The sequence below is a fragment of the Uranotaenia lowii genome, chromosome 2, assembly GCF_029784155.1.
Source record: "Uranotaenia lowii strain MFRU-FL chromosome 2, ASM2978415v1, whole genome shotgun sequence".
In the NCBI taxonomy this organism is placed as follows: domain Eukaryota; kingdom Metazoa; phylum Arthropoda; class Insecta; order Diptera; family Culicidae; genus Uranotaenia; species Uranotaenia lowii.
This window is the reverse complement of record NC_073692.1, coordinates 39,335,885-39,624,242: the sequence shown is the minus strand read 5'-3', so window position 1 is coordinate 39,624,242 and position 288,358 is coordinate 39,335,885. Positions and strand designations below refer to the sequence as shown.

At 33.0% G+C, this 288,358-nt stretch overlaps 3 protein-coding genes across 5 annotated transcripts; 1 reads left to right on the top strand and 2 right to left on the bottom strand.

The window, feature by feature from the left end:
- The first annotated feature begins 69,853 nt into the window (after positions 1 to 69,853).
- On the top strand, positions 69,854 to 70,330 carry LOC129741294 (uncharacterized). The gene has a single exon (XM_055733019.1). The coding sequence runs from the start codon at positions 69,854 to 69,856 to the stop codon at positions 70,328 to 70,330; it is 477 nt and encodes a 158-aa protein (XP_055588994.1).
- A 41,987-nt stretch (positions 70,331 to 112,317) lies between these two features.
- LOC129749146 (uncharacterized) lies at positions 112,318 to 119,385 on the bottom strand. Its single transcript, XM_055744033.1, has 2 exons — positions 118,864 to 119,385; positions 112,318 to 114,080 (listed from the first exon to the last, which is right to left on the bottom strand). Exon 2 carries the CDS (start codon positions 114,074 to 114,076, stop codon positions 112,430 to 112,432), a length of 1,647 nt encoding a protein of 548 aa, XP_055600008.1. The 5' UTR covers positions 114,077 to 114,080; positions 118,864 to 119,385; the 3' UTR covers positions 112,318 to 112,429.
- A 168-nt stretch (positions 119,386 to 119,553) lies between these two features.
- On the bottom strand, positions 119,554 to 281,554 carry LOC129746340 (uncharacterized). 3 transcript variants are annotated; one of them, XM_055739950.1, is made up of 3 exons: positions 280,144 to 281,554; positions 136,254 to 137,386; positions 119,554 to 119,811 (listed from the first exon to the last, which is right to left on the bottom strand). In XM_055739950.1, the coding sequence occupies exons 2-3, from the start codon at positions 136,706 to 136,708 to the stop codon at positions 119,685 to 119,687; spliced, it is 582 nt and encodes a 193-aa protein (XP_055595925.1). In that variant the 5' UTR covers positions 136,709 to 137,386; positions 280,144 to 281,554; the 3' UTR covers positions 119,554 to 119,684. The 3 variants fall into 3 exon arrangements, with proteins under 3 accessions (XP_055595925.1, XP_055595926.1, XP_055595927.1); XM_055739951.1 differs by having other exon boundaries at positions 280,174 to 281,554; XM_055739952.1 differs by lacking the exon at positions 280,144 to 281,554 and adding an exon at positions 153,933 to 154,143.
- Between the last annotated feature and the right edge of the window lie 6,804 nt (positions 281,555 to 288,358).

The following is a 288,358-nucleotide window of genomic DNA, read 5'->3' as shown; positions in this document are numbered from 1 at the left end:
AATGACAAAAATGACAAAAATGACAAAAATGACAAAAAAGACAAAAATGACAAAAATGACAAAAATGACAAAAATGACAAAAATGACAAAAATGACAAAAATGACAAAAATGACACAAATAACAAAAATGACAAAAATGACAAAAATGACAAAAATGACAAAAATGACAAAAATGACAAAAATGACAAAAATGACAAAAATGACAAAAATGACAAAAATGACAAAAATGACAAAAATGACAAAAATGACAAAAATGACAAAAATGACAAAAATGACAAAAATGACAAAAATGACAAAAATGACAAAAATGACAAAAATGACAAAAATGACAAAAATGACAAAAATGACAAAAATGACAAAAATGACAAAAATGACAAAAATGACAAAAATGACAAAAATGACAAAAATGACAAAAATGACAAAAATAACCAAAATGAAAAAAAATGGCATTATTTATTAGTAACAGTAGGTTTTATTTATTCCAATACGTACATGCTCAAACATAAAATCCTCAGAAATGTTTGTAAAATATCAACAAGCCTGCGCAATCTGATAAAACTACAGCCTTTCGTTTTTCCACTCGTTTGCACTTTCGGAAGACTATAAACTATAAACTATTAACTATAAATTAATTCATAATATACAACTGAAAACAATTACATCAGAATAAGGACAGAATGCCCGCAAAACCAGGCTTGTAATTGGTCACCATCGTTTGAATTTTTCCGGAGACAACCACCACACATCGTTCGTGACAATCGTGGAGAGCGCAATCGTTTGATCGGAGAGCAAAAAAATGTAAAACGAAATTTTGATCTTTTTTGTGATTAGTCGTTTGACTGTCATCCCTCTTGCGTAGATAATCGAGATAATCATTCCACATTGTTCGACCAACACATCCAAACATCACCCGGCGCTGCAGAGTGACGAATTTTTTTTTCAACAGGAGGGAGTGAATAGAAAAGATTGCATTTGCTTATTGAGTCTGTAAGTTCTGCTGCGTGAAAGAGATAGGCGATGTCGTAAACTGTCGGGAATGATGGTCGTTTGACCATCAAATTATTCCTCTCGTGTACCAAGACACGAAATTTTGTTCGACAATCACACAAAGAAGAATGAATGTCGTTTCGTTTGATGGTAGTCGACTGTTCGGCAAGTTTTCGGTCGCATTCGTTTAATGGCACGAACAATGATACTGATAAAAGCAGGCTGTGCGACTGTCAGAGAAAATGTCGATGGTTTACAAGTCTGCGCAAAACCACGTGTTTAGCTTTCAAATTTAGAATGCTGTTAACTTTTGAGAAAAACAGAATATCAAAACAAAATGTCATTGTTTGTATTTGCTGACTCCAAAATGACGATAAGCATGCATAAATATAACAAATTTCGTCCATGTTCAAGTCAAGTCAAGGTTGCCGACAAAAAATTCTGTGTTTTTCAGAAAAAAAAATTCTGACTTTCTGTGGTTTTATCCAAATATTCTGAGATGGTTTTCTGTGATGCCATTTCCTTCAATTTCATTGAATATTCATGATAAATTGAGGTTTTTTTTTAACATTTAGGTAGTTGGGAAAAGTCAATTACCATTACCAATCTTATCATGGTTAAATTTTATATAGACAAAATAAAATATAATTTTGGAAGTTCATTCAAAATTCCAAAATATTGTGAAATCTGTGAATATTTCAAAATTCTGTGTTCTGTGATACCGATTTTGTGATGAAAATTTGCTCGAAATTCTGTAAAATTACAGATTTTTCTGTGATCTCGGCAACCTTGTTTTAAAGGTGCACCAATATTTTATTCGAAAAAGTCATCTGCAGCCATTTTTTTAGTCAAGAAATTGAATTTCGTTGGCTACTTTAAGGCGTTTTACCTACAAGGATATCAAGAAGTGTATATTTAAACGTTAAATATTCGATAATTTTTTTTATTACAATTTTTTTTTTGCAAAGATATTTTTAATTCACATAAATACGATGAACGTGCTATAAAACATCTGAAATGTTTCAACTATGACATTCCATATAATCATTGTTCCATTTCTTACCACAGTTTATGTATAGTGCGTTTTTATTTTGTTTAAATTGAGTGGAAAAATTCGTTTGGCAATTTTTTTTTTGGAACATTGTTCCAACAATCGAAACTTCAAACCACTTTCGATGGTCTTTTTCAATTGAGCCATCATGAGACGACGTCGAGTCATTCACCACCACACAAGCTTTGCGCTAATGATTTTCGACTGACTGCCAGTCACTCGCTGAACCATGCATTGGATAGCTCGTGTCTGCATAGGAATGAGCTCTAATGTAGGAAAATCATTTGAATAATTCAATGATGTGGTGGAGCGATGCTGTTAAGGCTTGCTTCTTGCTTTTTGGCACTTCACCGTCGAAGGACATCTTCAAGAGTCTTGTTAGAAGAAAAAAGGAAAAGAAGAAGACGCTCCTTACTCTTACACTCATAAACCGTGCAACTTAACGATGTGACGAGATGCTCCTCAGGAGTTTTCTTCCTGGGGTGAGATCTTAAGCGGGTAGGGTAGTTGTTTTCCTTTTCGTTTTATTTCTCACTTATCTTTGGAGAAGTCTTTGAATGGGCTTCCGAGGGAGGAGGGAGAAAAATCCTGCCAGCCAAGCAAATCGTCCGTTCCGTTCAGTCGAATAAAGATCGGGGGTAGAAGCCGCACATATTCATAACTGAATGAATATCCTGGCGGCTGCCATTCGGGGTTGAGCCATCATAAATAGAGCTCAAAATGTTGCCTAATCAGCTCCCGGGGAACTTGGCTGCTGCTTTCAAAATCTTCTAAGCTGACTTTCACCAGTTTTGCTTCTACAGCCAGTCAGTCAGTGGTGGTATGGCTTCAAATGTTCCTCCGAAAATGATGGTCTGTTGGTTTCTGGGAGTGGTATTTTCAGGGTTTTCTCCGAAAGTCGGAATGAATGTTGTGGCCAGAATGGAAATACACATTTGTCGGGTTGTACCATTTTCGGATGGATGGATTTACTCGGACCGAGGAAACCGAATCCAACTGCCATGAATTTACTTTGTGCTCTTTTGAAGATGACGAGATGACGAATGATAAGAAAATCCTCTTTTCTCAGCTCTTCTTAGGTTCGGAATCTGGTTAAGGATGATTTTACGTTTGTGGTTTGCCCGGTGATTGGTGCGGTTTGGAGGAGATTTAGGACGAATCTGGAATCTGGCTAAAAATGGGCAAGTGAATTTGCATCTTTCATGAGCTTCAACCAGACATCGACCATCGTTGGTTTATGAAGAAAATTGCTACGCTCAGCCATAATACCAATTATCCAGCTGTATAGAGAGAGCATTTATCGTTTTTCCTCCATCGTTTGTTCATTTAGCGAAAGCTGTCATGGGCCAGCGATTATCCTTGGAGCCCCAGGTTTTCCGCTGTCAAGTTTGTGATAGTCCTCTCGGTACAAAACTGCCAACACAGCACAGTTTCACACAAGCTTACAAAAGTTTACTCACGCTCACTTACCCTCGTTGAGCTGACAGGATCCGAACCTAGGTCCTGGATCAGCTACACGGGGGAAAACGGAAGGGGTTAATTTCGAGCTTTCATCCAACTGGTTGGCCCCCGTTATAGTCAGTTAGTTAGTGAAACGTTTGAAAAGTGTCAATCTCGTTGGCAACCCGTCACATTGCTCTAGTTTGATAGGACGAAATGAAGGAAGCAGCAAAGTTCATCAACTTCGAGGCAGGTTCAAAGGAACGAACGCCGCCACGCGGGCAAAACCCGGGTTGTAATTAATGTTTCACTTCATAGATTCCAAGTGCAAACTTCCCCTTTAACACACAGGACAGACTGACTGACTGTCATCGTCGCCGGGAGACCTCCTGCAGCAACTGTGTAATCGTCCACGTCTTCCAAAACCTCCTGAAGACACTGCTGTGCCTTGTGGAATGCCTTCTTGAAAGAAGAAGTGCCAGTGGAAATGTTTATTCAGAGAGCAATTTGCCGCCATTTTCCACACAAACCACACCGGCTGACTTCCTCACTTCTCAATCAGTCGACGACAATCTGGAACAGCTACCTAGAGTGCAAAGAAAAGTCCAATTTTCACTTCACACCGCAACTGTCACACTCTGTGATGGTGTCTTCCCAGATCCCCACAATTTCCCAACTTCCTAACGAAACCGGTAAGGCTCGATTCGCTTTTCTGCTGCTGCTGCCTCCACACTGCCGGTAATAAAATAATCATTAAGTTTTATTTTATTATCGTTTATTCAAATTCCGTAGGCGGACGGAGCTGTGCCTTTCAGCTTCAGCTTGTGGGTAACGAAGCTGACAGAGTTGCAAAAATCATCGAGGCACTTCCTGCTCCGTTGCAGCCGTTGGTCGTCACATTGCATTCCTTCTACTTAGCTAAGAAAGAATCTAGCACAAACAAGCGGAAGGAAAGTCCAACTGATGGGACGAAATGTTTTTTTTTGTTTTTCCATAGCTAGGACGATAGCTGTCTATTGCTTTGGCGAAATGGGATGAAAATCTCTTTGTTTTGACGCTTTGAATTGTTGGAATTATACAGAATGAGAGTTGCCCGGTTTACAATATTCAGTAAATTGGGAGATCTCCACATGACTAAAATAATATTTTTATAACAGGACTAACATAAAAAAGATCAGAGTTTTAACTCAAAATTTATCGATTACAAAACATACAAGTATAATTTATGAAACTTTCCTATTATCAAATATTTCATGGATTGAAACAAATTGTATGATGAACGCTTTAGGGGAGATAAGGGCAGAATAAGCACCTGGGCGAACGGAACACAGTAAATATCATAAAAAAGTTGAAAAATTGAAAAAATTATAAAAAAATTGAAAAAAATTGAAAGTTGGGAAAGTTTTAGAAAATATAAAAATTTTGAGTACATTGAAAATATTAAAAATTTTATTTATTCAAAAAACAAAAAAAAAATTAAAACTAAACAAAATTGGAAAAATTGAAGGATTTGCAAAATTTGGAAATATGAAAAATTTAAAAAAAATCAAAAAAAAAAAAAATAAAAATTTGAGAAATTTGAAAAATAACTAAAATTTTAAAACCACAAAAATATTAGAAATATTCGAAAAATTGCCAAATTTGAAAATATTAATAAATTTGAAAAGTAATATGATTTTTCAAATCTGTAAGATAGGAAAAATTTGAAAATTTTTAAAAAAATTGTAAATTTTAAAAAAAAATTGTAAAGTAAAAAGATAATTAAAAGATTTAAATAATTTGTACATTTTTAAAAATATTTTAAAAATTTGAAATATTTAAAAAGTTTGAAAAATTTTAAAAATTTTTTAATAATTTTGAAAATTGCAAAAAACTGAAAAGTTCAAAAATTTAAAAAAATCAATGATTGCATAGAAAAATAAGAAAGATTCAAAATATGTGATAATATTTTTTAAAAAATTAAAATTTTGAGTGACTTAACAAATTTGAAAAACTTGTGTAAATAAAAAATTTAAAAATTCAGAAATTTAAAAATTTGAAAAAATCTGAAAAACTTGAAAAATAAGAAGAAATTTGAAATATTTTGAAACTTTGAAAAATTTGAATTGAAAGCATAGAAAAATGTGAAAAATTCAAAATTCAAAATATGTGAATATATTTTTCAAAAAAATTGAAAATTTTGAGAAATTTGACAAATTTAAAAAATTTGTGTTAAGTGAAAAATTTTAAAAATTCAGGAATTTTAAAAATTGAAAAATATGAAAAAATCTGAAAAACTTGAAAAATTAGAAAAATTTGAAGATTTAGAAATATTTTAAAAAATTTGAAAAACTTGGAAAATTTTTAAAAATGGCAAAAAATTTAAAAAAAAATGAAATTACATTTTTTTCAAGAAAAAAAAATTAAAAATTTAAAAATTTTAAAAGGAATGAAAAAATTGAAAAATTTTAAATATTATAAACTTTTGAATCATAGCAAGCAATGAAAACAGTGAAAAATTCAAAAAATCTGAAAATATTTGAAATTAAAATTAAAAAGTCAGAGAAATTTGACAAACTTGACAAACTGGTGTAAATTGTAAAATTTGAAAAATTGAGGAATTTAGAGAAATTTGAATTCATGAAAATTTCGAAAAAAAGGAAAAATTGAAAAAACGTCACATTTATTAAAATAAATAATTGGAAATAATCGAAACATTTGAAAATAATTCAATATAAAAAAATGAAAAAATTGATTGATTTGGAAAATCTGAATAATTAAAAAAAAATATAAAAAATTTGAAATGTTGAAAAAAAAAAATTTTAATTTGAAAAATTTGATAAATTAAAAAAAAAATTATTTGAAAAAATTTTAAAATTTGAAAAAAAAATTTAAAACTTAACAAAAAATTAAAAAATTTGAAAAATTTGAAAAAATTGGAGAATTTGAAAAATTTAAAAAGTTTGAAAAATTTGAAAAATTTGAAAAATTTGAGAAAATTTGAAAATTTTGAAAAAATTTGAAAAAAGTTAAAAAATTGGAAAAATTTTAAAATTTTTAATTTCTTTAATCATTGGAAGCATAAAGTTATGTAAAAAACTCAAAAAATTTTAAAATATTTGAAAAAAAAATGAATTTTCGTAAGTTTATAAAATTAAAAAAAATCAATTTAAAAAATTCAATAAATTGGAATAAATGAATAAATTTAAAAAAATTATTAACATTTAAAATTAAATTTCAAAAATTTTAAAAAATCAAAAAATATTTAAAATTGAATAATATAATAAAATAAAAAAATTATAAAAAAGAGATATTTGAAGAAATTTTAAAATTCTTTAAAAAATTTGCAGTTTTATAAAAAAAAAGTATAATGAAAATGTATTTTAAAAAATTTTAACAGTCTATTTTAGAGCAAAACGATTTTTGTTTTATGTATCCAACGTTTCAATCCGTTTTGGATCTTCTTCAGGGACTAAAAAATATATTTTTCAATTAATTTTTGGCCGATTACAAATTATTTGTTGTGGGATGTTTTTCTAAAAAGTGTCGTTTTCTTGTTTTTGTTGACTCGGTTGGTCGACTCACCAAAAACAAAAAACGACACTTTTAAGGTAAACATCTCACAACCAATAATTCGTAATCGGCCAAAAATACACAAAAATCAGTCGATCCCCAAACAAAAAAAAAAAAACAAAACGAATTGAAGAATAAAAAAAAAATTTCAAAGCAAAATTCGACATTTTTGAGAAAGTGGGGATATTTGAAAAAATAAGAGAAATTGGAAAAATTTAAAAAATGTCAGAATTTTGAGAAATTCAAGTAATTTAAGAAATTTCAATAATTTACGAAATTAAAGGAATAAGAAATTTATGAAATTTAAGAAATTAAATTTTAGAATTTTGAAACACTTTAAACAATTTTTCAAAAAATTGAAAATTTAAAAAGAAAAGTTTAAAAATTCAAATGAATATCACAATTTTTGACAAAATGTGAAAAAATATGAAAAATTTAAGGTTGAAAAACTAAATGGAAAAATTTGAGAAATTGAGAGAATATAAGAAATTTCAAAACGTTTCAAAATTTAAGAAGTTTAAAAAGTATTTTAATATTTTAAAACCCTAGAAAATTTAAGAATTGAAGAAAATAATTTTAAAAATTTAAAAATTTGAAAAATTTGAAAAACTTGAAAAATTTGAAAAATTTGCATGTATGTATGGTTCCCAAATCGGTAGCCTATGTCTGTGTGGCTTGGCCTTCGAATTGCTTCTCAGGCTGCCACGGCCGATGGTTCATCGAGAGAAGGCATCCACACTTCAGAGATCTACAAACGTTATCAATCCACTCCGTTTGCAATAGTCTCTTCAGATTAACCTCAGATGCATTCCTTTTGAAATATAAAATTATTTATATAATGAAACACATCTTATCTGTCGGCAACTTATGGGATTCAAGCCCAGAAGTTATTCTTGCCTATACCGGGAATCGAACCCAGTACACCTGGGTTACCAGACTCGCATCAACCTATCCATTAGATCATATTTGCGCTTTGAAAAATTTCAAATATTTGAAAAGGTTAAGGAATTTTAAAATTTTTAAAAACTTTAAAAATAAAAAAATTTGAAAATTTTAATAATTTGGATTATTTTAAGAAAATTTTGAAATAAATGAAAAATTTTAAAACAATTTATGAATAAATTAATTTGAGAATTTTGAAAAATTTTGTTAAAAACATTTAAAAATTTGAGAAAATTAAGAAATTCGAATAAGTTTTTAAATTTGAGAAATTTGAGAAATTTAAGAAATTTGATAAATTTGAGAAATTTGATAAATTTGAGAAATTTGATAAATTTGATAAATTTGAGAAATTTGAGAAATTTGAAAAATTTGAAAAATTTGAGAAATTTGAGAAATTTGAGAAATTTGAGAAAATTGAGAAATTTGGGAAAATTGAGAAAGTTGAGAAAATTTTAAACTATGAGAAAATTCAATAATTTGAAAAATTTGAGATTTTGAACATTTGATAAAATTCAAATGTTTCAGAAATTTGAGATATTTAAAATTTTTCTGGAATTTGAGAAATTTGATCATTATGATAATTTTGATAAGTTCGTGAAATTTGAAAAATTTGAAAAATTTGAAAAATTTGAAAAATTTGAAAAATTTGAAAAATTTGAGAAATTTAGAAATTTGAAAAATTTGAGAAATTTAGAAATTTGAAAAATTTGAGAAATTTAGAAATTTGAGAAATTTGAAAAATTAAAAGAAAATTGTGAAAATTCAGAAAATTGAAAAAATAGAGAAAATTGAGAAAATTGAGAAAATTGAGGAAATTGAGAAAATTGAGAAAATTGAGCAAATTGAGAAAATTGAGAAAATTGAGAAAATTGAAAAAATTGAGAAAATTGAGGAAATTGAGAAAATTGAGGAAATTGAGAAAATTGAGAAAATTGAGAAAATTGAGAAAATTGAGAAAATTAAGAAAATTGAGAAAATTGAGAAAATTGAGAAAATTGAATAAATTGAGAAAATTGAGAAAATTAAAAAAATTAGAAAATGAGAAATATGAGAATATTGAGTAAATTGAGAAAAATGAGAAATTTGAGAAATTTGAGAAATTTGAGAAATTTGAGAAATTTGAGAAATTTGAGAAATTCGAGAAATTCGAGAAATTTGAGGATTTTGAGAAACTTGAAAATTTTGAGAAATTTGAGAGATTTGAGAAATATGAAAAAATTTTAAAAACTTGAAAACTTTTTGAAGCTTTTACAATTTGAAAAATAAAAAAAAAGAGGTTAACTTGAAAAATTGAAAAAAATTTGGAATCCTTGACAATTCTTAGAAAAAGATGAGAAATTTTGAAATTAAAAAAAAGTTAATTTAAGAACGTGAGAATTTAAATCCTTTGAAATTTGAACATTAGAGAAGTTTGTAAAATTCAAGGAATTTAAAAAATATGGGAAATTGGAGAAATTTGATAAATTTGATAAATTTGAGAAATTTGATAAATTTGCAAAATTTGAGATATTTGAGAAATTTTAAAAATTTCAGAAATTTTAGAAATTTTAAAAAATTGAAAAATTTAAAATTATTTAAAAATTGAGAAATTCGAAAAATTTGTGAATTTGAGAAATAAGAGAAATTTGAAAATTATGAGAAATTTTCGAAATTTTGGGTATTTTTAAGATTTGAGGGATTCAAGAAATTTGAAAAAATTGAGCAATTTGCAAAAATTTGAGATGATCTCAAAAGAAGAATTTGGGAAATTTGAGAAATTTAATAAATTTTAGATTGTTAGAAAATTTGACAAATTTGATAAATTTTAGAAATTAGATAATTTTTTCTTAAATTTGAAAAATTTAAGAGATTTGAGAAAATTCAGAAGCTTCAGAACATTGAAAAATTTGAGAAATTTGAAAAATTTAGGAAATATGAGAAATTTGAGCAATTCAATAGATTTGATAACTTTGAGAAATTTAAAAAATTTGAGAAATTTGAAAATTTTGAGAGATTTGCCAAATTTGAGATATATGAGAAATTTGAAAATCTTGAGAAATTTGAGAAATTGAAAATTTTTTAGATGATTCCAATGGTGTAAGAACCCGATCAGGAGAGCAAATCAAAATAATAACTCAAAGGTATCTCACCAAGATATTTAACATCTGATTCAGTTATAATTAAGTACTCTAAATTTTCGATTTTAAGTTTCTCCAATCTGAACTACATCTTATTCTGATTGAAAGTCTTGAATGGGGTAGAGCTCATTTTCAGAGGTAAAGATTTTTTTTTTCGAATTGTCCTAAAATAAAATGATTATATCATATTTTGATATACGTGCAACTTTTTATGAAACACGGACATCGAAGTTAACGGCCCAAACCGTGCATCAATCCATAAAATTGAATCCAATTTTTGGGAAACTAAAAATGGAGCATGGTTTTCCCGATCAGGAGGGAAAAACTAAATTATATCAAGATGAGATATTTTGATACTAATTTTATCCTATCTAAATGAGTGAGTATTCAGTACTCGTAGGATGTTAAAATATCTCAAATTATATCTAAAAATCTATGCGATCATAGCTAAATTATATCATTGAAAATGAGCTAAACCTCATTCAAGTCTGTCAATCAGAATAAGATATAATTTAGATCGGAGAAACTTAAAATCAAAAATTTAGAGTACTTAATTATAACTGAATCAGATGTAAATATCTTGATGAGATACGTTTTAGTTATTATTTTGATATGCTCTCCTGATCGGGTTAGCATATAATGTGGTTTATTGACATTCCACTTGAAATTTTTCTCGAAGCACTCATATCTTGATAAGTTATAATTCTGATAGGTTTTGTTCTGCCCAATATCAAACTATGCAATCTGAATGAGATATAATCTTGAAAGGAGCATATCTAAAATTGATATAATTTAGCTATGATCGCATAGATTTTATGATACAATTTGAGATTTTTTAACATCCTACGAGTACTGAATAACAACTCATTTAGATAGGAAAAAATAAGTATCAATATATTTCTTCTCGATATAATTTAGTTTTTCCTCCGGATCGGGAATAATGCTTTTACGTTTTTAGAATCTCATTTGATTGAAAAGATGACTTTTTGTAATCAGACGCACATTTTTTTTAAATCTCATAGAAATATTTCTATTACTCTTGTTTATCGAATATGGCAATGTTCTAATATTGAACCTATTCGTCCAATTTTGTGTGCTCCTCCAAACCAGAAGCCATTATCGGGAGCAACATATTTCTTCTCAAGTATCGAGATAAAACCAATTTACGGTTGCAGCACCCGAAAACCCAAAGCAATAGTTTACGTACAAACTGAACCACGATCTCCCCTCGTTCCTTTCCATTGAGACCCCATTTTGACCCCACCGATATACAAACATTGAAGGGGTAAAACAAAAATCCCGAGTCACTGCCGCCAATATTCAATGGAGCGTGAACCTAAATTCATGCTACCCACTGTTGAAAAACCCGAAAGAAAATCAAAAATAAGTGCAATTGTGTTTTGGTTGTGCTGCTTCGAGGATTTTTCTCCCTATAGCAAATACTGCTGCAAGCTCAGAAAATACGCAAAAAAAGTCCTCCATATCTACATACCAACAGCTCTTCCTGGTAAAAGTGCAACCAGAGCGATATTTTTGCACGGTTTCTTAGCTCAAAACATAGCATAAAGAACGAACCGAGTTTGGCAGCCAATAAAGAGTTGTGTGTTTCATGGCGGCTTGCACCGGTTGCATACATTTAGGAGGAAATCGTTTTTCTCTCGACTTTGGGGAACGGCCATAAAGCATTGCCAAGCTTTATGTATGTTGGTAATCCACCATGGGTGCACGGATTCACCGCAGTTTCTGCCAAAGTATGTGCTCACATGCATTCTTTTAGATTATTATGTTCGACAAATCTCCAATGCAGCGCGTACACCATACCCGGACCCCATGGCTTCGTATGAACTGTTATGGATGAATGTATTGTGTTGATGTAGGTATATTCTGGAAGAACGAATCAATCAGGTGGGCTAGTTTACTTACAGGTATTCCGGCATCCGTGTATATACCTGACCAGCTTGCAACTGATTGAACATTCCTATGATATAGTCAGTTATAGAATGAAACACATCTTACCTGTCGGCAACTTAAGGGAATCGAACCCAAAAGTTTTTCTTGCCGATACCGGGAATCGAACCCAGTACGCCTGGCGTACCAATACCAGACTCGCGCCAGCCTATCCGCTAGACCACATCGGCGCTTATAAAGCATTGCCAAGCTTTATGTAGAAATAAGTTCTTTCGGGAAACTGATTTTAATTCTGTTTTAACATTCTTTAATAAACGCATAAGGCCAAAACACCAAATTGTTCACGTTGTTTATGATTGACCTTAAATTTACACCCGGGATCCTGAATTATGAATATACATTTTGGGAGTATTTTTGCATTCCGATATCATGAGTTCCCCGCAAGGTAGCCGTTAGCGAAGCTTACTGGTTTATGGAATGGTAGTTTCACAGTTTAACTTTTGAAATTTTAAGCATTCAACGTTTTGCTTTTTATTGATGAATCGGATCGTTTTTCATTTTAAAAAATTGAGCGTCAATTATTGCCGTCTGAAAAGCTACAACATCCTCCATGTAAGGATCAAAGTTGAAATCTTTTCCTAAAAAAAAAATGTATCTACTAACGTCTTTTAGTTTTTTTCTGGTAGTACCAGATAGATAACATCCCGATCAGAAGAGAAAAACTAAATTATATCAAGATGAGATATTTTGATATTCAATTTTTTCCTATCTGGATGAGTTATAATTTAGTACTCGTAGGATGTTAAAATATCTCAAATTATATCAAAAAATCTATACGATCATAGCTAAATTATATCAGTTTTTGATATGCTCCTATCAAGATTATATCTCGTTCAGATAGCATAGTTTGATATTGGACAGAACAAATTATATCAAAATTATAACTTATCAAGATATCAGTGCTTCGAGAAAATTTTCTAGTGGAAGTTCAATAAACCACATTATTTGATAAAACCATGCCCCATTTTTAGTTCCCCAAAAATTTGATTCAATTTTATGAATCTGTTGAGCGAAACTCGTTAATGTAAGGTTTGAGCCGTTGACTTCGATGTCCGTGTTTCAGAAAAAGTTGAACGTATATCAAAATAAGATATAATCATTTTATTTTAGCACAAGCCGAAAAAAAATCTTGATCAGTGAATATGAGCTCAACCCCATTCATGTTTGTCAATCAGAATAAGATATAATTCAGATTGGAGAAACTTAAAATCGAAAATTTTGAGTTCTTAATTATAACTGTATCAGATGTAAATATCTCGGTGAGATAGGTTTGAGTAATTATTTTGATATGCACTCCTGATCGGGATGGCATAAATTTAGGGGTCAAAAACCGGAAAAAATGTTTTAAGATGTACGTTATGGATAATACATAGATCTAGAATTTAGTATTTAAACATGTCTAAAAATATGAAACAAGAAATACAAGAACATAGAAGATCGAGATTCAAATGTAGATAATTTTTTGACCGAATTTAGGTTCAGGCATCAAAATCGGAACCAATTTTCTAACCGACAGTTCAAATGATTGAAACGAATCCGTTCCTCTAATTTGCAGAAATATAAAATCAAAACACAGAAACTTTAAGATTCAGATCTAAAACCGAATAATTGTTACAAAATTTACCCAAAAATCTAAAAAAATATATGTATTAGAAAAAGCTTTGTGATCCAAATGTGATGATAAATTGTTTTTTTCAACTTTAACCTAGAATAGAGAAAATGATGTAACTAAAGTGGATTCCGAATTCAGGCTTCTCATAAAAAGATTAAAACAATATTTGAAAACTCTCCGAGTTTTTGTAATTGAAAAAAGGGCACTTATTTCAAAATTTGCAATGTATTTTTGAGTCCTTGGCCACAGAATTATGTTTTGAACTCCTTTAATAACATTTTAAAGATAAGATTTTCTTAATTCGATTGAAAAATAATTGAAAATTAGGAGTGTTAAATTTAAATTTATACCTTTGAATTTGGAAATCATTTGTTACTTTTTTTTTTTTTAAATTCTTTAAAAAAACATTTTGGTTCAAAAATACTATACAGGAATAGGATTAAAGAGAAAGTTTTAAATCGAGAATTCAAGAGATGAGTAATATACAAGTTCAAATTCAGAAAAAATAATATTTTTGAAATCAATCCAAAAAAAAATTCCTTCCCAACTCCATATTGATTGAATATGAAAAATTCCACAGCCCTGCCAATCTGTGCTTTTCCTGTCGCTCTGTATTTTTTTTAACCCGAGCCAAAACAATCCGATATCACTCTTAGCAACAGCCTTAAAAATTGGCCTTTCCTAAGCCAATCCGTCTTTTTCAGCCGATAAGCCAAATCAAAACAAACAATCAGCAGCAGCCTTAAAAATCTACTCTTCCTAAGTCAATCCGCCCTTTTCCACCGGAAGGTAAAATCAATACAAATTATCAGCAGCACCAGCCATCAAAATTTGCGCTTCCTGAGCCAATCCGTTTTTTTTTCACCGAAAAGATAAATCAAAACAAATAATCAGCAGCAGCAGCAGCAGCCTTAAAAATTTGCGCTTCCAAATCCAATTCCGCCCTTTTCCATCGGAAGGCCAAATCAAATCTAACAGTAAGGAGCAGCAGCCTTGAAAATCTGCGCTTCCTAAGCCAATCCATCTTTTTCAACCTGGAGGCTAAATCAAAACACACAATCATCTGCAGCAGCCTTAAAAGTCTGCGTTTCCTTAGTCAATTTCGTCCTTTATAACCAGAAGGCCAAATGAAAAAAGCAATCAGCAGCAACAGCTTTAAAAATCTTTGCTTTCTTAGCCAATTCCGTTTTTCCACTGCTAGACCAAATCAAAACAATCAATCAGCAGAAGCAGTCTTGAAAATCTGCGCTTCCTAAGTCAATCCGTCATTTTCAACCGGAAGTCCAAATCAAATCAGAAGCAGCACCCTTAAAAATCTGCGCTTCCAAAGTCAAACCGTCATTTTAAAACGGAAGGCCAAATCAAAACAAACAAGCCTTAAAAGCAGCAGCCTTGAAAATTTGCACTTTCTCAGTCAATCCGTCTTTTTAAACCGAAAGGCCAAATCTAATAAGCAGCACCAGCCTTCAAAATCTGCTCTTCTTAAGACAATTCCGTCTTTTTCCACCGGAAGGCCAAATCAAAACAATCAGCTGTATGTAGCAGTCTTAAAAATCTGAACTTCTTAAGCCAATCCGTCTTTTTCAACCTGGAGGCAAAATCAAACAGTCAGCTGCAGCATCCTTAAAAACTGGCGCTTCCTAAGCGAATTTTGTCCTTTTCCCACCAAAAGGCCGTTCCGTTTTTTTTCCATCGGAAGGCCAAAACAAAACAAACAATCCGAAGAAGCATCCTAAAAAAGTATGCGCTGCTTACCTAATTTGATCATATTCCACCGGAAGGCCAAATCTAAAATATACAATACGCAGCAGCAGCCTTCAAATTCTGAGCTTCTTAAGCCAATCCGTCTTTTTAAACCTGGAAGCAAAATCAAAACACTCAGCTGCAGCATGTTTAAAAAATTGCGCTTCCTAAGCAAATTTTGTTCTTTTCGCACCAAAAGGCCAAATCAAAACTTACAATAAGCAGCAGCAGCGTCAAATCTTTCTTTTTTCAATCTGGAGGCCAAATCAAAACACACAATCATCTGCAGCAGCCTTACATATCTGCGTTTTCTTAGTCAATTTCGTCCTTTACTACCAGAAGGCCAAATCAAAAAAGCAATCAGCAGCATTAGCTTTAAAAATCTACGCTTCCTAAGCCAACTCCGTCTTATCCACCGGAAGGCCAAATCAAATCAGCAGCAGCTGCCTTTAAAATCTGCTCTTTCTAAGTCAATCCGTCTATTCCAACCGCAAGACCAAATCAAAACAAACTATCAGCAGGAGCAGTTTTCTAAATCTGCGCTTCCTTAACCAATTCCGTCTTTTTCCATCGGAAGGCTAATCAAAACAAAAATTCAGCAGAAGCACCCTTAAAAATCATGCAAAAAAAAGCATCTTATTAGAAAGAATATCTAACAATTTATTGCAAAAATAGTTAAATCGTGATTTCTTTTTCAAAATCTATAATTACGGAATTGATTTTGTAAGGTTCTTTATAATTTTTAATGGAGGATCAAGTTGAGAATATATTTTTGAGAAAAAAATAAGTGTACTTAGCACCTTCCTAAAATCATTTAAACTTTTTCAGCTGATTAATAAACAGCTTAAGACTGATTTTTTTTGGCAAATAAATTTCATTTTAAATTCAGCATTCTTTTATGTTTTTCAAAATATAATAAATCTATTTTAAAAGGGCAGGAATATTTTCGGATTTTTGTTTACTCACACTTGTCAAGGCGAAATGTGTGACGTTCCTAATCAAACCCTTTCCTAAAACCCGAACCTAAACAGACCTCCTCGAGAACATGTTAATTCCTGATGGCATTTGCCGGATCAACAGGAAATCACTTTGTCCGAAATTAAACCTATTAGGCAGGGCAAAGGAATGTTCAAAATCTTCCCGGAAGCATCCGTTGACAGGCAAACTGGGCGACAGTCTTTTCCGGAAAACTAGCCTTCCGAGTTTGGAAACATTTTCATCACCCTTCAAGCCAAAAATCCTCATCAACTGTTTCCGTTGTTGTTGTTGGTGTGATTGTTTGTTTGTGAATATCCTACTCGGTACCTACCCATAAATCTTCGATGTAATCCAATTAGGACCATATCCCCAAACATTCGGATCCGAGGACGGAACAAAACTCATCTAATTAAACGCATCGTCTCCTGAAATTTCAATCCACAGCTCTGCAGTGCAAGGGAGTTGACCGAATTCAGAACAACCTACGCCTTCCAGGACCAGAGTTTTAGGGAAAAGTGTCGCCCAGATCCAGACAGACCAGAGTGAGCCCATGATCTCATCATTATCGTTCGGGGAATTCACAGGATGTTTTCCTAGAGAGACCCGGACACACAATTTCAATCCTTTCCCAGCCTTTCTGCTGACATTGCTGCTGTTGGTTTGTCAAAAGTGGAATTTCTGATGAGAGGGTGGCTTTCGGATGGACGGACGTGGGATGATCTCGGGAAGTGTTCGAGCAATTTGCTCCTTTTGGGACCGATTCCAAAGGACACACTTTCCCGGTGACCCTCAGCCAGAGGCAGGAGAGCTTTCTTTGCCAGGGTCACTGGACCCTTTCAAGAGATCGGTTTACACGCTTCCAGAGCTTTAAGTATATCGGTGCCAAGCTTTTGCGTACCGGGTGGATAAATGCCGGAAAAACCGGATTCCGTAATGATGGTCCTTTTCCAACTTTGTTGCTGCCTAAAATTTCATCCTTGTTAAGATTGACACGCTTGAGTTTGATGAACACCATTCTTTGGTGGAGTAAATATCCCTGCTAAAAATGTTTATTCCAAATACTTCTCAAAATATACAAAGAGAATTGTGGAATATTAAGTGAAAACGAGAATAAACCTTGATTACTTTCGAGGACACTACTTTCAGTACAAATTTTTAAAATAATAACGTAGAATTTTTCAATTCCTTCGTTTTATTTTTAGGGACTGTACGTTGCACCCTAGTCCTATTCCTAAACATATTGAATAAATCTTTGATGAATGAGTATCTGACAATACATAAAAGATTCAAATTCCATTTACATAACATGTTGACTAAAAATTCCGTTAGAATTTTTTTTGGAAGTCCCTTGATTTTAAATTGAATTGAAGCATCAATTTAATTCATTAAGACCTCCATTCTTAAAGCAATGAGTTCATTGATTTTTTTGTTTCTGCTAATGTTTTGTCAAGTTCCCAAAAATTCTGTCAGAGATTTTTCTCCTCGCTGCTCAAAACCGGAACCACAGCCTTTCGCACAAATCCAATCATGGTTCATGAATCTTTCAGCCACAAGATCACGTTCCGGTTGTATCAGACCATGTTAGTCGAGCCAGTCAGTGAGTGAAGGAAGCAGTTTTTTTCCCCCGAAAACACCATCCAGTCAGTCTCAGTCTCCATCTCAGTTTCAGTCAACCTCCTCTGGAGATGGCCAGCAGCTGGGTGAGGATCTCGAGGACGAAGAAAAACGACTTTGTCGAAAACGACTCCTAAAATGGTTCTGTGGCTTGTTCTACAACTTTGATGGCGGCTGTGTCGTAAAAACGTTCTCGGAAAATTGCTACTTTCTTTCCGGTTCTCCTTGGTTGTGTCGAGTGGTTTCATTTCTGATTTTTTTTATAAGTTCGTTTCGTGCCGTTTCCGGTTTCCTGAAGCTTCAGTTTTTTGGATTTAGAAATATTTGGATAGTGTTCCGGGTATTTTGCGGAATTTGATGACTAAATGTTGACCAAAAAAACTTCTTTTAGTAGAGTTTTTTTTTAACTTTATTTTGCCGTTTTGACTTGTGCAGCTTATGGAAGCTACAAGAGTTGAGATTACGCGGAAAGGATTTGCACTTTTTTCGTGATTCTTGTGGCTGAAAAGTAGCATTAAAATGATTATAGCAAATTTTTAGTGATTTATCTTATTAATTTGTATTTGACATTCACAAAATGCTACTTCAACAATTCTAACTAAATTTTGACATAATTTTGATACAATTTTGACACAATTTTGACACCATTTTAACACACTCTTGACACATTTTTCACACTTTTCGGGCACAATTACAAAACAGTTTTGACATAATTTTTCCAAAATTTTGACACAATCTTGAAACAGTTTTGAAACAATTATGACAAAATATTGACAATTTTGACAATTTTGACAATTTTGACAATTTTGACAATTTTGACAATTTTGACAATTTTGACAATTTTGACAATTTTGACAATTTTGACAATTTTGACAATTTTGACAATTTTGACAATTTTGACAATTTTGACAATTTTGACAATTTTGACAATTTTGACAATTTTGACAATTTTGACAATTTTGACAATTTTGACAATTTTGACAATTTTGACAATTTTGACAATTTTGACAATTTTGACAATTTTGACAATTTTGACAATTTTGACAATTTTGACAATTTTGACAATTTTGACAATTTTGACAATTTTGACAATTTTGACAATTTTGACAATTTTGACAATTTTGACAATTTTGACAATTTTGACAATTTTGACAATTTTGACAATTTTGACAATTTTGACAATTTTGACAATTTTGACAATTTTGACAATTTTGACAATTTTGACAATTTTGACAATTTTGACAATTTTGACAATTTTGACAATTTTGACAATTTTGACAATTTTGACAATTTTGACAATTTTGACAATTTTGACAATTTTGACAATTTTGACAATTTTGACAATTTTGACAATTTTGACAATTTTGACAATTTTGACAATTTTGACAATTTTGACAATTTTGACAATTTTGACAATTTTGACAATTTTGACAATTTTGACAATTTTGACAATTTTGACAATTTTGACAATTTTGACAATTTTGACAATTTTGACAATTTTGACAATTTTGACAATTTTGACAATTTTGACAATTTTGACAATTTTGAAAATTTTGACAATTTTGTCAATTTTGACAATTTTGACAATTTTGACAATTTTGACAATTTTGACAATTTTGACAATTTTGACAATTTTGATAATTTTGACAATTTTGACAATTTTGACAATTTTGACAATTTTGACAATTTTGACAATTTTGACAATTTTGACAATTTTGACAATTTTGACAATTTTGACAATTTTGACAATTTTGACAATTTTGACAATTTTGACAATTTTGACAATTTTGACAATTTTGACAATTTTGACAAATTTTGACAATTTTGACAATTTTGACAATTTTGACAATTTTGACAATTTTGACAATTTTGACAATTTTGACAATTTTGACAATTTTGACAATTTTGACAATTTTGACAATTTTGACAATTTTGACAATTTTGACAATTTTGACAATTTTGACAATTTTGACAATTTTGACAATTTTGACAATTTTGACAATTTTGACAATTTTGACAATTTTGACAATTTTGACAATTTTGACAATTTTGACAATTTTGACAATTTTGACAACTTTGACAATTTTGACAATTTTGACAATTTTGACAATTTTGACAATTTTGACAATTTTGACAATTTTGACAATTTTGACAATTTTGACAATTTTGACAATTTTGACAATTTTGACAATTTTGACAATTTTGACAATTTTGACAACTTTGACAATTTTGACAATTTTGACAATTTTGACAATTTTGACAATTTTGACAATTTTGACAATCTTGACAGTTTTGACAATTTTGACAATTTTGACAATTTTGACAATTTTGACAATTTTGACAATTTTGACAATTTTGACAATTTTGACATTTTTGACAATTTTGACAATTTTGACAATTTTGACAATTTTGACAATTTTGACAATTTTGACAATTTTGACAATTTTGACAATTTTGACAATTTTGACAATTTTGACAATTTTGACAATTTTGACAATTTTGACAATTTTGACAATTTTGACAATTTTGACAATTTTGACAATTTTGACAATTTTGACAATTTTGACAATTTCGACAATTTTGACAATTTTGACAATTTTGATAATTTTGACAATTTTGACAATTTTGACAATTTTGACAATTTTGACAATTTTGACAATTTTGACAATTTGACAATTTCGACAATTTTGACAATTTTGACAATTTTGACAATTTTGACAATTTTGACAATTTTGACAATTTTGACAATTTTGACAATTTTGACAATTTTGACAATTTTGACAATTTTGATAATTTTGACAATTTTGACAATTTTGACAATTTTGACAATTTTGACAATTTTGACAATTTTGACAATTTTGACAATTTTGACAATTTTGACAATTTTGACAATTTTGACAATTTTGACAATTTTGACAATTTTGACAATTTTGACAATTTTGACAATTTTAACAATTTTGACAATTTTGACAATTTTGACAATTTTGACAATTTTGACAATTTTGACAATTTTGACAATTTTGACAATTTTGACAATTTTGACAATTTTGACAATTTTGACAATTTTGACAATTTTGACAATTTTGACAATTTTGACAATTTTGACAATTTTGACAATTTTGACAATTTTGACAATTTTGACAATTTTGACAATTTTGACAATTTTGACAATTTTGACAATTTTGACAATTTTGACAATTTTGACAATTTTGACAATTTTGACAATTTTGACAATTTTGACAATTTTGACAATTTTGACAATTTTGACAATTTTGACAATTTTGACTATATTGATAATTTTGACAATTTTGACAATTTTGACAATTTTGACAATTTTGACAATTTTGACAATTTTGACAATTTTGACAATTTTGACAATTTTGACAATTTTGACAATTTTGACAATTTTGACAATTTTGACAATTTTGACAATTTTGACAATTTTGACAATTTTGACAATTTTGACAATTTTGACAATTTTGACAATTTTGACAATTTTGACAATTTTGACAATTTTGACAATTTTGACAATTTTGAAAATTTAGACAATTTTGACAATTTTGACAATTTTGACAATTTTGACAATTTTGACAATTTTGACAATTTTGACAATTTTGACAATTTTGACTTATTTGACAATTTTGGCAATTTTGATAATTTTGAAAATTTTGACAATTTTTACAATTTTGACAATTTTGACAATTTTGACAATTTTGACAATTTTGACAATTTTGAAAATTTTGACAATTTTGACAATTTTGACAATTTTGACAATTTTGTCAATTTTGTCAATTTTGACAATTTTGACAATTTTGACAATTTTGACAATTTTGACAATTTTGACAATTTTGACAATTTTGACAATTTTGACAATTTTGACAATTTTGACAATTTTGACAATTTTGACAATTTTGACAATTTTGACAATTTTGACAATTTTAACAATTTTAACAATTTTGACAATTTTGACAATTTTGACAATTTTGACAATTTTGACAATTTTGACAATTTCGACAATTTTGACAATTTTGTCAATTTTGACAATTTTGAAAAGTTTGACAATTTTGACAATTGTGACAATTTTGACAATTTTGACAATTTTGACAATTTTGACAATTTTGAGAATTTTGACAATTTTGACAATTTTGACAATTTTGACAATTTTGACAATTTTGACAATTTTGACAATTTTGACAATTTTGACAATTTTGACAATTTTGACAATTTTGACAATTTTGACAATTTTGACAATTTTGACAATTTTGTCAATTTTGACAATTTTGAAAAGTTTGACAATTTTGACAATTGTGACAATTTTGACAATTTTGACAATTTTGACAATTTTGACAATTTTGACAATTTTGACAATTTTGACAATTTTGACAATTTTGACAATTTCGACAATTTTGACAATTTTGTCAATTTTGACAATTTTGAAAAGTTTGACAATTTTGACAATTGTGACAATTTTGACAATTTTGACAATTTTGACAATTTTGACAATTTTGACAATTTTGACAATTTTGACAATTTTGACAATTTTGACAATTTTGACAATTTTGACAATTTTGAGAATTTTGACAATTTTGACAATTTTGACAATTTTGACAATTTTGACAATTTTGACAATTTCGACAATTTTGACAATTTTGTCAATTTTGACAATTTCGACAATTTTGACAATTTTGTCAATTTTGACAATTTTGAAAAGTTTGACAATTTTGACAATTGTGACAATTTTGACAATTTTGACAATTTTGACAATTTTGAGAATTTTGACAATTTTGACAATTTTGACAATTTTGACAATTTTGACAATTTTGAGAATTTTGACAATTTTGACAATTTTGACAATTTTGACAATTTTGACAATTTTGACAATTTCGACAATTTTGACAATTTTGTCAATTTTGACAATTTTGAAAAGTTTGACAATTTTGACAATTGTGACAATTTTGACAATTTTGACAATTTTGACAATTTTGAGAATTTTGACAATTTTGACAATTTTGACAATTTTGACAATTTTGACAATTTTGACAATTTTGACAATTTTGACAATTTTGACAATTTTGACAATTTTGACAATTTTGACAATTTTGACAATTTTGACAATTTTGACAATTTTGACAATTTTGACAATTTTGACAATTTTGACAATTTTGACAATTTTGACAATTTTGAAAATTTTGAAAATTTTGAAAATTTTGACAATTTTGACAATTTTGACAATTTTGACTTATTTGACAATTTTGGCAATTTTGATAATTTTGAAAATTTTGACAATTTTGACAATTTTGAGAATTTTGACAATTTTGACAATTTTGAAAATTTTGAAAATTTTGACAATTTTGACAATTTTGACAATTTTGACAATTTTGACAATTTTGACAATTTTGACAATTTTGACAATTTTGACAATTTTGACAATTTTGACTTATTTGACAATTTTGACAATTTTGATAAGTTTGAAAATTTTGACAATTTTGACAATTTTGACAATTTTGACAATTTTGACAATTTTGACAATTTTGACAATTTTGACAATTTTGACAATTTTGACAATTTTGACAATTTTGATAATTTTGACAATTTTGACAATTTTGACAATTTTGTCAATTTTGACAATTTTGACAATTTTGACAATTTTGACAATTTTGACAATTTTGACAATTTTGACAATTTTGACAATTTTGACAATTTTGACAATTTTGACAATTTTGACAATTTTGACAATTTTGACAATTTTGACAATTTTGACAATTTTGACAATTTTGACAATTTTGACAATTTTAACAATTTTGACAATTTTGACAATTTTGACAATTTTGACAATTTTGACAATTTTGACAATTTTGACAATTTTGACAATTTTGACAATTTTGACAATTTTGACAATTTTGACAATTTTGACAATTTTGACACTTTTGACAATTTAGACAATTTTGACAATTTTGACAATTTTGACAATTTTGACAATTTCGACAATTTTGACAATTTTGACAGTTTTGACAATTTTGACAATTACAATTTTGACAATTTTGATAATTTTGAAAAATTTCACAATTTTTACAATTTTGATAATTTTGACAATTTTGACAATTTTGACAATTTTGAAAATTTTGACAATTTTGACAATTTTGAAAATTTTGACAATTTTGACAATTTTGACAATTTTGACAATTTTGACAATTTTGATAATTTTGACAATTTTGACAATATTGACAATTTTGACAATATTGATAATTTTGACAATTTTGACAATTTTGACAATTTTGACAATTTTGACAATTTTGACAATTTTGACAATTTTGACAATTTTGACAATTTTGACAATTTTGACAATTTTGACAATTTTGACAATTTTGACAATTTTGACAATTTTGACAATTTTGACAATTTTGACAATTTTGACAATTTTGACAATTTTGACAATTTTGACAATTTTGACAATTTTGACAATTTTGACAATTTTGAAAATTTTGAAAATTTTGACAATTTTGACAATTTTGACAATTTTGACTTATTTGACAATTTTGACAATTTTGATAATTTTGATAATTTTGACAATTTTGACAATTTTGACAATTTTGACAATTTTGACAATTCTGACAATTTTGACAATTTTGACAATTTTGAAAATTTTGACAATTTTGACAATTTTGACAATTTTGACAATTTTGACAATTTTGACAATTTTGAAAATTTTGACAATTTTGACAATTTTGACAATTTTGACAATTTTGACAATTTTGACAATTTTGACAATTTTGACAATTGTGACAATTTTGACAATTTTGACAATTTTAACAATTTTGACAATTTTGACAATTTTGACAATTTTGACAATTTTGACATTTTTGACAATTTTGACAATTTTGACAATTTTGACACTTTTGACAATTTAGACAATTTAGACAATTTTGACAATTTTGACAATTTTGACAATTTTGACAATTTCGACAATTTTGACAATTTTGACAGTTTTGACAATTTTGACAATTACAATTTTGACAATTTTGAAAATTTTGAAAAATTTCACAATTTTTACAATTTTAATAATTTTGACAATTTTGACAATTTTGACAATTTTGACAATTTTGACAATTTTGACAATTTTGACAATTTTGACAATTTTGACAATTTTGACAATTTTGACAATTTTGACAATTTTGACAATTTTGACAATTTTGACAATTTTGACAATTTTGACAATTTTGACAATTTTGACAATTTTGACAATTTTGACAATTTTGACAATTTTGACAATTTTGACAATTTTGACAATTTTGACAATTTTGACAATTTTGACAATTTTGACAATTTTGACAATTTTGACAATGTTGACAATTTTGACAATTTTGATAATTTTGACAATTTTGACAATATTGACAATTTTGACAATATTGATAATTTTGACAATTTTGACAATTTTGACAATTTTGACAATTTTGACAATTTTGACAATTTTGACAATTTTGACAATTTTGACAATTTTGACAATTTTGACAATTTTGACAATTTTGACAATTTTGACGATTTTGACAATTTTGACAATTTTGACAATTTTGACAATTTTGACAATTTTGACAATTTTGACAATTTTGACAATTTTGACAATTTTGACAATTTTGACAATTTTGACAATTTTGAAAATTTTGAAAATTTTGAAAATTTTGACAATTTTGACAATTTTGACAATTTTGACAATTTTGACAATTTTGACAATTTTGACAATTTTGACAATTTTGACAATTTTGACAATTTTGATAATTTTGAAAATTTTGACAATTTTGACAATTTTGACAATTTTGACAATTTTGACAATTTTGAAAATTTTGAAAATTTTGATAATTTTGACAATTTTGACAATTTTGACAATTTTGACAATTTTGAAAATTTTGACAATTTTGACAATTTTGACAATTTTGACAATTTTGACAATTTTGACAATTTTGACAATTTTGACAATTTTGACAATTTTGACAATTTTGACAATTTTGACAATTTTGAAAATTTTGAAAATTTTGACAATTTTGACAATTTTGACAATTTTGACAATTTTGACAATTTTGACAATTTTGACAATTTTGACAATTTTGACAATTTTGACAATTTTGACAATTTTGACAATTTTGACACTTTTGACACTTTTGACAATTTAGACAATTTTGACAATTTTGACAATTTTGTCAATTTTGACAATTTTGACAATTTTGACAATTTTGACAGTTTTGACAATTTTGACAATTACAATTTTGACAATTTTGAAAATTTTGAAAAATTTCACAATTTTTACAATTTTGATAATTTTGACAATTTTGACATTTTTGACAATTTTGACAATTTTGACAATTTTGACAATTTTGACAATTTTGACAATTTCGACAATTTTGACAATTTTGACAATTTTGACAATTTTGACATATTGACAATTTTGACAATTTTGACAATTTTGACAATTTTGACAATTTTGACAATTTTGACAATTTTGACAATTTTGACAATTTTGACATATTGACAATTTTGACAATTTTGACAATTTTGACAATTTTGACAATTTTGACAATTTTGACAATTTTGACAATTTTGACAATTTTCACAATTTTGAAAATTTTGACAATTTTGACAATTTTGACAATTTTGACAATTTTCACAATTTTGACAATTTTCACAATTTTGACAATCTTGGCAATCGCTTTATGTGACATAAAAGTAGATCCACTGAAAGCTGAAATCGCTTTGAAAATAGTTTCCTCCCACCATTATCATGGAAAAAGGGTAAATTAAAGACATTCGTTCAGCTCTCCTTCTTGCTTTTATACCAGAAAAAAAAAACTGAGAAAGAATGTGACAAACCAAACGTCCTTCCTTTCCCACTAGCAGTTCGTTCCAGCAGCAAACACAATTTTATTGTTTTCAACAATTTCTATTCAAATTTAACGGCCAGATTTTACTACAATTTCATTTCCCGGTTTTCTTTCTTTCCGCACATCGTCGCGGATCTCCATTTGGATGCAAATGTGTGTTTCCGCTCGCTTACTTATTGGGCCACGTTAGTCTGTCGTGTCCTTTGTGGGATGAAAATGCAAAATTCTTTCCGTGTTCGCATAAAATTGCACACCCGAGCTTTCGCGGTTTTTTTTTCTTGCGACATTAGAAAACACAAGGCAAGAAACTCTGCTGCTAAATCGTTATTCGGGGAAAACGCTTCCGGGCCTCAACACGCCCACACCCACATGTCCCTCGAAAGCATTTTCGCACCACAAATTCACAGCTTCATATTCACAGACAGCCATCCACCAACGGTTAAGCCACTGCGAATTCATGTGAATGCCACCCGGGATGGCATTTAACGAAAATCGTAAAAAAGAGCCCCAATCCTCGAGAATGGGGTAGAGGATCTTGACTGTGGAAGTGGTGTGCTCTTTGCTGGGCGGATTCTCGAAATTTGCTAGCGGCTCTGTGCGGCCATCGGAAGCCAGCCACTGAGAGCAGTTCATTTTTGGAAAGCCTCACATCGGATAAAATGGGTAAAGAGCGGGGGAAGGGATCGAGAGGGTCTTGAAAGTAGAAACACAATCGTGGATCAAGAATAAATGGTTATGAAAACTGCAACAGACCAAATTAAGTTATAAGCAGGTAAACAGAGTCAGAAAAAAATTCCTGTAGCTTCCTTGTAATATTCTCAATCAATCAATTTCTTCAAAATATCTATAAACGCATAGTTCCTGATAGGTGTTTCTCAAATTTATCAAATTTATCAAATTTATCAAATTTCTCAAATTTCTCAAATTTCTCAAATTTCTCAAATTTCTCAAATTTCTCAAATTTCTCAAATTTCTCAAATTTCTCAAAATTCTCAAATTTCTCAAATTTCTCAAATTTCTCAAATTTCTCAAATTTCTCAAATTTCTCAAATTTCTCAAATTTCACAAATTTCTTAAATCACTACAATTTCTCAAATTTCACAAATTTCTTAAATCACTCCAATTTCTCAATTTTTTCAAATTTTTCAATTTTTTCATTTATTTAAATTTACGAATTTTTCAATTTTTTCAAATTTTTCAATTTTTTCAAATATTTCAAATTTTCCATAATTTTTAAATGTTCCAAATTTTTCAAATTTTAGCAATTTTTCAAATTTTTTATATTCTTTTAAAATTTTAAATTGATGAAAAAAAAAAATTTTAAATTGTTTAAATTTTTTGAAAATTTTAAAATATTTCTAATTTTCCTAATTTTTTAAGATTTTCAAGTTTTTTTTTCAAATTTTTAAGTTTAAAAAACCTTTTCAAATTATTCACAATTTTAAAATTTTTGAAATTTTTCGAATAATCCAAAGTTTTTCAAATTCTTACAAATTTTTTAACATTTTAAAATTTTTAAAACTTTTCAAATGTTTAAAATAATTTCGAGTTTTTTAAATTTTTTCAATTTTGTCAAATTTTTTAATTTTTTTATAAATTTTTCAAATTTTTTAAAGTTTTTAAATTTTCCAATTTTTTTAAATTTCTCAAATTATCCAAATTTTTTGAAATGATCATAATTTTTCAAATTTTCCAAATTTATTAAATATTAAAATTATTCAAATTTTTCAAAGTTTTTTTTAAGTTTTCAATTTTTCCAAGTTTTCAATACTTATTCAAATTATTGGATTTTTTCAAAGCCTTTAAATTTTCTCAATTTTTCAAATTTTTCAAATGATCCAAATTTTTTAAAATTTTCAAATTTTTTAATTTTTTTCAAATTTTTGAAATTTTGCAAATTTTTTAAATTTCTAAAAAATTTCAAATTTTTCAGTTTTTTCAAAATTCTCAAATTTTTCAAATTTCTCAAATTTTTTAGATTTTTCCAAATTTTTCAAAATTTTAAAATTTTTGAAATTTTGAAATATTTAAATTTTTTGAAATTTTTTAATATTTTCAAGTTTTTTCAAATTTTTCAATTTTTTCAAGTTTTTCAAACTTTTTAAATTATTCATAATTTCTATTTTTTTTTCAACCTATTCGAATTTTCCAAAGTCTTAAAATTTTCACATATTTTTCAAATTTGTCAAAGAATCCTAATTTTTATAATTTTTCAAATTTTCAAAATTTTCAAAATTTTAAAATGTTTCAAATTTTTCAAATTTTTCAAATTTTTCAAAATTTTTGAATTTTTCAAATTTTTCAAATTTTTCAAATTTTTCAAATTTTTCAAATTTTTCAAATTTTTCAAATTTTTCAAATTTTTCAAATTTTTCAAATTTTTCAAATTTTTCAAATTTTTCAAATTTTTCAAATTTTTCAAATTTTTCAAATTTTTCAAATTTTTCAGATTTTTCAAATTCTTCAAATTTTTCAAATTTTTCAAATTTTTCAAATTTTTCAAATTTTTCAAATTTTTCAAATTTTTCAAATTTTTAAAATTTTTAAAATTTTTAAAATTTTTAAAATTTTTCAAACATTTTAATTTTTTTCGATTTTCCAAATTTTTCAATTTTATAAGTTTTTTAAAATTTTTCAAATTTTTAAATTAATTCAAATTTTCCAATTTTTTTAATATTTTCAAGTTTTTTTTTCAAATTTTTCAATTTTTTCAAGTTTTTAAAACTTTTTTAAATTATTCACAATTTCAAATTTTTAAATTTTTCATATGCTCCAAATTTTTTCAAATATTCCAAATTTTTTAAAATTTTCAAATTTTTCAAATTTTTCATTTTTTTCAAATTTTTCAAATTTTCCAATTTTATATTTTTTTATCAAATATTTGAATTTTTTCAAATTTTTTAATTTTTTTCAAATTTTTTCAATTTTTTTTAATTTTTTTCAAATTTTTCAAATTTTTCAAGTTTTTTTTAAATTTTTTAAATAATTTTAATTTTTAAAATTATTCAAAGTTTTTCAATTTTTAAAAATTTATAAAATTTTTCCAATTTCTTGGAATTTTTAAAATGGGTGTTTCAATTTTTTTTTATTCTTAAATTTTTGAATGTATTTCAAATTTTTCTTATTTAAAATTTTTTGAAAAGCTGTAATTTTTTGAAAAGTCAGAATATTTGTAATGTTTTAAATTTTTCAATTTTTTTTCAAATTTTTCAAATTGATCATATTTTTAAAATTTTTTCAAATTTTTGAAAGTTTTTAATTTTTTTTAATTTTTCGAATTTTTCAAAATTTTCAAATTTTTCAATTTTTTTAAATTTTTCAATTTTTTTAAATTTTTAAATTTTTTTAAATTTTGGAAATTTCTCAAAGATTAAAAATTTTTCATATAGTTCAAATTTTTCATTTTTCTAAATTTTTAATTTTTCTTTCTATTTTTTTTTAATTTTTCAAATTGTTCAAATTTCTTAAATTTTCAATTTTTCAATTTTTAATTTTTTTTAAATTTATCTTATTATTTTTTTCAATTTTCCATTTTTTTTAAATTATGTGTCTTTTCATTTCTTCAATTTTTGAATTCTCCACTTTTTGGCTTTTATCCAAATTTCTCTAAATTCCCCAAATGTTTTAGAACTTTGAAATATTTTAATTAAAATATCATTTCATCAAAATTGTAGGACGTTTTTGCGAAAATTTTATACATTTTATAAATTTTTTCAATTTTCCAAATTTTTCAATTTTATAAGTTTTTTCAAATTTTTCAAATTTTTAAAATAATTCAAATTTTACAATTTTTTTAATATTTGCAAGTTTTTTTCAAATTTTTTAATTTTTTCAAGTTTTTAAATTTTTTTTAAATTATTCACCATTTCAAATTTTTAAATTTTTCATATGCTCCAAATTTTTTTAAATATTCCAAATTTTTTAAAATTTTCAAATTTTTCAAATTTTTAATTTTTTTCAAATTTTTCTAATTTTCCAATTTTATAATTTTTTATCAAATATTTTAATTTTTTTCAATTTTTTTCAATATTTTTAAATTTTTTTCAAATTTTTCAAATTTTTCATGTTTTTTTTTTATTTTTAAAATAATTTTAATTTTTAAAATTATTCAAAGTTTTTAAATTTTTAAAAATTTATCAATTTTTTCCAATTTCTTGGAATTTTCAAAATATGTATTTAAATTTTTTTTTAATTCTTAAATTTTTGAATGTATTTCAAATTTTTCTTATTTAAAATTTTTTGAAAAGCTGTAATTTTTTGAAAAGTCAGAATATTTGTAATGTTTTAAATTTTTCAATTTTTTTTTCAAATTTTTCAAATTTATCATATTTTTAAAATTTCTTCAAATTTTTGAAAGTTTTTAATTTTTTTTAATTTTTCAAATTTTCCAAAAATTTCAAATTTTTCAATGTTTTTAAATTTTTCAATTTTTTTAAATTTTGGAAATTTTTCAAAGATTTAAAAATTTTCCATATAGTTCAAATTTTTCATTTTTCTAAATTTTTAATTTTTCTTTCTATTTTTTTTTAATTTTTCAAATTGTTCAATTTTCTTAAATTTTAAATTTTTCAATTTTAATTTTTTTAAATTTATCTTATTATTTTTTTCAATTTTCCATTTTTTTTAAATTATGTGTCTTTTTATTTCTTCAATTTTTGAATTCTCCATTTTTTGGCTTTTATCCAAATTTCTCTAAATTCCCCAAATGTTTTAGAACTTTGAAATATTTTAATTAAAATATCATTTCATCCAAATTGTAGGACGTTTTTGCGAAAATTATTATAAATTTTCGTATTTGCATATTTTCCTATCTTTGATTTCGTCTTTTTATTTTTTTCTCTGGTATAGTTTTTTTTCTAGTCTTTTAGAATTTTGATGATGCTTACAATTGTTTCTTTTTATAACATTTAAACTTTCGATTATTTAAAAAAATATTTAAATTGCAAGATTTGATAACTGAAGAAAGTTTGAAATTTAAAACCATAATTAATTTGAACTTTAAAAAATTCGTCCAAAAATTAAGTCTTGAATTTTCCAAAAAAATTAAATACTTCCCGTTTGATAAGTTTTCATTTTCTATTCTTTGAATTTAAAAATTTTGAAAGTTTCAAAATTTTTTAAAATAGGAGGATATTGGAAATTTTCAAAATTGTTTTTGATTTAGAAACAATGTTATTTTTTCGAATATAGAATTTACAATGTTTTCACACTTTTTAAATTTTTGGTTTCTGATCCTGAATAACTTCAACTATGATTAGTTGATGAAACCTTAGACAACTTGTAGAAATCAATAGTTTTGTAAAAGTTCTTGAACAAAAATAAGTCTGCAAAAGTTGAAAAATTCAGAAAGAAAAATAAACAGACTGCAGACTACTACACATTTCCCACTTCCCAGGACGGCGGAGGGCAAGGTCAATTTCATTCCGGGAGAGGTTTTTTTTTACTTTATTATGACGACCATCTAACAGCATTTTTGTCCATCTTCTTTTTACGATACCTACCCACTTTGCAAGGCAACATTCCGAGAACTTTTCCTTTTAGAGAATTTGTTAGAGCAGCCACTAGCCAGTCAGATTCACGGACCCAGACGCAAAAGTGGAATGAAGGAAGAGCTTATGAATGAGATTGATATAAATTGTGAGAACATGAATTTTGCATTATTTTCTTCGGAGGATTTATGAATGTGTTTGTGTTCGGAAAAAGAGCAGCGGGCGCGTGAAAGAAAAGAAGGAATAAGGTAACGGACAAAAAAGATCCTTACAAATGTGCGCCGCAAGAAAATGCTCTTTTCCCTCCCTGGATTTCGCCCTCGACTGACGACTAGCGGTGAGGAAAATGGGACTTTGAATCAGGGGGATTGGCGAATTGTCGGCATTAAGAAATCGTGATCTCCTGAGGCCAGCCGGCGAAATCTTCTTTGTACCTAATTTGATAGGACTGTGTTGACGGAGAAAAAGATGTAATGCTCGTTTTTTTTTTGGGTAAAAAGATTGATGGTTTGCCCATCTAAAATAGATTCCTCCAAAAGTGTGATGCTTTTTTGACGAAGCTCAATCGAAATAAATCAACAGACAATATTTTTCAGGTAGCTTGTGAGTGATAAATCACTTCATTGTTTGTCTCGTTATGGGATTTGACAGAAACATTTATTTGACAAATTAGACCTATTCAGATTTTAACGAAAATGTAACGAAGTAGCAAATCCGAAAAAATTGGTACAATATCAAGCTCAATGATTCAATTAAAGCTGTGGCTTTGAAATGCTGCAAAAGTGGGTTTGAACTATGCAAGTCACCCTTTTCTTCAGACCATTTTGGGCAACTGGTAGCTACATTCGCGATAGTTTTGCATAAGTCGAAGAAATATGTTTTGCTTACATCCTTCTCTAAGGAGCTTTACTGCAGTTCAATTTTTTTTTTGCAACGATTCAACCAGAGCCACACAACTTCTGCAGGGTTTAAGGTGCCAACAATTTCTCAGCATTATTGCAGCAGCTTTTTAGGAGCCTTCTTTTTCCCTCTAGGTAGGACTAACAGCTAAAGTTAGCACACCGGAAGGTGTGCTAGCATTCGTCTCACCTTCCGGTACACTTCCGGTCTAAAGTTTTGAGACGTTTTGACCATCAAATGAAATTCTCAATTCACTAGTGAGTCATAACAGTTTTTCGATACCTACATCGAATTGATTTCAAACTTTCAACCGGAAGTGTATAGGTAAATTTGCTCGTCACGCGGGAAAACGCGTTTTTTTTTGGTTCACTGCTGCCCCGGTTCGAACTTTTCCAAACCCATCCATCGATAATGGAAGGAAAATATTATTTTTCACTTTGCGAGTTTATTTTGGGGTTTTCTTTGTAATGCATTGCAGCAATGTTAGGCAATGAAAAAGAGGAGCAGTGAAAATCGTATGCTTATTTTTGCCTTCTTTATTTGAGTGTTTGGGCTTGGAATAGCGCAAGGGGGAAATGTCATAAGTAAAATCAGCTTCAGGATAACTTTTTCAATGTACCTTCTTTAGAAGAAATCAGCGGTGGATTCATTTGACTGAACCTGGTGTGGAAGACTTACCTGAAAATATAGAAAGGAAAAATATAGGATTTAGTCAAATTTAAGTCTCAAGTATTTACTCGATATGTGACTTGTATTTTGGGTCACGGTCGTTAGCAAAATTTTGTAATATAATAATAAGATCAGTTTTCAAGTTTTGGTAATATTATCGCAAAATTAACTGATTTTTTTTTTCAAAAACTGGAAGATTGTTTATTGATAACCGTTTGAGACGGTTTTAGTCAACAAAACTTGTAAAAGAGTGAAAACTCGGAGGATGATATCAGAAACCTGCATTCAATGAATAATTTTGAACTCTAGCGTGTCTTTTACTAAAAACAACGTTCTAACTTGGTTAAAAATCTTATGTCGATTATGATTTTTTTGAAAAATAGGATCAACATCTTCGTTTTTGTCATTATTTCACGTCACGAGGAACCTTATTTATGATGTTTTCATTTTAAAACTGATTCCAAAAAAAAAATTAGCGTTCTGAACTCGATATATTTGCCAAGTTTTGTCAATCACCTCTAATTTCGGGGGAGGAGTGATTGAGAATTTAAAAGTTATTCAGTTTGGAGTGAGTTGTGATTTTACGATTCTTACAAATCTCAAATCTTTTGCGTTGATTCACAAGGATTCATTCAGACACGTCTGTCGCTCACAAGAGTAGATCAATGACTCACTTTGTTTTGTTTGTTCTGTCTAGTATTGCCAAACATTTCTAGCAACAACCTTCCCAATCTGTGCTTTTCCTGTCGCTCTGTCTTTGTTTGCCAGAGCCGGAACAATCCGAAAACATTCCTAACAACAGCACTCCCGATCTGTGCTTTTTTAGTTGATTTTTTCCACCTAAGACCGAATCAGAAACACTCACACAATCACAGCAGCCTTAAAAATCTGCGCTCCCTGTGACAATCCGTTTTTTTTAACCGGGCGGAGGTTGAATCAATTTTTTTTCGTAGCATCCCAAGCAACCAAAAGTCACATATTTACTTGAATGAAGGCATTGAAAGTTACATAACTATTATCTGACAAAGAGAATCAACTGCCCCATTCCCTTTAGTGATTTTTATGTACTCATCAATGAACTTCAAAGTTGCAAAAGTGATTAATATGTACGTTGTATGTGACTTGTTTTGCCCAGTTCCCATGAGTAAACTATATGTACTCATTAACGAGCTTGGAAGTTGCAAAAGTGATCTATACGTACGTTATACGGGACTTAAGTCACATAATGGGCACAAAAGTGCTAAAAACGGGAATTGGTAAGTCACATAAAGGGCACAAAAAAGCTCAAAACGGGATTCGGTAAGTCACAAAAAGTGCATTAAAGTGCTTTCAAAATCAAATTACCACTTCGAGTTTAAGTTTCAGTCAGGCGTGGTCTTGTGGTAGCTTGTTCGATTCTCACCACGAAGGTCGGGGTTCGATCCCCAAGGCGGGCAAGTTTTTTTTTCAATAAGTAATTTAGTAATTGAGTGACCATTCTGATGCGATATATGTAGGAAATGTAGGATAGAAGCAATTGAGCAATTTGTCGAGATTGGAATCCGGCGCGTGGCATCATGGCGGCACCGGTACAGATCACAGTAAATAATCAAGAGAAGGTGATATAATCCGAAGCCAAGGGTTCAGTTGAGATAGGATAAATTTTTTGTTCATTTTGCGATTTTTTGGAAGCTGAATTAAGAGGCCGCTGGAAGCTGAATAGAAAATCAATAAGACTTGTTTTGGAACTTGAAAGTATCAATAAGAACTTAAATTTTGAGCTGCATAGAACGTACTTCATATCAATGATGGGGCTGAGTAAGCGTTTTTGTACCTGTCTTATGGGACTTTTGGTTGCTTGGGATCAGCGTTGACAATCTGCGCTATTTGTGCTTATTGTATGTATGTATGTATGTAGATAATCCACCATGGGTGCACGGATTCACCGCAGTTTCGCCAACGTATGCGTTAATTTGCATCCTTTAGATTTTTAGTTCGTCTAATCTTCAATGCAAATTATCACATACCCGACACCATGGCTTCGTGTGAACTGACATGAAATGAAAATGTTTCGTGTATGTGTATGTCTTACTTGTAGAACGCGCAAACTGTTTCGCAGCCGTATAAAATTCATAACATATTTAGAGTTAAGAATCTACGACAGGTATTCCGCATCCGTGTAGATACCTGCCCAGCTGGCAACTTTTTGCACGTTCTTATATAATATATTCAATCAATGACATATTTGTATGGTAAAATAATCTTACCTTTTTACCTGTCTTACCTCTAGACACTCTCAGCTTACCTGTAGCTGGGACCCACCTTGTTTAATTTCATAACCTGTTCACTTTCCGTCCGATCTAAAACAAACAAACAATTTTTATATTACTACAAATCATTATCCCTCTATTCAATAAAACCATAAAATGGTAATAAATTACTGGCTTTTAATTTTAATGCGTGTTTCTGTATGTGTGTGTTTTATACTTGGTAAGAAATCGATAGATTGTTTTCAAATTTTCAAGTTTGCAATCCTAGTAATGTATGAAATGAAATCAATAACGGCACCAACAGTGATGGTCCTCATTCTTTCATCTTCCTTTTTTTTTTTTTTCTCTTACCTTGTTTCACCTACCTGAGCCAACTTTCTCTCTCACTTGCCTCGGGGATAGTTTCAGGGTTTTTTTTTTTTTTTTTTTTTTTTTTTTTTTTTTTTTTTTTTTTTTTTTTTTTTTTTTTTACGTTGTATGATGTGTGTGTGTGTGTGTGTGTGTGTGTTTGTGTGTGTGTGTGTGTGTGTGTGTATGTGTGTGTGTGTGTGTGTGTGTGTGTGTGTGTGTGTGTGTGTGTGTGTGTGTGTGTGTGTGTGTGTGTGTGTGTGTGTGTGTGTGTGTGTGTGTGTGTGTGTGTGTGTGTGTGTGTGTGTGTGTGTGTGTGTGCTGTATATCATTTGTGTATGTAAGTAGAATTTTTATGATTGAGTTAGAGGATTTTTATGAGAAGATACATTTAAGAAAAAAACTAATTCTAAAGTAATTAAGATGTGGTAAAGGAATACGTTCTATCTAGTAAGTTCGGAGTGAATGGTACTGCGAAAGATTAGCCTAGAAAGTGACAGTTGTTTTTAGTGTTGATTATTAGATGTTTGTGTGTTTAGGTTATGATTTGAAACTGTAAAAATAAAAAATAAAAATAAACTGTAAAAATAAGAAAGGTTAGTAACTATGATATGCAAGAACAGACTTATTCTAAAATTCAGTCACCTAGGTCTGCTGTCTTTTCGCCCACCTCATCTTCAGTCGCTTGGATTTTCCCCTTTCCATTTCCCAACCTTCCATGACTAATATTTTCCTTGTGAGTTTTATCAAGGTTCACGCATTAACTATATTATTAAACGAATAAAAATAAAACATCTTTTTTTTTTATTAATTTCTCTATTTTGAGTTTCATTTCTAAATACTTTTTATTTTATTCTATACAGGCTTCATCGAGTTAACGATTGAGTACTTTCATATATTAAAGTTCTTCTTCTCCATCTGATATTTCACTTCCGCTTCTACTGAAGATCTCCTCCACTTTTTTCTTAAGTTTTGCTCTATCCTTTACTAGATTTGACCAGTCAACTTCTGTCATATCTGGGTATTTTGTTAAATCCTGTTCTAGTGAGCTTCTCCATGTGTAACTTGGCCGCCCTCTTTTTTTGCTAGGAAGTTTGTATTTGAACGCTAGCTTAAGTGGATGGTTTGGCTCTCTCCTTTTTATGTGACCAAAATAATTAATTCTATTTATCCTCACTCTCCTATTCACCGTTTTTCCTCCGAGTACCTTTCTAATGTTAAGTACCTTGTTCTTTGTGTCCCTACAAGTTTCCCAAATTTCTTTGACTATCATCTTCTCATATCGCGAAATCTGATTCCTACTTCTCTTGGTCAATGTAGCTACTTTGGTACCATAAAGAAGACTTGGTTGTAGAACTGTTTTGTATATTAGCAAACCTATTTCCCAAGATGGATTGAATTTTTTACAAAATTGTACCACGGACTTTGCTGCTTTAAGTGTATTTGTGCATCTTTTTTTTGTAGTTGCTGGCCTATCTAGTGTATCCGTTAGTGTTATACCTAAGTATTTGATATTTTCACTCACTTCAAACTCTTTTCCATTCAATATTATGTTGTTCTTTCGTGTTTCTTTCCTAATAGGAGTTCTTATCATCACTTGACTTTTTCTATTGTTTATGGTTAGGCCTACTACTTCTAATTGTTTTTCTAGTTCTTTAATAATTTTTTCTAAGTCTTTTCTGTTATCTGTGATTACTAGCAAATCATCTGCATATGCTAAAATCATAGGTATTCCTATTTGTCCGATCTTCAACAATTTAAGTCCAGTAACGTTTCTTGCTAGCCTTTTCATTACATGGTCCATCACTAAATTAAAAATGTAGGGTGATAGTGGACAACCTTGTTTTACTCCTGAAGCTCGAACCCCCTCCTCTGTCGTCTGTCCCTGCCATTTTATCCTGATCCTATCTGTTTTAATGCAAAGCAGTACTCTATCTATTAGAAGGCTTGGTACGTGTAAATCTTCAAAAATTTCCTTTAGTTTGTTTAGTCTTATATGATCGAAGGCTTTTTGAATGTCGATACTAGCTACATACATAGGTCTTCCCGCATTCCAACTTTCTTCTAGGATTCTCCTTGCTATGAAAATATTATCATCTGTGGATCTGTCTTCAGTGAAACCTGCCTGATATAATCCTGGCTTGCCCGCAAATGTAATCAATTTGTCCCTTATCCATCTAGCATATGGTTTGTAAATTACGTTACATAAGCTTATAAGTCTATAGTCGTCCACTTTTACAGGTCTTGTTACCTTCGGAATCGGAATCTGTATCGATTTTTCAAATTCTTCTGGGAATATATTTTCTATCCATATTTGCTGCCATAGCCTTACTACCTCGTTCCATGTTTCTTCGTCTGCATATTTTATATATTCTACTCTTATTCCGTCTGGTCCAGCTGATTTTCCATTACAGGATTTCTGAACAATACTTCGCATCTCCTCTTCTCTTGGTGGTTCTAGTAGAGGACACGTATCATGACTTTCACAAAACTTGACTTCCTCTGCCAGTTCCAAATTAATAAGTTTACTCCATTCCGCCTTCGGAATATATGGAGAGCTCTTCCTATTAGCACAAAATTTTTTCAGAAATTTATATGATTTTTGTATTCTTACTGCTGTATTAAAGTCGTTCAAATTCTTGTAAAAATCTTTTATTATTTTTTCTTCGTGTTCCTTATTTGCTATTTGCAATTCTTCCTTCCTGTTTTTTATCAACCGTTTGAATGATTCCACATTTGGTCTTTTATTACTCTTTTTTATGGCATCTTTAACTCTCATCAACGCTCTCTTTCTTTTCGGTGTCAAAGGTTGTTTATTAGTTTTAAGAGCTTTTGCTGCGGCTTTTCTCATATATTCACTAATTCTTTCATATTTCATTCCAATGTTCTCATTTTCAGAAGTTTTGCTGTTCTTTTTCATGTTTTTCAAATTGTCTTGGTATTTTTTTGTGATTACTTCATATTTCAGCGCTGACGCATCCATTTCTTTTTGTTTTTTCTTGTCTATTCCTCCTAAGCGTTCATTTCTAAGTGATATCTCAGTAATTATTAATTTGTGGTCTGTTTTAATGGGTGTCCAATATCCTTTGATGATCCTACAATTTAATCCTTTCCTTTCTTTAAGAACATGATCAATCTGACTTTGTCTATTTCCGTTCTTCCATGTTACTTGTATATTTTTCCCTATCTTTGATGATATTAGCTGTAGATTATTTATGTGTAAGAAGCTTTTAAAATCTTCTCCATTTTCGTTATTTTCTTCAAATATCATCTGGGCTCCCACTATTTCTTTGTCCTCCTCCTGTATATGATTCAAACCTATCTGCGAATTGAAGTCCCCCTTTATTAGTAGTTTTCCTTTCCAATTTGGTTTAGCTATGTCTGTCCCTAGTTTTGCGAAGAAGTGGTATGCCTTTTTATTGGGTGCGTGTACATTTACTAGAACTAGCCTGAAGTGTCCCTTTATAAATACTTTTGCCGCATACGCGTATTTGTTCAGTTCCTCAAGCTCTTTTATTTCTACCCCTCCGTTGTTTCTCAGCAAGATAGCAAGTCCTCTTATCTTATTTTGGCTTTTCTTTGATATATACCATTGGTAGTCTTTTGTCTTTATCTGTTCTCCTAACGCATTGACTTCTTGCAATAACGCAATATCCACCTCATAATATTTAAGCGTGTCATTTATGGTTTCCATCTTTTCCTTCAATGTGCATCCTCTTACATTCAGTGAGCCTATTTTTAGAATTATTTTGCCATCCGCGTTTTCGTTTACTTTCTCCTGTGTTAATCTTTTTTCTACCTCTACCGCATTTTCCCTATTCCTATTATCTTTGGTCATGCTGCTTTGATCCTCTCCAGATTCTGATGTCGTTACTTCTGTCCTACTTGTGTTTCCTTTTCTATTCTTAACTTTTTCACAGCTTGTATCCCCTGGAATTCTTTCTATGTTGTCCTGTTTTGATCTTTCCCTGCCTTCCTTATTAAGATTTCTGCCCTTCTGCTTTTTTCTGAACTTTTGTACCATCATCTCTAATTCATAGCCATTTCTCCTTTCGTTGATAACTTCTCTCACGCTATCATAGTGGTTTTTTTGCCCTGCTCCTGTATATAGTATTCTTATAGGATCCTCTAGCTCTCCCCCTATAATGATTTCTGGTTCATCTTCTTGGTGAACAATTACCCTCCTGTTGAACATTGCCGATACTGCGACCAATGCTTCATGCCCCAACCATTCCCCCATTCTTCTAATGTATTCAATGAAACGCTCAAATCCTCTGTCCTCCAATGCCTCTATAAGGAAAGGTTCAAACTGCCGTTGATTCTCAACTATATGATCTGCTATATCACTTCTAAGCCTTTGTATTTCCTCTATTGTGCTGACATAGTTTACAGTTTCTTTGTTCAGCTGATCCAAAATCGCTTCTAATAAACAATTTCCTTCCATTCCCATCCTTTTTATTTTCAATTTATGTGCGTTCTGATCCCTAATTAGATATATTTCCCCTTTTTTAACTGTACCTTTGCTTGTGGCCGATCCGTTATCATTTCCCTCATTTATCCTAAGCGGTGTTATTCTGCGTCCTTCTTCAATCACACTTCCAAACACCTCCTTCCCTTGAGCCCTTGCCCACCAAATTTTTATTCTCCCTTTTCCGTTATTGGGATTCTGACCCGCCTTTATGAATTCCTCCTCTCTATAAATGACTATCTCTACGTTTAACCTCTTCGCAATTTCTTTAATATCGTCCATTCTTATTGCTTTCTGTGCCTTGCCCTTTCTATCCAGTCCCGCTTTCTTTAACTTCTCATCTACCTCTCTTCTTTCCATACCTATCCAAAAAAGCTGATGTTCTAATGCATCTACTAATTTTGTTTCATTATACCTCACCAAGAGAACTCTATCCCAGCTCCATATTTCCTTAAAATGCTCCCCCTTTTGCTCTATCAACAGTCCTGCGTCCTTAGCTACGTCCAGTACGCTTGAAAAGCACCAATTCCCTTCAATATTTTCTCCGTAAATGATAATGTCCCTACCTTCCTTGTAAACTCGTGGATGGGCCACTTGTACCTCCTGCATACTATTGACTAGGCATATTTTAACTTCATAGATATCGGCTGTTGCTTCTAATATTTCCCACTCTATATCTTTACAGCCTAGTTCCAGCGCCTTTTCAACCTGCCTTATTCTTCCACCCCATTTTCCTGTAAAGTACTCCTTATTAATCTCGATGAATCCTGATAGCATTGATCTAAAACCGTTCTCATCCAAGTTTATATTTCCGTTAATATTATTATCCAATATTGCTAATTGATGAATTAGCGAGAAAACAAAAGTATGTTCAGTAAATTGAACGAGGTTCATATAATAATCTTGAAACTTACGAGTTTTAATAAAAAAATACATTTTAGTAGGGATTTGTAGTTTTAAAGAGGAATTATCAGTCATGAAAAATTTGTGAAATACAAAGTAGCGACTTACCAGGAAGTTATTTCCTCCTTTCCTTCTACCCAAAATTTCGTCTCACCTTCTGTGACTTCGCTTAATCACTCCTTAACACTACTTATTTTTATAATAACTACTTTAAATGAAATCTCTCCGCTTTTCCTTTCTGCCAGCCGAAAATATTTCCACTTCCACTTTACTTTCTCCAACCTCAAACAGCCGCTTTCTTTCTTTTTCACCTTCTCCTTCTTAGTAACTCAAGAAAATCGCCAAGATATCCAACTCCAACGAATGCCGCCAAAGTATTGGCGACCTATTCGAGAAGCCCAACGGATCAGGCGGTGATTTGCTCATTTTCCGCCAAAACTGTTGCCATGGCGCCAGAAACCCTAACATCTCATGCGCGCGCTTTTCGTCACCCGTGCCGTCTGTTTCAGACAATTCAATCTCGCGCCTGCGCTTCCACAATCGCTTTCTGTCGGCTCTATACCACATATCATTCCCTCCCACTCTTGCCTCCGCCCGCTCTCCCATCCCCCTGCTGAATGCTGTGAAATTCACCAAAAAAAAAAAAAAAAAACCCACGCTCACATATACACAAACGCAAACCTCTGAATGGAAACATACAAAGAAGTCGCACTGACGTTCATCTCCATGGAAGCCTATATCGAGGAAGTTGAAACTTCTAGCAAAAGTGACCAACAACATCAGCCAAACTTCCTCAATCTCTCCCCACCCCCTCACTGAAACTGTTACTCATCACTAACATCAATATCCCGCCACTGCAACCCCACCGAACCCAGCTCTCAAAAATCATTGATCCCTCAACCCCATCCTCCAATCAAATCCCAACCGCTCCCCAGTGCTGACCTCCTCGTGCTGTAATAGAAAAAAAATCGGATATTTTCTCAAAATCATCTACATCCTAGCTATTGCGAACCCTTCGGATCAACTGCTCCTCCAGGCCACAATTTCTATGACAATACTATAGCATACACCTGACGGGAGCTCACATACGATTGTTTTGCGAAAATCAAGAACTTATCTAACAAAATCTTGCAATAATACAATCGATCAAATGGAACAGAATTTGGCATGGAAGTGTATTTGAATACACGGAATGTTTGATCTTGATCCCCTCCTTCCAGGTAAGGGATAGGTAGGAAGAGGAACATTGATTCAAGTTTTAAAGCATAACTCGACAACTAACAAAAAATAATGCAACCAAATTCAGTATGAGAGGATAATCGAGCACAAGAAATGTTTCCGGTGATTTAACATCCCTTCCTTCAGTGGAACTATAAAAAGTGATTGAAACACAAAGAGACAGTGAAACATTTTAATGATTTTTTAATTGAATTTATAATTTTGTGCAAATAAATGAAAAGTTAAATATCTGGGTACCACATATTTCAGTTATTTTTGGAAGGTGTAGCAAAGCACACCGGGTCAGCTAGTAAAATATAAACTTAATAATTATGAAAAGGAAGCGTAATATTATTCCGGTGTACCGTCAAAAATCCTTAAAACTTAAAAATGATTAAAAATCTTTAACAAATGCAATCCATTGCTGTAAAGCTTCTCCATCCTTTCTGAAATAAATGTTTATAATTGTTTTACAGTTTAGTTGGATCCCATTTCAGTGGTAGAAAAATCTTGTAATATGGCTTCATTAAATTAAAGCTGAATTAAAAATTGGAACTACGATAGGTTTTAGTAACTGTAACAAGATAGATACACAAACAGTGAACCACACCAATAAAATATCAGAGTATCCCTAAATTTTCCTAAAAGCTAACCACCCGAGAAAAAAAAAAAGTATACGGTCACCTCCCACCTTACTTTTCACCATCCAAATAGCAACCACCCCCAAAATCCCTCAATAGTCACCCAATAAACTTTGATGAAAAAAATAGTTGATAGTTTTCTTTCAAACAAATATCGTACCAGTATCACAAATATCTTTTGTACCATAATCTGGTCAACTTCAAAATGTGAAAAACATATACCACATGTACACCACCCCTATTCCTCAAAAATCAGCCCGGGAAATAAACCTTGTAAATGATATCAATTGAATATTCTGATATTGCGCCGGCTTGAGGCCTCTTTATAGTAAAAATGTACTTAGCTTCGGTAATCCGCAAACATCGGGATACTCCGAGGTGACACACGCCATCCATTTGCATCCCACTTTCAGCAGCTCATTCATCACCTTAATTTTCTTCTTCTGTTCTTTTTTTTTTTTTTTTTTCAATGTGCCGCAAGAACTTGACGTTTTCCGCTTGAAAGCGTTACGTTTCACTTTTCACTAATTTCGTAACGCTTTCCATTTATTGAATTCCAAGCTTGAGAAAAATCAACTTGGCAACCCAATGCGATGAAGTATGAGGAACGAGATAGAAAGTGAAACACGAGATTTTTTCTTCAGGCCCAATTATCACTATTTTTCAACACTTGGACAGCGTAAAACACAAAAACTCCAATCATTATCGATTTCAGGACACCCATGCTACAGCCACTAGTCACGAAACAACAGTTCAACACGTTAAATTTATCAAAATCACGAATTTCCACTAAGCTTAGATCAAGAAGCACATTTCACTAGCAGAGCTGCCAGTGTTTTTTGATCTGCGCTATTTGTGCTTATTCTACCAAAAACGCCTCCAACGTCGTGGTTTTGGGATTCTTACGAATCGCAATTTTTTTAAGTTGATTCACTTCGATTCACTCAGACATTTGATTTTCCTCAGATGCTCTAGTTTCAAAAATAAGATGCTAAAAAATTCCGCAATTTTTATAAACATAAAACTCAACTACTTTTACTGAAATCACTGGAGATCGTTTCTGAGTTTTTAGAGCAAGTTCACTGGTGTTGGGAAAAAATGTTAAAAATGTTGTCAGTTTTGGCACATTTCAAAAATTTTGCCATGCAAAAACATTTTCAAGATCGATGGCCTTCATGTTTTTTAACAACACGTGTTGTAGTTTCGCATGCTGTCATGCAAAAATAGCAATATTTCTATCACATACGGCTGAAATAGAAACAGTGCTGTAAAAAAACAACGCCCAAAGATCTTGAACACATTTTTGCATGCTAAAATTTTCAAAATGTCAAAATTTCTACCATTATTTCACAACACCAGTGAAATTGCTCTAAGAAAAGGAGATATTATTTAAATTCATTTAACAACTTTGATTATTCGCTGCTATGGTATTTCCTAAAAAATCTCATATTTTACCGAAAAAAACCTCAGTAGCGTTTTCTCATATGTCAAAATTATTGCAATGTTGGTAAACGATTGTATGTCATTGATAAGAATCCTTTTATTTAAGAATTCTCGTAAAATTCTTAAGTTGAACCAAAAAATTTTGAATCAATTTTATAAGGATTTTTAGTAAATATTCACTTTATAAATGAATTTTTGAATTCTAGTTTGATATTTGAAATAAAACTGTGAAAAGTATGTTCTAAGATTCAATGATTTAGGGTCAAGTTGTCAGAATTTTTTCAACACCTATCTGGGCCGGACAATTTCGGGAGATTTTATAAATAAACCTGGCAAAATCCGGGCATTTGGTTTCAAAACTAACGATCAAAAACCCGGGCAATATCCGGGCAAATTTTGTCAAAACTCAAAAAAAACTTAACAAAAATAAAAAAAAATAGGAAAAAATATTATTTTTGTGAAAATTTATCGACAGGTTTTAAATAATATTTAGGACTTCCATAAAACTTTCCATGATTATTTTTTTTAAAACTTGCTCAAAAAACTTCGGTTGATAGCAAAAATTAAAAAAAAAATTACACCACAATTTGTTTTTTTTTTGCCAAATGAAGTGTATAAATTCGGTCAGGATTCGGACATTTTCCAATGAAATCCGGAAACCAGGCCAGGTCGGATTGGTCCCAAATTTTGTATTTTATATCCGGGCAAACCCGGATTAAACCGGGTAAGCTGTCAACCTTAATCTAGGGGTTACATTTCGAAATTCCGTAGAATAATCTAAATAAAGGTAAGTAAGGATGTTTAACTTGAAACCCAAATGTCGATACTAAACGAAGAAAAAAAATATCACAGAAACAAAATACACGATGTTATAAAAAATCAATTCTAAACAGAGTTCATATCAAAAGTGAACCAAAATATCTGAATCTGAAAAAGAATACTTGAAATATCAGGAATAAACAATTAAGAAACAAATAGTTCACAATCAGTATTCAATATTAGACTTCCAATGAAAAGGTTTAGAGTTAGTATTAAGAGTTAAGAATCATAACATCAAAATCTAGTCTTTCCTGATAAAAAAAAAGTTATTCCATTGCAAATATAAATGATTAACAAACGAAGGCAAAACTTTTTGAATCTCATATTGATTATTACTTCGTATTATGAGTTGAGTTAATTACATCTCAGTGCGAAAGTTTTTACTGGATTTGAAATTGATATATTCATTCAGAGAGTCAGAGTTTAAAAGTATATAAACTCCAAGCATGGCCGTAGGAACGGGGGGGGGGGGTTTGGGGGTTAAACCCCCCCCCCCCCATGAGGATCCAAAACAGCAAGCGAAGTATTCTACTCTACACTCAAAATTTTGAATTCAGAATTAAATTATGATAATAAAGTAAGGATAATCAAGAGTAACAATCTTGACTAAAAACTAATGCCAAAACATCAAAAATCCAAGTTCAAAATTCTGCTACACTTCTTCAAAATTTTCTCACTTGTTCATCGAAATTCAGGTCTGAATATTAAATTTTGAATTGAATCAAACCCATTTCGGAGGTCCGGATTCCGTAATTCCTAATTTTGTTTTTTGGATTATGTATCTAGTTCAGGGTTCTTGATTTTTAGTTCAAATAATAATCAGAAGAAATTAGAAATAAAAAGATGCTTTGAAATCCTGATTCAAATTAGGTTTTGCATTTAATGTAAAATTTAATGCATGTTTTTCGACATCATATGAATTTTCAATACTTTGACAATAATTTTCCGAATCTGAAAAAAGAGAAATTTAGTTTCATATTCAAATTAGAAATTCTTAAACCTAATTCTTACACAAATTTAAAAAAATTAAAGCTTCGATATCGCATTCTAACATTGAATAGTCAGATTCAGATCTTTGTGTATTCATATTTTAATTCTGATTCATAATACAGATTGAATATACATAATTTAAATACTGAATTTAGATTAAACCTCAACTAAAGAATTAAAAAAAATATATTCATGAATAAGGGCTCTAAAACTTGGCTCATAAAATTCTGATCTGGAATATGATCTGGAATAAAATCGTACTTTTTGTACATTTCAGAGATCGTATGGAAATTCGGATACAGATTTAAAGCGCAATTTTTGAATTTATGTTCAGAATTCAGATTCAGAATCCAGATTAAAAATTTAGAAAAAGGTTTAAATTGTAAATAAATTATACAATCAACATGAATTGTCGAGAAATTCTAGAGATCATGAACTTAACTTGCGGTCCAAATACGAGATATCTCGTTTTTTAGATTGCCAACAGTGTGCTACACTTCTAAGTATAACTCGAATGGACTGCATTTGATTTTTCGACTTTATTAGACAAAATCGAACACAACATTTGCAGTAACTTAAAAATGCTAAATAAAAATTCAGTCCAGGGGTTTCTGAGATATAGAATGCCGAATTGTGATGTTTCTCGTCAAACACAATTCTATTGAAAATCACAAATAATTGGTAGAATTCAAGTTATTTCGTTCATCTGAAAAACCCATATTGATCATCCACAGGATTTCATAATGGAATTGTGAAATTTAAAAAAAAACAAGTCACCTAAAAAATCTGCACAAAATTCTATATTTTCTCAGTGTATTGTATAACATTTTTAACAAATTAAAGACATCAAAATTTGGCATTTTATGTTTCAGAAACCAGTTTCTATATCTAAATTTCATACTAAAATCATAAATTTGGTTCAAGTTTGCATCAAGAAAATTTGATCCGAAAATCTTATGATTTTTATCTCTTACTTTTTTTTTTTTGAAAATTTGGTTTATGTTCTTCGAAGGTTAAAATCTTTGAATTTGCAAAATAATTTGGAAGATTGGCATGATTTGAATATAGAATTAGTTATTTTAAGAAAAGGAAGACTCTCCTCAAAATGCTTATCTTATGCCCAAATCAAATAAGTTTGATAAACCAGACTCTTAAACCAATTCAAAGATTTCAACAATCGATAGAAGTGAATTTAGCTCACCCCAAAAGTTTAGGACCAATTTTCTAAAGTTATGATTCAATACGAAAACTTTTAATATCAAACTACTTAAAAATGAATAATCAGATAGCCACTAACATAATTCGTTTTATTTTTTATTTTGTATTCGTGAATTGTTGGACAAAAAATCATAGTTAAAAATCAGTCACAAAACCCCCCCCCCCCCCCCCCATGAGTCGGTTCTTCCTACGGCTCTGACTCCAAGTAATATAAAAAAAACAATAAAAAAATGAAACAATTTAAGTTTTTTTTTAAGTATTGACAGCGAAAAATTTTGTCATTATTTGAAATTTCGAAGTTGCATTTTAATTTTTTGGTTTCAATTCATTCTTTATAAATAACTAGCTGACTCGGTTTGCTTTGCTACAACTTCTAAAATTCATGAAAATTTAAAAAAGAGACTTATAATTGTTTTCCTAAATATTATTTTTTTTTCAAAACCTTTCTTAAAATTTGATTTCCTATCATTATTTTGTATCTAAAACTAAGAGTCTGTATTCATTTCATTTAGTTCCTAAATTCTGTCACAATAAATGTTTCACTTGTATAAAACTCCTCTCGCAAGTCAAATTTGGTTCTATTTGCTTGATCACTGTCCAAGTCATTCAAAATAAATTTATGAGAGTCCTCCTGTTTAATAAACAAGAAACATTTCTCGAACCTCAATCCCTTCGATGCAAAATTTGCTCGATCATTTCTCGAGCTATCAAAAGAAAAGTGTTGGCTCCCTACTGAAAGGAAAGTAGGAATCTTAAATTCTAATTTCCATATACTTTCCTATGATAAATTTGACCCAATTTGCTTAAAAAGTTATAAGGTTATGCAAAAAATTGTATGTGAACCCATATTTATCCCCCCCCCCACTGGAGGGTTCCCGAATGAGTAGAGGAACATTTCTCTTTCCCAAAAATGCACTCCTACTCAAGTTGGTTTTTTTCGTATGACTAATTCTATAGATAAGCAATAAAAATGTATGAGGATCTCGTCTCTTCCTTCTATTTCACTCAATTGAAGAAGATAAGAGTCAGAATTATTAAAGAATCATTACTCGTATCAAAATACAATCTCGTTCCAAATTCGTTGCCATCCGACTGATAAACTCTCGAGAGAGTCTTTTTCAGTATCCAAATATCTTCCCATGTCAAATTTACTTCCATTTGCTCGATTATTTCACCAGTCATGCAAAAATTGTATGAGAGCCCCCTTCCCACTTTCTGTTTCTCCAATGAAAGGTGGGAAGAGTTTAGAACCATCTTGGTAACATTCGTTCACCCAAATACCCTCGCATGAAAAATTCGATTTCCCTCGCTTGATCAATTATCAGCTTTCCCATATCCAAATATCCGCCCATGCGAATTTAGTTCCACTTGCTTGATAGCTATAGAATTTTGCAATTAAAAATCGTATGGAAGCCCTCCCCCTTTAAATCTTCCTAAAAACGGAGAGGTGTAAAATAATCATTGAAGGATTTCTCGTATTCAAATACCCTCACATGGCAAATCTGGTCCCATTATTTGCTTGACTAATATTTAGGTTATAAAAAAAAATGTAAGAGAGCGCTCCATTCCCCTTCCTAACCCCTCTGGAAAAAAAAGAATTGTACCAAACATTCACAGAAATATTTCTCGTAGCCAAATCCCCTCCCATGCAGAATTTGGTACCATTTGCTTGAATGTTTCTCAAGTTATGCATACATTTAATTTTTGCTTTGGAGGCCCACTTCTATTTAAAGGTAGGAATCTCAAACTGTAATGGGAACCTTCTTTGGCCTCAAATGCATTCACCTGCCAAGTTTCAAGAAAATTGGTTCAGTAGTTTCCGTGTCTATATGGAAGAGACAGAATTCTGAATGCCGAACTCGGATATTAAGATTAAGGATGGAAAAATTCGTTCACCAGCATGAACGCTAATGATTCTCAATCACCGCTCCGTTCACGATGATAGCATCGGCGATGCGAGCGTGAACAGACGACCGCTGATTGGTCGGATTGGCAATCCGAATGAATGAACTTTTAAATACGTTCGGGTGAACGAACCGATGGCCGAAACGTTCGCCGCAGTTAACTGGATCGTTTTTTATTTTTACCACGACGTTCGTTGGGTGAATTGATTCGCAAATGATTGTTGAAACACAATCGCCAAACGATTGCACGATTGCATTCGCGAATGTTTCTGTAACCGGTAAAGGATTGCACCATCAGGTGCTTGTTTTTCGGCTAATTTTGTGCGTCGAATAAGAACATTCAGCACTTTTGCACATTGCGTAGGAAACTAAACTGACAAAGGGAAGTTTGAAAATGTCCACTCTTGTTTACGAAGCCTAGGGATTTAGCTTTTGGCTACTGGGGCATTTTTTTTAACCAAAATTGCCAAATAATCATTTAATTATGTTGAGATTGCAAGAATACAGAATACAAAACTATTACTTTTATATGCGTCACATAAAAGCTATAAAATCCCACACATAAATATTGTAAGCCGACATAGCACTCAAAATCTGCCTACATCTGGGCGATTACGTGCTTGCCTACTTGAAGGCGTTTTGTATTATTCGAATTCGTTTTCGGAAGGAAATAAAAAATTGTGAGGTATTGACTCGAATTTTTTTTAAATTTTTATTGTTTATTGAAATAACTATAAAAAAAGCTAAGCCTATACGTGCGTATGTTTCGCGTTCGTATCCCATTGGGACATAAAAGCGAATTCCGCACCAGAAAAACAGCAGCTAAGACGACGTTTATTCGACTGAAACAATATCGATGGCTTTGATCGACACCAGGCCGACGTCCTTGCCTCCTATTTTCAAACCCCCCATTGTCAGTTTAGTTTTCTACGCAATGTGCAAAAGTCCACACTTTTACTAATTATATGTTGAATGTTCCTATTCGAACATAAATTAAAATAACATCATGAGAAAACAAACCATCAGCGAGCGCGGGGGCTAAAACACGCACAAAATTAGCCGAAAAACAAGCACCTGATGGCACAATCCTTTACCGGTTACGGAAACATTCGCGAATGCAATCTTACAATCGTTTGGCGATTGTGTTTCGACAATCATTTGCGAACGTCGTGGTGAAAATAAAAAACGATCCAATTGAACGCGGCGAATGTTTCGGGCTTCGTTTCGTTCACCCGAACTTATTAAAAGTTCATTCATTCGGGATTGCAATCGTTAGTGTTCATTGTGGTGTGTTAACTTTTTCCTTTCCCGATTGCTTCGATTGGCAGTTAGAATTGAATGAGTTCACCACGGATTGCAGATTGAATGTACTTTGATCCGATTTTTTCCATGCTTGATTAAGATCGCATTAGCTATCAAAAGATCTTCATTGCTGAAGAAAATTGTTTTCAATACCATAGAATTCAATTTTAATGGAAAAAATACCTTCTTTAAAATTGTTTATGAAATTGTCTTTTAGTTTTTTGAGAAAGTTTGAATTTTGAATATCATTTGATTTAAGTTTTTTTTTATGAAATAGCAAAACAAACATTATTGTTTGGTTATGCAACTTGGTTTCCTATTGTCAAATTGGCTGTAGGTTACAAAGATACGTAAGGAACGGATTTATTTTTATATCTTTTCGGAAGAGGAGATTTTTTCCACAAAATTTCCATAACTAATTTTTAACCTTTTTCTATTCCCGTATTGAAAACAAACGGTGGTAGTTTGATTATTTAAAACAAACATTTGATCAGAAAAATGTCTCATTGGGGGGTTTCATCCTTAACTCTTACCCTTTTCCGTCTAAATCAAATTTTAAATTCTTGGTGACTCGGAAACAGGTAAATTTTGTTCCTCGTAGGAAAAATACCCCAATGCACAATGGGGAAATAAGTGTATGAATCGCAAAGAAATTTAATATCTTCCTTCCCACATAAAACCAATCTATTGAAAAGCACTTTCCTTTAGTGAAAATTTCCAGAGAAGCAATTGGACATCTTTCAGACGCCGCATGCGCTGACGAACAGAGTTATAGTGACTTGTTAAGACTTCAAAACATTGAACAAAAACTTGTGTAATTTTTCTGAGAAATCGAAAGGAGGCTATTTTAACCACCGCACGCTTCGGAAAATTGAGTTATGGTTGTTTTAACCTTTAATTCCCCTACATTTTTAAATTATTTTATAAAAAAAAGGATGTTCGGACTTGAAAATTTTTAACCAAATAAGACTTATCTTATGCAATTTTTTCCTAGGAATCCAACGAAGCCTAATTAGGCCACCGCACGGATTTGAAACTGGAGTTATGGCTGTTTTACCATCAATTTCATAACATTTTTAAAATAGTTCAGAAAAAGTATGTTCGGACCTAAATTTTTTTTAATCAAATGAGACTTATCTTATGGGATTTTTTCCGAGAAATTCAATGATAGCTGTTTGAGACACCGCACGAAAATGGAGTTATGGCTGTTTTTATCCTTAATTTCCCTACAATTTTCAATTATTTAAAAAAAAACCTTGTTTTTCGAGAAATCCAACGAAGCCTATTTGCGCTTCCGCATGCATTGGGAACAAGAGTTATGGCTGCGTTACCCTCAGGTCCCTTACATTTTTAAATAGTTCAGAAAAAGTATGTTTGGACTTGAAAATTTGGAACGGAAAATGGGGTTTCACCCTCAATTCCCCTCCATTTTTCAATTATTTCTGAAAAAAAAAATCAAATTCGGACTTGAAAATTTTCAACAAAATGGTACGTATCTTGTGTGATTTCTTTTCCGAGGAATCCAATGAAGCCTATTTGAGCCACCTCACGCATTGAAAACGGGAGTTATAGCTGTTCTCAATTCAATTTCCCAACATTTTTTAATGAATTCAGAAAATTGCGGGTAAAACAGCCATAACTCCAGTTTTCAATCCGTGCGGGGGCTCAAATAGGCTCCGTTGAGTTCCTTGGAAAAAATCACACAAGATACGTCCCATTTGGTTCAAAATTTAGAAGTCCGAATATGCTTTTTTCTCAATTAATAGAAACATGTCGGGGAATTGAGGGTAAAAACAACCGTAACTCCGTTTTCCGAGGCGTGGCGTGACTTAAATAGCCTTTATTTAATTTCTAAAAAAAATCACACGAGATAAGCCCCATTTCGTTCAAAATTTTCAAGTCCTAACATGCTTTTCCCTTAAATAATTTGAAAAACGTAGAAGAATTGAGGGTAAAACAGCCATAACTCTATTTTCTGAAGCGGTTGGTGGCTCAAACAACCTTCATTGGATTTCTCGGAAAAAATTGCATAAGATATGTATCAGTTTGTTCAAAATTTTCAAGTCCGAACATGCTTTTGCAGTTTTGCTGACTATTTGAAAAATGTAAGAGAACTAAGGATAAAACAGCCATAACTCCTGTATCCAATCCGGTCGGTGGCTCAAATAGGCTTCGTTGGATTTCTCGAAAAAAAAATCACTCAAGATTCGTACCATTTTTTTCAAAATTTTCAAGTCCGAACATGTTTTCCTGAAATTTTTGAAAAAAGTAGGGGAATTTAGGGTAAAAACAACCATAACTCCGTCTAACGAAACATGCGGTGGCTCAAATTGCCTTCATTGGATTTCTCGGAAAAATTATGTTCTATGTTGTTCGAGGTAGGAAAGATGAAACATAAACCCCGTCTAAAGGCGACAACAATCCTAAGAATATGCACAATATTTCTTTTTCATACAAGTTTTAATATTTCAGTTATTTGAGAAAAAAATCATCAAAAATTATTTAAAAATAAAGCTATGAGTCAGTCTTAATATGTTCTAAAATTCCGAAAAAATGGCAGGACTGTGAGAAAACTACACCGGAAAAAGTACTGAAAGTCCTGTTCCTTTACCCCTGTGCTTATGCAATGTTTGAAAAAATTATCCTCATTTATAAAGTTTTTCGTAGAACAAAAATGGTTTGCAATCATTAAAATAAGCTTCTGTGAATTTTTCAGCGAAAAAAATTGTATTCAAGAGATTTTTGAAACCATCAGGTTTTTGGTCCACTCATTATTATGAGCATTCGGCTTTTGATACACATTTCAGAAATACATTTTTTATGACACTTCAGAGGTCATTCTTTGTCGAAAATATTTCTCAAAAGATTTTTCTTATTACTAAAAAATATTTGAAATTTTAGTTTTCACAAGTTCTGCTATTAATATTGATTAAGGATTGATTAGCGAATGACTTTTTCATTGAACTTCTAATTGAAGCATATCTCTTTGAGTTGGACACTCGGAAAACATCCTCCTGATATGACAAAGAATTCACAGCTGTCATAGATTTGTGTATCTCAGAAAAAAATTTACATGTAAATTTTAGTCCACGTTATTTTTGACCTATATTTTCAAGTCAGTAAGGTTTTGTTTATTTTCCGCCACTTTTCTTATCAACCATTATTCTATAATTCGTTAAATGTATTTAATGCCAGTCAATTAGTCTGGAAAGGACGTTTCCTATCCATCAATTTGGTGTGAAGTGTTATCGACCACCCTCACTTAAAGTCATCATCCGTCACATTTGCAGACGATTTATTTTTTAACCCTCAGTCAGACCAAAGACGCTCCTAATCTTTGAGGCAAACCACTAGAGAATTGAAAAAGTTTTCCAAAAACCCCATTTCAGAGCTAAAAATAACGCTCACATTTTGACTGAAGTCGAGTCTGTCAACATCAACCTCGTCGCCCCAAATCGCTTGAATCAAATTTGTTAGCTTTTAGCCCCCGAAACAGTTTCCTCTCCATTGGTGGGAAAACGACGACGAAGAAAAAAAACCACCGAACCCTTTCCTCAAGGAAGGAGATTTTGGGTTCCTCAATCGATCCTTGTCTCTCACATAGGAAGTAGTTACCCATGAAAAAAAATCCTACATCTAACATTCTAAAAGAAAAATGTGCAGGATTAATATTAATGGTTACTTTGAGGTTCTCACTCAACCATTTCCGGGATTGGTTCCGAATGATATGGGCAAAAAATATTAGAACCCATCTCAGGTAAAATGTGATAAAGGACCGGGGGAGTCGACAAATCGATACGGTTGGAAGGCAAACATTCAACTTTTTCTTGTGAACACGTTTTTGAGATTCTTGGTTTTGGTACATATATTTTTTGATAGTTTGAGAAAAGTTGGCAGAAATTAAATGTTTCCTTCTTTTTATTTCAAATTTAGTGAAAAAAATGGTTCAATGTATAAAAAGACAAGAAGAGAATTTAAGCCACAAGTTTTATTGAAAGAATCGATTGTTCTAGTAATTGATTTTCCATGCGTTGCCATTTCGAATCAGATTGAAAGTCAATATATTGCCACTCAGATTCTCAATTTGACCGATCCTGATAGGCGGACTTCGGACTGTTCCACACTTCGATGCCACCGATAATTGTTTTTCCTCTCCCAAAATCATTGAAGCGTTTTGGCAGTTCGTCGTTGACGTTGTCGTCCCCGATACGAATCGGAATGGAAAATTCTGCCATTTGGACCGGACCTTAAGACAATTTTTCGATAGGGAGGATTGAGGAAAAAGGACACACTCCCAATGATTGGAAACGTAGATTCGTAGATGTAGACAGATTGGAAAGAAACATTCAACACAATCAGATGCGATTCGCTCGATGGTCACCGATAATGACAAAATTCTTGGAACGATTCGGCATCAATCGAAGGTAAATTTTGGAAGGAAGAGTGTCTTTTAGTTTTTTCCTCGAGACATCCAAAGTTTCTACCTTCTTTAAGATCCAACATTTTATTATTTCTACAAGGAAAAAAAAAACATTTGAATTGATTGGCAACACTGCTGCTTGGAATTATTTAATTCGAAAATCTCCAAAGCTGAATCACTTTCATTCATAAAAACAATCCAATGAAAAAGCAGTCCAATTCTGGGTTCAGCATTCACTCATTGAAACAAATGCAGACAAAAAAAAAATTCAAAGAGATAAAAATTATGTTTATGATTCCAGGCATTTCCTTCCTAGCTGCTTAATGCAGGATTTGGTCGAGTCTGGGGCATTACCACCATAAACAGAGTGCTCTATCGTCGAGCTTAAGCGGCGAAGACGCTGGTGGAGAAGAAGAAGTTTTACTGGTTTTCGGCCAAATACATAGATAGGAAGCGCAATTTGTTTCCGGGCCTATTCGCGCTAATAGTAATGGGTCCGGTCCAGGCCTCGTTTTCCGGCAGAGGAACTAAGACTGCTCCCCGGGGATCCATCCCATGATGGTCGATTTCTCGTTATCGGTCAATAAATTTGGCCCGAATGAAGTGTTGTTTCGCCGCATTATGACTCTGCGTTTGCTGGCTGTCGGATGTCCGGTATCTACCAAGTTTATTTCGCTATTTTATGGGACTCGTTCTCTCCCTCGGTTCCGTTTGTCTTATATTTAAGTGGACGATTTAAATCATGATGTTGGAAGAAGGGTGTTATGCAAAATTGAATAAATGCTAAGCATTTCACTGTTTTGTTTGTTTAAAGATACTTTGAATTTTGCAGAGAAAAGTTAAGAAAAATTGAGCAATGGTTTCTTTTGGTGTTTAAAGGCATTTTGCCATGTTTTTTTTTAAAATATAAGTCATTTTAATTTTTGTCATTTCTTTGTCATTTATGTGTCATTTTTGTGTGATTTTTGTGTCATTTTCGTGTCAATTTTGTGTCATTTTTAAGTCATCTTTTTTGTGTCATCTTTGTGTCATTTTTGTGTAATTTTTGTGCAATTTTGGTGTCGTTTTTGTGTGATCTTTGTGTCATTTTGTTTCATTTTGGTGTCATTTTTGTATCATTTTTGTGTCATTTTTGTTTCACTTTTATGTCATTTTTTTGTCTTTTTTGTGTCATTTTTGTGTCATTTTTGTGTCATTTTTGTGTCATTTTTGTGTCATTTTTGTGTCATTTTTGTGTCATTTTTGTGTCATTTTTGTGTAATTTTTGTGTTATTTTTAGGTAATTTTTGTTTCATTTTTGTGTCATTTTAATGGCATTTTTGTGTCATTTTATGTCATTTTTGTGTCATTTTTGTGTCATTTTTGTGTCATTTTTGTGTCATATTTGTGTCTTTTTTGTTTCATTTTTATGTCATTTTTGTGTCATTTTTGTGTCAATTTTGTGTCATTTTTGTGTTTTTTTGTGTCATTTTTGTCATTTTTGTGTCATTTTTGTCATTTTTGTCATTTTTGCCATTTTTGCCAATTTTGTCATTTTTGTTATTTTTGTCATTTTTGTCATTTTTGTCATTTTTGTCATTTTTGTCATTTTTGTCATTTTTGTCATTTTTGTCATTTTTGTCATTTTTGTCATTTTTGTCATTTTTGTGTCATTTTTGTGTAATTTTTGCCATTTTTGCCATTTTTGCCAATTTTGTCATTTTTGTTATTTTTGTCATTTTTGTCATTTTTGTCATTTTTGTCATTTTTGTCATTTTTGTCATTTTTGTCATTTTTGTCATTTTTGTCATTTTTGTCATTTTTGTCATTTTTGTCATTTTTGTCATTTTTGTCATTTTTGTCATTTTTGTCATTTTTGTCATTTTTGTCATTTTTGTCATTTTTGTCATTTTTGTCATTTTTGTCATTTTTGTCATTTTTTGTCATTTTTGTCATTTTTGTCATTTTTGTCATTTTTGTCATTTTTGTCATTTTTGTCATTTTTGTCATTTTTGTCATTTTTGTCATTTTTGTCATTTTTGTCATTTTTGTCATTTTTGTCATTTTTTTCATTTTTGTCATTTTTGTCATTTTTGTCATTTTTGTCAGTTTTGTCATTTTTGTCATTTTTGTCATTTTTGTCATTTTTGTCATTTTTGTCATTTTTGTCATTTTTGTCATTTTTGTCATTTTTGTCATTTTTGTCATTTTTGTCATTTTTGTCATTTTTGTCATTTTTGTCATTTTTGTCATTTTTGTCATTTTTGTCATTTTTGTCATTTTTGTCATTTTTGTCATTTTTGTCATTTTTGTCATTTTTGTCATTTTTGTCATTTTTGTCATTTTTGTCATTTTTGTCATTTTTGTCATTTTTGTCATTTTTGTCATTTTTGTCATTTTTGTCATTTTTGTCATTTTTGTCATTTTTGTCATTTTTGTCATTTTTGTCATTTTTGTCATTTTTGTCATTTTTGTCATTTTTGTCATTTTTGTCATTTTTGTCATTTTTGTCATTTTTGTCATTTTTGTCATTTTTGTCATTTTTGTCATTTTTGTCATTTTTGTCATTTTTGTCATTTTTGTCATTTTTGTCATTTTTGTCATTTTTGTCATTTTTGTCATTTTTGTCATTTTTGTCATTTTTGTCATTTTTGTCATTTTTGTCATTTTTGTCATTTTTGTCATTTTTGTCATTTTTGTCATTTTTGTCATTTTTGTCATTTTTGTCATTTTTGTCATTTTTGTCATTTTTGTCATTTTTGTCATTTTTGTCATTTTTGTCATTTTTGTCATTTTTGTCATTTTTGTCATTTTTGTCATTTTTGTCATTTTTGTCATTTTTGTCATTTTTGTCATTTTTGTCATTTTTTGTCATTTTTGTCATTTTTGTCATTTTTGTCATTTTTGTCATTTTTGTCATTTTTGTCATTTTTGTCATTTTTGTCATTTTTGTCATTTTTGTCATTTTTGTCATTTTTGTCATTTTTGTCATTTTTGTCATTTTTGTCATTTTTGTCATTTTTGTCATTTTTGTCATTTTTGTCATTTTTGTCATTTTTGTCATTTTTGTCATTTTTGTCATTTTTGTCATTTTTGTCATTTTTTGTCATTTTTGTCATTTTTGTCATTTTTGTCATTTTTTGTCATTTTTGTCATTTTTGTCATTTTTTGTCATTTTTGTCATTTTTGTCATTTTTTGTCATTTTTGTCATTTTTGTCATTTTTGTCATTTTTGTCATTTTTGTCATTTTTGTCATTTTGTCATTTTTGTTATTTTTTGTAATTTTTGTAATTTTTGTAATTTTTGTAATTTTTGTAATATATGTAATTTTGTAATTTTTGTAATTTTTGTAATTTTGTAATTTTTGTAATTTTTGTAATTTTTGTAATTTTTGTAATTTTTGTAATTTTTGTAATTTTTGTAATTTTTGTAATTTTTGTCATTTTTGTCATTTTTGTCATTTTTGTCATTTTTGTCATTTTTGTCATTTTTGTCATTTTTGTCATTTTTGTCATTTTTGTCATTTTTGTCATTTTTGTCATTTTTGTCATTTTTGTCATTTTTGTCATTTTTGTCATTTTTGTCATTTTTGTCATTTTTGTCATTTTTGTCATTTTTGTCATTTTTGTCATTTTTGTCATTTTTTGTCATTTTTGTCATTTTTGTCATTTTTGTCATTTTGTCATTTTTGTCATTTTTGTCATTTTTGTCATTTTTGTCATTTTTGTCATTTTTGTCATTTTTGTCATTTTTGTCATTTTTGTCATTTTTGTCATTTTTGTCATTTTTGTCATTTTTGTCATTTTGTCATTTTTGTCATTTTTGTCATTTTTGTCATTTTTGTCATTTTTGTCATTTTTGTCATTTTTGTCATTTTTGTCATTTTTGTCATTTTTGTCATTTTTGTCATTTTTGTCATTTTTGTCATTTTTGTCATTTTTGTCATTTTTGTCATTTTTGTCATTTTTGTCATTTTTGTCATTTTTGTCATTTTTGTCATTTTTGTCATTTTGTCATTTTTGTCATTTTTGTCATTTTTGTCATTTTTGTCATTTTTGTCATTTTTTTTGTCATTTTTGTCATTTTTTGTCATTTTTGTCATTTTTGTCATTTTTGTCATTTTTGTCATTTTTGTCATTTTTGTCATTTTTTGTCATTTTTGTCATTTTTGTCATTTTTGTCATTTTTGTCATTTTTGTCATTTTTGTCATTTTTGTCATTTTTGTCATTTTTGTCATTTTTGTCATTTTTGTCATTTTTGTCATTTTTGTCATTTTTGTCATTTTTGTCATTTTTGTCATTTTTGTCATTTTTGTCATTTTTGTCATTTTTGTCATTTTTGTCATTTTTGTCATTTTTGTCATTTTTGTCATTTTTGTCATTTTTGTCATTTTTGTCATTTTTGTCATTTTTGTCATTTTTGTCATTTTTGTCATTTTTGTCATTTTTGTCATTTTTGTCATTTTTGTCATTTTTGTCATTTTTGTCATTTTTGTCATTTTTGTCATTTTTGTCATTTTTGTCATTTTTGTCATTTTTGTCATTTTTGTCATTTTTGTCATTTTTGTCATTTTTGTCATTTTTGTCATTTTTGTCATTTTTGTCATTTTTGTCATTTTTGTCATTTTTGTTATTTTTGTAATTTTTGTAATTTTTGTAATTTTTGTAATTTTTGTAATATTTGTAATTTTTGTAATTTTTGTAATTTTTGTAATTTTTGTAATTTTTGTAATTTTTGTAATTTTTGTAATTTTTGTAATTTTTGTAATTTTTGTAATTTTTGTAATTTTTGTAATTTTTGTAATTTTTGTAATTTTTGTAATTTTTGTAATTTTTGTAATTTTTGTAATTTTTGTAATTTTTGTCATTTTTGTCATTTTTGTCATTTTTGTCATTTTTGTCATTTTTGTCATTTTTGTCATTTTTGTCATTTTTGTCATTTTTGTCATTTTTGTCATTTTTGTCATTTTTGTCATTTTTGTCATTTTTGTCATTTTTGTCATTTTTGTCATTTTTGTCATTTTTGTCATTTTTGTCATTTTTGTCATTTTTGTCATTTTTGTCATTTTTGTCATTTTTGTCATTTTTGTCATTTTTGTCATTTTTGTCATTTTTGTCATTTTTGTCATTTTTGTCATTTTTGTCATTTTTGTCATTTTTGTCATTTTTGTCATTTTTGTCATTTTTGTCATTTTTGTCATTTTTGTCATTTTTGTCATTTTTGTCATTTTTGTCATTTTTGTCATTTTTGTCATTTTTGTCATTTTTGTCATTTTTGTCATTTTTGTCATTTTTGTCATTTTTGTCATTTTTGTCATTTTTGTCATTTTTGTCATTTTTGTCATTTTTGTCATTTTTGTCATTTTTGTCATTTTTGTCATTTTTGTCATTTTTGTCATTTTTGTCATTTTTGTCATTTTTGTCATTTTTGTCATTTTTGTCATTTTTGTTATTTTTGTCATTTTTGTCATTTTTGTCATTTTTGTCATTTTTGTCATTTTTGTCATTTTTGTCATTTTTGTCAATTTTGTAATTTTTGTCATTTTTGTCATTTTTGTCATTTTTTTCAGTTTTGTCATTTTTGTAATTTTTTTCAGTTTTGTCATTTTTGTCATTTTTGTCATTTTCGTTATTTTTGCCATTTTTGTCATTTTTCGAGATTTTTGTCATTTTTGACAATTTCGATATTTTTGTCATTATTGACATCTTTGACATTTTTGTCATTATGGACTTTTTTGTAATTTTTAAATTTTGGAGATTTGTTACATATTTAGCAATTTTGACCATTTTGTCATTTTTGACATTTTTGACATTTTGTTTCATGCTTATGTCATTTTTGAGTCATTATTGTGTCGTTTTTGTTTCTTGTATTATATGACTACAATTTTGTTATTATTTTACCATATTGAGAAGCACATTTACAACGATCCAATAAAAAGCAATGACCTCAAGAGACAGCTCGTTCTCTCATTTCATCTTCAGAAGTAAAGCACGATCAAATAAGATAAGATAACGCTGCGATTATTACTTCCAACATGTTATTTTATCAAAGCTCCAGATCCCTCTCGTTCAAAAAAGTACTCATCATTTTATTACATAAGGGGATTTTTTTTTATTATCTGACGGGTTTGCGCCGGGGGTCTTCAGATTTTCCCCAAAATTGAAAATTTGGTTCATTTTTGCGACTTAAAAACACATGTATTTTTTCAGATTTCTAACATTTTTATTTTTTGAGTTAGCTTCGGTTAGATTTTTTTGTAAATAAAAAATAACCATTTTTCAAAGCTACATAACTCTGTTGTTTCTCAACGGAAATTAGAAAATAGCACATCAAAATGCATTGAAATTTTATCAGCTTTCCAAATAGAATAGTTGAAAAAAATTAATTAATGACCTTCAACATGAAAAGTTGTAAATAAACTTTAAATGGCGTCTAAAAGTACCGGCTGCACCACCGAATATTTTGCAAAAAATACCATTGTATAGCTCGATTCATGATGCAACTTTCATCTGAAGACACCAAAGTGGGCCATTAACACCTTGAAGAGTTATGAAATAAATAATGACAATCAATCTCTTTTTTTGCATCGAAAACAAACAATGGTCGAACAACTGCACTCACATATGGAGATAGCAAGCACTTCTAACAACATGGAAACAAAAGAACTTATCAAAGCAGGTAAAAAACACTATTTTTTCGTCCTTTTCAGGCTGCCATTACTCGCATAACAGTCCCATATGAATTCTCGTCATTTTAGGTCAACATAAGGCTTCAACATAAAAGACTAAAAAAGAGGTTTTGTTCTAGAAATTTCGAAAATAAATATCAATTCGTGGCTGTCCTGTATGAAATATACCTGAATAACAGTCCCATATGTGAAATACCACGGATTTGGTTACTTTTCAATGTTTCTTTCGGCGAAATAGTCTTTGGTTTATTGTTTTGAATCGTTTAAACATTTTTTTAACTCACTTGATGTCGAATGATGCACACTAGTTTTCGAAGGCAGGTCTGACTTTCTTAGGAATGACTTCCTGAGCGAAAAACTATCGGATGCAATCAAAAATCGTAAAAAGATTCAACTTACAATGTAGAATTCATATTTTTTTTTTTTTTGCAAAAGTATGGGTCTTTTTCTGACAATTGCATTTAGAAGTTAAAAAATGATCAAATTTAAGTCTTAGAAAGTAGCTTGGTGAGAAAAATGTATTTTGTATGGGACTGTTATGCTAGTAGATTCGAAAAAGGTTTCAAATATGGTGGATTAACAGTCCCATAATGAATAAAAATGGTGCTCTCGACCTTACCAATAACCCAATTTCGAAAATTTCAGGTCTAACGATTTATTATGACAACCTAGAAACGATTTTCGTCTATGCTGAAAGTGGTGGTCACAATTTAAAAATATATTCCAAAACAGAAAATGCTGATTGTCTCGCTTGCTTATTTTTGTATATGGGACTGTTATGAAAGAAGGGGCAGTAGATTGTTGCAGCTTAACTGACTTCATGTTATATCCAAAAATCTAATAACGTATTCGTTTATACCCAGTTTTGCACCAGGTCACAACAAGTTATGTACATTTTACTGTCATTTTTAGAAGTTTATGCGCTAAGTTTTGCATCCGTAATTCCCAGATTTGATTTAAAATGGACGGTGGAACACTGAAGATTCGTGTGTGATCGATCGAGGTAGCAAAACACTGACGACGAATTATGTTCGTTCTAGTATGGTAAACCTCAAAACTGGGCGAATGTAGAAAACAAATACGGTAAAAGTATCATATTTTCATCATTTTACAGCCTGGGCTGGCTGGCCATACTGAGCTCTTTGATTATTTCTACAACATTTGTGCCACTTTCTCATACTTTTTTGATCAATGGGAAAGGATTTTGGTGTCCAGTGCTTAGCTCCCGATATAAAAACTATGTAAAGCACGTCTATATTTCATTTTTTTTAATCACATTTTTGTGATCTCAAACACAGGGACTGAACCTTCTACTATTGGCATTGATTATGCTTCACAATGATCTTTGATCGAAAAATTAATAAGTTATTATATGACCAGGTTGTAAAAGCAACATTCCCATTATTAGTTATATCAGTTAAACAATACGATACTCAGAATTTTGGTTAAAATTTAAAGTCAGTTTTGCTGCAAACACTCTACAAAGCACGAAAAAGTAGTGTTTTTTACCTGCTTTGGTAAGTTCTTTTGTTTCCATGTTGTTAGAACTGCTTGCTATCTCCATATGTGAGTGCAGTTGTTCGACCATTGTTTGTTTTCGATGCAAAAATAGAGATTGATTATCATTATTTCTTTCATAACTCTTCAAGGTGTTAATGGCCCACTTTGGTGTCTTCAGATGAAAGTTGCATCATGAATCGAGCTATACAATGGTATTTTTTGCAAAATATTCGGTGGTGCAGCCGGTACTTTTAGACGCCATTTAAAGTTTATTTACAACTTTTCATGTTGAAGGTCATTAATTAATTTTTTTCAACTATTCTATTTGGAAAGCTGATAAAATTTCAATGCATTTTGATGTGCTATTTTCTAATTTCCGTTGAGAAACAACAGAGTTATGTAGCTTTGAAAAATGGTTATTTTTTATTTACAAAAAAATCTAACCGAAGCTAACTCAAAAAATAAAAATGTTAGAAATCTGAAAAAATACATGTGTTTTTAAGTCGCAAAAATGAACCAAATTTTCAATTTTGGGGAAAATCTGAAGACCCCCGGCGCAAATTGTCAGATAATAAAAAAAAATCCCCATAATTGATGCTGCTCACAACTTGTGCGCCCGATAAAGTGAAGCTCTCCTCGGAACCTGTTGGATCCCGGGCCGGAACCGAAATTACACGCTATCTCAACCAACCAACTGACTACTGGCAGCTTCAGCTTCCTATCGCCATGACAATCATCCACCCGGAACGACAATCTCCAGTTAGTCGTCGTCATTTTCGTCGATGCGAATATTGGGTCCCGCCGGAATCACGCCACTGGGCATTGTTCAATTTTATCCTTTCCGATATTTCATCCCCCCTTACCCGAATTGTGCCATCTTTGACAAACAGACACTCACCCACACCCACGCACACATATGGTGGTGGACGATTGCATCGAGTCAGAATCGATTCCCTTAACGTCGTCGTTGACTTCGACTCCGCCAGCCAAGTGTTTGTCTCCCCTTCGAAGTGCAAGACCTGAGACCTAGACGGGTTCTGGCTCGGTTTGGGGTTCGTGGGTTTCTTGTAATAATCGTACAAAAGCAATATAATAATATTATGCTTTCAATCATATCTGCTACTTGCCAACCGTGTCGTTTTCCAGTGATTTTCCTCGATGGCCGGAATCGGGGACTACGGGAAGATATAGACAGTTTGCGCCAGTGCTGGATTCATTCTTTCGGGGCATTTTTGATTCTCTGGTTGGGCCCCGGTTAGCAAATTCAGATAAATAATCAAAAAAATTAACAAATCGTGTGTCAAAAGAGGGATCTTAAAAAAATTAGGAGAAAAGTTTGAATTCGATTTCACATTTTGTTAGCTTTTCGTATTCTGGAAGGGCTTGTGATATAGCTCAGTTAGCAAGTCTGTTGTCTCCTGAGCCGATGTCGGTGAGTTCGAGCCCAAGAGTAAATATCGAACACAGTTGTACCGGATAAGTTTTTCAATAACGATCCGCCAACTGCAACGTTGAGAAAGTCGCGAATGCCATAGGAATGGTAAAGCGACTATAATCGAAACAAAAAAAAAACTATTGTGGAAAGCTAACTTTTTCACTGATATTTAGTAAATTTTCAGTAAAATTCATAAAATGTTTATGAAGAGAACAATCACCGTTTTGACTTCTGTTTAGGTGCCAATCATTGAAATATTGTTTGTTGATTTTTTTAACTTTAGGAGATTTTCATCCACCAGAGCAAAGTACTTATACTCATCGTAACTAAATTTGCTCTCGACTTGTTTAGCATTTCGAGTCAAATTTACCGGTAAGTGTAACGATAAGGATAATTTCTCCCATCCTCGTAAGTAGTAACAAGAGAAAAGTCACGTTTATGAATTCAAATTTCAATTGTATAATTAAATTCAATGGATGGTTTGATTAGTTAAGTTCCGACTGTTACTTACGAGAATGAAAAGGAGAATAAAAAAATAAATGCGAAAAACAAATAAATCGGAATGAACTGCACGAAATCTTGTATGCAACCAAATTGCATACTATATCATTGTACAAATCCTTTAAATCGAGTAAATTTTTATCGAAAAATTCAATAAAATCAGGAATACAAAATGTGAAATAACTTCCATCTTCCAAAATTTGTTGTTTGGTCTTGTAATCTTTCGGATATTTGATTTTTTTTTCGAAATTCATATGAAATACTTCAAACTGGGATTGATATTTGTTTAACTCATATTATCAAATCAGAGTTATTTTTGTATATTTGAACAATCGGGTTCTATTTTTCCATCAAGAGAAAACAAAACAAATTGTACACCACAGCAACATACATGATTACATGCAGAAAAGTTCAAGTAGCCTGAAATTACTATGCCAAAAATGAAATTTTAAAATATTTTTCTGTGTGTTTTGACACTTTAGCGGTAATTTTTATAGCTAAGACACGAATCTTGGGTTGATGAAAACGATTTCCAGTGTTAAATCACTTCATCCTTGATTAAGATCCTATCCGTAAATTGAATTTTGGCACAAGTGTTTTGTCCCTCTAATTTGTCGAAAGCCGATAGGGTCAAAGAGCATCTGCATCCATGGTCTAATCTTGGGTCCAATTTAAAGGGTGATACGGTCAAAATTTGGTCACGGGAAAACGCGTATAAATCGGTGAAATCGTTTATTTGAAAAATCAAATTAAATTTCTCTTCCAAGTTTAATTAGTATAAAAATCAGGAAAAATATTCAGTTAGGCTTCCGCTTTTCCAAAACCGAATTGCCAGGCCTTACGCTTAACCCCTGCCATCAGATTTTGTACAGCCACCTTGTCCACCTTCTTCGCCGCAGAAAGCCAGTTTGCCTTGAACTGCTGTTCGTCTGTAGCAGTTTTTTTGGTCTTCTTTAGGTTCCGCTTGACAATAGCCCAGTATTTCTCAATTGGGCGGAGCTTTGGCGTGTTGGGAGGGTTCTTGTCCTTGGGAACCACCTGCACGTTGTTGGCGGCGTACCACTCCATGGCCTTTTTACCGTAATGGCAAGATGCCAAATCCGGCCAAAACAGTATGGAACAACCGTGTTTCCTCAGGAAAGGCAGCAGACGTTTATTCAAACACTCTTTCACGTAAATTTCTTGGTTGACAGTCCCGAAAGCTATGAAAATGCTGCTTTTACGGCCACAGGTACAGATAGCTTGCCAAACCAGATATTTTTTCGCGAACTTTGACAGTTTCATGTGCTTGAAAATATCTGCTAGCTTTCCCTTTCCCCTTCCTTTTGCCGTATAAAACTCCTGTCCCGGAAGCTGCTTGTAGTCGGCTTTGACGTAGGTTTCGTCGTCCATTACCACGTGGTCAAACTTCGTCAACATCGTCGTGAACAGCCTCCGGGATCGTGCTTTGGCCGTCGTATTTTGTTTATCATCGCGATTTGTAAGTCGATAGTCCGGCTCGTTTTTTGGCTCGATGCACGGTTGTAGACGAAACACTCAGCTTATTTTCGGCATCTCGGAGAGTGAGGTTAGGGATTCGCTTGAAACTACCGGCAACTCTCTTTGTCCTCTCAGCGGCTTCCGGTTTTGATATCCCCCCGATCCAGACTTTCTGGCTGTCGACAAACGTTCCCCAAACACTTTATTTACATTTGTAACGGTTGATTTGGCAACTTTTAACGATTTTGCCAGCTTTGCGTGCGAGTAGCTCGGATTTTCGCGATGCGCGAGCAAAATTTTGATACGCTGCTCTTCTTCCTTGGACGGCATTTTGACAACTGAAGAGTGAATTCCAAAATCAAAATAGGAGCAACATTCTTCAGACACACACCTTCAAAATGAGGGGTGTTCAGGTTTTTTAAATGCAAAATTGAAAGAAATACGTCAAGTTGATATTGACCAAATTTTGACCGTATCACCCTTTATACAAGAATTGAACAAACGAAATAAGATTAAATCCAGTGAAAAAACTGACAACCTCACTCGTGTTTCATTAACTGTTAAACGGTTAAGAACTGCGTCAAATTTGATCCAAATCTTACCTTTTTTGGAGCAATCCTTATATCAGTTCTAAAAAATTTTGAGATGAAACTGGTATTATGGGACATGGATGCGGTTGTTTGTGTCGGAATTTATGTCTAAACCGGCTGTTTGGACCACGGATACAGTTGCTCTAAGGCTACAAATTAAAAAAAAAAAATAATTTCAAAACGAAAAACCATAGGAATATTCTGAGACTTCTAAAATTATCATTTTTATCAAAATGTGCTATTTTCTCGTATTTATTGGTTTTTAAGCTTCTTTTAGATATAGCCAAAATGCTGACTAACCCAAGTAACACTGATTGTTTTATAAGATTCTCCAGGTCTCTTGTGAAACTAAAAGTTGGTGTTGTAGGCGGTTATAGAGCCTTAAATGTTGCTTGAGTAAGTACTACGATGTTCCCATTTCTTCGCAGCGCAGATCAAGTCTCCTTGTTCTCCCATAGTGTTATAGGGTTAGTTGCCCTACTTTGGACCCATTAAGCGGTTGTTTTTTAATAATCACGTTTTTCTCATAAACGGAAGGGAGATTCATATATATCAGGAAATTTATTTTTAGCTCATGATCTTATCTGAAAGTTTCAATAAAAACATTAACATAGGTTTCGCCATTATTGAAAGATATACAAAGATATGGGTGATCAAAATTTCCATCTTTGAACCTACTGTTCCTATTTTGATACTGAAATGGTACCTTCATTGGACCTAGAATTAAAACATGCTATGAAAAGTATGATTTTTCGAAAATAAATAAACAAATTCATTAAAAATGTTATCTTCAATAAAATATTGTCATAAAAAAGTATTACAGCTTTTTAACGATTAAAAGCACTTAATTTTCAACTGCTGAAACTTTTTTGTGTTTACTTGTGTTTACAAAATTTTGAAGATATCAGGTCGGAAATTGGATCCCTTACAGATTTTCCGGGTTTTCCATTGATTTTCTTTTATTTTAAGAAAAATAGGTAATATGATTCACATTCTTCACAGTGACAGTAATTTTGCTTTAAACTTTGGCTTAGACAGTTAAAAAAACGTTATTTTTCCTTATTAACTCTTATTTCTCAAAACTCTAACTTATTAACTCTAATTTCTCAAAACTCAACCCACTGATTGAGCTGTCTGATTTACCACTGATGTAGAGGAACATTTTCAAAAACGTTGAAAACTTTATAAGAAAGACTTTTTATGGCAAAAAGCAGTATGGTAGGATTCAGGAAGAATAAGAAGGTCATTATGTATATACAGTGTCGGACAAAACATTAAAACCACTCTTATGCAAAAAAAAATCAAATTAGTTTTTAACTGCCAATTCAAAAACGGTTTATGTGAAACCTAGCGGAGAACACTTATACTAGTATGAACACTTTGAAAACCGCGAGCTTAAAGCCTAGTCCACACTAGGCAACATGAACTGCGATTTTTGTTATTAGACGAACTTTGTTGTCTGTTGTTGTTGTTGGAAAGCTGAGACGGTCTCAGTGTCTCCCGAAGAAAATGGGAGACGCTGAGACCGTCTCGAGACGAGGCGTCTCCTAGTGTGGACTAGGCTTAACGCAATCAAAGCAACCCATTATGGCCAACTGCCCCATCATGGCCGCACTGATAGCTGTCAAAAGTTGAAAACCGATGTGACAAATTACAGGACCATTTCCTTGATTCGGCTACCAAGTGTTGCTTTGACCGATTTTGAAGAAAATTGATTGTTTCTCGGTGGCATTTTGTGTTTTTTGGATCCTAGTAAGTATTTTCCATGTAAACAAGAAGTATGTAAGGTTTTAATTCTCGAATTCTTGTTGCAGTCAACGAAAAATGGGTCGTGCCCCTTATTGCACGGAAATGGCCAAGGCAGGCAGCAGCCAACGCAAAATCGCACAGTACTTGGGACGAACTAAAACAATCGTGTTTAATGCCCTCAACGACCGCAAAAAATCCGAATCGACTGGACACCCAAGGAAAACGACCGCGAAAGATGATTGTGTCATAATGCGGGCCTCCAAGAAGGATCCCTTCAAGGCCTTGAAAAAGATCCGGGTCGAACTGAACTTGGCCGTGAGTTCCTTGACAGTTCAGAGGCGGCTGGTGGAGCGAGGGCTAGGTGGTAAAAGCTTCCGGAAGTTCCCGATGTTGACGCCAAAACATCTGAAGGCGAGGATGATGTTCGCACTAAACCATTTCGATGTGATCGGTCCGGAGAAGGAGAAGCAGTGGCGAAATATACTGCGGTCGGATGAAACGAAGGTAACCTCATCGGCTCGGACGGAAAAACTTGGGTTCATCGCCCAATAGGCTGCGCTTACATGCCACAGTATACCAAGAAGACATTCATGCATGGAAGAGGGAATATTATCGTGTGGGGGTGCTTCTCCTGGTATGGAGATGGCCCCCTGTATTAGGTGGATAAGATCATGGATCAGTACTTCTACGCTCCGTAGAAGTACCGATCCATGATCCATTCCAAGACCATAAAAAAGTGGTTCCAGGATAACAAAATCGACGTCATGAAGTGGCCAGCGCAGTCACCGGATCTTAATCCTGTAGAAAATCTATGGAAGATCGTGAAAAGGTCGGTGTACCAAGCTTGTTGGTACGCCATCCTTGTCACCACATGCCAGAAGCTGGTGGAATCCATGCCAAACCGGGTGCGTGAAGGGATGCGTAACAAAGGTTACACGACCAAGTACTAACTCAAGAAGCTTGTTCAGCGTATTCATCAGCGAATATTCTTGTCTTTTTATTGATTTTGCCATGATTTTAAAACCGGTCTAAATTTTTGTCGCATCATACAAGTGGTTAAGTATGCTAAAAAGCATTTTTAAGTGAATGACTATTGTTTAACTAAATATTCTATAAATTTCTTCGAAAAATGCAAATGCAAACAATGTGAAATTATAAATGGGTTGAAACGCTGAATTTAATAATTTTTTCCGTAAGTTTTGTGCTTATTTCTTCGCACAAATTTTCCATCCTAAAATTCGGCCCTGGAGTTGCTGCAACGGTGCCACTTGTGGGTGCATGATATTGGATGCTGTTGCAGAACTCTCTCTCTGTATCTCTCGCACCTCAATCTGCCACACCGAAATCGACTACGGAGAAGCAGAAACCGAAACCCCGGCGAAACTCTGCTGCCCGTGTACCTCCATAGGTATCACTTGGTGCCGTTTTGATTCAGCCAACAGCGTAAGGTCCTGGAGGACACACTCAGCCAGAGCGAGCGAGTAGTTTTCCGGGGCGAAGGCGAAATCAATAAATTCACGATATGTGAAAACATATGTAGATTAATATTACTAGTACACCACACCGGCAGACAACAAACAGTGTGTGCTGGTTTCCTGTGGTTTCGGGAAAACTTTGGCAAAGGGGGAAAGGGTTTTGGGGTTTATGGTTCTCATAAGGGAGAGGAAATCGATGCCACTTGTAGAGACTTGGATGGAACCGATTGTAACGATGATCCTCCGGTGATGACGACGACGACGACAACGGGCAGCGGGAAACCAATACGGCAGGAGGTTAAGCGGTAAACCCGGGACCACCTCGCTCACTTCTGCCCAACGTTCGCTGTTGTTCGGGGCTTCTCAAGCAAACGGGGAACAGGTATCCCAGAAACCAATACCGCAGATGCAGACAGACAATAACCACCGCAGCACAGCACCGAAGCCGTGTCGTTGGAGATGCTGAGGGTGCAGCATCAGGCAGCAGAGATACATTTCACATTGGTTCACCATATGAACAAAGTTGGTTGGTTGTCCGGGTCTGTGCTCTGCAGATTTTGATATCAGTGCCAGTGTGTGGCGGAGTGTGTTCAGCGACTTGCTCCATCGGATGTATACAAATTGAAATGCGGAAGTTCAAAGAAAGCTTAGCGCGATGCTCTCAATCGGTAGAAGACACACTCATGAATACATAAGGGGCAGTAGTAAGGAGGATTTGTTTCCCGGAGCAATATTCAATCGGTCTCTCTCCGGACGAATAGCTCAGTTATATACATACATAGGTACATCTGAATTGGTTCTTATCAAAGATGGAACAGTCTCTTTTTTCCTGGTCTCGGGTTCAAAAACTATGCTAAGACATATCATAAAAAAATCCCTTTAAAAATAAAAATATGCCAAATCTATGAGAAACTAAATGCTGAATCTTAAACTCATTTCGACAAAAAATATATCATTCGTTCAGAAAGGATTCCAATTTTCATAATTTTGACGTATTTACATGCGTAAACCAATTCTTTCGGAATAGCCTAAGGAGAAATAAAAGCACCCTGAAAGCAAATCAAATTGTCCCTCGATTGGGTTGAGGTAGGGCAATACGCATTCACAATACCGTACACATATGAACCAACCCAAAAAATGACCGAACTTCTATGCGATTCTTCGTATTGTTTCTGTGATTTTTTCTTTTCAAACAAGATTTTTGTCGATACTCCATTCACCAATCAAATCTGTAGGCAGTTATGGACGATATGGAGAAAAGAAATTCGAAAAATTCAATCAACTTTTATCGTCTTTTCTGAAGAGCAAATTTTTCATGAGATGTCTATCGTTCGGGATAGCTTTTCGACGTTCGGGACAGGAAGCGAGCTTCATTAGGCTTTATTATTAAAAAGTGTATTTTGTGCTTCCCTCCCTGCACCTTTTCCTGAAGCTTCTCAACTGGCGGTGTGAGCATTTTCAATTCAAATTCATTTCCCCCGGACGAAGAACGTTTCGAAAAAGTTTCACCAGAACAATCTGCTCGAAGCTTGAAGGAATCCATCGCACCCGGAAACGAAAAATAGCGGCACTTCCCGGAAAAAATAACCCTTCGGCGCGTTCGGTTCGAGTTTTCCCGTTTCGGGGTTTGGGTTGCTCGTCGGCGAAAATGTGATTTACGGACGCATGTCAGAAATCAATTTTCCCCAACGAACGACGGTTGTGTGCTCCAAATTTGCCAACAAGAAACAGCGAAACGCTTTCAACAATCCGACGGCGGCGGCGGCGCGAAGCAACTTCTAGTCCCAATCCAACTTGTCCTCATCGTCGTCATCGTCAGAAAGGGCAGAACGCTAATGAGAAGTGCCTTCCTCCAAACGAACGCCCTTCCATTCACGCCACGCCAGGACCAGGTCACAGGGCCTTCATTTACCTCCCCCAAGCGCTCCGCTCAATCGTTCGTCATCAAAGAGTCGAGGGCACGTACTAGGAGGAGGAGGATGGCTACCTTAAAGTTCGTTGAACGTGTATGTTTGCATTTGGGGAGGCTCACAGTGGCCTTATATTTGAAAAGCTGACATATTTGAGATTTTTAATTCTTTAAAAATACAAACAAACACTTCTGCTGATAAAATGGAAGCACTGACTTTACGTGACAATATACAACTTTTTCCACTATATGTGAGTACTAGACTGTCCCAAATTTGTATGAGAAAATTCAAGCTTCTGAAATGTTATGGCTGCAGACATTTCGATTCAACTTATGATAAAAAAGTGATTAAACTTCAAAAATGCGGTAATTTTTTTCAGGGTGATATTCATCACTGTTAATGCTGCGTCAAAATGTGCAGTGTCTCTCATTAAAAGTGATGAATATCACCCTGAAAAAATATAACTATTTTTTGAAGCTTAATAACTTTTGTGTCTTAACTTGAATTGGAATGCAGTCTTGTGATGAAATATTTGTCATAGTTTAGGCTTTGAGAAAAACCGTTTTCAAAAGAATTGCCAACAATCAACCGAAGGGGACTAAAATTATTCATGAAAAACTGGATTTTCGAGCTCCTCCCGAACAAAATGTCCCAAAATCCCTTACAAACTTTAGGCACGTTGAGGGACCCTTTCCCGTGATCCGATCTGGCGCAAATTTGGCATGAGACCTTGTACTAGGCCTAGGACCAACGAATGCCTTCAGCGCATAACTTTTTCAAATGTCGGGTCATTTGGGGCACTCTAGTTTGTACCTATAGTTTTTGTGTTCATATTGTCTTCATTTTGTAATTTAACCCTAATCAGCTAGTCAGTGTCAATATGACACTAATACAAGTTTGGCGACTTGTAACTTTATTCACGTGCATCCAATTTTAAAAATTGCTACGGGGATTTTAAATTAATTCTTAAAATCTTGATTTTGCATCATTATTTTTTTTATGGACGCACCCTGAAAGCTCAGGAAAAAAATCTCTCTTGAGGGTCAATTTGACATTCCTCGCCTCAAACCGCTATGTTTCTCTTGTTTCTCAACCCATTTTAACGAAATTTATATTTTTGGAAAATTCGTACAGTAACTTAAATATGTTACTCTGGCAATGTTCAGCTACAACATTTCAATTTTCCGTTATTCAAATTCTAAGAAAAAAACCCGATTTAATACACTTTACAGTGGATTGGAGCCTTTCTAACAGAGTTTAAATTATATTTGGAAATATATAAAATAATATAGAATATACATGATAGATTCCTTCCCTCTGAATCATATAAGTATGATTTCAGATATTCAAACACGAAAAATTCCAATCTCAATATAAAAAAATGATGCCTGATACGTTTTTTTGGGGAAAAGCGAACTGGTATGTAAGGAGCTCATTTTATGTATGGAAAGAATGGTATTTAAACAGTAGAATTTCCAAGATTTATAACACGCTGAAATGGTGCCGTGGTAGCAACAAGAACTTTCACGTTGCTGGTCACGGTTCGAATCTTACTGTTTTTTTATGCTTTTTTTTACTGAATAAGTAAAACCAACTACAATATTGATGGATAGCCGTGACGCGTGCCCTAGCATGATACCTTTTTTAGAGCTCAACCATGCATAGAGGAAAAATTCCCACAAAAGGAGGGGAAAGTAATATGACTATTAAATGATTAATCTCATTCTGGAAACTAAATCTGAAATCTTATTCTGATTCTAAAGTTTGAATTTTGAGTTACAACACTTAGTCTAATATTTGAATATAAGTTCCAATTTCAAATTCCAGGTTGATCTTTAATCCAAATTCTTAATCAGAATTCTAAATCTGAATTCTCAATCTGAATTCTGAATTTGAACTCTGAATTTGAATTCTGAATCTGAATTCTGAATCTGAATTCTGAATCTGAATTCTGAATCTGAATTCTGAATCTGAATTCTGAATCTGAGTTCTGAATCTGAATTCTGAATCTGAATTCTGAATCTGAATTCTGAATCTGAATTCTGAATCTGAATTCTGAATCTGAATTCTGAATCTGAATTCTGAATCTGAATTCTGAATCTGAACTCTGAATCTGAATTCTGAATCTGAATTCTGAATCTGAATTCTGAATCTGAATTCTGAATCTGAATTCTGAATCTGAATTCTGAATCTGAATTCTGAATCTGAATTCTGAATCTGAATTCTGAATCTGAATTCTGAATCTGAATTCTGAATCTAAATTCTGAATCTGAATTCTGAATCTGAATTCTGAATCTGAATTCTGAATCTGAATTCTGAATCTGAATTCTGAATCTGAATTCTGAATCTGAATTCTGAATCTGAATTCTGAATCTAAATTCTGAATCTGAATTCTGAATCTGAATTCTGAATCTGAATTCTGAATCTGAATTCTGAATCTGAATTCTGAATCTGAATTCTGAATCTGAATTCTGAATCTGAATTCTGAATCTGAATTCTGAATCTGAATTCTGAATCTGAATTCTGAATCGGAATTCTGAATCTGAATTCTGAATCTGAATTCTGAATCTGAATTCTGAATTTGAATTCTGAATCTGAATTCTGAATCTGAATTCTGAATCTGAATTCTGAATCTGAATTCTGAATCTGAATTCTGAATCTGAATTCTGAATCTGAATTCTGAATCTGAATTCTGAATCTGAATTCTGAATCTGAATTCTGAATCTGAATTCTGAATTCTGAATCTGAATTCTGAATCTGAATTCTGAATTCTGAATCTGAATTTTGAATCTGAATTCTGAATTCTGAATCTGAATTCTGAATCTGAATTCTGAATCTGAATTCTGAATCTGAATTCTGAATTTGAATTCTGAATCTGAATTCTGAATCTGAATTCTGAATCTGAATTCTGAATCTGAATTCTGAATCTGAATTCTGAATCTGAATTCTGAATCTGAATTCTGAATCTGAATTCTGAATCTGAATTCTGAATCTGAATTCTGAATCTGAATTCTGAATCTGAATTCTGAATTCTGAATCTGAATTCTGAATCTGAATTCTGAATCTGAATTCTGAATCTGAATTCTGAATCTGAATTCTGAATCTGAATTCTGAATCTGAATTCTGAATCTGAATTCTGAATCTGAATTCTGAATCTGAATTCTGAATCTGAATTCTGAATTCTGAATCTGAATTCTGAATCTGAATTCTGAATTCTGAATCTGAATTCTGAATCTGAATTCTGAATTCTGAATCTGAATTCTGAATCTGAATTCTGAATCTGAATTTCGAATCTGAATTCTGAATCTGAATTCTGAATTCTGAATCTGAATTCTGAATTCTGAATCTGAATTCTGAATCTGAATTCTGAATCTGAATTCTGAATCTGAATTCTGAATCTGAATTCTGAATCTGAATTCTTAATCTTGTAAATCTCATTTTGATTGTTTTGCATCACGCGGTTTTCAACATTGAAATTTCTTTCATCCAAAATTTTTTTTTATGATTTCGGATTTTACAACTTTTAATAGTATGGTTTTACCCCTAAAAGTATGCAGCAAACTTAATTTCAGAAAAATTGTGAATAAAAGTTTTCACAAAACAAAATCGTGTTTTCATGCGTAATGATTTTTAAGTCATCGCAAATTTATCAAAAACTGTGAAAATTGGTATTCTTGGAGAAACAATTCCAAAATTGAAAATTGATAAAGTGAGGAGAAATTTTACGGATGATGAAAAGAGCGAAAGAACATTTTTGCAAGGAAAATTTATTAACGTACACCATACTTTACCTCGCAACATCCAGCTTCATCAATTTTTAATTCTGATATTCTTTCTCCATGAATCTAAATTTTTCACCGATATGCCGAAAATAAATTTACAATAATTCTGAATCTGAATTCTGAATCTGAATTCTGATTCTGAATTCTGAATCTGAAATCTGAATCTGAATTCTGAATCTGAATTCTGAATCTGAATTCTGAATTTGAATTCTGAATCTGAATTCTGAATCTGAATTCTGAATCTGAATTCTGAATCTGAATTCTGAATCTGAATTCTGAATCTGAATTCTGAATCTGAATTCTGAATCTGAATTCTGAATCTGAATTCTGAATCTGAATTCTGAATCTGAATTCTGAATTCTGAATCTGAATTCTGAATCTGAATTCTGAATCTGAATTCTGAATCTGAATTCTGAATCTGAATTCTGAATCTGAATTCTGAATCTGAATTCTTAATCTGAATTCTGAATCTGAATTCTGAATCTAAATTCTGAATCTGAATATGAGTTCTGAATCTGTATTTTGAATTCTGAATTTTGAATCCTGAATTCTGATTCCTAAACCTGTATCCTGAATTTGAAAACTGAATCTGAATTCTGCATCTGAAATTGAATCTAAATTATGTATGAGTATGTAGAAATGAAAAAAAAAAACATAAATTCATTCTTCAACACGGGTAAAAAAAAACGAGGGTCATAAGATCTTCATATAAATTCCCCCCCCAACGCAGTTTCCTGTACGGCTCTGCATTTTGTTGACACCCGGCATGGCTTTAGACACTATAATTTCATAAATGAAATTATAATGTCTATAGGCATGGCGGACTCTGAAGGAAACGCCCATCCGCCATTTGCTGCATTGAAAAGCAAGAAGTGTAAGATATAAACACTGTTGCCGTATTTGCCCCAGCAGACTGAGAAACTGCCCAGACCACGGTGCGTCTTAGTAATGCCTTTTACCTATTTGAGTTTGAGCCGCTCTCTATCAAGCGTGCCGATGGTTTATTGGATAGCGCTTGAAACTTTGAATCTGAAGGGTTTTGGTTCAAGTCTCGAGTTAATAAATATAATTTTTTATTTTGATTATCTCCAATTTATAAATGATTGCTGGTGCTGCTGCTTCGAGGCGCCACTAGCAACTTTTTTATATGCCATAATAAGTATGATATGTATTTGGTAAAGAAAACGGTTTCAACTATTTTGTTTTTTTCCCGTTTTTGAAAGGGTTGTGTAGAAAAAAAAATGCATTCTTTTGAGACTAAAATCATTTTAATTGTGCAGCCCAGTTTCGCAAAAACGTTCTTGACATTTTTAAAATGGCACATACAAATCCACGGACATCAACAGAACTCGTCGAGCTGAGTCGATAGGTACCTATAAAGGTATGTCTAAGACCCATAATTAATGATCTCTCAAATCGACCGATAACCAAACCTTTCTGTTAGAAAGGCAAAAATGACGCCTGATACGTTTTTTTGGGGAAAAGCGAACTGGTATGTAAGGAGCTCATTTTATGTATGGAAAGAATGGTATTTAAACAGTAGAATTTCCAAGATTTATAACACGCTGAAATGGTGCCGTGGTAGCAACCAGAACTTTCACGTTGCTGGTCACGGTTCGAATCTTACTGTTTTTTTATGCTTTTTTTTACTGAATAAGTAAAACCAACTACAATATTGATGGATAGCCGTGACGCGTGCCCTAGCATGATACCTTTTTTAGAGCTCAACCATGCATAGAGGAAAAATTCCCACAAAAGGAGGGGAAAGTAATATGACTATTAAATGATTAATCTCATTCTGGAAACTAAATCTGAAATCTTATTCTGATTCTAAAGTTTGAATTTTGAGTTACAACACTTAGTCTAATATTTGAATATAAGTTCCAATTTCAAATTCCAGGTTGATCTTTAATCCAAATTCTTAATCAGAATTCTAAATCTGAATTCTCAATCTGAATTCTGAATTTGAACTCTGAATTTGAATTCTAAATCTGTATTCTGAATCTGAATTCTGAATCTGAATTCTGAATCTGAATTCTGAATCTGAATTCTGAATCTGAGTTCTGAATCTGAATTCTGAATCTGAATTCTGAATCTGAATTCTGAATCTGAATTCTGAATCTGAATTCTGAATCTGAATTCTGAATCTGAACTCTGAATCTGAATTCTGAATCTGAATTCTGAATCTGAATTCTGAATCTGAATTCTGAATCTGAATTCTGAATCTGAATTCTGAATCTAAATTCTGAATCTGAATTCTGAATCTGAATTCTGAATCTGAATTCTGAATCTGAATTCTGAATCTGAATTCTGAATCTGAATTCTGAATCTGAATTCTGAATCTGAATTCTGAATCTGAATTCTGAATCTGAATTCTGAATCTGAATTCTGAATCTGAATTCTGAATCTGAATTCTGAATCTGAATTCTGAATCTGAATTCTGAATCTGAATTCTGAATCTGAATTCTGAATCTGAATTCTGAATCGGAATTCTGAATCTGAATTCTGAATCTGAATTCTGAATCTGAATTCTGAATCTGAATTCTGAATCTGAATTCTGAATCTGAATTCTGGATCTGAATTCTGAATCTGAATTCTGAATCTGAATTCTGAATTTGAATTCTGAATCTGAATTCTGAATCTGAATTCTGAATCTGAATTCTGAATCTGAATTCTGAATCTGAATTCTGAATCTGAATTCTGAATCTGAATTCTGAATCTGAATTCTGAATCTGAATTCTGAATTCTGAATCTGAATTCTGAATCTGAATTCTGAATTCTGAATCTGAATTCTGAATCTGAATTCTGAATTCTGAATCTGAATTCTGAATCTGAATTCTGAATCTGAATTTCGAATCTGAATTCTGAATCTGAATTCTGAATTCTGAATCTGAATTCTGAATTCTGAATCTGAATTCTGAATCTGAATTCTGAATCTGAATTCTGAATCTGAATTCTGAATCTGAATTCTTAATCTTGTAAATCTCATTTTGATTGTTTTGCATCACGCGGTTTTCAACATTGAAATTTCTTTCATCCAAAATTTTTTTTTATGATTTCGGATTTTACAACTTTTAATAGTATGGTTTTACCCCTAAAAGTATGCAGCAAACTTAATTTCAGAAAAATTGTGAATAAAAGTTTTCACAAAACAAAATCGTGTTTTCATGCGTAATGATTTTTAAGTCATCGCAAATTTATCAAAAACTGTGAAAATTGGTATTCTTGGAGAAACAATTCCAGAATTGAAAATTGATAAAGTGAGGAGAAATTTTACGGATGATGAAAAGAGCCAAAGAACATTTTTGCAAGGAAAATTTATTAACGTACACCATACTTTACCTCGCAACATCCAGCTTCATCAATTTTTAATTCTGATATTCTTTCTCCATGAATCTAAATTTTTCACCGATATGCCGAAAATAAATTTACAATAATTCTGAATCTGAATTCTGAATCTGAATTCTGATTCTGAATTCTGAATCTGAAATCTGAATCTGAATTCTGAATCTGAATTCTGAATCTGAATTCTGAATTTGAATTCTGAATCTGAATTCTGAATCTGAATTCTGAATCTGAATTCTGAATCTGAATTCTGAATCTGAATTCTGAATCTGAATTCTGAATCTGAATTCTGAATCTGAATTCTGAATCTGAATTCTGAATCTGAATTCTGAATCTGAATTCTGAATCTGAATTCTGAATCTGAATTCTGAATCTGAATTCTGAATCTGAATTCTGAATCTGAATTCTGAATCTGAATTCTGAATCTGAATTCTGAATTCTGAATCTGAATTCTGAATCTGAATTCTGAATCTGAATTCTGAATCTGAATTCTGAATCTGAATTCTTAATCTGAATTCTGAATCTGAATTCTGAATCTAAATTCTGAATCTGAATATGAGTTCTGAATCTGAATTTTGAATTCTGAATTTTGAATCCTGAATTCTGATTCCTCAACCTGTATCCTGAATTTGAAAACTGAATCTGAATTCTGCATCTGAAATTGAATCTAAATTATGTATGAGTATGTAGAAATGAAAAAAAAAACATAAATTCATTCTTCAACACGGGTAAAAAAAACGAGGGTCATAAGATCTTCATATAAATTCCCCCCCAACGCAGTTTCCTGTACGGCTCTGCATTTTGTTGACACCCGGCATGGCTTTAGACACTATAATTTCATAAATGAAATTATAATGTCTATAGGCATGGCGGACTCTGAAGGAAACGCCCATCCGCCATTTGCTGCATTGAAAAGCAAGAAGTGTAAGATATAAACACTGTTGCCGTATTTGCCCCAGCAGACTGAGAAACTGCCCAGACCACGGTGCGTCTTAGTAATGCCTTTTACCTATTTGAGTTTGAGCCGCTCTCTATCAAGCGTGCCGATGGTTTATTGGATAGCGCTTGAAACTTTGAATCTGAAGGGTTTTGGTTCAAGTCTCGAGTTAATAAATATAATTTTTTATTTTGATTATCTCCAATTTATAAATGATTGCTGGTGCTGCTGCTTCGAGGCGCCACTAGCAACTTTTTTATATGCCATAATAAGTATGATATGTATTTGGTAAAGAAAACGGTTTCAACTATTTTGTTTTTTTCCCGTTTTTGAAAGGGTTGTGTAGAAAAAAAAATGCATTCTTTTGAGACTAAAATCATTTTAATTGTGCAGCCCAGTTTCGCAAAAACGTTCTTGACATTTTTAAAATGGCACATACAAATCCACGGACATCAACAGAACTCGTCGAGCTGAGTCGATAGGTACCTATAAAGGTATGTCTAAGACCCATAATTAATGATCTCTCAAATCGACCGATAACCAAACCTTTCTGTTAGAAAGGCAAAAATCATGCTTCGGAAAAAAGACTGTAGATCAGCTACGGAATTTTCAAGATAATTTCACTTAGTGTCCAAGAAACCTGAAGTTAGAAGTTATACGTTGCACACAAGGATATTTTTTTTAAATAGTAAAGTTGTCAAAGCTTTTTTTTTAATTTTTTGTCAATTTGCATTTTTTGTACTTAAATACAACTTTTTTTCTGGATTTTCAGTACATTAACGCAAGATTTCCGCAATAAATTTAGTAACCGAAAGCCAATTTCATACCAATTTTAGTGGTGTTATCACGTGTAATTGCATAAGCAGTGTGATACTTTATAAAAATATGATAATTATAAAGCTTAAAGTAAATCCAGAAAATTTACGCGGACTTTTGGGTTTTTGTCTGCATTCGCTCACCCGTCGTCGGTATCAGAATTCGAAAAAGTTAGGTAGGTTCAGCGTTTTTGGAGCAGATAGAAAGGAGTGTAGGCAACATTCTAGGCCAGAATACTAAAGTGGTACGAATCCCCTTATAATAGGGCCGTTTTGCCGCCCAGTTTTATCCCATTTTGGAACCTTTGCGCTGACTTATGAATATTTAATTTCGTAAAGTTTATCATATTTTTATTTTTTATATTTTTGTAAAGAATCGCGTAACTTATGTAATAACCCACTAAAATGAGTATGAAATCGACTCTCTGGTGAAAATAAATTTATTGCGGAAAATTTATAGAACTAACAAAAAAAAAATCAAATTGTGTTGTAGAATTTTTCATTTATGCGTCCAAAGCAAAACATTTTGGGCAAGTTTAATAAAAATAATCTTGAAAAGTTTTTTGAAAGCCTAAAACACGATTTCGAAATTACAGAGTTTTTTTTCTTGATTTGTGTTGAGTAATTCCTTGGTTTTTTTTTTACCAAATTAGCTCGGATATTGCTCGGATTCTAAGTCGAAATTTTGGAATCAATTGCTCGGATTTTGCCAGGTTTTATGATAAAATAGCCTGGATTTGTTCGGCCCGTTCACATACTGGGAAAAAATCTGGCAACCTTATTCTAACTTTAATTTTTTTATGGACATTAAATGAAACTTTTTTGAGCATTTCGTTGCTGATCAACAGTGTTTTTTCCGAAGCATATATAATGACTGAAAACATATTTGAGTAACATCACGAGGTTTCTAAAACTATTAGTTATGTTCAAATCAGATGAAAAAAAGAGATATATTAGTTTTAGTCAGGAGTGTCGAATTGACTTTCCAGCGACTGTAACGCCGTTACAGTGTAACGGGTAAAATTTCTGGGACGGATTTGGATTTATTCCAAAAAGGGCACACTGACATAGAACTTCCAAAAAAAAAGCTGTTCAGAAAAAAAAAAACCGAAAACTATTTTTTTTCGGTGAATTTTAAAGGTAGAAGACAATAGAAATACTGAATTATACCTAGGAAGTTCCATGCGACTCTCGTTTTGTTTTTTTTTTTTCATTAGTTGAAATAAACTTCATTTTCAACCCTAAATGTATGCATCACTAGGCCGCCGCAAAAATTAACTTTTTGTTTCCATATGATTTTTTTGTGCCTTTTAGGTTACCAAGCATCAGTGTAAAATTTGAGATGATTTGGTTGATTCCTGAATTTGCGAAACGTGTTCCAATTTGGTATGACAATTCGTATGGAAGAAGAATTTTTTTGTATTTAAAATCATTCATAAAATTCAAATAGATAAGCCTGAAATGAAGTTTGTCTTTAATTATTGGTTATGCCTATTCTTATGTTTAATTTTTTGCAAGCATGAGAAGAAGCTATAAAAATTTATAACCATTTTATAATTCAAAATCTGAACCCATTGAAAATTATTGAAAAATTGCAGGTTTTGCTTGCCAGGACTTTCATAAATTGCATGAAATTATTTTACCAAGGTTAACATAAAGGCTTTGCAAAGCAGGTATTTTGTGATTTTTTATTTTCACCCTACGGTTAAACAGCTTTCAAATTAGTTATGAAAAACGCTCCAATTTAAAAAAGATGGATTTGTTTAAATTTGCTTTTTTTTGGTTCAAATTAGGTTTGTGGTTTGTTCACATAAAATGCACTGAAATAACTAACTAAGGAATATGTACGGTCCAAACTTTTCAAACCTTCAGTGCATCTCTGGTGATTTTTCAATGAAAAATTTTAATACAAAGATAAAAGTCGTTGCGCTAATTCAGGACTGAATGAATCGTCTCCAAAAATTTTATTGCTATTTGTGTCGGTGAAAGGAACCAAAATAAAGTTATGAGAGATGTAAAACTTTATAAATTTGAATTTTTTACACAAAGTTGGCAGCGGTCTAATGCACCATCATTATGTTTTTTCGAATATAATCATTGGTGACTCAAAAAGTTTAAATCATATTTAAAAAAAAATGCTCATGATTGATTTATTGGGCTTAAGGGGGGGGTAGGGTCTAACGGGTATAAAAAAAACACCATTTTCACGATTTTTTTCTGGAGCTATCGTTCAAACAAATGTATTCAAATTTTTTGCATTATACAAAGCATTGTTTAAAGAACATTTAGTAATTTTTTCGTAGAAAAATATTGAAAAATGAGCCGGTGACGGAGCATTTTCGAGGATGCCTTTTAGAAAACAGGATTTGCGGTGGACACTGTATCTCAGCACAGAATCATCTGAAGTCAAAAAATCAGAGCAAAATATTTTTAATAGATGTTTTTCTGGACCCCAACGTTTTTATTTAACTTAAAAATATTTTTATGAAATTTTTGTGGCTGTTTTAAGTAAAAACTACGATTTTTCACTTAAAAATCCGCCATTTTTCACCTGTAAAATCTTCCCAAAGTAAAAAAATCAAAAAAGAAAAACGTTGGGGTCTGGTATTTTATATGTAGAAAATATGTTCCAAATTTGAAAAGAATCGGATAAGTAGTTTTCAAATGACGATGTCCACGGACTTTAAAAATGTGCTTTCGAGAAAAACGCGTTTGAAGTTTCTGCTCTTGCTTTCTTGCAGTATTAGATAGGAGGAGATAAAGGCCTATAACTTCTACAGTTTTGCTTCAATTGACTTGAAAATTTGACACAACATTCTTGAAATGTTTTACAATAAGAAAATAAAAAAATAAAAAAATCGATTTTTTGAAAATGTTAAACCCTACCCCCCCCTTAAAACCATTTGGGTGATCAAATTTACCTCGAAACATGACTGCGAGTTTTTGATTAACTTTGATAAACATTCAACTGTAGCTAGTCAGCAAGTCAATCGAAAATTTTGCAGGATTTCAATTCTTTATCACAGTAAGTGTTTTAAAACTTTCAGGTGTTACGTAAAAAGACCCTTCTAAAATATATCAAAATTACTTTTGACTTATTTCTTTGTTTGGAGCTCTTTTCATTTTTTCTGCAGCGATCAATATATAGGGTGTCCCATTATATGTAATCACAATTTAAAATTAACAGTACTTACACAGTTAAGGAGCAAATATTTTTTTTTTCACTTATAGGTTCTCTGTCGCCTTTTTTTAACAAAAAATCAATAAAAAAAATTAGATTCTAGTGAATCGTAGGCCACACAGCAAAAAATAATGTAACGGTGGACGATGTAATTTCTGGAGATGATGTTGTGTTACGGAATTCTGTTGCAATAATACATCTAAATGGTGTTTATCAACGCGAATACGTCGTGAAGTGTAATATCACAACCTTCTATGTGATATCGCATCAAGTAGTCAATGTTTTTCTTTGTTGACGTTCAAATTTGATTTCATTTCAATAATCAAGAAACGGATTACGGACCTCTGCTGTATTTGTTTGGCTTGTAAGTACTACCAAAATTAATTAAAAATATAAGCAAACCGAAAGCTTCAAAAATAGTTTCATTATTTTTCATTTTTTAGGATTTTTGGCCCCCATGGATCGGCGGTACGAAAAATATTCTTTGACTAGAAACCGCCGGGTACATCGAGGCAATGTAAAATTAGGTTCAATTTGCGACTCAAGTTATGTGCAGGTATTTGATGTAATATCGCAATACTTTTTTTGCTGTGCAGTGATCGAATATTTGACCGAAGATTGCAGATTAGTTTCAGCACAGACTAATTAGCGATGATTTTGGCCACCTTTTTTCAGTTTTTTGCTAAGTTTTCGATAGAATCTGAATGCTTTACATGTTTTCTATAATATCATTAGGCATGGGCACAAAAAGTTCCGATCGGTCTCGCTTGAGAACAATTTAGTGGATTCATCTCCTTCGGTACGATCTGGACTTTATTGAATTTGAGAAGTGAACTGATGCAAATCCGGCCAAAACAGTAGAAGAGAGTGGGGATACATGATCCCCTTTTCTTATTTTTACCATATCTTTTTGGAAAAAAATAGCAACTCGCACCCTTTTACATTTTCAGACAGCCTGTAACTTCAAGTTTCTTTGCTCCAAAAATTAGAACTATTAGATGAACTGGAAGAATTTTCATGGGAGTAGAAAAATTGCGATATTTTTGAAGTTAAGGGAGACTTGATCCTCAATTGAAGAAGACTTGATCCTTTATTCAGGAAGCTCTGATCCTTGGAAAAAAATCAAACAGAAACCCAAGATAGAATGTCAATTGACTTTTTTGATCATGTTTATTCTTATTTCTCAAGTTATAACTGTCAGAAGAAGAAAATTCTATAACTTTATCTCAACCTCATTGTCATTGCATTTTCTATAATTAATCGAAAATAGTGTGTTGGATAGTGTTGGATAAATATTAGTAATCTTGTAATCAGCAATGATCTCGATCTATTCATTAGGAGAATATACCGTTTTGAACACTGTAGAGAATAAAGGATTAATATAATATTTACGAAAACAAAAATGAGTATGCCATTTGATACGAACATATTTTACAGATAAATGAGTAAAAATTATGTATCGTGTAAAGCTGTCAATGATAAAGCGAGACAAACTGAACGAAGGCGAACAATGAACGAAAGAGATTACCGATTGAACATCAGTCTTTTGACGAGTCTTGAGGTTAACGGTCGCGTATAAAAAGTGAAAAAAAACGGAAAATTAATGAAGGTCCGAAAATAAACGTACAAGTACGACACACACTAACCAGCAGAAAATATCACAAAAGCCTCATTTCATCAGAAAACATTCCATTGTCTTGAGGTTAACGGTCGCGTATAAAAAGTGAAAAAAACGGAAAATTAATGGAGGTCCGAAAATAAACGTACAAGTACGACAAACACTAGGGATCAAATGAACCCATAATCAACCTTTAAGTAAACTTTTTCTGTAAAAAGTTGAGAGTTTTCCATTGCTTTGAAAACATGGTAAATTGAACTTCATATTATACTCTAACGGTTGATATATTGGAATAAATATTTTTGTTATAATTTTTTCATTTAAGAAACATTTTAAAGTAATAAAAAAAGATCTTCAAGTCACATTTTCTGTAATTTTTCAAACAAAGTTCAATTACTCAAACAGATATTTTGTTTAAAATTTTTTGAGCTTTAAGCATTGTTGTTTTGCTCCACTTAGCACATTTACCTAGAACATTTGATCTTTGTAAGACATGTGTACAGTGAAATACTAATCACCTAGAAGTGTTTTTAAATCAAACTTGTAATTGGTTCCGTCATCAATGTTAACACACACCGATTTTCCACACAGTAGTTGAAAATATAATTTACGAGGCCTTGGTTTGACGGAAGCAGCTTATTTTTGACTTGGCTTAGGCTTCTGTTGCTTCTTTTATAACTTTAGCTCAAACATTACCTTTGCACGGTTACACCCTGAGAGGAACCCACTTTTTGGGCCACATCCCGAACTGAAACAGTCTTCCTACTGGCGTGAGAACGCATGATTTACCGGTCCAAAACTTTGTCCATCGGACCCGGCTCTAGCCCAGTTTTTTTTGTCCACGAAGCCACTTTACTCTCCATGCGTTCTTCTCCCATTTACGCCAACTGACTCAGCAAAATGTTGGGGAATTTACACCTTGTTCGTTCTCCGTTTACGGGCACATTTAATTGCTCGAAATTCTCACGAGAAATCACGGGTTCGGGAATTTCGTTTGCGTTTCTCTAGCCGCGTGCGTGTTTGGAACACCAAGCATCTACCGGAAGGACACGGCGGCTCACCGAACGACGAGCGCACCTCTCTTTAGCACATGGAGTGTGAACCGTGTTTTACGTGTTCGAGGGCCGACAGATCAATATTAAATCAATAGAATCGATGAAACAGCTTGGAGTACAGCCCTTTAATTTGGCGTTTTTCGCGAATTATACTAGTTCATGTTAAATATGTCATAGTTACTAGTGCTGTTAACTATTAATAATAGGTAACTTAAACCTCCTAAATTAATTCTCCCACTAAGTCCATTGCGAGCTCCATTTGTTTCAACTATCCTGCTGATAAAATTATACACATAGATTTCTTCACGATTCACGGCAAACACGAAACACAAAGCTCACACTTGAGCCCGTGCGCGCCGCCCGGTGCCAAAAGAGAGTGCCTCTCTCACTCGGCTGCTCTCACAGATTTCGGGTAGCGCATCTCCCCAGAGTCCCCAGTCCCCAGTATAAGCGCGCCCTCTCAAAAATCGACAGAGAATTTACAAAATTGAGTGCTGGGTATCCCGACCTCGTCGACGATAACGAGCGGAAACGATTGAGCGAGCGTGTTATTGTTTTGAGCGAGAATGCGTCAACGGCCAGAACGCGAACGATAAAGAGGTTCGCTCGTGAGAAATGGTTTGCGTGTGCTGCGCGGGGCTAAACTAGTGCGTTTTATTGAACCTGTAAACGACAACATCCTGCAGATATCAGCTGTTTAACACGTTCGTCGCCCAAAAATATTCTCGGAGAGTGAACGTAAAGCGAGAGAGCTCCAGATTTATAACGCGTGGCGAAACTGAGCGGCTATCTTGAGTAAGAGAGCCGTCACCCGTATATAGGTCCCATGGTGACGAACGTGTTAAACGTCATCCGGAATGAATAGGGTATTCAGGGGATCTTTTCATCTTCTCTTTGTTTTGTCTTCTTTGTGTTAGGTTTTCTTTCGATATTTTTGGGAATCCGTGACTCTGTTGCTGGATATTTTAATTGTGGTGACAAAGCGTATTATGCAGCACGTTGTGAATCTGTACAATACTCTGAAGTTTTCTTAGTACGGCTATCGATAGAAAAGAGGATGGGGCTTCTTGGAACAGGCTAAGCGTGGAGATTAGTTTGGGTCGTATGCAAACTGCTTTCAGACAACAATTTTGCATTGTCTAGGGTCCTGGGTCTTTTATTGCTTTTTCTTACAACTCCCCAGATGGAGACCATGTATTGAAGCTTAGAATGTACAAAAGCATGGTAATTTAAAATGGTAATCAGCTGTTTAGTCGGTATCAATCTCTAAACTTTCCACATTTAGCTGTGTATATCAATTAGCTCTTTTCTTAAACGGTGAACATGCGCATCCTACTTCAGCAATTCGTCAAAAGTAAGCCCTGAATGTTTTGACTTTATCAATGACTGTACTTAGTTTTGTCCAGGTTCAGCGAAAGAAAATTGCAATTGAACTATCCTTGAAGTGTGTCCAGATTTTTCGCGATCTAAGATATTATTTTTTGTGCATCAGCATGTTCGTACGACAGTGAAGTATCATCAGCGAATAGTCTGGGTTTGCCACGTGGACGCAGGTTGTGCACTTCGTTCACGTACAAGATGAATAGAAGAGGGCCCAAATTAATGCCTTGAGGAACTCCATATGTGTAAAAATCGAGATTCGGGAACGTAGGTGGAGATGTATTGGACACACGCTGCGAAGAGATGAAAACGAGATTTGCAGAGAGGCGCTTGACTGGAGTCCAGATGGGCATCGAAGAAGAGGCAGGCCCAGAAGCTCGTGGCAGCGTAGTCTTGCCGCTGAATTCAGCACAGTTGACGAAAACCTTGGGTGAAGACGTTGAATCCGGATCGTCAGCAATGGAGATCATTTTCTTAGCCCTATGCGTCGGACAATCAGCGCCGGACCCTTAGGTTAGGTCGAAGGCCTTTTCCAAATCCAAAAATAACACTCCCATTGGTTTGCGATTATCTAGTGCGTTGTTGATATCATTCACAAGTTCGGTTGATGCGGTTTATGTGTATGACCCTACCTATTCCTCAAAGCATACCTATGTATGGCACTATTTGTGGGTTTTCCAAGCTACTTTTTATCGACGTCTTCAGATTTAATCCGCATATGAAAAATGACATATTTGGGTGTGATCTCAAGTAACCTTAATAGAACATTTACGGTAATGTCAAAATGCTGTAGGAAGTCAAATGTTTCAATCACAATTTTTCTTGATTTTTGTTAATTTTTTGAGAAAAAAAAATTAAAATCATATATTCTGCTTGAGAAGTTATCGAATGTGCACCACTGTGGAGGGCCATTCGGGGGTAAGTTTTGGAGCTCCTTCAGCAGCCAGCAACAGCCGTCAAAGTTTCGCCATTTTAAACACGCGATAAAATTTTCAAAACTGCGCCTCACGCGGAACAACAATGAAAAAGGGGGATGGATGATGACGACAAAAAGATTTCCTAAAGGAAAAGAATCAGGCTTGATTGCAAACTTGAATGAAAGGGTAAGTGAGTAATATATATTTGCAGTCGGTTTCTGCAGCGTTTTGTACCTAGGTTTTTTTTTCTTGAGTGAACTTTTTTTGACACGGAATTCCAGTTGATTGTGTGGAACTTAGCCGTACCTATAGCTAGAGCAAACGAATTGCAAGATTGGGTGGGATGAGGATGTCTGTCAAGCTGTCGTTTTGTCGATATCAATTTTTTGTTTCAACTCGTTTCAGGACGACGTTATTATAACCCAACAGAATCAGAGTTCCCCCTCCGGACTTTGGAAAGGATTATGTTTGGAGGTTCCGAAATGCTATCAGACGATTTTGTTTGTGTTTTTTGTTGTTCTATGTGCCTGCACGATAACTTTTCTACTTTGTTCCAATCAACCGTCCCGCAAAATTAATTTCTGGAAGCTAAATTGATTCTACGCGCTTCGTTTCTGTTTCCGAGTTTTATTCTTAAGTGGAAAGGGTTCCGATAAATTGAATAGTTTTTTTGAGAGAGGCTACTTCATAGAGGAAATGAAGTAGCTTTTCTAGATCATGTTCTTTTTCGATTCCGATACTATTGCTTCGCATCAAATGATTTGTATCATAGAATTCTTTAAAATTTGTTCTTTACCCTTTTTTTTTACTTTCAAAACAGAGTGTTGAATTCCAACTTTGTGTATTGATCAACCTGAGATGAAGTGCACCTTAATGTATACTAGCCAACTGAACCGTTTTATTTTAATCAGTTCTATTATTGTGAATAGAATTTAACAGTCAGCCAATAAAGATTCACAGCCATTCTGAACTTCTTCGTCGTAAATCATTAAAATAAAATAACGATTAAAATGTCAGCTTGTTCCAACCAACTTTTATCTTCCATCCAATAATGTTTAAGCTCGCCGATATCCAAGCACAAACAAGTGAACTTCCTACTGGGAAGTGTGTGTCCTCAATCCGGTTGGACAAACTTGAACCACATTCAGGGCCCCAGGAACACATTTCCTGCTAGCTGGCTGCTATCAAACATAATCATCTTCCAACAACGTGCGCGCGTTATCGGTGACGTCGTAGTAAAGTAACTGGATAGGTGTCCTACAGACGACGAAATAGCCTCATAAATGGCAGCTGACGGAAAGACGATATGATCTGAAGGGCGATGACGATGAAATTGGCTCATATTTACGAACTCGGAAAGAGCAAACATCGGGGTGGGGGCAAGCACATGTAGTTTTTCCCATTATTAATTTTGTTTTTCTTGTTTTTATCACTTTGACACTAATCAGGTGCCGGAGATCACTCCTGCTCGAGTTCCTTTGGGGGGTGTTGCGTATGGCGGCTTGAGGCGTCGTGCGTATCAGTATGTTTTTCTCGCTTCATGGGAGGGTGTTAAAGTTTCTCTACCGAGATGAAGACTTTTTGCCCGTCGAGAGGAACGATTGCAGCAAGTTTTATGTTTCATAATCATAAAATGCGACATCTTGTGATTCTTTGCTGCCATGATCGATAAGTGCTAGCTAAAGTGAGGCTCTCAAATAAGTTTACCCAAATATAAAAACTTCTCGATAAACAAAACGTCCCTACATTTTCTGGTTTAATTTGTGCGTAAAAATCGATTCAAGACAGCTTTTTTGATACCAGTCCAAATTTAACAACCAAGATATGGTCATTCGATCCAACAGTTCTTTATTAATTTCCCGAACTAACTTTTCGTCACAGAACATCAACTTTTTCCAGGAAGCCCTCGTCCCTGACTGTACCCTTCCGTTTTTCCAAACTTCTGGTCTGTATCAAAGGACTGACCATCGATTGACCGGGCACATTCAGAGCAGAATTTCCAAAAAACCGTCCGACCAACAGAGCGTGGCAACTTTTTACGAGCGGTCATTAAAAGTGAAACTTGATCTGATTAGAAAAGGGCCAGCTCCAGTTTTCCGTTTTCCAAATCGTGAATTTATGAAGCCATCTTTTTGGGACGAAGTGGTTTGAAGGCCCAGAGACGAAAGAAGAAGATGTGAATCTGAAACTTTCGTCAGTTTTTCGGGGCAGAGAAGAAAGTGTTCATTATTCGATTTTCCATAAACGATGACGAAGTTTATGGTGGGGACCGTCATCATTCCTTGGAGGACCTTGGAGGACGAAAGGGGATCCAAGAGCTGGCAACCGTAAATCTTCTGGGTATCTGGGAAGGTGCAATTTATGGGTCTGTCCGCTCGCTCCATGAAATGATGACTTAATCGATTTTCGATGATGGAGTGGCACTTACTTGAGCAGTTATTTCTCAATCGCTAGTGACAATTAATCTCCGATCAGGTGCTGCTTTCTTAAGTGTGACGGGAACCAATTTGCAAGGACTTTTTTTTCTCATAAGAGATTGATAGGAAAAAAACATCCTCCCTTTTCCAAATTGTTTGCAAAGTTGATTAGATCCAGATCGGTTTTAATTGTTGCAAAACTCATTTTAAGTAGGTATATTTTGATTCCAAAAATTCAATACAAATAGATTAAAATTGGGTGGAAATTCTTGATTCAATCCCTTAGAATCAGCTTTGGCTGCAAACAAGGATGTCAAAATAAATTCTATGTTTAGGGTGGAAAAAATTCTCACTTTCTTTGATTTTACCCAAAAATAAGTCTTATGATTTTTACAACTTTTGTTTGACGATAAAAATTATCGTTGAGGAAATTTGACTATTTTAGCATAAATTGCATAAACACAGGGGCTAAATAACTAGCTATAAGTACTTTGTCTGTTGTAGATTTTTATCTTTTTCCCCACTTGAAACATTTTAAGACTGAATCATAGCAATTTTTTCATATAATTGATCATAACTTTTCACACAAATAACTGTTAGATTTCAACTTTAACGAAGAGTAAATATATGCATGTTGGAATATTTTTCGATCTCCTGCTGTTTTCTCCGAACTTCACCTTCAGATGGGTTTGATATTTCATCTCTCGTGCCTAACTGAGTATAATTTTTCCCTAGAAAAATCAACCCAGAATGGTTGAAACTCTTAGACTAAAGTGTAATTTTTGTTTAAATCGAAATAGGGGAGAGGCGAACTAAATGCACTTAGAATGCCCCAAATGACCCGAATTTTGAAGAACTTATGGGCTGAAGGCTAAAATTGACCCAAGTTCTAGTACAAGGTCTCATGCCAAATTTGGGCCAGACCGGATCACGAGAAGGAGTCGCTCAATGAGCCTGAAGTTTGAATGGAATTTGGAAACATTTTGCTCGAGAGGAACATGGAGTACCAGTTTTTCATCAAAAACTTTGGTCCCTTTCGCCAGATTTCTTTTGAAAACGGCTTTTTTTGAAGCCTAAATTATGACAAATATTTCATCCGAAGACTGCATTTCGATCTGAGTTAAGATAAAAAATTTATTAGGCTTCAAAACTAGGGCTAACTTTTTAAGGGCGATATTCAAATGGTTTTTCGAAATTCGAATGTTGAACCTGTCATATTTTTAACACATTAAGGACAATTTTACATAAAACACTGAAATTTGGTTATATTTATTTTCGTTGTCCGATTTTTTTTTTTATATTTTTAACTATTCATTATGTTTTATTTGATTGATTTTTTTAAGGATATAATATCCTGCATGAATTCACAACTTAAGAGATGTTCTTTTGAGTGTAGCACATTTTCAGAAAAGAAGCTACGAAATATCTCGTATTTGGTCTGCAATCTGTGAAGTTCCGATTATGGATAAAAACTGAAAGTAAAAGTTTCAAATCAAAAGCTTGAAAATCGTTTATTGTTTCAAATATATTACTTTCCATTTTCCGAAATGGTGCGTTTGGAATATGAAAAACGCATCTTGTTTAAGTTTGAAATGCAAAACCAAGATTCGAATCAGGAATATATCCCAATGATGATCCAAACTGAAATTCAAGAACAATAAACTGGATAAAGAATCCTGAATCTGATCACACATCAAATTTAAATGTTTATAAGGAAATTTGGAACCATAAAATCCGGAATGATTCTAACCTTAACTATACAGATATTTTTCCGCAAGTGTCCGGGCTTTTTCCCCAATATCAGAAAATATCGGAATTTTTCATAAAAATCATGAAGCAAACCTCTATTTTTTATTCTACATATCAGTCAATTTTAAATAATATTTTAATCTTCTTAAAATATGCAATTGTTCAAAATGTTAAAAAATTGATGTTTGGAATACTCTTCTACGAGATCTTGTGGGGATCCAAAAATTACGTTCTTCCTTAGATCGATCAATAGGTTCTTCAATTGATGCACATTTTTGAAGAAATTGAACAGATTTCTTGCATGATGCAATAGACGGATTTCACGCCAACTTGACACAGTGTCTGGCGTGACCCTCTCAAAATTAAATGAAACTTTGTGTGTGAATAATCCTCACTTATTTAAGGCAATTGGAGTGTTTAGACTAACATTTGCAATAGGCCAAACTTTTCAAGCAATTTTTTTTTTGAAAATTTTTAGCTCTAAAATTACAATTCCTTCACAAATTTGGTCGATGGGAGAGTTTTTGAAAAATGCTTGAATTTTTAGAGACACAAATTGAAAAAAAATATTTTAAAATCCTGCACTGAGAAAAAATGTATTTCAAAAACTGAAACTCAATTTCATAAAAAAAACGGCTTCTCAGAATTTGATGGTTTTTTCTAAGAGCGTAGTTGTAATGTCTACAAGTCGTCCATACATTGCAAGTTGGGCAAATTTAGGGGAAAAAAGTATTTGTTTGTCTCCTTAAAGCCTAAAGGTATGAGCCGTTCCAAATAAAGAAGTTATAAAAAAAATCCAAACTTATTCAAGGCCAAACTGAAAAATTATACACTTTTTTCAGTGTATAATATGATAAAAACACTTCAAACAGCAATTTGAGTGAAATGCACACATAGCATTTTTAAGGCATTTTTATGATATTATCGATAAACTAAAATTGATCATTTGAATTAATTTCATCCAGTTCTACAGATATCAGCAGTTCAAATGTTCGGTTACTAATGAATGTCTGTGTCCATGATTGTGGGGGAACTGTACACCAAAAACATACGTTTTTCGTTTTTCATAAAAAAAAAATTATGGCTTGTGATATAGCTCAGTTGGCAAGTCTGTTGTCTCCTGAGCCGATGTCCGTGAGTTCGAGCACAAGAGTATAAGAGTTGATAAAGTCGAGAATGCCATAAAGATAGTAAAACGACTATAATCGAAACAAAAAAAAATTTAAAAATATTTTGTTGGAATTCTGAGATGGCATTTTTTTTAAATCGACTTTAAGTTTGTAGTTTGCATTTTTTTTTTCAGTGTAGGAATTCCACTTACTTTTACCATCAATTATTACAATCGAAGCTCTTATTTCTTTGAAATCAGTTCAATCAATTCAACGAAATGGTTTTTAATTAAAGGTTTGAAATCTACACTGAAAAAATAAATAACATGGTTTATAAAAAAAAACATGAAAAAGTTTTTTTTTGCTGGAAACACTTTTTTCCCTTAAATTTGCAGAATTTGCAATGCATGGACGACTTTGAGGCATTATTATTACCCGGCTTAAAACAAAAATTTCATCAAAATTGAAATGGCATTTTTTGAAAAATTAAGTTTAAGTTTTTGAAAACCATTTTTCTCAGTGTAGAATTTCTCAAAATAATCAATCATTTTTCCAAAACTCTCTCAAGAACCGCATTTGTGAAGGGATTGTAATTTTCGAGCTAAAAATGTTTATGAATTTTCACCTGGAAAATTTGGCCCCTTTCGAACGTTAGTCCGGATAATTTTTGTGAGAACTAAGTAGATATCTAGCGTAACATTTAAAAAGGGCGAAACTAGCAGTTAGCTCGAAACGAGAAAATCGCGTTGGAAATTTCGGATCATCTTATCAAATCCTATTTAAAAAATCGACCACTTTTTGTTAAACAAAATCAAAAAAAGTGCATTATATTCACTTATTGTTCGTTGGTTATCAAAATCTTTAACTTTTTTCACTAAATTTCCGAGATTTTCGAGTTTCGCCTTTTTATGTTTTCGATTTCAGTTACGCCTGCAAGTTTCGCCCAATTGATCGGCCGTTTTTGTTTTGGTTTTGAAGTTACGCCCATTGGTCTCACACGCAAAAACTAATTAGGCCGTTTTGTCACACATGGTCAACTCAGTTACGCCTATTGGCCCTACACGAATAGAAAAATTAACCCCATTTTGAATAGGCGTAACTTCACGTTCTAACGAAAATGCACCAACATGAAGTTTCGCCCATTTTAATTTTATCAATTTTTTGAAAGTTTTAAGCGATTTTAAGATGAAACCGCGTTTATTAGGTAAAGTGCAACTGCGTAAATCCGGAATGACCGTTAACTCGATTTGTTTACATTTGGCAGTTTCGCCCTTTTTAAATGTTACGCTAGATATGCAAAGTTGCATTACTAGGTGAGATCTTTATGCCCACATAGTTTCAGTGAATTCTGAGCCAGTCATGCCAACTAGGTGTCGATTTGGCGTGAAATCCGTCAATATCGATACTTCGACAGATTCAAAAAAATTCCTCCACAAATTATTCCTCTTTCAAGTATTCCTCTTCCAAGAATTCCTCATCAAAGTGTTCCTCTTCCAAGTATTGGTTCAAGGAATCCAAAAGTTAGATTTTGTTCAATAAACTCTTTTTGGAATCCTGCTACAGGAAGTGTAGAGTGTAGTAGAGTAGACTGAGTCTATTTGGGATCATTTTCGAATTCCTTAAACCATGGGGTCTCAAAAACTCCGTTTGACACTTTTATCCCACCATTCTCTAGAGAAGAGGATCTTGATAGAAAGTCTATGAATTTCTAGGGTTTGACTGAACATTTTTGTTGTTTGGACAACATTTCTTCGGAAACGAAAAATCTAACTATCTTATCTATAATATGAAGCAATTTGTACACACCAATACACCGCATCGTCATAATCAAAACTGTTGTCATATCTTCTGATCTCTTATGATGTGTATTTATGTCTTCCTTTCCATGCATCCTTCCTCACACTTCTTGGTGTGGTAAGAGGTAGGTACATCTGCCGATAAGCTATGTAAAATTCGGCACCACATGGCACCAAAGAAAGAAATTGAACGGAAGAAAGAAAGCAAAAAACAACAACTCGACATTCGACTTATGTCAAGTTTAAACAAGAGAACTCCAGGTCGATATGCTCGGATTTTCGTTGTTTTTTTTGTTTGGCACGCGTGTGTGTCATCGAAAATGTAAGATGATAAGCTACGATGTTTGTTGTGAGAAAACATTGAAAGCATAATTTGAAGTGCTAGATGGCTGCGAAAAACTGCTCAAGGGCTTTGTTGAAAAAATGTTCTAGGAGATAATTTTTATGTTTTATAATAATTTTTATGTTTTATACTGTCCCCCAAATTCAATCGAATGGTTTCATTTGGAAATACAATCATTTCCCCAAGTTCTACTTCAATTATATAAATTCACCTCAAGCCCGAAATGATACTCCCAAACAAAGCCCCGAAGCCCACAAAAGGAGATGTTATTTTCGAGATAAATTTCCCAAAGTAAATATTTGCACAATATGTTTCAGTTGGAAGGCTTCCGTTTGAAGAGCGAATTTTAATTTTGCTGCCCAACATTTTCCGGCAGCAAGGATTTTCAAACGAACCAATTTGCTGGTTCCCCAAATTTTTCTACCCTTCCCCGAAAAACACCTTCCCATGTCGGGGGGCCGAAAATACGAAACGCAAACCGATGAGCACCTGTTTGTTGTTGTGATTTCTTTCTCTGTTTTTTTATCATGAGCCTAAATTTTATCCTTTGGCCCAGTTTGTACCTTATCGAAGCAAAAAAAACCCGTGTACCTTTTTCTAATTAGGAAAATACCTTCCTTCCTTCCGCGATCGAAAGTAAAAGTATGGTTGCATGTTTTTATCTTTCATTCGCTTTCGTTCCACAACTCCTGCGCCATATATTTTTCAACCCTAGGAATCCCCGGAAAAAGGAAAAAAATCGGAGGAAATTGAAGGAAAAACATTGCCTGTTTTTGCTTTTGCTGTTTGGGCCGTTCGTCATTCGGATTGGGTGAGGGGAAAAATCAACACAATACTTTTTCGTGCTTTTTTTCTGCTCTGCCGTTTGGGGCGTCGGTATTTTTTACCCTTTCTTCAACTTCAGGCAGCGGCAGCGTTTGAGGTTTGTGGTGCGGATGAGTGTTTCTTCATTTCCGAGGCAGCTGAAAGGCTTATTTCTGTTGAATAAATGGAGGATGTAATGGTGAAGGATTGCTCCAATTAATATTTACATAAATTATGATGAACTTTGTGTTTCGATGTTACGCGGAAATTTAAGCAGAGGATTTCCCCTTCCGGAACAACGTGACGATGAAAATGTTTTCCGGGAGATATCATTTATATTGTTTGTAATTTTTTTTCAACATTCCTTATGAGAAATAACAAAAAAAACATTTATTGAGTCATTCAATAATTGTTAGATGTTCATTTCGTATTAAAGTTAATGTTTCAAGGATTGTTTGAAAATTTTTTAAACCTTGACAATTTGGTACGGTCCAGAGCAGTTGTTTTGATGAAATCCATATTGGTTTGTTCAAATAAGAGATATCAACCACCAGTTTTCTACCCGTGTAAGGAAAAAGCCAACTCCATTGAGATTATTGAAAGATCCAAACTTCTACAAAGACTAGGACAAGGACTAGGACAAGGACTAGGACAAGGACTAGGACAAGGACTAGGACAAGGACTAGGACAAGGACTAGGACAAGGACTAGGACAAGGACTAGGACAAGGACTAGGACAAGGACTAGGACAAGGACTAGGACAAGGACTAGGACAAGGACTAGGACAAGGACTAGGACAAGGACTAGGACAAGGACTAGGACAAGGACTAGGACAAGGACTAGGACAAGGACTAGGACAAGGACTAGGACAAGGACTAGGACAAGGACTAGGACAAGGACTAGGACAAGGACTAGGACAAGGACTAGGACAAGGACTAGGACAAGGACTAGGACAAGGACTAGGACAAGGACTAGGACAAGGACTAGGACAAGGACTAGGACAAGGACTAGGACAAGGACTAGGACAAGGACTAGGACAAGGACTAGGACAAGGACTAGGACAAGGACTAGGACAAGGACTAGGACAAGGACTAGGACAAGGACTAGGACAAGGACTAGGACAAAGACTAGGACAAGGACTAGGACAAGGACTAGGACAAGGACTAGGACAAGGACTAGGACAAGGAATATTGTACCAATTTTACATTTTTGCCATTATATTTATTTAAAAAATGTGAAAAATAATTGATTTTTGCAATATTTGCAATCTTTGTGACGTTTGTAATTTTAGGTATTTTTTATATTTTTTTAAATTTATGTTATTTTTAAAATTTTCTTTACATTTGTTATTTCTGTTATTTTTGTCATTTTTGTAATTTTTGTAATTTTTGTAATTTTTGTAATTTTTGTAATTTTTGTAATTTTTGTAATTTTTGTAATTTTTGTAATTTTTGTTATTTTTGTAATTTTTGAAATTTTTGTAATTTTTGTAATTTTTGTATTTTTTGTAATTTTTGTTTTTTTTGTAATTTTTGTAATTTAGGTAATTTTTGTAATTTTTGTAATTTTTTTTATTTTTGTAATTTTTGTTATTTTTGTAATATTTGTAATTTTTGTATTTTTTGTAATTTTTGTAATTTTTGTAATTTTTGTAATTTTTGTAATTTTTGTAATTTTTGTAATTTTTGTAATTTTTGTAATTTTTGTAATTTTTGTAATTTTTGTAATTTTTGTAATTTTTGTAATTTTTGTAATTTTTGTAATTTTTGTAATTTTTGTAATTTTTGTAATTTTTGTAATTTTTGGTAATTTTTGTAATTTTTTTTATTTTTGTCATTTTTGAAATTTTTGTAATTTTTGTAATTCTTGAAATTTTTGTAATTTTTGTAATTTTGAAATTTTTGAAGGTTTTGAAAAATTTGAAATTTTTGTAGTTTTTGTAATTTTTGTAATTTATGTAAATTTTGAAATTTTTGTTGTTTTTGTAATGTTTGTAATTTTTGTAATTTTTGTTATTTTTGATTTTTGTAATTTATATAAGACTTGTCATTTTATATTTTTGTCATTTTTGTAATTTTTGTAATTTTTGTCATTTTTGTAATTCTAGAAATTTCGTTTTTTTTTGTAAATTTTGTCATTTTTGTAGTTTTTGTAATTTTTGTCATTTTTGAAATTTTTGTAAATTTGTTATTTTTGTAATTTTTGTCATTTTTGTAATTTTTCTAATTTTTTTTATTGTGTAATTTTTTAAATTTTTGTATTTTTGTCATTTTTGTCATTTTTGTCATTTTTGTCATTTTTGTCATTTTTGTCATTTTTGTCATTTTTGTCATTTTTGTCATTTTTGTCATTTTTGTCATTTTTGTCATTTTTGTCATTTTTGTCATTTTTGTCATTTTTGTCATTTTTGTCATTTTTGTCATTTTTGTCATTTTTGTCATTTTTGTCATTTTTGTCATTTTTGTCATTTTTGTCATTTTTGTCATTTTTGTCATTTTTGTCATTTTTGTCATTTTTGTCATTTTTGTCATTTTTGTCATTTTTGTCATTTTTGTCATTTTTGTCATTTTTGTCATTTTTGTCATTTTTGTCATTTTTGTCATTTTTGTCATTTTTGTCATTTTTGTCATTTTTGTCATTTTTGTCATTTTTGTCATTTTTGTCATTTTTGTCATTTTTGTCATTTTTGTCATTTTTGTCATTTTTGTCATTTTTGTCATTTTTGTCATTTTTGTCATTTTTGTCATTTTTGTCATTTTTGTCATTTTTGTCATTTTTGTCATTTTTGTCATTTTTGTAATTTTTGTAATTTTTGTCATTTTTGTCATTTTTGTCATTTTTGTCATTTTTGTCATTTTTGTCATTTTTGTCATTTTTGTCATTTTTGTCATTTTTGTCATTTTTGTCATTTTTGTCATTTTTGTCATTTTTGTCATTTTTGTCATTTTTGTCATTTTTGTCATTTTTGTCATTTTTGTCATTTTTGTCATTTTTGTCATTTTTGTCATTTTTGTCATTTTTGTCATTTTTGTCATTTTTGTCATTTTTGTCATTTTTGTCATTTTTGTCATTTTTGTCATTTTTGTCATTTTTGTCATTTTTGTCATTTTTGTCATTTTTGTCATTTTTGTCATTTTTGTCATTTTTGTCATTTTTGTCATTTTTGTAATTTTTGTAATTTTTGTAATTTTTTTCATTTTTGTCATTTTTGTCATTTTTGTCATTTTTGTCATTTTTGTCATTTTTGTCATTTTTGTCATTTTGTCATTTTTGTCATTTTTGTCATTTTTGTCATTTTTGTCATTTTTGTCATTTTTGTCATTTTTGTCATTTTTGTCATTTTTGTCATTTTTGTCATTTTTGTCATTTTTGTCATTTTTGTCATTTTTGTCATTTTTGTCATTTTTGTCATTTTTGTCATTTTTGTCATTTTTGTCATTTTTGTCATTTTTGTCATTTTTGTCATTTTTGTCATTTTTGTCATTTTTGTCATTTTTGTCATTTTTGTCATTTTTGTCATTTTTGTCATTTTTGTCATTTTTGTCATTTTTGTCATTTTTGTCATTTTTGTCATTTTTGTCATTTTTGTCAATTTTGTCAATTTTGTCATTTTTGTCATTTTTGTCATTTTTGTCATTTTTGTCATTTTTGTCATTTTTGTCATTTTTGTCATTTTTGTCATTTTTGTCATTTTTGTCATTTTTGTCATTTTTGTCATTTTTGTCATTTTTGTCATTTTTGTCATTTTTGTCATTTTTGTCATTTTTGTCATTTTTGTCATTTTTGTCATTTTTGTCATTTTTGTCATTTTTGTCATTTTTGTCATTTTTGTCATTTTTGTCATTTTTGTCATTTTTGTCATTTTTGTCATTTTTGTCATTTTTGTCATTTTTGTCATTTTTGTCATTTTTGTCATTTTTGTCATTTTTGTCATTTTTGTCATTTTTGTCATTTTTGTCATTTTTGTCATTTTTGTCATTTTTGTCATTTTTGTCATTTTTGTCATTTTTGTCATTTTTGTCATTTTTGTCATTTTTGTCATTTTTGTCATTTTTGTCATTTTTGTCATTTTTGTCATTTTTGTCATTTTTGTCATTTTTGTCATTTTTGTCATTTTTGTCATTTTTGTCATTTTTGTCATTTTTGTCATTTTTGTCATTTTTGTCATTTTTGTCATTTTTGTCATTTTTGTCATTTTTGTCATTTTTGTCATTTTTGTCATTTTTGTCATTTTTGTCATTTTTGTCATTTTTGTCATTTTTGTCATTTTTGTCATTTTTGTCATTTTTGTCATTTTTGTCATTTTTGTCATTTTTGTCATTTTTGTCATTTTTGTCATTTTTGTCATTTTTGTCATTTTTGTCATTTTTGTCATTTTTGTCATTTTTGTCATTTTTGTCATTTTTGTCATTTTTGTAATTTTTGTCATTTTTGTCGTTTTTGTCATTTTTGTTAGTTTTGTCTTTTGTATATTTTTTTTTATTTTTTGTTTTTTTTTTGTCTTTTTAGTATTCGTGTAATTTTTTTTTTTTGCGGTCGGGATCACAATTGATAAATTTCTGACGGTCGCCATCGAAGGAAAAATGGATTGACATTAAAAAGCACCGACATTTTTTTACGGTCGCCATGGAATGAAATAATTTTTTTTCCATAGCATTCGAGAAACTTTCGATTGTTTTTAGCATCAACTTATCAATCTCTCTTTTTCTTAAAAAATTACACCGTTTAAGTTTTTTTAAAGACTCCTGTTTATTGTTGCAAACAAAAAAGTATCGACCGCTTTTTTAACATTTTTTTAAAATTTTGAGGTGAAGTTTCCAACTATTTCATCTATTTTATCGAAATAATTAATTCAATTGATTGCTTCAACGAAGAGAGTATATTTCACGCCAACTACCCCAATAAATACTTAGGGATAGTAGCCCAAATGGTGAAGCTCCATCGCTTTCAAATTAAGGTACCTAGTTGAACGCTATCGAGGATAATTCCGGGCTTCCCAGTCGGTAACATTTCGCTTCTCTAAAAGCAACAATTTATTGCCATTAGTCTCCTATAAAAGATAGCGTTTGCCGGTTTTGGACCGAATAAACCAATAAACTTCTAGTCGCTTCCATCCTCTCCGACCAATACAAGAAATAGGAGCTGAAGCGAGAAGAACGTGAACGTGAAAATCAAATAAAAATAGCTTCATTTCCCCCAAGTGGCTAATGAACGGGGAAAAGTCGATGGCAGGCTGGCTGATCGTTGAGGGGCCATACATATATTTACTACATACGGCGAGTCTTCCCCCGATGATGGTGGTGGGAAGTCAAGAATTGGTGGTGATAAGTCTTCAGGACCTCCACTACCTTCTGTTACTTAGTCGGTCTAAGTGAGACTTTTGCGTGCCAAGCTCACGTAAATTAACCCGACCAATTACATGCTCTCTTTCTGGCCGGACTTTTTTTTTCTTTTCCCTACTTTTCTTCAACATGTTTCCTTTTTCGTTTACTTAGTTGCTGCACTTTTTATGTCATAGCCGGCATAGTGGGTTTGACAAATTTGTCATCGTAAAGAAAATCATTTTGAAACCTACACCTAACTTGATCCTTGAAGCCCTTCCATTTTTCGGGCGAAAATTTGGGGTACGCTTAAGGATTTATTTCACATTGTGAGGCCTCCCACGAGATTCTTCAAACTCCACGTGTGCGATGCAGCTAACAGCAGCAGCAGCAGCCTTAGGTCGTAACCGGAAATTGGGCTTTTACCCAGACCCGTTTTTAGCTTGTGGGAACCGCTGCTGCCCTTTTTTCCCTTCTAGCTACTTCTATTGGCCAAGGAAGCACCCGGATCCCGGCAAAACGAAACCTCTCACATCCATCTATTGATGAAGTGGGCAAGGATACGAAATTGCCTTCAAATTTATTGAGTTTCCGGCGCGTGTTCCTTCCCCGGTTGTCGAGCCGGAGGTTGGTTTCTACTTTACTTCCATCAAGTGAAGAGGATGAAGGTGAATGAACAAGAGAAAGCAACGAAAAAACAAACCCCATCCAGTCCTAAGACTTCGGGAGTTAATTTCCAGACCCTGGCTGTACTGTGGATGGTATCGTCTCTCTGTGTTTTTTTTCTGGAAGCAGAACCGATGATAAGAAACCCACCGCAAAGACTGGCTCGAAAGAGCGATGGCCGACAGTCACGGTACCTGGTTTGTACGTAAATACCGAGCGTAGGCTCCTCTGGAAAGATCTACGAGCGTTTTTTCGCTTCCGGGGAGGAAAGTCAAAGGCAGTTATCTTGTTCCGAGCTTAACGATGATTGAAAAAGAAGGAAATTTCATTTGGCTCCGGACTCATCAAACCGATCCATGATGGCTGCTGGCTGCAGTGCCACTTTGAGGGGCTGCTTCCGGTGCAGGAATGCTTTCCCTGCCGAGATCATCTTTCGTTTCGTATCAATCAACGTCTAGTTTTACACGCAAAGTTTTCGGTGGCTGAGCACATTCTATATTTTGCGTCCGACGCCGGACGCCCACCCACTAACAGATGGATCGACGCCATCCACCAGCACATGCCGGGCATCAATTAACGCATTGCATTTGGCCCCATTCACTTTTGCGGTTTCAGTTAATTGGTCAGTTGATGCCAATTTGAATCAACACACTGTGGCAGCTGGTTGGTTGGTATTTCCGAATGAATCGTTTTCCCGTTCATTGCTGATTGAATAGGCGCAACGTCGTTCGCAATTGACGGAGAAAAGCGGATGGATGTGTGATTTGATTAGTTTGATTTATTCGGAAGAGATCATTTGGTAAAGCCTAAAGGGAAGAATGGAAACAAATGACGGCGTGACGAGTTTTTTTGTAATTAGTAAAAAACGATACTAGAATTTAGCTTTCTATGTTTTTGAAGCTGTCGCTCATCGCCCGAGCTTGATAAAACATCTGAATATAAGGGGGAATTTGAAAAAAAATGCATCACGTTGTTTTGAGAATAACTTTTGAATGCATGGATTTGAATTTTGTCACTCCACCACCGACTTTGCGTAATGGCACGATTCCAGATCAAACCTATACAGAGATTAAACTGTGTGGGACCTTTTGAAGGGTTTAACAGAGAAAACTGTCGCATTTGGAGGCAGTCTTCTTTGTATTATTAGCCATTATCGTGTTAATCTTTATGAAAGACTGATTAATTTGCAGTTTCCACGGATCGTCAGCCTCCTCAAGTACTAGTACAATTTATGTTTTCAATTTTTTTCACCTAAGTCTTAGACAAGTTTCTGATTGGAAATCTGCCAGGTGACTGCTAAAGAGTTCTTTTTGCTGTCCATTACGAAACTTTTCAAAATATCTCCCCACAAGCAGTTGAAATATTTTACGCACGATTTGACCACCGTATTTTGTTTATTTTACTGGTGAGCAGCTTTTCTATCTTGTAGAAATGAAGTCAGGCCTATTCATACGTCAGCTAGATGAGCCAGTCAGAAAAAATTGACTTTTTTTTATAACTTCCACTATTCATTTTTTCAGATTGAGCTTGATAAAACCTCTCACTTTTCCTCACTTCATGGAATCAATCATCTTCAATTTTATAAAAATTGCAGCACACTATTGGGTACTTCTTCGAAAATTGATTTCCAGCTGTTTTCAGGTCTCCAACTGGGACTTTTTTGAATTTTTCTCGATCCTGCCCAAAAAAATTTGTCAGTGAACTTGAAAGATTGTCATCAAATTTTGAACACGTTTACATTACAGTACTACGAAGTTTCACTGAAAATTTCATCAATTTCCATTGAAACAAATCAAAGTGTTGCATTTTTTCGAATTCACTCCTTTGCTCCTTTCTGCTCAAATTTTTTTTTCGTATCTTTATGGCATTTAAAATGCATGAAGTCCTACGTTTTAAAAATATTTATTTTTTCGTGGAGTTTTTCGGCTTGTAGTCTTGTTCAAGCAAAAACGACGAACTGATTTACGTTTCCTAAAAATGTGTTTATTTAGTTGGTTCTGCTGATTACAATTTACGTCTTCTAACCGAGAGTGAGAGTCGACTCGACTGGTCGTGTTTAGCTATCTATTTCCCGAATATTTTTTTTAAGGTATGAGGGGTTGTAAATATGTTCTTTTTACTTAAACCAAGCCTGTAAGCCGAAAAAACTTTGCGAAAAATATAACTCCAGTCGATAATGCTATTATAAAAAAATATTAAAAAAACCGAAATGGATTGCCAACCGATTCTGTCTGGGATTCGAGATTTTTCCCTATTTTTTATTTAATTATGGAAAAATTAAGTTCGGACTACAAAATGTCGAACCAAGTTAAAATTACCTTTTGTGATTTTTCCGACAAATCAAATGGAGGCTTTTTGAGCCATTGCACGCATCGGAAAATGGAGCTATGGTTGCATCAGCCCTCAAATCCCCTACATTTTCAATTTATTCTCAAAATCGACTTTCGGACTTGAAAACTTTTGACCAAACGAGGCATATCTTGATTGATTTTTTTCGTGAAATCGAATGAAGGTTATTTGAGCCACCGCACGTTTAGGAAACTTGTGTAATGGCCGCTTTATCCTCAAGTTCCCGACATTTTAAATATAGTTCAGAACAAGTATTATCGGACCTAAAGATTTTTGAGCAAATGTGACCTATCCAGTGTGGTTTTTTTTCTAGGAATCAAAGGAGCCACCGGACGAATCAGAAAAAGCAGTTATTGTAGAATTGCCATCCGTCTGGCAAAACGGGACATGTCCAAGGTTGCCGCAAAAAATTCTGTGTTTTAAAAAAAAGTCTGACTTTCTGAGATTTTACCCAAAAATTCTGTGAAGGTTTTCTGTGATGCTATTTCCTTGAATTTCATTGAAAATTCATGATAAACTGTTTTTTCACATTAGTAAAATCAGTTTAAATTACCAATCTTTTCATACTTTACTGAATTACAAAGTAAAAATCCTAATTTTATGTTGGCCAACAAAAATATAATTTAGGAAATCTTATCAAAATTAAAAAAAATCTGTGAAATCTGTGAATTTTTCAAAATTCTGTGTTCTGTGACACAAATTTTGTGATGAAAATTTGCTCAAAATTCTGTGAAATTATAGATTTTTCTGTGGTTTTGGCAGCCTTGGACATGTCCCGCTTTTTTGTCGAATTTCTCGTCGTCCCGTTTTTCCTCAAAATGTTCCGTTTTTTCCTTGGAAAACTTTTACAAAATTCACTTACTTACACTGGAAAAAAATCAATTTTGAATCAATTTGAATTTTTTGGTTCAATACAGAAAATTTAACAAATACCTACGCCTTTTTCTCAAAATAAGCAGCAAATTTAATAGTTTATATAAGGCAATACTAAATAATTCTAAAGTTTTCAGCATCACAGTAACATTCTGTAATCAGTAATCTGAGAAAAACTAAGCAAAATCCATCCGTGAAAAAACATCCTTAGTGTACTTTCTTTGGACAACTTTGGCTGATGGTATTCGCATAAGTTTGGATATACAATTAAAATTTTTCAAGAGTTTCTTAAATGTCTCGCTTTTTTCGGTTGTGTCCCATTTTTTCGGAGTATATTTGGCAAGCCTAAGTGATGGCTGTTTTTAACTCAATTCCACTACATTTTTTAGAAAAAAAAACTTTCGAAGATTCCTTTATGTTTTCAATTATTTATGAAAACAGGAAGTTTGGACTTCATAAATTTGAATCAAATGAGACCTATTTCGGGTATTTTTTTCCCGAGAAGTGGAATGAAGACTATTTGAGTCATCGCACGTATCGGAAAATGAAGTTATGGCTGTTTTCCCCTCAGTTCCCCAGCATTTTTCAAATATTTTAGGAAAAAAACTTGACTATTTAAATCCAAATGAGACTTATCTGATGTGGTTTTTTTTCCAGAGGAATCAAATAAAGGTTCTTTGAGAAACCACATCAATGTTAAAATCAAGTTATGGCTGTTTTTATTCTCGATTCCCCTACATTTTTCAAATAACTCCATTTTTCGAAGCGTGCGATGACTCAAATAGCCTTCATAAGATTTCTCGAAAAAAATCACTTAAGTTAAGTCTCATTTGGTTTTTAATTTTAAAGTCCGAACATGGTTTTTCTTAAATATTTGAAAACTGCAGGGGAATGGCTCAAACCGCCTCTATTCGATTCTTCGAAAAAGAAATCACACAGCATAGATAAGTCTAATTTGGTTCAAAATACCTAAGATGCGTTTTTTTGAAGTAATTGGAGGAACTGAGAGTAAAACAGCCATAATTTAATCATCCGATGCGTGCAGTGGCTCAAATAGCCTTTTTTTTTTTTTTTTAATAAAATGAACACCAAGAGTTCGTTGTAGAGAAATATAGGAAAATCGAGGGTAAAATCAGCCATAACTCCATCGTTCGAAACTTGTGATACCTCAAAAGGCCTTCATTTTATTCATTAGTAAAATCACACAAGATTGGTCTGTTTTTATTTGAAAAAATTATAGTCCGTTTTTAGCCGTTTTTCTGGATTTTTTACAAAATATAGGGAAATTAGGGATAAAAAGGCACTATATCGCCGTTCGTAAGCTCCTACCGCGTCTGAAGCTATGTTCAATCGATTTTTCGGACATTTTTACTAAAGGAAATTATATTTTCATAGATTTGGTTCGTGTAGGAGGGGAGGTATTTAATTTCTTCGCGGTTTCTACACCGTTTACCCCATTATGGGCTGTATCAACGCAGAAGTATCGAAAATTTTGTGGGTGTTGGGCGACCGCCCAAAATTCTAATTCTTTTTACCAATAAGTTTGAAGATTTGAAAAATGTCAAATTTGAATTTGATTTAGCTTAGCTTAGCTTGATTGGAAAATGTCAAATTTGAATTTGATTTGTTCAGAAACATATCAAAATCTTCTTGGAAACACTCACACATGTAGGACCTTAGTGAAACTTCATGTTTCATTGCAGAGATCAAAACTCTTCTTAACACTAAAGTGTACTTCTTTCAAAGTTAAATGGCTAGCATCTCATGAATGCTAAAACCACCAGCCCACAGAAAGAGTACTATGAATGCAGTGACCGAGAATCGGTCTCATGACTTCTGACTTAAAAGATTTAATCGCGTTCCTCTTGGCCACGGTCGTTAGCACTATGGAGATTTTTTACCTTTCTTGTATCACGAAAATCTATTTGAACCCTTAATCATACAATAAAAAAAAAATTTATGAATAAATTTTGTTTTGAAAACTACCGTGTAATAGCAAAAATAAATATCCTACGAGATGAAAACTGCACTTAAAATAATCTCGTTCATAAAATTTGAATTGGTTAGTATTGGTGAGTTGTAATATGATCAAAAAATCTCGTGATTCTGAAGGATTATTATTTATTTACATAGTATATCGTCTCACGACATAACTTGACGAACATAATTCCTAAAATTCACTCGGTTCATGGCAACCGTTCTCGAATATCTCGGACACTCCCGGTTCGTCAGATCACGCTCCACTTGGTCTAACCACCTCGCTTGAATAAATAATGATAAAAATTTTCAATTATGCTTAAATAAAATATGGTAAAAATTTCATAAAATGACAGAATTGTTTCAGCGCGTATTCGGGCCGAACAAATCCGGGCAATTTTCTTTAAAAACCTGGTAAATTCCGGGCAGCTGAATTCAAAATTGACGGCCAAAAATCGGGGCGAATTTATCAAAACTCAGAATTTACTCAACAAAAATCAAGCAAAAAAAATTAAATTTTTTTTTAAACTCATCGACAGATCATTTTAGGCTTCCATAAAACCTTTCGTGATTATTATTATTATTTTTACAAAACTTTGGAGGCATAAATAAAATATTTTACAACATTTTTGCACTCTGAAAAGCGGTTCATAAGACACAATTTTAATAAAAAATAGTTTCGGGCACTGAGTTAAACTGAGTCGATTTGGGATCATTTTTGGATTTCTCAATTCCTGGAGTCTAGAATGCTTCGTTTTGGTTCAAAACTCATTCAGAATTTTTAAGTAACGTTTACATGAGTAACGTTTGTATGGGTAGTTTGAATATTTTGTACTGTAAAATCAACATTTTTTTTGTTTCTTCTGTGGAACCGAGTCAGCTTATGGCTTTTGTGCCAATTTATTTATTCTCTTAAGGAAATTTTTGCTGAACAACTTTGTCGAAGACATTAACTTTGTATCTTATTAGGCAAAAAAGTTATTAGCTGTTATTAGGCAATACCTTGCTAGGCATCCAGAAGTGATGTCAATTGAATTTATTGTTTATCAATTCCAAAAGTGATACTTCTGTTAAACAGCTTATAACTTTTTTGCCTTATAAGATACGAAATTAAGGTCTTCGACAAAGTTGTTCAGCGGAAAATTTCCTTTGTAGAATTTATAAATTGGCACAAAAACCATAAGCAGGCTGTTCCACAGAAGAATCATAAATGATGTTGATTTTTTAGTACAAAATATTCAATTTTCCCATTAGGATATATTGACAGTTTTACACGAACACCACCTTAGCAGGAGGCCTCAGCCATAACCTCAAACCATGGGAGAACAGAATCGATTTTTGAGAAGGGCGCATGATAAACGCGTTTTTCCGGTACTCATATTGACAAATTCGCCCTGTGGAAAAACGATACACGGTGTTCGTGTTTTGATTTTTTTTTTGGCGTTCAGGGTTGCCAAGTGCATTGATATTTGGAAAATGATTATATTTTTTAATTGCATTGTTATTGCATTGTTATTGAAAAACCTTTTCAAAAGTACTGAGAATTTGCAATATTCCCGTAGATTTCTAGAAAAAAATGAAATGCAATTAAAGGCGTAGAAATTGATTGCAACATTTGTCTGAACGGAATAACAACTGCCTGTATCGCACACTTAAACGATGTAGCAAATTACGTGGATATGTTTATAATAATCAGAGCATGCAGGAGATTATTTTCAAAGTCAACATAGACGGGCTATCATTAAATTACTTTTTTTGTAACAGTTAATGATTTGGCATTCGTTTAGAAGATAGAAACAAATTTTGAATCTATCAAGCAGTATATGAAAACATATTTCAGATGTTTTAAATTCACCTTGAAAATTCATTAGAAAAATATGGCTTATCTCCATCGATTTTGGGACGCAACATAATGAATTCAAACGTTTAGCTGTAGACATTTAAAAAATAATCAATTTAATCAATTCAGAAATATTATAATTAGTTGAAATCAAACAAATACTGATTTTAGTAACGCACCTAGCATCACTGGTGAGGCCGCCAGCAAATCAAAGTTTGAGGTTATGGCTGAGGCCAATTTTTCGCCAACACCGTATATACCCTTATACAGAATAGATTTGTAAACGAAATTCTAATTTACTCATGTACACGTTACATAAAAACTCGGCGAAAAATCATGGATGAGTTTTGAGCCAAAACGGAGCTTTTAGGACCCAGGGTTGGCGAAATTCAAAAATGACCCCTAATCAACTCAGTCTCAGTCAACTCAAACGCACATGTTTGTATGTGTTATTTTTTTTTATTGAACTAAGTTTCAAGGTATCGAATTTTCATTTAAATCTATCAAGGATTGGATACATAAAATGGTAAGCTAATTTGCAATGCTTATTAATGTTTTTCTGTTCTTACAGGAATCTTGATTATAAGATACTATGCACATAAACTTTTTTTGACTATCTAGAATGTAGTGAAAAAAAGGATTTCCAGTCTCAGAAGGATTTGGGGTTATTTTTTCTGAAAGGAGGTTGTGGAATTTTCATGGTTATTTGGAATAAAAAATTTGTTTTTTGTATTTCCCTGAAGTCATCAGTTTGTTTATGATTTTTTTATCAATTTCTTGAAGATACATACATAAGTTAAATTATTGAGACGGGACTTTTCGTTTTTAAAAAAACTAAACTACGAACTACACGACTTCACGGTTTGAACAGTAATGATTTATTGTCTCTATATTAAACCTTTCGTTCCCTGGCGTTTTCCCTAATTGGCACCGAGCGACAATTCGCGTGGCTGGTGTCGTCTTCGCTGCCGTCTGGTGGGAACGGGAACCTCTTTACTTGAACTTGGAGTTCAATATCGCTGACCATGCTGTCTGGGTGCCAGCGTGTGTACCCGGTGCATGTGTTGCGATTGATTCCTGTTCCAGTGCTGTTACTTCCTTAACTCGTCCCCCCTTAAGTTTTGCTCGTCCCGAGCAATCCATTGGTTTCGAATTTTTCCACTTGTAAATGCCAAGGCCCAACAATGCAAGTATGAGAAGGATGACGGTGCTGAACGTTCCCAAGCTAAGCCGGTATTTGAAGTCCACTGTTTCTAAGTGTCGTCTGTTTATCAGGTTAAGTTCGTGTAACTCTGCTAAATTTACGTGCCGTTCTATATGCAATGTTTTTATGTTAGTTAATTGCATTGGTAGAACTGATGCGTGGTTAAATTTGAGCTCGTAGTTTTCGAAAAGCTCGTTTTTTATGTAAATCGAACAATTGTGGAATGTAATGAAGTGAATTCCGGTCAATGTTCTTGCTGGTATTCCACAGGTGCTATTGATTGCTATTTTTTGATTGATGGTAATAACCAATAATGTTCCTGGGGCGATTACTCTGGTTTCTGTTGATGTTGGCTTTTCCGAAGAAGGACATTGTCCTTGTCGTCCCTTTAGAAGTGGAGCTTCGCAATGGCTATTGCTGATGTCAACTAATTGTCTCCTCTCGCAGATTGTGACTTTGTTGCTTTCTCGGCATTCTGATTTTATGGCAAGAATTTCATCTTGATTGGTGAAAACTTTGTTGTACATGACCTTTACAGAGTGGTTGAAGATGGGTAGAGGCTCGATGACGAATTTCTGATAGGTCGTGGGTTGGAACTTCGGAATGTTGACGCAAATGATGACTGATGATTCCGTGTAGATGGTGGTGGTCGTCAGGAGGTTGTTGATGTCGCTCAGGTGCTGAATATCTATTCCTTGATCTTTAACCTCGTTTATAATAACTTCTATTTCATTGGGTGTGAGAATGAGTTTACTAATAATGTTAACTTTTGAAAGCAATATAGCGTACTCTATTGATTTTAAATTTTCTAGAAAGGTGTCTAACTGAAATATTATCGATATTTTCTGGTTTTCAGATATTAGGTAATTGTCATTTTCTAAAACTTTATTTATAGTATTTTGGTGATTTCTAATTTCTGTATTTATTAAGTTTAATCTGTTTTCGAATTTAGAGTTTATTTTGATTTGCTGGTTATTTTGTTTTACAAGTACGTTTCCTTTATTTCTTATTTGATTTAGATCAGAGTTTATTATCTTAAGATCTTCGGCGTCTAAGTTTCCTGTAATGTATTTAATTGAGCTACCTAAAATGTCAATTGATCTCTTATTCCTTTTTGCTTTTGGATTAAGGGTGCCGAAAAGAAACTTTATTTCTCTGAATTTCATGTCTATGATTTGTGATAATTCGCTTGATGCGTTTTTCGTTTGACCGATAATATTTTCCATAATTGATATTGAGATTTCAAATTGTTTAAAATCTATTATGTGTAGCAACCTATCATAACCAGCAATTATCTTCCCTTCCCCCCTATTGAGAATCAACGCTCCTGCGTTGTTTGTGATATCGTTTATCTGAATTGACTGTTGGTGGGAAATGGATAACGATGTTAGGATGAGGAATATTAGGGGTGTCCTGAGTTTCCCTTGTGTCGACATCTTTCTGAAAAATAAAAAACTGTTAGATATTTTTTACATTATCTTTATGAATTTCTCGTCCGCTCTGGTCAAGTAGTGTTCTGCCTTTGTCTCGTGCTACGTTGACCGGGGTGAACTTTTCATTTGTCTTTTTTCGAATATCTTGTACTTTTTTGAAAATTGTTTGGTTTTCTTCAACGTGGGGAGGTTCAATTCGATTTTTGTTGTGGTATTCTAAATTTAGATTTTGTGTTTTCTTGTTTGTATCTTGAACTTCGTTGAAGAATCTGCCTTTGTATTGGGTTATTTGTTCTAATCCTAGAGGTCGATCATCTCCGTCTTTGAGTGCGAAAAATATCTCTCTTGGTTTAAGTTTGGTAGCGGAGTGTATCGTGTTGTTGTAAAGAGTGCAAGATATTCTAAAAAGTTCTTTTTTACTCATGTTACGGTGATCTCGCCATTCTGCTTTTGTGCAGCGGTAGATCTCGGCCAGTGTTGAATGGAATCGTTCAACTGATCCGTTACTTGTGCTATGATTAGGGGGAATAAAGTGGACGTCGATATTGAAATCTTCCATTAATTGTCTGATTTCCATAGATTTCAATGCCGGCTCGTTATCGCAAACAACATGTTGAGGGATACTATATAGCGAAAATAACTTTAAGAGGCCTTTTCTGAGGTCGACTATTGTTCGGGATTTTATGGGGATGATTATACCGAATCTCGAAAATTTATCTAGAGCGGTTAAAAAGATGTTTGGTTGAGATATAAAAACATCAATGTGGAGGATTTCCATTGGTTTTGATGCTTCTGGGGTCTTACCAAGTGCAATTTTGAACGGTTTTCTGTCGTATTTGTTTTTATTGCAAATGCGACATAATTTTATAAATTTCTTGACTTTGTATTTTATTTTCGGGAAAAAATAACGTCTACTAATTTGTGTTTTGTTCTCCCAAATTCCTCGGTGGGCGGAGTTGTGTGTTTGTTCTATTAAAGTATTTTGTTCCTCCAATGTTTGAAGATCTATAAGCATTTTCTGTGAAATAAATATTTTAAATGATTTGCATCTTTGGAAGTAGTTTTTATAGACGGTTTGGATTAAACCAATTAGATTTTCTGGACAAAAGATACAGTTTTGTCGTTTTGGATCCATATATTCTTTGAATATTTTGAATATGGCTGGTACGCCATAATGAAATTTTGTAATGGTTCTTCTGAACATCCTGGGAAATATCGTTTCATAGTTATTTTGGTCTACTTCACCGATTTTTAAAATTATTTGATTACCGAATTCATTTACCGCTTTTTCTGTGCATGGGATGAATTCGGAATCATCCGTGTCTGCAGAGTGTGCAGTTGCGTCATCGGATGATGTGCTCTCGATTTCTCCTAGGTCAGAATCCTCGTTTATGTTCAAATCATTTTGAATTCTGGATAGGCTGTCTGCGACCACATTTTGTTTTCCTGGTCGATATTGAACATCAAAATCGTAATCAGCAAGATAGGTTTTCCAGTGGAATAGTCTATTATTACAATCTTTTAAATTTGAGATGTGTACCAGAGGTTTGTGATCTGTATACAAGGTGAATTTTTGACCGTAAAGATAGGGTCTAAAGTATTTACAGGCCCATACGATGGCCAAAAGTTCTTTTTCTATTGCGGAATATTTTTCCTCTGCTTTGTTCAATGTTCGTGATGCGAAAGCTATAGGTTTGTCGCTGCCTACTTTACCTTGGGAAAGTACAGCTCCTAAAGCATGATTAGAGGCATCCGTAGTTAAAATAAATGGTTTCTCAAAGTCAGGGTATTGTAGAATGCTACTACTAGTCAAAATTGCTTTCAATTTGTTGAAGGCTTCTATAAACTCTTGATCATGCAAAATTGCTTCGCCTTTCCGAAGTGCTTTTGTCAAGGGCTTGGCAATTTTCGCGAAGTCCCTAATGAATTTTCGGTAATATCCAACGATACCTAGAAAGCTTTTAACTTGTGTCTCTGTTTTTGGTATCGGCCAATTTTGTATTACTTCTATCTTATCAGGATTTGGTTTAACTCCATCGCACGTTACGATATGACCTAAGAATGCAACTTCTTTGTGCAGGAATTCACTTTTATCTAATTGCACTTTGAAGTTGAATTTGCTTAGTGTCTGGAATATTTTGGATAAATTCTCTAGGTGTTCTGTCAAGCTAGTGGAGTATACGATTATGTCATCCATGTAGATGAAACATCTTACTCCAATATGTTCCCTTAAAATATTGTCGAGAATACGCTGCAGGCAACTTGGTGCATTTTTCAATCCGAAGCTCATTCTGCGGAAAGCATAATGACCAAATTCGACGCTGAATGCTGTTTTCGGAATATCCTTGGGTTCAACCTCAATCTGGTGAAACCCAGATGCTAAGTCGAGGGTTGAAAAGTAATTCGCTCGACCTAATTTATCTAAAATATCATTAATGTTGGGGATTGGGTATCGATCATCTATCGTTTTTGCGTTCAGCTTACGGTAATCGATTACCAATCTCCACTTCTTTTGGCCTGAAGCATCAAGCTTCTTAGGCACTACCCAAACTGGTGAAGACCAAGGGCTTGTCGAATGTTCAATTATGCCCTGTTCTAGCATCTTCAAAATTTGTCGTTGCACTTCTGCTCTATGGCAGAAGGGGTAACGGTACGATTTAGAAAATATGGGTAACTCATCTGTAGTATCAATTCTGTGTTTGATAGCATGAGTGAAAGTTAATTTGTCACCCTCTTTGTAGAAAACATCTTGAAAATTAGATATGACTTTCAAAAGTCCATTTCTTTCTTCGTCATTTAGATGATCAATCCTTAAATTTTCGAAAACGATTTTGTTGACTTCAGGATATTCAAATGAATTCAGTTCAAAGTTGTTTAATTCAAATGTAAGATTGTTCGACAGCTTAACGTTTTCCATTTTCGTTGAAATGTTTTCTGCCATTACTAGGGATCGGTTATCGCTTGCTTTATATAATCCAGCATGAATAAAAATATTTTCGGTTAGATTTAAATCATCTTCAATAAGGAAATCTCCATTTTTTACATTTGTTGAGACATTAATAAATTTCTTCTCAAGCGCATTAAAATTAATGACTGTTGTGTCTGGATACTTCCTCTCCATTTGTATATTGTGTTTACCTATTTGTAAAATGTTATCGCTTGATCTGATGATGGCTTTAAATTTTTGTAACGTTTCGTACCCTATAAGTCCATCGAAAAAGGGGTGAAAATCGAATACGAGGAATACTTCTTGTCCTGTAGATGGAATTGTCGGAAGGGGATTAAATTTTACAAATTGGTTAATTTTGAAGGAGCCTCCGACGTTCCGCACGCTAGTGGGTTTAGTGTATCGGCACTTCTCCAAATTAACATTTTTCGAGCTTATATAATTCTTATTTGCGCCTGTATCAATGAGGAATTTAAGTTTTCCTTTATTCGTTTCTATGTTGATATAGGGAATAAAATTTAAGTCGTTTCCTCTTTCGGGGGTGCAACTTGAAAATTTAGGTCATCAATTTGTTCCGTTGTGTCTTCGGTTTCGTGAGAAGTGAGTTCTTCCACGTGAAACCTAGGCGGTCCATACGATCTGAAATAATTATTATTATTGTTGCCACGATATGGGGGTCGTTGGGTTTGTTGCGGAGGTGGGCGATGTGGTTGATGAGGTCTGTTCATGTAGTTTACCCTAATGGAAGGGTCCACTTCCATCCGTTCAATTCTTTGTTTTGGTGGAAGAGGTGGTCCACTTTTATAATTATTCATTAATTTTGTGTTGGCCATAATTGGAAGAGAAGGCCTAAATGGTAAGGGTTTGTATATTGGTTTGTATCCTAGTTTATCTTTCCTTCTCAGATCCGCATTTTCGAATTCTTTTGCTATTTGGTAGGCTTCAAGAAGAGTATTTGGCCTACCCGTTCTAGTGTAGGTGGCTAACCCTTCATTGAGCCCATCTACGAATGCATTTTTTATTTGGATCTCAATCACTCTCATAATAGCGGCTTCATGTCCTCTATTAAGTTGATCGAGATGAATATTACCGTTTATGTCGGAGAACAACCCCTCACATTCTTGGTAATATTCATCTAGCGAATTGTTTTTCTGTTTAAGGTACGCTATTTTACTTGTTAGGGTGGAGAGATCTCTTTTATCTCCAAAATAGTTCAAAAGTGTTTGTTTAATATTCTCCCAATTTAGTGGAGTGTGGTTTTTCAAAAGCGCTTCGTTCCCTTTTTCTATGATTTTGTTCCTTATTTGACCAAGCCAGATTGAGTAAATTGGTAGGTTCCTAGCCTCAGCAACCGAACCTAACACTCTATCAACGGAGTCAATCCAAGTTGCAAGCAACTTTGGATCTCCCCCATAGGTGGGAAGGAATTTAATCGTGTCAGGGATCTGACTCCCTTTCATGATTATCTCAATTTGTGTAGGTTGGCGCTGACCTAATGCCGTAACATTATGCGCTGCTGCTTGGGCGGCTTGCACCGCTTCAGCAGCACCTACAGCTTCCATATGCAGCTGCTGGATCTGCTCATCCTTTGCTTGAAGCAAGGATTGCAGTTCAGCAATCTGTCTAGCTTGATCCATTATTTGTGATTGCTTTAAATTTATTTTATTTAGAATTTGTTTATAATTTTTTTATTGGTTTGTTTAGTTTAATTATTTTTCTTTTATTTGAATCTTTGCTGTTCACTTTTTCACTTATTCACTTTTCACTAGTTAGTATTGTCATCGATTGCAGTGAAGTTTGTTATAGTAGAAAGTAAGATAGTTAAAAAAAAAATCTGACTTACGATTTGTTTTCCGTTGTCTCCGATAGTCCGTCAATTTATTTTCCGTTTTCTCCGATGGTCCGTCCTGAATGTGTTTTCGGTCTCCTCCACAAATCAACGATATCCACTCGCCAATCGGTAAAGTCCGGGAAGCAGCACACTTTATCACACTCAGTCTAGATCCGATCCGACTGCGCCAGTTAAATTATTGAGACGGGACTTTTCGTTTTTAAAAAAACTAAACTACGAACTACACGACTTCACGGTTTGAACAGTAATGATTTATTGTCTCTATATTAAACCTTTCGTTCCCTGGCGTTTTCCCTAATTGGCACCGAGCGACAATTCGCGTGGCTGGTGTCGTCTTCGCTGCCGTCTGGTGGGAACGGGAACCTCTTTACTTGAACTTGGAGTTCAATATCGCTGACCATGCTGTCTGGGTGCCAGCGTGTGTACCCGGTGCATGTGTTGCGATTGATTCCTGTTCCAGTGCTGTTACTTCCTTAACTCATATTTACAAAGATTCAGAAATTTTCAACTTTTTTCTGACATATCATCCAAACACAATCAATTTATCCAAATCATATGCGATCGCTCAATTTAGGCGAAAAAAAAGCAAATCAACCTTTACTCATCCGCCTTCACCCTTCTAAACACTACATCAGAGAACGTTTCACTTTTTTCGGCATTTCATTCCTCCGATTGATTGATTGATTTCCTCCATTCGAATGGTGGGTCAGAAATGGTGCGTAAAAAAGCGAGGACGCGCTCCCATAAAAACCCGAGGAATCCCTTTGCTATCATTATTGCTGCCGGCTGCTGCTTTTGAGGGGTTCTCCGATTTAACTTTTTGGCCCGCATCTTTTTCCGGTTTCATAATATTTCCATCGATACGCATCCCGGAAATATCTTACTGGGAGCGAGACGTTGTCTCGAGTTATTGGTCGCTGGGCACAACTTTTGGGTTCTCTGGGAAAAGATAAACGAGTTTTATTGGCTGCCAGCCGGGTGTATGTGTATGCTACTTGAGGGTAAGTTTTTACTGCCCCCCGTGTATTAGTATTGAAAAGTTGTGCCCGGAAGATAAGGCGTAAATCTCTTCGGAAAGTTCGCTTAGCGGAAGTGGGAAAATATTTCCGGCACAACTTTATCCGGGAAGTGTATCTTTTTGATCGCATTTTCCGGATATGGAATTTGGCAAGTAGTAAATTTGCTCGCCACCAAATCGAAACTTGGAAGTGCGCGCTCACATATTGCAAATATTTTGCACAAATTTATGCAAATAATACCACCACCCGACGACGACGACGATTGGAATCGATTTTGGGAAGCCCACAAAAAGGTGGCCACCTCGGAACACTGGGAAACATTCACAAAAATGAAGGGCTGTACGAAATGATCTCCCAATGCTCAAATCGGGCGCTTGGGAGCAGAAAATTTCTGACTGGAAGAACCTTTTTTCAGGGGTTCTTCAAGCCATATTTTGTTTCGATTCAACCATTCTGGTGGGACTTTTCCGAGCAGAACAAACCAATTCGATTGCGTTTCGTCGGAAAAGCTCGGAAAATGTAAGGATTCGATATTTCCCATCAGCCTAAAAAATAGGCTAGGCAAAAAACGGGGGTGAAAAACTTGTTATCATTTATTCGTCCCAGATGTGGGAATGTTGACTGTAAAGTGAATTTGAATTTCTAGAAAACCGGAATATTTTCTGTGTCCATCGGAAGCATCCGGGCTGCAGTACATCGAATGGTTCTGAAAACATTTTTTTTCTGTCTCTTGAGTTCCTACTGCTTCCACACATCTAGATATATCCAATGGAGTCGATTAGGACATTTTCTATTCGGAATCCGGATTGGAGTTGACCCGATTCTCCATTTGCCTGATAGGTTATTGCTATTCGAGGGTTATCAATTCAAATCCCTTGAGGCAGATATGTAATCGGATGTAAGTATTCACATCTTTTCGAACGTAGGCCTCTATTTAAGGATTAAGGCAGTAGATCAAATCAATTCAATCCTGGATATCGAACCAGGATTAGGTTTTCATGAAATTTGAATAGTGTAAAAAAATGCTAGAGTCTCAAAACACTTTGTTGCGTTGCAACTTATTTTATATCTATATTTTTATTCTATTTAGGCAATCTCAAGATAAATATTTCTAGGTAGCAAATGAGGAAGCGGCCTTGTTGATACGGATTGAACTTCACGATCCGACATCAAGAGGGCTACCAAAAGTAAAGATGGCTAGTCGAAGTAGCGTCCATTTCAACCGATAAGAAGAAATGCTTAAATTTCGCGTGCGATTTACAAGCATTGTCTTGGCAAAAACCCGAAGCCAACCTCATAGGGGGAGGCAATCGGGAAGCCTTCTTGCTAGCTGGTGACCCGGGGGTCGCTCTCTTGGACTCCAGACGCTGATCGGAAAAGTCGCTCGTCGAAATCGAAATATCGTATTTTTTTATACTCGTAGTCGTTGTTGAAGTGGAAGTTGTGTGGCCGTATCGAAAAACCCAAAAGTCGTTGAGGTTGGCAATCTCCGACGCTGTTGTTCCGCGCATTCGGTTCGGTCTAAACGGGGAGTCGGTTAGTGGAAGTTGGAAGTGCCTACTGGTTGTCGAACCTGGTCCTTGGAGGCCAGTTGAAGGTCTGCGCTAAGACGCTGAACGTAAGGAATCGGTGCGTCGTCGGTAAGTCATTTTTGCTTTTGAATTTCATTTGCTATTTTTTTATTTTTCCCTTGAGATTGCCAAACCTTCAACACGAGATTCGCGCAAATTTAAATTGTCCCCCCCTGCGGTAAGAGTCCGGGCTAACTAAATCTATGACCGTTGGTACATCTGCACTTAGTGGATGGCGCTTAAGTGCCTACGGTAAAGTTTGCGCCTTTTAAATCTTGTTAGTTAATTTCCAAATCTTGCTAGTTAATTACCAATACGTAGTAACTTAAACTGCCATTCTACGCCAGTGTGACATTTCGATAATTTTAACTTTTTTGCTGAAAACTGCATCTGCATAAATAAGTATACTTTGTTCTGAACTTATCCAAAATTGTTGATGATTCTATGCAAGAGTTTTACTCAAAAAAAAAACTTTTAATAAATTAGGTTGTTTATTTTTTTTGAAATCCGCTACTGAAAATTCGCAGATTTTGATTGAAGCTGTTGAATATAATGATTTCCAATGATGATGACTCGGAAAAAGGAGATGTGGGCGAAGGAAAGAGCCTTTAATGTGTGGTATTATTTAAATTTTATGTCCCTTTCTTTACAATGTATATTTTGTAAATATTCCGTACGAAATGATGAAGATTTGGTTGGTTGGATAACTCAATGACAGAAATAAGAAAATTTCACCCAAATCTTCAAATGTGAAAGTTTTGCTTTTAAACTTGTTTACGTATGCGTTCAGGTTCTACGCAAAAATGCCACACAAAGCAGAATATGCCTAAAAATTTCTGTAATAAAGAAAAAAATAATGTTTGGATTAAAATTTTTTTTGGCAGATTACCTTGATTAAAAAAATTACAGAGAGTGACATTTTTTTATTAATCAACCAAAAGCTTCTCAGAAGCCTGAATAGCCTGAAAAGAGTTCAATAAACATTTTAAAACCATTATATAAAAAACCTCCGTTTACAAAAATACATTATAACAACCTTATGAACCTTACTCATAAGAAGAAAAAAAATCCGATGTGTAAAAAAAATGCATTTCTACCTATAAGGCCGGAATAAATATCAACAATGCTCTCAAAAGCGTCGACACTTAAACATGATCAGACATGTTTGATTCTGTATTTTGTCTATGGGTGAATATTTATTTAAAGTGATTTGTGCAAGAAAAACGGTGGAAATATGCGGAACGATGCATTTCTTTAGAATGCCTGGAAGCATAAAATCACATGCATTTTATGTTCAGATAAATGACTGTTTTTGTTTTGTTTGTTTTGCCTAGTGTTGCCATATAAAATTTATGTTATTTAATTTTTCTTAAGTGTTGCCGAATTCATCTTAAGTATTATTTTATTCACATAAAAACTTTATTTATTTTCTACATATACTTCATCTCATCCCTACCTTCTTTTGCACCTTTATTCTAAAGAAAAACTGTGTATTTTTCAATTTTTGTTAATCTCTAAAATGGAATTGAATTAAAAAAAAACTTTAACTAGATTTTACATTCCATTCTTAGCAAAAAACTGTTGTTTTTGTTCCCAAATATCCTTCATCCTAATTCCACATTCTATTTTTAGTAAATACCTTTCAAATCTGTACTTTTCGGGTCAGATTTTTTTTCGATTTTTTCCAGCTTTTTTTAAACATAGACAGGTTTAAAAAAGCAAAAACGATAGACTGAATCGATTTGGGTCATTTTTGAATTTTAAAACCCAAGGGTCTAAAAAGCTTCGTCTTGGTCCAAAACTAATCCATGATTTTTAGCAGAAATTTTAAGTAATGTTTGCATGAGTAAATTTGAACTTTCAGGTTTGAATGGGAAAATTGAATATGTTGTTCTGAAAAATCAACATAATTTTTGTTTATTTTGTGGAACCGAACCAGCTGACCGTGTTTGTGCCTATTCATAAATTTTCTAAAGGAAGTTTCCCACGAAACAACTTTGTTGAAGATCGTAGGCTCTTGTTTTACTGGGCAAAAAATATTCGCTGTTTTACAGAGGTATGTCTTTTCGCATTGATAAACGAGAAATTCTTTTGACATCACTGCTGGAGTCTTGCGTAGTATTGTATTAAAACTTTTATTTCAAAGTAGTCATGCAATACCTCGCTAAGTATCCAGCAGTGATGTCAATTGAATTTATTGTTTTTTAATGCCAAAAGATATACCCTCAGTACAAAATATTCAATTTTTCCAAAAAATCCTAAAAGTTCAAATTTACTCATGTAAATGTTACTTTAAAATTCTGCAAAAAAACATGTATAAGTTTTGGACCAAAACAAAGTTTTTTAGACCCTAGGGTTTGAGAAATTCGAAAATGACGTAAAATCGACTCAGTCTACTCAAACAATTCGAAAAAATTCTTAGCAACAGCCTTCCAATCTGTGCTTTTCCTGTCGTTCTGTTTTTTTTTTACCGCGCCGAAACATAAAAAAAAAGTTGCAGTAGCCTCAACAACCTGCACTTTCTTAGCCAGTCCGTCTTCAAACCGTCTTCAAACTCCCTGAGCCAATCCGTTTTTTCACCGAAAGCCGAATCATAAACAAACATTCGTAAAAGCAGCCTTGAAAATCTATCCTCTTTTTGCTAATTCGTGTTTTCACCGGGTAGCCAAATCATTATCAAACAGTCCTGGCTGTAGCCTCAGAAATCTGCGCTCCCTGAGCCAATCCTTTTTTCACCGATGGCCGAATCATAAAAAAAAACAATCGTTATAGCAGCCTTAAAAATATGCTTTCTCTTCGCCAATCAGTCTTTTTACCGGATGATCAAACCATTAACAAACAATCGTAGCAGCAGGCTTAAAAATCTGCGCTCCCTGAACCAATCCAATTTTTCACCGGTGACCTAATCATGAACAAGCAATCGTTTCAGCAGCCTTGAAAATTTGCGCTCATTGTGATTGTTCTACCAACCAATGCATTTTCGTGATTTTACGATACCTACGAATCTAAAGTCAGAGATTCACTCAGCCACGTCTGTCGCTCACAAGAATAGATCAATGACGTACTTTGTTTTGTTTGTTTTGCCTAGTGTTGACAATAATAAAATGTTGCCATAGAAATTTTTTTATGTAATTTTTTCTTCAGTGTTGCCGAGTTCAACTTTTATTTTAATTTATTTATATAAAAATTTCATTTATTTTTGGCATATCCTTCATCCCATCCCTGACTATGTTTTATGGCAAATAAAACTAGTGATATCTACAATTTCGCCAAAACTTCAGCTTTGACGTATGCGTAACAAAGTTACTACCATTTTCAATTAAATCATACGATAATATTGCAAGTGGAACTAAAACATAACTAAAAACATAAATATGCGCATTTGGCCCGCTCGGGTTCGGAAACAGGCTATTTTGACTACTTTATTTACAAAATTTCTCAATAACTGTAAGAGATTTAAACAGAAAAATTGCTCTCACGTATATAAAACAGATGTCCTATCAATTTGAATATAGGAGAAAATAAGTAGGTATTCTCCTAGTGTGTGCTGTACACGTTTTCCCAAGAGCTTGAATCTTTATGCCAGTGACAGGAAAACAATCATATAATTTTTGACGCAATGCACTTTTCAGCGTATTTTCGCATTGGAGTTTCGCAACCTCTTCTTTGAGTGTACACGTTAAATTTGGCATTTTTTAACTTAAAAATTGAGAATGCATGTAAGCACATATGTATATAGACAGAAACAGCGGTGAATCGGTGAACCCATGGTATCAACTTTCCACCTTCAAAACCATTATTTTTATCATCTTTTTTTCCAGAAGAAAACGTCTAAAAATGTCTGAGGAATCACTGCAATAAGTGTTTTTTGCCGAAAAAATTTACTGATTTATTTAGAAAAATTATTAAAAAAAATACTAGGACCGTGCCCACAGAATGTTTGAAATTATCTCGCTCTTATTAAAACTCACTCAATTCAGTGATAGTGAGCCAATCTTCATTTCCATTAATTTCAGCGGATATACATTCGGCAAACAAACAAACCACCCTTGCCAATTAGCTTCTTCCAATTCAAGAGTTTTCACCAAAATTTTTTTCGCCGAGTCATCCTCTCTTTCGAGAAAAAAAAAGGTACCCAACCCCTGTTCCATAACATGACACCATGAAGGACACGCACCTCGCTTGGCCGTCGTCGGTCGGTCGGTCGGAATCGAAACGAAAATAACATTCCAGGAATTAACAGACGGTTCTGGCGCAAAAAAAGGCACCTCCAAATGCACCGAAAGTCGAACCGAATCGAGGCTAGACCTCCCTCAGCGGGATCCGGATCCGGAACACAATGAAGTTTCACTCTTTTGTTTGTTTATTTGGCCACCGCACTTGTCTCGTTATGGTGGCTGGAGACCGATAAAAACAAGGGGGAAAGGGGGCTTCAGGAAACAGGCAATGTTTTCCCATGCACGCGAGCGCCATTTTTATTCAAACAATGGCTTTTGTCGAGCGGATCTTTTGCTCAAATGGCAATGAGGAAGAGGGAGGAGGAAAGGTGTTGGGTTCATCCACGGAATTACAGTCAAAGCCACTCGAGCTCGAGATCCAAGAATGATTCGGCTTTATTATGGTCACAAACACAGGGGTGTATGGACTTTTTGTGACAGTCACGCTCCCCCGTTGCTTTCTTTTTTGGTTGATTTGTACGACTACACCAAAACACGAATATTCATAACAAAATTTATTCATATGTAATATCAATTTAAATTCAATTTTTTTTTTTTTATAAACTCATGACTGCTCTACCTTCAAGTATATTTGAAGAAAAGGAAAAGTAACAATTAGGTCGATCTGTTAGAGAGTTGACTGTATCCATACTCAATGCTATCATCTGAGGTGCATAGATGGAACAGATGGACAATCCTTCGAGTGTCAATTTCCCTGATAACGCAAATGGGTTTATTGAAACTGTGTCCTTGCAAATCGGGTTGGAAACGATGATTCTCCAATTAGCTACAGCAATGGAGTAACGGAATATGATTAAAAAGGTCTTAGTTTTCATGCTATAGTAGGCTTGGCAGATACTCTCAGAAAAATGCGGGACATTGCACGAAAAAAAGCGGAACATTTAGGAAAATCTTAAAAAAGCATAATTGTGTAGTCAAACTCATACGTTTACCATCAGCAGAAATTAATCATAGAATGTCCACTAAGATTTTGTTTTTGACGCAAATTGATTTTGCTAAATTTTTCTTACATGACTTCAATTTTCACGGTTTTGTGCCTCATCAACTGTTATTTTCCATGGTTCTCGCAAACTAACACGTTATTTGAGAAAAAATATTTCAAGTCATACATGTAAACAGCAAATTTGACAGCGTGTAAAAAACCTTTGTGTAATTTGTGTAAAAATGGGTTTCTTTGGAAATTTGTTAAAAAATTTGAAAAATCAATAAAACTTCCATCTTTCTATAATTCGGACAATTGAGTCGAAAAAGGTGGTGAATAATATAAGGCAATTTAAATAAGATTCCGGCGAAAAAATAATCTCTATATTTCTATAATCTATAATAATTTGGAAGCCACTTAAACAACATTTTCTTCACAAATTGGTTGAACGGGCTGCAATAACACTTAACTGAAATGCACTGTACTATATAATAGAATTGATTTGCTTTTGGTCTAATCAAGTCTAACGAATCATAAGCTGAAAGATTTCATGTTGTACACTTAATAGAGTTGAAGGTCCCAGAAATTTTTAAATAAAAATTTAGTGAACTAAGTGACATTTTTGACTTTATGTATGCTTTAAGATAAAGAATAACAAAAAAAAAAATAAATAAAAAAAAAACAAAACCGATATAAGTATTGGTCTAAAATTGATGAGATGAAACCCTTTGACAGTTAATGGAACACAACTGGGGTTGCCAGAGGATTCACTGATCTAATTCCATTGGTCCAATTCTCGTATAAATTAGATCCCCCCCCTCATGAGGGTCCAAAAAAGCAAGCGAGGTATTCTACTCTAGACTCAAAATTTTAAATTCACAATCAAATTATGATAATAGAGCAAAGATATTCAAGAATAACTATCTCGACTAAAAACTAATGCAAAAACCTCAAAAATACATCCCAAGCTTAAAATCTGCTACAGTTTTCAAAATTTTCTCACTGCTTCATAGAATAAGGTTGTCAGATTTTTTTCAGCACGTATCCGGACAAATCCATGCTGTTTAATATTAAAACCTGGCAAAAGCCGGGTATTTGATTTCAAAATTGTCGACCAAAATCCAAGCAATACCGGGCAATTTTGGTCAAAACCTAGGAATTGCTCATCAAAAATCTAAAAAAAAAACTTTAAAAAATCTTTCATGATTATTTTTTTGAAACTTGCTGCAAAAATTTTGGACGCATAATTAAAAAAAAAATAACACAATTTGTTTTTTTTTAGTTTGATTTAAGAATGAGAATGAAAACAAATCCGGGCAAAATCCGGGCTTTTCCAATAAAATCCAGGAAACGAGGCGGACCGGATTTTTCCCAAATTTTATATTAAATATCCGGGCCAATCAGGTTAAAACCAGGCAATCTGGCAATCTGATTATTAAATTTCTGTTCTGAATATTAAATTTTAAATCAAACCCATTTTGAAGCTTCTGGTTCCATATTCCCATAACAAAAATTATATTTCGACATATTTTCGTATTTCTGATTCTGTATCAAGTTTATGATTCTTGATTTTCAGTTCTAGTAATCATAAGAAATTAAGAATGGAAAGCTGCTTTGAAATCCTGGCTCAAATTCGGTTTTACATTTCATATAAAATTTGACTAATGTTTCTCGAAAATCACTTGCATTTTCAGTAGATTTCAAATTATAAAAATAGAAGAATATTGTTTTATATTCATATTCGAAATTCTTAAACTTTATTTTAGCACAAAATTTAAACATATAAAGCTTCTAGGTGGCGATCCAAAATTGAAAACTCAGATTCAGTTTCATCATTTGAAATTCACATTTTTAACCATTCACAAAACAGATCAAAAATCAATCATTCAAATGATGAATGAAACCAGCTCTACAGAATTAAAATAATAGATTCATGAATGAGGGCTCAAAGGCTTGGATGATAAAGTTCTAATCTAGAAGTAAGATTCCTAAATCATATTTTTGTACATTTCAAAAATCGTATAGAAATTTGGAAACAGATTCAAAGTTCAATTGACTGAGTTTTTCAATCAACATAAAATAGTTGAGAAATTCAAGAGAACATGAACTTAAAAATTTGCTTATCAATTCAATTTCCAAATACAGACCCCGTTCAATTTTGGCAACACGCCCGTACATTTTGTGTTGCCAAAATAGAATGTTGCCAAAATCGAACGGTTTTTTTTTCTCAAATTTGTTTCAGTTATTTTATCAAAATAACTGTTAATATTATCAAACACGTTATTTTTGGTCAATTTTCGACCATTCGTAGTCATTTTTAAATTTTTTTCATCATGTTTTTAAAGCATTTTCTACTTTTCTTGTTTTGTTTATAATGTTTGTTTTCATTTGTCATATTTGCTGTTTTTGTCGTTCTTCATCATTTTTTAGTTGTTTTTGTCATTTCCAGTATTTTGCTTGAATTTGTTTTTTTACTTTTTGAATTTTTCATCTTTTTGTCAATTTTGAGTATTTTATCAATTTTCAAAAAAAATTGTTTTTATTGTTGCATTTTATTACCATTTCCGAACATAAAAACGTATTTATGGTGTTAGTCTAAATTAAATTGGTCCTGTTATAACGAAAACTAAAAGATAATGCTGATTTTAAAAACCGTTCGATTTTGGCACATGTGCCAAAATCGGATGTTGCCAAAATCGAATGTTGCCAAAATCAAATGTTGCCAAAAACGAACGGGGTCTGTATCATATTTTTAATCAGAATTAGTTTGTACATACAATTCAACTGAAAATCACAAATCTAAACTTAATTTAATGATTAATGGCATTTCGGTGAACTATACATTCTAATAGGAAGAATTGCAAATGAAAGTAATGAAAATTATAGACGGATAGATTAGATTAGGAAGCATGAAAGGTGTTGAAAATGAGCCAAGAGCGTGATTTGAGAAAACTTCTTGCCTCACAAGACCATTTGTCCCACATCGTATTATTGTCTAGAAGAAGCAAAGTCGATAGGCTGACTTTGCATTGATCTATACAATGATACATGGATGGATCGAAGCACGTGTTTTTCGTACCCCGATCGGACAAAAGGAAATGTACGGCCGGCTCAGATGAAGTTTTCTATTGCGAGAGCTGGTTCGATCGATGTGTAAGCTGTTTTCGGGTGTTCGTTGTTTGCACGGCGACGCTACTACTTTATTGTTTCGCGCACTTTGAGTAACCGTCAACGTCCCTACTTCTTAAGCCATGCACATCAATTAGTGAACTGCATTTTTATTTCCCCATATTTCCCCCCTTTTCTTTGCCAATTGATTTTGTTTTGTTTTCAACACCTTTCATGCTTCCTAATCTAATCTATCCGTCTATAATTTTCATTACTTTCATTTGAAATTCTTCCTATTAGAATGTATAGTTCACCGAAATGCCATTAATCATTAAATTAAAATCATAAACCAGCGGTGATGAACTGTTAACACAAATCTAAACTTAAGTAAATTTTCAAAGTTATGATTCCTGCAAAATATCCCAAATTATATTAAAAAAATCATCCACAAGATTTTTATCATGGAATTGATTCTTCATGAAAAATATTTCCAGTTAAAGAAACATGTACCTAATCTTCACTTAAAAAATCTGCATAAAATATTTTATTTTTTCAGTGTATTGTTAAACATTATTAATATTGCAGTTTTTGAAGCCTAAATTCAAACTAAAATCATAAATTTAGTTCAAGTTTGCATCAAACATATTTGATCCGAAATTCTTTTATCTCTTACTGTTTTTTATTTTGTAAAATTTTATTTATTTTCATCAAAGATTAGAATCTAAGAATTTGCAAAAGAGTTTAGAAGATTGGGCTTGTTTGATTTGAGTATAAAATAAGTTTTTTTTAAAAAGAAATTGAAGGCTACCCTAAAAATAACTTATTTTATGCTCAAATCAAATAACTTTGATCTACCAGACTTTTAAACAAATTCAAAAATTTTAACCATCGATGAAAACAAATTTTATATTTTGGCTTCATTATAAAAATTTAGCTCACCCTTTAGGCTAAGGACCACTGTTTTTAAGTTACTTTTTTAAGGTTTTTTTAAATGACACTTCATCATCCTTGTGGCATTCGTGTCTTCTCTAAATTTACGATTTCATAGAAAAACTAATAATGAGTACTTAAAAATGAATAATCATCTAGTTACAAACATAATTTGCTTTATTTTTTTTATTCGTGTGTTGTTGGGCAAAAAATCATAGGTAAAAATAAGTCACCAACCCACCCCCCTCCCTCCCCCCATGAGTCGGTTCTTCCTACGGCCCTGGTCAAACATCAATTAAGGTCTCAAGTTTTTACTCAATTTACATGCCTGAACCGTGAACCATGCTTGCGATGCACTTATTTTTCTTACCAAACGATATCTTTTAAAGTTAATTTCCATTCAGTTAAGAATACTGGAGGAAAATATTCATTGAATTTTAAGGTCAGCAATACAGATAGTTTACAATTTTTTTAAAACCAATTTATTCAAGACATGACAAATATGACATTCAGTTAAAATTTGAAACCCGTGTTTTTCTGTAAATTTACGTAAACTAGCACCAAGTTACTGAAAAATGCAGTATGCTAATACACATTAAGTCGGCTATAGTTAAAAAATAAAAATCATCAGTTATAGGAGTTCTTAGACCTTTTGTTTAATTGCAAGCTTCTGTTTAAAGAAAAATATGTTAAATATCCACCTCAAATATCGATTTTTGGAATTTCCGTGCCGATTAAAGATTTTTCAGGTTTCAAAATACCGATTTAATTGTGGCATCACTGATCACCACTCATCGATTCGGGATTTTAGCAACCGCGTGGCCAGATTACAAACCACCCTAATCCGTATCAATATTCGACGAAAAACGAAAACTGTACTGATTTTGGCAAAATGATGCATAATAACTTCCTAAATAGAACTTATATAACTGTGCTCTGAAAAAAGATAGAGCTTTGATGTTTTCATCAAAGTTTCATATTTTTGCGTATTCTACAACCTCGCAGAATAAAATATAACTCTATCTATCAAAACAAAAAAAAGTTAGAGTTTTCATTTTTTTCATAGTAGGCTTTGACTAATTTTTGATGCTTTCATGTTATGAAACATGTATGAAGGAGCCAATGTTCTAAAGACACATGAACTTCTTTGCTCATACAAGTTTAAAAGTTGCCCTTTTAAATGCATATGTTTTTGTTTTCAAATGTTTGCAGCTTTTAGAGAGATTGAAGATTGACTTGACACCTTCATTGAAGTTGCGCAGTTCTACAATCGTCACAATTTGCTCGTTCAAAGTAGGCTTCAAAACTCATTTCGAAATAGTTCAAACAGTTTAACGAGCAAAAGTCAAACTGGAGAATTTTAGAATTGTATCACCTTTTGAATTCGATTTTTTTTTCAAATGTTCGATCTAAAATAACTCGATTTTCTTTTTAAATTTTGTGCAATGAAGTGATATTTAAGTTTGTTGCATGTAAGCTTTCGTCCAATTTGTTCTTATTAATTGAAAATTTGGATTATTCATTATAATCCCCCCTCCCCGTGATGTTTCAAACCCAAGTGACAAAAAAGAAATTCAAATTGTTCCGGCTTTATTGTGCAGAAAAATATTAATATGTGGCTTCAGTATTTAAAATGCAAAATATTAACTGGAAAATGTCAGTAAAAGTCCCAAAAACGAATTGTAAATTAATTCTGATAATGAATTAAAAATCTAAAATAATAAAAGATGTCCACGATGAAATTGCTTTGACGTTTTAACCGTTAGAAAAATTTGGGTGGATTTATTCATAATGCATTGTTTACATCCGGCAAGTTTTAAAGTCCTGAGATCAAAACTCGTGGAAATGGAGTCGAAAGAACAACTCTGCGTGATAAAATCTTGCGCATTCATCACGAGAATAAGGATCTCTCGCATCGTTCCATCGCTAAAACGTCGGGAATCGCGAATTCCACGGTGTCGCGAGTGATTAAGCGATTTGAGCAACGATTGACTACGATCGGAAGCCCAGAAGTGAAGGAAAAAGTATTCCGTACAACACGAAAAATCACAACCGCGTAGTTGGGGCCTTCAACCGAAACGCGAACGCCTCCGTTCGGGATATGGCTTAAGAGCTGCACCTAAGCCGAATTTTTGTCCAGAAGGCCAAAACTAAGGCTGGACTCCGAACGTTCAAGGTACAAAATGCCTCTAATCGCGACGAGAAGCAGAACAAGTCCGCCAAAAGCTGGGCCAGGAAGTTGTATCTCAACATGCTGACGTAAGTTGAATGCGGCATCATGGACGACGAAACATATGTGAAGGCCGACAGATCTCCAGCAACCTGTTTTTCCCGGCCAAGGATAAGCTCAGCATTCCGGAGCATGTCCGCACTCAGAAGATGTCCAAATTTGCTAATAAATTCCTGGTTTGGCAAGCTATCTGCACGTGCGGGAAGCGGAGTGACCCTGGACACGATGAACGGACAGGTGTAAATACATGAAAGAGTGCCTCCAGAAGCGGCTGCTTCCTTCTCTGAAGGCCCACAATGTCCAAACAATCTTCTGGCCGGATTTAGCCTCATGCCACTACTCCAAGGACATGCTGAAGTGGTATGCGGACAATAAGGTCAATTTCATGCCGAAAATGTTCAACCCTCCCCACATTCCGGAGCTCCGCCCCATCGAGGAGTACTGGGCGATTATGAAGCAGCACCTTCTACGACCTAAAGTTGTGAAGACAGTCGAGGAACTGAAGAAAGTATGGGTTTACAAGCAAAAAAGGTTGATTCACAAATTGTGCACAATCTTATGGCCGGGGTTAAGGCCAAGGTGCGGGCATTTGCGTATGGACTTTGGCATATCTCTGAAAATTTGATGGTAATCGGATGAAAACTCGAATTTTGAGAATAAATTTTGTGTGTGGCAATTTCATCGTGGACACCCTTTACCATACATTAATATCAGTTTTCTCAAACAAAATTCAGTATTGAAGAACTACGAAAACTCAAACAATAATAACAAACAGTGAGTTGAGTGATAGAAGTTTTGCCACGGACGTGTTCCAAAACGACGGAGTAGGCGCCGACGCCCTGGCCGATACCAGAATATTGGACACCCAGAATCCCGACGATTGATGAACGCTGTAGGAGTGCATCTGCTTTGGACAATAACACGAATGTCCGAGTGAGTAATTAATGTTAATATTAATTATGAGAAAATATGTTTTATGCTCCTGTATTTAATTTTAGTTCCTTGATAAAGAATTAATATAATTCGAAACGTTGGATGAAGCACATATAAAAAGTGTTATAATTGACCTGATAAGACCGAAAAGCCAATACATAACCTCAAAATTATTCCCGGTCGAACAACAAATTTATTGAAGAGCTAAATCTCAATATCTTTCGAAGAAATGAAGCAAATTAAAAATTAATACTTCAGAATTTAAATAAACGACAAAATAAAAAGAGTAATGAAGATGTTTTTATTCCTTAAAATCAACATTAGAATATAGAACATGATTCTAATATAGGAATTCAAATCCAATTCAGTTAAAGGAAAAAATAGAAATTAGAATTAAACAGAACTCAACAATTTAGAGTTTCAAATAAAAATCCAGTGCCTGTGCTAGGTTCAGTCATCCAGATAATAATAAAATCAGTCTATAATATAAAAACTAAAATCAAAACTCACTTTAGAAAACGAATGGATAATTTGAATAAAGAGCATTTTTGACATTTTTTTTAAGAACGGCTCGAACTTTAGGGGAAAAAAAGAGAATTGTAATACTCAATCAAATAATTGATTGTGTCTCTGAGAAAACAAGCAGAACCATTCTTCACAACTCGGATAGCGGATGTTGGAAGTTTGGAATTTTATAATAAAAAAAGACCGTATTCGTTATCTTACTTGTTATCAGATTCTGAAACAAATGGTGTTGTAATAATTTTATATTTAACGAACGTCATAAAGGATTTTTTGGAACATAAACTACGTTTCAAACTTTGCGGATGAGTTTTGACAAGAAAAAGTTAAATTTTTTTTCTTGAGTTTTGTTCAGTAATTTCTAGATTTTGACCACATTTGCATAGAAATTGCCGGGATTTCCGGTCGACAATTTCAAAATCAATTAAGTTTGCCAGGTTTTAAGATAAAAAAAAACCTGATTTCGCTCGACCCAGATTTTTGCTGAACAAATTTTGGCAATCTTATTCTTGTGATCCACAATGTATATTTTCCCACTAAATATTTTAGAACTTATGAAAATTTGTGTATGTTTCTTTAGCTGGAGGCATCTGAGGAAAGTTTTATTGAAAAGAGCAAGAATGGAGAATTTTTTTTCAAGAAAATGTGTATTACAAACGCTGAGTTTCAAATCCCGAACTGCTCTATATTTTTGGGGGCCCCTCCTCCTGGTCTAAGATTTTATAAAATTTTACTTTTCATTTAGTTTGCTAGTTTTTTAACTGTTTATAGTTAAACTTATAATTTTTTTTCTTCTCATGGGGCCCCCTTGAGCTGGGGGCCCGGAGCAATTGCCACCATTGCCCCCCTCTTAATCCGGCGTTGATGAAACCTAATTTTGACGTTGCAAAAAAAAGACGCCTAATTATGCAATCGTGTTATCATCGGTAGCACATTTTGCCTACTGTTGACTATCGATTTAGGCATCCAATTCTGCTGGGGTAGAACTCGAGCCATACTTTGGAAAACTTACTTATTTTACATTAGATGGATATTTTAAACCACTTTGAAACTATTTTCAGGTACTTCTGCCAATCAATTCAATTCGATTGGAATCAATTATCATGAAAATATAGACAAATATATTTTAATTCTAGGCTCCAACTATATTTGTTAAATTTGTTCATGAATAATTGATTTATAAGAGGAACACTGGATAATAATTGAATTGAAGAAGGTGGTCGAAAATCTGTAATTGATTCAAAATAAGTCCGCTATCCTATTCTCTTACAAATGTTAAGCCCGGTTTACAGTCCGAGTGGAAAGAAACGTAAAAAAATCTTCTGGAACTGTTTTTATTTCGATTACCCTGGTTTTCACCGCGGAAATTTCTCCATAATGGGGGAACCGGAATAAAAACAGCTCTATCAGGGACGAGTCTAGCTGAAATTTATTTTTTCAACCATTCCCCATCGATTCCACTATGTTAGAAAAACAACTTTCGTCGCGTTATTGAGTTATTGACGAAAAAATTTTTTCCACGTTCGTTTTCACGTGAAGTGTAAACGGGCCTTTATAGAGACATATAATGCCTGATTATACCCGAGGAGTACAATGATGCCTCCCGAAATAGTGAACATCACATGGTTCATAATAAATATCTAGAAGTTTCCGGTCGACACTAAGTACGTAAACTCCGTTCCATTAAACTTTATATTTTTCATAAAACTTTACGACCATGTCGTATAACAAAAAGTACGAAAATCAGTCTACTTCACGACCTATTCTATCTAGATTAGATACTGAATTTGGTTTCAATAATAGGTATCTATGTCATGTATCATTAACACTCCAGAATCTGGTAAGATATGATGGTGTTTTAGAAAAATTGAATCCATTTTCTCTAATAAAAAGAAAGATCAAACTTACTTTTCTTTAGCTGCGTTCAGTTCGATCTGCATCGCGGCCACTCCTCCGTCCGGGACGTCCGCCATTCGGCCGCAGGGATGCAGGGCCACTTCCCCAGGCATCGCTGCCACCGGCATTGTGCCCCCATTGCTACTTCCGACGATGGCTTGCCCTGCGCCTCCCGGGGTCACCGCCAGCTGACCCCCAACGGCAGCAACGGCCACCAGGGCCCCTGCATTGACCATCGGGTTGTTGACCACATTGCTGGTGATGTTGTTGTTACTATGACCCGGCGGCTTCTGGTATGGGTGCTTGGCCGCGTGCAACAGGCTGTGGTGGTGATTGTGCTGGGCCGCATAACCTCCGCCCCCCAGCAGCACCTTATTTCCGTTTCCGTCGAGCCCGACCGTCGGTGGCGAATTTTTTCCCGATCCGGGCGAGATCTTGCCGGCCAAAACTTCCAACGAATTAAGCATTGTATTATATCGGTTAACCGGGGATGATTGATTGCTCGAAAAAAATAGAAAACGCAAAACGCAAACGAAACGCAAAAACGAACACTTTTTCTTTAGCTCTCTTTTGATTTTTTTTTTTCAAACAGCTTAAGAGCTTTTTTGATTTTTCCAAATTTTGAATTGGTGTGGTGTGGCAAACAACAGAACGAGGGGCACTTCAGACACACTTGGACACAGATAAGAGATAAGAGATACGCATACGCAACTCGAAACAGAACAGAAACACCGGGAAAGAATAAAAACTTGGACACGCACTGACACACGCAAAAAGAGAAAACACTTTCGCACAACAAAATATGCGATATCGATTGATCGATTGATTGATTGATGGGGGGTTGAAATTGAACTTGGACTGCACCTTACAGACTTCAAGCCACTTCACCCGACGTTAAACGAACAGATTAATTTCCCACTCACAAACAGATGAAAAATCTTCGTCGCTTATTGCTCCTTTTTCCGAATAAAAAGAACAATTTTCAGCTAAACTTTCTTAGCTCAGTACCGAAATAAGTCGCGACGGGGACACTTGTTGCGCAAAACGACTCGCGTACAGCTCAGCTAACACGCGTGGTGCTGTGATAAATGAACAAGGTGCTCCTGAGATCTTTGCTTCAAGCTTGTGGCGCACCGACGCGTTATCTGTATGGAGAAAAAGAAGGGGAAAATATGATTAGGAAAACCTTATCTTGTGATGATAAACCTGCAGTAGGGTTTTTTTTATTCAAACATTTTCGTTCAGTACGTCTCGCTTTTGATAGGTGTTGTAACGGCTTCAGTTCAACCAATATTTTTGTATTTAAGTGTTTGAGTTCGTTCCGTGTGTAAGAGACCGAAGTTTAATTCAAAATTTGAATGATAATCAGGGATGAATTACCATAGGATGCAAATGGAATCAGAAATCTGAATCTAAATTTTGAACATTGTTTGAATTATGATTCTGTCCTTCATAAACCCGAATCTGAATCTGAAATTGGGTTTAAGAGGGATAATTTGACTTCTCAGTCTTAATTCTGAATCTTAAATCATTCTGATTCAAAGATTCTCTTTGTTCTGAACATGACTTTTTAATATGAATTCAAATTCTAAATCTGATTTTGGTATCTTGATCCTAATTCCGAACAGAAATTCTAAATCTAAACCAGAGGTGAGCAACCTTCTGAACAAACGGGCCAATTCGAATATCAAATCCTTTCGGCGGGCCGCACTCAAAATATCACTTATTAACTATTTATGAGGCTTCATGGGTAGTTAAAGAGAAGTATTAAAATTAAACGTCATTCTTTAATGATAACAAATTTTTAACGAACAAATACTGGAAAAAGAAAGAAAAAATTATTTGAGAAGTTTAAAAGAAAATTTAACTCAATTTATTATACATAAAGAAGACAATGCCAGCTGAAATTGATAAAGTACATCACTAAATTTTAATTATTTATGTAAATTTGTTAGTTGATATAACTTTTTCTTGAAAACATTTGTGCTTCCAAACAAAGACATCATTTTATTTGCTTTTTTACCTGCCAATTTTGTTAATTTTGCAAATAAGTATAGCCAATTTTGACATTTTTGTAATTTTTGCCAATTTTTCCAACTTTGCCAATTTTGCCAATTATGACAATTTTGAAAATTTTGAAAATTTTGACAATTTTGACAATTTTGACAATTTTAACAATTTTGACAATTTTGACAATTTTGACAATTTTGACAATTTTGACAATTTTGACAATTTTGACAATTTTGACAATTTTGACAATTTTGACAATTTTGACAATTTTGACAATTTTGACAATTTTGACAATTTTGACAATTTTGACAATTTTGACAATTTTGACAATTTTGACAATTTTGACAATTTTGACAATTTTGACAATTTTGACAATTTTGATAATTTTGACAAATTTGACAATTTTGACAATTTTGACAATTTTGACAATTTTGACAATTTTGACAATTTTGACAATTTTGACAATTTTGACAATTTTGACAATTTTGACAATTTTGACAATTTTGACAATTTTGACAATTTTGACAATTTTGACAATTTTGACAATTTTGACAATTTTGACAATTTTGACAATTTTGACAATTTTCACAATTTTCACAATTTTCACAATTTTGACAATTTTGACAATTTTGACAATTTTGACAATTTTGACAATTTTGACAATTTTGACAATTTTGACAATTTTGACAATTTTGACAATTTTGACAATTTTGTCAATTTTGACAATTTTGACAATTTTGACAATTTTGACAATTTTGACAATTTTGACAATTTTGACAATTTTGACAATTTTGATAAATTTGACAATTTTGACAATTTTGACAATTTTGACAATTTTGACAATTTTGACAATTTTGACAATTTTGATAATTTTGACAATTTTGACAATTTTGACAATTTTGACAATTTTGTCAATTTTGACAATTTTGACAATTTTGACAATTTTGACAATTTTGACAATTTTGACAATTTTGACAACTTTGACAATTTTGACAATTTTGACAATTTTGACAATTTTGACAATTTTGACAATTTTGACAATTTTGACAATTTTGACAATTTTGACAATTTTGACAATTTTGACAATTTTGACAATTTTGACAATTTTGACAATTTTGACAATTTTGACAATTTTGACAATTTTGACAATTTTGACAATTTTGACAATTTTGACAATTTCGACAATTTCGACAATTTTGACAATTTTGACAATTTTGACAATTTTGACAATTTTGACAATTTTGACAATTTTGACAATTTTGACAATTTTGACAATTTTGACAATTTTGACAATTTTGACAATTTTTACAATTTTGACAATTTTGACAATTTTGACATTTTTGACAATTTTGACAATTTTTACAATTTTTACAATTTTTACAATTTTGACAATTTTGACAATTTTGACAATTTCGACAATTTTGACAATTTTGACAATTTTGACAATTTTGACAATTTTGACAATTTTGACAATTTTGACAATTTTGACAATTTTGACAATTTTGACAATTTTGACAATTTTGACAATTTTGACAATTTTGACAATTTTGACAATTTTGACAATTTTGACAATTTTGACAATTTTGACAATTTTGACAATTTTGACAATTTTGACAATTTTCACAATTTTCACAATTTTCACAATTTTCACAATTTTGACAATTTTGACAATTTTGACAATTTTGACAATTTTGACAATTTTGACAATTTTGACAATTTTGACAATTTTGTCAATTTTGACAATTTTGACAATTTTGACAATTTTGACAATTTTGACAATTTTGACAATTTTGACAATTTTGACAATTTTGACAATTTTGACAATTTTGACAATTTTGACAATTTTGACAATTTTGACAATTTTGACAATTTTGACAATTTTGACAATTTTTACAATTTTTACAATTTTGACAATTTTGACAATTTTGACAATTTTGACAATTTTGACAATTTTGACAATTTTGACAATTTTGACAATTTTGACAATTTTGACAATTTTGACAATTTTGACAATTTTGACAATTTTGACAATTTTGACAATTTTTACAATTTTTACAATTTTGACAATTTTGACAATTTTGACAATTTTGACAATTTTGACAATTTTGTCAATTTTGACAATTTTGACAATTTTGACAATTTTGACAATTTTGACAATTTTGACAATTTTGACAATTTTGACAATTTTGACAATTTTGACAATTTTGACAATTTTGACAATTTTGACAATTTTGACAATTTTGACAATTTTTACAATTTTGACAATTTTGACAATTTTGACAATTTTGACAATTTTGACAATTTTGACAATTTTGACAATTTTGACAATTTTGACAATTTTGACAATTTTGACAATTTTGACAATTTTGACAATTTTGACAATTTTGACAATTTTGACAATTTTGACAATTTTGACAATTTTGACAATTTTGACAATTTTGACAATTTTGACAATTTTGACAATTTTGACAATTTTGACAATTTTGACAATTTTGACAATTTTGACAATTTTGACAATTTTGACAATTTTCACAATTTTCACAATTTTGACAATTTTGACAATTTTGTCAATTTTGACAATTTTGACAATTTTGACAATTTTGACAATTTTGACAATTTTGACAATTTTGACAATTTTGACAAATTTGACAATTTTGACAATTTTGACAATTTTGACAATTTTGACAATTTTGATAATTTTTACAATTTTGACAATTTTGACAATTTTGACAATTTTGACAATTTTGACAATTTTGACAATTTTGACAATTTTGACAATTTTGACAATTTTGACAATTTTGACAATTTTGACAATTTTGACAATTTTGGCAATTTTGACAATTTTGACAATTTTGACAATTTTCACAATTTTGATAATTTTGACAATTTTGACAATTTTGTCAATTTTGACAATTTTGACAATTTTGACAATTTTGACAATTTTTACAATTTTGACAATTTTGACAATTTTGACAATTTTGACAATTTTGACAATTTTGACAATTTCGACAATTTTGACAATTTTGACAATTTTGACAATTTTGACAATTTTGACAATTTTGACAATTTTGACAATTTTGACAATTTTGACAATTTTGACAATTTTGACAATTTTGACAATTTTGACAATTTTGACAATCTTGACAATTTTGACAATTTTGACAATTTTGACAATTTTGACAATTTTGTCAATTTTGACAATTTTGACAATTTTGACAATTTTGACAATTTTGACAATTTTGACAATTTTGACAATTTTGACAATTTTGACAATTTTGACAATTTTGACAATTTTGACAATTTTGACAATTTTGACAATTTTGACAATTTTGACAATTTTGACAATTTTGACAATTTTGACAATTTTGACAATTTTGACAATTTTGACAATTTTGACAATTTTGACAATTTTGACAATTTTGACAATTTTGACAATTTTGACAATTTTTGACAATTTTGACAATTTTGACAATTTTGACAATTTTGACAATTTTGACAATTTTGACAATTTTGACAATTTTGACAATTTTGACAATTTTGACAATTTTGACAATTTTGACAATTTTGACAATTTTGACAATTTTGACAATTTTGACAATTTTGACAATTTTGACAATTTTGACAATTTTGACAATTTTGACAATTTTGACAATTTTGACAATTTTGACAATTTTGACAATTTTGACAATTTTGACAATTTTGACAATTTTGACAATTTTGACAATTTTGACAATTTTGACAATTTTGACAATTTTTGACAATTTTGACAATTTTGACAATTTTGACAATTTTGACAATTTTGACAATTTTGACAATTTTGACAATTTTGACAATTTTGACAATTTTGACAATTTTGACAATTTTGACAATTTTGACAATTTTTACAATTTTTACAATTTTTACAATTTTGACAATTTTGACAATTTTGACAATTTTGACAATTTTGACAATTTTGACAATTTTGACAATTTTGACAATTTTGACAATTTTGACAATTTTGACAATTTTGACAATTTTGACAATTTTGACAATTTTGACAATTTTGACAATTTTGACACTTTTGACAATTTTGACAATTTTGACAATTTTGACAATTTTGACAATTTTGAGAATTTTGACAATTTTGACAATTTTGAAAATTTTGACAATTTTGACAATTTTGACAATTTTAACAATTTTGACAATTTTGACAATTTTGACAATTTTGACAATTTTGACAATTTTGACAATTTTGACAATTTTGACAATTTTGACAATTTTGACAATTTTGACAATTTTGACAATTTTGACAATTTTGACAATTTTGACAATTTTAACAATTTTGACAATTTTGACAATTTTGACAATTTTGACAATTTTGACAATTTTGGCAATTTTGACAATTTTGACAATTTTGACAATTTTGACAATTTTGACAATTTTGACAATTTTGACAATTTTGACAATTTTGACAATTTTGACAATTTTGACAATTTTGACAATTTTGACAATTTTGACAATTTTGACAATTTTGACAATTTTGACAATTTTGACAATTTTGACAATTTTGACAATTTTGACAATTTTGACAATTTTGACAATTTTGACAATTTTGAAAATTTTGACAATTTTGACAATTTTGACAATTTTGACAATTTTGACAATTTTGACAATTTTGACAATTTTGACAATTTTGTCAATTTTGTCAATTTTGACAATTTTGACAATTTTGACAATTTTGACAATTTTGACAATTTTGACAATTTTGACAATTTTGACAATTTTGACAATTTTGACAATTTTGACAATTTTGACAATTTTGACAATTTTGACAATTTTGACAATTTTGACAATTTTGACAATTTTGACAATTTTGACAATTTTGACAATTTTGACAATTTTGACAATTTTGACAATTTTGACAATTTTGACAATTTTGACAATTTTGACAATTTTGACAATTTTGACAATTTTGACAATTTTGACAATTTTGACAATTTTGACAATTTTGACAATTTTGACAATTTTGACAATTTTGACAATTTTGACAATTTTGACAATTTTGACAATTTTGACAATTTTGACAATTTTGACAATTTTGACAATTTTGACAATTTTGACAATTTTGACAATTTTGACAATTTTGACAATTTTGACAATTTTGACAATTTTGACAATTTTGACAATTTTGACAATTTTGACAATTTTGAGAATTTTGACAATTTTGACAATTTTGACAATTTTGACAATTTTGACAATTTTGACAATTTTGACAATTTTGACAATTTTGACAATTTTGACAATTTTGACAATTTTGACAATTTTGACAATTTTGACAATTTTGACAATTTTGACAATTTTGACAATTTTGACAATTTTGACAATTTTGACAATTTTGACAATTTTGACAATTTTGACAATTTTGACAATTTTGACAATTTTGACAATTTTGACAATTTTGACAATTTTGACAATTTTGACAATTTTGACAATTTTGACAATTTTGACAATTTTGACAATTTTGACAATTTTGACAATTTTGACAATTTTGACAATTTTGACAATTTTGACAATTTTGACAATTTTGACAATTTTGACAATTTTGACAATTTTGACAATTTTGACAATTTTGACAATTTTGACAATTTTGACAATTTTGACAATTTTGACAATTTTGACAATTTTGACAATTTTGACAATTTTGACAATTTTGACAATTTTGACAATTTTGACAATTTTGACAATTTTGACAATTTTGACAATTTTGACAATTTTGACAATTTTGACAATTTTGACAATTTTGACAATTTTGACAATTTTGACAATTTTGACAATTTTGACAATTTTGACAATTTTGACAATTTTGACAATTTTGACAATTTTCACAATTTTCACAATTTTGACAATTTTGACAATTTTGACAATTTTGACAATTTTGACAATTTTGACAATTTTGACAATTTTGACAATTTTGACAATTTTGACAATTTTGACAATTTTGACAATTTTGACAATTTTTACAATTTTTACAATTTTTACAATTTTGACAATTTTGACAATTTTGACAATTTTGACAATTTTGACAATTTTGACAATTTTGACAATTTTGACAATTTTGACAATTTTGACAATTTTGACAATTTTGACAATTTTGACAATTTTGACAATTTTGACAATTTTGACAATTTTGACACTTTTGACAATTTTGACAATTTTGACAATTTTGACAATTTTGACAATTTTGACAATTTTGACAATTTTGACAATTTTGAAAATTTTGACAATTTTGACAATTTTGACAATTTTAACAATTTTGACAATTTTGACAATTTTGACAATTTTGACAATTTTGACAATTTTGACAATTTTGACAATTTTGACAATTTTGACAATTTTGACAATTTTGACAATTTTGACAATTTTGACAATTTTGACAATTTTGACAATTTTGACAATTTTGACAATTTTGACAATTTTAACAATTTTGACAATTTTGACAATTTTGACAATTTTGACAATTTTGACAATTTTGACAATTTTGGCAATTTTGACAATTTTGACAATTTTGACAATTTTGACAATTTTGACAATTTTGACAATTTTGACAATTTTGACAATTTTGACAATTTTGACAATTTTGACAATTTTGACAATTTTGACAATTTTGACAATTTTGACAATTTTGACAATTTTGACAATTTTGACAATTTTGACAATTTTGACAATTTTGACAATTTTGACAATTTTGACAATTTTGACAATTTTGACAATTTTGACAATTTTGACAATTTTGACAATTTTGACAATTTTGACAATTTTGACAATTTTGACAATTTTGAAAATTTTGACAATTTTGACAATTTTGACAATTTTGACAATTTTGACAATTTTGACAATTTTGACAATTTTGACAATTTTGACAATTTTGTCAATTTTGTCAATTTTGACAATTTTGACAATTTTGACAATTTTGACAATTTTGACAATTTTGACAATTTTGACAATTTTGACAATTTTGACAATTTTGACAATTTTGACAATTTTGACAATTTTGACAATTTTGACAATTTTGACAATTTTGACAATTTTGACAATTTTGACAATTTTGACAATTTTGACAATTTTGACAATTTTGACAATTTTGACAATTTTGACAATTTTGACAATTTTGACAATTTTGACAATTTTGACAATTTTGACAATTTTGACAATTTTGACAATTTTGACAATTTTGACAATTTTGACAATTTTGACAATTTTGACAATTTTGACAATTTTGACAATTTTGACAATTTTGACAATTTTGACAATTTTGACAATTTTGACAATTTTGACAATTTTGACAATTTTGACAATTTTGACAATTTTGACAATTTTGACAATTTTGACAATTTTGACAATTTTGACAATTTTGACAATTTTGACAATTTTGACAATTTTGACAATTTTGACAATTTTGACAATTTTGACAATTTTGACAATTTTGACAATTTTGACAATTTTGACAATTTTGACAATTTTGACAATTTTGACAATTTTGACAATTTTGACAATTTTGACAATTTTGACAATTTTGACAATTTTGACAATTTTGACAATTTTGACAATTTTGACAATTTTGACAATTTTGACAATTTTGACAATTTTGACAATTTTGACAATTTTGACAATTTTGACAATTTTGACAATTTTGACAATTTTGACAATTTTGACAATTTTGACAATTTTGACAATTTTGACAATTTTGACAATTTTGACAATTTTGACAATTTTGACAATTTTGACAATTTTGACAATTTTGACAATTTTGACAATTTTGACAATTTTGACAATTTTGACAATTTTGACAATTTTGACAATTTTGACAATTTTGACAATTTTGACAATTTTGACAATTTTGACAATTTTGACAATTTTGACACTTTTGACAATTTTGACAATTTTGACAATTTTGACAATTTTGACAATTTTGACAATTTTGACAATTTTGACAATTTTGACAATTTTGACAATTTTGACAATTTTGACAATTTTGACAATTTTGACAATTTTGACAATTTTGACAATTTTGACAATTTTGACAATTTTGACAATTTTGACAATTTTGACAATTTTGACAATTTTGACAATTTTGACAATTTTGACAATTTGACAATTTTGACAATTTTGACAATATTGAAAATTTCGACAATTTAGACAATTTTGACAATTTTGACAATTTTGACAATTTTGACAATTTTGACAATTTTGACAATTTTGACAATTTTGACAATTTTGACAATTTTGACAATTTTGACAATTTTGACAATTTTGACAATTTTGACAATTTTGACAATTTTGACAATTTTGACAATTTTGACAATTTTGACAATTTTGACAATTTTGACAATTTTGACAATTTTCACAATTTTCACAATTTTGACAATTTTGACAATTTTGACAATTTTGACAATTTTGACAATTTTGACAATTTTGACAATTTTGACAATTTTGACAATTTTGACAATTTTGACAATTTTGACAATTTTGACAATTTTGACAATTTTGACAATTTTGACAATTTTGACAATTTTGACAATTTTGACAATTTTGACAATTTTGACAATTTTGACAATTTTGACAATTTTGACAATTTTGACAATTTTGACAATTTTGACAATTTTGACAATTTTGACAATTTTGACAATTTTGACAATTTTGACTATTTTGACAATTTTGATAATTTTGACTATTTTGACAATTTTGACAATTTTGTCCATTTTGATAATTTTGACAATTTTGACAATTTTGACAATTTTGACAATTTTGACAATTTTGACAATTTTGACAATTTTGACAATTTTGACAATTTTGACAATTTTGACAATTTTGACAATTTTGACAATTTTGACAATTTTGACAATTTTGAAAATTTTGACAATTTTGACAATTTTGACAATTTTGACAATTTTGACAATTTTGACAATTTTGACAATTTTGACAATTTTGACAATTTTGACAATTTTGACAATTTTGACAATTTTGACAATTTTGACAATTTTGACAATTTTGACAATTTTGACAATTTTGACAATTTGACAATTTTGACAATTTTGACAATTTTGTCAATTTTGTCAATTTTGACAATTTTGACAATTTTGACAATTTTGACAATTTTGACAATTTTGACAATTTTGACAATTTTGACAATTTTGACAATTTTGACAATTTTGACAATTTTGACAATTTTGACAATTTTGACAATTTTGACAATTTTGACAATTTTGACAATTTTGACAATTTTGACAATTTTGACAATTTTGACAATTTTGACAATTTTAACAATTTTGACAATTTTGACAATTTTGACAATTTTGACAATTTTGACAATTTTGACAATTTTGACAATTTTGACAATTTTGACAATTTTGACAATTTTGACAATTTTGACAATTTTGACAATTTTGACAATTTTGACAATTTTGACAATTTTGACAATTTGGACAATTTTGACAATTTTGACAATTTTGACAATTTTGACAATTTTGACAATTTTGACAATTTTGACAATTTTGACAATTTTGACAATTTTGACAATTTTGACAATTTTGACAATTTTGACAATTTTGACAATTTTGACAATTTTGACAATTTTGACAATTTTGACAATTTTGACAATTTTGACAATTTTGACAATTTTGACAATTTTGACAATTTTGACAATTTTGACAATTTTGACAATTTTGACAATTTTGACAATTTTGACAATTTTGACAATTTTGACAATTTTGACAATTTTGACAATTTTGACAATTTTGACAATTTTGACAATTTTGACAATTTTGACAATTTTGACAATTTTGACAATTTTGACAATTTTGACAATTTTGACAATTTTGACAATTTTGACAATTTTGACAATTTTGACAATTTTGACAATTTTGACAATTTTGACAATTTTGACAATTTTGACAATTTTGACAATTTTGACAATTTTGACAATTTTGACAATTTTGACAATTTTGACAATTTTGACATTTTGACAATTTTGACAATTTTGACAATTTTGACAATTTTGACAATTTTGACAATTTTGACAATTTTGACAATTTTGACAATTTTGACAATTTTGACAATTTTGACAATTTTGACAATTTTGACAATTTTGATAATTTTGACAATTTTGACAATTTTGACAATTTTGACAATTTTGACAATTTTGACAATTTTGACAATTTTGACAATTTTGACAATTTTGACAATTATGACAATTATGACAATTTTGACAATTTTGACAATTTTGACAATTTTGACAATTTTGACAATTTTGACAATTTTGACAATTTTGCCAATTGTGTCATTTTTGACGATTTTGACAAATTTGACAATTTTGACAATTTTGACTATTTGGACAATTTTTGGACAATTTTGACAATTTTGACAATTTTGAAAATTTTGAAAATTTTGACAATTTAGACCATTTTGACAATTTTGACAATTTTGACAATTTTGACAATTTTGACAATTTTGACAACTTTGACAATTTTGACAATTTTGACAATTTTGACAATTTTGACAATTTTGACAATTTTGACAATTATGACAATTATGACAATTTTGACAATTTTGACAATTTTGACAATTTTGACAATTTTGACAATTTTGACAATTTTGACAATTTTGCCAATTGTGTCATTTTTGACGATTTTGACAAATTTGACAATTTTGACAATTTTGACAATTTGGACAATTTTTGGACAATTTTGACAATTTTGACAATTTTGACAATTTTGACAATTTTGACAATTTTGACAATTTTGACAATTTTGACAATTTTGACAATTTTGACAATTTTGACAATTTTGACAATTTTGACAATTTTGACAATTTTGACAATTTTGACAATTTTGACAATTTTGACAATTTTGACAATTTTGACAATTTTGACAATTTTGACAATTTTGACAATTTTGACAATTTTGACAATTTTGCCAATTTGGACAATTTGGACAATTTGGACAATTTTGACAATTTTGACAATTTTGACAATTTTGACAATTCTGACAATTTTGACAATTTTGACAATTTTGACAATTTTGACAATTTTGACAATTTTGACAATTTTGACAATTTTGACAATTTTGACAATTTTGACAAATCGAAACAACTAAAAATTTTAAATTTTTTAATATCAATTAGCTTTGACTGCTATCCAGTACATTTAAACTCTGGAAGGTTGCGCCCATTTTGGAATTGAGTTCTAAATTTTAATCCTTATTTGAAACTTTTTTCCTTATCTGAATTCTGTAACAGTATGGGTGTAACATATTTGTAGCGGAGCACTGCCGCAAGGTAGAAGTGTTTGAGATTGTGAGTTTTATTTCAAGAAAAATCTAGAGAATAAGTTGATTATAATGTGAAAAATGTGTGCGATTCATCGAATAGAGGGTAACGCGCTACGGAAGGGTTTTTGATTGACCAGAAAATATGGATTATGGTAAGATTTTTCCGATTTTTCCTTCATAAGTTCCATCCAGCTAGTCAACAGTGAAGGGCCAACCGGTCAACAAAGAAAAAATAAAGGTAGTCATCAAGAAATTTTTCTCATAAGAAAATTTTTCAAGTAACATTTTAGTTCAGACAAAAACCACGACTAAAAGTTTTCCTCTTTAATCAAGTAGGTAATTTTTCGACTAAAGACTGCATATCTGGGAGAGACTAGCAGAATTCCAGAAAAACAACAAACATAGCAGAATGATATTTTTTTCTTCGTAGAAACATAGACCTATGTTGATTTTTTTTTTAACGGATTATCTCTAATCTTTCGATTAATTCCTGTGTGTAAAGTTTAAAAATTTTATATCAAAGTTCATATGTTCTCTTGGCATACAATCTTCATTGTCTTGTACTTCTGTTTACTTTCCACCATGAATACTTTTGGAAATCATACAAAGTAGGACTGGACCGACGGGATCAGAACATCGCAGAAAAGTCATCGATTGTGAACTCACGATCAAGATCTGAATAAGGGGATTAGAATCTCGGCTAGTGGGAACAGGCAGAATATAAGGGAAGCTAAATAAGATCGGAAAGAGAGTGAATTTCTATCCTATACTGCCATTAAAAAATTTAATTTTTGTGAATATTAATAAAAACCACTTGAGCATCAGAAAAAGTTTTGACCCGACAGTAAGCGATTCTATGTCTGTGCGATGTTTTTAAAAGAACGATTCGATGATATGGGTAGACGCAAGAATCAGTCGACATTCAGGCGTTTCTGGAGTACCTTGAGCTACAAAGTAGTATTGGATGTCAGAAAATTGTTTGAAATTACTATAAGCGACTTATCGTGATTGAAATCGCACTTAGCAAAAATCATATGCATTTTTTTTCAAGTTCAAGTTAAATCTATTGGAATCGCTTTCGAAACGATTGTTTTAGTATTTTTTTTATCAATTCTATGCATACAAAAAAGGATGAATTGGGAGAGGTTGAGAAAAAAGCTAGATCATTACGTTAGTTATTTTGTAATATGATTACTCCAGATTGAATCAGATGTTGAAATTCTTTTTCAAAATCTCTAATTTGTATATTTTTAGGCGGACAATAACCTCGTAACAATAATGAAGCAATTATATTAGAACTGCAACAATTCTGTAGCTTCTCTAAGGTGTTCATGAAAGCTTCACTATTACTTTAATGATATATTGTTCAGTAAAAGTGTTTGATTTATGGGGTATTTAAATTTGTTCATTTGAGATAAAAGTTTCTGATTTGGTAAGAACATTGCAGTTAATATCAAAGTGTGATACACAAAATGTTGGAGAAATTGTTTGAATTTATCGAGAGATTAGGCTGTCGAACCTGGCCTCCAGAATTATGTAGAAAATTACAAAAGGCAGTTATGTGAAATGTACTTTTGAGATGAATAATCTAGCTACATTTAATTCGTTGGTACAACTCGGTTTCGTTTAGAAGCAAATATTTTCCGTTTAGTGAAATTGGTAGGAAGTGATCGTGAGCAACAGATAGGTTTGTAAAATTCGAGTCGTCATTTAGGCGTTTTATGAGTTTCGAGCTACAATATAGTATTGAAAAGTTTCAAAGATTGAAAAATCAGGTCTAGGTCATTCACGAGAATCAACTCACACTTTACCAGATTTCACCTCATTACATTTACGTCTAAGTTTCTGGAAGACAAAATAAGAAATTTATTTAAAAACTGATTGTTACCGTAGTTCTGAATTAACTTTGTGTTGTACATAAAAAGCAGAGAAGGTTTTTTCGCTCGTTCTAAAACAAGAAATCTGGTGATCCGTAAAATTCAATCCATTTCCCCGCCTACAAATAGGAAAATATCATACTTAAACTACTGAATAAATCAACTGGAATGTAGGAATAATAATAAATATGACATAATTTTTTGTTCGTATAAAGTCATCTGATTTCAGATATTTTCTCACGAGGTTTACAGAATCATTAGCTGGAATCATTGTTTAGCGATCACTATGAATTTTTTTCGTTAATCTATCGATAGAATTATGGAAGTATTCGTTAACATAATCATTAAGACAATAAATACTTTACAAAAACTAAAAACTAGTTAATTCGAACACATATTATTCGTGTAACAGATAAATAGTTCAATTGACAAAAATACTGGAAGGAAACTATATGTATCGAATTTATATATTTCCAGAACCAATTTGAGTGCAATAAAAACTCGTTAGTTCTTCAAATATAGGCATATCAGATTTATTGAAATAAATTTTAACTATAAATCAAAACATAGCACGATTTCCCGAAGTAATCTTAAAATTTTACAATTAGTTTATTTTGTATCAATATTAAACATAATTTTTTTTTGTAGGGTAGGAATTTTACTTAGAAATATTTTTTTAGATACAGTTATGATAATCAGCAAAAGAGTGATGTTAAATGAAAACCTTAATCCACGGCTTGAGTGAATATCTCACTTGTATACTATGAATAACCAACTATTTTAGTTGATTTATTTTCTCCGTGCAAACGTAAAATCGTTATGAGGCAAAGAGTTGAATTGCACTGATGAGTTTACAAAAACGATCTTATTCAGTTATCACAACCTACATAACAAGTTAAAAAAGGAGATTCACTTAATCCACCAACAATATTTTAATATTTGAAATATCTCCTTATAAATATTATTCGAAGTTTTATAGAAGTATTTTCCATCTTAAGGATCGTTTTTTAAAACACATTAGTGAATTAGGAACAAGAATCAGGAAAACAAGCTAGTAAAATGAAAATTGACAAACATTTTTTTATTTTTCTTCTAAACTTTTTATCATCGCCTCAAAGATAGAAATAGGAATTTCCTTAAGAAAATTCTAGGAGCATAGGAGGTGTAAAAAAACTCGATCGCACCATTCACCAAAATGGATCCTGATCAATAACCTTTCCCCTACTAACAAAACCTCTTCCTTGGATACTTGAATATAGATTCGCAGACGTACAGACGGTTTCCATAGCTGGTGATACTAACTTATCTCTGGTTCTGAATATTACAAAATTCTTTTTGGAGTATGCAGAGGCAAGAGGTTGCTAGTTGAACCTCAAGAGTATCATACTAACATTCCTTCCTTTTACCCCATTGACTACTAGGACGTGGCCGGCGCCGTTATTGATCTTTTTTAAAGGGAGAGCATGAGTTTTGTGCATTGTGAATGAATTGCTAATACCAAGCACCATTCTGTTGGCCCTTGCACAAAATTGATGGCCTCGATCAATCACGGAGTAGCAACCATTGGCGAAGCAGAACTTGTTCTGCTTAGCCACGCCAGCGATCATGGAATTGGAAATGCGTAAGTTGCACAAAACCTATTAGAGTATGTTATCTGAAGTATTTTTTTTTATTGTTGGTTGGTGTATAAACATATCTTCACAGCATTTCGAATTCAATGATTTAAGGTGGATATGAGTAGTCAACCAAGCTAAGCTAAGCTAAGCTATCTGAATTCTGTAACAGTATGTTGATTTGCATAAATTAATATAATTTACACTTCGAAACGATTAAAAACAAAGTTAAAAAAAATTTCAAATCACAGGGGTTAGCATAAGGTTGCCAGAATTTTTTCAACACATACAGGGCCGTATAAGTTTGGGCTATTTTATCTAAAAACTTGAAAACTAACTAACTAAAATCATCAAATTTGATTTCAACATTGACAACCAAAATTCCGAACAAGTTTGGTCAAAACTCAGGAATTACTCAACATAAATCAAAAATAAAAAAAATGAAAAAAAAAAACTTTTCATCAAAACTCAACAGAAGATTTTAAATCGTTTTTTAGGCTTTCATATAGTCTTTCATGGTTTTTTTTTATAAAACTTGCTTAAAAAATTTTATTTTGGACGCAAAAGTAAAAAAAAATTACAAGAAATTGTTTTTTTTTTAATTTGATTTGGAAATAGAGTGAATAACTCAGGGTGAAATCAGGGCTTTTTTTCAATGAGTGAATTTTCCCAATTTTGTATCAACTGACCGTTCGCAATACCTTTCGGTAAGAAACGCAAAAACCAGCAAAATCCTTATAAACGTGTGAGAAATAGTATCAATGAATTTCTCAGGTTATTAGTATTAGTTTGAGTTTATTCCTCGAAGTATGTGTAGTCTTGAGTCAGGTCTTGCAAATATTCTCAAACAATCTTGCCATTCACACTTGCTAAGTAAATAGGACCTACTTTTCACTTGCCGGAAACTATCAATTCCACCCGATAAAGTCACTAATAAAAATTACCGAAAACAACAGACACACTCTAAAATTCAAACCGTAACGCCGGAAATCGCATAAACTCGACAACAAATTAATCCAAAAACCACGTTACAGGTTAAACCGATCACACACAAAAACCACTGAAGACGACGACTTTTGCCGCGAGGACCCGGTCGATTCAAAACGGTGATTAATACTAAGTGGGCCGTTTGGCCATATGGATGTGAATGGTGACGTTTGGCTTGACGTTTTCAGCCAGATAGGACAACTCAATCCAAGGGTAGAGGTGTAGAATCTGGGAAATCGTTATCAGTTGGGCCACAATGTGTTCAGTCGAGAGTGTTTGTCTGGTTGTTTGGTTTTTTTTCCCGGCTGTGTGTACCATATAATAACGTTTGTCAGTGAGCCTCGAAACGTCATATGAATGCCAAACTACACCATCATCCAGTTCGGGCTTGCGTTATCTTTATTTATTTTTCTGATCCTCCCCGTTTTCTATATGGCTTGGAGGATTTCTAACGGTTGGTTTTTATTTTATCTATGAGCGCATTCAGAGCCAACACACAGTTTCGAGTGTTGCTCTGCTGTGGAGGCGAATAACCGAGAACTTCCAGCGACAAATACGAAGGAAGGTATTTGTGCGACAGTCTCGACCGGTCCCGGAGCAAATTATCAAGATTTCCACATGCACCGTGTTTTGTCATGAAAGACGCGTGAGGAGGACGTGTTTAATTCATTTCTAAATACAGTTTAATAAGAAAAAAATTAGGGCAGTTACAGGTGCTGTAATATAACAGTAAATTTCCATCCGCGGAGGCTCTAAAAGTTTGGTTCTTTCCCAAAACTCAAACCTGATTCTTATCAAGGTTGATAGAAAAGAGTTTCATATATTAATCTTGATCTGTAGTTTCGAATGAAAGATTGAAAATTTCGTTCCAAATTATTAAATAATTGTTTCAATATCCATTGGTATTTTAATGAAAACTTTCCAAACATTTTTTTCCTAGATTAAAGTTGCCAGATTTCCCAGTTATAACCAAGTTTGCCCGGATATTTGACAAAAAATTTGGGAAAAGTCTGATCCGACCCGGTTACGCGGATTTTTATTGAAATGCTCAGTTTTGCCCAGATTTATTCACTTTATTTTCCAAATCAAACAAAACAAAACAAATTCTATTGTAATTTTTTTATTCATGCGTTTAATACGAAATTGTTTGAGCAAGTTTTATAAAAATTATCACAAAAGGTTTTTGGAAGTCAAAAATACGATTATTTTAAATGCTGATGAGTTTTGAAGAGAAAGTTTTTTTTTCAAGTTTTTTTTTCTTGATTTTTTATGAGTAAGTCCTAGGTTTGGACCCTGGATATTTCCCGGATTTTGGGTCGACAAATTTAAAATTGGATTTTGACAGGTTTTTAGATAAAATAGCATGGATTTGTCCGGCCCGGAGACGTGCAGCAAAAATTCTGGCAACCTTTTTCTAGAGTAAGGTTGCCAGAATTTTTCGCACATGTCTCCGGGCCGGACGAATCCGGGATATTTTATTTAAAAACCTGTCAAAATCCGGGCTTTGGATTTCAAAACTTTCAAAGCCAAATTCTGGGTCAAATCCAGGCAAATTTGGTTAAAACCCAGGAATCACACAAACACAATCACCAAAAAAAAACTCTTGAACAAAATTTTTTTTCATGAAATTTCTAATTTAGAACACATCAGCAGATTTTGAATAATATTTTTTTGAATCCAGAAACCCGTTCTTGATTATTTTGATAAAACTTGCTAAAAAAAATTAACTTTTTAATGCTAAAATAAGATCACATCCAGAGTTTTATGTATTATTCTAAATTTTTTTTTAACCAACTTTAAGTAATTGAATTCCATAAAGTACTAAGAAAAGTTTAATCATACAAATTTTCCTGAATTTTTTTTCAGGAATTTCAGGCATTCATCTGTAATAGTTTATTTCTATTTTTTACAAGTGTTTTATAAAACGCAATATAACGTAAAATAAAAAATAAAACGTAAAATAATTTCAATTATATTTCAGATTTGATTTATTTTTACTTTAATTCTATGTTTTTTTCTGAATCAAATTTCACTTCTTAGCTCATATTTAAAATTGTGATCTGGAGATAGGACTCCGAAACCGTATTAAAATTCGGAAAAAAGATTAAAATTCTAGTATAAAATTCGATTTAAGAATTCTTATTCAGAATTAACATTAGGTTACTATTTCGTTTAGGAATTCATGACACGCTTTGCTGAGAAGCATAACTCAAATGTGATAGATTTTATAAAGAAACCTCATTCCATAAAATTGTAAACAAAACATTTGATAACTCAAAGACACTGAATTTGAAGAATTGGATACTGTGGTTTCTGAGATAGATAATGCCAAATTTTGGTGTTATCGAGCTAATTTTTTTGCGGTCCTTGATTTGTTAAAATTGTACAGATCTCAGACTTATAATTTTGTCTGAATTTAAAATTTTCAATCAAAGTCAATTTGTTTGCATAATTCAGCTGAAAATCACAAATAAAAAAGAAGAAATTAGGTTTATTTTGTTTTGTTTAATGAAAAGATCTGATTTTTTTTTATAATTCTCCATAGAAAATTTATTATGGAATTGATTATCAAATGAAAAATATGTGTTGATTTGAAAAAAGCATGTTTCTTATATTCACGAAAAAAAAAAGAAAATACAATATTTTCTTGGTGTGCTGTAGAACAATAAGTTTTTGAAGTTTTTCAAGAGCCAACTTACAAACTAAAATCTTAAGTTTGGATTGAGTTCGCAAGATTAAGATTTGAATCGAAAAATTTTAATTTCTTACTTTTACTTATGAAAATTTAATTTATTTTTAATCGATGGTTCAAATCTTTGAATTTGTTCATTAGTTTGGTAGATTTTACTTATTTGTTTTGACCATAAAATAATTTTTTTTCAAGAATTTGAATGCTTATTTAAAAAAAAGAACCTATGCTTTGCTCAAATTAAATTAGCTAAATCTGCCAGACTCTTGAGCGAATTCCAAAGCTTGTAACCACTGATAAAAGTAAGTTTCTTTTTTTTTGTTACTATAGGCTTCATTTACAAATTTTGCTAACCACTTTCAAGATTTTGGAACGTTTATTCAAAAGTTACTATTTCATACAAAAATCTTTTATGTTATAACAAATAGTACTGAACTTGATATAAAAAATTCAACCCCCCCAAAAGGCGTTTCTTCCTACGGCCCTGATGAAAGCTCTAACTTTTTATTAGAAAAAACTGACACCTCACTTCGTATTTCTTTTGCTTAGTCCTATTCCAGTCAAATCTTCAGAAAATTGTGCAAGAATTTATTTTGGCGTACTAAACTCTATCATCTAGGTAGGCATCATGAAATAGAGTGAATCGGTACAGTTTCCGGATTTTTTTTTGTTTCAGTTTTATTTTATTCAGCTCTTTCAACGAATTATCTTTGCTGAAAACGTACCTTAAGACTAAAATGAAAGAACTAAAAACCAGTCAAGATTTTTTATTACAAGGGAGCGTGGGGTTTTTTTATTGCTTCATTACTTCTTTATTATAAAGGTTAAATAGAAAATTTTATTGGAAAAATTTTCTACATTTTAAAGATATCATTAGTCGATTTTCTTTATTTTTCAAATAAATAAATTTCTCCGAGTTCGGACTGTCTAAAAAAAAAAAGAATGTTTTTTTTTGGTTTTTGAAAAATGGTGGAGGATTGTGGACCACCAAATCCAAATGGACTAGATAACGTGCAAAGTTTATGAGTTGACCCAAAACTAAAATATCATTCTAATATCTGTTGTGAGCCTGCAACCTCAATATTAAACTTTGTTAACTTTCTTCACAATTGAAGTGCGTTGACACTGTTGAACTCGATGGATCTTCGTTGAAACTCCGTTGAAACTGAAGGAAGAGAAAATAAGCTTCACTGTATTTTCCAAACGGCTTATAAAAAAATGGACATCAAAGTAGATCCTTTCAAGCCATCATAAGGAAAAAAGAAAGATTGTTTCTTTCACTACTTTAATCCCCATTCAGAAGGAGTTTCAACGAAGATCCATGGATCCTGATTTAAAGGTACATAAAGCTTAGTTCATTTAAAATGGGACAGTTATTATTGCACGTATCTTGAAAACAGATGGTTTCATTCTGAGAGAGAAATGAAGAATGAACGGTATTAATGATAATTCATGGAAAAATATGAAAAAAAATCTGTTTTTGTAAGTTAAATGATAATTTTATTCTTAGTATCTCATGGTATCGAATTTTTCCAGTAATATTTCATCTTTTCTGTGATTTATGTGACTGCATTCTTCTTCTTCAATTTCCTCTACTGTTTTGACCAGAAACTTCTAGTTTGTAAGAAACTGGAGACAATTTGGTGGATTCAGCTGATTTGAATTAACAAAAACATGATTATTTATGTGTCACTTACTTAGATGTCAGTTGGCAAAATCCAACGAAAACATAATAGACTCAGCAAAGTTACAAAGTTTTCAAACGAGGCTACTCTTTTGAGGCTTTTAAAAACATCGAAATCCAATGTTTTAGTTACGCATGTTTTTTTTTCTATAGGAGCAGGGTCTTGCCAAATTATGACAATTTTTTCCTAAACAATCATCAAATGAAAACTTCATTCTGCTAGAGACCTTGTCAGAAGCAGCGATGTTAAAGAATTCAACTGCCATAACCTGTGAAAATTTGTTTCTTAACAAATTTTTTCGTCCATCAAATCTTTTCTGTCGCATTGGCTCGAACGGCTATACATCTTACGAGTTCTAGAACTAAATAGCAAAAATTTGTCGTTTGAGGTTAAGTTTTCATGACAACTCTTCTAGCATCTCAGAGTCAAATATTGTGGAAATTTCAGCAATCTACATCGAGTTTTTCGCTTATTCATAATTGAAAACGCTGGTATAACCCTTGACTTCCCTGAGGATATTTAACCGTGTTCTTAACAGTGTTTTCATAACTTTTTCAACACTCAAGTATAGCTTACACCCACAAATCAACTCCAATAATGACTTTCCTTGAAGGTGGAATTATCGGCATAAGATTTTATGCCGGACCGGCACTAACAAGCCTTTTCTATGCTGGCATTGTCCTCCCAGCGCAACCGCATTGCATATGTCTGAAAGAAATCAAACAAATCATATCCCATATCCGAAGTTGCCGAAATCACAGAATAATGTTGAATTTCACAGAATTTTCAAAAAATTTTCATCACAGAATCTGTGCCACAGAACACAGAATTTGTTCGAATTTCGCACATATTTTCTAAATAATATTTTTTATGTCAGTATAAGTTCCAAATTTCTTACTTTAAACTGGCAGAAAAAATAATAATATTGGTAATCTTTTTAGATTTTTCTCAAGTAAGCAGTTGTGTGCGTATGTAAACCGGCAATATAAAACAGTCCCCCTTATTCTGCGCCGCGCGTGAGGTGACGATAGTCGAGTCGAGTTGGTGTCGCGTGAGTCTTGTCACCTTATTCCTGAAACCGATGTGACAGAGCATACGATTTGTCACTCACGGTGACTTCTAGATTAGGATAATAGCTCAAAAAGTTAATTCTAAAAGACGTTTCTCACCTAAAGCGACTACTGGAATCGGGTGATTCGACTATCGTCACCTCACGCACGGCGCAGAATAAGGGGGAGTCTAGTTTCCCATTCCCATTCCAATTCCAATTTCCAATTTCCGATTTCCGATTTCCAATTTCCAATTTCCAATTTCCATTCCCATTCCCATCCAGTAAAATTTATTTTGACATTTTTCACGCGTACTTGCTGGGCGTGATTAGATGTTCAAATCGGCAGACATAGTGCGTTTTTTTGGTGATCGGGTGTGGCAAAAGACTCTGACAATTAACCTTCGTTAGCTAACTGACTTAGTTGGTGCACTGGTTAAGTTATCGGACTGGCAAGTCGAAATAAAAATGTCGCGTTAGGTTCGATTCTCACTTTATTTTTTAATTTTGGGGTAAATTATTCAATATGATGAAAATCCCTTTTTTTCTTGGTTTGCTTGAATATATCTATAGCAGTCATGCATCATTTTGCTAGGGAATACCCGTCTTTATGCCAGAAGTGCTTTTCCAAAATAGTTTGAAAAGTGTCCCGGATCGCCAAATATTACGATATTATCAAGTTGAGTTGAATCAAAAAAAAAAAAAATCCAAATCCATAAAAAAATTAAATGTAAACAAAAACAGGTTTCTTTTTACAAATAAATATGTACTGAGTTATTTCAATTGTTATTCATTTTTACATTTTGTCACAAACTCTTGTCAAAATTTGTTTGTTAAACTAGTTTTCGAGTAACACAATTGAGGTTTTTCTAGTCAGGCTTGGGCAACACAAAGCAGAGTAGAAGTTTTAAGTAACCACAAAAATATATCAATTTCACAAAATAATAAACATTATCACGAAAACAATCGTGAATACTAAAGATAACGGGCATGACGTACTTAGATGGTATCATCTCAGTTTCATAAAGAATAAGTTACAGAATATCAAGAAATAACAAGAAATCCTTAGTAGAATCGTAAAAAATATTTCAAGTTATTTAAAAATTCGGTTTCAAACTTAAGCTAAAATCAACACATCCTGATATAGTTTGCTGCCATCTGCCTTGCCACCAGATCGAGCAGTAAAACGGAAGCATCACATCTCCCCAATGCAGATGCATAACGATTAGCAAGTATCATCGGATGATATGATGCTATTCGACTTTGCGATTGTTCTTTACTGTTGAAACCTTCAAGGAGTCTCTATCCAGTAGCGACATCAGTTCAGTGTGATTTCCATCCGGAAACCGTCTGAATAAGGAAGAACCTTCTGCCACTTGTCAGGACGTTTTGATTACGCACAGCAACATCTCCTCCGACAGGATTTGGTTGACGCAGTTCCCCTAAAACCGACATGTCTTTTGGGATTTGGTTTGACTTGGCTACTTCGAATCTTCTCAGTTGCAGCTAGGGATATTTGTCTTTGGTTGTTTTTGAGTGACTTTGGATTGTCAGATGTCCTTATTATTCGGTTATCATTTGTAGTTTAGTGAAAAGTAAAATTTTACGATAAATCAAAAGAAATGAAAGTTCTTCTTGAACTCTAAAACTCATTCCCATGTTAATCTTGAAGTTCTGTCTTTTCCTTTTCCTCCATTTTAATTTTTAATTGGGGAAACAGAGCTCTCCAAATTTTAAGGTGATTCATTGAAGCTTTATTCCTGCTTTTCCTTTTGCATTTTTTTCCCATCCTGTTTCAATTTAGTCCCAAATTGAAGACCCTGAATCCGCTGTTAAATTTGAATTAATTTTATCTACAACATCCTGCCGCGGAAGAAAGTACACCGGTAAAAATGGAAAAAGTCGACAGCAGCAGGAGGGAGGAAAAAAAGTCATCGCTCCGTACTTGAACTGTCAAGCACCTGATGTCCGGACTGTGAAGGTATCATTCTTTTTAAATGTGCCAACGAATAGACGAAACGCAAACCTAACCAACTCCCGGGAGGTCGACATAATTAAAATGAGTGCTCCGAGGGTTCCATTTGTACGAAATCACCAGGATAACCGGACGATCTGAATTTTTCCTGCAGGCGCTCCTGACTCTGACTAATTGCCTGAAGTACTTTTTTTCGGAACACGCCAATGTTAAAAAAAAGTTGCCGCCAACAAGAATGATAAAATGACAAAAATGACAAAAATGACAAAAATGACAAAAATGACAAAAATGACAAAAATGACAAAAATGACAAAAATGACAAAAATGACAAAAATGACAAAAATGACAAAAATGACAAAAATGACAAAAATGACAAAAATGACAAAAATGACAAAAATGACAAAAATGACAAAAATGACAAAAATGACAAAAATGACAAAAATGACAAAAATGACAAAAATGACAAAAATGACATAAATGAAAAAAAAAATACCGAAAAAATTCTGAAAAATACAAAAAATATCAATGTTGTAATAATGTGAAACAAACAAGAATATTTGTTATCTAAAATCAATTTTTATTTTGCATTAGAGATGCGATTATAGACTAAGATTTCTTGTTCGCATTGTGTTTGTTATTTTGATATATTTTCCTCCCTTAGTTCAGAACAAAATTCTTGGATTGAATCTACAATTATTATTCCTAAGTCGTTTTCGCTTCCTTTCATTTTACAAAGTGACCAAGCGATTCAAGTACTTTGCAATAACAAACTGAACGTTTTTATCATTTTTTTCTCAACTTGTGAAGTCCAATATGGATGATAATTAATATTTATTGGTTTGCCATCGGTTGATTAAGAACATGACGGGTAGCGAATTTTTTGCTCCTTTCTTGAAGTAAGAAAACGTTTACTTTCTTTTTTCCCCACTTTATTCTCTTGCATATTTGTTTTCCCTAGAGAAAAGCTCGGCAACGGCAGTCACTTTCATTTTCCCGCTTCTTCGGTCATTCACGATATTTGTCCTACCAAAGCTATCCGCGAGGCGGTCATGGTTTGGATCTTTGGGTAGAATTTTTCCGTTCAAAACGTTGTCTCTCTTTCTCGTTTTCTCCGGGGAAAAACGTCTAGTCATGGAATTATGTGTACTTTTCCAGCTTGCCGACTAGCCAGCCAACCAACCAGCCAGTGCGATGGGATGCTGCAACCGCTACAGAAAAAAAGCTAACGCCCGAATGTGATTGGTCATTGAACGAATCTGTAACGAGAAAAGAGAGAAAACATAATTAAATTATTAAGTACCCTTCGGAGTTGTAATGTCTTAAAATTAATTTTTGCTTGAACAATGTGCTTTAATGACTACGACTGACTATGACTTGAACAATACTTGGTCACTATCTGTTGTACGTTTTTCAAAGTTTACTAGCAGCATGAAGAGTATCGAGTGTATTTAAATGAGAATCAGTAACATTTGAGCCAGAAGTTGATTTGAATTAATTTTCTTATATTTTACTTCAAGAGAAGTCAAGATTAATTGTTATTTCTGATCAGTCCAAGTGCGGATCAAGTGTAAAATAAGCAAATTTTAGATGTAAAACTCATCTTAAAAGATTCTTGATATCACAATCAATCATAATAAAAACAACAACCTCTATCAAACAATGGAAAATGACGCTAAAAGTATGCCAAGCTTTTTTATATTTATGAGTATTAATTTAATTTAAAAGTAACCATTAAAAAGATAATCTTAAAAAATAGTCTAAGTTTCTCATAGTATTTTCAGCACGTATCCGGGCCGAACAAATCCGGGCTATTTTATCTAAAATCCTGGCAAAATCCGTTCATCTGTTACAAAATTGTAGACAAAAATCCGGGCAATATCCGGCCAAATTAAGTAAAAACTTAAGAATTACTCAACAAAAATCAAAAACAGAATAATTGAAAAATTTGTTAAAATTGGAAGATAGTTTTGGTCACAACTTTATTTTTATTTTTATTTACATGGTATTCCGTCCCACGACATAACTTGACGAACATAACTCCTAAAATTCACTCGGTCCATGGAAATCGTTCTCCAATTCCTCGGGCACCCCACGTTCGCCAGATCACGCTCCACTTGGTCTAACCACCTCGCTCGTTGCGCTCCTGCTCGTCTTGTTCCTACCGGATTCGTAGCGAACACCTGTTTTGCAGGACAGTCGTCCGGCATTCTCGTAACATGTCCCGCCCAGCGTATCCGACCTGCCTTCACCACCTTCTGGATACTGTGTTCGCCGTAAAGTCGCGCGAGCTCGTGGTTCATCCTTCGCCTCCAAACTCCGTTCTCCTGTACGCCGTCAAAGATGGTTCTTAACACTCGTCGCTCGAGGTCCTCCTCGAGCAATATCCGTGTCTCGTGCCCGTAGAGAACAACCGGTCTAATGAGCGTCGTATACAGGTTACACTTCGTGCGAGGGCTAAGTCTTCTCGACCGCAGTTGCTTGTGGAGTCCATAGTAGGCACGACTTCCGCTGATAATTCGCCGCCGGATCTCACGGCTGGTGTCATTGTCTGCGGTCACCAGTGAGCCGAGATAGACAAAGTCTTCGACTATCTCCAGCTCGTCGCCGTCGATGGTGACCTTGTTATTACTGGACAAGCGGGTTCGGTCGGTCTCGGATCCGCAGGCCAGCATGTACTTCGTCTTGGACGTATTAATCATCAACCCAATCCTTCCTGCTTCGCGTTTCAGTTTGCGGTAGATCTCCCCCACCGCCGCAGATGATCTGCCGACTATGTCAATGTCATCGGTAAAGCAGATAAGTTGACTGGATCTGTTGAAAATCGTGCCCCGCATTTCACCCACCGCTCGTCGAGTAACACCTTCTAGCGCCACGTTGAACATCATGCAGGATAGACCATCACCTTGTCGAAGCCCCCTGCGCGATTCGAATAAACTCGACAATTCACCCGAAATCCGCACACAGCACTGCGTTCCATCCATCGTCGCCTTGATCAGTCTGATCAGCTTCCCGGAAAAGCCGTTCTCGTCCATGTCAAAACTTTGTATGGAGCCAATCTGTAGTTGTTGTGTCAGACCATTCCGGATATGGGAAGACACAATATTTGGTGCCATGACCAGGGTGGAAGTTCTAGATGAATGGCTTTCGTACCGAGGCAGATGAGAACCAACACATCAGCTTTGACCGCTGGTCTTCTGGGAGCTTAATGAACATATATCGGTCCGAAATAGACGACGCCTGTCCTTGGAAAAGAATTCACCCATCAATTGCTCAATTGGATTTGTCACGGAATATTTCTGCCTCCAAGAGGCCAATACTTCAGCCTAACTGTACTAAGTAGTAGTTGAGAACCGGCGTATAGAACTTATTCGTATAGCATCGTAGTGAAGAGGTGTTTTGCTGGAAGCACAATCGGAAGCACACAATTCCAGCTTAAGGCGGCTTCCATAAATTACGGGGCCTATTACATAAAACGAGTTGAGTAACTCGACTCCAGTCACTGTTGAGTCGAGCGAAATGTCGTATAACGGTAGTCGAGTGAAACTGATAGAATAAATTTGAGTGCTCGAATGGCGGCTATCATATTGAAATATTTTGTCATAGACTCAGTCGAGCTATTCGACTGAAGTTCGACTCAACTCCAACTATTGTAATACTAAAATGGCTCACTCGAGTAAAATCACTCGTGACCAGGGAATCCAAAAATCATTATTCTCCGATAGAATTTACCGATCAAAACAACCGTGAGAGAGATTTTCATCCGCAAGAACACTATAGGACTAGCGCTTATCTACTTCAATTTTGCTCTCGATAAGTTGTGCTTTCCGATTCGAGTTTATCGTCTCTTGTAACGCTAAGGATAAGTTCTCGCTCCCGGATGAGAGAAAATTTCTTACTATTTTGCATGGAGTTAAGCGCGTGGAGAGTCAGAATGAACGTAAATTGCTAGAAAAAGCACTCTCTGTGCTTTTGTTCTTTCGATCGTTTCCAGTTTTGTCGGAGAATATTCTCAGAACTAGAACTGGCCGAGAGAAAATAATTTCGGAAGAGTTATCTTGATCGGCATTGGAAAGGGATCAGAAGTCATCGCGTTCTCATATTTATCGCTAAGTGTTACACAAGCGATAAACCAATTATCACTATCAGATCTGCTCGATTTGCTTCCTTGCTCGTGACTCGTTTTATGTAATAAGGCCCTACGTAACGCAAAAATGCACTTTTTTGACCCCTCCTCCCCAGCGAGCAGAATGAATCGTTGAATGAAAGAAATAGTTACGTAACGTTGAGCATACCTCCCCCTACCCTATGTCACAATTCGTAACGCTTGAGCTCACCCCCTCCCCCCAAGGAGTGTTACGTAATAAATGGATTCCCCCTTATGTTACTCCAACACGCATTAGGCCGTCCGATGACCAGGTCCCGGGAACGATACAGGATTTGTCTATGTATCGTGTGACCAACATCTTTTGACTAAGTGTTGATGAGAGCTTTTTTCCTCAGATTTAACCTTTTTGCCTTTCTTTCAGAAAGGTATAGTTATCGGTCGATTTGGGAGATCATTAATTATGGGTCTTAGATATACCTTTATAGGTACCTATCGAATCAGCTCGACGAGTTCAGACGATGTCAGTGTATTTGTATGTATTGGTGTGATTTTTTATAAACTTTGTCACTACGTTTTTGCGAAACTGGGAAGTACAATAAAAATGATTTTTGTCTTAAAAAATTTGATTTTTTTCCCTCTTCAATGTATAAAAGAAAGAAAAAAAAACAAAATAGTTTGAAAAATAAATTTTCATAGTAATTATCATCAAATCATCACACCAAAAAACGTGTCAATTTAGCTGGCTGGCCACAACAAGCAATCACTAAAATCAAGATTATCGTATATATGACGTCAAATTATATGTGACGTCATAGATACGCGCTTGCTATAGAAAAGTATGGACCTGTCGATGTGTGAAAGGGGGAACAGACAGGCTTCACTCTCTCTCAGGTTTGATGTCATGGTGACAGAAACCGTATGGGAGGAAGACGCCAGTTCATATTTTCCCGGCCAATGATCGAAATTTTTTCATTTTAATGGTTCAGATTACACCGAACCATTTCAAAAATTTCGGTACCGAAGCTCCGAATTATAAATTATAAAATGGTTTTCACCAAGGGGTACGACCCCGAAATTGGTGAAGTCGTTGGTGAGTATGTCATGCCCACACTGCATGGTACGAAAGCGATAGTAACTTCGCCCAACATTATATTCAGGAACAGATTGCTCTGAGAAGGGGAAAACAACACGGGTACGCGGACGATGTATGAACATCCTCTCATCTTCTCACGTGCCGTTCGTGCTTACGAAGCTTTTTCTTAAGCAGCAACGACAGGAGAGTATTTCGCCCGTGAAAGCAAATTAAATCTAATAAGACAAATGCTACTGAATCCTCTCGAGCTTTAAGCTCTCGAGCTTGTTTTTTTGTTCCCTTTTCTCTTCCTCTCTTCAGATCTAACGTTGCGTTGTTGTTGTTGGGATTGGTGTCTAGAGAAAAACGATGACGGCTTGGAGGTCAATCTGAACTTTCACTTGCTGAAGCCAATGGAAGATGACAACCAAACAGTAGCGCCACCAAACCCTCCATAGTAGAGTTTGAAGCATTTGGGATTTTTTTTGGAACATGCATATAAAGCTAAAAAGCTAATAATCATTATTGACAAAGTTGAAGAAACAGAAAAAAAATTGATTAAATAGACCAATTTGACGAAATTGACAAATTTGACATAATTCATTGATTTGACAAAATTCACTTGATTGAAAAAATCATAAAATTGACAAAATTTATAAAATTGACAAAATCGAGAAAATTGGCAGAATTGACCAAATTGACGATGAAAAACTGGATTAAAATTCACTGAATTGACAATATTGATAAAACTGACAAAATTAACAAACTTGAAAAAATTGACAAAATCGACAAAATTGACAAAATTGACAAAATTGACAAAATTGACAAAATTGTCAAAATTAACAAAATTGACAAAAGAGATGACAAAATTCACTAAATTGACAAAATTGACAAGATTGATAAAACTGACAAAATTGAGAAAATTGAAAAAAATGATTAAATTAACGATGGCAAAATCGAAAAAATTCACTAAATTGACAAAATTGACAAGATTGATAAAACTGACAAAAATCGACAAAATTGACAAAATTGATTAAATTGACCAAAATGACCAAATTGACGAGATTGACAAACTTGGCTTAGTTCATTGATTTGACAAAATTAACTTAGCTCATAAAAATCATAAAAATTGATAATATTTATAAATTTGACAAAATCGAGAAAATTGGCAGAATTGACAAAATTGACGATGACAAAATCGACAAAATTCACTGAATTGACAAAATTGACAAGATTGATAAAACTGACAAAATTGAAAAAAAAATTACTAAATTAACGATGACAAAATCGACAAAATTCACTCAATTGACAAAATTGACAAGATTGATAAAACTGACAAAAATCGACAAAATTGACAAAATTGACCATATTGACCAAAATGACCAAATTGTCAAAACTCACAAAATTGACAAAGACAAAATTGACAAAGTTCACTATATTTACAAAATTGACAAAATTGAAAAGATTGACAAAATTGACTGGCGAAATTTACAAAATTGACCCAATTGACCAAATTGACAAAATTGACAAGATTGACAAATTGACAAAATTTACAAAATCGAAGAAAATTGACAAAATTGAGAAAATCGGACAAATTGACAATGACAAAATCGTCAAAATACACTTAATTGACAAAGCTGACAAAATTGACAAAATTGACAAAATTGACAAAATTGACAAAATTGACAAAATTGACTAATTTGATAAAACTGACAAAATTGACAAAATTAACAAAACTGACCAAATTGACAAATTTGACAAAATTGACAAAATTTTCAAATTTGAAAAAGTTGACAAAATCATGAAAATTGTTAAAATCGACAAAATTGACAAAATCTAGAAAATTGGTTAAATTGACAAAATTTATCAACTAAGAATGCTGACAAAATTATGAAAATTGAAAAAATTTACATTATTGACAAAATTGAAAAAATGACCAAATTAACAAAATTAACAAAATAGACAAAATCAACAAAACAGGATAAAAATCTCAAAATAACAAAATTAAAAATACTACGCTTTCAAAATTTTCAATACTTTTAATTTTCAAAATTTATTCTACCGATTTTCTGCATTTTGGTATCGTATTTTACTCTAGCAATTGAAATTTTGTTCCAATGTATTTGATTCCTCTACTTGAGAGGTTGAAATATTTGAAATACATGGTCAGGCATCTTTTTTCAAATTGTATTCTTAATTTTTATACCCCTTCCATTTTGAAGATATCATATGCTGTAACTCCAAAAGGAGTAAATTGAGTTAGATTATAATGTCATAGAAACGGAATCATACATGATATTCCAGAATCTAGTCATTCAAAAATCTCCAACTAGTTGCAAATAAGGTTATTTATATGAAAATTATGATTATATAAAAATACTTTTATCCTAATAAAAACTTTGAATCTTTAATTCCTAAATTCATTTTGGATTTATTGCGTATGAAATTCATTAATCATAATTCATAATTCATTTTGTTTTATATGTACCCAAATATAATTTACAGGCTGAAAGAAAGGCTACAATCCACTGTCAAGTGTATTAAATCGGGTTTTTTGCCTTGAGAGCATAGGAGATGAAAGCTCAAATCTGAAGAAAAAAGCTTAAATCTGTCAAAAAAGGGTAAATCTGAGGGGAAATCTGAGAGATGTGCTCCATACGGTTTGTAAAAACATTGTCAGGATGTGCCGATGACATGTGCGGGCGAACCATCTTAGCGGTTAACTTCGATGAACTGCTTCTTTCTTCGTTAAAGCCTTCCACTCATTCCTTTCCGACCCTTGTTGGATACGAGGAATAATTGCAAACTTTGCATCTCTCAACTCTTCTACGGTCAGTAAACTGCTGCGGTTGTCTTCGGATTTTCTCAGTGTAAGTATAAGTCGCATCCAGTATGCGGTGCTGCGTATAAGTTTAATGAAGGACGGAGGATTTTTGCACATACTCTTCTCCGAAATGTGCTGCAATGCAACGAATGTCGACCATGTCGTCGGGATTGCCTTCAACCATTGAAGAACACACGTTGAATCCGTCCAAAAATACATGTCAATCTGCATCTTCACCACCGCCCGTACCTTGCTGGATAGTTCCACAAACAAAAGTGCTCCGCAAAGCTCTAGACTCGGAATGGATTGACATTTTTGCAGGGCCACCTTGGATTTCGATGCTAGTAGACAAACGTAGGGCGTAGGGATAATAGAATAGGATCGCTCTAATGCAAAATATTCAAATCACCTTTAAACTGCCAATTCAAACATAATAATATGCGACACCTAGCGGTAAGCACTTATTGTAGGATGCCAACTTTGTATACTGCACGTTTGTTGCAATCAAAGCAACCCGTTTGTTCTACTCGATCAGAAAGCTGTCAGAGGGTGGAAAAGGCGCGTCATAAAATAAGACCAGGTCATCGGTCATTTTCTGCGCTCTAGATTTTAAGAAAAAGTGTTGTTTTCGGTGTTGTTTGTCCATTTTCGTGTCCTAGTAAGTATTTCCCATAAAATTAATCATATAACTTTTGAAAACAAACAAAAAATAAAGATTTCCTTTCTCCTACTCTTTCATTTTCAACGCGCTTCACAGCACCGGCAAAAGGGAACTGACCGCCGCCCCCGCAAAACGACGCCGAAGGACGATTCGGCAATCAAGCGGGCCTCGCAAAAGGACCCTTTCAAAGCGTTCAAGCGGATCAGAGACGAGCTGAACTTATCTGTTAGTTCCCGGACGGTTCAGCGACGGTTGGCGGAGAAGGGGCTAGGAGGAAAAAGTCCCCGGAAGGTGCCGATGCTGACGCCGAAGCACTTGAAGGCGCGGCTGAAGTATGCGAAGGACCACTTCGATTGGGTCGGTCCGGAAAAAGAGAAACTATGGAGAAATGTGCTCTTGTTGTACATTAACCGGTACAGGATGACGGAAACGGAGACGGAAACTTCCACTACTCGTCAACTTGATGACCGGTTATTACATCGTCCATGTATACGTCCTCTTCTAATGCCTTGGATGCCGCTGGGAATCGATGAAGCTCGTCCATGGCTAGTTGTTTTAACGTTCCGGTCGCTAAGAATGGCGCCGGTTTCGTACCGTACGTTACGGTGGCCAATTCAAAGGTTTGAACTTCCTTCTATGGGTCAGTTCTCCAAAGGATGCTCTGCCAGGGCATTTCCGCTTCATGAATTCCGATCTGTCTGAATATCTTCTCTAGAGCTCGAAGCTAGTCCTGGATTACGGGTCCAACCAATAACGCCTCGTTAGCCGATGCGTTGAACACAACTCGTAGGTACTTTCGTGGTTGTGCTAGACTGCTTGATGACTGGATGATGTGGAAGGTAAACCCGCTTTTCTGGATCCATATCTGCCCTGCGCATGTGTCAAAGCTCCAAGTATTCTTCCATAAAACCGTGATAGTGTTGGCGTAGCTCTGATTCCTTGTCCAATCTACTTTCGAGGGATTGAAGTCGACGGTAGGCCATCGTCACCACGTGAATCGCCAATGGTAGCCATACCTTCTCGTCCTTTGGTAACGCAACGATGTATCGCTCATCGGAACTTCTGCACTTGCTCAGAACAAACTGCGCCTCGCAGCGTTGTTCATCCGGGGAATAATTGTTCAGGGACCCTATCTCTTCACAGGACCAAAGACGAGTGAGAAGTTCATCCAAATCCACCTTTGAAGCCGTATTGAAAGCTATGCGCGATAAAGCGCCTTGATTTTCCACGAATCCTGTTACCAACCAACCAAATACTGGTTCTATCAGCATTGGTAAATCTTCTCTCAACGAACGGAATAGCTCAGAAAAAATCAAAAGAAGTGCTTTATTCCTAGCACCAAGGGTTTCAATTTAAAAATGCCGGATCGGCTGGCTCCTTGTGGAAACTGCCAAGAGGAAACCACCACTGTGACCTTTGGTAATAGAAGGAAATCCATCGACCAAGAAAAGTTTGACTTTCTTGACTTTATAACCGCTGACATTTGATGTTTGACGCTGATGTTAGATTGGTCAATCCCAAGGACGGAAATGTTCGAACGCCTACGAGACACCTTCATGCGTTGACAGAGCCCTCTGTCATAAAATTGCACTCCGAGCCCGAGTCCAGTAGGGCCTGTAGATGCATAGGTCGCTGGTTCAGATCCGGCTCGAAGGACCAAAAAGTTGGGGTGGCCCTTGCTTGAACCTGAGTGGGTTTTTGGTTTTTGAACCAAATAAAGTTATACTTTCGTGTAAATAAACTGTTGTACTATTTGATGTGAAACCTAGTTCGGAATTATAACTTACCGTGGCAGAAGAAATTGTCATCACAACCAAGGATCACCCAGGCTATTCCCCACGGAATCACCCAACCCAAGGTACCCACGGTCTTAAGTAAGAACCCACCCACATACAGTCCACTCAGGTTCAAGGAAGGGCTTGGACCACACCCCAACAGTAGTTTCCTTAGCAAAGTATAGATATCCTGCCTTAAACTGTACTTACTCGCTTGTAGATCCTAACTACTGATATGAAAAATCATTCGGACTCCTAATCTTCTTCTGTTGATTCTCAGAATTGTTTCGTTGCGTTTGATCACAAAACTTTTTTTAAACTTTCATTAAAAAAAATTTAAATTTCAATTCATTTTTTTAGCATTTTTTTAATTTGTTTTGCAGGTGATCCAAAAAAAAATCTGAATAGTTTTATCAAATTATACTCAATAAATTAAGCAACACTTAGACACTGCTAATTAAAAATAACGTTTCTTTTTATAAAATGAATAATTCAAGTCCTTGGCACCAACCAAGTGGGAATTCGAGAAATGATTGAAACACTGTTGCATAAGTTTAGGAGTAAAAACAATCAAGGTTTCCAACGAAATTAGCGGAAAAAAGCTACTTAAATTATGCATGAGGCTCATTTTCCGCCATTCAACCTCATAATCAATAACTGATGATTTATTGAACATTTTTAACATGTTCTTTCACAGTACTTTTTTTTTTATTGTAGCCTCTTGCTCGGTTTCAATCTCCATTGCTTGTATTTTGAATTTTTGCTGGCAGTTTTGCCTGTAACTTTTGAATAGTTCAAGACGGATGAAAAAAGTTAAGTTTTTGGAAGCTTCGACATGTTAACTTTTTACGGGATTTGTGTCCCTGACATTAAGGTTTAATTATCCATTAGCGCTTGAAATTGACTACCTTAAATCATCCTCAACTTTTTAAAAAAGTTCCAAAATAAACAAATGTTCTGCAATCTTCCGGACTATTGTCCAAGCATTCAATTGTTGATTTTTTATAAGAAAGCTGGCTTTCCCCGTAGGAAACTCTTACATGATAAATATCCTTAAAATCCGTTTTCTTTAGTTTTCCACTTAAAATTAAAAAAAAGGGGATGATATTTTCACGATTGTTAACTGAATAATTTTATTGACCCTAAATCCATACAATACCAGCCACACACTCATGTCCCGGTCCATGTTTGTTCATGTTTCGTTAGTTGGTTTGTATAGAACTGTAAGTATATCGTAATCCCTCGTGGCGAAAGTCAAACACTAGGTTGAAACGTACTAAACTAGCGTTAAAAAATGAGTTCAACTGGTTTCGTGCGTGAATATTCTCAATAAAAATTCATTACCCACCTAGCTGCTTGGAGGGGGAAGAACTTTCGCTAAAAAAATACGAAAAACTCGAAACAGGAGCAGCTGCTTATCGACTTTGGTTGAGCTTTGATTGTAGTTTTTTTTTTCGTTTCAACGTTCACTTGCTTCAGGACCCCCTACCCTAGTTTATTTTTTTCGGGGGGAAACATACGAATGTTGATGTCACACGAAAGGTTTCACCGAAACATGCTTGGTTATGTAACTCCAGACATTCGATTATGTGGTTTATGTTATTAAAGTTTACGGGGGGAGATTCCGATAAAAAGGATAAACAAACAGTTTGGTAGTAAAACATGAAGCTTATAAGTTTGTGTGATATTTTGGCATTAAAAAAGGTCTTATTTCTATGCCAGGATGACTATAATTGAAATTGATATCATTTTGGTTTAATCATTATTAATTTAAAATTGATTCATGTCTGAGAACTGCCGTCAATTTACGATTCCCAAAAAAAAACCTTCCACTTCTCCCATATTAACATCCTTTGATTTTTATCAATCTATGTCAATATTGCCTTGACATCAATTAAACATCACCTAAAGGAAAAATAAATTCACAAGTTTTTATTTATCCGGAAGCCTTCAAACGACCCAACCAATTGGCTGTAAACATATGGTGACAATAATGATGAATCATCAGCGGAAACCGATCCAGATAAAGTAATTTGAAATTGATGGGGCTTTTTGGAATAACAGTCCCTCAAATAAAAATAATAGTAATAACAATTGGGAAAAAAATATAATTATTTGAGAGATTCCCCGATAGGAAGTCGTGAATAATAACACTAGTTTACAGCATTTTTGAACTCAGTAAACTGAAGGTCATTTCCAATGGAAAATCGGGCGCTGAATCCTAAAATGAAATTCAAAAAAATCTCAGTGGAACCGTTTTTGAGTTATACTCCAAATATGAAATTTCGGAAAAATTAAAAAAGTTCTTGTACTTAGATTAAAATATCTCGGACGGCATAACAGTAATTTGAAATATCTCTTTTGCATATTAAAGGTGAATAAATTTTCTATCGATCATTTGAACACTGTTTTTGCGTTTGACCAACAGTATTGTTGATATTAGTGACTTTATGAGGAAAAAAATTATGAAAAACGCATTTTTTTTGAGAAAATTTTGTTTCAACGAAAGAGTTTGACTCGATGGTAGCATTTAAAAAATCTGATTTTCTTTTGTGCTTAAATGTCAATCTAAAACAAAGATTTCAAGTGGTTATTTATCAAAATCGGTTGAAAATTGAAGAAGTTATGGCTACTTTACCATAATAGTATTTTTTGTAGTTTTTAATAATTTAACGAACCGCAGTACACTTATCATAGTATAGGAAGAATGAAACATGAAAAATCTCACTCGCTCCAAGTCAAAATTATTTATTAGTTTACCAAAAGGTCACATGCCAAGTTTCAGGAAGATCTGACCATAGGGAGGGGTTGCTTGAGTCTCAAACGTGAATAAAATTTTGAGGCATTTTGCCCGGAAGGAACGAAAAATACTGGGTTTTCATCAATAACTTTTTTCATCACCAGCTGATTGTTTTTTATGGTTGATTTTCTTAAAGTCTGAAATGAGACAAATATTTCATCCGAAGACTGTAACCCGATTGGATTTGAAACAGAAAAGTTATGGCGGTTCAAAGATTGTATTTTGGTCGTAGATTGTCGTATAAAACGCAATGCGTAAAAAGTACTCATTGCGTGTTGGACAAAATTTGCGGCCTTTGAACCGCAATAACTTTTCTGTTTCAAATCCAATCGAGTTACAGTCTTCGGGTGAAATATTTGTCTCTACTTAGGCTTTAAGAAAATCAACCATAAAAAACAATCAGCTAGTGATGAAAAAAGTTATTGATGAAAAACCAGTATTTTTCGTTTCTTCCGGGCAAAATACCTCAAAATTTTATTCACGTTTGAGACTCAAGCAACCCCTCCCTATGGTCAGATCTTCCTGAAACTTGGCATGTGACCTTTTGGTAAACTAATAAATAATTTTGACTTGGAGCGAGTGAGATTTTTCATGTTTCATTCTTCCTATACTATGATAAGTGTACTGCGGTTCGTTAAATTATTAAAAACTGCAAAAATTACAGTTATGGTAAAGTAGCCATAACTTCTTCAATTTTCAACCGATTTTGATAAATAACCACTTGAAATCTTTGTTTTAGATTGACATTTAAGCGCAAAAGAAAATCAGATTATTTAAATGCTGCCATCGAGTTTAAAACTTTCGTAGAAACAAAATTGTCTCTAAAAAATGCGTTTTTTATTTTTTTCTTCCTCATAAAGTCACTAATATCAACAATACTGTTGGTCAAACGCAAAAACAGTGTTCAAATGATCGATAGAAAATTTATTCACCTTTAATATGCAAAAGAGATATTTCAAATTACTGTTATGCCGTTCGAGATATTTTAATCTAAGTACAAGAACTTTTTTAATTTTTCCGAAATTTCATATTTGGAGTATAACTCAAAAACGGTTCTACTGAGATTTTTTTGAATTTCATTTTCGGATTCAGCGCCCGATTTTTCATTAAAAATGTTGGTCAGTTAATCAAGTTCACGATTTTTTTTAAATTTTGTAAACTAGTGTAATCAATAGGCCAGAGCTCATAAAAAAACTGATTTAATTGAATCCTGCTGTGCGGTTCATTGGATATCCAACCTCATCCCCCCTTTCCCTACTTCAGGTAGGTGAAAATGGTGGAAAGGTGCGGTAGTAAAATTGTAAAATGACTATAATTGCTTTTAATTCTGGCCATTTTACAAAGCGGTTTAAATTTTTCGTGCCGCTTCACCGAATGCAGGAGGCAGCCGGCCGGAAAATGGCCCCCGTTCATTCGGATGAATTGCCCATCGTCATCCTCCCAGAAGCCCAAGGATCAAACGAATCCCACCGAATTCGTCGATGATCCTGATTGATTTTGAATTGAGCGTTCCGGGGACGACCTAGCTGGGGTCCTAGCAATTTTTGGGCAGGTTTCTTTTTTTTGCTGTTGCCCCTGTTATGCTTTCGGGGACCGAGAAAAATGATCAAATTAAATTGTGTTTTATTTGGGATGTGTTCAGAGCGATGGATGACCCAGATGTAGGGTTTTTATATCAGAACAATATGGAGTTCAATTGAAACAGCGTTGAGCTTAACCGGTAATCTCTTCGGGGATTAACGAATTTGGTTGACTATTTAAATTGTAGGATAAGAAATTGTTTGAATTGAAATCATTAAAGAAAACAATCTTAAAAGGTTTGTCAAATTTGTCAAGTTTGTCAAAAAATTCAAAATTGTCAAATTTATCAAAATTATCAAAGATGTCACAATCTCAAAATTATCAAAATTGCCAAAATTGTCAAAATTGTCAAAATTGTCAAAATTGTCACAAAAGTTTCTCAATAGTGGCACAAAATTGTCACAAAATTATCACAAAATTGTCACAAAATTGTCACAAAATTGTCACAAAATTGTCACAAAATTGTCACAAAATTGTCACAAAATTGTCACAAAATTGTCACAAAATTGTCACAAAATTGTCACAAAACTGTCACAAAATTGTCACAAAGTTGTAACAAAATTGTCACAAAATCGTCACAAAATTGTAACAAAATTGTAACAAAATTGTCACAAAATTGTCACAAAATTGTTACAAAATTGTCGAAAAATTGTCACAAAATTGTCACAAAATCGTCACAAAATTGTCACAAAATTGTCACAAAATTGTCACAAAATTGTCACAAAATTTTCACAAAATTGTCACAAAATTTTCACAAAATTGTCACAAAATTGTCACAAAACCGTCACAAAATTGTCACAAAATTTTTACAAAATTGTCACAAAATTTTTACAAAATTGTCACAAAATTTTTACAAAATTGTCGCAACATTTTCACAAAATTGTCATAAAATTGTCACAAAATTGTCTCAAAATTGTCACAAAATTGTCACAAAATTGTCACAAAATTTTCACAAAATTGTCACAAAATATTCACAAAATTGTCACAAAACTGTCACAAAATTGTCTCAAAACTGTCACAAAATTGTCACAAAATTGTCTTAAAAGTGTCACAAAATTGTCACAAAATTGTCACAAAATTGTCATAAATTGCCATAAAATTGTCACAAAATTGTCAAAATTGTCACAAAATTGTCACAAAATTGTCACAAAAGTTTCACAAAATTGTCACAAAATTTTCAAAAAATTGTTACAAAATTGTCACAAAAGTGTCACAAAATTGTCGCAAAATTGTCACAAAATTGTATTAAAGTTGTCACAGCATTGTGATAATACTTTCACAAAATTGTCAATTTAAACAAAAATGTCACAAAATTGTATCAAAATTGTTAACAATTTGTCACAAAAGTGTCAAAAAAAATTCAAAAAATTTTCGCGAAATTGTCTCACTTATGTTTCTTGTTTAGGTATTTCAATTATGTCACTATGTCACAGACAAAATTTCAAACAGAAAAAAAAAAATCTTCAAGCATGAGCATGAATTTCCCTTTGAAAAAAAGTGTTTTCAAAAAAAGAATCTCCCACCGATTTTCAAGCAAGTAGTAGGAAATTGATTTCTTGCCCAGTTTGGAGCGAAAACATTCCAAAAATGTGTAGCTACACATTCGAAAATAGAGCTATCCAACAAAATTTGGCGTAAAAAGAGGGTAGAAAGAATAAATTCCACAATGTCTGTAAGTTTCGTCTATGCTGAAAGAAAGAAGGATGAAATTGAAAAACAAAACCCCGGATTCAGGTTTCGGGTTCAAGAAATTTTGGGACTTTCGCCTGCAAAACAACGAACGAGTTGAGGAATTTTTCGCTGCAAAGCTTGACTTGCTGTTTGCTTTTGGTCCTCGGGCTGTGGAAAGTGTTTTATTGAACTTGTTCGAGTGAAGCCAATCGATCAGTTTTGCAATCCTATATGGGATTTTCGGTTGGTTGGTTCCAGAAATTGTTGATTTTTTTCCCTAGAGAAAAAGTTAGTTTTGTGGCTCCACTAGCACAGTTTTGTTTTGTAACAGGGGTATGAACAAAATTCCTTTGAGCTGTAACAAAATATTTTCGTCTCACAGTTATGAGTTTTTTTTTATTTTTGCTATGCACTCCACACAAAAATTTAATTTTTCGATTGATATATTTGTATCAAAACTTCACGACTATTTGTCATAAAAATATCATCAAATATTGAACTGAATAAATAAGGACTTCGACTCTTTGTTCGAATTTCAAAATTTGGTTTCAATTCAATTCGAGAGAATTCAGTAGATGTTATAACCATTTTTTGGCGACCTTTCGGTTGAAAAAAAAAATCGAATTTTGTAACCATTGAATCGAACTATCCACGATTTTATTTTAATTAAATATAGGTATGCAAACAAATTCCAGTCCCAGTGACAAATTCCCGGTAGGAATATTTGCAAAAAGGGCGATGCAAATAGATTTTAGAAAGGAAAAAAGAGTAGAGTCGGACTGGTGCGACACAAAAAAAAAAACTAAATGAAGGACCAGCTCAATTGAGTGGAAAACGGAAATGTCCAATATGCAATGTTTGCCATTAATGTTTTAGGGCTATTTGTTTCAGCCCAATAAATGGAAAAGCTGACAGGTGAAATAATAAAATTGCAATTTCGACGAACATACGCTTAGTTCAATTGGAAAAGGGGGAGGCATTTCAATTTTTACTTCATCCAAGCTTTTGGCTGATGAAATATTTGATGTATTCAAATAGGGTGTTAAAATTTTTTAAAATATTTTCATTTCAAGCTCGTGATATAGTGAATGTAGAGAATTTCTCATTTTAAAGACAGCTGAATGTGTAATAGAATTACGTTTCTATGAAATAATTACTGCCCTCAATGATTTGAATGCTTTTTTTTATTGTTAGGGACTAAATAAAAGACAAATCCACATTGGGTTAACATTTCCTAAAAAGAAAGACACTTTATAATAAGGACATTCCCAAATTGGTTGGTAATGAAAAAAAAAGAAGTCCAGGGGTTTCGTTCAAGGTACTCAAAAGTCCGACCCCATCATCAAAAGGAAAGCTGTTTTGATTTTCCTTTCCATTTCGATTGGGATCGCTGCTGCTGTTTGGCTTTATTATTTTCCAGAAAGGTGAAAGTGGGCTTCCATTTTGTTGTATACAACGGAGAAAAAGATAATTTGGGATTAGGCTTCTCTGCTCTGTTGTTCCAATTCGGACTCCATTCTTTTGCTCCTTCATTCATTCAAGACCGTCTCGTTTCCGTTTGATGGTCTTTGTTGACAATTCCGTAAATGTTAATGGTCGAATTGATTGTGGCATTCCAATTGTTTGCTTTGGTTTTCTTTTCTCTTGCATTGAAGGAGGGGGAAATTGAATTGGGTTAGATTATCACTTGAACTTTTGGATTCTACCTCAATGGTTATGGTTGGGATTTTCTTGAGAGTGCAAGCCATTGGGAGCATACGCACGAGCTTGTCTATTATAGGCAGATTTTCGGAGCTTAGTTGAAAAGTTAAGACTTATTCCAAACATAATTGAAAATAATGCGACAAACAAATAAAATAAAAACATTGCACATAAGCTTGTACACAACAAAATCACATGCTAAATCGTTGCCCAAAACCTATGAATAAAATAATTTTTTTATCGTAAAATTCAAAAAAAATCAACCATACAAAAGGTGAAATAACACTGATCTTCCGCAATTTGTGTTTTGGTCTTGAAATATTTCGGCTATTTTTTTTCGGAATTTACATGAAATGCTTCAAACTTTAATTTTTCCCCCACTAGGGATTATAGGAAATTTCGATAAAAGAGGAGAGGAGAGGGATGACAAGAGAAGGAATTGATATTTGTTACAGTCTTGAAGGTTCTATGAAGAATTGTCAATTTTGACAATTTTGACAATTTTGACAATTTTGACAATTTTGACAATTTTGACAATTTTGACAGTTTTTACAATTTTGACAATTTTGACAATTTTGACAATTTTGACAATTTTGACAATTTTGACAATTTTGACAATTTTGACAATTTTGACAATTTTGACAATTTTGACAATTTTGACAATTTTGACAATTTTGACAATTTTGACAATTTTGACAATTTTGACAATTTTGACAATTTTGACAATTTTGACAATTTTGACGATTTTGACAATTTTGACAATTTTGACAATTTTGACAATTTTGACAATTTTGACAATTTTGACAATTTTGACAATTTTGACAATTTTGACAATTTTGACAATTTTGACAATTTTGACAATTTTGACAATTTTGACAATTTTGACAATTTTGACAATTTTGACAATTTTGACAATTTTGACAATTTTGACAATTTTGACAATTTTGTCAATTTTGTCAATTTTGTCAATTTTGTCAATTTTGTCAATTTTGTCAATTTTGTCAATTTTGTCAATTTTGTCAATTTTGTCAATTTTGTCAATTTTGTCAATTTTGTCAATTTTGTCAATTTTGTCAATTTTGTCAATTTTGTCAATTTTGTCAATTTTGTCAATTTTGTCAATTTTGTCAATTTTGTCAATTTTGTCAATTTTGTCAATTTTGTCAATTTTGTCAATTTTGTCAATTTTGTCAATTTTGTCAAAATTGTCAATATTGTCAAAATTGTCAAAATTGTCAAAATTGTCAAAATTTTCAAAATTGTCAAAATTGTCAAAATTGTCAAAATTGTCAAAATTGTCAAAATTGTCAAAATTGTCAAAATTGTCAAAATTGTCAAAATTGTCAAAATTGTCAAAATTGTCAAAATTGTCAAAATTGTCAAAATTGTCAAAATTGTCAAAATTGTCAAAATTGTCAAAATTGTCAAAATTGTCAAAATTGTCAAAATTGTCAAAATTGTCAAAATTGTCAAAATTGTCAAAATTGTCAAAATTAACAAAATTGTCAAAATTGTCAAAATTGTCAAAATTGTCAAAATTGTCAAAATTGTCAAAATTGTCAAAATTGTCAAAATTGTCAAAATTGTCAAAATTGTCAAAATTGTCAAAATTGTCAAAATTGTCAAAATTGTCAAAATTGTCAAAATTGTCAAAATTGTCAAAATTGTCAAAATTGTCAAAATTGTCAAAATTGTCAAAATTGTCAAAATTGTCAAAATTGTCAAAATTGTCAAAATTGTCAAAATTGTCAAAATTGTCAAAATTGTCAAAATTGTCAAAATTGTCAAAATTGTCAAAATTGTCAAAATTGTCAAAATTGTCAAAATTGTCAAAATTGTCAAAATTGTCAAAATTGTCAAAATTGTCAAAATTGTCAAAATTGTCAAAATTGTCAAAATTGTCAAAATTGTCAAAATTGTCAAAATTGTCAAAATTGTCAAAATTGTCAAAATTGTCAAAATTTGTCAAAATTTTCAAAATTGAAAAAAATTGACAAAACTGAAAAAACTGAAAAAAATAAACAAAATTGACAAAGTTGGTCAATTGACAAAATTGACAAATTTTGCCACTATTGTCGATTTCGTCAAATTCGTCAGTTTTGTAAATTTTTCAACAAAAGTATACATGATTATTTGCTTCAAATAATTTCATCCTATTTTTCCCCTCAGGGCAAAGGTGAAAGGACACTTTTTTCCTTCCGTCTTTGGCGCTGAAGGGATGATGAAATATGAAATGTGTGGTCTTCAATGCAACCAACGTATGTATGTTTAGATTATGTATTTTTCCGTCAGACTAACGGACAGACTGACGGACAGAAATGAACCTGCCGGCCAAGGACGAAAGAGACGGGACCAGCAATGTGTACCAAGTGCGACCAGAGTGAATCGGGTTTGGTTGGGTTACCAAGATAAATATTTAAACAACCACATCATAAACGCAAACTAGCCATCAGCATTAACTGGACTGGCTGGGGTCGGTGTGTACTTTTCGTCCAAGTTCCTCGTCCTCCTGGTTTGAGTTAGGAGGAAAAAAGCGAGTGGCACTACGTTTTTTTTCCTTTTTTTCTACTTTCTATCTCGTTCTGTCCTGTCATGATCGAGAAACCCCACGGAACAGTTGCATGTGACCGACAGACCGAGGGTTGTTGGTTTGCTCGTGTTGATTTAAGCCTTCGCAATAGTGATGATAGTTTACTGATGAGGTTTTCCCTTCCTGCAGTATTTTCTCTGTCCTATCGGTAGCCTTTTATCAATTATTGATTGGAAATGCTGTTTTCCCCCTTGACTTATCTGGGACAGTGGTTCTAATGAAAAATCCTCACTTTCCTCCTTCGGAGGACCTCCACCCTCGAAAACTCGAACCGCAAACCAGATTAGAGAAGGGTAATACGCATTGTCAGTCTTCCGTTTTCCCGCACCACAAATTGGGAAGAAAACAAAAACCCTTCGATATTAATCAATTTGACTAACAACGATCAAATCAGTGCTGACCAAACCAAACCTGATTTCCGCCTTAGGGGTGAAACACCGAGCAAATCGATATTCATCCCCCCTTACCGGGAGGGCTTTCTCACATGTTTTCAGCCTAGCTTAGAAGGAAAGGAAGCGAGTCGTGCAAGAGGCCATGCTCATCCTACATACATAGCTGTAAGCTGGAAGTGGTGAAAGTGAAACCTTTCAATCCGATTGGAAGCCTGTCCAAAATGCGTTTGATCGAGTGTGGGTGGTGAGGTGATTGGAAATGCCAGCCGGTGTGGCTGCTGTCCGAATCGGAAAAAAATTCTCCTTCCGAGGTTCTACTGGAGAAATTGTAGGAAGGATGACGAAGATGAAGAAGACAGCGAAACATAACAACAGCACAGCAACAACAAGGTGCCAAACGAGCCGGAAAATTCAATCAAGGTAAAATGAACTCGTCAAACAGCGGAGTTTAGATAGGCTTGAGATGTTGTTAGAGGAATTTCCCGTCACGGGAACTGACGTCCCTTCCAGGGAATCGATGGGTATATTTAGACTGAAAACTTGATCCAACATTTTAGAGCATAAATTAATGTTTTGAATATCTTTAATGCGTTAACTTACCCGAAATCCACTGCAAAGCCGAATTTGGTAAGAAGGTGTTAGAATAGTCCCAGAAAAAGTAGATTAAAAAAAAAAATTTACAAATAGCTACCTTTGAACAGTCGTCAAAAATTCTGTGTTTCGTTTTTTTAAATATAAAGATGCCAAAAAGTGACAAATTGACGTCTACTTTTCACTAAACCTTTTAAAAAAAATTGTACTAATATTTACTGGAATAGCTTTGGTGGTTGATTAATTTAAAAGTACGTTTTAACAGGACTTTTCAGAATTTTTTGTGGTCGTGATCTTGAAAAATAAAAAAATATGAAAATCACATGTCCAACAAACAGCTACTTACTTCAGCTTACATATGCGCTTAGTGAATTTTTTTTCGAGCATCTAAAAGCTGATTCATAGCTTTTTTCCCGAAGCATGTTTTTTTATAAACCTCAGATTTCAAATAACATTAAAAAAAATGATTGTAGCTGAATATTTTTTGAAAAACATATTTAACCCTTCATTTAATGATTTTTTACTTTTCCTTCAAAATAGTTTTTTACAGTTGGAAATGATGAGTACATCGAATGTACATCGAGAAAAAAGCTTAAAACAAAGTACGATTTTTCACTTTTTCCAAACAGTATTTATTGCTAATTTGTTACTTTATGAAATAAAGGGTTAATATACGTTACAAGCTTATGAAAGCTATACATTTTGTCAAAAACTATAATAATGAGAAAATACTGGCAATTAGAAAAAAAAGCTCTTTAATAAAATTTTAGAAATTTTAATTATATTGAGCGAAATCATCATTAATAGTTCAAAATACGTCATTTGAACCACTTCGGTACGTTTAGTGTTTAACATATTTGTTTTTGATTCTGAAGAAGGGTAAATTTTGCTTATTCCATTAATCCTATCGATGACCTGGTGTAATGAAAGCATGGCTGTAGGAACGGGGGAGAGATTTTGGCATTGAATTCCTCCTATAGGGTTCCTAAAATCAAAGCAAAATGTTCTTCTCGAAACTCAAAATTATAAATTCTTAATCAAGTTTGGATATACAACTACAATTATTCAAGTGAAATAATCTCGACTCAGAACTAAAGCGAAAACCTCGCAATCTTATTCCAGGTGCACAATACTACTACAGTTTTTCAAGAAATTTCTTACTTGTTGATAGAAATTGAGTCTCGAATATCAAATTTGAATTAGATAAGACTTAACTTGCCGGATTCCCCAGACGATCCCCGATTTTATTCATCCATTAGCATAATCAAACAAAAATGTTAATTGATTCATTAGAAATACAATTACCGTAAAATGGGAGAACTTAGATCACTTTTTTAATTAATTTTAGAATATTTTGGAAAGGGTTGCTTTTTTGTAATACATAAAAAGTTTAAAATTCTAACTGAGGCAAGGAGTATAAAGCAGATCATTGAAAGCAGAGTATTCAGACAACATTTGTCGCGATAACTGAATGTATGTTACAAAACCAGATTTTATGTAACGGGATAACTTGTATTTATCACAATGATTTTAACGTATCTCAACATCTTCAAAATTATTGATTTGATGCCAATTAGCACAGAAGGAATAAAACATCATATGGACTTAATTGAATTTTTCAACGTTTTCCTTCAAAAACAAAGCTACTCAAAAGATGGACAATGTTGCTGCATACATTTAGGGGCAAACAATATAAACATATTTTTTGGCCTCAAATACCAATGAATTTTTACCTCCATGCAATCTATAGGTCCTCCCACTATTCCTATTTTCTTTTTTTTTATTCAAACTTAACAATTTGATAGGGTTTTTAGCCATTTGTTCTATTCAGGCTTTCTCATAGGAAATGTCCGTTTTTTTTATAATACAAAAATTATCATAGAACTACAACAAAAATAACTTTAAAACTATACCTATACAAAGGAAAAAAAATAAACTTTTAATAAAAACAACCCATTTGCTCCTAGATGCTATCATTTTATCAGGAGAGGTGTTCGTTTGTTAATCTTCGAAACAGATTTTTTTACACTTAAAATATGGTTTTTAGTAATATAAAAAATCTTCAACTATAAACCAAAATTAGACTATTTGAAACTCGATTTATAGGCTTTCAAACGTAGAAAACAGTTTTCAGATATTTTAACTTCACGCTTAGTTAATGAATATTATCAGAAAAAATTTCATGTTGATCAAAGCTACCCCGGAGATTCAAGTTTCCCCCAGTTTGCGGTACGTATTTTGCGTCCAAATATTTTGAGCAAATTTAATCAAAAACAGGTTTTCAAGTGCTTTTTTCATGATTTTTACTAAACAGATTTTAAATAGGCGGATATTGGGAAAAAACATGTGGTAAGCCTATGTTAGAATAATTTTGAGTTTTTTGGAACCAAATTTGTTTATGACCATTAAAATTTGAAGTCTGTGATCAGATTTCAGATTCTTTTCTATGTTTTTTTTTTGTTATTGAAATCCAGTTTGGATCATCGTTGGGAAAAGAAACCTTATTCGAATATTGGTTTTCATTTGAACGAATTTATGATTTCGGAATGTGGAAAAAAAATTTCAACTTTCTTAACATTTCAACTTAAAATTCTTTTGCAGAATTTGGAGCTTAAGAACGTTTCATAATGGGGATCCAGAATCCAAGAATACGAAACAATTTCAACATTTGCAATTTTTGTTAAGATTTACAAATTGAATTTTGAATAAAAAACTGAAGATAGAATTCATATCGAAAGGCGAAAATTCAGTATTCAAATAAGAGATTTCTGGTTGAGGGTTTTGGTGCAAATTTCAATTTTTGGTTCATAGTTAAAAGAAATTATTATCTGGAACTGAGATCAAAACTTCGCAGTCACATTCGGAACTCAGATTTCGATATCAGGTTTAAAAGGCAGGATTCAGATCCGGAATTTGAAAAAAAAATCCAGATTCAGATTCAGCTCCAAGTTAAGTTTTAGAATCAAGGTGAAAAAAAAATCCAGATTCAGATTCAGCTCCAAGTTAAGTTTTAGAATCAAGATAAAAATGAAAAAAAAATCCAGATTCAGATTCAGCTCCAAGTTAAGTTTTAGAATCAAGATAAAAATATCAATTTTAGAATATCGTTAAGGACTCAAATAGCAGAAGATCGCAGTTTCATAGTTTTAATTCTAAATTAAAAAAGTTCAAATTGAGTATTTAATCAAAGTAAGTTTAAAAACACTAACAAGGAGAAACCACAAATATAGAATTAATGTTTGATTTATTTTAAGGATTTTGTTCATAATAAAATATATTTAGGGTTTTATTTTTGACACTTTACCAGCATTATGGCATTCGTGTCTAATAGAAAAATATAGATTTTTTTTAAATGTTCCGAGAGTTCTTATCGTAAAATAATATATATTAAAAATTTCATTGGTCAAAGAATTTGTACTTTATCGTCAAGCAAAAATTAGCCTGTTTTTAAATTTTACTACAAATTGAAGAAATACACCGTCTTAAATAGCAGGTTGAGGCTTTTCAGACTGAATAAATTATTAAAATCTGCTTAGTTATTTAAAATGAAGTTTCTAACTAAAATTTTAAATTTTAATCGAGTTAACGAGAGCAGAAAACGAATCTGATTTCAACCGCAAACATAATCTCTTACGATAATTTCGAAATATTTTGTGGTTTTTTTTTCTAAAATCTTTATTGTACGTGCATATTAAACTACATTACATATTATCTCAAAATTTCTGATTGCTTGATTTTCACGTTTGTTAAGGAATTGATATAAACTAAATTTTTCGTCATAGTTCATGTTATAACTGTTCATTTTCGCTACATTCAACTAGCAGCCCTGTCACTCAACAATGTGACACTTTTACTTAGAATGCAACATCTCGGAGAACGTGTTGCACGACAGCCGTTTATCTTAGTTAAACAATAGATTCTATAGATAACAATAGTACGCAGACATAACCTAATTTACTTACTAACTGCTCGAACTGCTTTCACGTGTTTATTTTTTGGTTTTGAGGTTATGATTTCCAAAACTGGTTTTATTTCCCTGCGAGATTTTGAACGTCTACTTGCAATCGTTCTAGGACCGTCTTCATCAGTGCACACTGGTACAGAACATCAATCTAGCGGAACTAAATTAATAGCGCCCAGGGATGAAAAGATAGACTTTTGATGTCTTCGACAACATTGCATAATTTTACAAGGCACATGTTTTGAAATAAAATATAGAGTCGAGGGGTCCACCGATAGCAAGATAAAAATGTTAACTTTTTTGCTAAGCATTTTAGAGCTTTAGTTTCTTCTACAAAGTTGTTCATCTTAACAAAATACATAACTTTACTGAACAAGTCAAAGTTCTATAATTTCATTCTAAGGAGATACACTTAAATTAAAAAACAAACCTTGAAAAAACAGTTTTTTCACTCTGAAACGTTGTAGGTAAGACAAAACAATTTCCAGTCTTCGAGACAAAGATGGAAAAAGTTAAGATCTACAATCGTTCAGTACATTATGATGTGTTTTGAAATTGCTGAAGCGCTGTAGAAAGCATTTAGTGTAAAATATTAACGATTTTCAAAGAAAAGTGTATCGAATTGCGCAAATTTTCGCACCATCAGCCAATGTGGATTTTATTTTTGGTGTTAAGAGGAATCATTACCATATAAAACAAGCGTGGAACTCGATGGAACTCGAAGCAATTTTAAGATTGAAAATCTAGTATTTTGTTCACAAATATCACTTTTTTTAGACACTTTATTAGTTTCTTAATTACTTTGATGCAATTAACTTGCAGAATTTTAGAATAAGAAATAATTAAATGATTTAACCGGTTTTCCGTTTCAAATTTATCAATAGAATCTGTTCTAGTACATCATTATATAAATGATATCTGTACCAACACGTGAAAGTGATTTAGCTCCAAAAGTAAAGTAGCTTTCAGCTTTCAGTTGCAGGTGGCAGGCCAATTTTTGCTCTATTTAACGAAAAAAACACTTTTGAGATAATAAGTTTTCGTTGGATTACAAACTCAATTTGAGTAAAGGATCTATGACCATTTTGAAATCAGAGCTGTCAACACGTTGATATACACCATTTACTCCTGACGGAAGCAAATGTTGTTGTTAACGCTGAACCACCCTGAAAGTAGTGTTCTAAATATCGATACTGTACTGTAGTAGTATTATGGCAGAGAAGTAGATGAGCTATTTCCTTTGTACAATACACTTATTGTTTATTAGAATAGTGATAGGAGAGAGTCTCCAAACTTGGTCTCTCTTAGGGTAGATTATTAGTAGACAAGAATAAATAAAAAAAAAATACATATTTAAACAAAAAACTTGATTTTCAATCTTAAAAATGCCTCGAGTTCCACCGAGTTCCACGCTAGTTTTATATGGTAATGATTCCTCTTAACACCAAAAATAAAATCCACATTGGCTGATGGTGCGAAAATTTGCGCAATTCGATACACTTTTCTTTGAAAATCATTAATATTTTACACTAAATGCTTTCTACAGCGCTTCAGCAATTTCAAAACACATCATAATGTACTGAACGATTGTAGATCTTAACTTTTTCCATCTTTGTCTCGAAGACTGGAACGTTTCAGAGTAATAAAAAACTGTTTTTTCGAGGTTTTTTTTTAATTTCAGTGTATCTCCTTAGAATGAAATTATAGAACTTTGACTTGTTCAGTAAAGTTATGTATTTTGTTAAGATGAACAACTTTGTAGAAAAAACTAAAGCTCTAAAATGCTAAGCAAAAAAGTTAACATTTTTATCTTGCTATCGGTGGACCCCTCGACTCTATATTTTATTTCAAAACATGCGCCTTGTAAAATTATGCAATGTTGTCGAAGACATCAAAAGTCTATCTTTTCATCCCTGGGCGCTATTAATTTAGTTCCGCTAGATTGATGTTCTGTACCAGTGTGCAGTGGTAGTTTCAGAGCCTGGAGATAACTGGCGTTTGGTGATCGTTTTGCATGTTTGCTCCTCCACATTCATTTGATCCGTCTTCTCCTTGGAATTTTCGTCCATGTTGTCAGCAATCATCGAGACCAATTTGGATTGTAGTGTTTCTTTGTCTCCGTTAGGTATCCCAATTTGAACAGCATCTGCATAGCTAACAGGAACATCTTGCCCCTTCTGAATTGAATACACCGATACCAGCTGTTCTTTAACCGGGACTACTGCTTCACCTTCACAAGATCTCTTTCGGAATCTGTTTTGTTCACATGACGCTTTCAGGTGACCTTCCTCTTTACACAGGAAACACTTCTGCTTCAGACCGTCATAATAGATTCTTCCTCGTCGGTTTAGGAAGAAAAGCGAGGCCGGTATTTCCTTTTTCATCTCAATGTGAACACACCTTACTCCGGTGAAAAAATCAAGTTCCAGTTCAGCAGGAAACTTTTCTCGGATTAACCTTTTAACAATTCCGAATTTTCCAATAACGGCGGCAATATCGGAATCCGAGATTTCCGGTGGCAGATCGAAGATCCGCACGTATTTCGAGATGCCTCCGGCGACTGACATTTTTATCTCCACACTTTCACTATTTGAGTACTGAAATTGAAGGGTAGCTGGGTTTTGCCCAAGAGCAGCCTTCATAGCATCCTCTGTTCGAAACTTGATAAAAATCGATTTTTCATCGACAATTTTGTACGATGATTCCATCGTAGCCTTGTCCGCATTAAAACTTTTAACGAACCTGGCAACTTAAACAATTGAAGGTCCTGGAGCGTCATCGGGAATACGGAAAGAAATCGTGTTTCTCACTAGTCCGTCAGCCATCTTGGCCAAGAAACGATTTAACACAATTATGAAGCGCGACAGAAGATATCGATTATAGCTACTGATCGAAAACACGTCTATACGTCACGAAGTCTGATCGTCAACTGTAGTTGAAAGGAATTAGATTATTATTTGCTTATTTAAGAGGATACAAACAATTCTTCTCTAAAATTAAACCTTTAAAATTCATTACTATTTGAATCTATGAAAAAATGCATTTCTAGGACTTAATTTAAAAAGTAAGGATTTAAAATAAATACCCAACTATTATAGTAAAATAACTCAAAGCTGAATAATTATACAGAACCCACACATTCTTTACACTCATTAAGTATGACTATTTTTTTAAACTGAGGACAAATCAGGACGTTTAACAGACCATTTTTCAAAAATCAGGAAAATTCAAATGATTTTGATAAATCAGGACGGTGTCTCGGAAATCTGGACAAATCCTGAACAATCAGACCACTTGGCACCTCTGGCTGTCTGGCTGACGTGCACGCTCGTGCCAGATCACCAACTGTTGGTTTAATCCCATACACACATGTCGTAAATTGTGGTAAATAACTGTAGTAAATTATATAGAGTGAAGTAGTTCTCCAGCGCACACATAAGATTGCCTAGCTACCTTACCACTAAATTCACGCCGTCGTTTATCTTAAAATTCTTGCATAAACTACACCCAAAATAATTTAGAAATTATTTCTACGGGATTTTTCACGTAAACTAAGATTTTTATGCATTATATCGATTCTACGTGAATCTTTTAGTAACCACAGTGTATCAAGGACGCCCCGGTAGTAAATACTTTACTTCCACACAACTGACTCATGAATTTCACGTAAAGTCTAAGTGGATGATTTCAAATCCACTTTTATATTAATGCATACTTTTCACTTTTTTCAGGATGTCCAAAATTAAAAGTGTTTTTAGAACTTAAAAAGTGTAGTGTTAGTGATAATTTGTGCAAAGAATGTGAAAATAAAGATTATTCATAAATTTCGTTTTTTAATCATCATAAAAAATAAGAAGTAAAAAAACCACCCTTATTTACATTCCGATCATAAAAACATTCCCCAAGGATTTCATAAACATACCGCGTTGAACTCACTACAAATTCACGTAAAATGTAGGAGTGTTCCATGAAGCACAATTGTTATAGGGCCGCGTTTACATATTGATTTAGACGCATCTACGTCTAAATCAATTGGATAAAAATTATGTAGTTTTTCACGTAGCCCCTACGTGCAAATTATTTTGGGTGTATGAATTAATTTCTTTTTCGTTTTTCGCTTTTGGCACGGATCAGAATGTTCCATAGTGACTTCTCTGTTTGGTAACATGAGTGTTTTAGCTCAAATCACATTTTTGAAATTTTCAAAATTATGAAATGAAAACAATATTGAACTCAAATATAGGAGTAAACACTGAAATATCAATAACCTCCAATAGGACATTCCATCACATTAAACAGGAAAAAAAATTGATTGGCAATAACTTTTTATCTATGGGCGTAGAAAATCCTAAAAGAAACTGGATCTTCGATTTACGCCCTTTAAGGCCGTGGAAAATCAACAGATGATCCGGAAACCTTCGAAAAAGAAGAGGAGCGTGCTGTTCAGTTCCGTTTGTTCAGCATAATGAAATGGACATATTTCACAAAGAAAACAAACCGATTTCGGCGAGTTCCACATTCACAAACAATTTATTTTCCTTTTATGATGACCGTTTGGTCGTTCTATCGTTTGTTTGGTGAGTATTTTCGGGAATCGATGCTGATACCCTTTCGTGCGGTTTTTTTTCGGGATATTTTTTTATTTTTCCTCAGCTTAGAAGAGCGGTTTCGGAGGACATTTTTTTCCGGTCGGCTTTGAAGTAGAAGGTAAACACCATTATTATGTGTGCGTTTTCGGCAAAAATGGACTGTAAAAGAAACCTTCTCCTTTAACTAAGGAAAACAAGAGGGTTGTGGTCATTGGAAAACAAACGATACTTCTCCCTCTCGAATTTGGTGGCCGGTGGAGGTGTGCAGAAATCATCAGCGGATCGATAAAAATAAATAAAATTCCTGGTTGGAGTGTGTCTTTTGAAAATAATGTTTCTTCGCTCCTGTAAACTGAAATTGACTTCGGCCGAATGAAGGATCCTTTTCACAATGGTTGAGATTTGAAACTTTGGGAAGTGATGATATGATATCGGTTATTGGGTTTGCCCATTGGTCATTGATTTTCTGAGAATGTAAACATTATGAATGAATCAGTTTGTGAGAGTAGGACGTCTCATTCCGTCATACTCACACAAACCAATTTCATTCATAATGTTTACACAAATGGTTGATTGTTCATGAAAGAAAAATTAACTGGAATTTTTTGTAAAAATTGTAAAATTTTAATTGCTAAGCCGAAAATCGCGAAAATCTATCGGTATCCTTCACAGCAAGGTTGCCAAAAAAGTTCTGGGTTTTGACGAAAAACAATTCTAACTTTTTGAGATTTTACTCAAAAATTTTGTGGCAGATTTCTGTGAAGCTTTTTCCGTTAGTTTCATTCAAAAGTCATGTCAAATTGCGTCTTTTTTACATTTTACTTTTAAAAAAATCAATAAACATCATCAATTTTATCATATTTTCCAATTCAAAGCTAATTATCCAAAATTTAAAGTGAGATTGAAAATCAAATTTCGAAAAAATGACCAAAGTTTTAAAACTCTGTGAAAGCTATGAATATTTTTAAAATTCTGTGTACTGTGAAACAGATTCTGTCATAAAAATTGGCAAAAAATTCTTTGAAATTATTGATTTTTCTGTGATTTCGAAAACTTTGCTCCACAGTTATGTTCTAGACACAAGTAAATTCACATAAAATGGCGTCATAAATGCAAATGACAAAAACGACGTCACCTTTTCCTGAAGCCTTCAGTGAAAATATGCATCGAAATGAAATGGAACCATCCGCTTTGGGCTTCAGGAAAAGGGGGACAACTTTAACAACGCCAGCTGCCCCGGAGTTGATTTGTGCGGAATTGTGCCCGCAAGTCTGCCCCGAAGGCACGAAAACCGGATAAAGGCCGGAGGAGGCTCACAAATTTCAAGAATGAAATACTTTCCACCAGGAATTTTTCCCGTTGAAATATTAACATGCGCATAGTTCTTCGCCCTTAGGCAGCCAGAATGAATAAGTGTCTGGCTGCATTCATTATGAGCTGGGACTTGAAGGTATTTTTTTATGGTAATGTTTATGTTGACCACTTTGAGAGGATCTGTTTCTGGTTGATAAAAAATTATGATTTAATTTCAAATTTGAAAAATAAAATATTTGATGGAAAATATTATACAGAGCCAATTCTCATGCTCAAAACAAAAAATTTATCACCCATGACTGTTGTTATAAAATTGACTAGTTGATCCCTCTCATAATTTGCTTTTTTTTGGATAAACCGTCATTTTGACAACTTTGAAATGAAATCTTTAGAGGTAAGTTAACATTAGGAAAGTCTATTGACTGTTCCTCTCACAAGTCCTCGATTCTGTTTTTAACAGTTCTCAAATTAAAGAACTGTTCCAGTACAGCTGTTAAGCGTTTTATTTGAACCCTGTTCCAAACTCTTTGACCAAGTAGGAGGAAAAAAGTTCTTGACTAAAACAAAAACATCTCAGCATGTAATCGCTGTTGGAAACGTTACACTGCAGCTAAAGGCTAACGAAACCCAAACTTAAAAAAAACTAAAAAAACAGAAACAACAATTTTCAAAAGATGACAATCACACACAACAACGACAACGTAAAGTCAAAAGCTCGCGTTTTGTGCGCCAAGTTTATATTTTTCCGCAAACTTACTTTTGTGAAACGCAACGCAGAGTGGGTTCCTACAAAATAAAAAGAAAATGGAACCTGTCGAGAAAGAGCAAAAAAAAATGCACCGGATTGTTTTTTTTTTTTTGTTTTTGGTTGATACTCACAAACAGGTGCAACGGAGAAAGGAACCGGAAAAGCGATGTTCGGATTTTTGCAGCCCTGGACCGGGGGACTGAACAAAACCGAAAAACCGGTTGACTGCTTTGCTTTCATTGGAGATTTTAGGTAGCTGAGCGATGAAGAGTATTGAAATTCTTAAACGATATATGGTTTTGAATGAAATAAAATTTTTAATCATTTTACCTGAAGAAAAAAATCGAGGATTTTAAAGGTTGCCAGATAAGTAAGGTAGCCAGTATTTTTTCAGCACGTATCCGGGACGAACAATCCGGGGCATTTTCTTTATAAACCTGGCGAATCCAGGCATTTCATTTCTGAATTTATGATGAAAAATCCGGGCAATATCTGGGAAAATTTTGCCATTACCCAGAAATTACTCAAAATAAAACAAGATAAATAAAAAAAAATTAATAAACAGATTTCAAATAGTATTTTGGGATTCGAGAAACCCTTTCATGATTATTTTTACAAAATCTGTTCAAAAAATGTTGATGAGAATATCTGGAAGGTTGACATCACTGGCTGTTAGCAACTCGGGCAGCTAGTTTTAAAGCTCTCGAATCTCAGTGAGAGAAAGAGATGTCTAGCCAAGAGCGCTCCACACCGCAGGGTAAACGGAGAAAACCACACACAACCAGAAGTGAGGGATGACCGTATTCTCCAGGATTTGCCCTGTTTCTCGGCGTTTGCCGTTCAGTTTTTTTTTTCAAATGGTTGAAAAATTTGATTTTTGTAAAAACTGTGAGTAAAACGTATTATGACGTATCGATGACAACCTCAAACAGAACAGTAATTAAAAAGTTGAACTAGGGGACTGAGATGAAGAGTAAAGATACGCAAGTTGTGCTGCCAAAAGAGTGAGCGAGAGCCTGCCTTTTCGTATCAGTTGCATATGTGACGGCGCAAAGTAGCCCAAAAACCAAAAAAGCTGACTGAAAGTCAATTTTTAAAGCAGTCAAGATTATCTATCCATAGATTTCACCGTACTCCGGAACTTTCAGACTACACGAAACCACCATGGAGATGATAATCATAAATTTACTCGTTAAGGAGTTCTCAAAGAAATAGAAGCAAAATGTCACAAAAATATGCTTACATTGAATAACGGAATGATAATAAAATCATGAATGCATTTTGTTTTGCAATCATTTCAATTTTTTTGCTAGGCATACTTTGCATCTTATTGAATGAAAATAAGTTTTGTTGATAAACTTGAAAGTTTTCATAGGGAATTTTTTTCACAAAAAATGATAAAATTTTTAATTTTTGAACTTCAACAAGAGATTTAAAAAAAAAACTCCAAATAACTCCACTTTTATTTATTGTGGGATGTATTGAAATTCAACATATCGCTAATTTGGCTGCTTTTTTGCCATTTTTGGAGGACAATTTCGAACAGTAGAAGCACTTTTTTATTCAAATTTGACTCCAGATCAAATCGTCTTTCGGATCACGAACTAGGTCGACTATTAATTGGATCTTAAATTCAGTCTTGTCTAAAATACATTCAAAAAGATCCCTATAATATTTAAAAGCAATAGCAATATACATTTCTGTGTGTTATCAGTTATAAGTTTTCAGGAGTTATCACGAATAATTTTCAACACACGGTTAAATCGCAGTTTCTTAAATACTCCACAGATGTTGATCAAATCATAGAACCTATGTTTGCTGATCAAAGTTATTAAAAACCAGAGAATAAAAATAAATACAAACATTTATAGTTATTTAGTAATAAAATGAATCAGTAAAGTCAATTATTTAAAATTAACATGATGTATTTGGTGTTGGAAAAAACTTTTATAATAAAAAATATATTTGAAAAAAAAAGACCCCTTCATATCTTTATTTTTAAATTTTGATAAATGTTTGGGAATTTCTTTAAAAAAATCTAATCTTACAATAGAAATATATTGACCGTTTTAATATTGACCACTTCTGGAATTTTTGGTTACTGATTTGATTTAACTTTATGTGTTTTACATTTGAGTTGAATTTAACTTTAATGAATCTTTCTAGGATTCGAGACATATGTCAGAAAGCTGTAAGCAAGTTTTAAACACTGGGAATCACTTACCGAGCTATTCAAATTTTTCAATTTCTTACAGTGAAGCTAAAAGAAACTGTTTTTTAGTTAATGTGAAACAATAAGTAATTTTCAGTTAAATTATGATTATTGAACAATTTTAGTTAGTTTCAGAGCTAAAATTGTTTAAAACATAGTTTTGGACCGGTTTTTTGGAATTGGACCACTTTGCTGCGTTTACAGTTCTTGCATTTCGCCATTATTTATGCAATCTAAGCATATAACTTGCATCCATTTTGTGCTTTCTAAAAGATCCTGTTTTTTTTATCATAGCTGTATCCTGAATTTCGATAAAATCAGCTATCATTTCTTCACAAAACGAAAACAAATAAAAACAATTTTTTTGTACGTACAGAATCTGTTCCAAAAAAAAATCTAAAATCTTTTTTTCAATATAAAGCTGTATTTATTTCAACTTTGGGCACTGCTGATTTGAATTTGTTTTCCTAAAAAACAGATTTTCAAAGGAAGCATTCGTAGTAGCGCGTCTTTCTCGTTAAAATACAAAAAAAAAAACTATGTTCGCTCTCAGATTTCTCATCTACACAATTTACAATCAGAGATGCCAGACTCCAAATAAATAAAGTTTTTCATAAAAGTCTGGAAAAGTCTGGATGGCAAACTTTAAAGGTGACCACCTTTTTACGGTTCTACGGCTAACTCCCTGTTTAAATTCCACCCTCTTTATATTACTACCTTTTCAATAAAAAATCGAATCATATCATGCCATTTTACTACGATAATTTTCAATTTTGACTGTTTTGTAAAATAAAAATCATGTCAAAATTCAAATGTCTGGAATGTCTAAAAGACGTGTCAAAAGACTAGAAGTCTGGAAAATTGACATCACTGTATGCAAAAGAATTTTCTGGAAAAGACATTTCTCTTCATCAGCAGATTTTTGTGTAGACAATCTCACTCTTGTTAACAGAGTGATCTATCTCTCTATGCACAGCTTGGGAGAAACCGTAGTAAGAAAATTGCACTCTTTTTCACTGAACAAGTCAAACTGAAGAGAAATACCAAACATGGAGCAGCGATGCCACATTTAAATAGGTATTTTCAAGCCCGAAAAAATCGGTATTCGGTTTGGAAATACTAGAAATCGGTATAAATATCGAATTTTTTCGAAGCTTTTAAAACTATGTATATTGAAAGAATATTAATTTTTTATAATTAGCTGTCATCGCGATTTAAAAACACGATATTTTCTGTTAAAAAGACAGTCCACTGCGGCAATATTGTGTTATTCATTTTTAACACTTTTATCATTTGGTATTTGTATACCTAATAATTTTTTATACTGAATACTACACAGGAAAACAGCATTTTTGGTGCTGATTTTCAATCAATTTATTATCCTTCATTCAATCATGGATCCATATCTTGCCTGGAAGTTCTTGTTTTAGAAATACAAAAAAATAATTGGGTATTTGATATTAAAGATCTCATTTAACAACTTTATTGAAACTGCGAAACGATTCGTCTTATTGTTTTAAAAATATCAAAAATTCAATTTAGTTTGAAATTTTGTCAATATTCCCGGTTTTTGCAGATGTAGGAAAATAATAATGAAATGAAAACATCCATAACTTTTTTCTTAGAACCACTCATGGCTTTGCCAAAAAAGCAGAAATTGTTTTCAAAAGTTATCTCGGCGATGACAAAGATGCTTCCAAATACCCTGAGATTTGCTAGCTAATTAGGCACTAGAATTACATTGATTCGAAAAAAAAAATTAATAACTTTAGTTTAAATTTTATTTTGAAAAACAAACAATTCTGTCTGAACGAATTTTCAAAAAACGGTAAGAAATCGATAGGTTTTGCCAAAAATCGGTATTCTGTATATACTAATTCTTGGTCAGTTGGATTTACGTCAAAATCTGTAGAAATATCGGAAATCGGTATATATATCGAAATTCGGTATAAATATCGAAAACCGGTATGTGTGGCATCGCTGCCATGAAGATAGCCAGCAAATCCAACTGAATCAATATAGAACAGCTCATTACCAATAGAGATTAAGGAGATCAAATTAATTATGATCTGAGAAAAATCATTTGAATGGTCTTCTCTCAATCTTCTACCTACTAACCCTGTTAAAACTAAGGGTCTTTTCTGTGGAGTAGAGAAGTCAGTAAACAAAGTGACAAAATGTATGGATCATTAAAACAGCTGAATGTAATATCGAGACCTCTTGACGTTGAGACTAAGTAAAAACTTTTTAAAAGCTATCTGTATCCGCTATTCATACATGGGAATTTCATTTATTCAAATTGCTCTGCAAGAATATCAAACAGACTTCTCTTGATTTTCGTGTATTTCCGTTTTCCAAACTCCTATCTCTACCTCCCCGCGGTGCCGGCTGGGGTGCGAGTAACCTAAGCGGAGATCGGGTACCCAACCCCGGTGGATGCTTTGGTCGCATGCAGACTGAGAAGGTGGCCGCACGCGTCTGTTCCCCAGGTCAGGGGCGGCGTGCAACAACAACCGAGCGTCTGTTCTCCAGGTCAGGGGCGGCTCAAACAGCGTCTGTCTTGTAGCAAGCGGCTGAATTTATGAAATGCGGCTCCCGCCAGCTAAGTCCAAGATGGCAGCCCCATCGCGGGATAGGGACTTTAGGCTAACAACCTGCTGCTCCCGATTTTAAAAATTGTTACGGAATCCGAAAGAAATGACCGACCTGGAACTTTGGCGACGACTTTTAGCATGAAAACACGGACACGAATTGGAACTTGGAATGTTTTAACCCTTGCCCAACAAGGCAAACTGGAACAACTTGCTAGAGAGGCTAGCCGCCTCAAGCTTGAAATTCTGGGACTGAGCGAAGTCCGTTGGCCTAATACTGGAGAACACAAGACACAATCCGGGCAAGTCCTGCTTTACTCTGGCATACGAGGAGAACATGCTACTCGGGAACGAGGAGTTGGTTTCCTGTTAAACCCGCAGGCCTACGCGGCCCTCATTAGATGGGAACCGATAAACGAAAGAATAATCGTAGCCAGATTTAGAACACGGGTTAGAAACCTTACAATGGTCCAGTGTTATGCGCCAACTGACGTTGCCGACTTGCAGGAGAAAGAGCAGTTTTACAGTCAACTGAACAGCGTGGTTGAGAGAATTCCGAAGGGTGACATTCAAATCCATTTGGGCGACTTCAACGCAAAGATTGGCTCCGACAATCAGGACCTTGAGCGCATCATGGGGCGCCATGGCCTAGGACAGATGAGCGAAAACGGAGAGCTGTTTGTAGAATTTTGTGGCAACAACAACATGGTGATCGGTGGATCGCTCTTCCCCCATCGACCAGCACATAAGGTCACTTGGGTATCCCGAGATGGCCGAACAGAAAATCAAATTGACCACATCTGCATCAGCCGAAAATGGAGAAGGAGCCTTCTTGATGTCCGCAACAAGCGAAGCGCAGACATTGCATCTGACCATCACCTCGTCCTTGGCGAGATACGACTGAGAGTTGCACGTGTCCAACGGCGCGAGGAGAAAGTCGGGTGTCGTTACGACGTCCGCCGGTTGGAGAATCCAGAGGTGAAAAGGGCATACGTTGAACAGCTAGAATCCCGAGCCTCGGAGCTGCCGACAGACGGAACAGTCGAAGAACAGTGGTGTGGAATCAAGAATGCCTTTATCACGACGAGCCATGGTACTCTCGGTAAAGTTTGTGGAAGAAGGAGTGAATGGATGTCGGATGAAACTTGGAGGATGGTCGATGATCGGAGAAAGGCGAAAGTCGGAATTGAGCAGGCATGTACCGGGTCAGCCAAAGCAGCCGCCCGCTTACGATATGCGGAGCTGGAAAAGGCAGTTAAACGAGCTTGTAGACGAGACAAGAGAGCCTGGACAAACTCCCTAGCCGAAGAGGGAGAAAGAGCCGCCGCCAATGGAGATATCCGATTACTTTATGACATTTCTCGCCGCCTCAGTGGTGCAAGGACTAATGCAAGAATGCCGCTAAAAGACCGAGCAGGTCAGTTATTGACCGATCGAACAGATCAGCTCAAACGATGGACTGAGCACTTCGAACAACTCTTCCGAGTCACGAATAGCGATGGCCAACAGAATCTGCAGCTCGAAGCGCCAACAGTAAGTCGCATAAATGGCGTCAACTCGGAAGCGCCTTCGCTGGCTGAAATAGAAGCGGCAATCAAAAACATGAAATCCAACAAAGCACCTGGGATCGATTGTATCCCTGCTGAAATGCTGAAAGCCGACCCTGCCCTATCAGCACAAATGTTGCACCGTCTTTTCGCTGACATCTGGGATACTGCAACATTCCCGGCCGACTGGATGCAGGGTATCCTCGTAAAGGTCCCGAAGAAAGGAGACCTGACAGAGTGCGGTAACTGGCGAGGCATAACGTTGATCTGTACAACCCTCAAAGTACTCTGCAAAGTGATTCTGAACAGGATCCAGGAGAAAATAGACGCCACACTCCGACGGCAACAAGCTGGATTCCGATCTCGACGATCATGTGTGGACCACATCACAACGCTCCGAATCATACTGGAACAAATCAACGAATTCCAGGACTCTCTTCTGCTGGTGTTCGTTGATTTCGAAAAAGCATTTGACCGACTTAACCATGAAAACATCTGGGCGGCTCTAAGGCGACGAGGGGTCCCAGAGAAACTAGTCCATCTCATCGAAGCACAGTATGAGGCATTTTCGTGCAAGGTCTTGCACGACGGTGTCTTGTCCGAACCAATCCCGGTAACTGCTGGAGTGAGACAAGGATGTATTCTATCACCGCTACTTTTTCTAATCGTAATGGATGAGATTCTGATTGGATCGATTGACTGTGCACCGAACCGAGGATTGCCGTGGAATCCTTCAACAATGGAGCAACTGAACGACCTTGACCTGGCTGACGATATTGTTTTGCTCGCCCAAACACAACCAGATATGCAGAGCAAACTCGACGACCTCACCGAAAGTTCCAAGGCAGCAGGTCTCAAAGTCAATGTCGGAAAGACCAAGTCGATGGAGATCAACACAGGAGATCCCTCCTGTTTCCTGGTAGCTGGGCAACAAGTTGAGAAAGTGGAGTGCTTCCAGTATCTTGGTAGCCAGATTACGCCTGATGGTGGTACCAGAAAAGACATCGAAACACGGATCAGAAAGGCCCGATTTGCGTTTGCGAGTCTCCGAAACATCTGGCGGTCACGCCAGATCTCTCTACGAACAAAAATCCGAATCTTCAACTCAAACGTCAAATCCGTATTGCTGTACGGGTGCGAAACTTGGTGCACATATGCGGTAACGACGCGAAAACTGCAAGTATTTGTAAACCGCTGCCTGCGGAATATCATCCGCGCTTGGTGGCCTGGCAACTGGATCTCGAATGAGGAACTACATCGCCGGTGTCATCAAAAGGCGCTAGAAATCGAGATTCGGGAACGTAAGTGGAGATGGATTGGGCACACGCTGCGAAGAGATGAAAACGAGATTTGCAGAGAGGCGCTAGATTGGAATCCAGAAGGTCATCGAAGAAGAGGCAGACCCAGAAATTCGTGGCGGCGAAGTCTAGCCGCTGAAATCCGAACTGTCGACGAGAATCTTGACTGGGACCAGGTGAAGACGCTGGCTCCGGATCGTCAACAGTGGAGGTCTTTTACCACGGCCCTATGCACCGGAGGATCGGCGCGGGATCATTAAGTAAGTAAGTAAGTCCGTTTTCCAAATGAAGGCTTGGCTATCTATTTCATAATTTTTATATATAGAGGTCTTGCGTTATTATCCACATACTCCATGAAAAGCTCCCCAATATATCAAAAGACTTTAAATTCTCGTAAGAAATTCTGGAACACTGAATTTAAATCTTCCATCACACTATTTGGTTTATTATAATAACTCGTTTCTTTTCAGAGGCATCGCGAACTGAAATAATCTTCCTACCGTAATTTTGTTAAATCCCTTAAATCGAAATCAGAATTCAAAAAAAGCTTCACTTCTAAGATTTGCATTGATTAGACAATATAGCTCAGTTCTTTTAAGAATTAGACAGTTACAAAAGCGTGTATCTTAAAAACCATTCGTTTAATCAAAATACTTTCTATGGTGAATAAAAGTTATTTTATGATAATTCATATAAAAATTGGAAAAAACAAAACCTATACCAAAAAATAATTCTATTCCTTTGATAGAAACTAAGGTCAACTTAGAAGATTCGAAATTATGAAATTATTTTTGTGTGACTAAATATACTTTTTATTGGAATATCTGCCTGAAAATTCTGAAAAAAACGAATTAAACTTCAAGTACAATCGGTTAGTTAAGATCATAGGTTGCGAAGTATACATACAAGAGTAATTTGCTTTTAGAAACAGCGAAAACCAAATTTTTTGTTTTGAAAATCGCTGCTTTTTCCACAGGAGCATAGCTTTGATATACCCTTCTTTTTTTTTACAAAACAACCAGCAAATACATACTTCAATCTGCAAGGGAAATTGTCACGACCAGGAAAGTAATAGGATTCAACCAAATTTGTTTGAAATAGGGGTTTTCATAAAATTTTGCCATCCCTCACAAATCATCTGTTTCACAGCCTCAGTACCGGCTATACAGCTTACAAGCTTTGAGACTAGCAAAAATTTGTTGTTGTTTGAGGTTAGGTTTTGATGTCTCAATACTAAAGCTTATCGGAAAAAAAATTTCGGGACATTTCAGCGATCTTCAATTAGTTTTTCGCTTACTATTATTATTATTTAATTTATTATAGACACTTAATCACTCCTTGGATATTCGTGTCTTTTAAAATTGGTTAGTTATTCGCTTATTCAACATTAAACATTCTGGTATAAGCATTGATTATCCTGATGACCATAAGCCGCAGTTGTCGTTCATGTGTTTCACTCCAACGCATGATTCGAACTTTGTGGATATTTTTGACAGTTTTTGTATGCTTTTCCACCACTGATGCACAGAATCTTTTCGCATAATCAATGGTTTTGTCAGCTATTTATTTGATAATTTAGGATTTCGAAGGAAACTGTGCAAATTTTTTTTCTCTTGCATTGTAAATATCTCAAAAAAAAAAAAATGGTCGGATAGTACTTTTCACAAGATACAAAATGTTATCATAATTTTGTATGTCTAATAACTAGGAAATAAGCTTTCAGCAAAACATAGTGTCTCATTTCAAAACGTACTGAGCGAGTATTTTAGAATTTAAGTTAGATGTGAAAGTGCAAACCGAAAAGATTGTATATTACTTTAGTTTACAGGAATAAAATGAATTATTTTTATTATTACTACAAATATTATAAATGTAATTTGTAATGTAATCTAATGTAATGTTTGAAGCAGATTGTTTATTCATAGATTGGTGACATATTGAACCAAAAGTTAGAATGGTTTTAAATTAAGTTGTAGGGAGTGGGGATGCTTGATCCCTTTTTCTTAATTTCACCATATCTTTTTGGAAAAAAAATAGCAATTCGCACTATTTTACATTTTCTGACAGCGTGTAACTTCAAGTTTCTATACTCCTAAAATTAGAACGATACTTGAACCCGTAGATGAACTAGAAGCATTTTTGTGAGAGTAAAAAAATTGCGATATTTTTGAAGTTATGGGAGACTTGATCCTTTATTCAGGAAGCGCTAATCCATGAAAAAAAATCAAACAAAACCCCAAGATAGAATGTTAATTGACTATTTTGGTCATGTTTGTTCTCATTTCACAATCATTAATTGCCAGAAAAAAATTCTATAGCTTACCCAAGTAACATTTAAAGTTTTATAGCAGGCTACGAGATAAGTTTTCAGTTTTATAAGGGGCTTGAGGAGTCCAATAAAACTATCGATGTTACTTGGGTTATTCTCAACTCTTAATTGCATACTTACGGGCGCAATTTCTTATAAACAAGAGAAAATCAATTATATTAGCCCTTTTCTTCAGATTGATGGAATGGGTATTAGCTATTGGATAAATATTAGTAATCTTGTAATCAGCAATGACCACGATCCATTGAGAAGAAGAATATACCGGGATCATTGGTACCCATATATTAGGGATCAATTGTACCCAAAATCAACATTTTAGAATACTTTTTCTGAAAAAAGTTGGGATTTTTTCCATCGCTTTGAAAATATTGTATTTTGAAGTTCATTTTACACTCGAAAGATTGATGTATTGGAATAAATATTTTTGTTAGAATATTTCCATGTTAGTAACATTTTAAAATGATGAAAATAGATCTTCAAGTCACATTTTGTGAAATTTTTCAAACAAAGTTCAATAACCCAAAAACTTATTTTGTTAAAATTTTTTGAGCTTCAACCATTGCTGTTTTGTTCCATTTGGCACATTTTTCTGGAACATTTGATCTTTGTACGACATTCCAGTTTGGAGATATAGCTAAGGAATCAAGTATATCCAGGGATCAAGTATCCTCATTCTCCCCTATACAACTGCTCCTAATTAGCTAAACTGCTTTAGAAAAAGCTCGTGTTGAGGTTGAAAGAAAATTCAAAGTGGAGAAACCTTCGGTATCAGTTTTCTTTAATAAATATGGTTAATTTTTTTTCAGGTGGATTAATCAAACCTGCGAACGAGAGCAGCCACTAAACAGCACGCGATTTCCTCACGGAGAAAAACAACAACAGTCACTTCCTCTATACCTTTGGCTGTTGTTCGTGGCAAAGAGTTTTCCTAGAGAAAGCCAAGAGGAAGCCCTCTTGTAATGTGCTTTCCGGTCTTTGTTTCTCCCCCGGAATGGCAGGCAGAAGAAAGGATAAGAATGAGGATGATGGGATTTGGGATTTTTTTTCCGTTATCCTTCCCGCTTTTCTCGCAATCCACGTAGTAAAACCACCAACAGCACAATCTCGCGTGATTTTTCGTTGCAATTTTTTCTAGGTTTTCTCTGTTTTTGTTTGGATGATTTTTGTCCATGTATTTTCATTTCGGCCCCCGAGTAAAAGGGTAGGTAACAAAAGGCTCCAGTTTCCGGGGGCCCCAGGTTAGGTTCCGATAGCTCCAGGCACTTGTGTGGCTCTTACTCCTTTTAAAATAAGCAGGAAGTTGACCCTTCGTCGTCGCCAGGAGAGCAGGGAATTGTTTCCGCGAACCGTGAATGCATTTGTGAAAAGTGCACTTACTGCTGCGGTTTGCTTTCCAGTTTGTTCCAGGTGTTTGCCTCCGACCTGGAAGCTTTTGCATTCAGCGTGTGTATAATTTATTGTTTTGCTCCAGGAAGCACATTTCGCTCTAAGTAAAATGCAGGTGACAATTCGTTGTTTTCTAATGTATTGTTTCGTGCGGTGAATGGTTTGTATCTTTCATGAAGCTTCCTGTGAAGAGTTATAAATTGCTCTTTTCTAATAAATATTCACGTTTTTGTAGGGAAAAAAATGCGATTCGGATTCATTTGAAGTCTTAAACAAAAACATCCGGATAGGATCAAGTTTATCTGAACAGTAACGCCGTAAATCATCTCAATGGACAGGAAATTAAATATATGTTTATTGGATTTTCGATTTTCAACTTTATGAATTATTAATAAATTTCTCACCCGGATCCGAGCCAGACAAAAGCAAATAATAAACATAAACATACAACGAGCAACATGGAGCTCATCACATCCTTCAGGCATGCCAGCGAGCATCCGTTTTTGTTTGATGCATTTTTTCCCATTCGCAGATTTCAGTTTCCGCCCTTTTGCCGGGTCAGTATCGAGATGGGGTCGACATCCTGAAGCCCCGAAAGGAGTGCAGGGACCCGGAAGGGAAAAACGCGCTCGCGATCGGGTCGTCGCTAAATGGTGCCGATGATTTGCTCTAAATTTCATTTCCGTCACCAGTCAGTTCCTCGATGGCCGGTCATTGGATGCCCTCAGGCATACAAAGGTACAGTTCCAACTCTTCTGACGAGCGCTCTTCTCATTGACAGAACTCAATCAACGAATGAACGTCCCGGCGCCCCCGAAGGTGGCGAAAATTGATTGATTGAATGATTGATTGGCTGGCGGGTTTTCATGTTTAACTAGTTTGAGTTTTTTTACTATCAATTTTCTTTTTGAAACAATCTGAATTGAAACTGATGCACACCAAAACCTTAAGGTTTTCAATAAATAAATCCTCTCAAAAACTTGGATTGTTGCAGAAAAGCTATCAATTCCTCAGCACATGTTCTGATATTCGAAAATAACATTCATACAAATTTTGCAACTTTCCTATCCTATCCGTCTCAATGACCTCAGAAACATATCCAAAGGAAACTTGATGATTGGCCAGTAAAGCTTAGTTCATTTAGAAATGGAATAGTTACGAATGCGTATGTCTAAAAAACCATTCGTTTGATCGAAATACTTTCGATGGAAAAAAAGGAAATCTTCTGATAATTTAAAAAAAAATGTTTTTTGTAAGAAATATTTCTTCTTATTTTCAATTTATTACTCCATAGTATCTTCCATCGGACGGTGAACACTTTTTTCAGTCATAGCATGGATCAGTTTTTCCCACTCATAACTACGTCGAATTTTGGGTGGCTTCATCCTTTTTCTTCGATTTCCGCTTCTTTTTCCGCCCGATGTTTCTATTTTGAAAGATACTAAGGGCAATTTGGTGGATTCAGCTGTTTCTAAATTAACAAAACTTGATTGTGCCACTAAAATACGTTTTTACTGGAATGTCTACTTGTAAAGTCTGACATAATTGAAGCATGTCGCGAGAGTCTACTATTTTATCCACTTTTAATTAAGAGTTCATTGTTTTGTTCTTCCTGCACCACAAGTACTCACAGCAAAAAAAATGTAATCCATGCAAATTTGTATCTCCTTTGAAATAAGAAAAAACTTTTGCAGAGGTGACCGGAATTCAAGTTTAGAACATTTTTTTCCTTACCTTAGTGTGCACGAGAATTGAAATTCTTAATTCATACCTACTTAGATTTTGTTCCTGAGGATACATGTGCAAATTCAAATTAACGACGAGATCCATAGCCATTTAAGAAAGTTTTAAATATTTTGATACTAATTTTAAATTGATTTTTTTATTGGAACTATTATTTCATTGTATAAATCTGAAGTATAATTCTGAATTCAAATACATTCTTCGGCCAATAATCATAACTGAAATATGATATGGTGGTGAGTTTTTTTTTAAATTTTCAAATTTAACACAGAATTCATAAATCAATAGCCTATCACAGCCATGGATAAGAATCCTATTTATAAGTTTTTTTTTGTATTTTAGATTAGCGAATATTTTTCCTGGAGGTTCCTACTTACCTTACATTCTTGGAAACAAATTCATATAAAAGTTATTCCGATATCAATCCCGAGATATCTTTCCCCAAAAATATGGTGAGAATCGAATATCGTTAAGAGCGTATTTTAGTAACTTTGAAAAATGTAAGATTATACGAATAAATGCCAGCCGATCAAAATAAGTTCCGATTATTTATCCATTTTTGGAAAAGAGTAGAGTAGCTCATTTTTTCAACAATAAAATAAAATCTAGTTTTGAAGTTATCTATTTAATTATTTGACCATTCAGATTCAGTATTGAAATAAGGTGAAGTATTCAAAATCTTCATTCATTCTTCAAATCTTTATATGCCCGTAAACTTTGTAATACTATTTGAAAGGAGATGCAGCTTCATATGCTGATAATTAACGGATAGCAAATATAATTTTAGGAAATGATAAAAAACAATACACATAACGTTTCAAAATTTGCGATCAAAGATTTTTTCATGAAGAGCATAGTTTATACACGAACACAATTAGAATATTCGATACAAATTTCAAAACGCGTAACGCCAAATCAGAAAACAGTTTCCATTTAAATCAAATCAAATTCGAAAATGGAATTTATCGATTAGTTAGACATTCTGTAAAAACATTAAATTTTAACTCAATTTTCCATCTAATTTTTCAATTTTAGGCTATACGGGAAATATCTCTTGGTTGGGTTCAATAGCGTGGCTTTTCAGGAAGTTACACGTTAGTATCATCACTAAAAAAAATAAAATATTTGCCATCAATTTGTTTCAAGTCAGATTTTTGAGTGAAAAGGTTACCGAAATTCAGCCGGTAGCTTTTATTTTGTACTTGATTCTTACAATACATCGAATATGAATGAATTTTTTTACATCAATTCTACGTACTAGATACATGTGTCGCTTATTTTTGGTGTAATATCGCAACACTTTTTTTTCGCTGTGTGGTATTGACAAAAAAAAACCGGTTGTTGGGACCAGAATGAATGGCTCCCAGTTCACTATATTTGACTCCTTTGGCTTAATCCTCATTGTCATTAATGTTGTCGAAAACAAACTAGAACAGAATATCCAAAATTGTTGTAATACTTAATCAAACTGCTTGATTTCTTCATTTATATTCATTAGTATGATGCAACATGATGGAACATAGATTTGAGGCTGAATTTGAATTCAAAATACAGGCTTGAAGCTAAATACTAAGTACTTAGTTTTTAAGTAGTCATACACTATTTCTCTATTTTTATGTCATAGATGGTAGCACTATCTTGCAACTAAACCGAATTGTTGCCCGTTTTCGAATATCCGGGATTAATTAAGGTGTGCTGGATGATTTTGGTCAAGAAATGAGTACTTGGTACCGTGTAAATGTCTTGTAAATTCTAAGATCACTAAATCAAAAAATTAGAATTTCATCAAGGTAACTGAAAGTAAATTTTTTGGAACGATAATCAAAATAATGTTGTACTTCCCGATGAAGCTCGATGGACCAGACGGATAGCAGTGTTATTAGAATGATTTGCAATTGAATCGAAGTTAAGATGAGCAAGAACTTTGGTTGTGGTATATTCTTGTGATGGTAATTTTTTGCAAATCCGGAAAAGGTTCCTGCAGCGTGAAATCCTACAAAACTGAGACTTATTATTATATTGAGACTTAATTTGGTTTTAACTGCAAGATAGTGCTGCCATCTACGAAATGAGACTGGAAAAAGTGTGGTATACTGAAAAAAAATCAATGTTTTTATATTCCAACCGGTTTTATAAGATTCAAAATAAACCCAGAATTTTTGTCAAATAAAGTTTTAAAGTGATTTTTTTTTGCTAAAATTAGTTTCTACGAAGTTTCAATTGTTTTTTTTTTCTGGGGAATAAATGACATGTAACACATGTCTTCGAACAAATCCGACGACAGATTTAAACTCCTAGAAAATTTACAGAAGATAAGTATCGTTTCAGGCTATTTAACCTGCGGCTTTAATTTATTTAATTTTTTTTTTTTTGGATTTTAGGTCCAAATTGCTCTCACATAGTTTAAGTGAAAAAAAATCAAAACAAATTTAATGATGGATTAGGGTTACCATACGTACTCTTTTAAGAGTACATGTACTCTTCTTTTTGTGAAATTTCACCAAATGTACTCTTTTTTTTATCTGAAAACCCTACGCATTTCTTAAATTTGATGAGGTTGTTTCACTTTTTATGCGTCAAATACGAAAGGAATACGTCTTACATTAAATTACTTTAACATCTTGTTTTCACTAACGTGTGATGATTAGTCGTAATAAGGTCAGGGCGATAAGCGCCTTTGAGTATGCAAACAGTAATCAATATGTACACAATTTAGGTAATATGCTTAAAAGCACAAATCTGCAATATTTTTTAAGGTTTTTTTTTCTGACACTATAGCGTTATCACATTTATACATCAAATATTGATGTACGCGCCAATAAAAAAAGCTTTTTTGGAAATGGATTGTTTTGTAATGTATTTTTTTGAGGTTTGCAAGCATAACTTCTAAATACTGATATCTCTTCGATTAATCCAACTTTTGCATAACCTCAACAAATTGACAGAATTTTATTGTTTCCATTCGATCTCGGTTTCCGATTACAGTAGAACTCTGCTTATTCGAGGTAGAAGGGGCCTTCTAAGATAATACGAAGTTGGTACATCCTTTTCCTTCTGTTTTGCATACCACCCGGGAGCAAAGCTCCATAATTGCTCCATGATCTTGTATCAATCTGATGGCTGGGAGCTCAGAAAAGCGGAGCTATATCGATTATTCTGACTTTTTGGCTAAATGATCTTAATGTATTCTTTTTGGTATTGCGGGAGCTGGTAACCCTATAATGGATGATTAAAAATTACCCAAACTTTCAGATAATTGTTTCTTGATTTATCAGCCTTATCGTTGAAAAGGTATGTCTTTTTTAGTAGGAACATAAAAATCTGAAGTTTAATAGACGAATAAATATTAAGAAGAAATGAAAGATGGCGAAGATGAGCGAGTAGAATTTTATTTAGGATCATTTTCATTGCATTGATAAGTACCAAATTTTTACTCAGCACGGGCCAGCTACTATGAAGTGGTAGATACAGATAACGTAAGGTTGCTAGCAATTTTTAGGGGGTCCGGGCAGAACGGGCTGTATAATCCGAAAACCTAGCCAAATTTGTTCATTCGACTTCGAAATCGTTGGCGGTCCAGGTGGCGACTTTAGTCAAAAACCCTTTGGACTTACAAAATTTCCTTAACCTAGTTGGAGGCGACGAGATTCGATCCCCGATCGTCCGATTACAAAGCAGACACGATAACCATTAGGCTCTACATCCGCTCTCCGAACGTTTCACCGCGGCGATTTCAACAAAAACAGAAAGTCGCTAGTGAGAGATAACGTCAACTCGCTACTGTTCTAGAATTGACGAAGAGCGAATTCGCAGTGTTCACTGATATTGTTGCCAGTTGAACAGATTGGAAATCATAAGGTAAACTGTTGCCGATATAACGGATGGATAATCCAAGCATTTATCAATCACTATTGTAACCTGATCTGTAACATGACTTGACGGGAATAAATGTGGTTGTATTATCAGTTTCCGATACAAATAGTACTTTGTTTTATTTTTTTTTATCACAACAAGTACTAATTTCGAGAAAACCCCCCCTTAAGATGTTGTGTTTAACGATTTTCTATAAATTTATCGAAAATTTGTATTTTTATGACATGTAAAAGATGCTAAGATATCTAAAGATTTGAAAAATCTTCATGTGCTTGCAAAATGAAGAATTCTTTATTGTTATAACCTCAAAGTCGATCATATTCGTACTTATACTTCTGGGGCTCTGTTAATGTATTTGTATCCGGGCTGGAAAATTCCGAGAAATTTTTTTACAAAAAAAACGGGCAGAAACCGGGCATTTGATTTCAATTTCTTCAATCTAAAACTGGGCACAGCTGAGCGAAATCCAAGCACTTTACGGAAAATTGTCAAGAAAAACATAAAAAAAATTCACTTTCAACTGAAGTTTTTCATTTGAAACATATCAGCAGCGTTCAACTCATATTCAATGTTTCAATAAATTGCTGTTTTTCATTTTTAAGTAAATAACTTCGAAAAATCCGTTTTAAGACTGACAAAATCAAAGCTTAGAATTATTCTGTTTGTTCTGTTTGGTCTGATATAAAAATTCGGGTAATATCTGGACAATTTTCCACAAAAACCGGTCATCTAGAACGGGCCTTACTTGTTTCGATTTTTTCGTTGAATATCCGAGCAAGGCCGGCGAATTTGGAAAGCTTAGTGTATGTATGTAGACATAACATATTATGTGCTACGAAATGGGGTTTATCGCAGAATATTTGGTGATGTAGACGACACTTTAAAACACTTTTTAACGCTTTTTCCCGAATTATCATTAACAGGTTAACTGCTATTTTTTTTTTTTGAATACATGTTTCAATGAGTTTTCATGTACCGTTTTATGATTTCTGTTATAAAATGACTTAGTTACGAACGTTCAAAAAATGGTTTGATTTTTTCCACAAATATAATGCTTCCTGCAACTTTTCGGATTTCTTTTATATTTGAGAAAAAATATGTGTTTAAACACGTTACGGCCCATAAACAAGAAGTTATAAAATTAATTAGGTATGTAGCTTTTTTTCTAACATTTACCTAACACAATAACTGGTAACTCAATGATACTAAATTCGTTTAATTTGGTTTAGTGACATTTGATGCACAGCATTACCCAAGTAACCATAAGCACTAAAACTTAGCCTTTAATCAACACTATATTCCCATATATAACTCTGAATTAATGCTTGTTTTGCACTATATGCGTATATAATGCAGATTTAATGCTAAAAAGCCGAAATAGCGGGCTGATTAAATATTATCACAACATAGCCTTTAATAAGCATTACAAATACTGAATTAGAGCACCATCAAAACGTCATAAAAGCATTAACAATGCATACTTAGATCACCTTTTGATTGATTGATCATGATTGATGTGAAACGGAAATTCAAAATAGGAAATTATATTTTGATTTATTAAAATGTACAAAAATTAAAAAATAAAATCATTATCTACAACTTCAATCAACCTGCTTAATGAAGGATTATGCTTGCTTAATGAAGTGTTATATGAAATGAGAAGTGATTATAAATGAATGAATTGAATGAATTAACTTTGATGAGTCTCGAACCGAGGATCCCTCAGCAGCCTTTATCTTTCCTTGAGCCTTTACCACTTCGACCACTCTTGATGCTGATAAGGTAGGTGAAAAAACTCGTACTTCAAGTACTGTTCGGGTCACACAACTTCATAGACAATGTATGCATGAGAAGGTTTGGAAATGTATTGGAAAACTTTGGGAGAAGACAACCGCAACTGCCCGCTCTGATTGTTTTCGTTTGCTGTCTTGCTTACTCACACGCAGCAAATGAAAAAAATCATTCTTGTTTACATTCGCGGGTTTGACGTTTCTGCGCTTTATAAAAGCTTTATATAAGCATTAACAGGAAGTTATAGTGCTACAGTCCTTATGCTTGTTAACTTTATATATGTAGTTGCTCTATATGTGCATATAGTGCTATCATTAGTGCTAATTTTTGTTATTGCTTCAATGCATTAATAATGCTTATATAAAACTAAAAGGCATTATGAATGTTGATATAATGCTAACTTGCATTAGAAATGTTGATTTAATGCTGATTAAGGGTTATGGCTTAATGCTTATGGTTACTTGGGTAGACCGAGTCGATTTTGGATTAATTTTGAATTTCTCAAAACCTCGGTTCTAAAAAGCTTCATTTTGGTTAAAATTTAAAACTTAAATTTACATGAGTTTATTTGAACTTTAAGGTTTGTATGGGAAAATTGAATATTTTGTAAAATCATTGATATTTTTGTATCTTCTGTGGAACCGAGCCTGCTGATGGTTTTTGTGCCAATTTTAAAATTCTCTAAAGGAAATTTACCGCAGAAAACTTGTTGAAGACCACAACTAAATCTGAATTTATAATTTTTAAGATACTCTTAAATTCAATAATCAAACTGAGAAATCCGGGATTTGATAAATTCAAAAAAAAAATCAAACTAGAAACCTAAATGAAGTTTTTTCATATTCCCTCAAACATTGAAAGCCGACTGTCGAGACCGAAAATCGTCTTCGTCGTCGTCCTCGTCTTCATATGCAAAGCCGGGTGTTGCTCCCTGGAGGAAAATACACCTACTTCATCGTACACTTTCGCAAGGCCGTATCTTCTTTGGCCGTATGAACTTGGCAAAACACATCCTCGGGGGGACGGGAAGTGAAAACGCAAAGACGGAAAAAGTGCCTCCGCACCAGAGAGAAGATAAACACGTTTTCACATTTCGGAAAAGTCAACGACGACGATGGCAGCCGGAGAATGAAAAATGCGGGGGACCCCGGCTAAGATTAGTTCCGGAGTGCAATAAAATTAAAAAGTCTGTATAAAAACGTCAAACATAAACACAATAAAGTGCGATGATACGACGAGAGCTGCTTAGAGGGGCGAAACAAAGATAGAAAGATGAGCTGCTAGACTGGCTGGAAAATTAGGTGGTAGGGAAATTTTTTTCGAAGAGAAAAGCGGTTGGTTGTGAATTTTGAATGCCCCGAAATGAGTGTCTTATTGCTGGAGATCGGGAAAGTCGTTTTCCATTTCTGAGCTTGGTCCCTTGTGGGTCGTTGGGTTAAAGTGTTAGAAAAGCGAAAAGTTTTCGTTGCTTTTGTTTTGCTTCGCGCACCAGGAAATATATAGGACATTTGTTTAAACAGTCGCTTGCCAAGTTGATGCTCTTATTGCGTCTTTTTGTTCAAGTAGGTTTAAGCACTGCTTAATTAAAGCAGCATCAAATGAATTATTAAAACTTTTGTTCAAAATTTTGCAAGGCATAAATCCCTTACAACGCTACCGATTCTAATTTAAAACTTATTCTTGCACTATCGAATAAAGAAAAATGATAGAAAAATCCTTTTCCAACTTTATTAGAAATCTGTTCCCAATTGATGCTTTACACGACAGGACGGACGTCCCATAAAGACGTGGTAATCACACGTCATTTGCTGGAAATTTATGACAACCTGAAATTCTCTAAACGTGTCGTCGGCAATAAAGTTAAGGTAACAGAAACCTGAAGGGAGGCAAAAAGAACGAATCGGAAATCGATAAAACGCATCACCGATCGTAAAGGCGAGAAACGGCGACAGAATGGAGAAATGGGACTCTATGCCTGTTGAAATCATGGGGACAGAAGCAGAAAAAAATCGAGTCATGTAATATCACCACGCGTGCCCATAACTTCCAATAATTGCCTAAAATCAATATTTATGACCATCGAGGACCGCAGCTACGAATGGTTGTTTTTTTTTTTCGCTCGACTTTTCCGTGTTTAATAGCGAGTAGGAGAATCAGTTCAAGGAAATTTCGGGACACAAAATCACCCACCACCGAAAAGGTACAACTTCCATACACGACCAAACGATCGGTGTTTCGATTTCCCGATTATTTATTTTTTCTCCTGCTGCCTCCAGCCTGTAGTAGGTAAGTGTATATATTTCTGGGCCTATGGGTCAAAATCAGGTTGACGATTCGTTCTTTTTTTTTATTGGCCATACTTCAACCGACCGAATGGAGCCAAAATCATACAAGTATGTTACCTGTTTTTGGTTCCCATTTCGGTGTGCAAAAATTTCGATTGCCTTGGGCCGGGCTGACGCATAAAAACTGCTTTTTTATTTAATTTTTTCCCTCGGTTCAGGAATTTTCCAGCCTGGGACACAGGGAAGAAAGTGGACGGAGCAGAGGGTTGGGTGTCACCCACGCAGATAGATTTTTTGTCCTTCTCCTGCAGCTCCTCCATTTTCCCGCAACTGGATATGTGACTGGCTCCATGTGTGTGATGTGTGAGAGTGTCGTTGCTCGATTCGGTTGTTGTTGGTTGCTTGCTTGCTTGCTACTGCTATCATCCCCATCATAAGCTTTATGGCCGTTGTACCCAGTCGTTGTAAACATCTGTTTCGTTGAGTCATTACAAGCACCATTTTTGCGTAATTTTGGTTTTGCGCGCCACCGTGCACGAGTTTTTTTTCGGTTATGTTTATATGTTTTATGCGTTTACGTATACGGCGGCACGGGTTTGCGTATTTCGCTTTTCGGGGGCTTCCAGTAGCAGAGTCGCTACATGTTTAGATGTTGTTACTTCCGATTCAAGGGATATGAATCATCGCTATTGCTGCAGAGTGGTTTAGTGCAGAAGGTTCCATATTTGTAGCATCAAATTGTGGGCTAGCTTTAATCTGACAGGAAAAATCGAAATTTAATCTTTACTAAAATTATTCATCCTATAAATAATCTACATAAAAAATTTATAAGAATTGGTCAATTGTGAAAAACATTAAATTTTAAAGTGCATGAGTTCAAAATGTTTACTTCTAGATCAAAATTATATTGAACCTTAAAAATCTTAAAGTGTTCAATAATATGTAGGTGTGATAAACATGACAGAAAATTAGCTCGCCTTCGTCGGAATTTAGCTCTTATTCACTACAGACCTAAGACTATTCTTTTTAAGACACCCTATGATGTTTCAAATGGTACTAATTTTAAACTTCGATTTGAAATTCTCGTATTGAAATTAAAGTCTTTACACACAAAAACCGTATCACGTCTTTAAAATGGTTTTTCTTAAAATGGTGGGACTAATCAAGTTCAGAACCTGAAGCCAACCATTAAAATAAAAGTCCATTTTTCATTACAAATTATCTGCTAATATAAAATATTTTTCAACAGACGAATTTCAGCCTCAATTTAATTTTGTAAGTTCACATTTTTCCGAGGTGTAATGAACTTTAAGGCTAATTTTCATCAAATTTGGTATTGAGTTTTCAATATTTTTTAAAGCAAAATTCATATTATTTTGGAGGTTCAAATAGGTTAATTTAAATAAAACTGTTATATAAACTTTCTTCAGAAATGTCAGAAACAAATGTTAAAATTTTGAAAACTATAGAAGATAACTTTTTAAGATAATTAATCATCATCATGATAAACACAATTTTCCTTTTTTAATTAAAGTATGAGAAACAAACATGCTGAAAAATTCGAGTTCAGGACGCCAAAATCTACGAAATCATCATAGGCACAAAAATGCTGTTTTCTTGAGTAATCAAAAAAAAAAAATCTATAGATAAGTTTTTAAAATTGTAAGAAGTTTTATTAAAAAAAAATCTTCTAAAATGTTCAAAAACTTCTGTTTTTGATCTTTATATTTTGTTTGTATTTAAAAGCATTATCATTTCCATCATCATCATCATTTCAATCATGATTGATTTCTGATCTGATCTGAAATTCGTTTTAGGATTAGGATTTAATTTCTTATAAAATCTGTAAATCTGAAATATCAAACAACATTGTTTTCAATTAATTGTCATTCAACAAAATTTCTTGTTCAGATTAAGGAACATCTTGTTTGTTTTTAATGGCTTACCGGATTTACCGGATAATCTGAATTTCGAAACCCTCTCCCCTCCTTCATAGACGGGTCCTTCGCATGGGCCTTCCCTAGTCCTTCGAAAAAATCAAGAAAAATTTAAAATAAAAAGTTCGTTCAAAGTTTGTAAAGTCAGACAATTCTGGAAGTTTGTCTACTACGACAAGGCATTGCATACTTAAAGGCGCAAGTTTCTTGTTTTTTAGATATAAACAATTTTTGTGTCTGTTTTATCAGGGAATTACCACGATGTATTCAGAAGAATATATGTATTTGGAATATAGGGATCAATTCAACCCATAACCTTCATTTCGAAAAACGATTGCTTAAAAAATGTGAGTTTTAGGTATCAGAAAAGGGACAAGCTTAATAGTGGCACTTAATACCTATAATAATTATCTTGATCCATTATTAACAAACTGTACAGAAGACTTTTGCGTCAATGAATCGGTTGATCCACTATGGAAAAAAGCATTTCACACAGCGATCGAATACTTGCTCTATATCCATGACTGTGCCGAACCTCGGAGTACGAGAAAATACCAGACTATCGAAATTCTAACTTTGGACTTTTGATACGAAAACTCATTAATATGCTTTAAAATTGCTCCTCTAATACGTTAATTTTACAAATATTCATACATTGTGTGCGACAAAATAAGCATTCACTGGAACTACGAAAGTTAGACTAGATAAAACAGCACAGTAAAGTAAAAAATAACACTTTCCATAATTTTTACAAGCTAAGTTTAGCCTAATGGTAATTGGTGGTGAACTCCACCAAACTGTTCTTTTCAATTTCGCATGAGGCTTATTAAATTGTTCGTTTTTAAACATGGTCAGCTACAAAACCATATTTTCTTAGGTTTTGGTCATGCTGTTTCTTGCTGCTAGGACCTTAATATAATCTATGAACCAAAATACGCGTACCTGGTAGCACACGCGTAAGTCATATTGTATTGATTTTTCTCATTAAATATTTTCAGCCAAGATGCTTTGCTGTTTTTGATTGAGCATTAATTCAATTTGTAGGTATTTAAGTCTTTCTATAAAGATAATCGACTGAAAAACTTTTCAAGTGTATAGAAGAATGAAGGAATTGTGGAAACATCAGTAGAAACCTCTTATCAGCGTATTTATAACATAATGATTAATCAGATAAATAGTTATGTACCTTCAAAAATTTAGAGACGGTCCTACAGTTCTGAAAACTGTTTTTAGTATAACAAAAGTATAAAAATCTTAAAAAATAGGAAGCGAAAAGTTCATCCAGTCTACAAAAGTGATAGAAGTCACACAAATCATCAATGTTTTATTAACTTATGCAACCAGCAAGCAGTGTTCTGAATATCACTCATTTTCAATGAATGTTTCTGATTGCACTTCGCAGCTGAACGTACAGCGGTCGGGTTTCGTTATTGATTGCTACTGGACCTACCCGATCATCGATCGTTCAATTCATCGCTAAAATACAGATCACCTCGCACGATGCTTGCTGTCAAAGCAGTGCAGCACCATCATCAAATTGGAATATCACCAATGCGCAATGCATATGGCGAATCTTGTTGGTCTTCGATCAGGAGTGAATGGATCAGGCAGTGAGTGAATGATACATGAAGCCGATCATTAGCGTATTTTGTTTGATTTGATATAAAGCAAATTAATAAATTTATTTGTTGTTATAACGTTTTTTAACATCAGTATGATCAAAATCAAATTGCAGTTGTGTTTGTGAGGGAAAGATGTTCACTTTCGCCGTGTTTTTCAATTTTTACAAGTTCTCTTATTAAAATCTCGTACGTCACGTTAAAACTACTGAGAATTTATGGTGTCCCGCACAACTGTTTGATTTTTCGCGTCCTGCAAAAAATAATTTTGAATTTCATATAATTCAGGCAGATACTGAGTGAGCTACATTCAGAATGGATCAGTTTGTATCTCACTCATCTCCGATATGCGATGTTTGCTGAACCGATGATTCTGAATGATGCGACTCGGTTTGCATAGCTGATAGGAGCGCTGATCGAGATTGCATACCAGCCAGGCGAAGCAGTAGCGAGAGGCGCTATCCCATTATACAATCGGAATGTTTCCAACAGGAAACGCATCCTGAGTGTTTGTTTTGATTGATTTTCGGACCATTGCCAGCAAGTTCTTTTAAAAAGTTCAAAAATTGGAAAAGATTTTGAAATTGAAAAACATATTAAACAAACCCAAAAGCGTTTCTTGGCTAAACTCAAACACAGATGAAAAAAATCCAAACTTTTCTATCCTAGACCTAGAAACCTAGACTAGGGTTACCAGATCCCGAAACACCAAAAAGAAATCATTGAGATCATTTACCCAAAAAGTCAAGAGAAACGGTATAACTCCGGTTTTCTGAGTTCCCAGCCATTGGGTTGATACAGGATGCATTTTATTATCAAGTTTTGCGCCCGGATGGTATGCAAAATAGCAGGAAAAGGATGTACATATTTCGAATTATCTGAGGACTCCCCTAATGCCTCGAACAAGCAGGGTTCTACTGTTATTGAAAACCGAGATATTTCAGTTCAATCAAATACTGCCAATTTGTTGAGTTTTTGTTATCGTTGGAATATTCGAAGAGATAGCAGTATTTAGACGTTATGTTGACAAACCACAATAAACATCATAAGACAATCCATTTCAAAAATAGTTATTTTTGACGCGTACATTTTCATTACGATCATTATTTGAGATTTGTGCGCATTTAAACATGTTACTTAAATGGTGTTCAAATGGATCTCCAAGGCGTTTATCACGTTCACTTAATTACGACTAAAATGCATGTAAGTGAAAACAAAATGTAAAACTAATTTCTTGTAAGCTGAATTCCTTTTGTAGTTTTCGCATAAGATGTGAAACAACCTCATAAAATGGAAGTTACACGTTGGTTTTGGAGATCAAATGCCTTTCAACAAAAAAGAGTACATTTGGTAAAATTTCATAAAAAGAAGAGTTCGAACATTTTTCAACCGAAAAAGAGTACATGTACTCTTAAAAGAGTACGTATGGTAGCTAGACGGTAGCATTGGAAATAATCCGCTGGAAATTTGTAACTGATTTGAAACTTTTTTTTCAAGAAGTCTACATTTCTTTCACTGAGATTGACCGAGATAAGGAATACTTTTCAGTCATTCCAAATATAGCGTGTGACATTCTAGTCAATGAAATTGATTACAATAATGATTACGAGGGACTTAGAAAACTTTATGCTTCTTAAAGAGCAGAGCCTGATGAACTCTCCTATGTTTCCTTAGAAACTTGATGACAGAATTGACCGACCTTCTACTGATTCTTTAAATATGTCGCTAAACTATAGACAAATACTCAATTTTTGGAAAAAAATATTTTTTAACTCCAATTTTCAAGTCCGGAAAAAAATCAGATCCACGAAATTATCGAGGAATAGCTATTTTGTCTTGCATCCCCAAACTCTTCAATAAATGTTAAATGAAAAAAAATTTTCAGTTTCAAATGTTATAACGAGCAAACAACATGATTTCTTCAAAGGGTGCTCTACTGCTTCGAATCTTCTAGAATTCGTTAGGCTTTCTTGTAGAGGCTATTTATACCGACTCGAGCTAAGCCTCCGATCGCATTGACGTACCCCTTTTAATAAAAAAAACAGGCTCTTTCATTAAAATCTTCCCTCCTGGTTACAATCATACTTAGCCGATCCAACAAAAATTTCCGAACACGAACTATCCAAATCTGTAGTTGTAACCTGTGGTGTGCCTCATTCAGAACCTCTCCTTTTCGTAATGTTCGTAAATGATATTTCCTTAATTCTAAAACGGATTGAATACCTAGCATACGTTGATGATATTAAACAATTTCTGCTTAAAATAAAAACAACCGAGGATGTTGAAACATTTCGAAACGAAATCGATATTTTCTTTGAATGGTGCAACAAAAGTCTACTGAATGTTAAAAAATGCAACTCTTTACCATTTAGTAGAAAATAAAGTTACCCTATCATTGAAACGAAATTAGGCAGTTCCACTTCCAACAGTAAATTAACTCATTTTTTTTATTAAAACAGCACTCTTGCTTACCATTTTGTTCAAAAAACGTCCACAAACTTTAAATTGTATGCTGCTGTTTTCGCGTATTTGTCCTCCTGTCCCGTTTTGAGCATGGATTCTTCCAGCATTGGCTCAAAATTTTACCCCCGCCTTCGTGTGACACCTCATCACCATATTTGCCATGCACTTCCATTAAAGTGTTTTGTTTTATTCAACTGAATGTGGCAGTATCAGACGTTATGTTTGGATGAATCTGTTTTAAATTATCCTTTTATTGGAAAAAGGGGAGAGGGTTCCTTATTGATTCATTCAAAAATGTTACAGAACTCGAACGATATTCAAACGATTATGATCAAATTTGGTACAAAATGAAGTTTTTGATGTCATGAAATTAGACCGAACAAATTTGAATTCCTTCTTTTTTCACTTGAAGGTAAACCATCAAGCGGCGGTGATTGTAAAATATAATCCGAATTTTCAAAAAATTCCATGCTATTTACAATGTAAAAATCCTGAAATTCGAGTTATTAAAGTTCGAACGTTTGAACAAATTTTAAACAGAGGTGAAACAATTCTTTTCTTCTATAGCATGACTTTCACTCTCTCAGCTGTTAGGATTTTCGAAGATTTTATCAATTTTTTCATTAAACTTTATTTTTTCCCCTCTACGGGATTTCCTGAAAATTCAAAGGGAGGATAACAAAATAATAATTTGATATTTGTTCCGGCCATATTTGTAGTATTTTCTTATCCTTTTTTTAAGCGGGGGCTTCTATACAAAATAAATAGAGATATGATAAATATGAACAGCTTTCGAAAGAGTTGAAAATAGGTAAACATAAGCATTTTGTCTTCATGTGATGATTTATTGATTTAGCAAACAAGTTTTGCTGAAATTTTATGTTGTATTGAAAAATTGTGCCCATTTTATTCAATAAGGGCTTTCGTATTATACAAAGTGACAATAATGTTCCCGTACTTTTTCAAAACGCTTCAAAATTGAATCGAAAGATCTGAATAACAAGCAACATTCTGTGGAATCTTGGCAACGACATCGTATGAAAAAAATTCTAAATTGGAACGAAATTCCCTCCCAGGACAATATATTTTTTCATTCAGTTGCGAAAGCCTTCAACGATGCTCGCTGGCACTTTTTCCGTAAATGTCGTTCTAGACCCTATCAGTGCCATTTTTGAGTCATCTCCGGTACCACATCGTAAAATTGAGAGTTTGTCCTACAAGATGAATTACAAGGGATGTTCTCTTGGGTATGATCTGAGCGTTTGGCTTTTGAAGCAAAGAAAGGAGATTACTAAATTGAGATTTTAATCAATAATGATTTAAACAACAAATTTTAAACAAGAAAAAACATACAAGAAATTAAGAATAAATCCCCTTAGAATTGCAGATCGAAGCTAAAATTGCAGCTTTCATTTCAAGGAACTATTTTGAAATTTGAACTTGACGTACTAATAATTTTAATAGAACAAACAGGTCAGCTAGTTACATCTATAAGGCATTGTAAATAAGGGTGGCCAGAATTTTTTCAGCATGTATCCGGGCCGGACAAATCCAGGCTATTTTATCTTAAAATCTGGCAAAATTCGGGCAATTGATTTAAAAACTGTCGACCAAAATCCGGCCATTATCCGGGCAATATTTTGTCAAAACCTAGGAATTGCTCATAATAAAACATCAAGGAAAAAAATGTACATTTGTACATGATGTTTTATTAATTATTTTTTATCAAATAAATCAAACTGTTTTCAACAATGATAAATTGAAAACAGTCAAACGAACTTTAAAATAGCCTGAATAAGTCAAATTTAAAATTCACTCATGCAATCAACGGTTAATAAAAAAATCTTTTTATTTGTTTAAATTTTACAACATTTTTTCGTTTTTCTGAAAACACTTTACATATTTGCTCTTCATATAAAAAAAGCGATGTCTTCTTAATTTTAAGTTTCGAAATTCACCTGGCTTTCAAAGCCAAAGGGTAACAAGTGCATGAATGTTACTTTCAAGAAAACACAATCTGCCTATCAGCTGCGCGATTTTTCATATATTTTTCGAAGTGTTGTGGGTTTTCGTTCAATGAAAACAGTGTGGATGATGTTTTTAAACTTATCTATTTAAGAAAAAATGCACCAAAGCTGCAAAATGCTACTGCCACAGGAATCGGCATATCTTCAATGAGTTTTGTATGACTACATTTTTAAAAAGATCAAAGATCAAAAATGATTCCGACGGCTATCAGGCTTTTCCAGAGAAACAATTTCATACATGTCGGGAATTCCCGGGAATTAAACTATGATTCGCGGGAATCGGAAATTCCCGAATTTTTCAAATTCCCAGGAATTCCCGAATTTTTCAAATTCCCGGGAAATCCCGGGACGGACACTCTAGCTGGACCGGGAAATCTGGCAACCTTATTGTTAAATCGCAAAAAATACAGGAACAAGGGAAGAATAAAGAGTGGAGTTTCCTGCCAAACGCTTCATATGATTATATTTTAGGGCTTGATTATTAAGCTTTCAAGATCTCACAAAAATATTCTTCACTCCTTCGAAATAAACCTTACCATAAAAAGACCATTACTGGGCCAAGAGAGCCTGGGATACATCTTGAGGACACTTGTAAGCTAATAACTGCAGCCCAATCTGCCATAATCATGAAGTAAGCTTCTCCAGAAAGCTATTCCGGTCTAAATCGATTTCAATGCCGGTAAGAAATCTAATCCGGCAAACTTTAGTGAACAATTCGATTAACTTCTTGTTAGAACGATTTTTTTTTGAAAATTTTCTCAGTTTTGAATATTGCTGCTGAACTGAGAAAAACACGCCCGTAATCACCGCCTACTCCGTGTTTTCACTGTTTTCGGTGTCGGAAAATTTACTTTGTAACATAAAATTGAACTAAAAATTTAAGCAATTGCTCCGATTTTCCTCCGCTCCGATGAATGCATGCTGAAAAATGTGTTTTGCTCAAGCTAATAACGACCCAATTTGATGATCGATTTGGTCCGATTCAGTGGAGTTTGGTGTAAAAAGTTTGCCAATTACTTTGAAAAATTGAAATTTGTTCAGCACATGATCTTTTATTTTGCTTGAAAGTTAGCCTATCTCACCGTCTCGTGCACTTTTTTTATTATTTAACTTGTTAGATCACATAATATTTAGCCATAGTAGAATTCATCCTTGATTTGAAAAAAAAAATCAATGTACATGGTGGCTCGAAAAACGTAGAAGTTCGGATAACCGGAGCTAGGATAAGCGGAGTTCTACTGTACATACATATGTAAGAACAATTTTGAAAAGGAGTCCAAAGTCCAATAACTCAGTTTCGAAATTCCATTCCATAATCAGCAAAGACAAATTTTTCAAACGTTTCAAGCAACTGGAAGACAAAAAAAACTTTATTCAATTTTTTTTTTTTTTTTCATAAACTAATCTCTCTGTCATGTTAAACTGTGAGCAATCAAATCAATTTTTTTGCTAAAAAATTGAAACTATCTGTTTTTTTTTTTGTTGAAATACGTTGGTTTACACAATAAAGCTTGCTTTTGTATTGCTAATTGTAAAAAAAAACATCCTAATCCGGTTCAAAAAAAAAATTTCCACAGCCTAAATTTAAAATTAATATTTTTTCATATAAACATAAGTTCAAATTATCGTGCAATAAAAATTGTTTCCATGAGAAGCTCTAACCATCTTGATGTTCATCCATTGATCCGATTGGCTTACCTGAAAAAAAAAAAAGAAAAAATAAAAACAGTTAAAAATGAGTCAGATATTGATTTCAGATTTAAGATATATAAGTTATTTTTGGAACAAAATCGGTTGTTTGACTTGGAAAATAGTTTAGAAAATAGTGAATTGTAAAAAGAAGGAAAATAAAATCAGTCGAAAAAAGATTCAAAGAATATTTAATCTTTTAAAGGCACTAATCAGTCTTTCCGAACAATTGAAAGCTTATCCCGGGAGAGAAAAAACTTCAAACTATCTCGAAATTCAAGAAAACTGCACCAGCCAGCTAAACAGAGACTGCGAGCCCGCTTCGCAAAGTTTCCTCGCTCCAAAGTGATCCATTTATCATGGTTCATGGTTGGTATCATTCTCCAGACAGCAATCGACCGGAAGGGCGGACGGACAGTTGTTATTCCCACAATCCCACATCCATTGAAGAACTTCTAGCCTAGATAGAGTGGGAAAGATACTTATCAAACCTCTACTACAAATTTCGCCTCAACAGTCGAACGAAACAGTTACAGACAGATTCTCTGGATTCTCTATCTAGCTATGTTTGTAGGTTCAAACCCAACTATTGGACTCACTGAAAGACGTGAAACAAAGCAGTAAACAAATATCGTTTCCCATTTAAGCTGATTCTGTTTTAAAGTCTTTGTTTCAGCTTACAGTCTTTTTTTTTTGCTTCTGGGAAGGCAGCAGCAGCAGAATGGTTTCATTGACTTTAGTTTTCCAACCGAATTTTCTTGTTTGTCTTCCTTCTTTCGGAAGGACAAAAGAAACGACAAACAAGACACATTCTGCAACATATCCTTTCCAGTTACTCTGGAAAATTTGTTACTCGACCATATGGCCATTGAAGCCTTCCCTCCATTGACATAGGAACGATGCGGGTGAATTTGTCAACAAACGTTTGACTCCTTAAAACGCCTGAAATTATACAATTTTCCAGGAAAACTTGAACTTTTCCCAAAATCGATTCAGAAAATCTGCACCATACAAACGTCTTAAAGAAGCCAAGAAGCAGCAGTTCCTTAAAATTCAAAAGTTTGCATCTCGGTTTTTTTTTCAATTTTCTCAAGAGACTTCTGGTGATGGTCTTTGGTCGCATACTTGCATGGAGAGCTCTTGGGTCGGTTAGTGGTTCAGAGCTTCATTTTTGGGCAAGTTTTCCTTACATTTTACAGCACTACGGAAATCAACCACATTCCCACCGGAAATTTTCTGCTGTCTGCCAACTTTCCCGTCGTCATCTTCCGCCATGTTTCAATTTTTCTTTTCACATTTTTTTTGTGCTCAGCAACTTGCTAAGTAACTTCACCGACGGCAACTTTCGTTTGATGCTGGGCAGAATTTTTGCTTATTTTTTGTCCTCTCATTCCACGGTTTCATTCTTTCATTTTTTTTTTGCGTGAAGAAAGTTTAAATTTCGGAAGAGAAATTTCGCTTTTCAAACAAGTGCACTCGAAGGAAAACTTTTGGCCTAGCCTTGCCAAGCCAAGGCTAGGCTGTCCTCCTTCCAACGACGCGACGTTGACTTACTTCAATAAATATGGTTTGCACGAGAAAGTTTGTGGTTCAAAATCTGGTACAAATCAATTAAGGAAATGAAACTGCGGAAACTCTCAAGTTAGTCGTGGGATAAGACCTTTAAAAGTAAACTCGTAAAAAGTTGAGAAAAAATTAGTATTTCTAAAAATAAGCAAAATAAGAAAATACTAACCATCATTTTCTAATTTTTAAATTTTTTAAAAATTCATGTAATTGATGTCATTTTTGTAATTTTTGACATTTTTGTCATTTTTGTTATTTTTGTCATTTTTGTCATTTTTGTCATTTTTTGTCATTTTTGTCATTTTTGTCATTTTTGTCATTTTTGTCATTTTTGTCATTTTTGTCATTTTTGTCATTTTTGTCATTTTTGTCATTTTTGTCATTTTTGTCATTTTTGTCATTTTTGTCATTTTTGTCATTTTTGTCATTTTTGTCATTTTTGTCATTTTTGTCATTTTTGTCATTTTTGTCATTTTTGTCATTTTTGTCATTTTTGTCATTTTTGTCATTTTTGTCATTTTTGTCATTTTTGTCATTTTTGTCATTTTTGTCATTTTTGTCATTTTTGTCATTTTTGTCATTTTTGTCATTTTTGTCATTTTTGTCATTTTTGTCATTTTTGTCATTTTTGTCATTTTTGTCATTTTTGTCATTTTTGTCATTTTTGTCATTTTTGTCATTTTTGTCATTTTTGTCATTTTTGTCATTTTTGTCATTTTTGTCATTTTTGTCATTTTTGTCATTTTTGTCATTTTTGTCATTTTTGTCATTTTTGTCATTTTTGTCATTTTTGTCATTTTTGTCATTTTTGTCATTTTTGTCATTTTTGTCATTTTTGTCATTTTTGTCATTTTTGTCATTTTTGTCATTTTTGTCATTTTTGTCATTTTTGTCATTTTTGTCATTTTTGTCATTTTTGTCATTTTTGTCATTTTTGTCATTTTTGTCATTTTTGTCATTTTTGTCATTTTTGTCATTTTTGTCATTTTTGTCATTTTTGTCATTTTTGTCATTTTTGTCATTTTTGTCATTTTTGTCATTTTTGTCATTTTTGTCATTTTTGTCATTTTTGTCATTTTTGTCATTTTTGTCATTTTTGTCATTTTTGTCATTTTTGTCATTTTTGTCATTTTTGTCATTTTTGTCATTTTTGTCATTTTTGTCATTTTTGTCATTTTTGTCATTTTTGTCATTTTTGTCATTTTTGTCATTTTTGTCATTTTTGTCATTTTTGTCATTTTTGTCATTTTTGTCATTTTTGTCATTTTTGTCATTTTTGTCATTTTTGTCATTTTTGTCATTTTTGTCATTTTTGTCATTTTTGTCATTTTGTCATTTTGTCATTTTTGTCATTTTTGTCATTTTTGTCATTTTTGTCATTTTTGTCATTTTTGTCATTTTTGTCATTTTTGTCATTTTTGTCATTTTTGTCATTTTTGTCATTTTTGTCATTTTTGTCATTTTTGTCATTTTTGTCATTTTTGTCATTTTTGTCATTTTTGTCATTTTTGTCATTTTTGTCATTTTTGTCATTTTTGTCATTTTGTCATTTTTGTCATTTTTGTCATTTTTGTCATTTTTGTCATTTTTGTCATTTTTGTCATTTTTGTCATTTTTGTCATTTTTGTCATTTTTGTCATTTTTGTCATTTTTGTCATTTTTGTCATTTTTGTCATTTTTGTCATTTTTGTCATTTTTGTCATTTTTGTCATTTTTGTCATTTTTGTCATTTTTGTCATTTTTGTCATTTTTGTCATTTTTGTCATTTTTGTCATTTTTGTCATTTTTGTCATTTTTGTCATTTTTGTCATTTTTGTCATTTTTGTCATTTTTGTCATTTTTGTCATTTTTGTCATTTTTGTCATTTTTGTCATTTTTGTCATTTTTGTCATTTTTGTCATTTTTGTCATTTTTGTCATTTTTGTCATTTTTGTCATTTTTGTCATTTTTGTCATTTTTGTCATTTTTGTCATTTTTGTCATTTTTGTCATTTTTGTCATTTTTGTCATTTTTGTCATTTTTGTCATTTTTGTCATTTTTGTCATTTTTGTCATTTTTGTCATTTTTGTCATTTTTGTCATTTTTGTCATTTTTGTCATTTTTGTCATTTTTGTCATTTTTGTCATTTTTGTCATTTTTGTCATTTTTGTCATTTTTGTCATTTTTGTCATTTTTGTCATTTTTGTCATCAAAAAGTTTTTTGTCATTCATAACTATTTTGACAATTTTGACAATTTTGACAATTTTGACAATTTTGACAATTTTGACAATTTTGACAATTTTGACAATTTTGACAATTTTGACAATTTTGACAATTTTGACAATTTTGACAATTTTGACAATTTTGACAATTTTGACAATTTTGACAATTTTGACAATTTTGACAATTTTGAAAATTTTGACAATTTTGACAATTTTGACAATTTTGACAATTTTGACAATTTTGACAATTTTGACAATTTTGACAATTTTGACAATTTTGACAATTTTGACAATTTTGACAATTTTGACAATTTTGACAATTTTGACAATTTTGACAATTTTGACAATTTTGACAATTTTGACAATTTTGACAATTTTGACAATTTTGACAATTTAGACAATTTTGACAATCTTGACAATTTCGACAATTTTGACAATTTCGACAATTTTGACAATTTTGACAATTTTGACAATTTTGACAATTTTGACAATTTTGACAATTTTGACAATTTTGACAATTTTGACAATTTTGACAATTTTGACAATTTTGATAATTTTGACAATTTTGACAATTTTGACAATTTTGACAATTTTGACAATTTTGACAATTTTGACAATTTTGACAATTTTGACAATTTTGACAATTTTGACAATTTTGACAATTTTGACAATTTTGACAATTTTGACAATTTTGACAATTTTGACAATTTTTACAATTTTTACAATTTTGACAATTTTTACAATTTTGACCATTTTGACAATTTTGACAATTTTGACAATTTTGACAATTTTGACAATTTTGACAATTTGACAATTTTGACAATTTTGACAATTTTGACAATTTTGACAATTTTGACAATTTTGACAATTTTGACAATTTTGACAATTTTGACAATTTTGACAATTTTGACAATTTTGACAATTTTGACAATTTTGACAATTTTGACAATTTTGACAATTTTGACAATTTTGACAATTTTGACAATTTTGACAATTTTGACAATTTTGACAATTTTGACAATTTTGACAATTTTGACAATTTTGACAATTTTGACAATTTTGACAATTTTGACAATTTTGACAATTTTGACAATTTTGACAATTTTGACAATTTTGACAATTTTGACAATTTTGACAATTTTGACAATTTTGACAATTTTGACAATTTTGACAATTTTGACAATTTTGACAATTTTGACAATTTTGACAATTTTGACAATTTTGACAATTTTGACAATTTTGACAAGTTTGACAATTTTGACAATTTTGACAATTTTGACAAGTTTGACAATTTTGACAATTTTGACAATTTTGACAATTTTTTTACAGTTTTGACAATTTTGACAATTTTGACAATTTTGACAATTTTGACAATTTTGACAATTTTGACAATTTTGACAATTTTGACAATTTTGACAATTTTGACAATTTTGACAATTTTGACAATTTTGACAATTTTGACAATTTTGACAATTTTGACAATTTTGACAATTTTGACAATTTTGACAATTTTGACAATTTTGACAATTTTGACAATTTTGACAATTTTGACAATTTTGACAATTTTGACAATTTTGACAATTTTGACAATTTTGACAATTTTGACAATTTTGACAATTTTGATAATTTTGACAATTTTGACAATTTTGACAATTTTGACAATTTTGACAATTTTGACAATTTTGACAATTTTGACAATTTTGACAATTTTGACAATTTTGACAATTTTGACAATTTTGACAATTTTGACAATTTTGACAATTTTGACAATTTTGACAATTTTGACAATTTTAACAATTTTGACAATTTTGACAATTTTGACAATTTTGACAATTTTGACAATTTTGACAATTTTGACAATTTTGACAATTTTGACAATTTTGACAATTTTGACAATTTTGACAATTTTGACAATTTTGACAATTTTGACAATTTTGACAATTTTGACAATTTTGACAATTTTGACAATTTTGACAATTTTGACAATTTTAACAATTTTGACAATTTTGACAATTTTGACAATTTTGACAATTTTGACAATTTTGACAATTTTGACAATTTTGACAATTTTGACAATTTTGACAATTTTGACAATTTTGACAATTTTGACAATTTTGACAATTTTGACAATTTTGACAATTTTGACAATTTTGACAATTTTGACAATTTTGACAATTTTGACAATTTTGACAATTTTGACAATTTTGACAATTTTGACAATTTTGACAATTTTGACAATTTTGACAATTTTGACAATTTTGACAATTTTGACAATTTTGACAATTTTGACAATTTTGACAATTTTGACAATTTTGACAATTTTGACAATTTTGACAATTTTGACAATTTTGACAATTTTGACAATTTTGACAATTTTGACAATTTTGACAATTTTGACAATTTTGACAATTTTGACAATTTTGACAATTTTGACAATTTTGACAATTTTGACAATTTTGACAATTTTGACAATTTTGACAATTTTGACAATTTTGACAATTTTGACAATTTTGACAATTTTGACAATTTTGACAATTTTGACAATTTTGACAATTTTGACAATTTTGACAATTTTGACAATTTTGACAATTTTGACAATTTTGACAATTTTGACAATTTTGAAAATTTTGACAATTTTGACAATTTTGACAATTTTGACAATTTTGACAATTTTGACAATTTTGACAATTTTGACAATTTTGACAATTTTGACAATTTTGACAAATTTGACAATTTTGACAATTTTGACAATTTTGATAATTTTGACAATTTTGACAATTTTGACAATTTTGACAATTTTGACAATTTTGACAATTTTGACAATTTTGACAATTTTGACAATTTTGACAATTTTGACAATTTTGACAATTTTGACAATTTTGACAATTTTGACAATTTTGACAATTTTGACAATTTTGACAATTTTGACAATTTTGACAATTTTGACAATTTTGACAATTTTGACAATTTTGACAATTTTGACAATTTTGACAATTTTGACAATTTTGACAATTTTGACAATTTTGACAATTTTGACAATTTTGACAATTTTGACAATTTTGACAATTTTGACAATTTTGACAATTTTGACAATTTTGACAATTTTGACAATTTTGACAATTTTGACAATTTTGACAATTTTGACAATTTTAACAATTTTGACAATTTTGACAATTTTGACAATTTTGACAATTTTGACAATTTTGACAATTTTGACAATTTTGACAATTTTGACAATTTTGACAATTTTGACAATTTTGACAATTTTGACAATTTTGACAATTTTGACAATTTTGACAATTTTGACAATTTTGACAATTTTGACAATTTTGACAATTTTGACAATTTTGACAATTTTGACAATTTTGACAATTTTGACAATTTTGACAATTTTGACAATTTTGACAATTTTGACAATTTTGACAATTTTGACAATTTTGACAATTTTGACAATTTTGACAATTTTGACAAATTTGACGACATTTTTTACAATTTGGACAGTGTTGACAGTTTTAACAATTTTGACAATTTTGACAATTTTGACAATTTTGACAATTTTGACAATTTTGACAATTTTGACAATTTTGACAATTTTGACAATTTTGACAATTTTGACAATTTTGACAATTTTGACAATTTTGACAATTTTGACAATTTTGACAATTGTGACAATTTTGACAATTTTTACAATTTTGACAATTTTGACAATTTTGACAATTTTGACAATTTTGACAATTTTGACAATTTTGACAATTTTGACAATTTTGACAATTTTGACAATTTTGACAATTTTGACAATTTTGACAATTTTGACAATTTTGACAATTTTGACAATTTTGACAATTTTGACAATTTTGAAAATTTTAATTATTTTGACAATTTGGACAATTTTGATAATTTTGACAATTTTGACAATTTTTTACAGTTTTGACAATTTGAAAATTTTGACAATTTTGACAATTTTGACAATTTTGACAATTTTGACAATTTTGACAATTTTGACAATTTTGACAATTTTGACAATTTTGACAATTTTGACAATTTTGACAATTTTGACAATTTTGACAATTTTGACAATTTTTTTACAGTTTTGACAATTTGACAATTTTGACAATTTTGACAATTTTTGTAATTTGTTTATTTTCTCTTGATCTTTAAAGGATTTGACACAAATTGACCTTATACTTTTCAATGCTTGATATATTCTTAATGTTTTTTTTTCGTTATTCATTTTCAAAATGTGTTTATGATTTGCTGCTTCGGAATCTTGAAAATGAAGGTTTTTATGTTAAAAAATCTGGAAAAAACGAAAATAGCTAAATAATTCTGCAATATTTTCCGTCTGATCAACTGTGTTGTTGTGCAATCTAGCGGAAACCCGGTGCTTTATCGGCTATCTGTACCTGGGAAAAACAGGATTGCAAGAATCTTCGAACCATTCGTCATTGGCATATCTGATAGCCGTACTAACGACCTACTAACAAGCGTAACCATTTTTCTTGGTATTTTTTCCTCCGATGTTATTTTCCCTCGTTTGGTTCTGGGTCCAGAGGATTGTCCAACCGGTTGCACATAAAATTGCATACCTTCCGGGCGTTTGGGACAGGAGTGGGTTTTGAGGCAATTGGGGATCCCTGCCTGGTTTGGTTCTTGCATCAGCAACAGAATGTTCTCCTCGAGCGAGCGCAAGATAACATCGCTTTGCACAACAGCAGCTATAAGAAACGATGCACTCTGAGTGAGACGAAGAAACGTTCCAGTAGTTTATTTTTTCTGCCTCCTTTCCTTCTTTATCAGGCCCAAGACATGACTGGACTAGACAACTGGAACAGGGGAGGAAAATCCTCTACGGTTTCTTCACTGGTTAGCAGGCAGGAGCGTGGATAAATCACGACCCCTGGGTGCTGGTTTTGCAACTGAAGGTTTCCATTTTTCTTCTCGATGTGACATCGGGACGAACCAATAGGAATCCCACTATCAGCTAATTTTTAAGGATCAAATCCTTTTATCAAAAGTTTCTATAAAATTTCAAGGAAAATTTGGAGAATTTTTAAAAAGATTTTAATTTTTTATTTATTTTTTTTCCAACAAATCTACAAGAAAAGTTAAATCAAAACCTTAGGGAATCTTTCATCCCACTTTCCCGGCTGACTGGATGCACTCTGGTGTATAATTTTGCTCCATTTCTCCCGGGCGATCCTTGTCTGTGATGAAATGGCAGCCGGCAGCAGCAGCATCGTATGAGTAATAATGTTTTGCTCCTATTTCATTTTACTCTATCTATAGGTATTCACCTAGTTGCTAACATTAACTAGCAGGTTCCGCACAAGAAGAGCCCATCGTTTTCCGTGGCGTTTAGCGTGTGGGTTCCTGCCTCATTCGGGCCATCCGATCCTATTCTGTTGCGTCATGATCTTTATTTTCCTGGTTCCGGTGCTTTTTCGTTATACATTCAGTTGAGCTTCTTCTTTCATTTCCGCATTCTGGTGCTCCAATTGGTGGTCATAGGTTGAAATTTGCGGGTTGTTTAACTTGCCTGATAAATGTGTGCCAAAAGCGGTGCAGAGGTAAGGATTTAATGGAAATTTATGCTCCTCAATACTGATACACGAGTAGAGGGAGACGATAGTTTTACAGTTGGAAAAAATATGTGGCCCCATGACTTTGGAAAAATAAATAATTTTTGAAGAATTTTGTCTCAGGAAATATTTAAAAAAAATCCTGGGGATGACATGATATTTACCATGGTCAAGATAGAAAAAAACAAGAAATGGACACATTGCTACCTTCAAGATTGATTCCAATAGGCGCTTCAGAAACGTAGGACCTCTATTGCCAGTCTCACTTTCTTATCTCTCCCTTGAAAAATTCAAATTTTTTTGCTAATAAATTTGCAGAAGTTTAGTTTTGTGTTTACAGACCACTTTAGTTATACGAAAAATTTTATCGTGAAGGCAATTTATTTTACGTTTGTCGCACAATAACTAGTTATGAATAGCTATATTTACATTATTTGAAGCATTCTAATAAAAAAAAAGTTGAAATAATGAATGGCTTTATTTTTTTGCTGATTTGAGTAAACCCCGTAGAATTTCCCCGTGAGTTAATTTTAGAAGGTTAAAAAAATAAACTTTTGTTTTCATAAAGTAACAAATTCAAAACAGACATTTGAACATGGACAGGCAACAACAACTTTTTCAATTATTTTTCCGTTAATGTAAATCATTTCCTGTTAAATATGATTTTAAATAAAAATTTCAAAATTTTGTAATGAAAGGATTAAATTTGCTTATTTTTTGTTATAACCTTTTAATGAATTTCAATTGTAAATTTCATGACATTTATAATTAGAACATGATTTTGTCGGAAAGTATCTCTAAATCTCTGTTTATTTTTGCTGAATAAAAGGTAATTAAACTCACCAGACAATTTCAATGAAGAAGATGTATTTGAAATTTTAGAATCTCATTTTACATTTTCCGTCTTGAAAATACAACTATTGTAAAAAAGAAATAAAACATACAATTCTACGAATTTAAAAATTCAAGTTAAAACGTTGAACCTCCAGAGATGCTTGCAAAAATAATTTCATTGTGAGTACATATTATAACTATTGAGTTCATTCAGATTTTTCAGAGTCAAGAAGGGATATTATTAAAACTAATTTCCTCAGATGCCTCCATAACTTGCTCAAGAAACATACACAAGTTTTCATAAGTTCTTAAATATTTTGTGGGAAAACATACATATTGGGGATAACTATTTTATTCCCATCAAATAAATCAAAACTGTTTTCGAGAAAACGCGCTTCAAAGTTTTCTTTTTTGTCGTTTTTCATACGACATTACATCATACATAATGGCCGTAGGAACTGAAGGGGTTTTGGGGTTAACCGAATAATAATCAAATTATGATAATAGAGTAAGGTTATTAAGGGTAACCATGTAGATTAAAAACTAATGCCAAAACCTAAAATCCCCATCCCAAGTTCAAAACTCTGCTACAGTTTTTCCAAATTTTTTCACTTGATCATAAAAATTCAGGTCTGAATATTAAGTTTAAAATTAAATAAAACCCATTTGGAGGTTCTGGTTCCATATTCTCATAACCAAAATTGAATTTCTATTTTCATATTTCTGATTCTGTGTCCAGTTTAAGATTCTTGTTTTTCAGATCGAATAATTTTAAGAAACTAGAAAAGAAAAGATACTTGTTTCAAATTTGCTTTGGCATTTCATATAAAATTTGAATCATGTTCTTAAAAAATCATATGCATTCTCAGTATTTTAACAATAGTTTTCTGTTCAAGTTTTAAATTCAAATTCGAAGTTCTTGAACTTGATTCCTGAACAAACATTTAAAGTTTCATAATGGCGATTTAAAATTATAACTCAGATTAAAAGTCATTATTTGAAATTCTTATATTCAATTCTAATCTGAAATTGAGATTCGGAAATTGTATCATTTTTGTACATTTCAGAAATTGTATCGAAATTCTTTTGAATTCAATTTAGAAAAAGATTTAACTTGTTATGAGCTTTACAATCAACATAAAATTGTTGAGGGATTCAAGAGATAAGAGCTGAAAAATTTGTTTGCCTATTCAATTTCATTATTTGAAATTTTTATTCAAATTGAGTTTTTATACACAATTCAGCTTAAAGTCACAAACATAAAGTTAATTTGTTTAAAAAAAAAAAGAAGGTTAAGAAAGTTAACTCAAACATAAAATTTGAGTTTTTTTTTGGAATTTTAAAAAGTTTGAGTTAATTTTCTTAATTTTGTATACAAAAAACACAAATTTAATTTGGAAAAAAACATCCACAATCATCCTGATCTTCATCAAAAAAATCTGCACAAAATTTTATATTTTTTCGCTGTATTGTTTTACGTAATTAATATAAGAGTTTTTTAAAAGACAAATTTCAAATTATAGTCATAGATTTGATTCAAGTTTGAATTCAAAAAATTTGACCAGAAAAATTTCTATCTCTCACGTTTAATTTCTAGAATTTTAATTTATTTTCATCGATCATTAAAATCTTTGAATTTGCAAAAGATTTAGGAAGATTGAGCGTGGTTGGCTTGAGCATAAATAGAATAATTTTTTTCAAGAAATTGAAACGAAAAAACTTATTTTCTGCTCAAATCAAATATATTTGATCTACCACACTCTTTGACCAATTCAAAGATTTTCACCATCGATGAAAGCAAATTCCATATTTTGTTACTTAAGGTTTCATTATAAAAATTTAACTCACATTTAAGGTTCAAGACCGATTTTCTAAAGTTATGATTTAATTCAGAAACATTTTTAGAATCATTAAAATTCGATAAAACTCAAAATTGACCATTTTTGCCTTTTTTCCATTTTTTTTTCGGTTTCAAAGGCCTCATATGGGTTAAGCAAACGGTAAAATGGTAAATAACCTTTCATACCTTCAAATACTCAAAAAATATTTTCAAATCATAATTTTTATGAGGAACTTATCAAAAATCCTTTGATTTTGAAAAGACAATATTTTTCTCACTATTAACAGTTAAATTTCTCATTTTACAGGTTTGAAGCTGCAATTTATCAATAATTATAAAGTTTATTTTTTTATTGTTTCAAGTACGGAGCTTGATCTAGAGATTTATAAAATCTGATAACAAATAACGAATATGGTCTTTTATTCTTCAATTTTTAAAACTCATATCTGCCAACATTCCATATCCGAGTTTCGAAGTATGGTTCTGCTTCTTTTTTTCAAAGACACAATCAATGATGTGATTGAATATTACAATGCTGAATATTTTTCCACAAGTTAAAGTCGTTTCTAACAAAAAAAAATGATAAAACATGCTCTTTATTAAAATTATTTATTATAAATAATGAATTTGTATTTGAAACTCTCAAGTGTTGATTTCTGTTTAATTTTTTTTCTTCTATTCTATCCTTTAACTGAATTTGAATAAAGTTGTAATATTAAAATCATGTTCGATAATCTAATGTTGATTTCGATCGATAAAAAAAATCTTCATTGGTTTTTTTTTCGTAGACTGTTCAAATTCTATAATTAGTATTAATTTTAAATTTGAATTATACTTTCGAACGTTATTGAGATTCTACTCTTCAATACTGAGTTTTGTTTAACAAAACCGATCTTAATTTATGGTTTATTTTTGATTTTGAATCTTTATCAGAACTAACTTTGAATTCGCTTTTGGAATATTAATTTAGATTCAAACGTTGAATTTTAAATTGCTTAAGCTACTTCCATTTTGAAATTTTTATAGTACACAATAACTTGAGGCTTGAACTCTGAATTACGTTTTTGTGCTTCATAAGTATATTTCTAAAGGAGAATTTTGATTTTAATTTTGACTTCGATTTTTTCAACTGTAACTTTATTGTGATTATAAATTTCTAATCAAAATTGATCTCTCGACTTTAAACAAACAATCCCGTGTTCATTCCATTTTTTTCTCGACAACAAGGCAATCGCTCTGAACATCTTGGAGTGATTTTTGATTAAATCGGATTCACAAAAATCATATCGTCAGTATTGCTTCCAGATCGTTTACGCAATGGTAATTAAAATAAAAAGTTATTATTTAAAAAAATGATTATTTTAATTGCAACCAAAGAAAAGTTTTAACTGCACAAGATAACAGTATTTTTAGTACATAGGTTTTAATAATTGGTTTCGAAAGATTTTGATATCTCAAATTGAAATATTTTATCAGATTTTACTACTATGTTCGCCAAAATTTTAAAATTTACCAATTTTAACTGAAATCAGTGATTATTACCTGATAATCTTACTTTATCAGCCCTACATACTCGAAACTGATTTCAAATCTATTTATTATCTTTTATTTTATGAAGTATCCAGAATTTGTCTTGATTTTATAGTTTCAGAGATGCAATGCTTAAGAAAACTAATGCTATCCAAATTTTTTTTTGAAAATTTAATTTAAAAAGTATAATTTTTTCTGACGTTAAAAAGGGAAGTTTTAACACGTTCGTCGCACAGCAACATCCGCTCCAAAAATGTCCAACTTTTCAAAGCCAAAAAAGCAACAGGAAATATCGTTTCGGTTCCAAATTTTGGCTAGAGAATAGGGAAGAATATGGTTATAATTCGGGATAGGTTTGATTAAACAATATATATCCAAATTGGTTTTAGGACTTTTAAAATTCAGATATATTTTGCCTCACCCGCTCTTGGCGACAAACTTGTTTAGGTTTTTGATAGTTGAGATTTAAATTTATTTATCACCTTCGTTGAAGACTGCTTATATCATTTCGGTTTGAAATATCGTTAAAATTTCATCAAACCCCTGGATTTTCGAAGAACTGAAAAAAAATGAACACTATTTCAAATTTTTCACAGAAGCCCAAATCTCTCGCAGCCATCGAGAAAGTTGACCATTGATTTTAAACGTTTACTTTCTAAATGTTTGTAACTTTTTACAGATTTTTCTATGCAGTGTACAAATTTATAAAGTGAGTTTTTACCTATTTTTTAATGTAAACCTTGCATCTCAGAAACGAGAGCTGAGTTAATAAAATTAAATGCAATATTCCGAAATCAGTCAAAATCAGCTCTTAAATTTTGTGAATCTCGAAAAAATGTGATTTTTTTGCCTGGTGTCATTCAAACTTAATGATTACATGATTTTTTAGGTTCACACGGCCACAAAATTCACAAAACTAATGAACATCACAAATATTTTGGAAATAAAATTTTAACATAAAAATCAACTTATCAGACTGCGAGAGATTTTCTTCAAAGAAAACAATTTTTTTCTCGTAAATTTTTTCGAGTCTTAAACCAAGCTGTTGCTTGAATGTAAATCTTTTAAATTAGAAAAAATTATAACCTTATCTATCCAAATTTAATATAAAATGGAAGATTATATTTAAAAAAAAAGATCGGAATCCTTCATTGAATGATGGATAGTAAATTCAGTTTTTATGTTGTTTTTATACAAACCTGACAAATGTTTTGAATACAAGAAGACCAAATCTCCCAAAATCAGATTTGAAGTTTAGGCACAAAAATGCTGGTCCTTGTGTTATTTCTTAAAATCGTTTTAAATAAATTGCTAAACATGTGTGTGTTAATATGGGAAATTTAAGGAATGAAAAAAAAACACTTTATTTATTCGTTATTATTTGCAAATTTAATACTTTTGGAAAAGAAATTTAAATTTAATTAAATCCGCTCGTGTTGAAAAACAAAGTTCAAATCTAGAATGAAGGCTTGAAATTTAAGAGCAAATCAAAGCAACTGGATTTCACAAACGCTCCAAAATTCAGAATCATATTTCCTTACGTTATTTTAGAAAACAATTAAGATTTAGAAATAAAAACTACAAACAACAGATAAAAACAACATTATATTTTCGAATCACTATTCGAAAAAAAATTACAGAATAATTGAAAACAATATATCAGAATTTTAAAATAAGTTTCGAATTCATTGCCATTGTTTGGTCAAAAAGTTACCTTGAATATTTTCTGTTTCGAACGCAAAATGAAAACATCATTTTTTTTGTGGGTACTTGCGCTGATATGAAAAAAATCTAGAAAAATAAGTAATTGAAAATTTTTCTGTATTTTCAAAAACAAGTGTGCTAATTCCATTTAATCAAAGACATTTTTATCGACAGTTTTTATACATCAGTTATTAGTTCATCAGTCGATGTTTTTTAAGTCTGGTATACAAAATACGAAAATTATCGTTATATCAACATTTTACATTTTTTCGTATCGAAAATTATGGATTCGCAGATTGAAGTTGTATCAAAGAACATCGGAAAAAGTTAATGTAGATAATGGGTTGGAAAAGTATTGGCTTCTCCTTTTTTTATTTAGTTTTTTTTTTTGAGACCTACTTAAATAAGTGTGCAGCACACATCACCCCTCCCTCTTTTCTTACAGCTTCAAAATGAACGTTTTTTTCATAGCTATTAAACATCTATGTTTGATCGATTTTTGAAAATTGGAAAAATCAAACACTCCCTAGAGCAAGCTCTAGGATTGTGTCTGAGTGGACACCAACAATAATATTAAAATAACAAATTTGAGGAAAGATTCTTAAGAAAAACGGACATCACAGAGCTCATTTTTTCATGGAATTACCTAGAGCAGCAAAATTCCTAATTCTATTCGTAAAATTTTCGCGACACTCACAAATTTATTTTTTTTTCATATTTTCCAGAGCAGGATGCTGGTAAGACTTATCGATGATTGTGAATTCCTGCTGGTGTGAGTGAGAATCTTAACGCCATCCTCTTCAATTTTAAATACTTTTCACCTTAAGGTTGCTAGATTATTCGGTTTTATTCGGGTTTGCCCGGATATTTAATTAAAAATTTGTGAATAATCAGATCCAGGCCGATTGCCCGAATTTTGCCAGGATTTAACTTGATTTTTCAAATCAAACAAAAAAAACGAGTTTTTAAGTAAATTTTTCTTTTAATTCATGAATTAATTTTAAGAGAAAGTTCTTTTAAAAATTATCATGAAAGGTTTTTTGGAAGCATAAAAAAAGATTTAAAATCTGTTAATGAGCTTTGATGTAAAATTTTTTTTTCGAATTTTGTTTTTCAATTTTTGTTGATTAGTATCTGGGTTTTGACAAAATTGGCCCGGATACTGTCTGGATTTATGGTCGTCAATTTTGAAATAAAATGCCCGGACTTTGCCAGGTTTTTAAATGTATAAAATTGCTCGGATTTGTCCGGCCCAGATACTTGCTGAAAAAATCCTGAAAACCTTATTTTACCTTGTTGTTTCAACAGAAAGAGCTAGATAGAACAAAGTATGTAACATCTGGTATTCACTTCTACGTATAAAGTGTCGAACTTCAAAATATGTACTTTTTATGGTAAAAAAATTTGGAATTTTCTTAGCCTGTTGAGTTGTGCAAAAGTTTGAAAACTGTCTATCGCCAACCAAAACTAATGAAAATGCGACGAGTACAGGTCTTGGTCCAATTGAAAAATAAAAACTTGAAAAAAAACAAGAACCACACACCAAATTCTTACTGAAACAACATCATGAATAAAAACTGACTGAAGGGTTGTATTTTCACTTCACGAAATAAACACACATTAACAATAGTTTAAATGAAACCGATAACAATGAACGATACGCCGAAACGATAATTAGAGAATCGATTTTAGTCCCTAATGAAGACCTCATAAGGATTGGAACATTGTCGTGAATTTAGGGTAATTCCGAATTTTAATTCAAGTTTTCCCAAACACGTTTGTAGCTCACGAGAAGAGACCAATACCTAACTGACTTCTGTTTTTTTTTTGTTGACAATTTGTAGCTTCTACACCAGTGTTGCCACATATTTGTTTTGTTGTATTTATTTTCATAACCTTCATTTTTTATTTGTACATTTTCTTTATTTCATCACTACAGACGCATTCTATTATTGATTGTTGAAAAGTATAATTTTAAGTCAACAATTACCTTTTTATTGTGTCAAAAGAAAAGTTTTCGAAATCCATTGGGGTTTACATGTTGAATAAAGTAAAATATTAGGTCGCCTCACAAGAAGTATATATAGAATTAATTTTTCAGAGAGTTAAGATTTGAAACGCAGAATATCTAAGGAAAAAAATCATCTCGTTTATGAATCTAGACAAAAAAAAAATTAAATAACTTGAGGTTTACTTGTTGTAATGGTCTCTATGGCATTTTCGACTTTACATCAACGTTGCAGTTGGCGAATATTTACTGAAAAACTTATCCGATGCAACTGTGTTCGATGTTTACTATTGGGCTCGAGCTCGCGGACATCGGCTCAGGAAGCAATGACTTAACGATGGTGCTATTTTTGTTTCTCTCAGTGTATAACGGTAAAAAAAGAATTTTCAAATTTTCTTGTTTTTTTTTTAAATAGTTTATTAAAATTCAGCTGAAAAATCGCAAGATAGCTTTCTGACGAGGGACGAAAAATATTATACCAGATAACCAAATTCACATTTTCTCCGAGCTGCAAAAAAAAACTGAAAACTGACTTTGTTCAATTTCTAAAGTATAAGTCTAAAAGTTTTACAGTCTTCAGCAAATGTGTGACGTGATGACTTGTTCCGTTAAGATTCATATTCAGTTTTTGTTAATTTTACTTGAATTCAGTTCGCATTTGACTAATTTCTTTGAGCATTTAAAGGGTTACTTGAATAATTAAACAGTCTCCTGTCAATCATGGATGGTACAAGCTCATTTATGAATTTAAAGCGGTTCATTGGATTGAAGATCTAATAACTATAAAATAAGGATCTGTAAATGTAAATATGATAATATTAAAAAAAGCTATTGATCAATCTTGTTCAATTTTATAGTTGAAGAGTTGAAAGTCAAAATTATCAAAAGAATGGTAGCTCAGTAAAGAAAATTCACCAAAAATTTTTTTTTGTTTCTGTTGTGTACTGTCAAATTCATTCATCTGAAGAACATATTTTCCTTAAAAAGTACACCATAACACCAAATGTGCAAAGGTACATATTTCGCAAAATGTTTTGATCCAAAAATTTCCCCCTAACAACAACACCAAAACGGGCAGAGTCAGGCAAAATTGCACCAGGCACGTTTTCAATTAATATTGAATCCGAACGCTTCCGATGCGATGATTCAGGAAGTTTTCTGCTCTGTCTTCTTCTCCTTACATATATGGATGTATTCGAAGAGTGTGACAAAGTTTACCAGTGGATGCTGGCTGATGCTGACTTCAATTGGTTCCACCAGTCATGTAGTTGAATGTTTCTGGAAGAAGGAAGGAACAACAACAACAACAACTGGATCCACATCCGAACATCCCAACATCCATTGGGCTCCCGGAAGGACTGAAAGACGGAAATCGTGCGTGCGTGATGCAGTTGTTTTTAGCCCGGAAGCTCTCTCTGTACTTTTTCAGAGTTATTGGTTCCATTGGGAGGAACAGTGTTGTTGATTCATAGTTTTTCTGAGCCCAAAATGTTCTAAAAGATTTATTAACAGAACCAGAAATGGCTAAAGAGTAAGTCATTACGAGGTTTTTGAGGAATTTAAGCTTTACAAAACTTCTATAATAAATTACTTGAATAGTTTTGAAAAAAATAATTTTATCAACATCCCACTGTGCCCAGGAAACAAATCAATTCATCAGCTTCCGGGCTAGGGAAAGAAAAATCAGATATAAACAAGGGAAACTGGAAAATCAATAGACAAAACATGATTTCTTCCTGAATTGCCGCAAGGTGTTCGCGCTGACTCTGTGTGTAGCATCGCTGATGACGCTGCACCAACAGCAGCAAGTTCGTTCTGGAAGCAAAAGCACATCTTCGTAGGATTACCGTTTACCTTGAAACTAGGAAACGTGGAAGGAGTAGAAAGAAAAAAAAAAGAAAATGCACCTTAGGGCACTTTTCAAAACAAGAGGGCACGTAGAGCGTTGGTGCGTTTAAAGAAAAATTGTGAGGGGGTGGCTGAATCATGGGAAATGTTGGTAGGTACGTGTATGTACCTGGGGGCGGAAAAACGGAAAGAGATCAAACTTATTGTTTTGCTGGTGCTAGATTCACCCTCACCTTCCCGAGATTTGTGCTGTCGAAGCGTTCCGGAGGGCACGCGCCTCGGAAATGAATCGTAGACACGTAGCCCGATACCGGGTAAAGATTTCGTATTTACCGGTTCGTTGGTTTGGCCGGGGGACTTGTCAACATGTCGAAAATCTTCTGAGCAACAATAATAACTTAAAAACCATGTGTAAGAAATCATACCTGTTAAGGTTTTTTTTTGTCAAAACACAGTCTAATAAAAAAGATACTTAAAAAAAATTAAATAAGAAAATCAAATCCTTCAAAAACAACTTTTTTTTCTTTTGAGAAGGGTAAAAAGGAATTAAGTTTTCGATGTTGATTTATTTTTTGTAAAAATATCCATAATAAATTTTAGGAATTATGTTCGTCAAGTTATGTCGTGAGACGGAATACTATGTAATCAAAAAATAATCCAATATAAATAAATTAATGGAATACTTAATGAAAACAATATTTCTGAGTTTGAGTCAAATAATGACATAAATTATGAACTGAAATTAATGTTTAATAATCCTTCACGGTTAAAAAAGAACAAGTAGCTGGTTAGGGTCATACAGAACCACATCCCGAGCAGAAAATTATTTCAAGTTTTGCTATCACGTCTGAGAGCCGAATTTTCGCTAATTTTGCTTGACATAAGGGGGTACACAGAAAAATGAGAGCTCAAATCGTCACACTTGGTAAACAAAGAATTATCAAACTTGGCTAAAACTTAGGCCTTAAATACACCTCGTTTTTTGAGAGCTTGAAGAGCACAATGATGATGATATAAGGGATTAAATTAAATTCTCTGACAGCAAAATTTGTCCGATATGCCCTGAAAACATTCGTATAAGGAGGATTTGTTTGGGATTATAAACAAGAAACTTTACCAACCATGTATGAAATTTTTGGCTGTGTATCACCTTAGGTGAATCAAATGATAGCAAATTTGACTTTCATGACGTGATATCAAAATTGACAATAATTTAGTCCTGAAAGTATTCCCAGGATAAGCTTTGTTGTTCCTTTTTTTTTAATTTAAGTACATTTTTTTTAATTTAATTTTTCATTTTAATTTTTAGACCATTTTTAAATTTGGAGTACCCATTTCCATTTAACTAAAGGCCAGAATTCATGTTGTTAAATAATTTATTGACATGTTCACTACATGTTGAAAACAACAGAAAATCATTATTAAACATTCAATCAGGTATCACAATTAACATAAAATTAAACAACCTCACATTCGTAAAAAAGAAAAGATCACTTTATCATAGATTTTCGAAAGCATTACTTTGAAAGACGTAATATTCAGTGATATACACATATTTGAGTGCCTTATTTCGCAAAACAGCATTGTTTGCTATCAAATATAGATAAATCCGATGAATCCAACGTTTTGAGAGTAAAAAATTGCATACCTGGCTACCAACATTGAAGTAAATTGTTTGTGTAAAATCTCACCGCTCATAAGTGTAAGTATAGAAATAGAAAAACATCGCAGAACGTCGAAAGTGATCTTAAAAGGCTTTGGGATTGATATAAGCTCTGTTTACTGCTCGACCAGGAGTTTTTTCGTTTTCTGATCATATCATCACTCATGATCATCACTTATACAAAATGAAACAACACTTATACAAAATGGAATAGGTTTTTCAGTTTACTTCGTGCTTAGATTCGCCACTTTATACACAACAAAGTTGAGACAACACTTCAAACCAAACCGCCGGCGTATTTACTTCGCTAATAATAATCAAAGGTTTGAAGAACCTCTTAGCTGAATGAAACTATGATTTCAAAGTAGTCGAAGATTCCTTTGAATTCAGCTACAGTATTTGAAAAGACCCAAATACTAGTATTTCACTAGCTACTTGCTAGCATCCTCAGTGGGTTATCGACTGAAGAAAGTGTATCATTTCCCTCCCTTAAATTGTCCAAGCTAGGTAGCTCTGAATTATTTGTAGGTAGAAAGAACCTTCGAATGCTCGGCAAATGTGCCGTTGTCAGTTTCTTGGGCCTACCTACCCTTTTCTGGGTGTTGTCAGGTAGATTATTATTGTTACCCGCCCTATTTTGGGCGTTGTCAGGTAAATTATATTTCTTTTTACCTAAGAACTTGAACAGCCAACTATGACCTGGTCCGTTGTCTCCGTTCAACAGATTAGCTGAATTTTGATTGAAAATTTCAATACTTTCCGCTACATCTAACTTCAGCGAATTACTGTTCAACGATCGAAGTAAAGAAATATTTTCTTGATCGATCAAATGACCTGTTTCACAGATGTGTAATGCTACTGAAGATCTAGGGTTCTGTGAAGGAAGAACTTTTTTCTTCGAATCGAGCATTCGAAGGTTCTTTCTACCTACAAATAATTCAGAGCTACCTAGCTTGGACAATTTAAGGGAGGGAAATGATACACTTTCTTCAGTCGATAACCCACTGAGGATGCTAGCAAGTAGCTAGTGAAATACTAGTATTTGGGTCTTTTCAAATACTGTAGCTGAATTCAAAGGAATCTTCGACTACTTTGAAATCATCTTCGCTAATAAATTAGCCCCAAATCGTGCCGAGAATAAAGTGTCGTTTCTAAGTCCGATCAAAGTGGATTTTTAATCGTCGCGTTTCTACGGAAGTTCCGAAAGTGTTCCGGTGCCATAACATTATATGTTAACATTAGTCTTTGCAATGTGACTTATTTCTTCGATGATGAACACAATGATGTCATAGAATGAATTGTGATGATCCTTAAACTAGAAAAAAGGACAAATTCATTGTCAATAAACAACTAAGGTACAATTATGTACAATTACATTAATTCAAATGCGAATTCTGTCTTCGGATACTATGTAAAATTTTGTTTTAAATTAATCCATGGACAATATGGCGCATACAGCTTTGTTCTTAAAGGCCCAATGGTTAGGTTGAAAGATTGCCCAATATATCAGGGTTTGACCGGATACTTAATACAAAATTTGGGAATGGTCCGACCCGGCCCGGTTGCCTGGATTTCATTGAAAAATGCCCGGATTTTCTTTTTCAAATTTTTTTTTTGAGTAATTCCTGGGTTTTGAGAAAATGTGTACGGATATTGCCTGGATTTATGGTGGTCACTTTGGAAATCAATGCCTGGATTTTGCCAGGTTTTAAAATAAAATTGCCCGGTTTGTCCGACCCGGATACGTGCTGAAAAAAATCTGGCAACCTTACCCATTGGTCAATGGCTTTTCTGAAAATCAGTTTAATGCGAGGACCATGTTTCAGTGATTAAAGTTACTATCCTCCGTTGAGGACACATCCGGATGGCCACGTTGATGGTGACTCAATACATTGCTGTTAGAAAATGTGACATTAAATAATGCATTCATTTAAGTCTCAGCCTGATACTGTGAAGAACATTATAACTAATAGAAACCTAATTTTTCTATCGGATAAAATCCTACATCAAATTGTGCTAATAGCTGTTGATAGCTTATTTTAGTTTCTGCATGCTATCAAATAAGAATCATTTACGCCATAATAAGGCCTTATTATGCTTGCGATGAAAAGTAAATAGCAAATATTGTTTTTTTTTTCTGCTGTGGACAGCTCATTTTATAAGTTTTCCATCGATTTGGGCATCAAAGTCTGCTCGGGAACCCTTTTTTGTCTGTATCTTCAAAAGTACCGAACCGATATGCATAAATAAACCATTTTGGAATCGTCTACATGTTCACTATACTTGCATTGCATCAGTGCACAGGAGTATAATACAAAAAATAAAACACCAGATTTCAAAGGAAATCGTATCCAAATCATAAAACGAATTTCAGATCAGGTAAGCAATAAACGCTGATTGAAGCTAGGTTTAGCTAAATTATAATGCTTGTTTATTTTTATTCATCTTAGATTACATTTCCTTTTTTATATGATTTATTGAAGGCTCGGTTGAAAATTTTTTACTGTAAAATCATAAATTTGGAAAAAAATTTCAACCATGTTTGAAATGTAAATCCTTGAGGATAAAAATCTATATTTATTTCAAGAGTGCTAGTGATTAAAGTCAAAGATAAAATCATGTTTTATATAAAAATTCTTCCCATTAAAAGTGTTTTCTAAAATTTCAGAATTGATTAACTGCCGCGATTAATTGTTTGTTGTTTTCATCGACTTTCCAGCGAAAATTAAAACGAAATTACTTGCCACTTGGTCCAAACGTTTCGAGCTACTTTTGGCGATTCGCTCCTCCTCAGTGGATCTTGAAATTAAATTTAATAATTGTTCAATTTTTTCCACTTCACAAGAACTAATTATCTTACTTTATCTAGCGATCGTCGTACTGTTATTTGCTGTTTGTTGTTAGTTTTTGATGTTATGTTTACATTGATCTGAGAGTGTCTTGATCTTTGGTAAAATGGAGTTGTATGCTGATTTGAAATTAATTGAATCTTTCTGTTTGTTAACAACGTCGTTGTCGCCTCTTATTTTAATGTGAAACATTTCTGCACGGATTCTGGTATTGTACTTCGAGAATTTTCTAAAGTTTTGGTATTTTTTAAATAAAGAAACATGACCGTACTCGATGCTATGTTGTGCAAGACCGGTATCTCCTATTTTTTTGTTTTTAACGTCCTTTCTATTTTGTTCCAATCTTTTTTGTAAGTATTCGCTTGTTTCTTCAATGTAGGATTTTGCACATCCTTCACATTTTATGTTATAAACCACGTTTGCTGTTTTATCTTTTGGTATTTTCCCTTTAGTTTTTGTAAAAATTGTGTTTTCAACTTTGTTTTAAGATTCGAAGGCTACATTAATATCGTATTGTTTTAAATATCTGGCTAATTTCTTACCAAGACCTGCACAGTATGGAATTATAATAAAATTTCTGGGTTACTCATTTTAAGTTTCACTCAGACTTATGTACATTTTGTGGATTTTTGTAACATATTGTTGAGGATAGTTATTTATCTTTAGAAAAGTAGCTCGAAACGTTTGGACCAACTGGCAAGTAATTTAGCATTAATTTTCGCCGAAAAATGTCGATGAAAACAACAAAAAATTTCACAATTGTAACTTAATATATTAATACCTAATTTAAGATGATCATCATTAAAGGCAAATAAGAACAAAGGTTCGAAAAATGTCAAGCAAAATGTTTTTCTCAAAATTCAAAATATTAAACTCTTGATTAAATTTTGATACACTACTATACTGAAACAAGAATAATAATCTTGACTCTATACTAAGGCCAAAGCCAAAACGAAATCTTATAACAGGTCCACAATTCTACTAAAATTTTTCGAAAAAAAAATTATTTTGTTGATAGACCTTTAAAGATTTCACTCGAAAATCGCTATTAAAAGTTGTTCGCAAAAGTAGTTGGTGCAAGAAATTTGGGTACAGTCGTCAGTCTCCCATATCGAATTTTCAATAAAATTAGACTCACTAAGGTTCCTGATTGCCCGGATTTTGCCAGAATGTTTTTACTTTATTTGCAAAATCACAGAAAAAAATAAAATTGCTCGATAACAAATGTAGATATGTATCTTGCGTCCAAAACAATTTTTTGAGTAAAGTTGCAAGCCTTGAAATCGAATGCCCAGATTTTGCAAGGATTCTATAAAGATAGCTCGAATATCGCCTGCCCGAATAAGAGCGGAAAATATCCGAATTCATTTATTTTTTTAAAAGTTAAATAAAATTTGTTGCCTGTAACCGGATTGTGGAATCTGTATCCAGTTTATTATTTTTAATTTTCAGCTCGGTTTTTCATTGGAACAAATCCTGATTCGAATCTTGGTTTTGCATTTAAAACTAAAATGTGATTCATTTTCCTTGTTCGAAACTCATCATTCCGAAATTTTTGAAGAAAATATTTTAAATAACAAACCATTTTTAAGGTTTCGATTTGATATTTTTACTCTTAATTTTTATGCAGAATTTAATCTTAAAAAAGTTTCATAATGGTGATCCAGAATTGAAATATCAGAGTTTCATCATATGAAATTTTCATTCAGATTCACTAGCTGAATTGCGATTGAATGATTGAAGAAAGAAATTATGTAGGAAATCAAACATTCAAAATTTAAATGAACGATTTCTGGCTAAGAATTTTGTAAAAAACGCCATTTTCGGTTCATATATATTGGGAGTTTTTATTAAGAATTTAGATTCCGCTGAATCGATTTCAAATTAGGAATGAAGAATTTTAAATTCAAATGGAAAACGCAAAATTTATATTCGAAATTAAAATTTAAAATTTCCTAAAATAAAACACAAAACAGGTGAAAACCATTTTTATTTTATAGGATCTCAACTCATTTTCAAGATAGTGCTCTTGTTTTTGGTAATTTCTTTATTTGAAATGGCTCATAGCTAGGTTGACTTTTTGAAAAAACTTAAAATTCAACTGGAAATATATTCTATTGAATTGTTGTTTTATATTATTTATATTGTAGAAACTTCAAAAACAAAGATCCAAACTAAAATCTGAATCGATACATTCAGATACATTCAGTTTACAAGAGTTGAACATAAATCTGATTAGATCCCCAAATAAGTTTTTTTTTGTCAAATGAAGCCTTTAAGTGAGGGATCTTATTTAATCTATTAAGCTTCAAAAAAAAGAAAAGAAACACTTTACTTTTTTTATACTATTTAACACTAATTTTGTCAATCGCCTCTAGTTTTGGTGATAAAGAGTTTATAAGTTTAAAAATTATTAAATTTTGAGAGAAATCGATCTTGAAAAACTGATGAACTATCGAATCTAGAATAACGAAAAAAAATCTGATTCCGAATTTGTTTATAATATTGATGAATAAATATAAACCCTTATTTATCTTTTTTTTAAATTAAAGTTTTGTCAAGGCTGAAATTGGTTTCTTAAAGAACATTTTATAATAGCAAAAAATTGGTAATACAAATTTCAAATTTGTAAAAAGGGTTGGCTTTAAATTCTGAACATTTTTGGATACACTTTTTAAAACAACCCATTTTAAAACGAGGTAGAGTTTGTTTTGTGTCAAGATTTGTGTTTCAATACAAAAGGTTTATTGAGTTTCAAACCAAAATGTGCAATTAAAAATATAATAGTATCTATGTAGAAACGTCATATAGTGCCTTAAAATGAAATGTCTAAGACTTTGACTTTAATGATTTAGTACCTACAAAATTCAGAGCCAATTTTCTGACACGTTTATTATCACTTGCTTAAAAAAAATCATTTCTTGAACTGAAAATTTCACATGAAAAATAGTTTTCATGGGAAGGTGTGTTAAAATCCTTATTCTTACCTCCCTTCTTCCCAAGATAAAAAATTTTTTTTATTAAAATTTGAAATTATTTCCGATTTTTCTAAACTAATCTTCGAATATCAGAAGAAGTTTAGCGTTACCTTAAAAAACCTCCAATTTGTAAATTGTGAAAATAGTTGCCATTCTTCCACAGAGACAGCTTTCAAAAATGCAATCTTTAGCCGTTTTACAGTTGAATTTGGTAGAAATACAAAGTTTTTAACGTTGCAGATTAGATTTTGTATATTTTTTTATAAAAGGTAATTTTTTATATAAATTATCTCAACATTGATGAATTGGATAATTTCAAATAAGTATTATCATATTTTTAAACCAGGGTCGAAAATATCAGTTGAATAATTTTAAATTATTTTTTTTTTCCAAAATGAGTGATAAATTTAGGAGATCTGTGTTACCAGTTAAAATTTTGTAAAATCATGTATCAGATCCCAATTCTTTTTATTATTTTTCGTGATAATGAAATGTCGACTGGGATTTCCTCCTAAATTCACTTGACATTAATTTTAAATCATTTTTTCCGTACTTCCACGGATTTTTTGTTCCTATTTGCATAAAATAACAAAAATCTACCTGTCCTATTTCTGTGAATGGCTAGGTAACCGATTCAACTATTCCCCTTCGGTATCAGTACTTTCTCTCAAAGAATGCGAAAAACCAATTCACTAGAGTAGGAAAAGGATTGAATTCACAATTTCAGAATGGGTGCAGCCCGACTGTCGTTGCTGTTGTAATTCAGCACCCATTGAGCTCGATTTCTCCGGTAGGAGTTTCATTCCGGTACAAAACACATAGTGAAATCGGAGAGATGCAATCAATTTAGACTGGCATTGATGGATACGGGCCACGTATAGTTTGGCAACACGGTCTTGTTTTTTTTTTCCTTCTTGCTAGTAAGTTTGCGTTAGAGCACTCCAGCTAACTATCAATCACGATTACGGTTCGATTTGCAGCAGCAACTTCGAGATCGGGGTTTCGGAAATATGGAAATTGAATTCGTCGGAACACCGCTTGTTCTGTTTATTGTTACAGCTGGTTGAATGAGTCGTGTTTGAAGTTTCCCAATGGAGCAATTTGTATCGTTCAAGAACAAATAAACATTGGACGATCGCATTTAGTTTTGCATAATGACTGTTATAAATTATATTCGATCTAAGGTTTATTCTATAGTTTTTGAAAACCGGGAAAAACCGTAGAAAATGAAAACAGAAAAAAATGAATAGAATTTAAAGGGAACGCACGTGGCTTCTCGAAGCTCAGCGAATAATTTAAAAAAATACCGAAAGAATTCCCCCCGGGAAAGTGGTAAACACATGTTTATTCGAACCCACTTTTACGATTCATCCTTCCACCATTTTCCTCACGGTTTGCATAAATTACGCGTCAACGAACAGGGAAGACAGTGAAAAATCAAGTGCACTAAAAAAGATACCACCTCGTGCACTGCCAGCAGCTTATCTTTTATTTGTGCCTGTATCCTGCTGAAGAGAAAGTGGCTACCGGAAGACAACGTTGAAGCGCCACGGAAGTGAATCTTCTTCTACTTCTTGAGCTCCGCCCAAGTTCCGGGGGGGGGGGGTCTCCATCAAAGCGCAACTACAATGTATGTACATCTCCGGGGCTCGAAAGAATACAAATGTTTATCTTCCGAAACGCGCTGAGAAAGAGATACCGTAAAAAAAGAAAAAAAAGTAAAATGCCAAACCAGCACACGGAAGAAAATCATGGAACGATATAAATAAATAAGCGAGAAGGCAAGCAAGCATTCTTCCTGTTGATTCCATCCGGTTCCGGTTGTCCACGCCGCTCTGTGTTACCAGACAGGACATGCAGCAACAGAACAAGAAAAAACAAACGCCGGGATGTAGACAGTTTGTCCTCCCTTGTTTTTTTCATCGCAATTGCAATGCAACTAAGCTATCCAGCTACTTTGTCCGGATCGAACGGAAAAGGGACAATTGAAGAAAAAAAAGGTTAAGGCGGAAGTGAAAGCAGGAAACATAGTTTGTCAAACATCACGGATTTTGATTAAAAAAAAAACAGAGGTCGAACAAGAATGCAGAAGTTTGAAAAAAAAGTCTTTGTGAGACAAATGAAATATCATTTTTAACCATAATTTTCAATTTAATTTCATAGTTCTAATATCAAATTCACTTTAGAGCCCAAGAGTACACTTTTAATCTTTTCTCCTGTGGACTTTCTCAGAGTCTCTATAATAAAAAAAATTCTCCTGTGATCGGGACGATTTCGTTTTTTATTTGCAGATAAAACAGATAAAATAACAGGACAATTTCAGAACAACAAAATAGCTCAGGAAAACAACTGTCAAATTGTCTCGTATGTTCGAAATGTACCTCTGATTGTCGAACATCTTTTGTTTAAACATCTTCATTTTTGGCTCAATTTTATTGATATTTACACCATAAAGACCACAATTGGCCACTTTAAATCAAAATTTCTTAAACTATGTCACTCGAGTCGAAAATGTTGAACAATTAGATTTTTCATAAAAGAAAAATGATGTAATAATTAAAATTTGTTTGATATTTCATCGATTTTCCACTGTATTTATTTTTCAGATTGTTTTGAAAATTTTATTTTTTTCGTCCATCAAGCTTGCTCCAACTCCTTTGCATACTTTTCTGCTTCCGTTTTGCAATAGTTGCTTTTAAGATTCTTCTCTATTTTTTTTTTTGCTTTTAAGGACTCGACATCCCTCAAGTGAGAACTGTGAGCATACTGGATTTACGGTTTCGTTACGGTTTTTACCGTTGTTCAATGAAGCAAGTTGAAACTAGTAGAAACCGATCCAACTCGGCAGGAAGATCCGTTTCAACCTGGTAGAAATCGGTCGGAGTCAATTGGAAAGAGACTGGTGATCAACTGTCAATCCATTTCTACTTTTGTTTCGTCCAATTTCGACCAAACTTCACTGAACAGATTTTCACTGAGCCAAAAATTCTCGACTTTTCGAAAGAATTACCGGCTTTTTCCTGCATTTTCCCGGGGGATTTCCAATTTCATCTTTTTCCCGCATTTCCCGTTTTCCCGAATGAGTGGCCACCCTCAAAATTGTAGTTGTTTGAAAGGTGATCTTTCAGGTTTCATAACTGTAGAATGACCCAAGCACCCAAGAATCTCATTAAACAGATCAAACACCTTAACCGGCTCAATCAATAAGCTAAAGTTCGTTTTCGTACAAAATTTGATGTTTCATTACAAATTTGAACGGCCTTGTGTACAGCTCACAAGTAATCGTTAAATGAGCAAAAACAAAAAAAAAATCTCATCTCCTTTTTAACTTTGGTCCCCACTCTGCTGCCCTCTATGTGATGCTACCGGTTTCTAGGCATCCATATTCTTATTCCTACCATTAACTCAACTCATCTGAGGTTAATTGATTTGTCGATACATGCCGGTACGCACGTCAGTTCTGCTGCATATTTCTTTGGCAAATTTCAAAAAGGGCGAATGCGCCAAATGTAAACAAACGGAGTTACATACTAGCTGGGTGCAAAATTTTGTCTGGAGACCTACATTTTGATAATACAAAGTTGTCTAAAGGATGTTTGGATTTTCGAAACAAATATATTTTTACTGGGAACAAGAAGCTTATGGGACTGCCAAACTTTGAACGCGTTTTTCTCGAACCACCGATTTTAGCGCATTCGCTGTTTTGAAAATTCGATACCAATTTATTTTATTTGATTACTCAAACAACCAAACGAGCTAAAAAAAAAATTATCCTGTTACCAGATTCGAACCGTGGTTCTTCGAGGTGACCAAACACGCTGCTAAGATGCCATGAGTAGACATTTCTAAAGTGCAAAAGATAGAGCTAGTTCTAATAAGATTTGGAGCGCTTAATCCATAAATTTATTTTTTTTTCAAATTTTATTGTTTTCAAGATAACTTTTGAAAATAGGTTAAAAATTCTTTAATATGAACGTGTTTTGATCCGCTAGTTGTTGTTGACTTTTGAGTTATTTCATTAACTCAACTAGATAACATTGCAACACTTTGAAAATAAAGGTTTTCACTCAGTAGTCAACATTTCCGAAGACCGCTAGAAGTTTAGATTTTTAAGGAAAAAGTTTTTTAAGTTTTATTTTCGTTTTTTTTCTTAATCTGCTTAAAAAACAAAGGAAATTTTGAAAATTTTTAAGGGAAATTTTGAACTTAATTGACTTTTTGATATTCTAAAAACGATAAGTGTAATCCTTCCGCAGTCTTCAACAAAGTAATTAAATGAGTTGAAATCTTTAATACCTAATTCTTATTGACTCTCATGAAATGAATTTCAGAAAAAGTAGTCTTATCTACTTCATTTTTTTTTATTAGATTGCTCAACAAATTCGTTTCTCTTAAACGAGAACATCTTTGCAAGATCATGAAGGATCATCAGCTTATTTATTTATTTATTTAAAATCTCCCAAAATCAGTTATTGAAACATAAGCCCCAAAAATGCTTTTCCCGTGTATAGTATAAGGTTGCCAGAATTTTTTCCACTCCCATCCGGGCCTAGCAATTCCGGGCAGTTTTTCAAAAAAACCTGGCTAAATCCGGGCATGGATTTCAATTTTTCGATTCCAAAAACCGGGCAAAAACCGGGCAAAATTTAGGTGTTTTTATAAAAAAGCAAAGAAAAAATGCAAAAAAAAAATGAATTTAATATTTTATTAATGTAATTGCAGACTTCCAAAAACTTTTTGGAACACTTAAATATTTAAAGGTTTATAAAAGTAAATCAGCGAAATTATTTGAAACAACCGTTGAAAATTTCCATACCGTTAATCGATTTTGCTGAAACTTACTCAAAAACTTTGAATTTTTTTTTGGTTTCTTTGTGAAAATTGTGAAAAAATCCGGGCAATATCCGGACTTTTTTCACGATATCCGGGCAACCGGGCCGGACCGGACTTTCTCGAAATTTTGCATCAAATATCCGGGCAAACCCGGATAAAACCGGGCAATCTGGCAAATACTATACTAATATTTAGTATAAAGAACTAAGTACCGGCATGCGGGATGACTATGGGTTAAAATGTTTGGTTTTGGTTTACCGTAAAACGGGGTAACTTTGATCACCGGAGTAACTTTTAACATCAATGAATTTTTCCACATTATCATCATCAATCACATAACAATCAATCAATAAAATAACACATTATAATCTATAGTTGAATTTTTGAAATCTGTTTTCTACGTTTGAAAGCCTTTTAATTGAGTATCAAATAGACAAAATATGGTTTGTATTGGAAGTTGTTTTCTGTTAGTTAAAATGTAATTTCAATATCCTAAAATATCTATTTTTTCCAAGACTCGCAAACAAACAGCTCTCCTGATGATATCAAAAAGTATTTAGAAGCAAACGGGTGGTTGAATGTGAAAGAACAACTTTTATTCTTTGTATATGTAAAGCAATAGTGCTATTTTTATAGTCATTTAATGATAAATTTTTGATATTTGAAAAGGATGGAGATTTTCCAAGATTAAGCCCTTATTGCACAAATGGATAGGAATCCTATCAAATGAAATAGTGGGAGAGCCTAGAGGAATGTATGAAGGAAAAATTTCATTTGTATTTTGAAGCTAAAGCTATTAAGCAATTATTATTATTTTTGCCCCTAGATGTATGCAGCAGCATTGTTTTTTTCGAAGATAGATGTTTTCGAAAGAAAACGTTGAAAAGCAAGGTGAAATTGTTAAAATAGAATTAGTAAACAATCTTGAAAGTGTTTTGTATCCTTAATGATCAAGAAAACTCGTTAAAACCGTCAAAATGGAGACTGATCAAATGTAACCCCAAAGCATCAATTCCTGAATAGCGACGAAATCGATTTTTAAATCAAATCTAATGTAGTCAAATAAATTTCTGCAACCATGTTTTACGTTCATAGGAGTCCAGTACTGGTTTTAAAAATATGAAACATGTCACATTCTTCTTAACAGAAAAAATAATCGAAAAATATTGAAAAAAGTGATCAATATTACCCCGGATTACGGTATCTCTTTTAATATTGAAAATATCGATTTAAAAATTTTTACACATGATTGCTGGAAAATAATTTAATGTTTAAGTTTTATATGAAATTGACACACAGTAAATTTTTGCCTCGATTTCCAACAAAAAAAATGGCTGGAAAAGTCTTCAATCTTGCCGATTTTTCCAGCACTTGATCTTCATTGCTAAAAAAGCAAAAATCGATCTGCTAAACTCGAATTTGTTTTATTTTTGCTCATTATGTTTTGCTGTGCGCGAAATGTTTGATGCCATATTTCAACGATGAAGCATTTAAACCAAAGGTATATTTTTTAGAAGAGATAAAGTATTTCGTTAAAGAAACTAATAATGTTTACTTTTATTTCAGATGGAGCATGATGTCCCATACTTGGTGAAAAGTGGCCAACCCACTGGCGTATATTATCTTATTTTGTAATAAACATTTTAATTAATGTCACTCAAGAAAAATGACCAAGCAATTTTTTTGAAATTACATATTATAACTACCATTTTTTATTTAAAAATTCCTGTTGTTTTATGAAAAAAATGCTGGTTTCCAGCAATTGACATTGCTGGATTTCCAGTAATTTAGTTTGCTTGATTTTCCAGCAATCAAAATTTCTGGAAATTTAGCTGGAAAACCAGCGTGACAAAATCCAGCAAAATTTTGCTGATTTCCAGCAAAATAAAATTTGCTGTGCATACATACAACACCACATAAAATTGTCATAGAGGAACTAATATCAACACATTACAAAATTCTTTTCCAGTAATTATGATTCGCTTAGGAACAGTGCTATTTTTTAGAACCGGTTTAAAATGGCATAAGTTATTCCAATTTTTGGAACACTGTTCTAAATTTGTCAAATAGGGGTGATTTTGGGTTAAGTGAAGGGTGTACATAACTTAAATTTTTTAAAACAAACACAGCACCGGTTGAAAATGTTATTGTTCACTACAAGGCCATTGAACGTTATATTTTAATATGAAAATTTAAAAAATATGGAAGCCCTTACCAGCTCCCTTCTCATTTCCCCATTGGAAGAAGGAAGAGGTCTTGAATAATCATAAAAACATTTCTAATATTTATTGATAACAAAATAATGATGACATAGTTTCTCACATCGTGAGATAGTTTTTAAAAGTTTTTGATTTTCATAGAAAATTTAAAAAATCGAGCAGTAGATTTTTACATTTTTCGATGCCGTTAAAAACTTTACCCAGTATGTCGGATTGTCTTATTGATATCACCTACAAACTAAATGCTGCTTGCATCCAATAACACTGTTGGGTAAAACATGTTTTTCGAACAATCTCCAATTTTGTTTTGAATAAATATTTTTAAAGTTTAGTTACCAGTCTGGGCTAAACTGCATTCAAATGCAAACCAAAGATCCACTTTTTAACCTCGTTTCCATATAATAAAATACGATTGTTTTGCGTCACACGTTTGTTAATTTGAAATTTTCATCCATCCAAATAGTTATTTAAATGATTTCAATTAATAGGATTTTTGGTAGTATTTTTTACCCCTAAATGTATGCAGCACCCTTATGCTTTTTCTTTAAAAACATTTTTGACAGAAAAAATGTAAAATTTAATTCGAACAAATCCAAAAATTACTGCAATTGGTGCTTTTTGCGTTATGACATCACAAATAAATGAAAAACTATAAAGTTGACGGTACCAATAGTTTTTTTCAATCTAAAAATTCGCTTAATCGCTGAATCGAAACAATCGAAAGATTCCCTTTAATTTAACCACAGTATAAGAAAAGTTATATTTTTAATGTTCTTTGATTATAAAGTATTATCACTGACCATACTGACTGGACACTCGATTTCGTTTTCTGGATAATTTTTCCAACAGTACGCAATGTCAATTCCAGAGTGCGCATCGATCGATTTGAAGAAATACTATCCCAGGAAATGCCACCCAACTTAAAAAATAAAACACGCAATTTCTACGATAAAATCGGACTAAACAGGACCGTTTTTCCTACAGGGCATTTTTTGTCAAATTTTTCAGGTTCGCCACCTGCCGTCGGTATTGCGAACCTACAAAATCTGACGACAAAAAATTAGACAGAAAATGGTTGAATTTTTGTTCTAAGTGTCATGTCAGTGTGGTCAGTGGTATTATTATATGAAACATGTTGAAACAACTCAGCTAAAATTTCCAGTTGTGAAACTCATTATGGATTGAGAGATTCTTAGAAATTCAAAAAAAAGGTCAGAGAACGGCAAGTTTACGTTACATAACTGACGGCACGCTTGAATTTATAAAATTTCTTGCAGTATAAAGAATTTTTTTTCAATTCTTATTAGAGGGTGTATCATACTCATTAACATAGCATTGAAACAATGCTCCAGGACTTAAAAGATGAAAGGAAAAAATGCCATATTAATGAAAAGTCATTACAAAAACAGAAACTGTTCCCAATGAAACGGTTCCAGAATACATTAAACTCAATGTAGAAAGGTAGGACTCGCTTCGTCCTCTCTTTTCCCCTTATTTGTCGATCAACTGGTGCTTTTGCTTTTGCTTGCTTTCCCACTTCTGGTTGGTGGAAATCGTTTCTGTTCACCGGAGGCTGTTTTGCATTCTGTTTATCGCTTTCACCGATTAGGCTCGAGGAAAAGCGAATGAAAAGTTCTCGTTCGACGAAACGTTCATAGCAAGGACAAATAATTGTGTATGAAACACGTTCAAATATTCGATCGAATATATGGCACCTAACCCTAGTCCATCCACCAAAAAAAAAAAACGAAAACGGAAGGCACAAAGTCAAAAGCAAAACCAACCCATCGTCCTCATCCTTCCCCCTTTTTTATTCGCGTCGGATTATCATTGAGAACATTTGGTTAGCCACGCGTGCCAACTTCTTCTTCTCCTTCTCGGTTGGTAGACTGGCAAGAGCACGATAAACTAGTTAAAATAATATAAATACAATCAAGTCGCACCATAAGGTGCATATCAATGAAGTGGGTGTTAGCCTATCGGTGTATGTGTATGAGTGCGTGTTTTGTTTTCCTTGTTTGAACATAGCCCTCGGACAGGATGTTTTCCCTGTTACCATAATCATACCGAAGCAGCGAAAAGATGAACGAAACAAAAAAACTATTAGCCAAAAGACGATAACGACCCGAACAGATACCAATTGTTATGGATTGGACGCTGCTGTAATACTAATGAGGCAGTTTCAACAGTTTTTCTTTGGAGATTGAGGAAGAAAGAATGGAATTACAGGCACAGAAATCTTTGAGTTGGGTAAAAAATTTCATGAAACTTGAACAATTATTTCAAATACTTTGATGAATCGGGAAAAAAGTTTAATGAAAAAGTGGTTTAAATAAATTACTCAAACCATTTTTTATTAAACTTTTTTACCGATTTTTTCATTTAAAAATAAGTTGGCTCCTTATTTTGATTTTGGCAAGTAAAATTATATGTTTCTAAACTAAGTAATATAAACGATAAATACCCTTGAAAATTTGGGTGCGGGTGTTTCGTATTAAGAAAACCAGATCAATGGACAAGACTTGAAAATAAGTGATTGGAGTAACGTTGAAATTCGAATGCTGCTTCCCAAACATTAATGAGTGGAATGAGGGTTTTCAGCTAAGTAAATTACCTAATTATTTTTCTAAACTTTGTTCGTATCTTTTCCCGTTAAGTGAAGATTCTACTTTTAGAAAAAAATGGTATAATATTAATATTGACATAACAGTATGACCCAAAAAAATGCGAAAATGTTCAGCTGTCTGTTTTGGGTTGTTTTTGAAGATTTTTGAGTATTTTTTTGTGGGTGTAGTTCTGACCTTCATCCGTCAATTGACAAACTATGCAGTACTATCTACAGCATGGGTGGCCAAACCATGGCCCGCGGGCCACATGTGGCCAACTGTTTGTGGCTCGCGAAGCACTTTTGGGAAAAACTATATCTATTCTAAGAATTGAACGTTTTTCTTGGTCTGAATATATCATTTGGATAAATATATCTAAAACTACACTAGCTAAATTCAAAACAAAGATCTGAAAAACTTTTTGAAGTGATATAAACCAATGGGGTAAAAGTGTATAAAAACTAATTTCGAGAAAACACGCTTTTAAATTGTTGAGTTTGGTCATTTTTCATACATTTTTTAAGCATTTGTAATTTTCACTTAAAAATAATTTGAAACATAAAGAATCGTTTAGCATAATTTACTAAATCTTTATTTTTTTCAGTTGTATCCCTTTGGTTCTGAGGGTCTCATATAATTTAACAAAAAAGGTTACCGTCACTGAATAAAAAATAACAAATACAATTTTTAAATTATCAAAATTGTACGGTATTTGACACATTATCTGTAAATTTCATCACACATTTTCCAATGTTTTCCTATTGGATTTTGGTGACTACATATCATTTGGTATGACACGCATTCAAGGGGGCTCTAGTTTTAATACCAAGGAGTTTAGATGGCAGAATCAGAAAGAATAGTAGAATGGTATATAAAAGGATTAAAAATCCTGAAAAATCACTAAATCATATGAACATTATAACTAAAATTATACTTTAACAACAACTTCAACCATTCGTTACATTAATTCTATTTCAAAAACTTTGTTCATCCATTCATCAAAATATTGAAAGTTTGCTCAGTGATTTTTTCCAATTGATTATTGGTTGCTGAACCTTAACAGAAAAGGGTATATTTATGAAAATCGATCAAAATTCAAATATATTTTAATTGGAGTCTTGCTCTGTATTTATGTACGTCAATTATGAAAAACTCAAATCTCTCAGAGGAACGAATTTTTCAAGCAAAATTTACACTTAAAAATGGTGCAATGGTTATAAAAGAATCAAACTCGTATTCATTCTGTTTATAGAAGGCTTTCCCAATACACAGTCAAATCGAGATACTAGAAAATTTTAAAAATGTTGGTTTAAGTTGAGGTTGATGTTCTAGAAATCGTTGAAAAAATTATTCTTCTAAATGTCAAAAGCTGGTTAACGTTACTTTTTTCAACAATTCCATTTAGTGAATTTTTCTTACTTTTGTGTAACAAATTTTTCTAAAAAGAACTGTGGACTTGTAAACTTTGGAAATTGGGCGGTTATTTTTTTTAAATTTGGAGACCATAAAATTAACATAATGTACATTGTAGTCACAACACTTGACATTTCTGGAATGAATAAACTGAAGGGATTTTAAATGCCTTGAAAAAAATGACGTAGGTGCATGCATAAGTTGGGAGGGATAGTTCATTTCATATTTATACTATTTTTCGAATAAACCAAAATTTGTAAAAATATGCAAGTAACAGAAATAACTTTTAAAGACGAATCTATACTTAGGTTTCCAGAATTTTTCAGTATGTATCCGGGCCGGACAAATCAAGGATATTTTATTTAAAAACCTGGCCAAATCCCAAGGAAATTAAAAAAAAATCAAAACCCAGGAATTACTCAATAAACATTAAGAAAAAACTTGAAACATATTTTTTTCATCAAAACATATCAGATTTTGAATCGTATTTCAGGCTTCCACAAAACCTTTATGATTTTTTTAATAAAACTTGCTAAAAAAACTCGTTTTGCAAAATTTGGGCTTTTTTTATCGGACAGGACCGGACTTTTCCCAAATTTTGTATTCAAACCGGGCAATCTGATGTGACCTAGGCAAGTGTTTAATTTTATAGCGTTTTCAAAAACATGTTATTATTTGTTCTCTTTCAAAACTCCAGAACAATTTGTTTTTTTGATCCGCCAGATAATCTCATTTTTGAAATTTAGCCCGCTTGTTAAAAATAATGGCCACTCATGATCTACAGTATCGCTGAATCAGCAAAATGTAAACAAAGGAGAGTGACCAGTTTGCACCAACTTATTGCGACAAAATTTAGGTCTCTTTTTTATCATATGGATACCAAGTGTAGGTTTCACTGAAATCTTAATGATACCTTGATTAGCCACCGCTTAAAAAATGTTTTGATAGCGCAACTATGCCTTTTTGAGGTATCGAGTACAATAAAAATTTGGAATGTCCTGAAGTCTAGGAATCGAATTTCCATCGAATGTGAAAGATCTATTTCAATTATTGAAAAATTTTGCGTCATGAAATATTTAATTTGGTCGGTTAAAGTGGCACCAGTAAAATTCTACTTGGATGTTATTGCTCATCCCGCCAGATTGCCCGGATTCTCCCGGATATTTTTGAAAAAGCCCGAATTTATTCGCTTTCTTTGCAAAATCAAACAGAAATTTCCAACTCAACAAAAAAATCACGATCGCTTTCTGGAAACTTAAAATACGAGACTTTGAAAACAAATGCTCGGGTATTGTTAGAACACTGTACAGGATACTGTTAAAAAAAAAGACAATTTTCCAAATAGTTAAACAGAAAACGATAAAATATTTCAAAACATATATAAAGTAACACCACGGAAAACAATTGGAAGATTAGGAAACGTTCGAAAAACTCCTCTTCTTCCTTTCATTCTCAGATGCATAAAAACAAAACAGAATTAAGGAAATAAAAAAGGTTAACTTTGCAGAACTAAAACTCATAATTTGATCCTACACTCAGTATCGGTAAGTCAGAAACAGGATTTAATTCATTAAAATCTTCAAACAGAAGAAGCTTGGATAGTAAAAACTTGAGTCTCAAGAAAAGTGTAAATCAAAAGATCCAAAACGAAAAAAGAAAAGTTTTTACTCAAATATCGGTAAATAAAAAGAAAAAAAAGAACAAATCAAAATTTTGATAAAATGAACCTACTACTAAACATTGGCTTACAATCAAATGTTACAAATTATTGGCGAAAAAAACTTTTATTGATCAACGTTAAAATAAATAAAATTATGAATGTTTTCCTAAAGCCAGATTTAAACCGTTGATGAAAAAAGCAACAAAATGTAATTAAATTACACAATTTTGAATTAAATTTTTTGTTCTTTTACCATCAAACCAGGAATTTTTCAATGCGAAAAGTTTCAATTCGAATAGTTAAAAAGATTCGTTTTACTTCAGAAACTCCAAAGCTTGGAGTGAAAATTGTAAAATAAATCAACAAAACAATCTAAGTTTTAAAATTTATTAAAAGACTTTGGAAATACGCGTTTTAATTTGAAAAAACGAGATAAAGGAAGAAATAAAAAATGCTATAGCTCTACACGTAAATTGAGAAGGGTCAATGATTTTTTATGAAACTTGGATATCATAACCCTATGATTTAAAGTTACTGTGAAACCGAATTTACGGAATATTTTTAATGTATTTTTTTTTTCTTTTTTCAGATTTGAAGCATTTTGATAAATATCAAAAAGTGTTATTGAAAAGGTAATCATAAAATTTTATGCAAATAATCAAATGCATTTCAAGTGACAGATAATGAGTAACATAATGTAATATGAAAAATTCAACAAAAAAAATGTGGAAAAAGTTTTTAGGCAATTTCAGTCTCAAAAAATCATAAAATGATGTTTATTTACTACATCCAAAGTTACGGCCTGTTTGTTTTAACTTTATGAAGGAAATTTGCCTTTATCAAAGAATCATGCCGAAACGTCGGATGTAGTAAATAAATATCGTGTTTTTATTTTTTGAGACTGAAATCGCCGAGAAACTTTTTCAACATTACTGGATCAATCGATAGGAAATTTGAGTATTTAAAAAAAATATTTGGAGCATAAAAAAAGCGAAATTTCATATCATGAGAAATGCTGTTTGAATACACTGCAAAAAGGTATGTGCCATGTCTTAAAATGTGGCACACGATGAAGTACACTTCAAAAATGATTTTTTTAGGAAAATGAGAAAGGCAATTGATCAAAACTGCGTAAAATGTCAGCACATTTCAATAAAACATTCTTTAGATCACTGTTCTTAGGGTTATTCAAAAATGGTTATAGCAGTGTCTCGATCCTCTGTAATCGAAAAAATAAATAAAACAAAAAATATCATTTTTTTCAAGCTCAACTCAGAAGATTTTTGTTTTCAGCTTTCGCTGCAAAATCAAAATATAAAACAAATAAAATATTACGGTTATTTTTGCCCCTGGATGTAGGCACTAAAATTAACATAAAATATAAGTAATGGTGATTAAATAAGTAAAGGTGATCCATCAATATTCATTTTTGTTCTTCAAGTTGGTTTCAGGTTATTTATTTGCGATTGCGTATTTTTTCAAGTTTTACTTTATTTCTGTTATTTCTAAGTCAAATCAGCTGATGGAAATCAAAGAACTTCAATAAAATTCTGAAGTTCTTTGATTTTGATTTTTATATAAAATTTTGAAGATGATAACATGAGGTCAGAAAGTTGATTTACGATAAAAATGCAATTTAAACAGGGTTCTCAAACATCAATGCAATCCTTTCGTAAATTCTAGCTAAGATTTGAGTTAAGCATATGAAAATGCGAGCAAAGACTGAAATTTTGCACGGACATTTCTACCCAAAGTTACGTTGACCCTTTAGTCCAAAGAAAAAGAAATTTGACTTATTTGGAACTCGAGATATCCAGTGAAATTTCAGATACACTTTCATCAATTGGAATATTTATATTTAACCAGTAGTTGAAACAAAATGTATATTGAAAAGACATACACCGTCTTAGTCGATTTAGGCTTTTACAGACTGAATAAATGATGAAGACAACTTAATTAACGTTTATTTAACACCCAGTACCAAAATGGGAATCGAACTCATGCCACCAGTGGGCTAGCGATTAACGTCTTGCCATGCTAACCACTCGACAATCGAGAGGTACAAATGTATATTATTTCCACAATTCCACTATTATTTAAAATTGTATCGATCAAAATATTATAATTAACAATGGTTAAACAACAGAATTTGCTAGAATTCAATTTATAACAATTATTTTTGGGGAATCTTGTGTGGTGATCAGCGTATAGTTTAAATAAATTACTTCCTATATCTACTATCATATTTTCCGCTGCGGTACAAAAAACTGCCATCATAATCTAAGGGTATAAGTATCTTATTTTCCGTATCGCATGCACACAACATAAACGTCACCGGCAGTCAGGTCTATGAGAGGAGATCGAGCGTGGGATCTTTGCTTTGCCCCGGATATATAGTCCTGACCTCCATCAACTTGCCAAGCTTTCCCAAAGTGTGGAAATTGCATCACACTTGTCGTGGGTGGCAGCAAATGATGGGAAAAAATAACACTCAGAAAAATACCGGAGGACGAACGACGGGCCGCGCAAAAACCCAACCGACCGACCAAGATGAGCAAGATTTATCGCTGCGACCAAGTTCTATTTTACGTCGTCTCTTTTCCCGGCTTTCTCTCCGTAAAGCGAGATCCGCCCGGGGCATCTTTTTCCTTCCGTGGCCATCATGGCGTGGTGGCAACATTCCGGAACATCCCTGGCAGCAACGAAACCAACAAGTAGTGACGGTTCTTCGTACTTCCCAGTTATCATCATCGTCTCCTAGCAAAGGTCCTAAGAGGATCCTCAGGATTCTCGGATAAAATACATCGGTAGGTATATGAGTAGATGGAAAAGGACTAGGAAGGGTGGCGTAGAAAAGGATGAAAAATTAGATGATGAGCTTTTTCTTCAACTTTGGCCAGCGTCGGCCGGCCGCAAGACGAGGATGATAATAGGTTTGGGATTTGCGGAAAATCTGTTCTGAATTGGCGAGTAATTGCCGGTGGTGATAAGTTGGTGTTCTGTGAGAGATGCTGGATGGATAGGATTTTTGATTGGAACGCTAAGGTCGATTAGGAACACGATTTGCTCAAATTTTTTCAACTGAGTTAAAAATTGAGTTAAAAACTAAGGTCATTTTTTTCACAAATATCCACCAAGGTAAATTTAAAAGTTATATATTTCTTTTGTTTCTTCCATAAAAAAGAGACACTTTATAATCCTAAAGTTATCGAAAAATAAAATATATCCACATTGACTCAATTATCAGGCACCAAAGAAAGACGCTTATTCAACTGTCCAAAACAGCTAGAGTGTCCTACCCGAGAATTCCCGGTAATAAAAATAATTCGGGAATTCCCGAATCTCGGGAAGCGCTTAAAAATCCCGGGAATTCCCAAAGTCAATAAAAAGTGCTTAATTACAAAATTTGCTGCATGATAAATTGCTCAAATTGTATCAGATTGAGCAAGTCCACCTTGATAAAACTTTTTTTTAAAGTGGTTAATACATAGAATTTGATAAAAAAAAATTTTTTCGAAAACATAATGTATAAGTGAAAAACGACAAAGAATTTAAACACCAAACAATTTCAATAAAAAAAAAACGCTACGATATGTATCTGAATGCAATTTTGCAACACTCATGATTTAGAACTTCTGTTTCGCAAACTGTTGACAGTAGCAAAATCATCGGCAAAGAAATGCATTTTTAAACGTTTTTATCCACTTTTTCAAGTTTCAGCCAATTGGGAAATAGTCTTTTTTAGTCGAAACAACAATGTAATTCACACATTTTGGCTGTTTTCTATGTTTCAATAGATGTCCTTCTTAAGGTGGCCATTATGCCCTTCTCTTCCCTATATGTAGGAAATTTAAGAAAAAGGCAAGCGATTAGCAAATTGAATATATATCGGCAAACCGCAATTTGTCGGGTTTGGAATCCGACGCGTCACATCATGGCGACCCCATGTACTGAACATAGTAAATAATCAAGAGAAGGTGATATGAAGTTATGGCTAGGGTGAAATTGAGATAGAGAGAGAATTTTTTGATCATTTTACAAGTTTTTGGAAGCTGAATCAAAAGGCCGCTGGAAGCTGAACAGAAGGTCATTGAGACTTGTTTTGGAACTTGAAAGTATCAATAAGAACTTAAATTTTGAGCTGCAAAAAACGTACATCAGATCAATGGTAGGGCTGTGTAAGCTTTTTCGTACCTGTTCAATGGGACTTTTGGTTCCGGACAAATTCGGGCGATTTTATACAATAACCTGGCAAAATCCAGGCATTTGATTTCAAAATTGACGACAAAAAATTCCGGGCAATATCCACACAAATTTGATCAAAACCCAGAAATAACTCAACAAAAATCAAGAGAAAAAAAATAGAATTTTGTTTTCATCAAAACAAATCGGCACATTGGAAATCGTACTGTCAATGAACGAGCCTACAGTACCGATGGCATTGAACACACTTCGGTTTTGATGACAGTTCTCGCATCGAGATACTGCTAGGCGTGAGAAGGCGTGAAAAGTGAGAATTATCGAATAGGCGGGAGAATAGTAGAACGTAAACAAAATATCAATTGTTTTCAAAGCGGATTGCAGCTTAGGAAGTTCTCTGTACAATAGCGGATTGTTTTGATTGATGCTAAGAGTTTGTTCTGAATTTAGTAAGGTAGGCCAGTGTAATTTAATGAAGTATGTGCATATTTAACCGAAGATATTAAATCTTAGACAAATTGCGCAATCGGATAGTGGAGGCACAGTTCCCTTGGAAGTACACGAATGCTACATTGCAGAGGTGAGAAAGTAATGAGAAAGTTAAGAATTGTTAATTTATTAGAAAATGATTGAAGGTGAAGTGACTAGCGGAGGCTACAACAAGAATCTAGACAGGAGCTAGAAAGGAAAAGGCCACTAAACGTAAGCTAGAAAAGGTAATCCAGATAAGATTGGAATCTAATTAAATTTGTACCGTAGGAATTTAAAACTCGCCGAACTTCGAACGAATAAAGGTGTGTTAAAAATTCGGAAATTGAGCTTTATTGTTACCACAATCCGGAAGTAACAATTTTCACATTTTAAATTCGTTTACGGAGATGTCTGATTCAGCCAGTACCGCAGCCACCGCTGCCCAAAAAGGTAAGAGCTTAGCTAGTAGTACCCCTAAGGCGAAAAGTGATACCCCTTCTCAACTCAAGTCCGTTGCTCTTGGCCCTAATTCGGAGAACGGCAATCCGAAACCAGGTACGACCAAAAATAAAAAGAATCCCTCTTCAGAAAAACATTACCCTATAGCCAACAAAATAACTTCCAATGATATTAGCCATACTTCCTCCGCGAAAACGGTCGTGAATGTCGGTCACAGTTGTCGGACCTGTAAGTCGGTCGATAATAGCCGGATGGTTCAGTGCGACGATTGTGATGGATGGAACCACTTTAGCTGTGTGGGTGTGGACCAAAGTGTGGAGAATAAAAGGTGGAACTGTGAACAGTGCCAGGCGAAGAAAAAGAAGAAGACGGGTGCTACGAAGGCTGGCAGGAGAGAAGGAAGGAAGGTCGAAAAGTCGATACCGGAGAAAACCAGCGACGGAAAGAAGGCCAAGGCTTCATCTACGATGAAACAGATGGAAGATCCTCAGCCGAGGAAAACAGTTAGTACCACTAAACCATCGAAAGCAGCATCAGTGGCGTCAGCAGGATCGAGAAGGTCAGCGAAAGCACATCTGGAGCTGCAATTACAGAAACTTGAAGAAGAGCAGGAATTGCTAGAAGAGAAAAAGAAGTTGATGGAGAAACACTTTAGCATTCTCGAAGAGTTGGTTGATCTGGAGGACGAAGAAGAAGCTGATGAAGGAGAAGTGGACGCAGACACCAAGGTGCAAAACTGGTTAGGCGCCGCTGGCAGAAGGCTCCAAGAAGATGAAGAAGATTCTAGTGCGGATGAAGAAGAAGAGTGCTCCGATGACGAAAAAGAGGAAGTAGATGGAGAAGATTACAGCGATGGCTCCGAAAAGGAAACGGAAGTGGACAGCAGCGATGACTCTACTGAAGATGAAAAAGAAGGAAACAACGATTCCACGTTCAACCTCAAAGGGCGTTCTTCGCTAGCGAAGAAAGGTGAAAGCAAACGGAAGAATGCCACCAGCAACCGGTCTAACCGTAGCCTGACGCGCAATCAACTCGCCGCCCGCCATGTCGTCGCGAAGGACCTGCCCATGTTTTCAGGGAATCCCCAAGAATGGCCGATGTTTTTCTCCACGTACGAGAGCACGACTCGGATGTGCGGATACACAGAAGACGAGAATATGCTGCGACTTAGAAGCTGTTTGAAGGGAGCTGCGTTTGCCGCAGTACGAAGTTTCCTTTTACACCCAAGGACAGTGAATAGGGCTATCGAGGCGTTAAAGTTGAAATTTGGACAGCCGCGGTTCATAATTCAATCGCTGAAGGATCAGGTTCTTTCCATACCTGCTATCGACTCTGAATCGATGAACAAAATCGTCGACTTCGCTCTTGAGGTGCAGAATCTAACCGTAACCATCGACGCTTGTGGACAGAAAGAGCTGAAGCGAGATTCTTCGTTGCTGAACGATCTAGTTGGCAAACTTCCCGGACCAATGCAACTACAGTGGGCGAGACATACCAGAAGTCTTCGCAAGGTCAACTTGGTGACCTTCAGCGAATGGATCTACAGCATCGGAGAAGATGCTTGCTTGGTTTCGAGGCCGCGTCAAACCAAAGAACTGCATCCGACCCAGGAGCCGCGCAGGAGAGCTGCTTTCGTGAATGCTCACGCTGAATGTAGCAGAACATCGACAACTGGCGTGAGGAAACCTTATATCGCAGCGTGCATTGTCTGCATGGGAACTTGCGCAACTCTTGCAAAATGCAAGCGATTCCAGGAGCTGTCGTATGATGGACGGTGGGCGACGATACGTGAAGCTAACGTGTGTCAAAATTGCCTAAAGCATCATAGAGGAGGATGTCGATCCCAGAACTGCGGAGTCAACGGATGCACCTTCATACACCACCCGTTGTTACACAAAGAGCTGAACGCAGAGTCGACTGTGATCCAGATGCCTGTCCCCGCGCCACGGGAAGAGCGGTCATGCAACACTCATCGGTCGAGGTCCAGCACAAGTCTTTTCCGTTACGTTCCGGTCGTGGTATATGGGAACGGGATTGTGATCCAGTGCTATGCCTTCTTGGATGACGGGTCTTCGGTGACACTTATAGACCAAGATCTTGCGGATGAATTGAACCTGACAGGAGAATCACGTCCTTTGAGTCTCAAGTGGACTGGAGGCACACATCGTATCGAAGATAACAGCCAGAGTGTCAGCTTCGGAGTTTCCAGCCTAAAGGGAGAGCGAATCCATCTAGCGGACGTACGAACAGTGAGCGGACTTCAATTACCGTCTCAGACCCTCGACGCGAAACAACTCCAGGCAGAAAACTCCTATCTGCAAGGGATTCCCCTGGAGTCGTACAGCAATGTCCAGCCTCGTCTACTGATCGGTGTGCAACATGCAAACATGACGCTTGTGAGGGAAAGTCGAGAAGGCAAGCCTTGTCAGCCGATCGCCGTTAAGACTGATTTAGGATGGACGATCTACGGCGGGGCGTCGACGGAAGAATCGCTAAGTATGGTACACTACACGTATCACATTGCCTCCTGCGACCACAAAACAGTTAGGGACCCTGAAGAGGAGCTTGATCGTGTCGTGCAATTGCCGAATGGTGAATCGATGACAACCGCCTGTCCGCCTTCCGCTATAAATGTCGCACCGATCTATCAACCAGCCACATTGGCCCGACCGTTCGCACATGCCGGTACCGATTATTTGAAAAAAATGGAAGTGGCTATAGGGGGTAGAGTTGAGAAGAGTAAGGGGGGTCCTCTGGTATGTCCTATCCGTGGGGTCTACAAAAAATTAGCTGGCTCTTTAACTTCAAACTTATACAGCTACAGCAATAGGGAAACCAACTTCGTTATCATCGATGACCACAAGATGGCTGAAGAATGTGTATCAACGACCACCGCCTGGTGTTTCAGTCCTCCGGCAGCTCCCCATATGGGGGGGAGCCGGAAACAATCTCTGCAATCCATCAAGCGCATCTTAGCGGAGTTACAGGTACCACATCGCCCGAAGATGGAAGAATTCAGGAATGTCTTGGTCGAGGTCGAAGTCAACACAAATTCATGGCCGCTCACCAATGTTCCGATCGAGAACGATGCCGTACCTACGCTCAAACCAAACCACTGGTTGTTGAGCAGTTCCGACGGGTTTAAGCTATTGACCGAACCCGATATGACGATCGTCAATTTCCAGCTTCCAAAGAACTGCTGGCCAAATGGACGTGCTATTCGAGAAGGGCAGGTGTGCACCGAAACAATCACGATGGGTGAAGGCGTGTACGCGAAATCAGTTGATAAGCTTGTGGCACTAGATGAGCAAATTAAGGAAGAGTTTGCAGGCTCAGAGACGGAGTCAACAAACTGGGGGGGAGTGTCAATGAACGAGCCTACAGTACCGATGGCATTGAACACACTTCGGTTTTGATGACAGTTCTCGCATCGAGATACTGCTAGGCGTGAGAAGGCGTGAAAAGTGAGAATTATCGAATAGGCGGGAGAATAGTAGAACGTAAACAAAATATCAATTGTTTTCAAAGCGGATTGCAGCTTAGGAAGTTCTCTGTACAATAGCGGATTGTTTTGATTGATGCTAAGAGTTTGTTCTGAATTTAGTAAGGTAGGCCAGTGTAATTTAATGAAGTATGTGCATATTTAACCGAAGATATTAAATCTTAGACAAATTGCGCAATCGGATAGTGGAGGCACAGTTCCCTTGGAAGTACACGAATGCTACATTGCTGTAGCTTATCAGAGGTGAGAAAGTAATGAGAAAGTTAAGAATTGTTAATTTATTAGAAAATGATTGAAGGTGAAGTGACTAGCGGAGGCTACAACAAGAATCTAGACAGGAGCTAGAAAGGAAAAGGCCACTAAACGTAAGCTAGAAAAGGTAATCCAGATAAGATTGGAATCTAATTAAATTTGTACCGTAGGAATTTAAAACTCGCCGAACTTCGAACGAATAAAGGTGTGTTAAAAATTCGGAAATTGAGCTTTATTGTTACCACAATCCGGAAGTAACAATTTTCACACGTACCATAGCCTTCCAAAAAACCTTTCATGAATTTTATTGCAAAACTTGCTTAAAATATATCGAGGCAAAAATAAAAAAAATCAAAACAATTTGTATTTTTTCTGTTTGATTTGCCACATAAAGTTAATAAATCCAGGCAAAATCCGGGCTTTTATCAATCTAATCCTGGCAAACGGGCCGGGCCGGACTGTCCCCAAATTTTATTTTAAATATCGGGCAAACCCAGATAAAACTTTGCAATCTGAAAATCTTAACGTATACCCTATTGGCACTGATGATCTCATTTTGAAAAGTTTAATGTAGTGTATGTGTAACTTCAAAAATAAAAAATTAATTGAAAATCAACGATAAAAAAAACTAAAAAGACAATTTGTTTTTTAGGAGAAATTCTCTGAGTTTGAGTTTGATCAAAATTTTTGTAACGACAAACAATTTATTTATTCAATCATCTTAAATTCAAGGTTCTTAATCCATGCAGGTTAAAAACTTGAAGAGCTTGAAGACCCAGTTCAATAAAGTTGATTTTCCAAAACAAAATATTCATTTTTTTTAAACAAATATAAAAGTTCAAATTCACTCATGGATGAGTTTTGAAACAAAACCATGATTTTTAAACCCCAGCGATTGAGAAATTTAAATACGACCCCAAATCGACTCAATCTACTGATATAATGACCTTTTATTAATTGTTTAAAATTTGCAACATCATACAACAGTAGCATCCTAACTTGGTATATGTGCTCCAAAGTGTGTTTTTGATTTTTTTTTATCATATATACAAAGTACATGTTTCCCAATGAAAGTAATATTATTTTTAATGCTATATTACCATGCTATCGACACATTTTTTAAATAATGCAGATAAGTGCCTCTTAATAAAAAAAAATTGCTTACATCTGTAGAAATATGAAGAAAAACAAATTCTTTCTTATTTTTTTTCAGAATTTTTCCCTTCTTGTAGTCATCATTGCGCGCTTTTGAAATTTTTTTCAAGAAAAATTTAAAAAATCATGAAATGAAAGGTTAGGTTTACAAAATCTTGCGATTATCACATTACTAAGAAAAAGAGGTAAGTTGCAAAAAACGTTGTTTTAATGAATAATTTAATGAAAACGTTTGAAAATTTCTAGTTTTTTTTTTATATATATATATTTTATTCTGTCTAAAATTTTTTTGAAGAAAAAGCATATGAGTGCTGCATACATTTAGGGGTAAAAAATACTACATAAAATTTTCCTAGCTAAAATCATAAAAATTAATGATTGGATGGATAAAATTCAGAAATGACCAAACGCGTGACGCTAAACTATCATATTCCAGAATATGGAAACGAGATTTGAAAGGTGGATTGTTGATTTGAATTTTGATGTACATATTTTAGCCCAGACTGATGACTTTATTAGAAAAATATTAATAAAAAAAATTGGCTATGAACCGAAAAATATGTTTACAGCAACAGTTTGCAGGTGATATCATTAAGCCAATCTGTCGTACTGGGTAAAGTTTTTTACGGCATCGAAAAAAGTTAAAATCTGTACATCTATTGCTCGATTTTTTTAAATTTTCTATGAGAATCAAAAACTTTTAAAAACAATCTCAAGGTGTAGTAAACTATATAATTAATCATAAAATGAAAAGTTTATTGCATTAACTTGAAATAAAAATTAAAGAAATGTTGTGGTACACAAATGTTGCATTTAACCTAGGGTTTCTATCCGTCCCGAAAAGCAGGACATGTGTCGCTTTTTCAGAAAATGTCTCGTCGCCCCGCTTTTTTCTCTTAAAATATCCCTATTCTTCCTTTTCTACCACTTCAAAATAATTGATCCGTGCAGAATGAAAACGCTTCTCATAAAATTTCACTTGGATCATTTTTAACTCCTTTCTTTAAACGTTTATGATTTCCAAAACTAGAAATGTTCTTACTAAAAGAACATTACATTCACCAATAAGGATAAAAAAAATTAAATAGATAACACTTCTATGAAGTTTCACTGACTTACACTGGAAAAACCTAAATTTAGCATCAAATTAAATTCATTGGTTCAACACAGAAAATATAATGTCATTCAAACAGAATTTTATTTTTGTGATTTTGTTTCTCAAAATAAGCAGCATTTTTTTCAAATTTTTATATAAGACAAGATTGAATGTCTTGTTAAGTTCTTAGCTTTTAAGGTTGCCAGAACACTTTCCAGACCGGGCAAATCCGAGCAATTTTATCTTAAACCTGATTTCAAAATTTTCAACCCTAAACCAAGGAAGAACTCTTTAATACAAACAAAAAAGGATACACTTGGAAACATATTTTTTCATCAAAACATTCATCATACAATTTTAAATCGTATTCTAGGCTTCCGAAAAACTGTTCCTGATTAATAAGATTTAATTTGCTCAAAAGATAAACGTTTTATAATTACTCAATTTAAGTTTTCTTTGTTCAATTTTGGAAAAAAGTGAACAAATCTGTGCAAAATACAGGTTTTTTTTTCTACAAAATCCGGGAAAACGGGCCGGAACGAACTTTTTCCTAATTTTGTGTCAAATATCCGGACAAGCCCGGGTAAAAACGGACAATCTTACAAGCTTATCTTAGCTTCACCATAACAACCTGGTTAAGTTTAGTGTTCAAGCGATGTTCAAATTTTCGATTGGAGAAAATATTCTTTAGGTTGCTTCCAAATGATGATGGCTCTAGATGTTTCTCCGAAATCCTAGCAGAATACCTTGAATGTAAAACTTAGGAAAACAGTCTAATTACGGATAAAATTGAACAGGACTACCGAGCGAAGAAACATTTTCAATCAAAAAAAAGATTGACGAATTAAATTAAATAAACTTGTTAGATGATCGAAAACGGCTGCCTCGCACTATAAAAACTTTCTTCAAATTTCGGGTTTTAAATGACTCTGAAGCAAGGTTTCTGAAAAAAAATTTGATTTAAAAAAAAATGACTTTTTTTTTATTTACCCAAAATTTCTAGCATGGTTTTCTGTTACGCTATTTCCTTAAGTTTGATTGAAAATTTATAGAAATTGGGTCCTTTTTACATTTTACTTGTGCAATATCAATTAACCTTACTTATCAAATTTTTCTAATCGATAGTTAATAATCCGAAATTTATATTGATATAAAAAATCAAAACACGTATAAAATTTCTAAAAGATTTGAAAGCTGTGAATATTCCCAAAATTCTGTTTTCTGTGACACAGATTGTGTGATGAAAATTTGCTTAAAATTCTGTGAAATGACAGATTTTTCTATGATTTCGGCAACCTTGTTTTGAACAACAATATTTTCGTCTTAAGTGTTCACAGTATACAAAGATGGGAGTTTTCTTGAAAATTGCATTTTTTAAACAAATTTCATTTATCCATATTTTTATAACTTTCTATGAACTATTCTAGCTGAAGCAACATAAACATATGTATTCCTACACATAGGAATTGTCTAGGATTGGTCAATGGAAGATCGATCTTTTCTACTCAGATTTTCGATATTCTAGATCGATTCTTTGGCATGAAAAAAAGCGATTTAAAATTTCCGATTCGAACTATCGATCTTCTGGATTCTTTTTCTCGCTAAGCCGAGTTATACATGTAGATACAAATATAAATAACCGATTCAATGTCGATAAGTGCCATTTGTTGCGCATTTAGTCGATATTGGTACTTAAAATTAGTTTGACTTATTCGGAATTTTTGTCTGAATTTCAAATAGAAGGGTATAAATCCTTGAAACCTCTTGTTTTTCTTGTCTTTTTCGAAACAAAATTTTTTCTTCCTTGTTAAAAATGGATAAGATCGATTTATCATATCTGAATCGATTTTGGAGGACAATCTTTTTCTAGATTTTTTGAAATTTTTATAATGTTCCGCTTTTTTTGAATTTCCCGATTTTTTCTGAAAGTATCTTGTCCTTACCTAATCCTGCTATCGCACGATGCGCCTTTTGACGGTACTTCCGATTCAAAGTTGGAATTTCAAAATAATTATAATTATTGGGATGAAAAATCATAATTTTAGAAATATGTACGGGCAAATTTATAAAAATTTGTGAAGTCTTCTGTAGCACAGATTTTTTGAAAACAATTTGCTCAAAATTCTGTGAAATAACAAATTTTTCTGTGACTTCGGCAACCTTGAATAACTTAAATTGCGTTCAATTTTTATTTGAAAGCCTGTTTAGCAAGTGTGCATTAAATTAACCCTAAAGCGCTCTTGAGTGCCAACATGACACTTATGAAATAAAGTTTTTCGAGGACCCTCAATAAATTCTTGAAATCTTAAATTTTGCATCTTTACTTTTATTATGGACCCTAATCAGACATTGAGTGTCAATTTTACACTCCTCGCTTAAAACCGCTATATCTCTCTTGTTTCTCAACCGATTTTTACATAATTTATAGTTTTGGAAACCTGGTAATGAAGCTCAAATATATTTTTTCAGACAGCGCTTATGTATTGTAACCACTAGAGTAGGTATGAAATTACCATTCTGGTGGATATAAATGATTTACGTAAATCTTGCGTTATTATACTCATCCAGTGCATAGTTTAAGTCTTGGAAAATCTGAGAAAATGCAAATTGACGAAAGTTTGAAAACTCGTCCAAAATTCTGTGTTTTGTATTTTAGAAATCTAAAAATGCAAAAATGTGCCAAATTAAGTCAACTTTCTAATTCACTATTCAAAAGTTTTCTGGTGTGACTTAAACAATTGATTCAAAAATACGGTCTTTTCCACTAACTATTTCTTAAATTTATTTGTGGTCATGATCTTAAAAATTAAAAAAATAAACCTTATGTACAACCTATAGCTTCTTACTTCAGCTTTCTCGGACACTAGGTGAACTTTTTTTTGAGCATTTCGTAGCTGATCAACACCCTTTTTTTCAATGCATGTTTCTTTCGGGTTCAGAAACTCCGGGACTGCAACGGGTAAACATTTCAGGGAGTCATAGTAAAAGGTCCCATGTCGAATTTGGGCCAGATCGGGCCATGTGAAGGGGTCGCCCAACGAGCCTGAAGTTTGTATGGGATTTTGAAACATTTTGTTAGGGAGGAACATGAAAAAACTTTTTTTCGTCAATAGCTTTGGTCCCTTTGGATCAATTTTTTAATACGGTTTATCTTGAAATTTAAACTATGACAAATATTTTATCCAAAGACCACATAACAGTTAAGATAAATAAAGTTTTTAAGCTTCAAACATGTGATAACATTTTTAAGGATGGTATTCATAACTGTCGAAACATTCGACCGCTCCGACCGAAACACTTAATTTGAAATACATGCGATTTTATCAAATAATGATCGATTTCAACAATTTTTTTTGCGATAGATTGCAAAATGTTTAGATTTCTTCAAATATTTGGTTCCGAATCATATTCACATAGTGGTTTGGAGAGTAGTCCAGGCGAAACTGAGGGAGAGATTTGGATTACTGATCTCCTTTTCCTGTTTTCTAAATATCTTACAGAGGAAATTACCCACTAAAATTTCATTTTTTTTTCGCTGAAAAATTACAGAAGCAAAGTTTTATGATTAAAAAGCGACTTTTGTACAACGAAAAAACTTTTCGCTGAAAAATTTTGTTTGGCAATTTTTTTTAAATTGCATAACCAGAGGGGCTATGAAACTTTACCTTCAGTACTTTTTCGGTTGTAGTTGTTACACACTGCAACCTATCGCATGGCTATATTGTCTTTTTATTATTGGTAAAATTGTACCACAAAGAACTGAGATATTTCAACTTATTCTTTTTGTATCGATTATAGTCCTTTTATGATAGAAAATTTAAAAAAATACCCAAGTAAGGTTGGTAATGAAATGTCTCAGTTCTTTGTGGTACAATTTTAACAAAAATTATATAAAATTTTATTAAGCTGAAAGGTTGAAGTGTGTAAAAACTACTACCGAAAAAGTACTGAAAGTAAAGTTCCTTAGCCCCTGTGGTTATGCAATTGTGTAATTCACTGGAAAAAGGTTCATTAAAATAGCACCGCAAAACAAATCAAATACAATAATTATACTTCATACGGATGTTTATCTATACCCATTGTACGCATAGGCGTTCTAAACGCACTTTTCCTTAAGAACACAAAAGAAATTTTGCTGTAAAACAAGAGTAAATTCACGTGCCCATTTTTCATCAAAATTTTATCAGCTTTGTTCACATTAAATAATCAAATATTAACCTAACGTAATGATTCCATCGAAAATCAAACACATTCAATTAAAAAAATATCGATACACTTACATTCAATTCCAGCAAAAAACACACTCTCGTCCCGATCGATATCAGATGCTACAAATGTGACACAAATCACGCGCACAGCATCCGGCAACACCAGCTGGTGGTAGGAGGCAAGCAAGAGGAACAGCTCTCTCAAAGATTTCGCTTCCCAGAACTTGTACTTGTACACACAAAAACCACTCCTAGCCTACGGAAACCTACAAAAGTTTCATTCAATAAGTGTAGGACCAAACAACCCTGAAGCAGCAACCACCAACTGCCAGCTTTCATAGCAGATTCCTTTGAAGTTTCGGTGTAAACAGACGTATCAGAGAGTGAGAGCACGGTGAACGGAAATTCGATACCGATCCAAATTTACACCATTACCAGCCACATCATTTTTCAATTATTCGGCGGCGGCGAATCGATCTATCACATACTCATTCATAAGAATTCACCACGGCAACATAACGGAGAAGAACCAACTGCTTTCACCCCAGCTTCACAATTTCTTTTGAACGAAGGGGTGCGTTTAGAATTGGGGTGCGAGGGTTGATGCAATTTCTGAATTTCCACCACCCCCTACTTGACACAGTTTTGCCGCACGGGGCAAACTGCATTAATTAATCAATTTCCTCCTCGACCCGCAGTCGCGTTGCTTTTCACTTGAGGAACAATCTTGAAGGCCCGGATTGAGAGTAGGCAAACACATGGAACGAACTTAAAACCCAACCCCTGGAGTCGCGGTCCGGAAATTTAGCTGCTTGAATATTAGATAGAAGTTGGTTGAAGAAAAAAAAGTTGGAAGGAAACATCCCAACACTCACATTTATCTTAGAGGGAAGAATTTTCCTCACCCTCACTTGATGCCTCACTGCTTGATGCTGCTCGAAATTTTTCGCGTCGTCTTCTTCTGCGTCGAGGTCAGAGCGAGCAAATACACTTGTGCCGGGACTCAACCGTCAACACTTTAAAGAGATCGTTTAAAGCCCCTCTTCTTCGAGGAAAGGACGTCGAATCGATAAATCCCCACTTGCACCCCACTCTTTAAGACTTTTTTTCCTTGTTGTTTTCTCTCTTCACTAGTTTTTTTCGGTTAGTTTTTGAGACAGTCCCAGATTGTCCCACGATGTTTTCTCTAGCTTCTAAATTTGTTTGAACCTTTCGGCTTCTTTGTGACTTTGTTGGAAAAGGTTAACGCGTGTTTGTCTAGGTCTTACAACTTAAGTTTTGGTTTGACTTTTAGTTGCCAACCTTCCCCTTATTCGTCTCAAGTGATTATTTGAATATTCGCACTTTAGCCCCTACCCTCTCTAGGTTCTTTTATTAGATTCGAGAAAGATGCTCCGTTCGGTGACGAAAGCAAACGTCATTTTAGCCGAAACGGCCCATAACTTTTGTGCCACGGTCAATCTCCGATTATCACACACTCCAGATGCACTCCGGTGTCTCGTGTAGGTTTCGAAAATAGCGCGAAGATGATCTTCGTAGTCGTCGTCGTCGCAAAATCGTCTCGTTGTGTTTTGCTTCACGAGGTGTCACGAGAAACGCTCGGAAAACACCAACAAACCAACTCTGGCTGGCAGCGTGCGAATTCGCCGACGAACAGGAGCAGGACGTCGCGACGCGTTCGACCGAATATCCGCCAAAGACTGAAGGCGGCCACCGACGACGGCGATTGCGAGACCGGAACCTAAAACGAGCGGACGAGCTTGACTTTTCATCGCCGTGGCCCGGTGCGGTTGCATGAGAACGAGGGGGAAAAACACCAACAATCTCCCGTTTGGACGGAATCAACGACGAGAGCAATCCCACAACGAAGGGATCAACATGCTTGGTCCTTAACTGTGATGGAGCCCTCAGAACCTTAAGGGAGTCTTCTACCAACCAACGAGAGAGTGAAACCGGAAACTCTCACCCTTACAAACTCTCCCTACGCAAACTGCTCGAATTTCACACGAACTACACCCACACAGAGGCTCGCAGGCCACCACTAGCCCAGCTGCTAGCTGCCCATATCCTTCATCAACATTGTTACTCCGTAGGAACACTTCCTCCAAAGTGACTTCTGATCGAAGCCTTCAAAATCGAATCAAATTCCTCAAATCACTTCACTTTCAACTATCCACAACACCCCCAACTATTCTTTCAACACCGAAAGACCCGAATCCACTCCCGTAACAACTTTCCGACCGATTTTCCGGACCGACGGCGGCGACATACCGTCCGAACGCAAGTGAAATTTTCTCCAATCTGACGGAAACGGGAAAGCGCTCGAAAGGACTTCTAGCTGCTCGAAAAAACTGTCCTTATTTCTCGTGAGAGAAGTCCTTTCTCTCGCATTAATTTTCTTTCTCAATTTCCAACGAGAGAAAGGATACGTGGACTGCACCAATACCAGCAAGCGAATGGGGTGGAAAACAAAACGCGCCGAGCCGAGTGGGTGGGAAAACCCCGATCATAACAACAACAGAAGGGAAAACGACCATCCATCGAAGTTGTGAGCAGCTGATGGCGGCTACAACCTACTACAACCTATCAACTGGGAAAAGCCGGTTCGGCGTTTGTTGCGTGATTGTTGCATGTTGAGGCGGCCAAGTCATGGCAACTCGTCAGGTGGTGAAACAATTTTTAAAGATGTGGCATGATTATGTTGCAAAATACTACGGCTGAAGCCGCCTTTTTGTTGCATCCGGAGGGGAAGCGTTGGAAAAGTTGGAAATGTTCGAATTCGAGCAGTTTCAAAATACGATTCGGAACACTCGGACACCTGTTGAATGATTTGCATTGAATGAAGTAAAATCATGCATCTGAGGGTTTTTTGAGCCAAGGATGGTTTGTACTCAATAGCTTCAAGACTTTAGAAAAGGAGTGCTCCCATACCAACTTAGGTTATAACTTAGGTCAAATTTTGTACAATTTTCAGCTGATTTTCAGTAAAAATTGGTTCAAAAGCATGATTTGACTAAAGATTTTGATTGATTATGCAGAATGACCCCAGTCGCTCTTTAAACAAGGTACCTCCATGCAAAATTTTCAAAAATCGACAGAACTTATACAATTTTATTAACTTTTGTAAATTTAAATTGGATACTGAATATCCAAGTTTTTACATGAAAAAATGATTTGATTAACAAGTGACTTTTACAACTTTCAAAATAGAACGCTTCCATACTTAATGAACATAAAACTCAATGTAATTTTAACTTTTTGTTTTGTTTCAATGACCAAGTCGTTTTATCATCATTATGGCATTGCAGATAGATAACGAAAAGTTGAAAAACACTGTAAGCGTCTGGCAACAAAAACATTACGATTTATCGAATAAAGTAGATAGACTAGAAATGGAATTAGACAGGGCGAACAGAACTTCACTGGAAAAAAATGCAGTTGTGCTTGGTCTTCCGTCCACCGCAAATGAGAATATTTTGGATACCGTTAATAAATTGGCCGATGCCATAGGTTGTCCCCTGAAGGAGGGTGACGTTACTGAGGCGAGACGGCTGGTAAGCAGAAATCCTTCGACCAGAACCACACCACTTCTTATTTGTTTTGAAAGCGTTTCCACAAAGGAGCAACTTTTCCAGAAAAGCGTGAATATGGAGTCTTGAAAGCTGCGCAGGTTGATGATGCTTTCGCAGGATCATCTAACAAAGTGTCAATTCGAGATGATTTGACCAATCTTGGGAAAGAACTACTTGCAGAAACCAAGAATTTGCAGGAGGAACTCGGATTAAAATATGTGTGGCCAGGTCGGGATGAGAAAATTCTCTTCAAACGTCATGAAGGGGGTAAAATCGAACAGATTGGAAACAGAAACGACATCCGCAACCTAGCAAAGTCTTCGTAAAAACGTGCTTTAAATCATTCTTTTGATATGGAAACGTCGAACACCACCATGCCGGAAATGTCATCGCCGAAACGTGTTAATACTAGAGCTGGAAGAATTTAATGGTTATGAATTAAGCCGTATAGTTGATACGTAGATTTTAAGAAAATGGATAATAAAAATCAAAATATATTGTACGATTCATTGGATTCTTTACATAAAAATAACCGGAACAAAAATAATCAGCACTTTTTAAGAGCCTTTTAACTAAACATCAGAGGCCTGAATACTCCGAGCAAATTAGACTTCATTAAAATATTCCTCGAAAAATTCCCAGCATCTGTTGATATCTTGGTGATAGGTGAAACCTGGCTGAAAGAGGAAAGGAAACACTTTGCTTGTATAAAAGGTTATCGTTGCTTCGTTTCGTGTCGTCCTGAATCTAGTAGCGGTGGCCTTGCTGTTCTTGTTAAAGAATCACTTGTAGTCTCGGAAATCGAAAACACACACATTGAAGGTTTCCATTTTATCCACCTGCGTCTTGAGCCGGAATGTTCGCCTATTGATATCTGTGTCATTTATCGACCGCCCTCTAAAAATTCACAGTTGTTTTTCGATAAACTTGACTTTGTACTTGCATCGCTGAAGCCTAGCTCTCGATTATTAATGCTTGGCGACATCAACATCCCAATCAATCACGAAACCTGCCCTATTGTCCAACGATATACAGATCTCCTGAGATGTTACGGATGTAGAGTGACCAACACGCATATAACTCGCCCAGCTAGTAGCAACATATGTACTTGATCATGTTGTATGTTCGGACTCAATAGCTGATCAGGTTCTGAATGAGACACTCCCACTCGACATCAGTGATCATAGCGTGGTGTTGACAACGATTAATTTGAAAAAAAAACCATATTGCACAGAAAACTAGAAAAAATAATTACTAAACACGATCAAATAAATGCCGCATTTCGAATAGAATTTGAAAATATACAAGCGTCCAATCCTTCAGAAAAATTAAACAAACTTATCGAGTGATACAGTGTATTGAAAAACAGATACTCGAAAACAGTAGGGGAGAATGAGGATACTTGATCCCTGGGGATACTTGATTCCTTAGCTATATCTCGAAACTGGAATGTCTTACAAAGATCAAATGTTCTAGAAAAATGTGCCGAAATGAGCAAAATAACAATACTCGTAGTTTAAAATTTTTTAACTAAATAATTGTTTGAGTAATCGAACTTTGTTTGAAAAATTTCACAAAATGTAACTTGAAGATCTTTTTTCATCACTTTAAAATGTTCCTTACATGGGAAAATTATGAAAAAAATATTTGTTCCAATGCATCAATCGTTCGAGCGTAAAATGAACTTCATAATGCCATATTTTCAGAGCAATGAAAAACTCTCAACATTTTTCAGAAAAAGTTTTCTAAAATCTTGATTATGGGTACAATTGATCCCCCAGAGTTGGGTATAATTGATCCCCCTTCCAAACGGCATATTCTTCTTCTGAATTGATCGTTATGATTGCCGATTACGAAATTACTAATATTTAGCTTAGCTTAGCTTGATTGACTACTCACATCCACCTTAAATCATAGAGCTCGAAATGTTATCAGTTGTCATACAATATTTCGTACTTCAGCAAATTAAACAAGTTTTGGTATTAATGCAATATAAATACATACATCGAGATCTTTATCTTGATTAAACATTTCGAATTCCATGATCGCTGGCGTGGCTCAGTAGAACGAGTTCCACATCGCCAATGGTTGCTACTCCGTGATTGACCGAAGCCATCAATTTTGTTCAGAGGTCAAAAGAATGATGCTTGGGATTAGCATAATTCTCAATGCACAAAACTGATGCTCTCTCTCTAGACATCAATAACGGCGCCGGCCACGTCCTAGTAGTCAAGAGATAGTTGGGAAAATAGAGAAAGGGATGAAAGATAAATTTGCGCTTTAAGATCGAGGTCACCTCTGCATCCTAGCAAACAATTTTGTTTTGGAGTGTGGGTAAAAGGAAACAATTTGGAAACACTTTTGACAAGTGCATGGATCCGATTGAACCTGTCTTCCTTTGATTACATAATAAAATCCTAAAAATCCCCCCCCCCCAGTCATTGAATTTGGCAAACATTTTACCTTCTTCTTTCAAATTCACGTATTTGACATCTTCCGATGTAAAATGTATATTGCACAAATACTGTTTGTTGGCATCTCATTATAAAATAAAACGGTCAACCACGGACCACCTACGGCCCCTACTGCGAAATGGCATTGCCCAATGCATTTTCAATTCAAGTCACTTTAAAACTTTAAAACACACACACACACACACACACACACACACACACACACACACACACACACACACACATACACACACACACACACACACACACACACACACACACACACACACACACACATACACACACACACACACACACACACACACACACACACACACACACACACACACACACACACACACACACACACACACACACACACACACACACACACACACACACACACACACACACTCACACACACACACACACACACACACACACACACACACACACACACACACACACACACACACACACACACACACACACACACACACACACACACACACACACACACACACACACACACACACACACACACACGCACACACACACACACACACGCAGCCAGACGAAATACTATCAAAAATGCCGGAGTTAACTTCAACGACCTATTAATATCATGAAAATTATGATTTTTCATTTTTCCCAGAAACTTCAACCCGAAAAAATGCACGAGCGAAAAAAACACGACCGCACTCGACCAAGGCTTGTTTAGCTCTCCGATTGCGAAATTACTAATATTTATCCAAAAACTAATGTTTATCAAACAATTGTCTGAAGAAAAGAGCAAAAATAATTAATTTTCTCTTAATTATACAAAATAGTGCCTTGAAGTATGCAATGTTATTAGCGTTGAGACAAAGTTATAGAATTTTCTTCTTGTCTCTGCTATAAATTGTGAAATGAGAACAAACATGACCAAAATAGTCAATTAACATTCTCTCTTGGGGTTTTGTTTGATTTTTATACAAGCATAAGGGCTTCCTGAATAAAAGATCAAGTCTCCTTCAATAGGGGATCAAGTCTCTCCTAACTTCAGAAAAATCGCAATTTTTTTACTCCCACGAAAATGCTTCTAGTTCATCAACGGGTTCAAGTATCGTTCCAATTTTTGGAGCATAAAACCTGAAGTTACAAGCTGTCAGAAAATTTCAAAGACGGCGAGTTGCTAATTTTTTCCAAAAAGATATGGTGAAAATAAGAAAATGGGATCAAGTATCCCCACTCTCCCCTATATGTAGAAGTGAAGGTAAGGGGATACTGCCCGTGGATTTCACTAGATGTATGGAAGCTGATGAAAATCAAAGATCGCACTCTAGCCTGATGTAAAAAACACCCTCTGAACGATGACTTGAAGGATCTCTTACTGCATGTCTCTAAAAAACTTCAACGTGCCAAACCGGAAGCTAAACAAAGCTATCATCACAAACTTTTCAACAAATCAAATCAGAAAACGATGCGGAAGAATTTAAACGAACTGGTAGGACGAAATCAGCCTCAAACCGAAACAATGAAATTAGAACTGGATGGAGTCCTCACATCAGAAGAAAAACTCGTAGCAAATGCTTTCAACGGTTATTTTTGTAACGTTGGAACTCAACTAGCTGCCACAATCCCAAGAAATATTCACGTAAATCAAACTCTAACACCCAGTCACCATAGCAGCATATACCTCTGACCAGCAACAGAGCAAGAAGTCATTGTTTTAATGAACAAACTAGATTCCTCGAAAAGTCCAGGCCCAGACGGAATTTCTGCGCAGTTCGTAAAAGTTCATCATAACATCTTAGCACCGTTGATCAGAGACGTTTTCAACGACGCTTTTCGAACAGGAGAATTTCCAGAATTCCTTAAAATCGCACGCGTTGTTCCAATCTACAAAGCAGGAAAGAAATCGATCTGTAGTAACTATCGCCCTATATCGATCTTGTCGGTCTTCAGTAAAATCTTAGAGCAGCTCTTAGCAGCTAGGGTTTCGCAGTTCCTCAAACAGTACAATCTATTATACAACTACCAATACGGCTTCCGAGAAGGTTCAAGTACTCTTACAGCTGCAACCGAACTAGTTAACGATATTCACAACGCCCTTGACAACCGCAAACTCATGGGAGTTTTGTTCCTGGATTAAAAGAAGCCCTTCGACACGATCGATCACACAATACTGCTTAAAAAACTGGATGCGCTTGGAATCAGGGGTACAGCGAATTCTCTATTTGCCAGCTATCTTGCAGATAGGAAACAGTTTGTACGAATTAACCAAACTACAAGCGATTTAGGACACCTGCCTGTTGGAGTTCCTCAAGGTAGTAATTTGGGTCCCCTTCTGTTCATCTTGTATGTAAACGACTTGAACAAACTTCGTTTACATGGAAAACCCAGACTATTTGCCGATGATACCTCGTTGTCATATGAACACTCTGACGCAAGCGTAATAATATCCCAAATGTCGAAAGATCTGGATAGGTACACTTCAAAGTTACTTCGATGCAAACCTTTTGTCGTTAAACCTTGAAAAGACCAAATATGTCATTTTTAAATCAACTAACCGGCATCTCGACTTTCCCTATCAACTACAAGTTGGTCAAACAGTGATTGAGAAAGTCAAAAGTTTCAAGTATTTTGGGCTGACCTTCGACGAGCTGATCAAATGGGATACCCATATAGGCCGTTTGAGGAAAGAGCTTAGTGCTATACACAGCATAATGTGGAAGATATCCAGGTTTATTTCCACCAAAAACCTCATAAGTATATACCATGCATTTGTACAATCGAAATTTCAATATATGGTCTCCATCTGGGGAGCTGCTAGGAAAAGCGTCATAAAACCACTACAGGCCATACAAAACCGATGTCTCAAAGCAGTTTATAAAAAACCCAAACTTTTCTCAACGCAAACCCTGTTCCAAGAAGCCTCAGAGTCAATCCTACCGGTAGCCGCACTCAAGGAACTTCAGAGTGTCGTTCGGATCCACAGCATGCTGCACAACCCGCTTTTTCACCATAACCAACAAGTTCAACATCAAAACCACAGGTTTCCCACACGATCAAGAGAAAATCTA

Coding starts and splice junctions, on each gene's coding strand:
- LOC129746340 (XM_055739950.1), bottom strand. CDS start 136,708: ATGCTTAATTCGTTGGAAGTTTTGGCCGGCAAGATCTCGCCCGGATCG. Junction 119,812..136,253: donor CTGAACGCAGCTAAAGAAAA/GTAAGTTTGATC, acceptor ATCTTTTCCCAG/AGAACCCAAAAGTTGTGCCC.
- LOC129741294 (XM_055733019.1), top strand. CDS start 69,854: ATGGGTCGTGCCCCTTATTGCACGGAAATGGCCAAGGCAGGCAGCAGC.
- LOC129749146 (XM_055744033.1), bottom strand. CDS start 114,076: ATGTCGACACAAGGGAAACTCAGGACACCCCTAATATTCCTCATCCTA.